Source organism: Myotis myotis, unplaced genomic scaffold, assembly GCF_014108235.1.
Source record: "Myotis myotis isolate mMyoMyo1 unplaced genomic scaffold, mMyoMyo1.p scaffold_m19_p_18, whole genome shotgun sequence".
In the NCBI taxonomy this organism is placed as follows: Eukaryota; Metazoa; Chordata; class Mammalia; order Chiroptera; family Vespertilionidae; genus Myotis; species Myotis myotis.
Genome location: NW_023416322.1, coordinates 6,795,912 through 7,082,520, shown reverse-complemented (window position 1 = coordinate 7,082,520; position 286,609 = coordinate 6,795,912). Strand labels below are relative to the sequence as shown.

The 286,609-nt window shown below is 45.9% G+C and overlaps 8 protein-coding genes, 1 long non-coding RNA gene and 1 pseudogene across 23 annotated transcripts; 7 read left to right on the top strand and 3 right to left on the bottom strand.

The window, feature by feature from the left end:
* Positions 1-16,147: 16,147 nt before the first annotated feature.
* SLAMF7 (SLAM family member 7) lies at positions 16,148-35,785 on the bottom strand. 3 transcript variants are annotated; one of them, XM_036344172.1, is made up of 9 exons: positions 35,683-35,785; positions 34,551-34,746; positions 23,085-23,280; positions 22,948-22,997; positions 19,828-20,100; positions 19,504-19,611; positions 18,969-19,069; positions 17,248-17,310; positions 16,148-16,452 (listed from the first exon to the last, which is right to left on the bottom strand). In XM_036344172.1, the coding sequence occupies exons 2-9, from the start codon at positions 34,666-34,668 to the stop codon at positions 16,381-16,383; spliced, it is 981 nt and encodes a 326-aa protein (XP_036200065.1). In that variant the 5' UTR covers positions 34,669-34,746; positions 35,683-35,785; the 3' UTR covers positions 16,148-16,380. The 3 variants fall into 3 exon arrangements, with proteins under 3 accessions (XP_036200065.1, XP_036200063.1, XP_036200064.1); XM_036344170.1 differs by having other exon boundaries at positions 22,948-23,280; XM_036344171.1 differs by lacking the exon at positions 35,683-35,785 and having other exon boundaries at positions 22,948-23,280; positions 34,551-35,447.
* LOC118673237 lies at positions 35,634-36,636 on the top strand (annotated as a pseudogene).
* A 24,455-nt stretch (positions 36,637-61,091) lies between these two features.
* CD48 (CD48 molecule) lies at positions 61,092-83,496 on the top strand. Its single transcript, XM_036344358.1, has 4 exons — positions 61,092-61,242; positions 71,004-71,312; positions 80,618-80,884; positions 83,158-83,496. Exons 1-4 carry the CDS (start codon positions 61,164-61,166, stop codon positions 83,235-83,237), a joined length of 735 nt encoding a protein of 244 aa, XP_036200251.1. The 5' UTR covers positions 61,092-61,163; the 3' UTR covers positions 83,238-83,496.
* A 10,481-nt stretch (positions 83,497-93,977) lies between these two features.
* Positions 93,978-95,975, top strand: LOC118673236 (iron-sulfur cluster assembly enzyme ISCU, mitochondrial-like). The gene is made up of 2 exons (XM_036343824.1): positions 93,978-94,031; positions 95,486-95,975. Exons 1-2 carry the CDS (start codon positions 93,978-93,980, stop codon positions 95,939-95,941), a joined length of 510 nt encoding a protein of 169 aa, XP_036199717.1. The 3' UTR covers positions 95,942-95,975.
* Positions 95,976-117,520: 21,545 nt separating this feature from the next.
* Positions 117,521-158,180, top strand: SLAMF1 (signaling lymphocytic activation molecule family member 1). The gene is made up of 7 exons (XM_036344924.1): positions 117,521-117,733; positions 128,241-128,564; positions 131,461-131,748; positions 143,426-143,524; positions 148,991-149,064; positions 155,146-155,238; positions 156,847-158,180. The coding sequence occupies exons 1-7, from the start codon at positions 117,658-117,660 to the stop codon at positions 156,895-156,897; spliced, it is 1,005 nt and encodes a 334-aa protein (XP_036200817.1). The 5' UTR covers positions 117,521-117,657; the 3' UTR covers positions 156,898-158,180.
* Positions 158,181-169,169: 10,989 nt separating this feature from the next.
* On the top strand, positions 169,170-202,272 carry CD84 (CD84 molecule). 7 transcript variants are annotated; one of them, XM_036343522.1, is made up of 9 exons: positions 169,217-169,353; positions 171,432-171,506; positions 173,378-173,504; positions 191,150-191,494; positions 195,577-195,828; positions 196,177-196,296; positions 197,155-197,187; positions 199,188-199,285; positions 201,882-202,272. In XM_036343522.1, the coding sequence occupies exons 3-9, from the start codon at positions 173,459-173,461 to the stop codon at positions 201,948-201,950; spliced, it is 963 nt and encodes a 320-aa protein (XP_036199415.1). In that variant the 5' UTR covers positions 169,217-169,353; positions 171,432-171,506; positions 173,378-173,458; the 3' UTR covers positions 201,951-202,272. The 7 variants fall into 7 exon arrangements, with proteins under 7 accessions (XP_036199413.1, XP_036199412.1, XP_036199414.1 ...); XM_036343520.1 differs by lacking the exons at positions 171,432-171,506; positions 173,378-173,504 and adding an exon at positions 200,370-200,438 and having other exon boundaries at positions 169,170-169,353; XM_036343525.1 differs by lacking the exon at positions 191,150-191,494.
* LOC118673084 lies at positions 173,796-174,704 on the bottom strand. The gene is made up of 2 exons (XR_004973299.1): positions 174,524-174,704; positions 173,796-173,999 (listed from the first exon to the last, which is right to left on the bottom strand). It is a non-coding gene; the product is annotated as an uncharacterized LOC118673084 (long non-coding RNA).
* A 14,295-nt stretch (positions 202,273-216,567) lies between the features above and the next one.
* On the top strand, positions 216,568-236,797 carry SLAMF6 (SLAM family member 6). Of its 7 annotated transcripts, none has more exons than XM_036343528.1 (8): positions 216,568-216,665; positions 226,542-226,865; positions 231,100-231,363; positions 231,849-231,959; positions 232,294-232,332; positions 233,780-233,862; positions 235,811-235,885; positions 236,481-236,797. In XM_036343528.1, exons 1-8 carry the CDS (start codon positions 216,617-216,619, stop codon positions 236,493-236,495), a joined length of 960 nt encoding a protein of 319 aa, XP_036199421.1. In that variant the 5' UTR covers positions 216,568-216,616; the 3' UTR covers positions 236,496-236,797. The 7 variants fall into 7 exon arrangements, with proteins under 7 accessions (XP_036199421.1, XP_036199420.1, XP_036199422.1 ...); XM_036343527.1 differs by having other exon boundaries at positions 236,467-236,797; XM_036343529.1 differs by lacking the exon at positions 232,294-232,332 and having other exon boundaries at positions 236,467-236,797.
* Positions 236,798-248,036: 11,239 nt separating this feature from the next.
* VANGL2 (VANGL planar cell polarity protein 2) lies at positions 248,037-277,533 on the bottom strand. Its single transcript, XM_036344348.1, has 8 exons — positions 277,244-277,533; positions 260,997-261,258; positions 260,733-260,853; positions 257,532-258,139; positions 256,478-256,614; positions 255,837-255,972; positions 252,225-252,456; positions 248,037-251,370 (listed from the first exon to the last, which is right to left on the bottom strand). Exons 2-8 carry the CDS (start codon positions 261,065-261,067, stop codon positions 251,110-251,112), a joined length of 1,566 nt encoding a protein of 521 aa, XP_036200241.1. The 5' UTR covers positions 261,068-261,258; positions 277,244-277,533; the 3' UTR covers positions 248,037-251,109.
* LOC118673485 (SH3 domain-binding glutamic acid-rich-like protein 3) lies at positions 262,270-262,661 on the top strand. The gene has a single exon (XM_036344349.1). The coding sequence runs from the start codon at positions 262,305-262,307 to the stop codon at positions 262,584-262,586; it is 282 nt and encodes a 93-aa protein (XP_036200242.1). The 5' UTR covers positions 262,270-262,304; the 3' UTR covers positions 262,587-262,661.
* Positions 277,534-286,609: the final 9,076 nt, after the last annotated feature.

Below are 286,609 nucleotides of genomic sequence, written 5' to 3'. Positions count from 1 at the left end.
TTCAGAAATCACCTGTCTGGGCCAAACACCGTGCTGGATAGCATAGATGCTATTTTATTCATTTCATTCTTACAGGAACCTTTAGAGCAGCGGTTCTCAACCTGTGGGTCGCCAACCTGTGGGCTGCGACCCTTTGGGGGTCGAACGACCCTTTCACAGGCGTCGCCTAAGACCATCGGAAAACACATACATAATTACATATTGTTTTTGTGATTAATCACTATGCTTTAATTATGTTCAATTTGTAACCATGAAAATACATCCTGCAGATCAGATATTTACATTACGATTCATAACAGGAGCAAAATTACAGTTATGAAGTAGCAACGAAAATAATAATTTTATGGTTCGTGGTCACCACAACATGAGGACCTGTATTAAAGGGTCGAGGCATTAGGAAGGTTGAGAACCACTGCTTTAGAGTAAGCATTAAGCCCATTTTACAGGCTAAGAAACTAAGATACAGATGCCACACTCTGGGGTCCAGCTGAGACTCACATTCAAGTCCGCCTGACTCCAGAGCTCATGCTCTTTTCCACCGAGTGGACAGCCTGTGAGAGGCCCGAGCAGTTGACCTGGACACTGCTCAGGGTCTGAGCCCCGCTGGCCTTCTCTGAGTCCTTCTGGGCCCTCCCTGCGGCCGGCGGGAGAACTGCCGCTTTAAGAGACACGGCCCCTTCTCAGAGGGGTTGGTTTCCATTCATTTTTAATGGCCCAGCTGCCTCCTTGCTACTTGCCAGGGGGTTTCTCTGCAACTGAGCACCACGCTCCTGCCTGCCCCGTGTTTAATGGCACCGAGAATCTTATCTGTCACTCTCGTCGTTTAGATTACCCTGGCACAGAGACCGGGCTGGGAGGCAGCAGATGGCAGACTCACCAGGCACCCTGTGCTTCCTGAGGGAGGAGAGATTATTGAGGGGGGATGGCTGGGGCGGGGGGGGGGGGCATATCACGGGGACAGAGCACCCAGCCGCATGTCCCTGTGGTTCTGGCCATGGTCCCCTCCACTCTGCCTCTTCTCGGTGATCTCTGGGGGCGAGCACTCAGGGGCTGCTCACTGCCCCCTCTCAGAGCCTTCCTGGGAGACCCAAAACTCAGGAGGGGGAGGAGGGGGTGCGTTTCGGTAGGGCTTAAACACAGAGTGCCTTTGAACCCACTCTGCTGTCCCCTGGACGTCCGACTCTGCTCATTTTCAGGGAGCAGACAGCAGTGTGTGTCACTCTGACGAACTGCTGCAAACAGGGACCTTGAGTGTTCCAGGGACATGGGCATGTGGCAAAGGTCTCAGTCCCCACCCCTTCCGCCGAGCCCCCCATGTGCCTGTGAGCTGGGGGTGCTCATGCCCTGGGTCCTGGCTCCGTAGTCCCGTAAGGGGGAGGGACAAGTTCCAGCCCCTTCCCTGGAGATCGTCAATGCCTATTTGGGGAGTAGAATGTCATGGGTCAAGCGCAGCTCCGAGGCCACTCAGATGTTATTTACAGACCTTGTCTAATGACCCAGCCTCTGAGCTGGGAGGTGGGGAGTAGACCTGGGGCTGTGTCTCATTTCTCCTGCTCGCTGGCTTTCTTACACCCTGTCACAACTCCTCAACGTCCCACCTTCTTTCTACCCAGGAGCACTGGGTCCCCCTGTATCAGGGGTGCCACTCCCAGCTGGGAGCCTGAATAGAGTGTTCTCAGACAGAGAGAGGGGCTTGGGAGGGAGGACCAAGAGGGGTTCCTCGTCATGAGGGTAGGGGGGCAGGAAGGGGCAGACAGGCCCCCTTGAGTGGGGTAGACATGGCCCTGCCCTGTAGGGGCTCCTGGGGCTGGGGTGGGGGTGAGCAACAGGACAGGGAATGGCGATTTTATAATTATTTCCCTCCTAATTCCAATGGGAGGAAAGCTGGATAGAAAATGGCCAGCATATCAGACAAACGTTCACAAAGCCTGGACCCTTGACTCCTAGGTTGGTTTTTTGAAGGTTGAACGGCTAGAGACTGAAGTCTGAAGGTCATTCCTGCGACCCCATGCCATCAGGGTTGCAGGCGTGGTAGGGATGACACTGGTCTCTGCTCTCTACTTTGGTGTCCCTGGGGTTTCATGCTGACGAAGTCCCTCTATTTACCCCTCAGCCTGTGCCCTTGGCCTCCCCATCAACCACTTCATAGCCTTGTACCCCCCAAATAGCACAGGCCCTGATAGGCAAGTGCTCTGTATAAAAACAGTCCCTGTCTCGAAAGGTGATGAGAATTAAATGAGAAGATCCGTGTGGAATGCTGGCAACAGCATCAGCACCCAGCAAGCACTCCGTCGATGTCGGCTCTGAGGACAAAGGTGGCCACCGCAGCTCCAGCATCAAGGCACGTGAGCAGTTCCTCAGTCCACGTGTCAGCTTCCCAGGAAAGGAAGTGCACTGATTTCCCCCAGGAAGGCCCTGTGGGGAGCCCAAGAAAACTGGGCAAAGGGCAGCTGAGGGCATTGTCACTCCCTCTAGCTGTAGGGCACCTCCCGCCACTCCCTCTTTCCCGGCCTCAGCCTGTGCCCAGTCTCTCAAGAGAAAAGGAGGAACTTGGAGTCCCCAGCCCCACCCTCCACCAGGGGCACTGGTTTGGACTGGAAGAAGGGGAAAATCCAGTCTGAGACAGAAGCATGGTTTGGGGTTTTGCGTCCTGAATCCCAGTGCTGACAGCCCAGGGGCAGTGAGGAATGGCCCGCACCCAGCCCTGAGGCTGCGTCCGGGGATTTTACAGCCCTCTAAACTCTCCCCTGCTCTCAGCATGCGGTCATGGCACCAAGCTCTTATAGCCTCGGGGAAATGGGCTCTAGCAAAACCTCCCGGAATGATCTGTTTCTTCCACAAAGTACGCGCTGAGCACTTCATGCCAGACAATGTTCTGGATGCTGGGGTGCAGCAGTGAGCAAAACAGGCAGAATCCCTGCTCTCTGGGAGCTTACGTTCTATGGGGGAGAGGGATGGTGAACAGGAAAGTAAATTAAAAAATATATAAATTTCTATTAATGATAAAGGCGAATAAAGAGGGGAGCGGGATAGAAAGTGTCAAGGGTGAGCGTGTTATTGAAAGTTCAGATGGAATGGCCAGTGAGGGCCTCATGGAGAAGGTGACACCTGAGTGAAGTCTCTAAGTCAGCAAGGGAGGTTCAAGGACTTCTGAGGGAATCGAATGCCAGGGCCAGGAAACAGCAAGTACCAAGGTCCTGGGGCCAGGTGGGGAAGCGCAGGTCTGAGTTACAGCACACTGGCCAGTGTGGTGCAGCTGGGAGAGGCGGGGCCATGAGGAGATGGAATCAGAGGCGCAGGGACGGCTTGCACAGGCCCCGAAGGCCATGGTGAAGACACGGGCTTTTACTCTCGGTGGGTGGGGAAGCCAAAGGAGACGTTTTGGCGGAGGAGTAACCTGATTTGACTTGCGTGTTGAAGGGATGGCCTCCGGCAACAGTGTTGAAAGTACAAGTGGACAAGGGCGGAGGCAGGGAGACCCAGTAGAAGGCCATTCACACATGTCTTGGGATGAATAGTGGTTTGGATTGGGCTGTTAGCAGTCAGAAGGTAAGAAATGGTTGGATATTTTAAAGCAGTGGTTCTCCACCTTCCTAATGCCGCGACCCTTTAATACAGTTCCTCATGTTGAGGTGACCCCCAATTTCATTGTTACAAATGAAACATAATTAAAGCATAGTGATTAATCACAAAAACAACATGTAATTATATATGTGTTTTCGATGGTCTTAGGGGACCCCTGTGAAAGGGTCGTTCGACCCCCAAAGGGGTCGCGACCCACAGGTTGAGAACCGCTGTTTTAAAGGAAGGCCTCCAAGATTTACTGTGAGAAAAAATTATATGTGCATATGCCAGGTACAATGTAAAATCCTTTCTATGCAGTATCACTAAAATTTCACCATAATCATATAAATGAAGTTCTATTGTTGTTTGCCATGTTACAGATTAGGGAAATGACATGTAGGGAGGCTAAGTAGCTTGGAAAGTCATGTGGCTGGGAAGTGGTAGAGCTGGTCTAAATCAGAACCCCTTAGCAGCTACAGGGTAAGTCGCATCCATTTATTTAATGTTCTCCATTGCATCAGACACTGGAATAGATGTTAGGGGTGCAAAGATGAGTGAGGGACATCTTGACCTTGAAGAACATGTGGTTTGGAGGAGGAGGCAGATACGTATAGAAATAACAATGGCGAGGTAGGGGTGTAGAACCCTGGCCCTCAGAGGGCTGGGTTACTACGTATGCCCGGGGGGGAGGGTGAGAGAAAGCACCTCAGTGGGGATGATGTGTAGGGAGACAGAGTAGGGCTCTGAGTAGGGTTCTGGCCGAGGAAACTGTGCCAGAGCCAAGAGGCAGAAAGCAGTCTGTGCACTTCGAGGACCGCAGGCAAAGGCTTTGGTTCTGGAGGCGTGGACGGAGGCCTGGGAAGGCAGAGGTGAGCTGGAGTAGTCAGGCAGGCCTGGGAAGGAGCTTGTCCGAGGGCAGGGGCGTCACTACAGGTTTCCAAGTGGGGGAGAAGCCATCAGATCTATTTTCCAAAGATCTCTTCATGTAGTGGGTAGCTGCCAGGCGAAGAGGACATAGTTGTCCCTGTTTTAGGATGACGCTACCCGGGGACTCTGAGAACAGACGTGGGAATGTGTATACTTTTCCAGGAAACAGTCCTTTCTGGGTGTGCGTGTCTATAAATATACTCGTACACAGTGCCTGGCTTGAGTCTCACTTGAATCAATGACATCACTTGCCACACTCGCTGAGCTGCCGCTGCTGCCCCCTCCTGGCGAGGAGCCCTTAAAGCACCCGATCTCACCACCTAGCGGACAGGGCCTGCCTCTGACCTCTGTCTTACCATCATTCCCCCTAGGGCACCAAGGCGAGCCTAGACTGCAACACAAACGATGTTCATTAGGCCAAAGGAGGAAATATGGAGACTGCTAGATCCAAGCTGGGCATGCACTGACTACGCAGTGGAGTGAGAAGTGGGATTTTATTTGAAAACCTGACCCACATCCCATGGTTCAAGGACCATCCTGGTCAGAGGTAGGGGATAGATGAGACAGATGGCCCTTATCCCATCTAGCTCCATGATCCTTCAAGTCAGAACAGTGGTGGGAGATGGAGACAGAGAAAGACAGAAATGCTTATCTGCACATATATTCTCTCTCCATGTATATATGAATGTATATACATGTCGGTACACACGTGTGTGTGTGTGTGTGTGTGTGTGTGTGTGTGTGTGTGTGTGTATGGAGAGAGACAAAGGCAGACAAGAAACAGGGACAGAGACAGACAGTTAGGGACAGAGAGACAGGGCAGCCAAATTTGGGTTTTAACATGATAATGTTCAAGGCCCCAGCGTGAGCAGACCTACTAAAAATAGTATATAATGTTGGTATGCAGTGGAGTCCAGCCCAGCTCCCCTTCCACATCCCCAGCTCAGGAATTTGTACCAGCGTTTCCCCTTGTCAGCCCTGGAGAAAAACATACAGACAGCGGGACAGCGAAGCAGGAAAAACCCAGACTCCCAGGGGTTCTCACAGAGGACAGCCCCCCTGCCCGCCCTGCCCTGAGGGCTGTCTCACTCCCCTGTGCCCGTGGAGGGGAGCCCAGGCTGTTGGCAGCTCTTCCAGAGGCTGAGTCCCATTCCAGGGCCTGAGGGGGGCAGGGCACCGGGCACCCAGCTGCCCTCCGTAGTAAGAAGAGTTGGCCTGTCTCACAGGGCAGCTAAGCTGAGCCAGCACATCAGCCAGCTGCCTCCTTACCCATCCGGCTCAGCAGTGGTGGGCAGGGAGACAGCTGAATCCTGTTCTCCACAGGACTTGAGAGTCAGGGAAATGGCTCCTTCCCTCCTGGGCCCCAGTCTCCCCATATGTAAAATGGGAGTAAAAACCTCTGCTTCTGCCCTGGCCAGTGGCTCAGATAGTTGGAGCATTGTCCCGTACATCAAAAGGTTATGAGTTCGATCCCAGTGGGCGCATATGGGAGGCAACAGATCAACGCTTCTTTCTCACATTGATGTCTCTCTGTTTCTTTGTCTACCTCCCTTCCTCTCTCTAAAAATCAATAAACATGTCCTCGGGTGAGGATTAAAACAAGAAATATCTCCTACTGTGTGATCTCACTTATATTGGAATCTAAAAGAAAAACAAAAATAAAAATTCAAGCTCACAGGTAGAGAACTGGTTGCCAGAGATGGGGGTGGGGTGGACAAAATGGGTGAAGGTGATCAAAAGGGACACTTCCAGTTATAAAGTAAATAAATCCTAGGGATAAAATTATGTAAGCATGGTGTCTATAGTGTAGAACACTATATTGCACATTTGAAAATTGTTGTGGACTCGATTTAACGAACTTCGGGTTTAACAGACAAAATTTCTAATCCATGTATCATATGTGAAAATTAATGCCCTGTTAATTTTAAAATGCTTTTAACCAAGATTCAGTTATAATTAAATTAACAGGTTATTTTGTTGTTGTTAATTCACTGTTATTTTGAACAAATTTTAGCAAACAGGCCATATGTCGGAAAAACACTACAGCAATAATGCAAATAGAAATAAATATCACATGTCTACAACTATAGTCTACATATTTAAATCCAGAGACACCGTTCATAAACAATGTTAAATGATTAGCAGGTAATCACAGCGCAGAGTGAGCAGTAATTGGCTCTGTTGTCACATGGCGTGACTTTGAGCAGCAGTTTTAACAGGTGCCACGCTGTTCACAGGGGCGCTAAGCCACGCCCAGCGTGTACATTCTTTTACTTGGGTGACTGGGGAGTGCACGCATTTACTAGGTCTATTCCGTATAAACTTAAACTTAGAGTAATGCATATAGAAAATGTTTCTGTGAAATTAAACTTTTCATACAATTACACAAACACGTCTACATAAGTATACACAGGTAAACTAATTGGTCAATTTTTTCACAGACACATTCAGAAAACCTACTTTATTATAGGATGGACTTTCGGCTTTAATGCCTGAATTAGTCCGTTACATCGAGGTTTTGCTGTTGATCTTAAACGTCTTCATCACGAGAAAGAAATAGTGCTGTCATTATGTATGGTGATGGGTGTTAACTAGACTTACTGTGGTGATCATTCCACAATGTATACAAATACTGTGCACCTCAATAAAAACGTCCATAAGCCTGCCCTCCCGTGTTACAGCTGAGGAAGCTGGGGCGCCGAGCAGGGAGGTGACTGGCCCAGCTCACTGTCCTGCCCAGGTTTGGACCAGGCAGCCTGCCTCTGGGCCGTGCTGTCACCACGTGTTCCGGCTGCCTCTCCAGCATCGGAGAAGGGCTCTGCGGGGTGGTGAGAGCCTTTGTTCAGGATGGGAGACTCCAGTACTGAATAGAGTCATCCACTTTGACTCTAAACTTAAGTTCCTATGCCTTCATTTGCAAAGACAGTGGCCTCCACGTTGAGCTTGGCGCAAATCTTTGTTGCCCAAATGTTCACATACAGAGTCTGTACCCTGGTATCCATTCCCCATCCCCAAGCCAGAGCATGGCCCCTGTGAGAAGGAAGCCAGCAAAACTCCCAGCATTAGGCAAGTGAGATGGTTGAATACAATCTAGAATTTGGTAGACTTTTAATTAAATGCTCAAGACACTAAATCATTATACTTTTAGCACCTTTCAGAAAACCCTTCGACTCTTGTTGTTTAAGAACTATTAACAAGCCCAGCCAGTGTGGCTCAGTGGTGGAGTGTCGATCCATGAACCAGGAGGTCACTGCTCGATTCCTGGTCAGGGCACATGCCCGGATTGCGGGCTCGATCCCCAGTGTGGGGTGTGCAGGAGGCAGTCCATCAGTGATTCTCTCTCATTGATGTGTCTCTTTCCTGCTCCCTCTCCCTTCCTCTCTGAAATCAATAAAAATATAGTAAAAAAAAAGTCTTGTCATTAGTATGCCCCAATCACACCACAGTTACAGAGACAAGATCTTTAAACTGAAGGTTATGAAGCCCACCTCACTCTCACCATAGCAAATGTTACAATTTACTGAGTCTCCCCTCCCCCCTCCCCATACATCTTACACATTTCAAGTCTAATCCTCCCAAGCACCTAGGGGTGGCTGTGCCCCAGGTGACAGGTGTGGAAACTAGGGTCCTCGCCTGGCTGATGTCACACCCGGGAAGCGTGGGGACCGGCGGGCATCAGGTCCGAACTGGAAACCTGAGGGAGGGCGTGTGGGTGAGGAGAGTGAGGTGCAGTGTCTTCCAATCCTGAAGGACAGAGGGTCTCCGTGAAGGTGAGGGGTGCACACCCTCCGGAGAAGAACGTCACCTAATAAAGAGGCAGCCAGTGACTTATTTGGGCATCTGGCTCTCTGGAGAGACGCCATGTAAGAGAAGGGCTCAGAGGAATGGCAAGAATCCGTGGCGGATCCAGCGCAGCCCGGCCAGGAAGCTCTGTATCCAGAGGCGGCTGCTGTAAATACCCGTCGCCAGGGACTGAGCTGCCACTGCCCCAGATGCAAGGGCTCCCGGTGAGTGCACGTTGTCCTGCGCGCATGGCGTCTTACGCTCCTCCCAGCGCTTCTGGGTGGTTCTGTGATTGGCTCATGTGGCCGATGAAGAGGCTGAGGACTCTGCCAGGGACACTGTCAGCCCAGAATGCCTTTCCCGGAGGCTTTCTGGCGGGTCACCACCTCCTGTCCCCTCTGATGTGCGTCCTCCCGGCTGGGCACGCTCCCTTCGCTGGGGGCCGCCTTGGTGAGCAGGGAAGGCTCCAGCAGAACCCCAAGTGACAAGTCAGCCTTGGTGACAAGTCACAGTCCCTCCAAACACATGTGTTGGCATTCTGTTTGCCCATCTGCCCGCGGGGTGTTTGGTTCCTGCGAGCCAGGCCTCCACATGTCACCGACTCTGGTGACCTGAGGAATAACAACATAAACAAGTCCCAGACCCGCTGAGCAAAGACAGGCTGTTATGTTCACTAACATTCTGCCTGCGGGAGTTGGGGCGGTGAGGGGACGGGCTACCTAAGACCCAGTGAGGCCTTGGGCTGTAGAATCCGAGATCCTTGCTGGGTGTCCTGGGGGTAAGTTACTTAACTTCTCTGATCTCATGGTCTAATTTGTCTCACAGAATAAAGGAATGTGAAATCACTGCAAGTTAAAGTGCTCTGAGGTCTTTTCCTCAGTGCGCTCAGCACTATTGCTGCCACTGTGGTGCCTGCCTGGCCCACGGGTCCTGAGTCACTTCACGGCAGGAAGCAGAGTGGGCCTTGCTGTCATCTGCTTCCTTCAATCTCTGGAAGGCAGGCCCCTGTGTCCAACCCTCTGGACACCTGTGCCCAGGCAGGAGGCTTCTTCAGGGCATGTCATTCTCAAGCTCCTAGTCTGTACCCCCAGTTGGGAAGGATGGTCACATGGTGGCCCTTCAGTAAGTGTTTAAAAGGGGGTTCTGGGCGGTCAGGAAGCAAGAGGAGAGCCACCGACTGGGCGGGAGGAAGGGCCCCGCACTTGGTGTACCCCCAGTTTGAGTTCATCCTCTGCCAGTCTGGCTGCAGGCCCCTCTCCACCAGCCTGAACTATCTTAGTTGGAATAGCATCTCTGTTGTGGTTCCCTAAGGGGAGGTCAGCATCCCCCCACCCCCACCCCAGACCAGGGACTGGGGTAGAAGCCACGCTTTCCTACCTGCCCCCATCAGACTGACCCCCAGCTGGGCAGGATCCATTCTTGGGGCTCAGCAGGTCACAGAGCCCAGGCTGGCTGATCCGATGTGCAATTACTTGCCTCTGGGTAAGACAGTGATCTCGCTGAGCTCTTGTTTCGCCTTCTTGTCTAAGAACCTAAAGGCTGTTTTGCAACCATTTGGCCCCTTTCCTCGAGCCAGAGAAGTGAGCGAGACTCCCTCTGCCCCGGAATCCCTCTGACCTGGAGGACAGGAGCACAGGGAGGGGTCGCTGCAGGGGAAGGGGCAGGGCTGACTCCAGGGGCCATCTCAGGAGGCCACCCAGGCAGATCCTCCCCATGGCAGGGCCTGCAGACAACTCCTTCCTGGGCTAAACACAGGTGAGTGGTGGTGGAACACCCCAGCCCCAGAAGCACCCTTTCAAGCACAGGACAGGCCTGGCTGCTGCAGGAGAAGCCCTCCCACCATTGAGGACAAAGCCCAGAGACAAACACAGGCATTTCCTGCTCCTTTGGCCTCAAGGATTTGCACCCCCACACCCCCTGAGGAAGTCTGGTGGTGAGAAATGGTGACTGGCTTTAAATAATCACAATCGGCTATTTTAGGCCCCCTGGGGACCGGGTATATTTTCCAAGCTGCAAGGAACACACCTTGCATGAAGCAACATCTGTCGAGGCCAGACTTCCTCAACTGCCAGCTCTGCTCCCAGGCAGGGCAGCTGGAAGACAAGACGGAGGCCTGCCGCCCCCTGCTGGCGAGCCTGAGGACCACACCAGGGGGAGGGTCCCAGAGGCACAGGGAACACCTCTGCACTGGATCCTCTGGAGAGGCAGAGATGAGCAGTAACCCTGCCTGTCTCCCTCCCTCCCCTTTCTCCCAGGGAACCAGAGGGAGTGAAAGAGATATCTGTCTCCCGGAGGCAGGATTCCCCTCCCTGCTGCGTGGAAGGAAAGATGATGCTCAGTAAGTTTGTGACTCCCCCAGATTCCCTCAGGAAGTTGGAGCCTCCTTCACTGCAGAACCAGGGAAGAGGCGGGCGTGCCCTCTGACTGTCGCCAGGAGCACCGCTCCCACAGGCCAAGGCCCGCTGCTTACCTTGTTCCCCAACTCTGAATGCCGGCCACGCCATGAGCACCTGGGTTAAACGAATTGCCCACGTTCAACAGATCTGCAGCCAGAGAGACGCTGCGGGGCAAGGTGTCCACCAGTACATGCCTCGTGGGTAGGGGGTCCTGGTGCTGGAACCGGGGGTCCAGGAGAAGGGGCCTGCAATCTCTCTCCCTCGGGGGATTCCCACTCATGGGGGAGACAAGCCAGATGACTTTACCAAGGAGTCACATGGCTGCCCCAAGCAGGGAGCAGCGCTGAGCGTGCAGCTGGAGGGTAAGTGGCCCCAAGGGTGAAGGTTGGGGGACTCCTGGGGCTGCGGCCACGCTGGGGGCTCTGTCTGGGAGCAGGTGCCCTGGCCTAGATCATGGCTTCCTTATGCAGCGGTTCTCAACCTGAGGGTCCCAACCCCTTCGGCGGTCGAATGATCCTTTCACAGGGATCGCCTAAGATCATCCTGCATATCAGATATTTACATTACAATTCATCACAGTAGCAACATTACAGTTATGAAGTAGCCACGAAAATAATTTTATGGCTGGGTCACCACATGAGGAGCTGTATTTAAAGGGCCAGAAGGTGGAGCTCCACTGCTTATGAGGAACCTCCTGTGTCACGCTTCCCTCTGTGCTCAGCATCTTCTGGATTACAGGGGGCGCTGGCCTGTCCTTCTTGGAGGGGCCCCTCTTCCTCTCTCCTGGAGAACATGCGGGTTGAAACAGTGTCCGTGCCCGGCTTTTCCTCAGACCCTGGCTACCTGGGCCTCAGTTCTCCTGGACACCCCTGGGCTTCAGGCTGAAACGAGTCCTGGTGACTGACTGCAGCTCACAAAGGAGCTGTCTCTTCCCAGAGGTGCTGGCCAGGGAGGTTTCCCACCCCTCTGCCCCCCAGGCCAGGGCAATAGGAGAAGGAATGTGTGGGGATGTCCCACGCCCGCCAGCCCACCTGTCCTGTGCTAGTCACAGCTCCTCTCCAGCCTCTAGGCCAGCTGTGGGCAAACTACGCCCGCAGGCCGGATCCAGCCCATTTGAAATGAATAAAACTAAAAAAAAAAAAAGACCATACCCTTTTATGTAATGATGTTTACTTTGAATTTATATTAGTTCACACAAACACTCCATCCATGCTTTTGTTCCGGCCCTCCGGTCCAGTTTAAGAACCCATTGTGGCCCTCGAGTCAAAAAGTTTGCCCACCCATGCTCTAGGCATTTTGCGAGGCTGATTTGGTGGTACCTGCTGGAGTCAGTGGCCCTCGGTCCCCAAAGCTAGGAGAGGGCTTCCTTCATGGTGCCCTCCTTGCTAATCCCTGTGTCAGCAAGATCCCTTAGCAACAAGTGCCATCACTGGACAGTGGGTAAATACCTCCTAAGGGAAACGCTTACTTCCTGAAAAATGGTGATTATAGGACAAGGATCTGGAGGCAGATGGACCAGGATCTGAATCCCAGTACAACCCGTTACTCTCTGTGTTGCTTGGGCAATCTGCACAACCTCTCTGAGCCTGTTTCCGAATCTGCCAGGGGGATAGTGGTTTGTATGGCATGGGGTTGTGCAGGACTGAGAGGAGATAATACTCCAAGTGGTTTAAATATTGGGCCAAGGACAAGTGGAGCTCAAGGCAGCACAGTATAGAGTAGTAATACTACTAGAAATTTTAGGGAAATGTATTTCGAGGTAAACTACCAACACGTGAACTTTGAATTTTATTTTATTTTTTAAATAAATATTGTTATTGATTTCAGAGAGGAAAGGAGAGTGTTGAGTGTTTCCTTCCCACGTCCCGCGTGGATCAGGGTTCAGGAACTAGAAGCGGAGCCGCACACAAATGACAGAGAAAATACACGAAATAATTGGAAATATTGGGGGACCAGGCGAGTAAGTCCAACTCAGGAGGAAGGACTTCCTCTCGTGCTCAGGCCTCACCAAGCTTTTATTGATCTGGGATACACCCATAGCATAGCCCTTAGGCAGGTGACCCCTGGCAACAGGCAGACTAGGCCATCAGCAAGGATTTACATAATAATAAATGGGGAAGTTGCTTCAGCTACCACTGTCTGGACAAACAGAGGTGGCACCCAGCTCCAACCTTTGCTAGGGCTTCAAAGGCACCCAGCCTTTGGGGGGCGGGGGTCTCTGTCTATGCTTATCAGCTAGTGAAAACAATAGGTGGTCTTCCACAGGAGAGGAAGAGAGTTAGGAACATCAATGTTGAGAGAGAATCATTGATTGGCTGCCTCCTGCACACACCACACACTGGGGATTGAGCCCGCAACCCGGGCATGTGCCCCGACCAGGAATCAAACCCTGACCTCCCAGTTCATAGGACGATGCTCAAACACTGAGCCACGCCAGCCGTGCATGAGTTTAAATATTAAAAGAGGAAAGAAATGTTTTTACTTGCTTTGGGTTATACTCTAAACATAAGGGTCAGGGGTTACCTGGTTAAGAGTCTGCCTTTGGCAGTATTTCCATAGAAGAGTCTGCAAGTGATGTGTCAGAGGAGCCATCTCCTGCCGGATGCACAATGTTGCGGTCAGGACTCATCTGTAACAGTCCCCTGATGAGTCCTGGCTTTCTTGGGCTTCAACCACCAGCAGAAGGATGAGAACCAGGCCTGGCACGCCAGTGAGGGGCCAGGGCAGGGGTCCTCTCCTGCAAAATTACTAGGAGCATCAGAAAGGTGGGCGGGAAGAGTCTCTTTTCAGACCCCAGGGTGATAGGCATGGGAGGAGATAAGTCAGTCTATTCCAGGCATCAATGCCTCTATTTGTGTTTTGTGCATCCGTTTATTTTGTTTCTTAGATTCCACTGATAAATGAGATCATACGGTCTTTCTCTTTCTCTGACTGGCCTATTTCCCTTGGCAAAATAATCCAGGCCCATCCCTGCTGTTGCAAAAGGTAAGATCTCCCTTTTTTATGGCAGAGTAATATTCCATTATGTAAATGTACCAATCATCTACTTTTTATCCACTCATCTACTAATGGGCACTTGGGCTGTTTTCAGATCTTGACTGTTGTAAATAACGCTGCTGTGAACATAGGAGTGCATATATTCTGTCAGCATAAGAAACATTCAAAACTGTAGAGAATTTTTATGAGTTTATTTGAGCCAAGCTGACAATGATTGCTGGAAAGCAAAACCTCAACAGACTGAGGAAATGGGAGCTCCGCACCCTGCTTTATCTATACATCACTATCAAAAGAGAAATCCGAAGTGGGCTACGTGAAATCCACTGGTGATCTCTGGCTCTGCTCCGCGCTGCCTGCGCTTTGAGGGGCCCGGACAAAGGGAAATTACTTTGTTTCTGCAAAGGCATGTTTACCAGGTATGTTGTTCTAGATGCAAAAGGACGACAGTCTTCGTTAAGGTGAAGATTGACCTTTGTCAGGGAAGATTCTAGCGTAGGACATGACCCCCTGCCATAAACTTTCAGTTCAAAGGTTTTAATTTTAGACCATCCTCTGAGCTTACTTTCGGTCTCTGAGGCCTCCCCAGAGCTTGTCAAGTTTAGCCCGTGGCCCCTTTTGGTCCATAATTTTTCGCATCAGTGTTTTGTGAAACGCTATATTTCCAGAAGTGAGATCACTGGCTCAAAAGGCAGTTCCATTTTGAACTTTTTGAGGAACTTGGCACTGCTCTCCACAGTGGCTGCACCAGTTTGCATTCCCACCAGCAGGGCACAAGGGCTCCCTTTTCTCCACCTCCTCCAGCCACACTTCTGATTTTCCATCCAGCTCAACCCAGTCTTCCACCTGGCTTCTCTGTCCTCGTGCGCTTTGACCTCCACGTCCTGTGGACCTGTGACTGACGGACGTCCTGTGTGTTGGGAATCTGTGGCCAGGCCTCCTGGGACTGCCACAGAAATGGTTCATGAGGGGCCAATTTCACCAGATCAGAGGGCATGACTGGCCAAAACCAGTGTAAGCTCAGCACAGTGCCAGGCACACAGTTAAGGAGTTAGTTAATGAATCTGTTTCCGGCTGCTATGTCTGCTTCTGCTGAGAATGTCTGCTGTTCGTACATTTTTGCCTCTTGACAGCCAGACCCTTGGACTATTCCTGACTTCCAAGCCCTGGGATGAAGCCATCATTCCTCTGTGTGACACTGCACTCATATTTCAGCAGAGACACTTCTAAGCTCCTTGCTTGGGTTTGGCTGATAAGTTCACAGTCACATATCCATGAAGACATAATTACATCTTCTGGGTTTGAGGAGACTTCTCAGCAGGGGGTAGAATTAGGCACTCATAAATCTGAAGGAGCATAAAGTGTTATCAAGGAAATTGGGGTGTCCTCTTCCCCACCTGGTGCTGGGGGTGGGGTCCTTATGATATCTCAAGAAAAAGAATTTTCTAAGACTTGCATGGGAGGATGAGTGACTTTTATTTGTGTGGAATTACATCCCTGGGCTCCTAAGGTCCCATTCCCTTCCTGGAGGAAGTGTAGCTGGCGTTTCAGTGAAGCTAAATCAGAACTGGGGCCCAGGGTGTCTGTTCCATGGTGTAGCCGGGTCCCGCTCAGCATCAGGCTAGTGACAGTCCATCAATCCATTGTGTGTGGGCCCCACACGGCCATGGCAAATGCAGGAAGCAGGAGCGAGAGAGCCCCACACATCAGGAGTCAAGAGAAACCAAGAGAACGAACGTCTTTATTCAGGGGAAAAAATACCCCACGTTACAGGCCCTTGCAGTGGCCTCACCTACTCTGGCCAGTGGGCTGTTCTGAGGTGTGACTGACAGCAAGCACTTCCCTTTTGTCACCCTCAGTTTACTGGGCGTGTGTCTATTCTCCTCTCTGTCCAATCTGTGGGAGTAGACCTGTGGCTCCCTGGGGAGTGCAAAGCTTTAGCGTTCTGGTGAAACTGCCCAAATGACATTCCAGTAATATTTGGCCTCCTCTTTGCTCCTTTACTGTTATTAACAACTAGAAGCCCGTTGAACAAAATTTGTGCACTGGGGGGGGGGGGGGGGGCGGGGGAAGGGTCCCCTCAGCCTGGCCTGCACCCTCTCGCAATCTGGGACCACTGGTTCCTAACTGCTTGCCTGCATGCCTGCATGCCTGCCTGATCACCCCTAACCACTTCTGCCTGCCAGCCTGATCATCCCCTAACCACTCCCCTGCCAGCCTGATTGACGCCTAACTGCTCCCCTGCCGGCCCCATCACCCCCAACTGCCGTCCCCTGCAGACCTGGTCATCCCCAACTGCCCTTCCCTGCTGGCCTGGTCATCCTCAACTGCCCTTCCCTGCTGGCCTGATCACCCCCAACTGACCACCCCTGCTGGCCTGGTTGCCCCTAACTGCCCTCCCTTGCTGGCCTGATCACCTACAACTGCCTTACCCTGCTGGCCATCTTGTGGCTATGCATGCTGCCATCTTTGAGGGTGTAGCAGTTGATTAGCATATTCCCTCCTTATTGGCTGTGGGCACCGCCATCTTTGGGATGGCATGAGGGTCAATTAGCATCTTCCCTCTTTATTAGATAGGATTAGCTAATTACAATAGCATCAAAAGGATAGTTTTCCAGGAAGCAACTGTGTTCTTTGTTCTTCCTCAGTTTTTCTGGTTATGTCAGTGAATTCGTTTGTTTTCTTTGGGATGACACAGGAGGGAGTGCAGTGCTGTTTAGATGACTTTCTCGTAGATAAATAGCTTTGGTGTGTCTGGCGATGTGGGCAGTGAGTGGGGTTTCTCCATCTGCCAAGCAAACACAAGAATGTAGAGCGCTGAAGGTAGGCAGGCCTCCGTACCCCTCACAGATACTCTTTACTGCCAGGGTTAACCCAAGCCTCCCAACTGTGCCTGCTCCACTGCGTGATCACTCTGACCTTAGAGAAACCGTGCCCTGAGTTAACCCACATTTATCTTGTTGAATGCTTAAGGAGCTGAACTTTTCCTCCAATAATCCACCAGAACCAACCTTTCCTTTTACTAAGTAAACTGCTTCCCCATTCTCATCTATTCTGATCTGGTCCGAAGGGGAGACAGAAGGCATCACTGCTTCTGCCAAGTGTGATCTGTGAAGGAATGAACTTTAAAGCTTACTACCTTTGTAGGTAGACCCAGGGGAGTGTGCACACCAGATGCATCATCGGTAGAACACAGAAAAGCAAAACAAATCTCTCCTGCTTGCAGTTAACTGGTGGCTCAGAAGCAAGCTGAGTCTCCTCCCAGGCACAGCCTCCCCACAGCCTTTTCTACCTTATCTGCGTCCCCAGTCAGGGTCCTGCTGACTTTGCTATCATTCTTACCTAGAAGCTCTCCCCTACTCTGTTTGTCCCACATTGCCCCAGTTTGATTCCTAAACACAATTCTCTTCTAGTGTCTATCTTCTCTGTAATTGTAAGCAAAGGGAATGGGGACATCCTGGGGAACTTCTAATTCCATACCAGGAAACATGAAATCCCTGGGGCCGAAGAAATTTTAAGCTAAGCTTGAACTAGCAAAAGTGATAGAACAACTAAGATGAAACTCAGCTCTAATGCTTCTTACCTTTTGGGGTATTTGCACTGTGCAATAAAGAGGGTTTACTGAATTTTCCTCTGGGATAGTTTTCTATTTAAAAAAAAGAAGAAGAAATCATCATCCATCTCTGGGTCACAGAAACAAGGCCAAAGAGATGTCGAGAATCTAAAGGGAAGAAAGCAGAGAAGGGAGGAGAAAGCGAGAGGGACAGAGGGTCCTGGAACAGGAATGGGTAGTGGGAAGTGCTCTTGTTGATGCCTGTAATTATAATTATTAATAACTTGTTTACAAAATAATCAGATTATTTTAAAACTGTGTTGTGTTTAAGTGAACTTAAAATATATAAGATCTAGCACTAGCCAGTTTGGCTCAGTGGATAGAGCGTCGGCCTGCGGACTAAAGGGTCCTGGGTTTGATTCTGGTCAAGGACACATGCCCGGGTTGCAGGCTTGATTCCCAGTAGGGGGCGTGCAGGAGGCAGCCGATCCGTGATTCTCTCTCATCATTGATGTTTCTACCTCTCTTTCTCCTTCTTCCTTCCTCTCTGAAATCAATAAAAATATATATTTTTAAAAAATATGTATGTAAGATATAAGTCTCATGAGCTATGAGCTTCCAAGGGGATTAAAGGATAATTTGAGATCATATTGCTAATTCTGGTAAATAAACCTTGTCATCAGTCAAAACGGCCTTTGGAACCAGTCAGCAAAGATGACTGATGGGACAGAATAAAAGAAAACAATAACAGCAATAACAAAAGTGCCTTCTGGGCTGGGGAAAATTATCCTGGATCAATGAAGTTTATTCCCGAACACCCAGGACATCCAGTCCTGTGGTCTCCTGGGACTGTGTCTCCAGCAGGGAGAATGAACCGTAAAGTGATCAATTTTGACAGAAGCCAGGCTGAGTGGAGCACAGAGCAGTCTTCCTACAGGAGAAAAGAGCTCTCGGGACACTATCAACTTCGAAGAGGACATGTAAGGTCTCCTCTTGGAAAAGTTGTAGGTGAGAGTAGGAGGCTGGAGTCAAACTGGCATCCCGAGGCTCTAAGGTGCTCATTCTATTAAACGGGCCTATGTGGAGAAGCCCTCCATGACCGGGAAGGAGCCAGTCCAGCCTGGACTACAGTGATTGTTCCTGGGGTGATGGGAGGGGGGAGGGGAATGGGGAGGGAGGGCTTTTGAAGTTCCCCAGTTCACATCTGTTTATTTAGCTTTGAAAAACTTTATATTTATACTCTTCTTTTCAAAGAGTTTCCTTTGGATTAACCTTGTGTTCATTTACTGGAGTTTGGTGGCCCACGCTTAGGAAGCCTTGAGTGTGGCCCAGAGCCACCATGGGCCTTCTGAGTCCTTTTCTGATGGCTTCTTGACAAAAAGGCATCTCTATGTCCAGTCTAGTGGCATCACAACTCAAACATCGTGTCAAAACCACACTACTCTACCTGCTGTCCTATGCAAAAGGAACCAGGCCTGTTGAGTAGCTGTTGTGAACTGTGGAGAGAAGGGGTCATTCCACAGATCACAGTGTGAGCATTACTGGTTGGATCAGAACCAGGTGGCCCAGAGGGCACCAGCTTCTGCATAAGTAAGAATCCACAAGGACTCAGGGGAGACACGGTGCATTGGGTTTCAAGGATTGTATCTCCTCATCTCCCATGTTGTTCAAATCCATGGGAAAATCTCAAGTAAAGCAAGAAGGGCCCAGAGAGGAGGATAAGGCCGCCCAAAATATAGGAATGGACTCACATTTGGGTTAGAGATTGTATCATACTGTGCGGTCTCCCCAGAGGGGGGGTAGCAGTTAGGAATTTCCGGATGAGTGTCCATTCTCTTCTCTTCAGTGGACTCTACAACCAAGTTGGAAGAGAATCAGGGCTGGCCCCTCCTTCCACTCACCACCCCCATTGGCTCACCACCCCACCTGACAACCTACTTAGAGTGACCAATTATACTGCTTTCCCTGTAACTAAAGGGTTTTTCTACCCCCGCCCAACCCAGGGAATGGGACTTTAAGTGCTAACCCCAGGAAAACCCCAGGATTTTCTGGTTACCCTCATTACTTCCCAGGCTCTGAAAGCCTTAGGCAGTGGAGAGAGAACTGGAAGGACTTTGGCCTGAGGAGAGAAGCCAGAACTAAGGGATGCAGGCTGATGGTGTTCTCCTTGAGGCAGAGACTAGCGCCTCTTCATTTCTGTATCCTTAGGCCTACCACCAGTTTGTTGAATTAATGAGGAAGAAAAGGCATGAATGAGGGCGAAGACAAAAATGGTACATGCTCTACCTTTTCTTGTTTGTTTCCACATTGTCAAAATAATTAAGACCAGTATAAGGACAATGAGCAGCAAGGAAATCCACAGGCCCATGGTGGAATCTAGGTCACCAGCAATACCTTTAAAGAGAGAATGGGTGGAGACACAGGGAAGGAAGCAGAGTTAGCTAAGGAAAATGACCCAACTTTTAGAGCAACTGCTACTTTTCTCCCAGTCTGGTGATTTCCCAGGGGCCTCCAGCTTTTACACAGGGCCCATTCCCCTGGGGACCAGGAGCTAAAGAAGGCATTGCTCCCGAGACTATAGGCTTCTAGAGAAAGGGGAGAGACAGTCACCTTCACAGAGCTTCTGGGCAAAGATGGTGTTTGAAGAGTTGCTGCTAATGGGGTTCCTGGCCATGCAGATGAAGGTCATGTCCTTTTCCCTCAGCGTCCAGGTTATGGGGAGGACAGAACCATTATGGGACTCATTGGAGGTCTTCCCCAGGGTCTTCCAGCTGTAAGTCACATCCTCTCCTCCCCGTTCCAGGAAGCATGTCAGGTTGGTCACACAGGTGCCATTTTTATTGCTCTTCAGACCCAAGGTGATTTTGGGCTTTGATAGGTGCTCTATAAAAGAGAAATGGACAACCAAGGGTGGCAACTATGCCTATAGCACTCTTTTTCTAAATTATTCTATAAGTCCTGGACCTGAACCTCTTTGAGGTTCTGTAGAGTGGAGCAGAAGTGGCAATTTAGAACAGAATTCTCATTCTTATCTGGAAAAGAGAACTATCTAGGTCTGCTTGTCCACAGATATACAGCAACAACTACAATAGTAAGATCTATAATAATAAAAGCATAATATGCTAATTAGACTGGACAGCCAAACAACCTTCCAGATGTCATTCCGTACGTCCTTCTGGAGGAAGCCATGGTGGTGGGGGCCAAGGCAGAGGCAGTTAGGGATGATCAGGCAGGCGAGCAGTTAGGGGTGATCAGGAAGGCATGCAGAGTGGTTAGGGGTGATCAGACAGGCAGATGAGTGGTTAGGGACAATCAGGCATGTAGGCAGGCAGAGGGGTTAGGGGCGATCAGGCAGGCAGTCAAGTGGTTAGAGGTGATCAGGCAGGCAGGCAAGTGGTTAGGGGTGATCAGGCAGGCAGACAAGTGGTTAGGGATGTTGAGGCAGGTAGGCAGAGGGGTTAGGGGCAATCAGGCAGGCAGTCAGAGGGGTTAGGGGTGATCAGGCAGTCAGGTGAGCAGTGAGGGGCAATCAGGCAGGCAGGCAAGCAGGTAGGGGCAATCAGGCAGGCAGGGGAGCAGTTAGGGGCAATCAGGCAGGCAGGCATAGTGGTTAGGGGCGGTCAGGCAGGAAGGCAGAGTGGTTAGGGGCGATCAGGCAGGCAGGCACACCAGCAGTTAGGAACCAGTGGTCCCAGATTGTGAGAGGGATGTTCAACTGCCAGTTTGGATGTCAAACTGGCAGTTGGACATCCTGCAAGGTGTCCCGGATTTCAAGAGGGTTCAGGCAGGGCTGAGGGACCCTCCCCTCCCCTGTGCATGAATTTCATGCACCAGCCTCTAGTAAATAATACCAAGTCCACAAGAATGCAGCTGCCAGTTACTAAGCCCAGCCATATGGCAAGCATTGTGTTCAATGTATTTTAGGTGTTAGCTAATTTTATCTTTTTTAGAGGCTCTCCATTTCTTTGTCCTTAGGCTTCCTTGAAGAGCCTGTCCCTGAAATCTTCTGGATGAACAACACTTTGGGGCCCTTCCCTACTAGGTGCCCACTCCTCTACCTCAGATGATGAGCAAATAGGTTCATTGCTGAGATGGTGAGAGTCTGACTTCTATCATCTGCATCTCTGTGCTTGTGGTTGAACTGTGAAGATTGCTGCTATATATGGTCTTCCCTTTTCCTCCTTCCCCTACCTAGTGTGCCTGCAAAATGCATTCTTCTGTTCCCTTCGGCTATGTATATATGGAAGACACACATGAATCAAGGTGAATGGACTACCTCAGTGGTCGGCAAACTCATTAGTCAACAGGGCCAAATATCAACAGTACAACGATTGAAATTTCTTTTGAGAGCCAAAGTTTTAAACTTAAACTATACAGGTAGATACACTGTTATTCACTTAATTAGGGTACTCCTAGGCTGGCCTTTGCTAAAAACATCCTCAATCTGAGGGGTCGACCTTAGCAAACGTACTGCCACTTCTTCTAATGCCACTTCTTCAAAATGGACCCGCCCAGGCCGACTTCTGCTTATGGGCCACGAAGTTTCAATCGCACTGTACGTGCTTGCCCTGCCACTTCTTCTAATGCCACTTCTTCAAAATAGACCCGCCCAGGCCGACTTCTGCTTATGGGCCACGAAGTTTCAATCTCACTGTACGTGCTTGTCCTGCACGTGGTATTTTGTGGAAGAGCCACACTCAAGGGGCCAAAGAGCCATATGTGGCTCGCGAGCCATGGTTTGCTGATCACTGGCCTACCTCCTACAAGCAAACCTGGAAGGCCATCGCCTGGTGTCTGTGATATTGCATCTCAGTGAGTGAGGCAGCTAATCTTGTAGCTAGCTGGTTGAATAATTGTTTTGTAAATCCATCTCTCTTGAATGGGCTCCAAGGTCTGGACTTGGGAAAAAATATTTCTCCTAGATTGCTTTAAAAAAAAAAAATAAAGCTTTTTTAAAAATTATTTTTTATAATCCTCTCCCAAGGATAGGTTTTTATTGATTTTTAGAAAGAAAGGAAGGGAAGAAAAAGAGAGAGATATAGATAGATATAGATATAGATATAGATATAGGTATAGGTATAGGTATAGGTATAGGTATAGATATAGATATATAGATAGATATAGCTATAGATATAGATATAGATGATATAGATATAGATATAGGTATAGAAATATCAATTGGTTGCCTCAAGTACTTGCTCCCACCTGGGATCGAACTCCTAATCTAGGTATGAGTCCTGACTGGGAATCAAACCTACAATCTTTCAGTGTGAGTGAAGATGCCCAACCAGTTGAGCCACCTAGAAAAGGCAAATAAAGCTATTTTTAACTTTCTTTCAATTCTTGTCTACTTCTTAATTGATTGGAATGTAGAGAAAGGTGTGATTGATGTTTATAGCTGATAATCTTTCTACAACAGGCATCACTTTCCTCCCCATTACAATTACGGAAACTAAGTTTCAGAGAGATTAAGTAACTTGGCTAAGCTAGTAAACAGAGAGTCCAGCATCTGACCTGTGTGATTGCACTTCCCATTTCACCCACCTGTTGCACCACACTGCCTCTTACAGAATCTCTGAGTAGAAGGGGACCTCAGGGGTCAGCTGCATCACTTCAGCCATCGCAGGAGTTCCATCTTCCACATTCTTGCCAAGTGTTTATCCTGCCTTTGCTTACACATCTCCAATATCAGGGAGTTTACCACTTTACCAGGGCAGTCATTGTACTCACCATAGACACGCAGCCCATACTCCTGGATGAAGGGCTCCTGGAGGGACGGGCTGTGAATTTGGACAGAGTAGGCACCTGAGTCATTCTTACTCAGTTTGCTGAGCTTCAGGGAGTAGTTCCGGTGCAAGAAGTCTAACCTTTCCTTGTTATGATTTTTAGTCACTATGACAGTGTCTGGTTTGTTTGTCGTTGTTGGCTGTATGGTGATAAGAGTAGTACTTTCAAAGAACCAGATAATGCTGTCAATCCGATCTAGTGAGTGTGTCAGAGGGAAAATCACAGACCCACCGACGGCACCCACCAGCTCCTGCTGGGCTCCAGAGGCTGCGGGCCCTGCAGACACAGAGAACCATAAAATAGACATGAGTCCCTGCTCTTTCCACCAATTACTCAGCCCCTTTGGGCTCTAGAAAGGTCCCAAGAAAGTCGCTCCTTCCAACCCATCCAGCCCTGGGAAACCTTTTGGAACCTCATTCACATGAAGGCATTGAGGTAAGAACTCTTCCTGAAAGGAGTGGCTCTGGTGAACCACCCCATTCCCAGAGGCCTCTGGCTGGAGACAAAGCTCCGAGGCAGAGCACAAGGCCCCCCTCCACCCCTGACACGCTCCTGGAGGAGGAGAGCTGGGAGGTTACAGTCCAAGTCCCTGCCCACTACTCCTGGGAGAGCCGAACTAGATTAAGATGCGGAAGGAGAGCCTTCCTGACACGGGGCAGAGGTTTTCAAGCACAGATCAGAACAGTGGGAGGTCAGCTGTAAGTGCCTCATGATAGGGATAGCTTAGAAATCTGAGGACGAGTTACCTTTCTCTCTTATGGTAAAGTGCAATTGAGAATCCCGATTTCCCTTTTATGTCTTTTGGTGACCTTCCCTTAAGCATCAGCTGCTCTCCCAGTACTTGAGAGTAAGAGAACCTGATGCCCCCCTGGCTGGTTGAGCTCAATGGTTAGAGTGCTGCCTTCAGACTAAGGGGGTCTCGGGTTCGATTCCCGATCAAGGGCACATACCTGGGTTGCAGAATCCCAGCCCAGATCGAGGCATGTGTTGGAGGCAACTGATTGATATGTTTGTCTCATATTAATGTTTCTCTGTCTCCCTCTCCCTCTCTCCTATCCATTCTCTCTGAAAATCAATGGGAGATGAGGGGAGAGAGAGAATCTGATGCTACCAAATGTTGACCTAGTCCCTTGATTATAGGTCTTGGATCTTGACCAATATTTTTGCTAAATTTATTTTCAAAAGAACTGGTTCCTCTCCCTGAATAAATGTCTTTTAGGAGGTGATTCCTGTTTTCAAACATTATTCTCCTCTCGGGTGAGGGGGGAGGAGGGCGGTGGCTGTGGGTGTGGGTGGATGGTGTCAATAGGGGGAAAAGGGGTCACCTGTAATTCTATCTAATAATAGACAAACTTGGTAATTAACCGTACCTCCGACATGATTCCCATTGGCTAATCAGGGCGATATGCAAATTAACTGCCAACCAAGATGGCGGTAGGCAGCCAGGCAGCTGAAGCAAACAGGAGGCTTGCCTGCTCCAGTGATAGAGGAAGCCAAGGTTCCCTGCCTGCCGCTGCCAGCCTCTGAGCTGCAACTCTAAGCAACTATGTTGCAATTATAGAAGCTAAACAAACTCCAGAAACCTGCTTTCAGCCAGCCGGGCTTCAGCCAGCAGGATTGCAACAGTGTTTCAATTATAGAATCCAAACAAACCCAGATCCCTGCTTTCAGCAGCCAAGGTCTCAGAGCTGGAGCCGAGCCTCAGAGCTAAAGCTGGCTCTCAGCTCCAGTGACAGCCATAGAAGGTAAATAAACCCCAGAATAAAAAAAGAAAAGATAAAAAGGAGAGGTTGGGAGCGTCAGTCACCCACCAGCCTAAAAACAGCTATCATCCCCTCACCCAGACTGGCCAGGCACCCCAGTGGGGACCCCCACCCTGAAGCAACAAGATGGTGGCTAATTTGCATACTGAAGGCAGGTGGCAGTTGGCAAGGCTATCCGCGGTCTGGGACCAGATCTGTGACCCTGCCAGGAGGGGGGCAGTGCTTGAGGCTGTCCGTGGTTCTGGGACCCGGATCTGTGACTCTGCCGGGCGGGGGGCAGTGCTTGAGGCTGTCCGTGGTTCCGGGACCCGGATCTGTGACTCTGCCGGGCGGGGGGCAGTGCTTGAGGCTGTCTGTGGTCCCGGGACCCAGCTCTGTGACCCTGCCGGACGGGGGGCAGTGCTTGAGGCTGTCTGTGGTCCCGGGACCCTTCCCGGCAGGGCGGCAGCTCACACGGGGCGGATCGGCCAGGGTTGGGCAGGGCAGGACGCCTGGCTTCCACCCAGCCCCAGTCACTCTGGGCAGGTGAGCAATGCAGAGAGCCTCTGGACAGGGGAGGCAGGCCGGCGGAGGGTGGCCTGTACTCACCACATGGCGATGGTGACAGCTGTGAGCTCATCAAACGGAGCCTGCAGGCTGAGCTGAAGTAGCGCCTGCAGGCCATCAGCACCCAGGAGTGGCTGCGCAAGATCCGCCTCCTGGCCCAGAAGGTGCAGGATCGCAGGGACAGCCACCGTGGTGGGCCAGACTGATGTCCTCCTGGCCGCACCATGGGTGTTTGCGGATCTGCAAAGCCAGAGGCCTCAGGTGTGCACATCCTCCCCTGGCGTGCGAACATCCCCCAGCACACTGTCACCCTCCCGCGCCTGCAACAGTTGCAAACCAAGGCGTGCACAAGTTCCCCCTGCCTCTCCACCGCACTTCCATCACCCAGCATGCCTAACGCCCCCACAGGATGTGCACACATCCCCTCTGATGCGCTCACGTCCTTTGGCGAGTGTCTAGGTGTTCTGGGTGTTCTGGGTGCTAAGGGTGGGCGCCTGTGAGATGACAGTGAGAGGGCGGAGTGGTGAGGCCCTGTTCCCATGGAGGCCAGGGCAGCTATGAGATCCCCTCTGGGGGGGTTAATGCAGGTGCTGAGGCAGGAGCAGGTGCAGACAGACACACCTGGTGGGCGCGGGCGGCCCTCGCTGAGGTGCCTTTGGTCAGCGTTCAAGATCAAGAACCCAGAGGCGGAGAGGAATTTTGTCCTCTCAGTCAAACAGTGGGATAGTCGGGGTGACTGTAGAGGAGGAATGTGCACTTTGGGTGCCAGCACCCAGGAAAAGGCTGCCCTGACTGAGCCTCGCTTGCTTGGGGCCTAGCTCACTCCTGCCGGGCAGCGGGTGACAGGATGTGCTTTTCCGAATTAATGAGAGAAAACGTTGATTCTCCTGCTGCCCACAAAGGTGGAAAGTGAAGTGGGGAAATATGTGGGGAGTGAGCGAGGTTCCCTGTCTGAGGGTTCCAAATCTGCTGTTGGTTTCTTTCACCGCTGACTAGAGATATACAGGGTGTCCCCCCAAAATGTATACACACTTTGAATACCTACTTATTCCAATAGTTTTAAGCATAAGAAACAACAATGGAGCTGTTATCTGTTAAAAGTGTGGGCACAAACAGGTAGTTGGACATTCCCCGAGGGGTCTCAGATTGGAGAGGGTGAAGGCCAGACTGAGGGGCCCCTTACCCCCCCTACACCAGTGGATGAATTTTGTGCACCAGGCTACTAGTAAATAAAGATAAGTTAAAAATAAATAAATAAATAAATAAATGCAATGTTGAGTATTTTCAAAAAGCAGAAAACACACACACATGCACAAAACACACACATTATTCTCCCTATAATTATCGGTCAGTGGATATATTCTCTGAGTCCCTCAGGCCTTTATCAAATCATCCTGTTAAGGAATCTGATTTTCAAACAACTGCTCTCCCTGCCTCCTTAATTCGAAGGTAGGATGGTTTTTCAGTTGCTCTCTGATCATCTCAAGGGGACCAAAGTAGTCCCAGTAAATGTTACAGATGAAATCAATTTTATTTTTAATTATTGATGGATCAGTTAATGCATTTATTCTTTCACTTCAACAACAGAGATGAAGGAATTAAAATTTTACAGTCAAATAAAGGTTGGGCATCACTTGTTCTCAAGTAGGTGTAATTCTTGCATTTAGGGCAACTATAAGTTATTTTTTCTTGAGCTGAGGTTTTAGGGAGATATAAATCAAGGAAGTGACAAAACTGTAAGTATGGGCTTTCGTGCTTTAGCACACATTTAAGCTTTAAAAAAATACCTTTTACACTTCACACATGGAGAGGTGCTACATTCTGAGGGTAAATGTCAAAAGATATAAATTACGTGGTGATATAAGAAAACTAGAGGCCCAGCGTGCAAAATCACACGCAGCCTGCTGCTGTTCACAGCCCCACCCACTCACCCACCCCACAGCCCACCCACCTGCCACTGCTCACGGTGCTTGCTGCCCTGCCAGTCGCCACCTGCCTTGCTGCAATCGGAGCCTGTGGGCCCTGGGGGAGGGACCGAGAGGTGCTCAATGCACCTCATGGTGACTGGTCATTTGGTCGTCCTGGTCGTCATGGACACTGGCTTTTTATATATATAGATGTCTCCACATTTATAGTTCAAATGAAACTGGAGGATGACAGTACAAATTGCCAACATGAGTCTAGATAGAGTATATTGTTCTATCTTAATTGTATCTTCAGGGAGGGAAGAGGGGTCACGAAAGAAGAAAGTAGCTCCATGCCAGTCCCTAAACGTGAATTTAGAGAATAAAGGGGTAAGTCCCAAAAAGTTTTGTTTCCTCTTTCCAATTTACTATAAAAAGTGATGTAGAAATAAAAGACTTCTCAACTGTCCCAAAATGGACTGCATTTTTCCTTTCTGTGATGGCTTCTGCGCCTCCCAGGGTGACCCTACAGAGTTTACCATGTCTAGGTAGGTCACGCTTTCCTCATTCAGCCATTCCTTTCTTTAACAAGAATTTTTAAGGTTCCATGTTTATGCCAGGTGCTGTTTAGGAGCTGAGAATAGAACTGGGGGCAAGCCAGCCATGGGGTTGGAAGATTGTCATCTAATAATTAAGTACGTGTTATAAAAAGGAGAGTAGCCAGTGCTTGGGGAAAATACAATGGGGGAACGTAACATGACTGTGGGATCAGCTGATTCTAGAGCATGGTGGCTACAAGACCTGAGAAGATTTGGCCTCATGACACTCATCTGACCTTTACGCCTGTGTCAGTGCAGTGAATGGCGTAACTTCCCTCCTTTGCATCCATTTCACCCCTTCTTCGTTGTGTGGCACCCAGGTGGTTGGGTAAGAACGGCAGGCTCCCAGCTTGGTGGCAGCCTTCCTCAGGCATGGTAATTAATTCAGGGCTCCCACATAACCTGGGATGATTGTATCTGAAAGAAGCTCAGGAGTTTTGCTCTAAGGCCAGGGTGACCATACGATGCTGTGGGAAGATAGGAAGCCCAGAACTGCCACCCACCTACTACCACCAGACAAGCAGCCAGTCCCCTGTCCTCACTGGAACCCATTTACCTTCCACCTCACACGCTTTTGTTTGTGCTGTGTCTTTCTCTCGGCTTCTCTAACCGTATTCAGGACCCATAAAGCCCAGCTCAAAGCCCTTCCCCGAGGAAGTCTCCAGCCCTTTCTCACATCCACCCAGTAAAAACCCACCCTTCATTTATCTTTTACTTTAAATTCTTCAGAAGGAGGTGTTCCTCAAGGTGGTTATTGGCCATAGCCTTTTGCTGTGAATTAGCCAAAGTCTACAGGCACTTGGTTCCAGATCACCCAGGAGGGCTGGAGCTGGCTTCTCCTCCCAGGCACGCGGAGGGCTGTGAACACGTTAGAGCTCTGGGTTAACTGGAAGTCGGGAGAGCTGTGTTTCCTTCTGGTTCCTTCATAATAACAACACTAGTTTAAAGGGCATTATCTTTCTTCATCCTCAAAGCAATTCCATGAGATAGAGGTGAAGCTCCACGTTATAGTTGAGGACACTGGGGCTCCAAGATGCTAAGTGATGTTCCCAAGTCCCCACACTTGAAAATGAGAGAAGTGGGAGAAGTTAGTTAATTCCTCTGTCTCGGAGGTCTGCGTTCTGTCCACTACCGCCCCACCGCTTACCCCTTTGCGTTTCGGTGGTCTCACCTTTCATAGGAGAAAAAGAACAACCTTTATTTACTGGCCAGGATTTGGAGGAGGAGGAAGTGTGCATATGGATTTGGGAAGTACAGAGCAGTCTAAAATATGGTGGGAAGCAGGTAAAGGGGCGTGGCGGGGTGTTTATAAGAAACAGACCTTAAAACTTCTTTTTTTGGTCTCATTTTCATAAGGATGCTAAAACTGAAAACACACACACACACACAGATTTCAGTTTTGGCATAGCTTCTTGGCAAGGGAAGCTTTTCTGAAGGTTGGTCTGGAACCTGATGCCTATAGACCAGTCGCTGATTACTTCACACCATGCAGGGAATGTTCACTAATATTCCTGCCTTCAGAGGTGAAGGGAGCTGGGGCAGGAGACACTGTGCCTTCTGCTTTAGCCAAGACACTGATATTTTTGGTATCAGAAGAGTCCGCTTTAAGATGCCCTCCATAGTAGAAAGAGCTCCCTCCCTTAGCCACTTTTCTGCACTTTGGGTTATCAGCTCCATCCCCTAACCCAGGGGTGGGCAAACTTTTTGACTCGAGGGCCACAATGGGTTCTTAAACTGGACCGAGGGCCGGAACAAAAGCATGGATGGAGTGTTTGTGTGAACTAATATAAATTCAAAGTAAACATCATTACATAAAAGGGTACGGTCTTTTTTTTCAATAGTTTTATTCATTTCAAACGGGCCGTAGTTTGCCCACGGCTGCCCTAACCTATTCCCTCAAGTCTGCTCACAGTTCAGGTTTAAGCTAAGTCCCTGCCATGTCCTCCCCTACTTCCCCTTCTCTAAGTCTCACTTTAATCACTATTTCTGTTCAGGGGGAAAGTTTATAAGGTGAGAACCCATTTTAGGATCAACCGCTTAGAACCAGGGGCTTTCTAAACATATAAACTTCTAATGAACTCAAGGAGGGCGAGTGTCCGCTCAGGCTGAACAGTTGGTGAGGCCAGGTGGCGGGGAAGAAAGGCCTGGGAGAGCTGACCGACTGTGTGGTCTTGGGCAGATCACTTCACGCAGGCTCGGGGCTCATGTAAACAAATCAGCTCTGTCAGCTCTTCAGAGAGACATCTGCTGAAGGTCCCCCAGGAGTCTGATGACCGGAGGTATACTCCTAACTTATGGAGCTCCTGATCAGTTCTGAGATCCCTGAGGATAGTAAAATGTTCAGACTAGAGTACTGTCACAGGTGGAAGAAGTTTCCAGTCCTTCATGGCCTTAAACACAAAGTACCTACAATATGAGTTAGTTTTCTTTTTCTTCCTTTTTTTTTTTTTGTTAATCTTCACCCGAGAATATTTTTCCATTATTATTATTACTACTACTACTATTATTATTATTATTATTATTATTATTATTATTATTATTATTATTTTTAGGGAGAGTGGAAGAGAGAAGGAATAACAAAGAGAAACATCAATGTGAGAGAAACACATCGACTGGTTGCCTCCTTCACAAGCCCTGGCCAGGGCCCAGGCCAGGGAAAAGCCTGCGCCCTGCAACCAAGGTATGTGCCCTTGACTGGAATTGAACCTGAGACACTTTGGTCCGCAGGCTGATGCCCTATCCACTAAGCCAAACTGGCTAGGGCCAATATGAGTTTGTTTTCTACATAGCGAATGATTAGATTGCTTGTGTTAAGTCCTGGCTGGTGTAGCTCAATGGTTAAAGCATGGGCCTGTGCACTGAAGAGTTAGGGGTTTGATTTCCAGCCAAGGGCACGTACCTGGTTCACAAGTGTGAGAAGCACCAATATCTCTCTCTCTCTCTCTCTCTCTCTCTCTCTCTCTCTCTCCATACTCCTCCCTTCCACTCTCTCTCTCAAAAAAATAAAAAAAAAATAAAGGCAATGGAATATCCTCGGATGAGGATTAACAAAACAAACAAAATTGCTTGGCTTAAGAGATAAAATTAGAAAACAAAGATTGTGGCCTAGGTAAATGCTGCCTCCCACAACTACATCAAAATTACAACAAAAATATAGAACAACCAACATTCAGAACTGCCTGAAATCTGGCTGAATGGAAGTCCTACAACTAGAGAAGTAAAGAAGAAAGCTCACTGAGACTGGTAGGGGGCAGAGGCCGGGAATGGGCTGGTCTGACACCCATGTATGTCATTTCTTTAATTGAGAGGGATATCTCCAAGGCCTACCTAGAGAAGCAAGGGATCCTAGCCCCACACCAGACCCCCAGCCCTGAGTCCAGAGCTGGGAAAATAAGTCCCTGTAACTTCTGGCTATAAAAACCAGCGGGGACTGTGGCTGAATGACATGAAGACTGCTGAAGTCCCAGGTGTTCCTCTTCAAGGGCCCAACAAACTTACATGGTTCCACTTCCTCTGAGCTCCAGCACCAGGTAGTGGCTTTGGGGGAATCCAGTGACATACGGAGAGGAACTGAACTGTCTAGCCGGGTGGGAGTTTGGGGGCAGCTTTCTTCCAGACAGGGGTGTTCATAGGGGTCATTGTTCCTGTGCTGGGACCTCCTCCATCGCAAAGCTGACTGGTGGCCATATCAGAGGCTTCATCAGCATGGTCCACACAGTTCGCTCCACCCTGGTGATTCCCTGAGACCCCACCTCATCCAATTTGCAACCCCACCCAAGTTGTTTGCAGCTACTTTTTCATATGATGGCCTGTCCTGGCTCAGACTTCAGACTTTTCTAAAATCTCTAAACAAGTAGCAGCTGGAGTCAATGTGCCCCAAACCTTTCAATAATAGGCCTAAGACCTAGCACCAGCCTCCCTTATTGAACAGCTGGGCCTCACCTGGACACTTTCTAGCCCCATACAAATAGCAGCCATCTGCAGATCTCTCTGTAGCTCCCAGAGGATGACCCCAGGCAGTGGCTGACTTTGCACCTCCCTGGAGGCCCCAGAGCCAGTGAACCTGGTAGACAGCCTCAGACCATACCAGATTGCAACTCTACACATCCACAAGCAACACATTCAAGGGGCAGACTCCGTAGGCACCAAAGCCCCACTAAAGTCCTGCTCCATAGGGTGTCTCCTGCATAGCAGCTCTTCCATTGTAGATGAAGCTGGTCCTCACAGCCAATTGGCCTGGAGGCCAATTCCTTCCAGTGATGCCAACAGCAATCAAGGCTCAACCACAAGACTGTTCACACAGCCCACACCTGCAGTGCCCTGCTCAGCTGACTGGGGAGGCTGAGCCACTGGGCCCTACAGGACACCTACTACACAAGGCCACTTTTCCAAGTCTGGGAGACATATCAGATCTACCGAATATAGAGAAACAAACACAGGGAAGCAGCTCAAGGAAGCATGTCACAATTGAAAGAAATGAAAGCAAGCAGACTACTAGATACAGAGTTCAAAACAATGGCTAGAAGGTTGCTCAAGGATCTTAATGCAAGCTTCAATGGACTTAATGACAGCTTCAAGGGACTGAGTGAGACTTTCAAAAATCTGTGAGAATTTCAAAGGACCAGTCAGACATTAAGCAAATACTAACTGAAATAAAGAAGAATTTACGGGAAGTTAACAGTAGAGTAGAGGAGTCCGAGAATCAATTCAACTTTGTGAAATATGAAGAAGCAAAAGACACCCAATCTGAAAAGCAAAAAAAAAAAAAAAAAAAAAAAAACCAAAAATATGAAGCTAGTGTAAGGAGCCTCTGGGACAACTTCAAGCGAACCAACATTTGCATTATGCGGTACCAGAAGGAGAAGAGCGAGCGCAACATATTGAAAACCTATTTGAAGAAATAATGACAGAAAACTTCCCCTGCCTGGTGAAAGAAATAGACTTACAAGTCCAGGAAGCACAGAGAGTCACAAACAAGATGAACTCAAAGAGGCCCACTCCAAGTTACATCATTATTAAAATGCCAAGGGTTAAAGACAACGAGAGAATCTTAAAAGCAGCAAGAGAAAAGCAGTTAGTTACCCACAGGGAGTGCCCATATGACTGTCAGCTGATTTCTCAACAGAAACTTTGCAGGCCAGAAAGGAGTGCCAAGAAATATTCAAAGTGATGAAAAGCAAGAACCTACAACCAAGATGACTTTACCCAGCAAAGCTATCATTTAGAATTGAAGTTCAGATAAAAAGAATTAAAATTCACAGACAAGAAAAAGCTAAAGGAGTTGATCACCACAAAACCAGCACTACATGAAATATTGAAGGGTATTCTTTAAGAGAGGAAGAAAAAAAGATAAAAAAATATGAACAATAAGATGGCAGTAAATACATATCTATCAACAATTGTATTTAAAAAACAAAATAAACAAGAAATCTAATGAACAAAATACACTGATGAATAAAATAGAATCAGAAGTATGGACACATGGAACAGACTGACATATCTCAGAGGGAAGGGGAGTGGGGGGCAGGAAGAGGTTAACCAAAGATCTTATATGCATATATGTATTACCAATGGAAACAGAAAATAGGGTGGTGAAGGCTGGGGTGAAGCGGGAACTGGGTGGAGGGGAGCAATGGGGGGGGGGGCACGGGAGATCTGTAATACTCTCATCAATAAAAAAAAGAGATAAAATTAAAATGTTTCCCTTCACCAATCAATATAACTGTTTTACATAATCATTTAAAAATATATTTCTAAATATACAATATATAAGTATCTTATAAATATATTTAAAGGAAATATCTTATATATATATATATATATATATATATAATATAATCCTCACCTAAGAATACTTTTTCCATTGATTTTTAGAAAGAGTGGGAGGGAAGGAGAGAGAGAGAGGGAGGGAGAGAGAGAGAGAAAAAGAAAGAAAGAAAGAAGAAGAAACATTGATGCGAGAGAGAGACATTAATTGGTTACCAACCCCATGAGCCCCAAGCAGGGCCAGGGATCAGGGATCGAATCTGTAACCCAAGTGTGTGCCCTTGACTGGGAATCGAAACTGTGACCCTTTGCAGACCAACACTCTAACCACTGAGCAACACAGGCCAGGGCTAAATATATATTTATGAAAAAATAAACATACACCTGTACAATATTATTTTGTTTTTAAAAATGTCCTCAAAGGGAGGGAGGGCTAAGGTCCAGGGAAGATGACATTCTTCATCTACTGGTAATCTGTGGCAGAAGTTGTGATTAGAACACAGGTCCTCCTGATACCCAACACCACTTCTTCTAGCCCTTCCTTCCCTGGACACTCAGAAGGGGAGCCAGTCCCCATGGTCCTTCTCCTCTCTCTTCAGTCTCTTTCTGCCTCTGTGATTCAGAGACCACAGGATGTAAAAGGCAATATTAGATAAGGGAGCAGAGCCTCCTGAGTTGAGTGAGAGCCCCAGAGTGGACCCAGGACCCAGAGCTACACCTCCTAATGCAGTGGTTCTCCGCCTTCCTAATGCCGCGACCCTTTAATACAGTTCCTCATGTTGTGGTGACCCCCAGCCATAAAATTATTTTCGTTGCTACTTCATAACTGTAATTTTGCTACTGTTATGAATTGTAATGTAAATATCTGATCTGCAGGATGTATTTTCATTGTTGGAGACCCACAGGTTGAGAACCGCTGTCCTAATGGGAAAGGCAGTCAGGAGAAGAGGAGCATCTGCCGGACTCACCTGGGAGCTGGCAGAGGAGAAAGATGAGGCTGACGCTCGCTGGGGAAACAGGCATGCTGTTCTCTGGAGGGCCGTGGTTAAAGTGAACCTCTTCTCTCCCGTAGCACTGACGTCTCATTTCAGTAGGAGGGAGGGGTCATGAGCTCGACATGTGAGAATGAGTCGTATCTAATTTTGTTTTTTTCCTTTTTAGTGGCTGGTACATAGTAATTTTCACAAGGAAAGAGGGAAAAATTGAATCCCAAAGGTGATGGAAATCCCATTTTACAAATAACCACAGGCTCAGAATAAGTTAAGAAAGAATCAAGGTCAAATGACCAGCCTTTTCTGTTACAACATGCTCTCTCTGAGACTCAAAGCAGAGGAAACAAGGAAATGGAAGGTTTGATGGGGAAAGAAACAGGTGACACTAGGAGTAAAAATAATATTCACTGAGTGTCTCTTAGTGCCAGGAGTACATTCTATTTAATTCTCATAACAACTCTGTGAGTGAAATACTATCATAATCCATACTTTACAGGTGAAAAAATGAAAGCTTAGAATATAGAACAGCAAAATTATAACATTTTTTAAATCAAAAGAAACCACTGTGAGAGTAAAAAGGCAAGCCACATAGTGGGCGAAGATTTGTAACACATTATTCCTCAAGAATCTTGTATCCGTAATATATAAAGAAGTCATACTCATCACTAAGAATTAGGCAGGCAACCGCAACAGACAAGAGAATCAAATAGGTATTTCATAGAAAAGAATATTCAAGTGGGAAATCAAGAGAAACCATGAAGAAAATAAAGCCAATAGGAATAGTTAAAAGGTCAACAGAGACATTAAAGTGATTGTGTGTATGTTAATGTTCACCCGAGGATACTTTTTTCCATTGATTTTTTTTAGAGAGAGTGGAAGGGAAGGGGAGGGACAGAGAGAGAATCATGGATGTGAGAGAGACACATGGATTGGTTGCCTCTCACAAGCATCCCAATCGGGGCCGGAATGGAACCTGAGACCCTCAGTCCGAGGGCCCGTGCTCTCCTCACTGAGCCAAACCAGCGAGGGCTAAAGCGGATTTTTTTAAAAGAAGGAAACATGGGCTGGGCAGGCGGCGGGGGCTGCACGGGAGCGGGGAGGAGGGCACCTGGCTGGGAGGGCTGCAGCGACGGGCGTGATGGGTCCTCACCGCCGGCTCCGCTGAGACTCGCTCGCGTGGGCTGCCCCCGGCGGCAGGAAGGGCTCTCCGGGGAGCCCGGTGGTCCGGGCCGCCACGTGGGCGCCGCGATGCAGGAAAGTTTCGGCTGCGTGGCCAACCGCTTCCACCAGAGTCAGACCCGTTCGACATCCTGCGCGAGGCCGAGCGCGGCGCCAGCAGCAGCTGCAGAGCAAGAGGCGGGACAAGGCGGCGGCAGGAGCCGGGCCGGGTCTCGGGCCACCGACCGAGCGCGGGCGGCGGCGGCGGGAGTCCCGGAAGGATCGCAAGGGCGTCCCGGGCCCGGCGCACAGCAGGCGGACACCCCCAGGGGCGGCTCGCAGCCGCCGGGATGCGCGCCCCGCCGGGCACCTGGACGCCCCCGGGTCAGGAGCGAACTCCAGAAGAGGGCAGCAGCAGGGATGGAGTGATAGCGGGGACAGCGGTGACGCTGGATAGAGCCCAGCGGAGATCCTACAGGGAATCCCAACCTCAGGAGACCGAGAGGCCGGCGGACCTCACCCCTGAGAAGGTGGCAGGAGAAACACCAGTGGGCAGGTTTGATCGAGACAGACAGACCCCTGCGAGGACGTGGCGGCCCAAGAGGGGGCCTGCGGAGCAGAGGCCGAGGTGGTCCTGGGAACAGAGCTTTTGATCGCTTTGACCAAAGAGGAAAACGGGAATCTGAGAGCTATGGCGGGGATGATAAAATAGCGACCAGAACGGAAGACATCACCGGTGGATGTGGAGTTCGCACCTGGGGATCCGGGAAAGATGCCAGTGACGTGGAGCCAGCTGCGCCTATGGAAGCGCCCGCGGGGGTGGAGGAGTCTTCGGACCCCCTGGAGGAGGGGTCTCCAGCCGGACGACCCTGAAGACGTTCCTGCTCTGCGTGATGCTCAGCAGCACCGCCGGGAAGAGACTTCTTGCTTGGGGAAGGGACTCAGAACGATAGATATTGCTTTTCCCCCTTAAAAAAAAGAAGAAAAAAAAAAGGAAACATAAGTGGTAGAGCTGAATCCAATCAAACACAAGAAAAAATAATGCAATCAAACAGGCAGTAAAAACGATGTATGAGGCTGCTGCTGCTGCTGCTGCTGCTGCTGCTGGCTTAACATGGCATACTGTTTGACAGCAAACTTTTATTTTTTAAAAAATATATTTTATTGATTTTTTACAGAGAGGAAGGGAGAGGGTTAGACTGAGAGTTAGAAACATCCATGAGAGAGAAACATCATCAGCTGCCTCTTGCACACCCCCTACTGGGGATGTGCCCACAACCAAGGTACATGCCCTTGACCTAATCAAACCTGGGACCCTCAGTCCACAGGCCCACGCTCTAGCCACTGAGCCAAACTGGTCAGGGCCAAACTTTTTTTTTTGTTGCAAAAGTAGAAAGAGTACATTCTATAATAACAGTACAGTAAATACTAAGATTGTTAGGGGCAGAAATAGAATAATGGAGAATAGCTATAGTTATAAGAAATATTAATCAGGCTCTGTTAACTGTGTTGTTCTATTCGGATTAGAGAAAGCACATTCCTACCTGCCTGAGAGCTGTATGCCCCAGGACATGGAATGCTAACACTGGAATGCAGTCCATTCTCCTGTCTGGAGAACGTCCCATCATTATGGAAGAATTTACAGCCTCCTGGCTGAAACAACCTAGTCCTGGAAGCACACCCCTTTCCTGTAACCTGCAACCACTGTGACCTTCCCCATGCCTGTAATTCCTACTTTTCCATGTAATCTTTGTCCTTCTACCCACTCTCTACTTCCCCATCCCCCGCAATCAACACACTGTGAACATAGGGGTGCATAATTCTCTGAAATTAGTGTTTCTGGTTTCTTCAGATAAATTCCCAGAAGTGGAATTGCTGGGTCAGAAGCTTGTCTGTTTCTTTAAAAACTAAACATGTATTTACCATATAACCCAGCAATCACACTCCTGGATATTGATCTCAAAGAAATTATTTGCCTTTTGTATTTTGAAGATCTGTTATTACTAGTGATATACATCTATGATTGTTATGCCTCCAAATAAATTCATCCTTTTTCATTATGAAATGCCCCTCATTATCACTTTGTCTCAAAGTCTACCTCAGTTTTAGGCTCCATCCCTGGTCCTGGTCGGGGTACGTGTGGGAGGCAACCAATCGATGTGCTTCCCTCACATTGATGTTACTCTCTATCTCTTCTCTGAAAATCAATGGAAAAATATCCTTGGGTGAGGATCAACAACCGCGAATAAATAAATAAATAAATAGATAGATAGATAGATAGATAGATAAATAAATAAATAAATAAATAAATAAATAAATAAATAAATAAATGTTTTTTAAAACAGACAACATTATAGACCTGTGTTACTTGTGAATACAGTTGCAAGGATCCTAAATGAAAATTAACAAATCAAATCCATTCATGTATTAAAAACATGTCATGACTGATTATCAGTTATCTCAGGTTTGTGAGACTAGGCCCACATCATAAAAATTTACCAGTGGAATCCATCACACTGACTAAGGCAAATGGCATATGATCATGTCAGAAGATGTAATAAAATGCGGATAAAATTCAATACTCACTCAGAATTTTGAGAATTTGTGGGAAGGTACAGAAAACATCATACTTAAAGGCTGAATCTTTGGAAACAATACTGTGAAAGTCAGGAGTAAGACAAGGTTTCTCCAGTCACTGCTATCATTCATTAGTTAACTGGTGTCTTGGCCAAAGAAATGAGACTAAATAAATAAATAAATAAGTGAATAAGTAAATAAATAGATTAGAAAATGAGAATTAAATTATCATCTTAAGATCGAGTTTTTAAAATCTGCAGACAAATTGCAAGAACCAATAAAACAGTGAGCAAGGACTCCAGCAAACAACTGATACTTTTCTAACTTCAAATCCAGTGATTTTTCCATTATGAGGTACTGTCCACTTGTAAATCATACTTGTACAATGTGGCAATGGTAGAAATAGCAGTTTTGAAATGTGATTTTTTAAAATGTATGTTTATATTGATTTCAGAGAGGAAGGGAGAGGGGGAGAGAGACAGAACCATCAATGATGAGAGGGAATTGTTATGGGTTGGCTCAACGAGATAAACCACCGACTCAGAATTTAAATTTAAGAGCCTTTATTAAGCTGGCCAGCTGACCACAGCGCCTATCTCCCCCTCTGGGAGCTCCGGAGCATGTGGCAGAGACCAAGGGTGCAGTATGATCCTTTATAGCAAAACCGTGTTAGAAAAAAAATACAAAGCATTCCATTCGCTGTTCCCTAGAAGTTCACAGAAAGTTCATAAGCACAAAGGGGGGTAAACAGAGTCACACCTGGCTGGAGCATATCATAACACATTGTTTTCCTAAGACAATCTAGCAATTTTTCTTCCATGGTTTCTAACCCTGACACAATCCTCCATACGTCAGTCCCCCCTCCCAGCACATTCAATTTCTCATGTCCCATTTCCTCCCCTTAGCACATTCTGTAACATTCTGTAACCCTTCCATGCCGCAGTCCCTCACCCTAGCACATCCCCTACTGGTCTTATGCCTGAATCAAATCTTTGATTCAGTGCCCTCCTCTACGATATGAAATTGAGGAGGCATTTGGCAATGTAGGGTCGAGCCACCGGGGAAGAGTCCGGCATTTGATGGTGAAGAATTGGCTCGGCCGCTGACATAGAGTCTTAGTTCCCATGTCTTTCTCCTTCCCATTGGTCAGTTCACCAGGTGAGAGGCATGAGGAGAACGGGGTTACAATTTCCAGTGCCTCTTTCCTGCGACTTTGATGGCGGTTGGAGTGCTCAGCACCACCTGGTAGGGTCCATCCCATCTAGGTTCCAGGCTGCTAGGGTCGTGGCGCTGCACCCAGACGAGATCACCCAGAAAGAAGGCAGGCTGTGTTGGACTGGATCTCAGCACATCCTCCTCCCGTATGGCTTTCATCACCCATTGTGCTGACATGGCGCTGCTCTGCAAAGCCTGTAAGGACTTAAGCAAATTTTGGGTAGACAGCCGGGCAATTTTTTTCTCCCTTAGGCGGGGAAGAAGAGGTGGCGGCCTGCCAAACATAATTTCAAAAGGGGTGAGTCCTTTTATATATGGAGTACACCTAGCTCTGAGGAGGGCAAAAGGAAGGAGACTTACCCAGTTTTCGCCAGTCTCTAATTTTAACTTAGTTAATGTTTTCTTTAAGATCCGATTTATCCTCTCTACCTGTCCAGAACTCTGTGGTCTATAAACACAATGCAATATCTAAGTAACTTTCAGGGCCTTAACTATGGATTGTAACTTTGGCGATAAATGCCGGGCCATCGTCGAACCCCATATATAGTGGTAGGCTAAACCGGGGGACAATTTTAGTGAGGAGTTTTCTAACTACTACCTGTGCTGTCTCTGCCTTGGTTGGGTATGCCTCAGGCCAGCCAGAGAAGGTATTAATGAAAACCAGCAATTATTTATACCCTCCTTGTCCTCCTGGTATCTCGGTGAAGTCCACTTCCCAGTGTTCTCCAGGGTTCTGACCTCGGAATCGCTGTCCTGGCGCGGCGACAACAGGGAGCCCTTGATTCACCCGGGCACACAGTTGGCACCCTCTAGCCAAGTCTTGGGATATTTTCTGGAGCCCTGGGATGTAAAATTCTCTTTCTAGTAGTTCTGATAGCTTCGTTCCCCCCAGGTGGGTGCTCTAGTGGGCCTGGGAAGCAATGGTCCGCCCCAGGGCTTCTGGCACTATAGGCCTCCCATCTGGCAGAATTAGCCATCCAGCCTCTCCTTCCTGGGCCCTTAGTTTCTCAGCTAGCCTCTGCTCCTCCGGCAGATGAGTAGGCTTCTCTGGGAGCCTTCGTGCTGGCAGGGCTACGAGAACTTCTAGGGGCCCTACTGGTCTTTTAGCCACTTCCTTGGCCTCCTGTAAGGGCAGTGTGAGGAGATATATCCTCGCAGTCCCTGGGTAGGTCTGGCAGGACGAGTGCCGGGGCACTCACCAGGGCTTCTTAGATCTCCCCTGGCTCCTCCTCATGTCACTACTGCCGCCCCGCATACCGCATACCGGGTACCTTCCTCTACGAAGCTGCTCCCTCCGGATTCTGCAGGAGCTGGTCTACAAGGTTCTCGCGGAGGGAAGTGAGGGTAGTCAGTGTCTCCTCGCAGTCATGCAAAGGGGCCTCTGCCTTCTCGTCAGGGAGGAGTGTGGCAGGTTTCAAGGCAGCTGTTTTCAGGAAGCTGAAATGTTTGCTCTTTTTCCCTTTCCCACCAGAGGGCCTGAGTGAGTGCTATGAGTTCCACAAGGAAGTCCACCTTTTGGCCCCCCACTGTCAGGGTCATTCTGGGCTCCTGGGGGCCAGCTGAGCCCCGACAACCCCAATCCACCTCCTCCACCAGCATGGGAGGGAGTCGGTTCCCCCGCATGTTCAGGGCACTCCCTTTTCCAATGTCCTTCCTTTCTGCAAAATGCACATTCATTTTCTCCAAGCCTGGGTTGGACTCCTTTTCTTCCGCGAGGCTTTTCTTTGCCCTTGTTGTCTCTCCGGCCCCTTGGGCCTCCCTCCTCGCTCAGGGCCAGGAGGACCTTTGCCATCCGGGTGTTTAAACCTGCCATCGGGTCCTTCCGATTGTCAAAAACCTTCTGGGCCACCTCAACCAACTTAGAGATTGATTTCCCCTCAAAGCCTTCTAACTTCTGTCATTTTTTCTAATATTTGGGGCCGACTGGGAAACAAATGCAACATTGACAGCCCTCCGACTTTCCGGGGCATCAGGATTAGGCCCCTGGACTGTCTCTGTCACCTTAGAGAAGTTTGTGGGTCTCCAAGCAGCAGCTCGGATGCCCTCTAATAGAGTCTGGCGATACCGATCGAGAGCCTCCTTTCCCCTGTCACTATAGGGGTTCCAGTTGGGTTGCCTGGAGGGAAACACAGCCTTTAATCTGTACTAAAGGAGCTTTATTTCCTTACAGGGTCTTACATGTCACAGGACCTCACAGGGTCTGTAATTCCTGTAACAGAGGGCTAGTATACACCACTTTATTAACCCCCTCTGTTCTAGACAGGCCTTTCCCAGTTTCCTACAGTTGAGGTTTTGTGCCACCCCTGACATGGGCATGGTCGCACAGGCCTGTAAGACAGCATACAGGTTGCTAACTGTCAACTCCTTCTCAATAGAAACCAAAATTTAATGGGTATTCTTCTTTGCCCACCTGGGCAACTGCCCTCTCGGCAGCTAGACACCCTTTACTTTTTGGGTTTACCCTACATAGCCTTCTTCCAGGACAGTTTACACATAGGCCAGTTCTTCTGTCTAGCCACAAATACAGTTTGTCCAATTTCCTTAAAATGTATTCTGGCACAGGAGAAAGTTGTTTTGCTGTACATAGGTAGCTTAACCCCTATACAACTGGGCTTGGACCGCTGCCTAGCAAATTGCAGTCTATAAGTTCAATATGCAGCCTCCGGTCCTCCTAACCCAACGAGGTTTCGGCCAGTCTCTGAGTCAGACTCCTCCTCTCTTGGAGAATTTCAAAGTCCTGATGGCTCCCAGGTCCAGGGAGAGTGCTCTTTTCTTAACTCTGTTTATTAGTTACAGGGCCCTGCTTTCCTTGTCTTCCCACCAGTCCCCTTTATGGCAGAGCAGCAACCATGCCTCTTTGAAGGGAGTGTGCTGGAAGGGGATATCAGCCCCTCCTCTTCCAGCAGCAACAGGTACTAAACCCTTTCAGTACATTTGCAAGCAGGGAGCTTTTACTAGCTCTATCTGCAGTTTTCATAGATCTCAGGCTTGCTACTCTATTTCTGGGGCTGTAGGAAGGCTAGTACCAGTCACTGGCTTATGGCTTAACTGCTATAGCCTGCAAGCCAAAGGCCCAAGTACTTTCTCGCTGCTGCTGCTGCTTCTCTTTTTTTAGGGCCACTGCAGGCAGCTCAGGCATCCAGCCCCCCTTCTTTGATCATTCATTCCCCAATCTGGTCTGGAGCTGGGGAATAGCGCCTTTATCTGCCTTGCATCATCAGAGGGCTGCTTGTCTGGCTCCAGATCTATAGCAGGCCGGCCTGCCCTAGTGGCAACATAGGAACAGCAGGACTGGCGGATGTCGCAAGGTCCTGCAGGTTCTCCCCCTCTCTCCCTGAAGGACCGAGGGAGCCTTTCCCTTCTGGGGCCCGGCCAAAAGAATTGTCTGTCTCTGTCCCAATTTTCCCCTCGGGAGGCATGCCCTTATCTACTGGGGTTTCTTGGACAATATGTCAACCCAAACCTGAATATAAGGAATTTGGTTAGGATGCCCTGGGCGGCCGTATATGACATAATGGACCCGGTAGGCAGTGGTCAGATCAAAAGACCCTGCATCCGGCCACCCCTCCTGGAAAGTGGGCCACTCCCATTCACAGAATCGCTGTAAATCAAAAGCATTAACATTATAACTTTTAAATCTACCCCAGAACTTCAGTTTAATACAGTAAATTACAACCCAGGTAAGAGCAACTGATAGACAGAAATCTTTATTAACTAAGTAGGCTGATTCCCCTTTAACAGTGAGCAAAAGACTGAGAAAAAATAATTCTCGCAGCTGCAAGAGGCTTTGAAGACTATTAAAGGGGCCAGCCCAAACGTTCAGCCAAGCGCATCAACAGAAAGCAGAATAAATCAAAGTAGCTTTTACTTTACACAGACCAGTAATGATTTACACTTTCTTAGTAGATCAGCCCAGGCTGGAGCTGTATCTAGTCCTCCTTCTCTGTAGTAATTTGGCTAGTCCCAAACAAACAAACTTTTTCCCGACCCCATGATGATTGGTGGTGAGAGACAGACAAGGGAGGGGGTGACCTGTTTTCACAGATCCTCATGCAGGTGCCCGCCTGGCCGCGTCCCTTGGGAGCTTAGATTCATCATAGCTAAGGTGCACCCGTATAAACCCCGGGCCTGGTCACCTCCACATGGGGGTGAGTCACCGTTATGCCATATGATGAATCTCGGAACCGCAGGTTGGGGCCCACTCGGACTCCGTAACCGAAGTCGTGGAGCCACACAAAGGAGAGGAGAGGGCAGGCCCCCTCCCTCTACACTCACACACTTTCACCAGACATTCACTCAGAGTTTAAATAATCCACCCAATTCCTAACAATTTCCCCATTCCTGAGGGAGCTCTATAGCTTCCCGGGAGGTGATCAAGCTCCCCTTCCACTCACTCGGAGTGGGTCTGATTGATAGGGGGTCGATGAAGATGACTGACCCTATTCCATTTGACAAAGACAAAGACAACAAAGAACAAAGACAAAACAAACCAGCCAAATGCAACCTAAGGTTGCCCGGAACCTGCAGCTTGCTCCTTGAAGTCCTGAAAATTTTCAAAAAATGTTGCAGCAGGGTGTACACAGAAGCAGACAACTTTTTGACAATAAACACCAAGACAAACAAATACCAGACAGACAAACCCAGTGCAGCCTACAGCCGCACAAACCAGGGACCCCGGCCACCGTCGTGGCCGCGGGTCAGGACCAGGAGTACCGCTGCATCCAGCCCTCCGTATAGGTCCTTTCGTGGGACGTCCCAATTCCAGTTTAACGGCCGGTCCTTACCTCTCTCGAGAGTCCAGGTGGCTCGGTTTCCAAATTGAAAGTTTTTGGGTGGACTGGAGGCCTCCTTGTTAGTCATTCTCCACAGGTGTGGGGTATCTTGCTGAGTGCCCGGCTACAAGTGGGGGAGAGCCTCCTGCCTTGAATAGGGGGTCCCTCTCACCACTGCCAGGGGAGAGCCTCCTGCCCTAATCAAGGGGTCCCTCTCACCCCTGCTGGAGGAGAGCCTCCTGCCTTGAATAGGGGGTCCCTCTCCTCCCTGCCGGGTATCTCGCTGCGGGCCTCCAAATGTTATGGGTTGGCTCAACGAGATAGACCACCGACTTAGAATTTAAATTTAAGAGCCTTTATTAAGCTGGCCAGCTGACCACAGCACCTATCTCCCCCTCTGGGAGATTCGGAGCATGTGGCAGAGATCAAGGGTGCAGTATGATCCTTTATAGCAAAACAGTGTTAGAAAAAAATACAAAGCATTCCATTAGCTGTTCCTTAGAAGTTCACAGAAAGTTCATAAACACAAAGGGGGGGGGGGGGGACAGAGTCACACCTGGCTGGAGCATATCATAACACATTGTTTTTCTAAGACAATCTAGCAATTTTTCTTCTATGGTTCCTAACCCTGACACAATCCTCCATACGTCAGTCCCCCCTCCCAGCACATTCAATTTCTCACGTCCCATTTCCTCCCCTTAGCACATTCCGTAACATTCTGTAACCCTTCCATGCCGCAGTCCCTCACCCTAACACAGAATCATTGATTGGCTGCCTCCTGCATGCCCCCTACCGGGGATTGAGCCCACAATTGGGGCATGTGCCCTTGACCAGAATTGAATTCAGGACCTTTCAGTCCACAGGCCAAACCGGCTAGGGCTTGAAATGTGATTTTGATTCCCGATATTCTTAGCAAACAGAATAAAGCTGGAAAGGAGGTCTTTTGTAAAAACAGACCCAGTGGTGGGCTAGAGAACATGTTTCATTTTAATTCAAACAATTTCACTTTTGCGTTTCATGTAATGGCTTTCCTTGTCCTAGAAATGATTAAGCTAAGCCTTTTGGGAAGATACGGAGAGAAGCTGTCTTAAGACGGTAAGAGGCCTGAGTGGGGTGGAATGAGATCAGTAAAATATCCTCAAGCTACCCCACCGAGGCATTTAGAAAGAGAAACAACAACCACAAAAAAATTCTCTGCGAAAACAAAATTGAAAAATAAAGTGTATCAGCAGCGTTTGTGAGTTATTTATGCTTTCTTTGGGCCCACAGGGCACACAGGGCTCCGTTCACTCTTGGTTCTCTCCTACCTAAGGCTTCTCATTCTCCTATGCTCAGTGTTGGGAATCTCTCCCATCTATAAACGTCGAAAAGTTCCCGGGTTCGGTTCCTTAAACTTACTCATTTTTTATCCCTATATTTTAATCGATTTCATTCAGTCTCTTGATTTGAAATACCCAATTGATTTCTAACTCTGATCTCTTTCTTAAATTCTAGTCTTGTATGTCCAACCTACTCATCATCTCCATTTGAATAATTTAACAAGCATCTAAAGCTTGACATGTACCAAATCAAACCCTTGCTTCCTACCCTCTACTTTCTCCACCTTCTTCTGCATCACAGTAAATGCTGGCTCTAGTCCAGCGGTTCTCAATCGGTGGGTCGCGACCCCTTTGGCGGTCAAACGACCCTTTCACAGGGGCCGCCTAAGACCATCCTGCATATCAGATATTTACATGACGATTCATAACAGTAGCAACATTACAGTTATGAAGTAGCAAGGAAAATAATTTTATGGTTGGGGGTCACAACATGAGGAACTGTGTTTAAAGTGCCAGAAGGTTGAGAACCACTGCTAGTCATTAAGTTTTTCATGCCAGAGAATTATAATTATCTTTGACTCTACTTTCTCATATGCCATATCCATTCATCCACAAATTCTATTGTCTCTTTCTTGGAAAATGCCTAGAACCCAACCACTTTTTATCACCTTTACCAACCGTCACCACTATCATTACTTGCCAGCACGATACGATTACAACAGCTATCTAACTAGTCTCCTTGCTTCCACCTTGGTCCCGTATATTCTGTTCTTCACAGGCCACTTCAATGATACTTTTAAATATATATATATATATATATATATATATATATATATATATATATATATATATATATATTTGATTTCAGAGAGGGAGAGAGAGGTAGAAACATCAACGATGAGAGAGAATCACTGACCGGCTGCCTCCTGCACGTCCCCAACTGGGGATTCAGCCTGCAACCAGGATATGTGGCCTTGACCAGAATCTAACCTGAGACCCTTCAGTCACAGGCTGACACTCTATCCACTCAGCCAAAGCAGCTAAGGCTAGAATGAGACTTTTAACACATAAATCAGATCAAGTTATTTCTTTGCTTGCCATTCATTTCCCATATCTCTGAGGATAAAAAGCAATGCCCTTGCCAACGCCTCTAAGACCCTACACGATGGCTCTTGGCTACCTTACTGGTGTCCTCTCCTACTTCTTTCCTCCTGGCCTGCTCCACATCTGTCACACTAACCTCCTCACTGCCCTGAACACGTCAAGCACACTCCCACAGCAAGGCCTTTACACTAGAGAAAAGCTCTTCCCCCAGATATCCACACAGCTCTCTCTGCCTTAAGATTTACTCTGTGTTACCTATAAGAGATGACTTCCTTGTCCTCTCAACAAAACATTACTCTGAAATTTCACTCTCTATCCACTTACCCTGCTTTATTATTGTCTTTCCACAGGATCTAACACATTAAAGACTAAGGGAGATAAGAAGAGGAACTTTGTCTGCTTGCTCACTACTCTATTCTCAGCAACTAAGTGCCTGGTACATAGCAGATCCTAAATGCATGTGTTGAATAAATGAATGAGTGTCCTGAGCAATGCAAGTTGAGTAGTTATGAATGATACCCAGCATTTTCTTCCTTTTATTTGAAGAGGAAAATTGGGAGTAAAAAAGGAATGGGGTTTCTTAGGACCTCAAGACTCCATCTTCTATGAGATTCATACAGTGGCAGAGCAGAATGTGAGGCAAGATTTAGCAATTCTACAGAGGCGAGAGAGAATTTATAAAGAATAGAATGCTTGGATGACATGATATTATACATAGAAAACCCCAAAGACCAACATAAAACTACTAGACTTAGTAAATGAATTCAGCAATGTAGCGGGATACAAAATTAATACCCAGAAATCTATGGCCTTTTTATACACCAATAGTGAACTTACAAAAAGAGAAACAACAAAAAAAACAATCCCATTTACCATTGCACCAAAAAAATTAAGATACCTAGGAATAAACTTAACTAAGGAGGTAAAAGACCTGTACTCAAAAAACTATAGGACATTGAAAAAAGAGATAGAGGAAGACATAAACAGATGGAAGAACATACCGTGTTCATGGATTGGTAGAATCAACATCATTAAAATGTTCATACTACCCAAAGCAATTTATAGATTAAATGCAATCCCCATTAAAATACCAAAGGCATATTTCACAGACCTAGAACAAACTCTCCAAAAATCCATCTGGAATAAAAAAAGGCCCTGAATAGCCACAGTAATCCTGAGAAAGAAGAACAAAGTTGGAGGGATCACAATACCAGGTATCAAGCTATGTTACAAAGCCACAGTTCCCAAAACTGCCCAGTACTGGCACAAGAACAGACATATGGACCAATGGAATAGAACAGAGAACCCAGAAATAGACCCAAGCCATGATATTCAATTAATATTTGACAAAGGAGGCAAGAGCATACAATGGAGTCAAGACAGTCTTTTCAATAAATGGTGCTGGGAAATTTGGTCAGATACATGCAAGAAAATTAAACTAGATCACCAACTTAAACCATACACAAAAATAAACTCAGAATGGATAATGGACTTAAATGTAAGATGGGAAACCATAAAAAATCTTAGAAGTTTCCATAGGCAGCAAAATATCAGACATCTGTCATAGCAATATCTTTACCGATACAGCTCCTAGGGCAATGGAAACTAAGGAGAAAATAAACAAGTGGGACTACATCAAAATAAAAAGCTTCTGGCCCTAACCGGCTGTGTCTCAGTGGTTGAGCATTGAGCAATGAACCAGGAGGTTACGGTTCTATTCCTGGTCAGGGCAGACACCTCAGTTGCAGGCCCGACCCCAGGGTGGAGCGAGCAGGAGGAAGCCTATCAACGATTCTCTCTATCAATGATTCTCTCTCATCATTGATATTTCTATTTCTCTCCTTTTTTCCTCTCTGAAGTCAAGTAAATATATATATAATTTTTTTTAAAGAAAACAATGTCCCTGGGAAGGCCCAGAACTGCTTAGTCAAGATGGTCATTTTCTTTTGCATTATTTGGCTATGAATAATTGGCTAGAATTTTCTAAAACTTTTCATAATACTATTATTAGACCTCACATCTCTCTATTGCACCTTGCAGTTTCTATGCACCTTCTCTCACATCCTCTTCTCTCTCTCTCTCACCAATCATGCTGCATGTCTTTAGGGGAAGGGGACTCTGGAAAGGAAGGTTACCCTTTTCCTAAGCCCAAAACAGTGCCTGATGTGACTATATCCAACACACTGACCCAAACACCCAAAGCGCTATCTCAAATACAGTGGTGGAAAGCATAGGACCAGATCCTGGTGCTCCTCGTTTGTCATAAACACAACTTATATCATACACTGTGTTTACCCTATATAATAAAAGGCTAATATGCAAATTGTTCCCTTGACCAGGAATTCAACCAGGGGGCAGGGCCGGCTGGTCAACTGCCCGAGACCCCTGCCCCGGCCACCGGTCAGCCCCACCCCCAATCGCCCCCCCCAATCCCATCAGGGGTGGGGTGGCCAGCCAACCTCCCACGTCCCCTCCCCCTAGCTGGCCCGGCCCAATCACCCCGATCCAATCCAGCCAGCCGGACCCCACCCATGCACAAATTCGTGTACCGGGCCTCTAGTATTTTAACGAACTATAGAAATGATCCCTGAAAGTATAGTCTTTCTAGTATTTTAAATAAAGAGCATTTAGAATGCTCTTTATTTAGGAATCTTATAGATTCCTAGAATTATAAAGCTGAAGCCACTTACAGATACTCTCTGACCCATTAATATTGCCGTGGGGAGTTTTGAGAAAAATACAATGCCCAGGCCCCACTCCATACCAACTGAATTTGAATCTCAAGGGACAGGACCAAGGAGGCACCTCTGGTTTTAAAGCCACAAGTGATTCCAACAGGATTGAGAAAGATCTCTTGGTTAAAAATAAATAAATAAATAAATAAATAAATAAATAAATAAATAAAAATAATAAAATAAATAAATAAACAAAACACAAAAACAAGACAGGACCTACTATTTCAGAATCTCGGAGGGAATAAAGTGGGGGAATCTGTATGTTATTAAAAATACCCAGGTGATTCTTTTGGAAACTTACATTTGAGAAGCAGTACTTTAATTTCAATTGGAAATTTTTATAGCTTTTGAATGCTTTCATTTGTTGAATATTTTAGGTTTCATCTGTTCAACTGTTAAATATACCAAATATTATGTTTAGTATGAATTCATTAGAGAATATTTACATGTAGATATGCATAGGAAAAGCAACTGGAAGGATGATGGATCGATATAGATAGATAAACACTGTCTCTGGGTAGGAGGTATATGGATAATCTTTGGTTCCCCAGCCCCTTCTATTTTATTTCTATCTCATTTTCTTTATTTCTCTATTTAAAGAAGAGTCTTCCCCTTTCTGAGTTGAATTCCCCTTTCTGAAAAACAGGGTGTGGTAACAGTGAACTTCAAGACCACGTAGTGTTTACAATTCCAGCATGTCATAATTTCAAGAGTTTCATCAAAAGGTTGATGACACTTGGGGACTCAACAGGGTTGAGTCACACATGTAGTCACCTGCATCTGGGAATGGTTAATGGCATTTCCCCAAACCTGAATAGGATACATTAAACTGATTGCTCCTGCCAGACAGCTAAAAGGCATCTTAATCTACATGTTGTTGCCTCCTGCGGGCCAAACACCTGAACAGCTGTAGGCTAATTCTCCCATTCTGACAACGACTCTGTACCAAACCCTGACCCTTTGAAGTGTATATCTCTGCCTCGCCTGAGGACAAGTTGTGTTAATAAAAAACATGGGGTCCTGGGGACGAGGAGAGAACCTAAGACCTTAGACTTTAAGACAGTGGTCCTCAACCTTCCTAATGCCGTGACCCTTTAATACAGCTCCTCAGGTTGTGGTGACCCCCAACCATACAATTATTTTCATTGCTACTTCATAACTGTAATTTTGCTACTGTTATGAATCGTAATGTAAATATCTGATATGCAGGATGTATTTTCATTGTTACAAATTGAATGTAATTAAAGCATAGTGATTAATCACAAAAACAATATGTAATTATATGTGTTTTCCAATGGTCTTAGGCGACCCCTGTGAAAGGGTTGTTCGACCCCCAAAGGGGTCGCAACCCACAGGTTGAGAGCCGCTGCTTTAAGATCTTAGAACTTAGCTCCTTTAGCTAAGCTCCTCTGAACCCCAATGCCTTTCAAAATTATCTTTCATCTCCGAACTCTTTATTAGTCTCTGGGTTCATCTATGCACAGCCCCTTCTCCAGATTCCTGAACCCTTCTTGATGTTGGGATAAGAGCACCAACAATACTGTTCTGTCGGTCAGGGACTTCATACTACCCACTAGCTCACTCACCCATTTAATAGCATGAACTGCATAGGTAACAATGGTGTTTGGAGAATCATCGTATATGATTCTTGTATGTATTACATTGTGATGCCTAGCAACTGTTTTTACTCCAGCAAAATTATTCTCTTGTATTATATATATGTGCATATATATATATATATATATATATATATATATATATAATTTTTATTTTTATGAATTTCAGAGAGGAAGGGAGAGGGAGAGATAGAAACATCAATGATGAGAATCATTGATTGGCTGCCTCCTGCATGCCCCCTACTGGGATTGAGCCCACAACTTGGGCATGTGCCCTGACCTGGAATTGAACCTGAGACTCTCTGTCCACTGAGCCAAAACTGGGTAGGGCACAGAGTAATTTTAATGTAGGATCTGCTACTGCAAGTCATCTCACTCCTATGGTTCATAATTTCTTCAGGTGTAAATTTAGAATAACACTACCTTCTCATGCCTATGTCATGGGTTATTGTGGGAGCAAAACTATCAATGGGTATGAAAGCAGGTTGTAACTCTAAAGGGCTATTCTAGAGCAGTGATGGCGACCCTTTTGAGCTCGGCATGCCAGCATTTTGAAAAACCCTAACTTAACTCTGGTGCCGTGTCACATATAGAAATTTTTTGATATTTGCAACCATAGTAAAACAGACTTATATTTTTGATATTTATTTTATATATTTAAATGCCATTTAACAAAGAAAAATCAACCAAAAAAATGAGTTCGCATGTCACCTCTGACACGTGTGTCATAGGTTCGCCATCACTGTTCCAGAGTGACTACAAAGCATATGGAGTGGCAGAGAAGGGCATAGTCCTGTGCAGGGTTTTTACAGGTTGCATTGGGTTTGGGCATTTACCCAGATGTCTAGAGCTCAAAGCTGGTCCTAACCCAGTTTCACAAGTTCTGAAATATAAAAAGCAGGACAGACAGAAGGAGACCAGAGGAGTCCCAAGCACCCCAGGCCTTGTACCCATAGCTGTGGAACCTCCACCAACCCCAATGGACTGGAAAATTTGGCCTTGGGCAAGGTGACTTTAATGTCCCACTCCTCAGTTTCCTCGTCTGGGAAGTGGAGATAATCATAGTTCTTAGTCCAGGTGATTGTAAGTATTAAATGAGATAATATATATTAAAATACCATAAGGACTACCTTCTAATAAGCCCTAGTAAAATTAGCTAATATATAAATATATTTTAATCCTCCGTCAAGGATATGTTTTTTTTCTTTTTCTTTTTACTTTTTTACAATTTTTTTAAAATTGTTTTATTGCTTAAAGTTTTACAAAGAGTATTACATATGTCTACTTTTTTTCCCCGCCCTTGACAATCTCCTGGCCTCCCCTACCCCCCAGTGTCTTATGTCCATTGGTTATGCTTATATGCATGCATACAAGTCCTTCGGTTGATCTCTTACCGCCCCCCCTCCCAACCCTCCCTGGCCTTCCCACTGTAGTTTGACAGTCTGTTCGAGGCAGCTCTGCCTCTGTATCTATTTTTGTCCATCAGTTTATAATGGCCTTTATTATCCATAAATGAGTGAGATCATGTGGTATTTTTCCTTCATTGACTGGCTTCACTTAGAATAATGCTCTCCAGTTCCATCCATGCTGTTGCCAATGGTAAGAATTCCTTCTTTTTTACAGCAGCATAGTATTCCATCGTGTAGATCAGGGGTCCTCAAACTTTTTAAACAGGGGGCCAGTTCACTGTCCCTCAGACAGTTGGAGGGCCGGACTATAGTTTAAAAACAAACTATGAACAAATTTCTATGTACACTGCACATATCTTATTTTGAAGTAAAAAAACAAAACGGGAACAAATACAATATTTGTATTTACATGTGGCCCGCGGGCCGTAGTTTGAGGACCCCTGGTGTAGAAAACTGTAGTACCACAGTTTTCTAATCCATTCATCTGCTGATGGGCACTTAGGCTGTTTCCAGATCTTAGCTATGGTGAATTGTGCTGCTATGAACATAGGGGTGCATATATCCTTTCTGATTGGTGTTTCTGTTTTCTTGGGATATATTCCTAGAAGTGGGATCACGGGGTCAAATGGGAGTTCCATTTTTAGATTTTTTGAGGAAACTCCATACTGTCTTCCATAGTGGCTACACCAGTCTGCATTCCCACCAGCAGTGCACAAGTGTTCCTTTTTCTCCACATCCTCTACGGCACTTGTCGTTTGTTGATAGCCATTCTGATAGGTGTGAGATGGTACCTCATTGTTGTTTTGATTTGCATTTCTTGGATGATTAGTGACTTCAAGCATGTTTTCATGTCTCTTGGCTTTCTGAATGTCCTCTTTTGAAAAGTGTCTATTTTGAAAAGTGTCCTCTTTTGGAAAGTTCCCATTTTTTGATTGAATTGTTTATCTTCCTTTTGTTAAGTTGTATGAGTTCCCTATAAATTTTGGAGATTAAGCCCTTTTCGGTGATAACATTGGTAAATATGTTCTCCCATGCAGTGGGCTTTCTTGTTGTTTTGTTGATGGTTTCTTCTGCTGTACAGAAGCTTTTTATTTTTATGTAGTCCCATTTGTTTATTTTCTCTTTAGTTTCCAATGCCCTAGGAGCTGTATTGGTAAAGAAATTGCTTCGGCATATGTCTGAGATTTTGTTGCCTTTGGATTCTTCTAGTATTTTTATGGTTTCCCATCATACATTTAAGTCCTTTATCCATTTTGAGTTTATTTTTGTGTATGGTGTAAGTTGGTGGTCTAGTTTCATTTTTTTTTGCATGTATCTGTCCAATTTTCCCAACACTATTTATTGAAGAAACTATCTTGACTCCAATGTATGTTCTTGCCATCATATCCAGGTGTTTTTCTTAGTTAGTCATCATCTATCTCTGTCAGGGCCAGCCTGACAGGGTTGAGCCGGGCTGAGGCAGGGAGGTGGGAATTGAGAAAAGAAAGAAAGACAGGAAAGCAGGGTCGGGAGGACCCCAGTTCTCTTGATGAACTGAAGCGAGTTTATTAGCTATACAATCCTATTTATACACAACACACTGAATAGGAGGTCTGTCAAGAGGAATGTATTCTTTGTTCCTCTTAATCTCTAAGGGAGGGACACAGCAGAAGGACAAGTTCTCAGTACAGCATATCTCAGTAAATAGTTACAGACTTCTTGGCAAGCTATGAAAGGCTGTTCTCATTCTACAAATGTTACTCCCATTCTACTGATAATCGCCATCCAAACAAGTCTGGGAAAACTGTGTGGGTAAGGGTCCCAGCCTTGCTAGCCCCTGCAGGTGCAAGGACCTTGCCAGCTTACATCTGGCCCCCAACAGATCCCCCTTCTTTGTTTTTTAGGCGAAGTTCATGTTTCAGTGTCCGGCAGCTTTTTATGTGTACATGTCAGCAGTAATATTTCAGTTCTGGATGGTGGACAAATGGTGGCAATGTAGGTTTGACCCTCTCTGGTTTGGTCCTGGGCAACCTGCAGCGATGCACAGCTGCTGACTGCTAGCATGATAAAGCGTTGTCACCATCTTCATTTCTGGATTGCTTCTCTTCTTGTTGTCTCACGGGGCCACTGCTATTCTGTGGCTGGAGCAGTCCTGATAATTCCTCTCTGTTGCAGGAATCCACATGGTCTTGGAGTTGTTTTCTGAAAATATACAAATGTATTCTCGACTAAAGGTTAATAAAGGAATCATATCTATAATTTAGACTTGGGATTCTTTTAATTTTTGTCCAAACGATTTTCCTTTGGCTTATTTTGACACCACGTATGTTTTTCATGGGTGTCTTGCTATTAGCATTATAAATGAAAAAATTAATTTTCAAGTAAAAATATTAAAGCAATTAAGGCATTTACTTAAAAAGTTATTATTCCACTATCCTCCCCTTTTTTTATTTATTAATATTAGGAGGTTTTTTGGAAATTTTTTAATGTAGTCTTGATAACTTTTAATTTTAATTTTTTTGTATAAAAATATGATTGTTTTAGGTTTATTGTGTGTTAAGCAATTTATCCATGAAATGAAAATTTTGGTTAATACTTTTTGAATAATTACTTATATTAATTAGTAAAATTTAATTAATCTGAAAACTTGACTACTATTTTACTGTTAAATTTAATAATTTAATAACAATCTTAGTTTACACTGTAAATATTAATGGAAAGGATTATTTTGCATCCTTGAGAAGGCCCTGAGCATCCTGGTGTTAAGCTGGATTTAGATATAGGGTAGCTGCTGTTAGCCAAGTCTCTGTTATCTGGGTACCGATTTTGGCTGGGTACCGATTTTGGCTGGCCTAAGTCCCTTTCTGTTATCTGGGTCCCGATCTGAGCTGGGCATGGGAATCGCAGCGGCCATGGGAGCAGGAGACCTCCCTCAGAAGGGGAGAGTGTTCAAGCCCCTGCATATTTGGGGGGGTGAGGATTTCTGCCCCACCTCTGTTGACCCCCAAGTTCTCCCCTGAGGCCCCTTTAGACTGTGCCTGTTTTAGGTTGCCCCTCCCAGAGGGGTCTTACCCATCGTTGACTAACCAGCCATCCTCCGGAGCCAAGCAGGGTGATGTGAGGTTTAGTTTTGTCTCCTTGGTAGCGTATGCCCCTGTGGCCTCCATGCCCAGTAACTGCCTTGTGATCCCCTCACCAGCTGGCGGGGCCCTGGCATTGATCATGGGGAACCCAGATTTCTTCTCCAAAGAAGGCCCAGCTTACGCCATTGGGCAAGAGACAGATCCATGGTACCTGCCACCATGAGGCTTCAACCTCAGTATGAACAGAGAGCTTAGGTAACAGCTGTGGGCAATTGGAAGAGAGACCCCCTTTGGTAAAAAGGGTCAAGAGAGGTCAATATAGAATGCTTAAGTGCCTTCCCAGGGGGCCTTCCACACAGTGGAAGGGATAAAATCCTTTTATGTTCTTATTAAATTCCTGCCAAACAATTAGTTTGTAAGCTTGTTTGGAATAAATGTTAATATGCTGTTGTAAAATATTAAAAATTATTAATGAGCTTTTGTTATTTTAAAATTCTACTGCTGTATTTTAAGAAATATAAAATAACTTGTTTTGCCCTTTCTTAGAGGCAAAAACTTAAAATATATATTTATTAATATTTATCTGATAAAGCTTTCTATGTGATTTCAAGTATATTAAATTGGCTTTATTAAAAAATTCTTTAAGAAAAGAGAATAAACTTTTGAAAACATTTCAGGGCCCATGAAATGTCCTAAAGTCATTCCTTGATTATACTTTTGAAATCTAACTTAAAAAACTATTAAACATATATGTGTATATATAATTTAAAGATTATATACCTTTTATAATTATTAAGAGATATCAATTAAATTAAAACTGATCTTTGTATTTAAAAATTTTGGTTGAGATTATAGATTTATTCTCTTTTTTCAATTAGATAAATGTTGAAATTTTATTATAATTATATGATTTCTTCCAATTTATGTAACCAGAACTTTAAACTCTTAGCTGGCAAGTTAAATATTTAGTATTTCTTAATTAGTAACATTTTTAAGAATAAACTTCAAAAATACATGACATAATAAATAGATTTAATTCTGCCTACTAGATTTTTTGTGAGGGAAATTTAGATTAATATTTTAGCATTTTGTTATTTCAGAATATTTAATTCAATTTAGCAAACTCCTAAATCTTGGGGTGCCATTGACTGAAAACAGGTAACCATTAAAATGAAAATTAGTTACATTCTTTCTTCTAAGGATGGGAAACTGAGAAGCAAGCTTCTCTTTAAAAATTGTCACTGGCAGGAAATTTTTAGCCTACCTGCTCTTTTGGGGGAAGGGAGGCTAGCCCTTCCTCTATTAGAAATTGCTTTGGGAAGCCAACCTTAAATAGAGGGCGTAGCCGTCTTTTACCTGGGCTACTTAGATTTTTATAATTAATATATTTTAATAATTCTTGAGATTTAAATCCAATTTATTATTTTAAGGCATATTCTTTAGTAAATTCTTTTAACAGAGACAATTTTACTGACTTTCCTTTTTGGCCTTGAAATTAACTTTTTAATATTCCTTATTAGTATTTAAAAGCTGTTCTTTATTATGGAAATGCCAATCCTGCTGCTAGAATCTAGCCAGCATCTTTTTTCCTTTGGGTTAAATTTCCTATTTTTCTTAGGAAATAATCAGTCTTGGGTTTTATTTTGTATATTTGTAAAGAGATTTTAGCTCAAAACTATCTAAATGTCCAAAATCAGACAATGCGCGCCTTAGTTCCAAGCCAGTTTTCTCTTTACACGTGCACAGAAATCCCAGACATCCGGTGGCATTTGCTGTAGCTGTATCGGAAATGCAAGGAAATCATCATTTCTTCTCTATGTGAGAGGTTTTAAATCTAATGATATTTTGTTTATTTCAGTAGGCAAGGGCAGCACCCAGGGCAGACAGAATGTCTTATTTCTATGGATCCAAGGTCCAGCCTGGCACTTCCGGGGGTTGCTCGGAATAGCTCTTGTATCTATTTTGCTCTCTGGGGCGGGCTGGGTGCTGTGCAGCCTGCTGGCCTTGAGACGGCACAGGGACAGGAGGGTAAATAGACAATGCCCCTGTTATTTTCCGTGGCTGGGCTGGCCCCTTTTGGTAGTTTCCCGACTGGTGTTGAGGCAAAGAATTTCCCTGGATATCTGTCTTAAATTTACACTCATTAGCCCAATGTTTTCCTTTTTTACATTTAGGGCATAGTCCAGGTTGTTTGGGACCTCTGCCATTTCCTTTATTAACCCCTTTATTAGAAGGACACTGTTTTGCCATGTGTCCTGTTCCTCCACAAGTGTAACACTTGTATGTTTGACTTTTCCTAGGAACTGGTGCCTCACAAGGCAGCGGAGAGCCGCGGGAACGGCCCCCGCAGCTTCTCTTTTTCTTGCCAAGAAGCTTTAATAATTCTAAAAAGTGTTCTAACACATCCTCTATATCACTACCCTCTTCAGTTCCAGCAGAAAAACATTCTTCCTCCTCTTCTGCCTGAACAACACCTGTATTATCGTCATGACAGAGAGCAGCAGCTTTCTCAAAATCCTCCTCATCTTGAGGAGTTAAATTATCTTTAAAAGTTACATTATTTCTTTTTAATATACTATCTTTTTTAGACTCCTGTTTTGTGCTATCACTCTGCTTCTCCTTTTTTTCTGGCTTAAGAGACGGTTGATTATGGTCATGCCTGGGATCTAAATAATCCTGTATTAAATTCCATAAGAAAATGTAGACCTCCTGAATGAATTTTAAAAAATTTTCTATTTGCTTGTTATTAACCTTAGTTCCTCTACTATTGAACATAAACTTTAACATTTGCCCATAAAGGGCATTTTCTCTAGATTCTAATTGCCCCATGCTTTACTCCCGATTACCAAAAAATTGCTCCTCCCTTACCTTAACGAGTGCACTCTTTATCCGGAGGAGATCCTCACGTCGTCTCTCCAAGCCCAACGGAGTTCCTCACCGTCTTTTTCCCAGTTCCTCAGTCCCTGTTTGGGCGCCAGATCTGTCAGGGCCAGCCTGACAGGGTTGAGCCGGGCTGAGGCAGGGAGGTGGGAATTGAGAAAAGAAAGAAAGACAGGAAAGCAGGGTCGGGAGGACCCCAGTTCTCTTGATGAACTGAAGCGAGTTTATTAGCTATACAATCCTATTTATACACAACACACTGAATAGGAGGTCTGTCAAGAGGAATGTATTCTTTGTTCCTCTTAATCTCTAAGGGAGGGACACAGCAGAAGGACAAGTTCTCAGTACAGCATATCTCAGTAAATAGTTACAGACTTCTTGGCAAGCTATGAAAGGCTGTTCTCATTCTACAAATGTTACTCCCATTCTACTGATAATCGCCATCCAAAAAAGTCTGGGAAAACTGTGTGGGTAAGGGTCCCAGCCTTGCTAGCCCCTGCAGGTGCAAGGACCTTGCCAGCTTACATCTGGCCCCCAACATATCTCTATAGCTATACAATATTCATCCAATTTAGATCCATATACAATTCTGCCAGTAGAATTATCAGGGAGATTACCTTCTGAAACTTTAATTTCTTAGGATGCAAACCAAAAGCCTTCAATAAAGTTTCTTACTTTTTTAAAGCCGAATCCTGCCCCATTAGCCTGACTAAGGAAAACGTTCCCACCCTATTTACAGATAGCGACTTCTGCAGCTGAATGTGGGCTTTTGTGTGCGGTGAAATATTTCCCCACCTATACAGTGAATCCTTTCCCACCTTTCTGGTGAATCTTCGTTTTTTTCGCTCTAGGCGAAGTCTTCTCTTCCAGATTTCCCATTATGTAAATGTTTGTTCCCCCCACATCCCGCGTGGCTCAGGGTTCAGGATCTGGAAGAGATCCACATGCAAATGAAAGAGACAAGAGAAGAAATAATAATTTGGAAATATTGGGGGGCCAGGCGGGCAAGTCCAACTCAAGGGGAAGGACTTCCACTGGTTCTCAGGCCGCACCAACCTTTTATTGGTTTGGGATCCACCCATAGCTCTTAGGCAGGCAATTTCCAGTAACAGGCAAACGAGCCCCTTAGCAAGGATTTACATAATAGTAAATGGGGAAGTTGATTCAGCTACCATTGTCTGGACTAACAGTGGGTGCATAGCTCAGATCTTTGCCAGGGCTTCAAGGGTCACCAGCCTTCCGGGTTCCTTGTCTACACCCCTCTGATAGAGAAAATAATGGATGACTTCCCACATGCAAGTACCTAGAATACTTTTTAAAAAGGACATATAGGCATGAGTGGGGGGGTCTGGGAGGTAATGGAGGGATAAGGACACATGTGTAATACCTTAATCAATAAAAAAAAATTTTATAAAAAGGACATATAGAATCTGACTGCCTCCCATTTACCTACCTTTTATTTTGAATAATAATAATTCAACCTTGAATGCCATCTAAGGCTATGGTCTTCTCCCATCCCCAGTGGTCCACTCTGTTCAGCAAGACACATGCTGACACTGAGACATCCTAGGAATGAGCCTTCCTAGCACTGTGGGACTCTATTATCCAACCAAAGTTTGGTCATCAATGCATCCTTTGGGTTGATTTATGACCAAAAGGGGGATGTGTGGGAGAGAAAAGGCCACCTGCTGACCTGACTAACTCAGGAAGGCCTGCATGACAACCTTCAAGAGACCTCAAATAACTACAAAGTGTTACCAGGAAACCACCCCCCACCCCCCCACCCCCCCCACCCCACCCCCGCCTGTTTGGCTCGGTCTGCCTGTCTCCATGTCCAATAATGAAGGCAGGGTTGAATTATATTAGGTATTTATTGAGAAAGCTGCCAGGTGGGGTTGCTAGGAACATCCACAAACAGAAACAGAAATCCAGGATGCAGCCCAAAAGGTTACCTATAATTGTGCACTGGTTAGATGGAAAAGAGGACATGGGATGTGGCTCACCCAAGAAGACAGGGCGCTTACAAGCATCAAACCCTGCCTCTCAGCAAGGTACAAGGGACAGGATTATAAAGGGGAAGGGGCTGGGGTGAGACATGCAGGCCTGGGGGTCCACAGATGTCAGATATTATAGTCATCAGGTGATGAGATGATGCTTTTATACCTGGTGGGTTGGCCTGACTATGCTTGTCGGTTCTGCTTGCTGCATTCATAGCTGAGCCACCTCTTCAATTGCTTTATACAGGCCTTGAAAAGGAAACTTTAAGAAAAACTTAACCCCCTATTCACATGAGTATCTCTGTTCTAAGATTTAAAATAATATGATTACTTTTCAGATTAATTCAGCTGCTCTATCTATCCTATATAATAAAAGGTTAATATGCAAATTGTCCTGTCGGGCGGGAGCTCAACCAACCAGGAACTCAACCGGGAGCTCAATTGCTCGCTATGACGTGCGCTGACCACCAAAGGGTGGCACAGAACAAAGAGAGGTCCCAGCCGGCAGTCGCTAGGAGCCCTACCCATGCATGAATTTTGTGCACTGGGCCTCTAGTTAGATTATAAGTCCATCCTATCCAAAGAATGAACTAAAATTAAAACTGCCATTGTGGTCTCAGATGTAAAGAAGAGAACCCCATGGGACTTCCTGTTTCTCAAGGCCCCACCCATACAGCTAGAGTGAAAGGAAGTTGAGCACTGAAGACCTTCCTGGCTGCAGCGTTCAGCAGGCTCTGGAGCGAAGATGTACTCCGAACGGTTGAAGTGGTGTCTGGCTCTACAGCTTCTACTGCCTTATTGCTTCTCGGAGACCAGCATCCAAGGTATTTTCCACAGATTGTCTGCCTATAATTGTGCACTGGTTGGATGGAAAAGAGGACATGGGATGTGGCTCAACCTGAGTTCCATCTCTTTTCCCCAGGGGACATGGCAAAAATAGGACCCTAAGAAAGTAAGCCCCTCTTAGTCCCATGGTTTGCAGCCTGTGAGGTAGTTTTCAAATTTTGAATAAAAGGAAGTGTTGGCAGCAGTGGGAGGGAACAAGCTGGTGTTAGTTAGGTGGGGTCAGACCGGACCTGCACAGTGTTCAGTGACCTCGGTACTTGAGTTCTGGCTAGGAAAGGATTCAGAGCCAAGACTCAAATTATAAGAGAACATTTATTTAGAAAATCACGGAGGTAGGAAAAAGAATTTGTAGAAGAAACGGGCTTAGGAAACATGTTCAAGAGGTAAATGAAGAGATGAAGGGCCCTCAGAGCTTGGGAGTCAGGAAAGTAATGCCTGGGAGAAGGAGAGAGGGAAGGGAAAGGTGAGGGTGTGCTTGGAGGAGAGGGTACTGGGTTCTCCATCCTAAGGGTTTTAAGGGTGGAGATTTTAGGGGAGGTTCCAGGGGAAGATTTCTTTCCCCTCCCCATTTATTTATTTATTTATTTTTATTGTTCAGATTATTAACAGATGTCCCTCTTTCCTGACCCCATAGCTCTCCTCCACCCGGTTCCCACCCCACCCCAGGCCCTCACCACCCCACTGTCCAAGTCCATAGGTACTGCATACATGCATATAAGATTTTTGTCCAATCTCTTCCTGCATCCCCCCACATCCCGTTCCCCCCAAAAATTGTCAGTCGGCTCCATTTCCGTGTCCCTGATTCTATTGCATTCACCAGTTTATTCTGTTTAGATTTTTTATTCATTTGATTTTTAGATTCACTTGTTGACAGATATGTATTTGTTGTCACTTTGTTGTTCGTAATTTTTTATCTTTACCTTTTTCTTCCTCTTCCTCTTCTTAAAGAATACCTTTCAGCATTTCATATAATACTGGTTTGGTTGTGATGAACTCCTTTAGCTTTTTCTTATCTGTGAAGCTCTTTATCTGACCTTCAATTCTAAATGATAGCTTTGCTGGATAAAGTAATCTTGGTTGCAGGTTCTTGCTATTCATCACTTTGAATATTTCTTGCCACTCCCTTCTGGCCTGCATGGTTTCTGTTGAGAAATCAGCTGACAGTCGTATGAGTACTCCATTGTAGGTAATTGTTTTTCTCTTGCTGCTTTTAAGAGTCTCTCTTTGTCTTTTGCTCTTGACATTTTAATTATGACGTGTCTTGGTGTGGTCCTCTTTGGATTCCTCTTGTTTGGGGTTCACTGTGCTTCCTGGATTGTAAGTCTATTTCTTTCACCAGGTAGGGGAAGTTTTCTGTCATTATTTTTTCAAATAGGTTTTCAATATCTTGCGCTCTCTCTTCTTCTGGCACCCCTATAATTCGAATGTTGGTTCGCTTGAAGTTGTCCCAGAGGCTCCTTACACTATCTTCATATTTTTGGATTCTTTTTTCTTTTTGCTTTTCCAGTTGGGTGTTTTTTGCTTCCTCGTATTTCAAATCTTTGACTTGATTTTTGGGATCCTCTAGTCTACTGTTGAATCTCTGTATATTATTCTTTATTTCAGTCAGTGTATGCTTAATTTCTGGTTGGTCCTTTTCCATTTTTTTGGCATTCTCACTAAGATCCTTGAAGGTCTCACTAAGTTCCTTAGAGGTTTCTAGAATATTCTCGAGTAAACTTATACCTGTGGTTTTGAACTCTGTATCCAGTAGTTTGCTTTCTTCCATTTCTTTCATTTGTGACATGTTTCTTTGTCTCCGCATTTTGGCTGCTTCCCTATGCTTGTTTCTATGTATTGGATAGCTGCTAAGTCTCCTTGAGTTGATAGAGTGGCCTTGTGTAGTAGGTGTCCTATAGGGCCCAGTGGCTCAGCCTCCCCAATTAGCTGAGGTGGACACTCTTGGTGCACCCCTTTGCAGGCTGTGTGCACAGTCTTGTTGTAGTTGAGCCTTGATTGCTGTTGGTATCACTGGGAGGAATTGACCTCCAGGCCAATTGGCTGTGAGGACCAGCTTCACCTACAATGGAAGAGCTGCTGTGCAGGAGACACCCTTATGGGGCAGGACTTGCTTCAGTGGGGTTTTGGTGCTCACTGAGTCTGCCCCTGGAGTGTGCCACTTATGGATGTGAAGAGTTGTAATCTGGTATGGTCTCACACTGACCACTGGGTACACTGGCTCTTGGATCTCCAAGGAGGTGCAAAGTTAGCCACTGCCTGGGACCACCCAGCAGGAGCTACAGAGAGATCTGCAAATTCTTCCTCTTTGTATTGGGTGCCCAAATGAGGCCCAGCTGTGAAGCAAGGCAGGCTGCTGTTGGTGCCGGCCTTGGGCCTTGTTTTGATAGCTTTGGGGCTCCCTGACCCAGCTGCTGCCTGTTTGACAGGTTTTAGATTGAGAAAGGACAGGCCATTCATATGCAAAAGCTGCTGCACACAGCTTGGGTGAGGTTTAAAATTGGGTAGAGCGGGGTCTCAGGGAATCACCAGGGTGGAGAAAACAGCAATAGCTGCCAGTTATCCCTGCACCAGGGAGGTCCCAGCACAGGAACAATGACCATCGGGAGCACCTCTGTCTGGAAGAAAGCCTCCCCCAAGTTCCTGCCCCAATGCCAGACAGTCCAGTTTCTCCCTGTATGTGTCTGGGTCCCCCAGAGTCTCGCCCAGCACTTGAGCTCAGAGCAAGCAGGAGCTTGTACCTCCCTCCCAATTACAAAAGTGGCACACCCAGGTGCCAGCCCATTCCGCCCCTCCACACCTCCTACCAGTCTCAATGTGCTTTCTTCTTTACCTCTCTGTCTGTAGTACTTTCACATCTCCAGCTTTCCCATGGTTCTGGATGATAGTTGCTATGTATTTTAGTTGTAATTTTGATGTGGTTGTGGGAGGCAGCAAGTACAGGTGTTTACCTATGTCTCCATCTTGGTTCTGCCTAAATCCCAGGGGAAATTTTCAGTAAACTGTCCAGCAGCTTTTCATGTGTGTCCTTTCAGGGTTGTGGTCTCCATTGACTGATGAGTCAGCACCAGGGCTAGGGGCCATTAGTCAATGCAACTGTTCCTGAGGTCTGCCGTGGCATTGATAGTCTTGTTTTGCTGCTTTTTCGGCCTGGAGCTGAAATGCCACTGAGGCCTAAATGTCGTCTCTAAGGAAGAAAGGTCAGGGCGTCCAAACCACATGACCAGCAATGTTAAGGGAAAAAAGATCAGGCTGGGGATGAGGTCTCACCCTACAATATATTCAGCAGCTTTCTACCATGGCAAATGAGAGATTACAGCAGAAACTCTGAGCATAAATTTCTGTCAACCAAGAATAATTTTAGGCTGTAATGGAGAATAAAACACTATTTATTTGAACAAAAGATTGTAACCTGAGAGAAGCAGATTCAGGGAGCAAGCCAAAACTGTGGTCCACCAGGACAAAGGAGCGGCTGTCTTTTATGCTGAAAGATCCCTTCCACATTCCCATTCAGATGACCTCATTGGTGTTGACCATAACATTTCAGACTGGTCCATTAAGGTTGAAACTGGGAGAGGTTGAAACAATAATTAGGTCACATATTAAATCTAGGTTTTGTATTATGGGCTTTTAGCACAGTGACGCCATTTGGGCAGCCTATGGTTTCCTCTTTAACACTACCCTCACGTAATCTTGCTCTAACCAACTGAGCTACTTTACTTCCTGAAATAAATGTTACTTTTTTCCCCCTCCAGGCACTTGATATTATTTTTTATTTTCTCCTCTGGTTGGAGCACTCATTATTTCAAGGTTTCATCTTTCTCTAGCGAATTTCTACTTATAATGATTCCTACTCACACTTTCCACAGAAGCCATTCCTGATCCCCAAATTGAAGCATGTTGTCCCTTAGCATTCCATATTTTCTTTTTCCTAACACTTACTATCAGTAGTAAAAATCATCTTATTAATTATCTGTATCCACTGGAATGCAAGTTCCTTAAGGAAAGGAGCTATGCCTCCCTTGTCTCCCTGTCCACTGGCTCCTTCCCTTGACCTATCATAGATTAGGTTTGTTTGTTTGTTTATAGTTAGTCCTCACCTGAGTACACTTTTTCCATTGGTTTTATTTTTTTTTAAATATATTTCATTGATTTTTTACAGAGAGGAAGGGAGAGGGATAGAGAGTTAGAAACATCGATGAGAGAGAAACATTAATCAGCTGCCTCCTGCACACCTCCTACTGGGGATGTGCCCACAACCAAGGTAAATGCTCTTGACCAGAGTCGAACATGGGACCCTTCAGTCCACAGGCTGACGCTCTATCCACTGAGCCAAACCGGTTAGGGCTCTATTGATTTTAGAGAGAGTGGAAGAGAGAGGAAAAGAGAGGGAGAGAGGCAGAGAGAAACACGGATATGAGAGAGACACAAAGATTGGTTGCCTCCCTTACGCACCCTGATGGGGGCTGGGGATTGAGCCTTCAACCCAGGTATGTGTCCTAGACAGAGAATTGAACCAAGACCCTCTTGTGTGCAGGCCAAAGCTCTAACCACTTAGCTTTGCTAGCCAGGGTTCCTCTTTAAATAAAATTAAAAACGATCAAAAACTCTCTTTACTTTTCATGCCCCTTTACATAATGCCCTACCATTTTCCTTCCCATTCACACTAATATGTCTTAAAAGAGTTGTTCAGGCCTTGACCCATGGTAATCTGACTTATTGAATTCATTTGACTTCCCATCTCAGGAAATGGTACTCTGTTTATGTTATCACTCATGACACAAATCTTCAGTCTTGAGATCTACTGCCAAATAACTTCCCAAAAAAGTTTGTAGAGGTTTGTAAATAGTTGATCTTATCAGAGAGCCTCAATTTCATATCAATATTTTAAACATGCACCTCTTTCCATATTAGAAGTTTTACTAGAGATCATGTGACTTGTTTTTAGAGTAATCAGAACTTCGTCTTTAGAACATCTTCCTTTTTCCTGAATAGACTCTTTTGCATAAAATTATGACTTCCTTTCATCTAATCCCCCTCCCCATTTAAATTTTGCTTTTTTGATGAACAAGAATCATGGATAAGCACAGCAAATATCTGATTTATTTTCTATTGTAAACTACAAGTAAGTAAACACAGTTACTTTATCCTAAGCATCCAGACACATACCCAACTACTTCCTCCTATTAGAATTAAATCAAAATAGTAGCTTTTCTTCAAGTTGTTTCTCCTACCTTTTATTTTATTTCTTATTTTTTAAAAATGTATCTTCACCCTGACTGGTTTGGCTCAGTGGATAGAGTGTCGACCTGCAGACTCAAGGGTCCCAGGTTTGATTCTGGTCAAGGGCATGTACCTTGGTTGGGGGCACATCCCCAGTGGGGGGTGTGCAGGAGGCAGCTGATTGATGTTTCTCTCTCATCGATAAAATCAAAAAAATATATTTTTAAAAAATGTATCTTCATTGTTGAAAGTATTGCAGATATCCCCTCTTTTCCCCCATTGACCCCTTCTAGACTACACCTGCCCCCTGCCCCAGGTCTTCACCACACCATTGTCTGTGTCCATGGGTGATGCATATATCTCCTACCTTTTAAAATAAGGAATTGGTAGGAAGGCAAATTAACATTTTGTCAATTTACTTTAAAAATTGAAAAATACATAAATATACTCTACATGAGTAAATGTCAATCTATCTGAATTTATTAGACAATCCTCCATTAGCTGACTAAACTAACACCTTGATGCCCCAAATTGTATTACAATGTATCTGCATTAATTTTGCAATCTCTATTAGTACAATTAATCCATCTTTCTTCTTCAATTTGTGAATGGATTATAGAATTCTTTTAGAAAACTAGAATGCCTTTTTTTCCTTCTTTTATGGTCCATCAACCCTTATTTCTAGGGTTTCTATCTTCAGGTTTATGTTGCTTTTCCAGGCCACTCATTCATTAGAACCATGCGGGGTGGTGGCGTGTGGGCAGTGAGGAGACGAGGAGGCAGGGAGGCTGGGAACCTGATCAGTCCTGATTGCCGGCCAGGCCTAGGGACCTCACACGTGCATGAATTTCATGCACCATGAATTTCATTCATACATATGTTGAGCAATATGATTCTTGTTTTGTGTGACAGTATATGAGATCAGAGTAACATAAGTCTTATTCCCCCTTTCCTCTACCATTAGCTTTTTTCTACTGTTCTTTCTCAACCTATACAGTCATGTGCTACATGTTGAGATGTGTCATTAGGCAACTTCATCATTGTATGAACATCATGGAGTGCACTTACACAAACCTAGATGGCATAGCGTATTTCTCCTAGGCCACAAACCTATACAGCATGTTACGGTACTGAAACATATCTAAATATAAAAAAGGTAGAGTAAAAATATGGTATAAAAGATAGAAAATGGTACACCTGTCTAGGGCACTTGCCACGAATGGAGCTTGCAGGACTGCAAGCTGCTCTGGGTGAGTCAGTGAGTGAGTGGTTAAGTGAATGTGAAGACCTAGGACATTACTGCATACTACTGTAGACTTTATAAAAACTGTACCATTAGGCTACACTAAATTTATAAAACAACCTGAGATTCAATTAAGCACAAAATAATATGATGTGATCAATATATATGATATGAGGCTGTTGCAAGTATAACACAGCATATTGTTTTACAGGAAACTTTTTGTTTTGTTAATCCTCACCTGAGGATATCTTTCCATTGATTTTTTTAGAGAGAGTGGAAGGGAGACAGAGAGAGAGAAACATTGATGTGAGATAGACACATGGATTGATTGCCTTCACACACAACCTGACAAGGGCCAGGGATTGAGCCTGCAACCAAGGTACATGCCGTTGACTGGAATCAAACCCAGGATACTTTAGTTCACAAGCTGACACTCTTTTCACTGAGCCAAACCAGCTAGGGCTACAGGATATTTTTTATAAGTAGAGAGAGTACATGATAAAATAATGATAAAAATATGGTATAATAATACATAAACAAGTAATCTTCACTTATTATTATTATCAAGAATTATGTACTGTATATAATTGTATGTGCTGTAGTTTCATACACCTGGCAGAGCAGTAGGCATGTTTACATCAGCATCACCTCAAACATGTGAGTAATGGGTTATACTACAACATTTAGATGGCTATGTCTCTCTCACTAGTCGATAGAAATTTTTCCCATTCTAATCTTACTAGAGGCCCAGTGCACAAAAATTCATGCACAGGTAGGGTCCTTAGCAGCTGCCAGCTGCTGGCCAGGGCCTTCCTTTGTTCTGCACTGCCCCCTGGTCGTCAGCACACATCACAGTGATCGGTTGAGCTCCCAGTCAGTTGAACTCCCGCCTGAGGGGACAATTTGCATATTAGGCTTTTATATATATAGACTAGAGGCCTGGTGCACAAAACTTTGTGCACTCGGGGGGGAGGGGGGTCCCTCAGCCCGGCCTGTGCCCTCTCGCAGTCTGGGACCCCTCGGGAGATAATGCCCTGCTGGCTTAGGCCTGCTCCCAGGTGGCAGAGGGCAGGCCCAATCCCTAGGTGCAGCCCCTGGTCGGGCTCAGAGCAGGGCCGATTGGGGAGTTGGGGCGCCGCTCCTGTCATGCACAGAGCAGGGCAGATTGGGAGGTTGCAATGCCACCCTCAGTCACTCTCAGCGTAGGGCCGATTGGGGGGTTGGGGCACCGCCCCCTGTCACACTCAAGGCAGGGTCGATGGGGAGGTTGCAGCGCCACCCCCTGTCACGCACAGAGCAGGGCCAATCAGGGGGGTTGGGGCTCCTTACCCTGTCACGCACAGAGCAGGGTCGATCAGGGGGTTGAGGAGCTCCCCTCTGTCACTCACAGAGTAGGGCTGATAGGGGAGTTGGGGCACCGCCCCCTGTCACACACAGAGCAGGCCGGATCAGGGAGTTGGGGCGCCGCCACTGTCACACTCAGGGCAGGGCCGATGGGGAGGTTATGGCTCTACCCTGTCACACACAGAGCAGGGCCCATGGGGTGGGGGGGGAGTGCGCTGCCCTCTATCACTCACAGAGCAGGGCCGATCAGGGGGTTGGGGCGCTGCCACTCTCACACTCAGGTCAGGGCCGATGGGGAGGTTATGGCTCTACCCTGTCACACACAGAGCAGGGCCCATGGCGGGGGGTTGGAGCGCCGCACCCTGTCACACACAGAGCCTCAGGGTGATCAGGGGGTTGGGGAGCTCCCCCGTATCAGGCACAGAGCAGGGATGATCAGGAGGTTGGGGCGCTTTCCCCTGTCAGGAACAGAGCAGGGCGGATAGGGAGGTTGTGGCCCCGCCCGCTGTCACACACAGAGCCGCAGGGCGATCAGGGGGTTTGGGTGCTGCCCCCTGTCACGCTGATCCCGGTGCTGGGAGGCATATTACCCTTTTACTATATAGGATAGAGGCCTGGTGCATGGGTGGGGCTGGCTGGTTTGCCCTGAAGGGTGTCCTGGATCAGGGTGGGGAGTCCCCACTGGGGTGCCTGGCCAGTCTGGGTGAGGGGCTGAGGGCTGTTTTCAGGCTGGCGGGTGACTGAAGCTCCCAACTGCTCCTTTTTTTCTTTTTTTTTTTTATTCTGGGCCAACTTTAGCTCTGGCTCCAGCTCTGAGGCCTCTGCTGCTGAAAGCAGGTATCTGGTTTGTTTGGGTTCTATAATCGAAACAATGTATAACTCCAGCTCTGAGATCCTGGCTCACTGAAAGTAGGTTTCTGGGGTTTTGTTTAGCTTCTATATTTGTTACAATGTTTGAAACTGCAGGCTCAGAGGCCGGCAAGGCAGGCGGGGAACGTTGGTTCCCTCCATCACTGAAGCAAGCAAGCCTCATGTTAGTTTCAAACTGCCTGGCTGCCGGCTGCCATCTTGGCTGGCAGTTAATTTGCATATCACCCCGATTAGCCAATGGGAAGGGTAGCGGTTGTATGCTAATTACCATGTTTCTCTTTTATTAGATAGGATGGGACCACTGCTGTATATGCAGTGCATCATTGACTGAAGTCAATGAATGTATATGTGTACAGTATTTAGTTCTCCCCACCTACAAAAAGAGTCAACAGACCTCCTTTTACCTTGCATCTTGTAGGTATCATTTTTTCTTTCTCCAATTTAACCACCTGAGTTTTTACAGCTGAGGTTTATACAATTTGGGGTACCTTCATGAAAAAAAGAACAAAACCGTATGTACAAATAAGAATAAAAATAACTTTAGTTAGAATAAGAAAAGAAATCCCAGTGTATTACAAGTTTTAAAAAGCTTGCAAAGACTACCAGTATCACTAAAGGCAGAAAAATAGCATAAAATTTTTGCTACTGAAATGTGTTCATACTTTTATTATACTTTGCCACTGATTAGCTCTGTCTCCTGTCCACTTTGAACCTTGTTTCTCTCCACACCTACTGCTGGGAAGCTAATAGAACCAGTAGGGAACACAAGCCCAGAGAGGAGATGGTTTGTCATTATTTTATTTGAAAAATCTACTGGGCCAACCTCAGTGTCCTTTTTCTTTATCGTCTGAGTTAGAACTGGATGGATGATAAGCAACATTTCCTGTCCCCAAGCCCACTTCCCAATCTCCAGCTTTCATTGAATTCCTGATCAGGGGTCCAGGCCCTGTGATAAAGACTATAGTCATGGCTGCAAGCAGAAATTCTTTTCTTCTTCCCTTACCTACCAGGCCAGGCATCTCTGCCTTCTCTAAGTTGGGTCTCACTCTGTCTCATTGGCAGGTCAATCAGCAGATCCAAAATTCGCGCTCTCTGGCAGCAATGTGAGTCTTCGAAGCTCCAGTTTGCCTGAGAACTACCAACGTCTTGATTGGTTTTACTCTCCCGACCTGAAAATTTTAGAGTGGGAGACCCACCAGCCTAATCCTCACTACTTCGATACTAAGTTTAAGGACAGGGTCACACTTGGTCGTCAAGATGGCGCACTTCACATCTATAATGTCCAGGAAGAAGACAGCAGCACCTACATCCTGAAGGTGGTGTTGAAGTCTGGGTTTGAAGAGGAAAGGAGAATCCCACTGAAAGTGTTGGGTGAGTTTGGGGAACCCAAGGGCAAGTCCCCATTCTGGGCCCCTGGATGGGCCAGTGGGAGGCTTCCTGGTATCATGGGGGCTCTTGGGACGAGGAGAGAAAAACCTCAGGACAGGTTAATTTATTTCTCTGAAGCCAATGCTACTTGGGAGGGAGCCTGGGCCAGCAGAGCCCAAATTGATAGCCTTGAGACATTTAAAAACCTCTTCTGATGTTAATGAGTCTAAGATTTGAAGAGAAGAAAAACAATAGAGGTGGTTTCCTCTCTATTCTCTTTATGTTCTCCTGAGATCAGTTCTGAGCTCATCTTTTTTTTAAATTTAGTTTTATTGCTTAAAGTATTACAAAGAGTATTACATATGTCTCCTTTTTTCCCCCACCCTTGACAATCTCCTGGCCTCCCCTACCCCCCAGTGTCTTATGTCCATTGGTTATGCTTATATGCATGCATACAAGTCCTTCGGTTGATCTCTTACCCCTCCCCCCCAACACTCCCCAGCCTTCCCGCTGTAGTTTGACAGTCTGTTCAATGCTGCTCTGCCTCTGTGTCTATTTTTGTCCATCAGTTTATAATGGTCTTTATTATCCATAAATGAGTGAGATCATGTGGTATTTTTCTTTCATTGACTGGCTTATTTCACTTAGCATAATGCTCTCCAGTTCCATCCATGCTGTTGCAAATGGTAATAATTCCTTCTTTTTCACAGCAGCATAGTATTCCATCGTGTAGATGTACCACAGTTTTCTAATCCATTCATCTACTGGTGGGCACTTAAGCTGTTTCCAAATCTTAGCTATGGTAAATTGTGCTTCTATGAACATAGGGATGCATATATCCTTTCTGATTGGTGTTTCTGGTTTCTTGGGATATATTCCTAAAAGTTGGATCACTGGGTCAAATGGGAGTACCAGTTTAACTTTTTGAGGAAACTCCATACTGTTCTCCACAGTGGCTTCACCAGTCCGCATTCCCACCAGCAGTGCACGAGTGTTCCCTTTTCTCCGCATCCTCTCCAGCACTTGTCATTTGTTGATTTGTTGATGATAGCCATTCTGACAGGTGTGAGATGATACCTCATTATTGTTAATATATTTGAACAAAGACTTTATCAGACTTAAGGAAAAAGATAGAAGAGATAAAGGATGGAGCAGGATATTAAGGAGAGTTTTTAATCTTTCTGAATGTATGGGCCAACAACTTCTCCTCACAGATCCAGCTTAACCAGTATACATGGAATAAGGATTAGGACATTATACATGGAATCAGACATTCCTGAGTTAAAAACTCTGGCCACTTACTAATTATGTGACCTTGGAAAAAGATTTTAATATTGCTGTGCCCATATTAGGTAAATTTCTTTTGATGGTATTAATGTAAAAAAAAACACATTCAAACCTGTAAAGAATTTTTGTGAGTTTATTTGAGCCAAATTGTTGACATTTGCTGGGAAGCAGAATCTCAGGGTATTGAGATAATAATCCAGAGAAAGGCAGCTTTTCACCTTGTTTTATACATTATAATCAAAGGAGGAGACGTAAGTGGGTCACATGAAATCCATTGATGGTAGATTAGGGGGTGGGAGAAAGCACAGCGGGGAAGCCTCTGGGATTGGATAAAAAGTAAAATGACACACATGCTTCTTTTACTTAGGTGCATGCAGGATAGTTAACAGTCAGCAATTAACTCATTGACAATGAGGGGATTTGTGATCTCCGCAGAGTGGTGCCTGGGCTTTGAGGGGGTCTAGAAAAAGGGAAATTACATTGACATTCCAAGGATATGTTATCGTAGATGCAAAAAGACAATAGACTCAGTTATGGTAAATATTGACCTTTACCAGAATGTGACGACCCACCATACACTGCTTTTAGTTAACGTTTTAATTTCAGACCATCCTTTGTGGTTCCCTTAGGTCTCTGAGTTTGCAAAACCCCCAGACAGGCCTCCCCTGAGCTAGTCAGGTTAGCATGTGGCCTTTTTTTCATACACAATGGCAAGTAAGAGAAACCAATTTGATGTACCTTTAGCAAAAAAGTGAGAAATTATTTAAGAAACTAGGATTATTTAAATTAATTGAAGGACTTTGGAAGATTCAAGAAGGGCTGAAGGGGAAGAAGACTGAGAACTAAGGCCAATTCAGACTCCCCAGCCGCAGGAATCTGTGGACTAGGCCTGTGGTTTCCTGCCATTTACGTGACTTACCTCTCAAAGTCTAGACTTTTTATCTTTCAGTTTCAATCCCAAGGGAGAAAAACTGGTTGTGCTGGGGAAGATGTAGCAGCCTCTTCTCCAAACCACCTCTTTGCCTTTGGACTTCTCTGGGGCCAGCAGCTCCCTGACCTGACAGGCCCAGGAACTCGGCGTAGCCAGCTACCATGGGCCCTGTGTTAAACCAGCAGTTTGCAGAATAAGCTACACATGGAGGGCTTTTGGAGCGTGAAGGCGGGTGAGGCAGTGGAGTTCATCTTTAAGAAGTCCACCAAAGGCTCTGGCCAGTGTGACTCGGCTGGTCGGAGTGTCATTCTGTACACCATGTGGTGGCAGGTTTGACTCCCCATCAGGGCATGTACCTAGGTTAGGGGTCGGGTGCATATGTGAGGCAACTAGTTAATGTTCTTCTCTCACATCAATGTTTCTCTTTCTCTTCCTCTCCTCCTTCCTCTCTAAAAATATATATATATATTTTTAGATAATAAAAAAGGATGTCCACCAACTACCTGGAATCTGAGTCACCAGCTCTGGTGGGGTGTCCTGTATTGGGAGTGAGAGGAGGCCAAGAGGGCAGAACATGCAGAAGTGCAGGTCAAAGGGACAGGTGCCCCAACTGTAGAGGTCTAGACCGTCATGCCAAGGAATGCAAGCTGCCACCCCAGCCCACAATGGGCCACTTCTGCCAGAGCATCGGCCATATGGTGACTTCCTGTTCACTGAAGGCCCAGCAGGGCCCGCCTACTTACAGGAGAAAGAGAAAGAGATCCGTAACTCTGATCTGTTCCGAGGCCCAGAATTGAGCCACAGTGTGCGTGGGGGGTCCTTTGGTGATCAGGAAGTGTCAAAGTGCAAGTGGAATGGAGAAAATGGAAAGAGGGTGGGCAAGGGAAAGCTGGCACTGCTTGTATCTCAGCCTGGAGTCCACAGCATCACCCCCTCTTCCCTCTTGGAGGGTGAGCAGGGAAGGGGGAGTCAAAGGAACTCCAACCACACTCTTATCCAAATGCATGTGAGGGCTTTGGGGGACCTCCCTCCCTGTGCTCTGTCTGAGTCTTCAGCCCCAGAAGCCCCAGCGTTGAGAGTGACCTGGGTAGGGAAGTAGTTTTTCTTTTAAAGAAGGATATGTAATCATGCTATTTCTTGTGCCAGAGTGAAAACAGATTAAGCAGGAGACCAGACTGATAGACCCACCCACAAAACACTCCATCCTGTGGGAGGGCATCCCAGGTAAGGCAGGGTTTTTCCTTTCTCTTCACAGCCCACTCTTGGGATAGGGTTCTGAGAACTGTCCCAGGCAATGGGTTGTGATGATGGGCAAAAGGGGTGGTTGGGAAGCCAGTTGCGGACCAGTTACTCCTAAGCTCACTCCCATCCCCATTCTGGGCCAATACAACTTTATTTATTTGGTCCTGGTGTCCCACTCTTCCAGGTTGCCAACTGCACATGCTGTGGTGGGTGACCTATCTCGTGCACTTTAACTTTTTTTTTTTTTTTGCTACTTTTTAAACTTTCAGGTGTTTTTTGTTTTGTTTTGTTTTTTAGAGAGAGAGAGAGAGAGAAAAGGAGAGAGAGAAACATTGATGTGAGAGAGAAACATTGATTGGACTCCCTCCTACATGTGCCTCCATTGGGAATCCAGCCAATGCATGGGACTACGCTCAACCAATTGAGCCACACCGGCCAGGATCACGTTCAGGTTTCTTCTCCAATATTTATTTATTTATTCTCACCTCGGGATATTTTTTCCAATGATTTTTAGTGAGTGGAAAGGAGAGAGAGAGAGAGAAAGAGAAAGAGAGAGACCAATGTGAGAGAGACACATCGATTGGTTGTCTCCCTCATGCACCTTATTGGTGGTGGGGATCAAACCTCCAACCCAAGTACGTGCCTTTGACTGGGAATCTAACCCAAGACCGTTTGATGTGTGGGCTGATGTTCTAACCACTGAGAAACACAGGCCACAGCTTACTTTTTTTTAAGCAAAGTAAGCTTCCTTTATTTTATTATTTTTTAGTTTTTTAAATATATTTTTATTGATTTCAGAGAGAAAGGGAGAGGGAGAGAGAGAGATAGAAACATCAATGATGAGAGAGAATCACTGACTGGCTGCCTCCTGCACACCCCTTACTGGGAATGGAGCCCGCAATCCAGGCATATGTCCTTGACTGACATTAAACCTGGGACCCTCCAGTCCACAGGCCAGCACTCTACCACTGAGCCAAACCAGCCAGGGATTAAATTTTATTTTTTTATTACAGTTTACATTCAACACTTTCTTGTGTTAATTTCAGGTACAGCCCAGCAAATAGATATTTATATAGGTTAATAAGTGATGTTCCCTCTGGTAATTCAAGTGCCCACCTGGCACCATATATAATTATTAACTATATTCCCTATGTTGTAACTACCAATTAGTACTTCGTAATCCATCACTTATTGTCCCCATCCCCAACATCCCTCCCTTCCAGCCTCTAGCAGTTTCTTCTCTGTATCTATAAGTGTGTTTCTATTTCATTTGCTAATTTATTTTGTTCTTTAGATGCCACATATGTGATATCATATGTTATTTGTCTTTCTCTGACTGATTTATTTCACTGAGCATACTACCCTCTAGATCAGTGATGGCGAACCTATGACACGCGTGTCAGAGGTGACACGCAAACTCATTTTTTTTGGTTGATTTTTCTTTGTTAAATGGCATTTAAATATATAAAATAAATATCAAAAATATAAGTCTTTGTTTTACTATAGTTGCAAATATCAAAAAATTTCTATATGTGACACGGCACCAGAGTTAAGTTAGGGTTTTTCAAAATGCTGACACACCGAGCTCAAAAGGTTCACCATCACTGCTCTAGATCTATCCATGCTGTCACAAATGGTAAGATTTCATTCCATTTTATGGCTGAATAATATTCCATCATATATACTGTATGTATCACAAATTTTTTATCCACTCGTCTATTGATAGACACTTGGGTTGCTTCCATATCTTGGCTGTTGTAAATAATGCTGCAATCAACATAGGAGTGGATCTACTCTTTCAAATTAGTGTTTTGGGTTTCTTTGGATGTATATCTAGAAGTGGAATTGCTGGGCCATAGTTCCATTTGTAATTTTTTGAGGAATCTCCGTACTGTTTTCCATAGTGGTTGCATTAGTCTGCATTCCTACCAATAGTGTATGAAGGTTCTCTTTACTCCAGATCCTCACCAACACTTGTTGTTTGTTGATATTTGATGATAGCTTTTCTGACAGGTGTAAGGTGGTATGTCATTGAGGTTTTGATTTGTATTTCTCCGATGATTAGTGATGTTGAGCATCTTTTCATATGTCTATTGGCCATCTGTATATCCTTTTTGGAGAAGTGTCTATTCAGATCTTCTGCCTATGTTTTAATTGGATTGTTTTTTCTGGTGTTGAGTTGTATGAGTTCTTTATAACTTTTAGATATTTACCCATTATCAGATGTACCATGGGTGAATACCTCCTCCCATTCAGTAAATTGTCTTATCATTTTGTTGATAGTTTCCGTTGCTGTGAAAAACTTGTTAGTTTGATGTAGTCCCACTTTTTAATTGTTTAATGTTGTTCCCCTTATCTGAGGAGATATGTCAGAAAAAAATATTGCTAGAGAAATGTTTGAAATTTTGCCTATGTTTTCTTCTAGGAGTTTTATAGTTTTGAATCTTACATTTAAGTCTTTAATCCATTGTGAGGTTATTCTTATGTATGATGTAAGAAGGTGATCTAGTTTCAGTTCTTTTGCATGTATCTGTCCAATTTTTTAAACATCAGTTATTGGTTATACTATCCTCTCTTTTTATTCTCCTTCCCCTGTTTCCTATTTTGGACCAGCTGTTCTGTCCTAAAAACTTGACTCCTCTTTTATCCACCCCCACAAAAAAAGCTCCCCCAGTTAATGTCTCCCCAACTCTTTTTAATATATATATTGATTTCAGAGAGGAAAGGAGAGGGAGAGAGAGATAGAAACATCATTGATGAAAGAGAATCACTGATTGGCTGCCTCCTGCATGCCCCACACTGGGAATTGAGCCCACAACCCGGCATGTGCCCTGACCAGGAATGGAACCATGACCTCCTGGTTCACAAATCAACACTCAACCACGGACTCACACAGGCTGGGCTCCCAACTCTTAAGTGATACATATGCAAAAAGCCTGAAGAAGCTGAGAATACTCCATTCCTTGATCCCAAACTCCCGAGTCAAGACCATTTCTTGATACGTGATTAATGCCAAACACTTAGATTGCTGTGTGTAGATGGATCAAGAGTACTTTAATCTCTAACGTTCGAGTAGAGAGGAGCAATGAGGGGGCCTTCCATTTTGAAAGTGGGGTTTGGAGGCCAAGAAAGGGAAGAGGAATGTATATCCAAGTCACTCAGGAACTTTTATGCAGGTTCAAGAAACTTATGTCAAAGTAGCCACAAGATAGTTTAGGAGACAGATGAATGTAACTCCATCTTTACTGCTGAAAACCAAAGCTTTGTGTGAAATCTCAACTTCATGGGGAGGGAGGGTAAGAAAGCATGTACCTGTATGTTCTTCCCCTGATCCCTCCCCTTCATTTTTGTCTGCAGGAGACTAAGCCTCCTTGGGCTTTGGTGACCTCATCATTGGGGACTGCTTATTTGATGGCTGATTTTGCTATGAATTATCCATTTGCAATCATTTGTAATATACATACTAACCCTTTCCCTCCTCTTTTCCCTGAGAAAATAAAATGGGTAAATAAAGGAGAGGAGAGGAGAGAAGAGGAGAGGAGAGGAGAGGAGAGGAGAGGAGAGGAGAGGAGAGGAGAGGAGAGGAGAGGAGAGGAGAGGAGAGAGACTGATTAACCCAACTTGGTTCAGGTATATGTACCTGATCTAAACATTAATGGCCAAAAGGGTTAGGTTATAAAGCAGAAACATGGTTCCTAGCCTTCTGGGGTAAGAAGTTAGAAGAAAGAGTCTGGACAAACATCCAAGAGAAGTGTGCACCTCAGAGCCTTGAGTTACTCATCATAGTATAAGGATAATTATATCTACCTTTTAGGATGTTATAAAAATCAAAGTGTGTAATTTTTAAGTGCTAAAATAGTGCAAATAAAAAGCGTTGTATATATTTAGGTCCCACCAGCCAGACGGTCCCAGTTCTAAGAGGCTAGATCCCTCTTCTTGCTCACTTCCTCCATGTCACATGGCCTAAAAATTCAGGAGGAACTGAGAACAGGAAATATTGCAAGTCTCTTATAGTGAGTGATGTTTAGAAAAAACAACTCCAAATTTGTGTCATTTACCAATCTGTGTGGTAATTCCCACCACAGTCAATTGTAAGTTACTAATGGTTTCGCAACCAGCTTGCAAAATTTCTGAATATTTTAAAATCCACAATCTAGTTTGGCTTCAGTCCACCTGCCTGAAGATAAGACCCTCAGGATGTGTGTAGAAGAAGAATTGTCCTTTAGTCCCACCCAGGAATTTCTGGTAGCTCAAAGGGGGCATCTTGGAACCAGATTACCCCACCCAATTCAATAAGTCCCTTCCACAAAGCGCCCAGGAGCTGTGCTGCTCACCATGAGAAATGAGGAAGGTGTGTGCAAGACCACAGGAAGTGGCAGAAGAATTGTATAAAATGTATAAAATGTATAAATTGTATAAAATGGCTCAGCTAAAGCATGCAGGGTGAGTTGAGCAATCTGAGAGATGATGCGTCCAGAGTTCAGGACACCAGCCTGGCAGAGCTCCCTCCGCCCCTCCACACACATACTACCCAGAGGCAAACTCTGACCTGATCAATTCTCTGTCACATTTAAACCCTGTGACTGTGACATCTGATTCTGCAGGTGGTTTACTCTTGACCAGAATATAAAAAAGAGAGAGAGAATTTCAAGTAAAGTGACCCTAGTACAGGAAAGAGCAGATGCTGGGATTACCCTTTCGCCTGTCTGGCAGCAGAACCATAGCTGTGGTGATGACGTGACCTTCAGCATGCCTATAACACAGTCTGCAGAAATCCCCTTCCTGTGGACAGTGTCATTTTGCAAATGAGGAGGAAATTCAAGGCAGCAATTATCTTGCCTAACGTCACTCCACCAGAGCCAAGTACAGGATCCAGGCTGCTCTCGGTGCAAAGCTAGTGTTTTGTCCTTTCTACCTCATAGCTGCTCCATCCATCTACTCATTCGATACTTACAGAATACCTGCTATGAGGCAGGCACTGCACGCGACACTCAGATAGGAGAGTGAACATTCACAGAGCTGTTGGGCACTGCGGACAGGTGCTGGGGTTACATGGGTTCTTCTCTGTAGCTCCGCCAGAGTCCAGAAAAGGGCTTTGCCATGTGCAGGGCAGAATCTCTTACCCCAGGACTCCTGCTGAATCTGAGTCCAAAAGTCTTTGAAGGACAGACAGACCCAGGTGTCCACGAAGGCCATTGCTAGAGAAAAGGCCCTGAGCAGTTCAAGTAGTTGGGATACCAACTCCGACCGAGCAGGTCTCTCTGCCAACACCCTGCTGTTCTTTCTGGCCCACAGGCGGTCATAAACCTGCTTTGTTTCTGAGTGCATAGCTCCTCCTCCTGAAGCTCTTTCAGTCTAAAGCAGTGGTTCTCAACCTTCCTAATGCCGCGACCCTTTAATACAGCTCCTCATGTTGTGGTGACCCCCAACCATAAAATTATTTTGGTTGCTACTTCATAACTGTAATTTTGCTACTGTTATGAATCATCATGTAAATATCTGATCTACAGGATGTATTTTCATTGTTACCAATTGAACATAATTAAAGCATAGTGATTTGTCATTATATATGTGTTTTCTGATGGTCTTAGGTGACCCCTGTGAAAGGGTCGTTCGACCCCCATAGGAGTCGCGACCCACAGGTTGAGAACCGCTGGCTAAAGCTTCCCAGAGGGCCAAGCTGCTCACTGGTTCCCTCTATAGGGGCTTCTGCTCTATGACTCCAATTCCCACAGCACTTGTCACTCCTAGCTTCCTTTGCATATTGTTGGCTAAACCTTCACAGCATAAATGCCTCATAAATACATAAATCTAATGTCTCATCTTATAACATCCTCCTCATCTTCAGATCCTGTACCTAAGCCTCACATAACCATTGAGAAGACACAGGAAATGAACAACAGCTGTGATCTGATCCTGTCATGTATGGTCCGGAATCAGGCTGTCAACTACACGTGGTATGGGGACTCAGGACGCATTTCAGAAGAGTTCCAGAGTGGTGTGCTTAATATCACCGTTATACCTCAAAGCTACTCCAAGTTTTACAAATGCGAAGTCAGCAATCCTGTGAGCCGCAACAGTGACACAGTCTACTTCATTTCACACTGTAAACTGGGTAAGAAATATGCCCAAAGGCGCTGAGGTGGGTTCAGGGTCACTAGTTTTCTCTTGAATGAAGAAAGGTGCGGGGACCCGTTCAAATTCTCCTGGCACAGAATTTGATGGAGAATCCCAGAGGCATCCGGGAGACTCAGGTTCTACTCGTGGCTCTGCTAACACCTCCCAGGGAACGCACCTCACTTTTGTGGAGATCAGTGTCCTTAGCTGCAAAGGGCAGTTGCACAGGATGTCAACTCCTCGCCTGCTCTAACAATGCATGGTCCTGGAATCTGAGGCCAGGGTAATTGTAGGACAAGCTGCGATATCAGGGTGACCAGAGAGAACAGGGCAAGTGGGAGAGTAGGCCACACATTTTTGAGCAGGCGCATTGAGGGGTTTCTGGTAGATAGTCTAAAGCAGGGGTGGGCAAGCTTTTTGACTCGAGGGCCACAATGGGTTCTTAAACTGGACCGGAGGCCGGAACAAAAGCATGGATGGAGTGTTTGTGTGAACTAATACAAATTCAAAGTAAACATCATTACATAAAAGGGTACGGTCTTTTTTTTCAATAGTTTTATTCATTTCAAACGGGCCGGATCCGGCCCGCGGGCCGTAGTTTGCCCACGGCTGGTCTAAATCAACAACAGAAGAAGAGCCAAAGAGATGAGCATGAGGGAAAACAAGTAGTGAACAGGAGTGAGAGCCTTATCCTAAGGTAGAGACTCTCTGCTTTCCCCAGCTGTGTTCTCCTTGATGAATTTAAGCAGGCAAATTCTGGGTTTTATGCTGCCGATTCCTTCATCTCTGGGAGAATCTACTCACTCACTTGAGCATCACTCCTGAATCCCTATCAAGCCTACACAGAACCCATAGTGGGGGAGCTAAGATTGGGTAGTAAGTCTATGGGTTTTGGAGTCAGACACCTGGGAATTAATTCTGGGAGTGTCACATACTAACTAAGCAAATTACTTATCTTCTCTAAGTCATGTTCCTCTTAAATAACAGACAAAATAATAGTTCTTATCTTGTGTTGTTGTAAGGATTGAATGAAACAATGTAAATGACCTAGCACAGTGCCTGACAAGTCTTCAGTGAATGGTAGCTAAATTAGGCAAAGTCCCTTCAAGTTTGGAGACACTAGGGGTTTGGGTATCCCTTTAATAAACGTGCATTGCTATCACCAGCATTCAGGTCTCTCTTACTCTCTACACCCCTGAAATCACATCCGTGAATCCTGGTATACATATCTTTCTAGAATAACTCATCCCTGTGATGCCAACATTTACCTGAGATCCCTGTCATGCCCAGTCATCAGGGACCATGGTCCCCAAGGACATTGTTCTTTCATGGTCTTCTTGGACCCAGTCTACTTTCCCCCTATCTGTGCTGATTTCTCTATCTCTGCTGCTACAGGTGGACTATGGAAACTGTATGTTCTTTATTCTTCCTAACTAACTGGTCATATCTCTTCTAGCCTCCTCATATTTGCTGCTTTTCTGTCACCTCAGACTCATGTGAAGTTTGGTGTCTGACCTTGAGACCATAAGTTGACTGTGCTGTTCCAACACTACCTTTACATCAACACCTTATCCTGAGATCCAGAAAAAGGAAGACACACAGTCCCCGTCCTTTATCAAATGAGGGTGACTGCTTATTTGCAGCAAGGATGAAAACAATAATACATACATTTTTTGGAAGGGTTAAACCTATCTTGTCACTTTTTAGCTGCCCAAATTATCCTAGAAAAGCATCCCTCATCTCCCTTCCCTATGTTATCACTCATTGTCTTTCCCTTATTATTTTGTACTTCCTTCCTCCTCCTCCTGTCTGTCTCCTCTCCTCTGTCTTTATTCCCTTCCCCCCCTGTCTCTCCCTTCTCCCTTTTTTCCTTCTAGTTGGTACAAATGGTTAATGAGGTGGAGAAACAGGAAGAAGTGGTCCTTTCTGCCCTAAGGTTATCTGTGCATAGCATTAAATGGTCGTCTGTCTATACCTGGAGCTCTGCCCTACTCAGCGCTGTCTGGTGGAGGAGAATGATTCTTTCCCAGGCTCACAGACATGCAAGCACAGGACTCAGCTGAGCCAGTAATAGTTCATGGGTTTCTGCACGCTTTATACTTTAATCTGGGGAGACTGAGCCAGTCTGGGATGAGGATGTCTCAGGCACAATGAGACTGGATTCAGGGAGGAAATACACTTTCTGGCTCCCATGACAATGTCCACACCCCCACCCTTTCTCAATGCAGTAATCAAGACACCTAAGTATTTGGGGTTTTCTTGCCCTTTCAGCCCGATCCTCTGGAGTAGCTTGGATTCCAGCGTGGCTCATGGTCATGGTACCCACCATTCTTGGCCTCCTATTGATCTGAGGGAAGCTCTTCTAACTCAAGGGTGAAACTCGAAGACTGCAGGATCTTGCCTTCAACAGCAACCATGCTCTTAACCCGAGTAGAAGCTCTGGTTCTATGGGATGGAGAAAGTGTTTTGAAGCACCCATAAAGAGTTTCAAGTTAAATTATTAAAAATCATGACTACAACCCAGCTGGCATGGCTCCAGTGGTTGCACATTGACCTATGAACCATGAAGTCATGGTTTGATTCCCGGTCAGGGCACATGCCCAGATTGCAGGTTCCATCCCCAGTGTGGGGCGTGCAGGAGGCAGGTGATCAGTGATTCTCCTTCATCATTGATGTTTCTATCTCTCCCTCTCCCTTCCTCTCTGAAATCAATAAAAGTATATTTTTTAAAAATCATGACTACAGTATGGTGATTACCAGAGGGAAAGAGTGGGGGAGGTAAAAGAGGGGTAGAAATGGTGATGGAAGGAGACTTGACTTGGGGTGATGAACACACAATACAATATAGAGATGATGTATTATGGAATTGTGCACTTGAAACCTATATACCTTTATTAACCAATGCCACCCCAAAAAGTTCTAACAAAATAGATCCAGAGACATAGAACCATGGAACAAACTGATGAATTTCAGAGGGAAGGTGAGGGAGGGGGAAAGATTAACTGGGGAGCGTATATGCATATATGCACAGCCCATGGACACAGACAATAGTGTGCTGAAGGCTTGGGAGAGGCAGGTGTTGGGGAGAGGAGGTCAATGGGGAAAAACACAAAGGAGACTCTGTAATGCTTTCAATAATAAAGATACATTTTTTAAAAGTAATAAATAAATAATAAAAAAGAGAAAAATAAGTTGAATTTCACAATTCAGTTTTTTAGACCTTCCATAATGGTATGTTGAAGTGGTGTATTTACATCTACAGATGAATAAATAAATACTTGCAAGAAGAAGTACATCAAGGCTGGTGAAGGGGCAGAGAGTGGGGTAGAACTGTGGAACCGGCTTGTCCCACACCCACGTGTGGCGGTTTAAAACCAGGAGGGGTATCTTGGCTATGGAAGTTTCCCTGAGTAACAGGGAGCCCCTGTCCCATACCAGGCGCCCAGTCCAGAGTTTGTTCCAGTGTTGGGAAGAGAAGCCCCCACAACTTCTGGCTGTAAAAACCAGTGGGGATTGTGGCTGAGGAACACAGAGGCTGTGGGAGTCCTAGGCCATTCCCCTTAAAGGGACTTACTCAGATTCACTCCCTCTGAGCTCCAGCACTGGGCCAATTTGAAAGGACCTTGGGACATTCACAGAGGAACTGTTTTGTCTGGAATCAGGGCAAAAGCTGGAGGGGCAGGTTTCTCCCAGGCAGAAGTGCTGGCAGAGGCTAGTGTTCTTTTGTTGAACCCTCCTTGCCACTTAGCTGACCAGCTGCATCATATCTGAATCTCCCATCAACCTGGATCACCCTTTCCCCCCACCCTGGTGATTCCCTGAGACCCTGCCCCTCTCTACTAGCAGGCTTATCACATCATTTCCAGTGGCTTTTCCATACAACTGGCCTCTATTGCCTCATGCTTTAAACTTTCCTAAAATCTCTCAAACAAGTATCAGCCTGGAAATAGCGGCAATCCAACCTGGTTCACAACGTGGCCTCTCCTGGGCACTTCTGAGCTCAACACAAGTAGCAGACATCTGCAGATTGCTTTGTAGCTCATGCTGGGTGGCCCTTGGCAGGGCACAGGCAAAGGCTGACCTTGAACCTCCTGGGAGGCCCCAGAGCCAGTGCATCCAGTGGTCAGCTTCAGCCACGCTGGATTACACCCCTACCACCTCCACAAGTGACACACTTAAGGGTTGGACTCAGTGAGCGCCAAAGCTCCACTAAAGGAAGTCCTGTTCCATAAAGCGAGCTCCTGCATAGCAACATTTCAGTTGTAGTCACAGCTGATCCTTACAAGCAATTAGCCTGGGGGGCTCAATCCTTTCCAGTGATGTCAAAGTAAGTCAAGGCTCAACTACAATGGGACAGTGCACACAGCTTACACAGAGGCGCAACTGGAGTGCCCAGCTCAGGTAACTGGGGAAGCTGAGTCACTGGGCCCTTCAGGACACCTACTACACAAGGTGACTCTACCAAGTCTGGGAGACATAGCAGATCTACCTAAAACATAGAAACAAACACAGGGAAGCAGCAAAAATGGGGAGACAAAGAAACATGCCACAAATAAAAAAAAAACACCCCAAAACAGGAGAAATATCCAAAAAAAAAAAACCAACTAAATAAAATGGAAGCAAGAAAACTACTGGATACAGAGTTTAAAACAATGGTTACAAGGATGATTAAGGAACTGAATGAGAACTTCAAGAAACTTAGTAAGAATTTCAAGGAAATTAATGAGAATATCAATGACATAAAAAGGACCAGTCAGAAATGAAGCATACATTATCTGAAATAAAGAATAATTTACAGCCCTAACCGGTTTGGCTCAGTGGATAGAGCATCGGCCTGTGGACTCAAGGGTCCCAGGTTCAATTCCGGTCAAGGGCATGTACCTTGGTTGTGGGCACATCCCCAGTAGGGAGTGTGCAAGAGGCAGCTGATCGATGTTTCTCTCTCATCGATGTTTCTAACTCTCTATCCCTCTCCCTTCTTCTCTGTAAAAAATCAATAAAATATATTAAAAAAAAAAAAAGAGTAATTTACAGAGGCCCAGCTGGTGTTGCTCAGTGACTGATTGTTGACCCATGACCAGGAGATTACAGTTCAATTCCTGGTCAGGGCACATCCCAAATTGCAGGCTTGGTCCACAGTGGGGGTGTGCAGGAGGCAACTGATCAATGATTATCTCTCATTATTGATGTTTCTATTCTCTCTCTACCTCCCTCCCTCTCTCCGAAATAAATAAAAACTTTTTTAAATAAAATATTTATAGGGGATCAAAAGTAGAGTAGAGGATGCTGAATTTGAAGAAATCAAGAATTTGAAATATAAAGAAGCAAAAAACACCCAATCAGAACAGCAAAACGGAAAAAGAATAAAAAAATATGGAGATAGTGTAAGAACCTTCTGGATTGACTTTTGCATCATGGGAGTACTGGAAGGAGAAGAGAATCATGAAAAACTATTTGAAAAAATAATGACAGAAAACTCCCCTTACCTAGTGAAAGAAATAGACATACAAGTCCAGGAAGCATAGTGAGTCCCAAACAAGATAAAGCCAAAGAGGCCCGCACCAAGATGCGTCATAATTAAAATGCAAAAGGTTAGAGACAAAGAGTGAATCTTAAAAACAGCAAGAGAAAAGCAGTTGGTTACCTACAAGAGAGGGCCCATGAGACTATCAGCTGATTTCTAAACAGAAACTTTGCAGGTCAGAAATTTGCAGTGGCAAGAAATATTCAAAGTGATGGAAAGCAAAGACCTACAATCAAGATTACTCTACCCTCAAAGCTATCATTTAGAACTGAAGATCAGGTAAAGAGCTAGCCAGACAAGGAAAAGATAAAGGAGTTCATCACCACCAAACCAATATTACATGAAATGTTAAAGGCTCTTCTTTAAGAAGAAGAAGAAGAACTAGTCCTAGCTGGTTTGGCTTAGTGTATAGAGCGTTGGTCTGTGAACTGAACGGTCCCAGGTTCAATTCTAGTCAAGGGCACATGCCCAGGTTGTAGGCTCAATCCCCAGTGGGGGGTGTGCAGTCTCTCTCTCTCCCCCTCTTCCTCACTCTCTAAAATTAATTATATATATACATATATATCATACATATACAGATACATATATGAGAATATATAGTATGTTTAAAAAAGAAATAAAATATAAAAATATGAACAATAAAATGGCAATAAATGCATATCTATCAACAATTGAATCTAAAAATCAAAATAAATGAACAAAGAATCTAATGAACAGAGTAAACTGATGAATAAAATAGAACCAGAGGCATGGAACTATGGGACAGATTTACAAATCTCAGAGGGAAGGGATGAGGGGGAACAGGAAGAGATTAATCAAAGATTTTATATGCATGCTAGAGGCTCAATGCATGAAATTTGTGTGGAGGGGCAGGGGGTACCTCAGCCTGGCCTGCGCCCTCTTGCAACTGGGACCCCTCGCTCTTAACTGCCTGCCTGCTCACTCCTTACCGCGTGGCTTGCTGCTCCTTAGCGCTGCCTTGGAGGCAGGAGAGGCCCCTGCCACTGCTGCTGCGCTTGCCAGCCATGAGCCCTCCTTCTGGCTGAGCAGCACTCCAGCTGTGGGAGCGCACTGACCACCAGGGGGAAGCTCCTGCATTGAGTGTCTGTCCCCTGGTGTCCCCTGCTATGTGCATCATAGCAAATGGTCGTTCTGGTTGTTCCACAATAACGGTTTCTGGACATCCCTCTGGCAGCCCGGCAGCCCCCAGGGGATGTCCACTTACCAGCAGGGAGCAGACCTAAGCTGCAGTCGGACATCCTTAGCGCTGCTGAGGAGGCAGGAGAGGCTCCCGCCACCACTGCTGTGCTGGCAGCCATCAGCCTGTCTTGTGGCTGAGCAGAGCTCCCCCTGTGGGAGCGCACTGACCACCAGGGGACAGCTCCTGCATTGAGCATCTGCCCCCTGGTGGTCAGTGTGTGTCATAGTGCCAGTCTTTCTGCTGTTAGGGTCAATTTGCATATTACCCTTTTATTATATAAGAAGATATTCATTACCTATGGACGCAAACAATAGAGTGGTAAAGGCCTAGGGTGGGGCAGGAATCAGTGGAGGGGAGCATTGGGGCGGGGGAGGCATCTGTAATACTATCAACAATAAAGGTTTTCAAAAAAGAAATAAATACTTAACAATCCATGGGTAATGTAGCCATAATTATGCTATTTAGTTCAATGCTGGGTGTGAATAGTCTTCTTTCTCAAATATGAAGGATTTCTTTTTTACATGCATTTCTATATATCAATTTAGAATAACTAATAAAAATGGTAATAAATCGTTTTGCAGAAATAAAACTGCTAAGCATGAAAATAAAAATAAAAGATCATGGCTAATGTTGCATTTTATATCCCCTAGTTGTTTTCCAACACACATATATAAATACACATGCATCTTTTTCCAAAAAAAAAAAAAAAAGTGATCAGACTATGCAACATTGTCTTGCTTAAATCAATATTTGATGTTATTGTCAAAGTGGATTCCCAAAATTGTCCCAAATCTGTCAGACAATGCCAGCTCCATCAGCCTGGACAAACTGAAACATTAAGACACGCAGGGGAAGAGCCTGGGACCATCGGCTCCTCCGTGTCAGCTCCTGTGCGGCTGAGGAGTGAACTTGGGCTATTTCTGACTCTTGCTCCCACATCCATGCCAGGCCTCCTTGGGTTCCAGCACCCCCAAACTCCCCCTCCCCAGGTTTTCCTTCCTGGTGGTCTGCTTTCTTCCGGCTCCTCTGAGGAACATATGCATTAGGTTTCCTGGGAATATGGAGTCAGGCTTACTTCCCCAGAACTGGTGTGCAGCTTTCCACGTAAAAGGGTCCCTCCCAAGCCCTTTATAGGAAGTCCTTCATCATCGTTGCTGTGTGGACAACTCTTCAAGTTCTATCTGTCATGAGATCCAATAAAGCCATCAAATCGACAAAATATTTTCACCAGAGTCTTCCGTTATATGAAGACAGAAGTGCCCAGGCCCAGTCCTGACAAATAATTGGAATTTTTGCTGTATGTTTTTCTCCTCTAAGGCTCCCCATGGGCTTGGAGCTAAGGGGGTTACTCAAGGGTAGGCTCCCCCTTTAGGGGCTGCTCCACCACACACAACGTTCCCTTGACACGAAACCATCCTTCCCCACATCCAGTCCCCTGTGGCAGAGACGATGCTGTGTCTTCACCAAACATTTCTTTTTCCTCCTGGTCTGTGATGGGGTTAATTTTAAGTGTCAACTTGACTGGGCCATGGGGATGCCCAGACATATGGTCAGATTGTGTGAGGTTAACATTTGGATCAGTAGAGCTAATAAAGCAGATTACCCTTTCGAGTGGGGATGGGCCTTATCCAATCAGCAGTAGGCCTGAGTAGAATAAAAAGGCCCACCTGCCTGCAAGTATGGGAACTCCTCCTGCCTGGCTGCCTTCAAGCTGGGACATTGGTGTGTTTTTTCCTGCCTTGGGACTTGGCCTGGAACTACACCGTGGGCTCTCCTGGGTCCCCAGCTTTCCCACTCAGACCTTAGGACTTGTGAGCTTCCATAACTGCATGAGCCAATTCCTTACGATAAGTGTGTGTGTGTGTGTGTGTGTGTGTGTGTGTGTGTGTGTGTGATAGGTCTGTTTGGAGAACCCTGACTAATACATGGGCCAATAGAACACCTCCTTTTCCTAGTCTCCTTTCATCTAGCTGGAGTCATGTGCCTGGTTTTAGCCAATAGAAGGTGAGTGGAATTACAGGGACAGAAAGTGAGGGACTCAGAAGTGGAGCCACAGAATGCAAGGAGCCCGGGTCCAAGACATCGCTTAGAAGGCAGCTGCTGGCCTGCATGGCACATGCATGATAAGAATGTTTGGGGTTTTTATATCACAAGATAGCTCGGGCTTCCTAAGATACCCACTCTCTCCCTCAGGCTAACCTGCAATTCCACCCCTAACTCACCTCTTATCAGCTTGCATTACTCCATCAGACCGTCTAGGTTTTCTTTCTGTTCACAGTGTCCTTCCCTTTTTCCTCACTTTTTCTTGGCAGAAGAGGCGTTTTTCTTGGGGGAAACACACACGCACACACACACACACACACACACACACACACACACACACACGAGTGTAATGAAAGAGGATTCCTGGGGGATGCAGTAGAGGGAGGAAATTCCGTGTATCTCAAATCAGCATGTCCCTCAGCTGCTGAGAAATGGCCACACCTTGCCAAGCATCATTTTTTCTATTGGTTCTCGTTACTTGGAAACCTGGGGCCAGTCCCACTGTAGAAGGCCTGGGTCACAAGCAACAGTAGTTCCCTGCCTGTCCAATCCCTCGAAGGAGTGCCAGGCACATAATTTGTGGGGCTCAGTGAAAAATGGAAATGTGGAACCCCTTGTTCAAAAAGCAGGAAAAAGTGCCTCTCAAAGCTTTTCCCTTTCTTCCCCAGCCTCTCTTTACTCAGGATGGTTTGTGTGTGTTTGTAATTTGCTGTTTAATGTTTTTTAAGTAAAAGAAAATGAACATTCTAAATCATTATGAATTTCACTTTTAAATTGTGCCATGTCAGTTTTGAATGAAATGCAAGAACATCTCATTTGTCTGCGGACTCATTGAAAGTACTCAATTCATATTTTGAGTATATGCATGTGTATTTTGTTCTGACCAGGACAGTGGAAATACTGTAAAACACTAACTTGACTGTTTTCATTTTACTTCTTGATGCACACACATTCTATCAGCAACTCTATGGAAGACGGTGGCTTCCATAACACACTTCCTTCGTACTCACTTTGAGTCTCAGTAAACTTCCATATGTCATGGGTCCACTGGGCTCTGTACGTATGGGGTACCACGGAGGCTGCATATAAATGGAGCAACAGGGAACAGGGACTGACGTTCACACAGCACACATCTCCTCTGCTCCTGTACATCTCCATGGTCTCAATGGAGTTCACAAAAAAACACATGTTGAAAGGTGACATTATTAATAATTTCAAGATCTTGACAGCAGAGGACCAAACCAAGTGCGACACCCTTTTGAGCATCGAAACGGCTTGATTGTACAGGTCACACGCCCGTGAATCCGGGGATGCCTTAAGGGCGTCTGATACCCCAAGCTTGTCCGGAACCTCTAGTACAGGGACCAAGCCTGATTCTCATGTGTTCCCAAGGCCCTCATTGGTTTTCCTATACATCTAAGCTTAAAGGGGTGGTTCAGTGAGCTCGAGCCATTTGCCTCTATGCAGAGAAGATCGTCCAACCTTGGCCCACAGTTCTCGGGTGAATTGAAGTCTGAGGCCAAGTTTTCCCTGTAGTTGCTCTGCAGGCTCTGGCAGCCCTGCAGCACTGCCCTCTGCTGGTTCCACTGGAGCATGTTCTAGTAAAACTGAATGCCTTGGATTCTATCAGTGCTTCTTAAACTTTCCATTGAACCGCAGAAAATCACCTGGTGGTTTTGTTAAAATGCAGACTTTAAGTCAGTAGGTCCTGGGGGAGAATCGAGATTCTGCATTTCTAATGAATTACCAGGAGATGGAGACACGGATACTGCTGCCCACACACCACTGTTTTCTGTTTTTTTTTTAATTTTTATTAATTTCAGAGAGGAAGGGAGACGGGGAGAGAGATAGAAACATCAATGATGAGAGAGACTCATGGATTGGCTGCCTCCTGCACGCCCCTACTGAGGATCGAGCCCACAATCCAGGCATGTGCCCTGACTGGGAATCGAACCCAGGACCTCTTGGTCCATGGGACAAGGCTCAAACCACTGAGCCACCACAGCCGGGCCCACACACCACTGTTTGAACAGCATGGCATAAGAAGCCTATAGGCTTTCTGCTGCTCTGACCATTAGCTTTGTGTTTCTAGGTCTGTCCATGGGACTTGGTTCTCTCCTCCACTTACTACCCTGCTCGGATCTGTGGTCCCACACTCATTCCTTCTCAAGTTAAAATGTCAGTGGTCCTTCCTAGGTTCCCGTGGTCCCCAAGTGCATTGGCTACACTGTCAGGGACCAACTAGTCCCAACAGCAGTACTAGGTGACACCTGGAAGTTTGCAAGGCCAGGAGCTCCTGGGAACTCAGAGAATGCAGCCTTCATAGATGGCTCTGCCCAAAGAAACAGCTTGATTGGGCCCAGGTGGTGGGACCGACTAGGGGCACATATAAATGAGGCCTGGACTTTCAAATCCATGAGTTCATTTATTGCCCACCCATACTTACCACAAGCCCGGCCATGCTGGGGGCTGAGACCCTGTGTTGGGAACTGCTTAATGAGACCCCATGTCGACTGAACCCGTCTTTGTGCCTGACTCTGTGCCACACTTTTTACCCAAAAGCTTCCGGCTAAGGAATGGGTCTGGGTATTGGGAGAGAAAGTCTTTCCAAAGTTCTTCATTGCAGGTTTTAATTTTAAGTGGCTTCCTTGACCATGTTTATGCTACACAACTCTTGCGGAGACCAAAGCAGTCTTAGAAAGGTTGCATCTTTCCCGAACCGGTTTGGCTCAGTGGATAGAGCAACAGCCTGCAGGCTGAAGGATCCCAGGTTCAATTCCGGTCAAGGGCACATGCTCAGGTTGCAGGCTCAATTTCCAGCAGGGGGCGTGCAGGAGGCAACTCATCAGTGATTCTCTCTCATAGTTGATATTTCTCTCTCCCTCTCCCCTCCTCTTTGAAATCAATAAAAATATATTTTTAAAAAGGTTCCATCTTTTATTCTCACTTCTTGTCCAGGAATAATAGGATCCATCACCTGCAGTGCCTTTGGGCTAGCAAGTTTGTTAAAGTGGCAGCTCCTGCCCAGCCGTGTGGCGCCATGTTTGAGCAGTTGACCCATGAACAAGGAGGTCACAGTTCGATTCCTGGTCAGGGCACATGCCCGGGTTGTGGGCTCCATCCTCAGTAGGAGGCTGGCAGGAGGCAGCTAATTGGTGATTATCTCATCATTGATGCTTCTCTCTCTCTCTCCCCACCTCTCCCTTCCTCTCTGAAATCAATAAAAATATTTTTTTTTAATTAAAGTGGCAGCTCCTGCACCACACCTCCCCCCACTTCCTCCTCTCTCCTAGGAAGCACCTCAGAAGGCAGCATGGTAGAGGAAGGGATGGATTCAGCCCAGAGCCACCTGCCCAGCTGCAAAGCCGGAACCACAGGCCCTTGTTCTCTTTCATCAGTTGCTCTGCCCACCTCCCTGTGCTCCAGCTGGGCAAGCTGTAGCCCAGTGCCTTCGCCCAGCTCCCTCCCTGTGACCTCAGCCTCTTAGTCTTCCCCCCTCTTCCTGCACCATCTTTTCTCTTTCCAGATTTTTGTCCCCCTCATCATCTTCCTGTCTCTTATTTTTTTCTTTCCTCTGTTGCACCTCATCCTGCTGGTACATTTCCCTCAATATTTCTGCTTTGTCCCAAGCTCTCACTGTGCTCTGTTCTGCCTCTAACGTTCCATCTGCCCACGAGGGTCTCACAGCCCGTGAGAGTTAGTGCCTTGGCTGGTTTGTTTCCTTCCTGCGTGAAATAGGAACTCACTGCTTCCCAGCCCGGTGACCCTGTGTCTGGGAGTCCAGCTTGGGCAAAGGCTCTCTATGGAGCAGACAGCACAATAAACACATTGGTTCATTCTTTCAACACCAGTAGATATGTGTAATGCGATTCCTGATGGACTTTTCCCAATGCCCCGAACTTAGAGCTAAGACAAGGAGACTTCACACTCCCAAAAGAGCTATTCGTAAGTCAGGAATAGCATCACTTCTAAGCTAAGTAAGGGGCGATCGAGTTGATTTTTCTCCCCCAACAATCCACCCCAGCACTCTTCACCCCCACTCTGTATAAATAGAAGAATGGGGAGGGAGGAGAAAATCATCAGGATCAACAGTGTTGGATCTGGGAGAGACCGGTGGCTTTTCCCTCTCTTCTGCATGAATGAGGTCACATTGCCTTAATGCCAACTGAAAGGGGCTCCAAAAGCACTACATGAGAGAGTCAAGAAATATAAAAAAAGTGAAGCTGCTCTCCTTGGTCGGGCAGTGGATTCATTGATCTTCCCAAAGACAGAAGCATGGACTTTGAGTGAGATGGAGAGGAGTCTGCACACTCACTGCTCGGCATGGACACTGCAGACTATAGCCAGGCTTCACTTGTCTTGCCATCTGGCCACCAGGTAGGGATGCCAGCAGCGGGGTTGGATGCTACATCCTCGGTTGGAGCCGCGTGGGAGGAGGGCCAGGAGAGGCCACCCAGAGAACGCCTCCCACATCAGCACTCTTCAGAGGAGAGCTCCCACTCCCACAAACCGGTGCCCCCTCCCCCCACCCCCCCAAGCACTCACATCTGTGCTCCACAAATGAGCCAACACTCCGATGTCTGTGAGAGAAGGCCTCCACAGTGGATCAGTTTTAGTCAGAGAAACAGAGAAAACTAGCAGCGGCCAGGTAACTGAGAACTAGTTGGGCCTCTCTGCCATGCCCTCACCACTAGAGAAGCTGAAATTAGATGAGGCAAAATAGAGGGGAGAGGTGTTAGACCATATCTCCCTTCCTATTATAGATTTTTGGACCACGAGACAAGCCTTAGCTGGAGTGACAGGAAGAGGTTGAAGGGGAGTTTTACATTGAACTGCACTGTTGAGTTACTAGAAGTGATAAAAACGGAACTGAGGGATTTTCCCAAAGCATCCTTAAGTGAAGGAAGGCAGATTCGACATAGTCCTGATGTGAATGGGGGGAAAATGTAGGCTCCCAACCAACCAAGTTCAGGCTATTTAAAAATTGTTTATATGCATTTATTAAGCAACACCAATCCGGATTCAGCACTGAGAAAAACAGGCACAGTTCTTGCCTTCATGCTGGAGGACCACCCCAAGGAAAATTAGTAATTTCATTTCATTCATGACAATGCTACAGGTGTCATCAAATATGACAACTGCTAGATAAAAGAGCTGGTGAGGGCGGAGCAAATGTAAACTAGGAAGATTGGATCTAGTGTTAAGGATCAGAGAGGGCTTCCCTTTGGAATCAGACTGAAAAATGTAATGTCAGGGGAGTGTGTGTGGAGAAGCCTTCAAGAAAGAGAAAAGGGCCTGGCCAGTGTTGCTCAATGGTTAGGTGTCGGGCCCATGCACTGAAGGGTCACAGGTTCGATTCACAGTCAAAGGTCTGTACATAGGTTGCAGATTCTATCCCCAGCCTCTGTTAGGGCGCATGTGGGAGGCAACCAATGGATGTGTCTCTCTCACATCGATGTTTCTCTCTCTCCCCTTTCCTCTCTTCCATTCTCTTTTAAAAGATCAATGGAAAATAAAAAGAACGAAAGAGGAAAGGCCCTGGCCAGGTGACTCAGTTGGTTGGGGCATCATCTCTTACACTAAAAACATTGCAGATTTGATTCTCTCAGGGTACAACACACCCAGGTTGCGGGTTTGATTTCCTGAGTGCGCACAGGAGGCAACCAGTTGATGTTTCCCCTCTCACATCAATGTTTCTCTCTCTCCCTGCCTCTCTCTCTCTCAAAAATAAAAAATAAAAATAAAAAATCAATGAGAAGCAGATCCATGGGAGAGGATTAGAAAAGAAAGAAAGAGGGCGACTGGAGCAGCCGTTTGCCCGGGGGAGGGAGGGGGGGGGAGGTGCTGCGTCAGCCCTGCTGCTCGGACCCCTCGCCTGCTGCCGGGAGCTGTCAGCTTCGGCCCGGCTCTATCACAAGAAGGCTGTCCATCATTATGAAAATCCCAGAAACGTGGCGTCTCTTGACAAGACATCCAAAAGTGTTGGGACTGGATTGGTGGGGGCTCCAGCGTGTGGCGAGGTGATGAAATTCCAGATCCAGGTGGATGAGAAGGGGAAGATCCTGGGCGCCAGGTTTAAAACATTTGGCTGCGGTTCCGCAGTCGCCTCCAGCTCGCTGGCCACCGAATGGGCGAAAGGAAAGACGGTGGAGGAAGCCTTGACCATCAAGAACACAGGCATCGCCAAGGAGCTGCGCCTGCCCCCCGTGAAGCCGCACTGCTCCGTGCTGGCTGAAGGTGCGATCAAGGCCGCCCTGGCTGATTACAAACTGAAGCAAGAACCCTAGAAAGGAGAGGCGGCGAGGGAATGAGCCCCTGGCGAAGCCGCCCGCAGGGCCTTCAGCTGCTCGCCCGCCCCGTGCTGTCACCTTAGATTCCAGGAAGCTCCTCACCCTGCAGTGAAAGGCCATGCGCACGACCCTTGCTGTTCACACTGTGGCTCCGATGCGAGCAGAATGCAGTTCAGTTGTTCCGAATCCTGTGGTTTCTGTCAGCCCACTCTTACCGCCTTAGTCCTAATTCTGTATGTTTTGAATTGAATGTACGGCCTCAAATCTGAAATCACTAAGTCTTGAGTTTTGCTAGTCCACGAAGTGCACAAAGATCTATTTTATCTGAATCTATTTTGGGGAGGATTACCAATAGAATGCCTTGTAGGACTCTTGGATAGAACCAAGTATTGTACATAGAACAGATCTGCATCTATATAATAAATTAAAGAGTGTAAGAAAGAAAAGAAAAGAAAGAAAAGAAAAGAAGAGAAAAGAAAAGAAAAGAAAAGAAAAGAAAAGAAAAGAAAAGAAAAGAAAAGAAAAGAAAAGAAAAGAAAAGAAAAGAAAAAGAAAAGAAAAGATGAGGCGAGTTGCTCTGGGAGAAACAGCCACCACCTGGTTGCTGGAGAGGTGTGAATGAAAATTGGAAAGCTATGACTACATTTCTAGATGGCAAATAGAGAGCCATCTTGGGTGGTGGTGCTTGAAAAATAAGCCAGGTCTCAAATAATAATTCTTAGCATGAATATTCTGGGGCTTTCATTTCATAAGAGTCAGGATGAGATCAATGAGCAAAATCTGTTTTCCCTGATATGACTGAGGTCTACGTGTTTCTTAGAAAAACTAGTGTAAGACTGTACTAAGAGGGAGGTTCAATGACAATGAAGTGGGCCCACTTTCTCTCTCACCCTTTAGACTGGAGTTTAGCTTTCCTGACTCCAAAATCAACTGTGAGGACAGGAGCGCTTCACTCCGCATCAGGCCAGAGCCAGGACATTTGTATTTGAAAAACATGAGAAAGGATTGCAGGAGCGGAAACTGCCCCCTGTAGCATCTGGTTGTGTGCAAGATCCCTAAACAAAAAAAAAAAAATGCGGGGGAGAATTTCACTGAAGGGTTTGGGAATAACTTGAAGAATCAAGAGAGAAACTGAACATTGGCGCTGAGGTCATGAGATTTAATAGGCAAATTGTTAGGGTGATCAAGATGAATCATTTCCAATTTTTCTTGAGACTTGTGACGTTCTGCTTCATATGCAAATTCCTACGACCACTGTTCTTCCTAAAGTTCCCTGGGCTTTTGAGATCTACTGGACAATTCAGTGAAGAATTTTATGTAGATTCATGGCAGAGTTGGGTGTTCTTTTTCTGAGAAAAACTGGAAAGGCAGAAGTTACTCTGAACGGGCCAGAAACCCCTCTCCAGCCCCTTGTGTGGGCTCTGGAGACTCCGTGAGGCTAGAGAAGAATCAGCCCAACTAGAGCCAAAGACAGTTAGTGGGAGCACTGGAAAGATCGCTAGGTCAGCACTACAGAGACACTGACCTAATTCCCACCTCCCACCTCCTGCCTTGCACCATCACCAAAGACACAAAACTGAGTCCAGGAAACCCTACTTCAGGAAAAAGAGGAAAAGCTTGCCATCCCTGCCATTCAGACGGAGAGACCAGTGTGTCTGAAAGAGAAAGCATGGCAAGAGATGAGACCAGTGGGGTCACGGGGGCCATGTAATGCAGGATCCTAAGAGTTTCGTCCTGAGGACACTGGCCAGCCATTGATGGACTTCCAGCAAGGGAGGAGCATGGCTAGGTTTGTGTTGTAAAGATTGCTCTCACTGATGTATCTCAAAAGTTCCAAGGAAGTTATAGGTGTTGATAAAAGTGGTTCTCTGTGAACTTTCTGCAGGATGAGGAGGGGAATCAGCAAACTGGAAAATTTGAAATATTTCCTTGAAAAAATCCAGGTGTTAAGTTAGCATTATTTTATTAATTTGTTTTCATAAAATTTTTTTTCTAGATATCGGACAACTAACATACTGCAATATTGAGAGTTTATATGTAGAACCATGGACCACAGAAATGATGGTAAATGTATATACTTATATAAATTTTATTATGTTGATATATAAGATCAACATATACACATTTATATATTAAAAATTATATATTTTTATATAAAGGAGAGACAATAAGTTCAAAGTGTGGCTAAAATGGAAAAAAAAAAGCTAGAGAAGAATTTGAAACAAAACCTTAAAAGCCAGTATTTTCCCAAGCCACCCTTCATCATTATCTTTCTTTAATGGAATATTTCCTATGGAATGTCCTGAAAACTGCATGGTAAACTACAAAGTAAACTTCAAAGTAAACATACCTCTATAATTAGCACTCAGATCAAGAAACTTGTTATTAACTTTAAATATATGCAAGGGATAAGGTCTGTGTGATACTGTTCTCAGAAGACGAGGACAGACATTGGTAAATGTCCTCCTCATGCTCCTTGACTTCCAAGCACACGTGCACAAAACATATGCACATTAACCTTCTTCCCATATATCTGACTGCGAAGATGTCCCTCTTACATGATTAGACCATTCTCTGGTGGCAAAGACTCCGAATTGCTTATTAAATACATTCACCTTCCCCTTTTCACAAATTCACAAGCCCTGATGTGTAGTTGGATGTGTTGCCATTCATCTAAAGACTGTGTTTTCCAACTCCTTTACACGGAACTAAGTTTTAGCCATTGCTAATAAGCAGAAATCATGTAGAATTTCCAGCAATGGGTAGGAACATATTTTCCATTTCTTCTTTTATCCTGTTGCCTGAGACTCCCCCACCCCCACCCCCTAATAACAAAGGATGTACGCAGCTTTAATAGCCATCTTGTACTAGGAGGACAAAGGCCATAAACTAAGGATGATAGGACCACCATATCCTAAAGATATCTGAGAAGTCCCTATACCAGTGATGGCGAACCTATGACACGCGTGTCATAGGTGACACGCAAACTCATTTTTTTGGTTGATTTTTCTTTGTTAAGTGGCATTTAAATATATAAAATAAATATAAAAAATATAAGTCTTTGTTTTACTATGGTTGCAAATATCAAAAAATTTCTATATGTGACACGGCACCAGAGTTAAGTTAGGGTTTTTCAAAATGCTGACATGCCGAGCTCAAAAGGTTCGCCATCACTGCACTATACTCAACTAAACAGCCTACTGCTTGTCTTTTTTTAGTTGAGACAGTAATAAACATGTATCTTGTTTAAGGTACTCTTTTCTAGTTTCTTAAACTCATTCTATTTCTAATCCTAACTGATTTACCATGTGTAGCTTCAAACAGATTTACTTACCTCCTAAAAGGAACCATCTAAACGTTATAGTCAACTCTTGCACAAGAAGTCATGACATGGATACAGTCCTCTGAGTTCAGTGGTGCAAATGATGGCGATTCTGCTTTTGGTTCCTTATATTATGGGTCAACTTCACTTGAAAATAGAAATTCTAAATAAAATATTACCAAATTAATTTCATTAACATTAGAAGATATACCATAGGGCTTATTCCAGGAATGCAAAGATGGCATAACTTTTTAAAAAATCTATTTATGTATTAGTTAGGCTAATTAAAGGGGGACGCATAAAATCACTTCAATAAATGAATAAAAGATGTAGAAAATTTGACAATGATTTTAATCAACCTAGAAGATGAGAATTCACTTAACCTGACAAAGAGAATTTCACATTCTCTCTCTCTCTCTCTCTCTCTCTCTCTCTCTCTCTCTCTCTCTCTCTCACACACACACACACACATACACACACACACACACACACACACAGTAGATTGTAGCAAAAATGGCAGAGTAAGGATTTCCAAAAGATCTCTCATTCATAAAAGTAATGAGAAAACTATAAAAACAAATAATCAGAATCAACTTTTCCAGAGTTCTAGAAATTAACTAAAATAACTAAAGGTTTACAACAATTCAGGGAGTGTTTATTCAAGAAAAATATCTAAATTCCAGTAAGAGTAGTTACCTCTGTGGCATTTTATCTTGTCCTACTCTTCATCCTCTCTCTTGCCTCTCTCAGCACAATCATGATGAAAACCAATAGGCTTGTAGCCACGGTAGGAGCAGAAAGGGGGTTGAAGCGCCTTCAAAACCTCATTCCCAGAGAGCTATCATTATTTGATTTATCTGGTCATTCCTTGAAGAACCCCACTTGCAAGGCTGGCTTTATTGGATCTGACTGTGAAAGCCTTTTCCCTCAGTGTGTTTGTAAAAAACAATTAGATGCACTTCTGAGGTGTTGGATAACAGTTCTGTTCTTATTCTGTTGAATCAATCAAGAATAGAAGAAAACTTCCATGAATCTATAAAAATAAAATTGTAATATGCAAATCAACAGAATGACTGACCAGCGGAACAACCATCCGGGCATCCTCCTGGACAAAGCCAGGGCTGTGAGGGCTGAGGCAGCTGGGGCTGCGAAGGCCTACTCTTGTACAAATTTTGTGCATAGGGCCTCTAGTAACAGATAAGAGGGGGCTATAGGTTGTCTCTGGTTCTGTCCCACAAATGTCTTTTCATTCCAGTTTCTAGGCAACAGGAGCACATCCTTGCTCTGTTGTGCCATTCTCTGGCCGAGGGCAGAAATATCGAGCAGAAGGCTCTTTTTCAAACACAAATATGTGATATTTCCATGCTTAGAATCTTTCGTTGACAGGCTCTTTCGAAGGCTGAAAGGCTACTACTGGTCACTGCGTGACTTGGCTTCTATGGATTTCTCCTAATTTCTAGTCTGGCTCCTCCCTTTCTGCAAATGCTTCAACCTTCCTGGATTACTTGCAGTTCCCCAAACTCATTCCGGGCCTTTACTCAAGTTTTTGCCCTTCTTGGAATCTCCCCTCCCCTCCTAGTTCGCCTAACAAACTCCTACTCATTTGACAAGATTCAAACCAATTGTTGCTTCCCAGGGCCTCAACACCATTTCTTTGGGATGAGACTCTCTTCCTCCCCCACACATCACTTCTTCCCGTCCCCTACGTGATAGAGAGATTAGTACAGAAATGATTGGGAAATCATCAGCAGGGCCGCCCACAAAAATTTGCATTTCCTGGTATTTTCTTTAATCTTAGAAGACTAAGAGAGGGAAGTAACATGCCCAAGGCCACGTAACAAATTAGCAGCAGAGTTGAAGTTGGAAGTCAAAGATGCCTTCTCCTTCCTTTGAAATATGCTAATAATCACTGGGCTTGACCCATTACCCTCTTATGTTCACAAAGGTATCCTGGATTCTCTCAAATTTCAGACAGTTAAATTTTGCAAGGTCTTCTAAGAAGGCAACATTGAAAAGCTTGTTGACACTTAGAGAAAGCACTGGAATGAATGTATTTGGTCTAAAGCCTATACCTAACACCTGGAACCACAAAGGAAGTCTCTGGAAGGCTTCTAGAGTAAAAGAAAGCATAACTTTTGCAGGCAGTCTTGGGTTTGAGTTCCAAACCCACCAATTACCAGTTTTAGAACCTCAACTATAGGCCAACAATAAAAGTAAACTTTCTAGTCTCAGTTTCTTCACGTGAAAAAACATGGTGATTTTTTTCATCAAGATTAAATAAGATGGACTCAGTAAATCATTCAGCACAAAGTCTGGCATACATTAAGTATTCAATAACCTTAGTTGCCTTCTTCTCATGCTGTTCCCTCTTGTCTCCCAGGCTCAGGACTTTAATTTGACTGAATCAAGACAAGTTCTCTTAGCCTAAACGTTTCCAAATCCTATATAATAAAAGCATAGTATGCAAATTGTTCCCTCGACCCAGAGTTCCTCCAGGAGTTTGACCAGCAGACGGGGCCAGCTGGGGGAAGGGAGGGAGGCTCCAGCTGGCAGCCGGCAGCCTTTGGGGACCCTACCAGTGCACGAATTTCATGCACTGGGCTTCTAGTCTAAAATAAGAGGAAATTAATTACATGTTCAATTCCAAAACATGTACCTTCTTTTTCTTCTTTCTTTTATTAATCATCCCATTCAAGTCTATGGACTCAGCACAAAGCTTGCCTTTGCTTGTAAACTGCACAACAGAGGTTTGCTTTTAGAGGAAGTAGAGAGGGGTTGAAAAATACCTAGGGAAATGCAAATTTGGTGGCTAAATAGGACTTCCCTGGGTATGATAATTTCCAAAATACTGCTGAGATATAATTTTAGTGATGATGTAGAAAGGGAAGGCCAGCCCTACCTCAAAGAATGGTTGTAATTAGTGTGTTAATTCCATAAATATTTTTAGCACCTACTGTATGTCAGGTATTGTTAGATAGGAAAAACACAAATATAGAAGAAAAGGAAAGTCAGTCAGGGGGAAGGTATACTGACCTAGACCCAAGAGACTACTTTTTGGTCCTAACTTCTCAAAAACTAGTCATATGACCTCTGGCAAGTCCCTCAAAGGTGTTAACCTCTTAGCTCTATATATTCAAATACCCCTTAGAAATCTCCATGTGGATGTACCATAAATATGCCAACTGAGCCTATCCAAGCCAAAAAAACTAATTGTATATCCTTGCTCCCAATTGTATCTCAAAGTTACCTCTACCTCTTGTACTTCCTATCTCAGAGAATGGCATTTCGATATGCCTGGATTTAAGCATCTTTGTTCATCAGGGACATTGGCCTATAATTCTCTTTCTTTGTAGTGTCTTTATCTGGGTTTGGAATTAGGATAATGCTAACTTCATAAAAAGAATTTGGAGTGGAGTCCTAACTGGAGCAACTAAGATGGCGGCATAGGTAAACACCGGGAAATTATCGCCTCACACAACAATTGAAAATTACCACAAAGGACTGAGCAAACATCATCCAGAACAACAGGAAGGCTGGCTGAGTGTAAATTCCACAACTAGAAGGAAAGAAAAGCACGCTGAGAGCCAGAGGCGCTGCGGAGGTGAAGTGCAGAGGTACGGCGGCGAGCGCGCGCGAGGAAAGGGGGTAGCACCTGAGGACGCGGCTGACTTTTTGAGTCACAAGCTCCTGACTCCTCTGAACTCCGGTTCCGGGAAGTCTCTGGGGACCCAGGACTCATACAGGGAGAGGCTGGTCTGTCCGGCAGCGAGCGAACTTGAGGGCGGCTTTCCCTCAGAGGTGCTTGCAGCCGTTACCGGAACACTGAGACGCGCGACTCCGGGCGGAGAATCGGCCATGGCTGCTTTCTCCGCCCTCTGACTCCCTGAGACCCCGCCCCACCCAGGCTGCGGCAGAGGCTTTTGCATGTGAATGTACCTAACTGCAGCCGAACCAGGCAGACCTGGAACTTCCAAGAGAAGGCCCAAGGCCCCGCAGCGGCTTGCATTGCTTCACAGCTGAGCCTCTTCGTGGCTCCTGCTGTGTGGCCTCAGGCAGAGGCTGAATTAGCACCTCCTTAGATCCAGGAGCCACTGTACCCAGTGGTCAGAGGGGGTCCATCCAGACTGCAACTCCTCAGATCCATAAGGGACGCACTCAGGGAGCAGACTCAGTGAGCACCAAAGCCCCACTGAAGCAAGTCTTGCCCCAGAAGGGTGTCTTCAGCACAGAAGTTCTCCCACTTTAGACACAGCTGATTCTCACAGCCAATTGGCCTGGAGGTCAATTCCTCCCAGTGATTCTACAACAACCAAGGCACCAAGAGTGCACCAAGAGTGTCCACCCCAGGTAACTGGGGAGGCTGAGCTACTGGGCCCTACAGGACACCTGGCGCACAGGGCCACTCTATCAACACAGGGAAGCTGCCAAAATGCGGAGACAAAGAAACAGGTCACAAATGGCAGAAATGGAGGAAAGCAAACGATTGGATATAGAGTTTAAGGCCACGGTTATAAGGTTTTTCAAGAATTTTATGGAAACCGCCGATAAATTTAATGAATCCCTCAATAAGTATAGGGAGACCATGGAGGACATGAAAAAGGACCAACTAGAAATTAAGCATACACTGACTGAAATAAAGAATAATTTACAGAGATCCAGCAGCAGAAAAGAGGATCCCAAGAATCAAGTCAAAGATTTGAAATACAAAGAAACAAAAAATACCCAACCAAAAAAGAAAAAAGAAAAGAGATTCCAAAAATATGAAGATAGTGTAAGGAACCTCTGGGACAACTTCAAGCGTACCAACATCAGAATTATAGGGGTACCAGAAGGAGAGAGAGGGCAAGATATTGAAAACCTTTTTGAAGAAATAATGACAGAAAACTTCCCCTACCTGGTGAAAGAAATGGACTTACAAGTCCAGGAAGCGCAGAGAACCCCAAACAAAAGGAATCCAAGGAGGACCACACCAAGACACATCATAATTAAAATGCCAAGAGCAAAAGATAAAGAGAGAATCTTAAAAGCAGCAAGAGAAAGACAGTCAGTTACCTACAAGGGAGTACCCATACGACTGTCAGCTGATTTCTCAACAGAAACCATGCAGGCCAGAAGAGAGTGGCAAGAAATATTCAAAGTGATGAATAGCAAGAACCTGCAACCAAGATTACTTTATCCAGCAAAGCTATCATTCAGAATAGAAGGTCAGATAAAGAGCTTCACGGATAAGAAAAAGCTAAAGGAGTTCATCACCACCAAACCAGCATTATATGAAATGCTGAAAGGTATTCTTTAAGAAGAGGAAGAAGAAAAAGGAACTCTTACCATTTGCCACAGCATGGATGGAACTTGAGAGCGGATAAATACCACAGGATCTCACTCATTTGTGGAATATAATGAACAACATAAGCTGATGAACAAGGACTGATCCAGAGACGGAGAGGCATTGATTGGACTGTCGGGACTTGGAGGGAAGGTAGGGGAGGGTGGGGGTAAGGGGGAAAGATCAACCAAAGGACTTATATGCAAGCATATAGGCCTAATCAATGGACATGGACAACGGGGGGGTGAGGGCATGAGCGGGGGTGGGGGGGGTGGGGGGTAGAGGGTAACGTGGGGACAAGGACACATATGTAATATCTTAATCAATAAAAAAATATATTAAAAAAAAAAAAGAATTTGGAGTGTCCCTTCCTCTTGGAATTTTTGGAATAGTTTGAGGATGATAGATGTTAGTCCTTCTTTGAATGTTTGGTAAAACTCCCCTGTGAAGCCTTCTGAACCTGGGCTTTTGTTTGCTAGTAGGTTGGTTTTTTTTATTATTGCTTCTATTTCATCAGTTGTTTTTGGCTGTTCAGGTTTTCTGATTCTTCCTGATTCAGTTTTGGAAGATTGTATTTTTCTAGGAATTTGTCCATTCCATCCACATTGTCCAGCTTGCTGGCCTATAGTTAGTTGTTCATAGTATTTTCATGCAATCATTTGTATTTCTGTGGTGTCATTAGTTACTTCTCTGCTTTTGTTTCTGATTATATTTATTTGGGTCCTCTTTCTTTGTTTCTTAATGAGTCCAGCTAATGGGTTATCAATCTTGTTTATTCTTTCAAAGAACCAGCTCTTGGTTTCATTGATTTTTTTGTGTTTTTTTTGTTTGTTTGTTTGTTGTTTTGTTTTGTTTTGTTTTTTAGTATCTGTCATTTATTTCTCCTCTCATCTTTATTATTTCCTTCTTTCTACTTACTCTGGGCTTTTTGTGGTGCTCTCTTGCTAATTATTTAAGTTATAGGATTAAATAGTTTATTATTAATTTTTCTTGTTTTTGAGTTAGGCCTGTAATGCTTGCTGTGAACTTCCCTCTAAGGACTGCTTTTGCTGTATTCCAGAGATTTTTGGTTTTTGTATGTTCATTTTCATTTGTTTCCAGGAAGTTTTTTATTTCTTTCTTGATCTCATTGGTAACTCATTCATCATTTAATAACATGCTATTTATCCTCCATGTGTTGGATCAATCCCTTTAGTATTATGTAGTGACCTTTCTTTCTTTCTTTCTTTCTTTCTTTCTTTCTTTCTTTCTTTCTTTCTTTTTTTTAGTGTTTTTACTGTAGTTGAATTCTAATTTTATTCCGTTGTGGTCTGAGAAGATACTTGATATAACTTCAATCTTCTTGAACTTGTAGAGACTTGTGTGTCCTAACATGTGGCCTATCTTTGAGAATGACCCATGTGCACTTGAGAAGAATGTGTATTCTGCAACTTTGGGGTGAAATGCTCTATAAATGTAATTAAATCCATCTGATCCAGTGTGTACTTTAGAATCACTGTTTCCTTGTTATTTTTTGTCTGGAAGATCTATCCAGTGAAGTCAGTAGGGTGTTAAAGTCCCCTACTATGACTGTATTGCTGTCGATCTCTCCCTTAAAGTCCTCTAGAAGTTTTCTTTTAAATCAGCGGTTCTCAACCTGTGGGTCGTGACCCCTTTGGGGGTCGAACGACCCATTCACAGGGGTTGCCTAAGACCATCGGAAAACACATATATAATTACATATGGTTTTTGTGATTAATCACTATGCTTTAATTATGTTCAATTTGTAACAATGAAAATACATCCTGCAGATCAGATATTTACATTATGATTCAAAACAGTAGCAAAATTACAGTTATGAAGTAGCAACAAAAATAATTTTATGGTTGGGGGTCACCACAACATGAGGAACTGTATTAAAGGGTCACGGCATTAGGAAGGTTGAGAACCACTGTTTTAAATATTTAGGTGCTCCTATATTGGGTGCATATATGTTTACCAGGCTTATATCCTCTTGTTGGATCAATACCTTTAGTATTATGTAGTGACCTTTGTTGTCTTGTGATGACCTTCGTTTTGAAGCCTATTTTGTTAGATATGGGTATAGCTACCCCAGCTTTTTTTTTTCCATTTCCATTTGCCTGGGAAATTTTTTTTCACCCCTTCACTCTTCACTCTCACACTGTATGAGTCTTTTATTCTGAGGTGGGTGTCTTGTAGACAGCATATAATTGAGTCATGTTTTTTATCCATTCAACTACCCTATGTCTTTTGATTGGAGCATTTATTCCATTTACATTCAAGGTTATTATTGATAGTTATTTATTGCCATTTAATTCTGTAGGCCTCTGTTTCTTTCTCTCTCTCTCTCTCTCTCTCTCTCTCTCTCTCTCTCTCTCTCTCTCTCTCTCTCCTTTCTCATTACAGCAGTCCCTTTAGCATTTCTTGCAGTATCTGTCGGTGGTGGTAAATTCCTTTATCCTTTTTTTTTTTTTTTTTAACTGGGATGCTCTTTATTTCACTATCTATTTTGAATAATACCTTTGCTGGATATAGTAATCTTGGTTTCAGATCCTTGCTTTTCATTACCTTGAATACTTCATGACATTCCTTTCTAGCCTGTAGAGTTTGTGATGAGAAATCAGCTGACAGCCTTATAGGAGCTCCTTTGTAAGTAACAAATTGCTTCTCTCTTGCTACCTTTAAGATTCTCTCTTTGACCTTAATTTTTGGTATTTTAATTATGATGTGTCTCGGTGTGGGCCTATTTGTGTTTTTCTTGCTTGGGATTCTCTGTGTATCTTGAAATTCTGTGACTTTTTCCTTCACCAGGTTAGGGAAGTTTTCTGCCATTATTTCTTCAAACACATTTTCTATCCCTCACTCATTTTCTTCCCCTTCTGGCACACCTATTATGTGAATATTATTACATTTCATGTTGTCCAGAGCTCCCTTAAGCTGTCCCCCTGTTTTTTAATTGCTTTTTTCCTTTTGGTTCTCTGATTGAGTGGTCTTTTCTAACCTGTCTTATAATTCACTGATCCAACCCTCAGCTTCCCCTAATCTGTGTATTCCTTCCAATGTGTTCTTTATTAGTGCTATGTCATTCTTTATTTCTGACTGTTATTTTTTTTATAATTATTACTTTTTCATAATTATCTTTTGTCATGCTATTGAGCATCTTTACCATCATTACTCTGAACTCTATATCAGATAAATTTCTTATCTCTCTGATTTATCTCTTCTTCTGGAGAATTCTCTTGTTCCTTCATTTGGGGGTGGTTGTCTTTTTGTCTCCCCATTTTTGGGTTTGTGTTTATGTATCAGTAGATCTGCTACGACTCCCAATCTCTTGTGCAGGACAATATCCGACACTGTTTCTGATTGTCTCTGAGTCCCCTGTTTGGGGCTATCAGCAATCCACAGCTTGTCGCTCCCTCTGCTGGGGCCGGATGCCTTTGGAAAGGACAAGATATGCACCAGGGTCTTCTTTTCCTAGCCCTAGGCTCAGAAGATCATACAAAGACTCAAAGCCTCCAGAGATCTGCCTCTACCTGCAGTCTGATTGTTAGCAGCCTTGATTGGCCTTAGGCCAGTGGTCGGCAAACTGCGGCTCGTGAGCCACATGCCGCTCTTTGGCCCCTTAAGAGTGGCCATGAAGTTTCAATTGCACTATATGTGCTCACCCGCACGTGGTATTTTATGGAAGAGCCACACTCAAGGGGCCGCAGTTTGCTGACCACTGCCTTAGGCCATGGACCACAGGGTAGGGCAAGAGTTCTTCCAATAGGGTGTGGTAACTGCCTTTCCCCCAGGCCACAACCACCTAGATAGCAAAGGTCCATAGGAGAACAATGTCCTCAGCAGCATGAGGAAATGACTCCACACAGGAAACCCAGGTAGCTGCCCTCCAAGCTCCAACCCTAGAGTCCCCAACCCTGAACTCTCCTCACACAGCTCCAATTCACTCTGCCCTCCTTCTGCCAGAGCTCAAGGTGGGTGGCTGCACAGGAAATTTTGTGCTTTGGCCCTTTAAGAGGGTGCCTGCATTTCCAGTTGTCTCTGGCTGGCAGACAGCAACCCTGCTGCTCTTCACAGCCAAGTGTTATGTGAGCTCCTTTCTCAGTTCTGTGCTCTGAGTTTTCAGTGGGAACCCCCTTCAGCTGAGATATCTCTCCAGACCTTCAGCTGCTGTTTGTGGGAGCCCGGGCACCCCTTTCGGGCACACTTCCTACCAGTCTCTATGCTGTTCACCACTTTCTGTCTGTGGTTATCAGCTTCTCCCCAGCTAGTCTTCAGTTGATTTTTCAGTGTGGTTTTTCTGTATTTTAATTGTATTTCCAGTTTGGCCCTGGGAGAGTGTCAGTGTAGGTTCCACTCACTCTGCTGCCATTTTTAATCTGAGGTTCATTATTTAATTCCTCATGCCCATCTCTAGAAAATCAAAAGAATGATCGACACCAAATGAAAAAATAACTACCATGTGCCAGGCACCTTGCTTGCATTAATATCATTTAGTTCTCTCAACAGCTTTATGAGGTGGTTCCTCATCTTAACTATGTTACTGCTGAGAAAAGGCTCAGAGAGATTGAATAACTTGTCCAAGGTTGGATGATTTATAAATAACAGACCAGAGATCTGAACCCAGATCTCTCCAACCACAGAGCCAGAATTCTGAATCAGTCTACTCTAGTGCCTTCAAAACAGAGATTTGCAAACTTGAAAGCAGTTGTGACAAGGTAAGAAAACTATGGAATTTTTTCTTTATTTAAAAAAGAATTTTTCAATGTTGTATTACAATTGCAATTTTAAAAAGAGGCAACAAAATTCTAATGTTTAAAAATCCCTTTTCCTATGCTGCTCTTAACTAGAAATGATGCTAAAAGTCATTCAAGTGGTTTATGATTAAGGGTCTTACTCCTTGTATAATTACACTAGAGGCCCGGTGCACAAAAATTTGTGCACTCGGGGCGGGGGGGGTGGGTCCCTCAGCCTGGCCTGTGCCCTCTCGCAGTCTGGGACCCCTCAGAAGATAACGATCTGCTGGCTTAGGCCTGCTCCCGGGTGGCAGAGGGCAGGCCCAATGCCTAGGTGCAGCCCCTGGTTGGGCTCAGAGCAGGGCTGATTGGGAGGTTGCGATGCCACCCTCAGGGGTGGGGCCAATTGGGGGGGGTTGGGGCACCACCCCCTGTCACATTCAAGGCAGGCTCGATGGGGAGGTTGCGGCGCCACCCCCTGTCATGCACAGAGCAGGGCCAATCAGGAGGTTGGGGCGCTTCCCCCTGTCACTCACAGAGCAGGGCCAATCAGGGGGGTTGGGGCTCTGTACCCTGTCACGCACAGAGCAGGGCCCATCAGGGGGTTGGGGAGGTCCCCCCTGTCACACACAGAGCAGGGCGGATCAGGGGGTTGGGGCGCCGCACCCTGTCACACTCAGGGCAGGGCGGATGGGGAGGTTATGGCTCTATCCCGTCACACACAGAGCAGGGCCCATGTGTGTGTTGGGGGGGTTTGGGGCGCTGCACCCTGTCACACACAGAGCAGGGCCGATCAGGGGATTGGGGCGCCGCACCCTGTCATGCTGATCCTGGTGCCAGGAGGCCTCGCAGCTCCACTGATCCCGGTGTTGGGAGGCATATTACCCTTTTACTATGTAGGGTAGAGGCCTGGTGCAAGGGTGGGGCCGGCTGGTTTGCCCTGAAGGGTGTCCTGGATCAGGGTGGGGGTCCCCACTGGGGTGCCTGGCCAGCCTGGATGAGGGGATGATGGCTGTTTGCAGCTGGTCACACACCCTTCAGGGTGGGGGTCCCCACTGGGGTGCCTGGCCAGTCTGGGTGAGGGGCTGAGGGCTGTTTTCAGGCTGGCGGGTGACTGAAGCTCCCAACTGCTCCTTTTTTTCTTTTTTCTTTTTTTTATTCTGGGCCAGCTTTAGCTCTGAGGCTTGGCTCCAGCTCTTAGGCCTCCGCTGCTGAAAGCAGGTACCTGGTTTGTTTGGGTTCTATAATCAAAACACTGTTTCAACTCCAGCTCTGAGATCCCGGCTGGCTGAAAGCAGGTTTCTGGGGTTTTGTTTAGCTTCTATATTTGTAACAATGTTTCAAACTGCAAGCTCAGAGGCCAGCAGCGGCAGGCGGGGAACATTGAAGTCCTCCGTCACTGAAGCAAGTAAGCCTCATGTTCGCTTTAAGCTGCCTGGCTGCCGGCCGCCATCTTAGCTGGCAGTTAATTTGCATATCGCCCTGATTAGCCAATGGGAAGGGTAGTGGACGTATGGCTAATTACCATGTTTCTCTTTTATTAGATAGGATCATTAAAAGGTGTTTACTAGTAGAGTCACTTTTTAACCCAATTGAATGGTTTTCTCATGGTTAGTGCCAGAGTAGGCAATGGGTGGATGGATGGATGGATGGAAAAGAGGAAGCTATCAGACTTCCTCCATGTGCTTCATTTGGGACCATCGCCACAGTTCATTGCTCTCTCTAGTGATTCCAGCTAGAATTTTTCACTGAAGCTTTCTAATCTATAAGCTTGGTTTCACAAACTGCTCAATTATCTTAGCTTTTTCCTCTTTCCTGGACTTACTTCACGTCAGCCTGCCTCATTGGTGTGACAACACAGGACTTCCTGTTCTTGGCTCCATACATGATCTCATGCAGCATGCAGCTCCCACTTCCCCAGATGTCTCTGTGTCTCAGGGAATCACCTGGGGGTTAGGGACTACAACTCTTCAGAGAGAAAGGAATTAATCTTGCTCCCTATCAGCTTTTGCAGGAAGAGTGCTCAGTAGACTTGCCAAAGAATCTTCTAGTACTGTTGAAGAGGAGAGCTTCATTTGAGTTTTGTTTGAAGGGAGGAGCCGGCTGACAGTGGTTTTCCAGTATTTCTAAGGTACTTTGGAAATTATTGTCGTATTTATCACTGTCTAAGACAATTGGTCAGAGCTATGAGAGGCAATGTTTGGTGCACAGAAAAGGTCAGAGGCTGACCTTAACCCTGTTCGTTCCTAGAAGGAGTGGTATGGTGTGGGTATTTCCCTTTCCTAGCAGCTTATGCCAATAGAAAGCAGGCTAGCAAACTTCACGGCTGCCATGTAGGATCATTTGAGGAATACTAGGAAGCACCCCTAACCCTACCAAGAATGCTTCTCAAAGAGCTGTGGAGACTGCAGGGACATGCGGAGTTCAGGGTCAGTCTAAGGAAGATCCCAGAAGGGGAGAGATCTCCGCATATTGGCTTTGGGGTCTGGAAGGATGGCGGAACCATCAGTTGAACTGACAAGAATTTGGGGAGGAAATCTTCAGATTATCCTTCAGACTCCAGTGCCCTGAACTGGATTTGAATCCTGTAGGAGACAGTGAGGTGGGAAACTTGGTGAAGACCTTGGAGTGGGCAACCTCCGCACCACAGACCAGGTAAGGGCCAGAGGGCACTTCCAGTGGGCGTCCTGTCTTCACAGGCCACACTGAGCCGTGTCCCCAGCTCACCTCCCTGGGCCTAGGTTACCCAGCACATTCATCAGCTCAGGAAGGTGACTGGCTGGCATGGATTCTTAGGGTAAAAATACTGGATAAAGCCTGGGCCTGGGTCTGAGCTAGAGCCACCGCATAGCCTAGTTTCCCTTTGTCCTCCCTCAACCCCTATAACCCCCAACTCACAACAGACCTGTCTGGTTGACTGGTTTGCTCAGTCTCCATATCAGACACCTGTCCCTGTGGGCTTCCTCATCTCACCCAACAGGGTGTTTTTCCCAGTGCTTTCCCCAGACCAATTTAGACTCTGTGATCAGGTCTCCTAGGAGATATTTCAGAGTTGGGGGAAATTTTGTATTTTCATTTTATTTTTTACTTTTTTTTTTTTTTACTTATTCAGATAAATGTGCTTATCATGGCTCCAAGTGGCCAAGTGATCTGGCCTGCCCTTCAGTTACCTGACCCTGCAGGTCTGTCTCATGTTATAAGGACCTCTGGTCAGAGGCCGTGAGGAGGACGACAATTGGCTGAGAAGTCAGAAGGCTTGGGGCAGCCCAGCACCAGGCACCTGGAGGCAGGTCACTTTGCCACATCTTGCCCCAAAGTGTCAGGAGACTAACAAGTCTCATCAATTCCATTACACTTCCCATGAAACATTGCCTCTGGGACAGACAAAGGTAAGGGCCACAGGAGAATCCTGGGGGACCACCGTTTCCTGCCCCTCACCTCCATCATCTGTGACAACCAGCACTCCCTTCCCTGTGGCTATGTGGAGCCCACCCTGAGATTGAGGAGGATCACATGCTTGTGGAAAACAGCTGCACAATGAGACCGTCTCCCACTCTTAAATAGGAGGGTCTAACCCAGCCGTGGGCAAACTACGGCCCGCGGCCAGATCCGGCCTGTTTGAAATGAATAAAACTACAAAAATAAAAAAAGACCGTACCCTTTTATGTAATGATGTTTACTTTGAATTTATATTAGTTCACACAAACACTCCATCCATGCTTTTGTTCCGGCCTTCCGGTGGAGTTTAAGAACCCATTGTGGCCCTCAAGTCAAAAAGTTTGCCCACCCCTGGTCTAACCTGCCGTATATTAGTAATTTGTGTCCTTTGTCTTTTTCTATAATTTAGGTTTATCAATTTTGCTCTTCTCTCAAATATCATTGATTTTCTCTTTCGATTTTGTGTTTTCAATATCATTGCTTTCTGGGGGTTTTTCTGCTTACTTTGAATTTCATTTGCTCTTCTTTTTCTAGTTTCTTTTTTTTCTTTTTAAATTCTTTATTGTTTAAAATATTACATATAGTATTACATATGTCTCCTTTTTCCCCCATTGACCTCTTCCCGGCCATCCCCACCTCCCAGCACATACCCTCAACCCTCTAGTGTCTGTGTCCGTTGGTTATGCTTATATGCATGCATACAAGTCCTTTAGTTGATGTTGATCTCTTATCCCGTCTCTCCTCCCTCCCTCTTCACTTTCCCTCTAAGTTTGACAGTCTGTTCCATGCTTCTCTGTCTCTGGATCTGTTTATGCTCATCAGTTTAGATTATTGATTTTTAGGTATTTCTTTTCTAAAAAATATATTTTATTGAATTTTTACAGAGAGGAAGGAAGAGGGATAGAGAGTTAGAAACATCAATGAGAGAGAAACATTGCTCAGCTGCCTCCTGCACACTCCCTACTGGGGATGTGCCCGCAACCAAGGTACATGCCCTTGATCGGAATCGAACCTGGGACCCTTGAGTCCACAGGCCGACGCTCTATCCACTGAGCCAAACCGGTTACGCTCTTTTCTAATATATGCTTTCAATGCTATAAATTTCTTTGTAAATACTACTTTGCTGCATTCTACAAATTTTGATAATTTGTGTTTTCGTTTTCATTTTGTTCAAATATTTGACAAATTGTGTTGGGATTTCTTTCTTTAACCCACGTGTTATTTAGAAGTGGGTTGTTGAATCTCCACTGGGGTCTCTGGTTATTTTTCTTTTATTGATATCTATTTTAATTCCACTGTGGTCTGAGAGCAGATATTGTATGACTCCTATTCTTTTAAATAAGTTAATGTGTATTTTATGGCCAGGAAGATGCTCTGTTTTGGTGAAATTCCTTGTGAGCTTGAGAAAAAATGTGTATTCTGCTATTGTTGCATGAAGTACTCTGTAGGTGTTCATTATACCCAGTTGATTGGTGGTGCTGTTGAGCTCCACTGTGTCCTTACTGATTTCCTGCCTGTTGGATCTGTCCATTTCTGATACAGGGGTGTTGAAATCTTGAATTATAATAGTAGACTTATCTATTTCTCCTTGCAGTTCTATCAGGTTTTGCCCACATATTTGAAGCTCTGTTGTTAGGCACAAATATGTTAAGGATTGTTATGTCTTCTTAGAGAATTGATCCCTTTGTTATTGTGTAATGTCCCTCTTTTTCTCTGATAGCTTCCCTTGCTTTGATGTCTGCTCTGTCTGAAATTAGTATAGCTACTTTGCTTTCTTTTGATTAGTGCTAGCATGTTTTTTCTTTTTCCATCCATTTACTTTTAATCTTTATGTGTCTCTATACTTAAAGTGGGTTTCTTGTTGACAACATATTGTTGAGTCCTGTTGTTCTTTTAAAATGTATTTTTATTAATTTTAGAGAGGAAGAGAAAGAAATATTAATGATGAGAGAGAATCATTGATTGGCTGTCCCTCACATGCACTCCACTGGGGATGGAGCATGCAACCCAAGCATATGCCCTGACCAGGAATTGAACAGTAACCTCTTGGTTCATAGGTCGATGCTCAACCACTGAGCCATGCCAGTTGGGCTGTTGAGTCTTGTTGTTAATCCACTCCAACAATCTCTGTCTTTTAGTTGATTCATTTAGACCATTGACATTCAGTGTGATTATTGATGTAGTTGACTTAATATTTGTCATATTTCTTACTATTTTCTATTTGTTATCCTTGCTCTTTGTTGTTATTATTACCTTCCACTCTTTTTCTGCCTTTAGTGGTTTTTTATTTTCCCTCCTTTCTTAGTATATTAGTTTTACTTTTTTTTTTAGTGGTTGCCCTAGATTTTGCAATATATATTTACAACCAATCCAAGCTCACTTACTGCTTCATGGGTAGTGTGAGTACTTTATAATTTAAAAATCCTAATTCCTCTCTCTATTCCCTTATATCATTACTGTCATACATTTCACTTATATACAAGCACAAATGAATATATATTTTAGAGGCCCAGTGTATGAATTCATGCACCAGTGGGGTCCCTCAGCCTGGCCTGTGGGATTGGGCCAAAACCAGCTCTCTGACATCCCCTGAGGGGTCCAGGATTGTGAGAGGGCACAGGCCATGCCAAGGGACCCCACTGGTGCATGATCAGGGCCGGGGAGGGACATGGGAGGTTGGCCAGCCAGGGAGGGACCGCAGGAGGGCTCCAGGGCATGTCTGGCCCATCTTGCTCAGCCCTGATAGGCAAGACACCAGCAGCAAGCTAACTTACCAGTAAGAGCGTCTTCCCTCTGGTGGTCAGTGCACATCATAGCAAGTGGTTGACCAGTCAACTGTCTACCCCCTGGTGGTCAGTGCATGTCATAGTGACTGGTGGACCAGTCAACTGTCTTCCCCCTGTTGGTCAGTGCACGTCATCGCGAGCGGTTGAGCAGCCTTAGCATATCATTAGCATATTATGCTTTGATTGGTTGAACGGCCGACCGGCCAACCTGACACTTAGCATATTAGGCTTTTATTATATAGGATTTATATACATACATACTAATACATATATATGATATATACATAAGCACACATAATTGAATACATTATTGCTGTTATTTTAAACAATGTGCTATCTGTTAGATCAATGATGAATAAGATAAATACAAGTTTTTATTTTACCTTCATTTATTCCTTTTCTGATGCTTTTCTTTTATTTATGTAGATCTGAGTTTCTGATCTATAATATTTTCCTTCTTCTTAAAAAACTTCTTTTAACATTTCTTGCAATGTTAATTGAATGTTACTGGAAATGAATTCCCTTAATTTTTGTTTGTCTAAGAAAGTCTTTATTTCTCTTATTATCCTGATCTCCTTATGGAGGTCCATTTGGAGAGTGAGTTTGAGATGTTAAAATGGACTTTAAAAACATTAGCCTGGTGCCCTAGCTGGTTTGACTCAGTGGATAGAGCATCAGCCTGTGGACTAAAGGGTCCTGGGTTTGATTCTGGTCAAGGGCACATGCCCAGGTTGGAGGCTCAGTCCCCAGTGGGGGGTGTGCAGGAAGCAGCCAGTCAATGATTCTCTCTCATCATTGATGTTTCTATCTCTCTCCCCCTCTCCCTTCCTCTCTAAAATCCTATAAAATAAAAGCCTAATATGCAAATTGTCCCCTCAGGTGGTCATTTGACCAGGAGTTAGACCAGGAGGCCAGGAGTTCGACCACTCACTATGATGTCCACTGACCACCAGGGGGCAGCATTGAACATGGTAGGGGTCAGCGATGCAGCGCTGGCAACAGGTGGCAGTGGAAGTGCTGCTGGCCCCGATGGGCCCCAATGAGAACAGGACTGCGGCAGGATAGTGGAGCAGGTAAGCAGGTGGTGCCAGGCCAAGGTGGGTGCAGGCAGGGGGGGCCCAATTGCCCCGCCGATCACCCTGCAGAAAGTGACAAGCAGCAGCAGGGGGCAGGGCTGATGCCCAGCTCCCAGGCACTGAGGGAGCCTGGTGGGGGTCCCAGCCCCATCCAATCACCCTGCGGGCGGGATGGTGGAGCATGTAAAGGGGCGACACCAGACCAAAGCAGAGTGCCAGGCGGGGCTGCAGGGCTGAGAGGCTGGGGGCACAAGCTGGGGCTCAATCTCTGTAGGCCACCCCGAGGGACCCCATTCGTGCACGAATTCGTGCACCAGGGCTCTAGTAAATAATATATTTTATTTTAAAAAACACAAAAAAACAAAACACGAGCTCAAAAATAAAGGCGGTCCCTCCAAACAACCACAGAGCTCACTAAACTCTACCACCTGGTATCCAGCAGGGAAGCTGGGTTTCTGACGACTCATCTGCACTTGCCCACCCACCTCTCTATGACTTTGACACCGGAATCTGCCTGCATGTAGAGGGGTTCTCTGAAATTATGGAACACATCAGAAATAAGAGGTCCTTTGACTCATTAAAGTGCAGTCATCCACGTTCCACTTGACCTACCTTACCCAAATTTGGGAGTGATCTGACAAAACTTCCTTTCCTTTGAACTCTAGGAAGAGTTACCGCTCAGAACTGCCCAGAAATCTTGGTGGCCCCTTTCCTGGAGACAGCTAATAGGGGAGCACATTTCTGCGGTTATACCAGGGTTTGGCCAAAGTGACCACACAGCTCCTTTCCCGGCTTTATGGTCTAAGCACCTGACTCGGACTTCTTGGGAACAACAAAGTGATTTAAGGCCTGAGGGGGATGAGCAATCCGCTAGATCAAAAAGTCCCGTTAAGACAGGAAGCCTGCTGGTTCCTGATGCCTGGTCTAGTCTGCAGAGGCAGGACTGCCCGGTAGAGTTCGCTTCTGCCGCGCCGTTTACAAGCAGCTGCCACCCGGGGTTCCTCTCATCAAGCTCCTTCCTTCTCTTCACGGATGGATCCCAAGGGGCTTCTCCCCTTCAACGTCCTGCTGTTCCTCTCCCTGGCTTGTGACCGGAGCTGTGGAACAGGTGGGTGTCCATGTCTGTGAGGGTTGGGGCCCTGGTATTACTTGCCATGGAGTCCGCTAGCCCCGGGGACTGACAGGAGGCGCGGTGGCGCGGGGCTGTGGTTCAGCTGCCTCTTCCTTAGGGACTGGCTGGGAGTTTCATCTGCCTCTTTCGAACGGGAAGGAACACTGTGAGTTCCTGTGCCCCGGGTTCCGAGGAAAAAGGGAGGTCTGAGCCAAAGGCGCAGGTCACCTTCTAGACCAGCCTCTCTGGTGACAGGCTCTGGTCAGCCCTGGTTGAGTGGGTGGTTTTGTGTGATGTCCTTCTGGCAAAGACCCAGGCTGAGAGCTTGAGATGGGGAGACGGGGCTCTGGGAGAAGATGGCTCCCACACCCTTGCCCTGGAAGGGGTCAGAGACATGGTCCAACAACAAGGGAGGACTGTCGTGGGAAGAGAGGGTAGAAGCGAAAATCCCAGGCATTTGGTTGAGAACAGAGAGGCCACAGTGCAGTTGTACCGGTGACTACTTTCCTGGAAGAGAAGGTTCCAAGGCAGCAAGAGGGGAGAGGCCAGGGTTTCTGGTTTTCTGGTCACAGTAAGTGGTCAGGGCAGCTTCAGCGCAGGCCAGTCACACAGCAGAGGGCTCGGACTGGGCTCTGCCCCTGTCTTTCTTGCCTTTTGAAGGCTAGCTGACGTTCTCTGTTTGGTAGCATCAGGGCTGGGGGAAAAGGTATTTGAGAAAGAAAAAGCCAAGCAAGAAGTGAACTTTGGGTTCACTGGGTATTGGGGTGAGTCTCGTTTCAGCTTAAAGGCCTTGGGACTTGAATTAGAGTGTGGGAGGCAGCCTGAAGTGTGTGGGGGAGGGAATCCGGAGCCTCCGTGTGTTTTGTGCTTGGGGTTTTCAAGACAGTAAATCCATTATGGACTCCTCCAGGAAAATCCCAGACATGCCTGGGAGGCCAGAGGGGCTGCACATGAGATCTACCCTTTGCCAGACTCCCAGGTGGAAAGGCCTTCCGAGCCCCACTTTTCCTCAGAATCAGGCAGACCCGTGGCCCTTGCTGCCCGCTGTCTGGGAGAGGGATAACTGAGCTCAGGGCTCAGAAAGCCAAACTGAATCTCGGGAAGGGCCTTCCTGGGTGCAGCCTATTTTCAACTCCTCCCTTTTTAGAACACCTCTAAGTGGCTGCGGGAGGTTTTCATTTCTGTGCTTTTTTGCATCCTGGCACATGACGTCTCAGGTGCTGCTGACAGCTGTTCCACTCAAGACTGTGGAGGTCACTGGTTAGTGAGTAACAGCCCAGCCCCCATAGGGTGTGTCTACCCAATCAGCAGTGGCTCCCTTCCTTCCATTCTGTCTTCTCTGAAATATGCACACCACTTTTACAGTGCTTTTATTTTTAAATACACACCCTTCTGTGAAACCCCAATAAAACCCACACAGAAATGTTTTGCAAGTGGGACAGATCAGCCATGACAGAGGCACCCAACCAAGAAGCCCAGTTCTTCTAAAATCAGTACCGTCTCCCCTTCCCTCTCTCTTCAGCTCACCTTCCAATTCCCAGTCAGAATTGTAAAAATCAAAAAGTTCACATGGCTCACAAAGTGGTTGAGCATCGACCTATGAACCAGGAGGTCACGGTTTAATTCCCTGTCAGGGCACATGCCCAGGTTGTGGGCTTGGTCCCCAGTAGGGGGCATGCAGGAAGCAGCCAATCAATGATTCTCTCTCATCATTGATGTTTCCATCTCTTCCTCTCCTTTCCTTTCTGAAATATCTATGTACTGGAGGCTTGGTGCATGAAATTTGTGCACGGGAGTGGGTCCCTCAGCCCAGCCTGCACCCTCTCGCAATCTGGGACCGCTGGCTCCTAACTGCTCACCAGCCTGCCTGCCTGATCACCCCTAACCACCTCTGCCTCAGCCCCCACCACCATGGCTTTGTCTGGAAGGAGGACTAGATGACTGGAAGATGTCCGATCAACCCAGTCTAATTAGCATATTACCCTTTTATTAGTATATATATATACACACACATACACACACACACACACACACACACACTAGAGGCCTGGTGCACGAAATTTGTGCATGGGTGGGGCCCCTAGGCCTGGCTGGCAACCAGAGCTGGGCTGGAGAAGAGGCAATGGTTGCCAGGCCGGGCGCAGAAGGAACAGACATCGACGCCACCATTGTCGGCGCCCCACCACCGCACAGTTCCCCCCCTCCCCCCTCCTCCTTCCCATGCCACCACACCACCACCATGGCAGGCAGGTGGCAGGCCGATCAGGCCCTGCTGGCAGCGGGGAGAGACAAAGCACAGGAGGTTGGCCACCAGCCCCAAGGAGGGAGCCAGCACTCAGTCCTCTTGGGAAAGGGGCCACATCTGCTGCCACCCACCCCCAATTCCCCATCCCAGCCCAGGGGCCAGCCCCAATTGGACCATCGGCACCTGCCAGCCAGGGGGAGGGGCTGGGCAGTTAGCTGGCTGTGGGAGGTTGGCTGTAGGAGCGCACTGACTACCAAGAGGCAGCTCCTGCATTAAGTGTCTGCCCCCTGGTGGTCAGTGAGCATCATAGAGACCATTCATTCTGGTGGCTTAGGCTTTTATATATAGATAGATATTTTTTTTAAGTTCATGGCCCTTCCCTCAATAAAGTGAATTTTCCATTCCCCCTATGGTACTTTAAAAAAAATAGACTTTATTTTTAGAATAGTTTTGGATTCACAGAAAAATTGAGGCAGACGTACAGAGATTTTTCCCTACCTCCCAACCCCCCCCACCCCACCCCCCCCACACACACACATGCACAGCCTCCCTTATTAGCAGCATCCCCCACCAGAGTGGCACATTTGTTACAGTTGATGAATCTACCACAATAGCATGTTTTATTCTTTCATGCAGGTCCTCTCCACCTCCTCTCCACACATGGGGGGGGGGGGGCAGGAGGGGGAGATGAGGGACAAGTAAATGTGGGTTCTAGACTTGGTCCAACCCTGTGTATATAACAGTCTTGGGCCCATTTTATCTCAAGATGTAGATCTGGGCACTTTTATTTCTCAAAAGCTTTAATAATGCCGCCACCATCTCTGTCTCCAGCACTGGGCTGGCAACCAAAACCTCAGGGCTATTTGTTTTATCATAGATTGACCTGGGACCATCCCATTCAGCAACTATGTAATTAGGATGCATGATGTGGCAGGCATGGGGAGAGGTGTGCGGGGAGCACAATGAGAAAACACAGCCTCTGCCAGCACCTGACACAGAGTCTGGTCCATGAGAGCTCTTCCACACATGTCTGTGGACTGAGTACTGACAGCATGTGCCGCATGCTTACTACTTGCCAGGCATTGTTCTAAGTGCTTCGTGTGTATCATTCATCTAATTCTCAGGCCAACCCTAAGAGATATGTTTCGATTGTTACTACCATTATCCTATATAATAAAGTGGTAATATGCAAATTGACCCTCACTCCATCACGCCATCACAAGATGACTGCACCCACAGCTGAGGCAAAGTTCCCGTAACAAGCCATAATGAGCGAGCAGCAGGGACCTGAGGCTGCATGGAGCTGGGCCGGGGGACCTGAGGCTGTGCCCCCCACCCAGTGGGGCTTGATTGGGTACCTCAGGCTGCACCCCCCGCTCCGGCACCAGGCCGGAGAACCTGAGGCCACACACCCCTGTCCGGCAGGCTTAATGGGGGACCTGAGGCCAGGCCCCCCACCCCGGCACCGGGCATGGGGACCTGAGGCTAAGCCCTCAGCCCGGTGGGGCTTGACGGGGGTGGGGCCGGCCGGGTCTGGATCTCGTGTGATTTCAAAGTGCATGCCAGTAGGCGGAAACTTGACTCTGGGTCCCGCGACGTGCCCCAGACTCTGACAGGAGGAAGATTTTCATATACATTTTACTAATTTTCTTTCATCTCTGACACTTCTATTATAGAGAAAGGGCAAATAGCAACATTAAAATATTTCCTCTAATTCCCTTTTAAGGTGCACGAATTTCATGCACTGGGCCACTAGTACTTTTATAAAAGAGGAAAGAGAGGCACAGAGTAGTTTAGCACAGTTTCTCTGAGGTCACACAGCCTGACTCCAGAGGCCTCAATGAATAAAACTGGATGAACTTATGTTTAGGGACGGGAGGAAATGCTAAAACTTATATCCAGGTCCCACAGTAAAAATTAGAATGTGCTATCTATAATTGAAGCATATGAGTTAACTTGAATTGAATTGAAATTAATCAAAGTATAAGAATTTTCAAAAGATGAGAAAAGTTAATAAAATCATAGAAGGAAGTAGAGGGCATTTGGAAGTATTTGATCTAGAATTTGGAAAGTGGATAGAAACCTCTTTCATCATGTAAGTTTTCATTTAATAACTTGGTTAACAGGTTTGTTTATTGCAAGAGTATCACATGTACGTCTAAAAAACTTCGACAATACAATGGGGTGAAAAATGGACACAAATCTCCCTTCCATACCCCCTCATGGAGGAACTCTATTACCAATTTCTTTCGTGTCCTTCCAAATATATGTGTCTGGCAGGTTGGATTGTTATAGACCTTGAAAAGAGTACTCTAGGTGAGGGCACTAATGTAGAAGTGAGTGTGTGAGTGTTCAAAGAAAATGGTCAATGTTCTGTTGTCCCTGAAACCTAAGGTTCATAGCTAAGCCACTTCCATCTCCTAACCTGGCAAGTGGGGAGAAGGGTCCCCATCATTTCTCTCCATTTTACATCTCTTAGGGATGTTATAAAGATGAAGAGAGTATATTCTTCTTTTGAAGCGAGGAGAACTTAAACTCTTGTCATTTGTTCATTCATTTAGCTCATTCAGCTGTGTCATTCTTGGGCTACAAGGATTTATTGAGCTCCTACTATGCCCCAAGTGAGTTAGGATTACAGCAATGAGCACGGCCTTCACAGTCCCTATTCTTGGGAGCTGCTAACTGAGTAAAGATGATGGGCCTTGAACCAGAGTTAAAAGCATGATGACTGGTATGAAGGAGAGGGGCAGAGGGCACAGGAAGCACACGGCAGGAAACCCTGGTGTCAGAGGCAGGGGCAGGATGGAAGGTGCTAGCCAGGCAAACACAGGGTGGTACCAGGCTTTCCGGCTGGGGAGTGGCGAGTACAGATTCTCCAGGACAGAAAGACCCAGCAGCACCGAGGACTGGAACGGAGAACGGCTGGTGGGACTAGAGTTGAAAAAGCAGCCCTGGGCACATTATCCTTTCTTTCTGGCCCTAGATTTTCCATAGGAACTGCGAGGCTCTGTGAGTCCTGCCTCTTCTCTACCTGAAAGAAGTGCTGTAGCAAGATGCTACCAGCGCCTGTGAACGTACTGGGTGAGGTGGGGTGGGGTGGGGGTGGGAGTCTCATTAGGCAGAATCCCGTCATGTGAAAGGTTTGGTTCCATGCTACTGATCTCAGGAAACTATCCATGGCCCCTGTGAATCACTCTAGTTTCTGAATAAGGTGAACCTGGAAGGAAAGTGAGTCGGTGCTAACAGCTACGTGTTCCTTCCAGACCCTCTTGGTAAACAGGAATGACTGAATCACAGGCCCCCCCGGAAAGCACCCGTCAGGCAGCAGCTTCGGGAGCGGGGACTCCGCTGAAGGCCTGTGTCACCCTCTTTAAAGTCCCCACTTGTTTTCCACTCACGCTTAGGTGGCGAGGATTTCAAGGCCCCCCGTCACTCACACACACAGAGTTGTTACCTCATCAATCTTCTGTGGTTGTGGGCTGTGAGGGTCTCTTCCTGCCCAAGTTTTGATTCCACTTCCCATGACTGAGTGAGCACAAACCACTCAGCCTGTTTTTCTCATCTGCCCCCTCTTTTCTTTTCCACTTTCCCCTCCTACTTCCTTTCCTTGATTTTTTTTTCCTACTCTCTCTCTCATCCTTTGTCCCCGCCTCCCCACTCTCCATCAATTCTGAGTTTTTACTGTGACCGTGGTTCAGGGGGGGTTGGGTTTGGTGGGGGTAGGGGCACACGGGAGACGTATGGGGTGGGGGAGGGTTATGGTGTGAGAAGGGGAATCGTTTTCATTTATTTCCTCCTCATGTCCAAATTGGTCTAAACATATAGACAGTATGCGAGTGACCTTTAATCTTGTTTTGAAGTTCAGGCCCCTTTGAGAGATGACATTTATGGATGTGTTCCCAGAAAAATGTCCACATGCTTATCTGCCCAACATTTTGTACATAATTTCAGGGGACTCCACAGGACATTTCTTCTTGCACATATGGTTCTAATTTTCTATCCTTCCTTTATATGAAGAAGTTTAAGTTCAGGATGCAACAGGTTACTTTCTTGGGTTCTGTACCTGCCACGTCATCTGGATGGTCAGGCATTCATTAGGGTGCTTCAACATGCTTCACAAATTATCTTTGTAAAAAGACCAAGACCAACACCAGCTTTCCTCATCAGCATTCCTCAGCTTAACAACAAGCTTTCCTCACCAGCATTCCTCAGTTAAACAACAAGAGAACATTCTGTTTTCAGAGTTAATATGCTAGCAATATTTTTAAAAAGCAAATGCCTAACTACCTTTCTCATTTTTCCTCAATAAGTATGAGTCTCAGCCACTCTAATACTGATGCTGGCCGAAGTAGAATGCTCTTTCCCCTGCTCTTCCCCTCCCTTCAATCTCTAATCTCTAGTCTGATGTTATCCGGGCCCTCACAGCTTTAGGATTTCAGGATAGATGGGTATCAAGAGCATTTCGGCCAGTTTGTCCAATTTTCCAACCACCCATCTTAATCTCAAGTTAATTGAGTCTTTTCTAGATGGCTACATCACTTAAGCAAACCGTTTTATTTTTCTTTTCTGACTTTTCTTATCAACTAGAACAATCTATGCTCTCTCTCTGAGTCATGGGCTCCTTCTTTTATGAACATTAGCATGGTTACGTTATTGAGATCAGTTATCTATTGGGCAAGGCTAAATAAGAGAAATTCCAGTCAGATCACATGGCTTTCGGCATTCATAAATTGAACAGGCATTCATTAAACACCTATTGTGTGCCGACCACTGTGGTAGGTCCTCGGACAAAGCAATGAACACAATGAGATTCTTCCTCTTGAGGAGTTTGCATCCTAGTGGGAAAGACAAAAATAAAATAAACAAATATGCAATCTAACATTAATTAGGCAACAAGGACAGCATTCTGTTGTCAAAGTTGACATATTAGCAATATTTAAAACAGTGATAAGTACAACAAGAAGGGGGATGCTATTTTGTTTATTTTGTGGGGGGCATGCTATTTTATTTATTTTTATTTTTTTTAAATATATTTTATTGGTTTTTTACAGAGAGGAAGGGAGAGGGATAGAGAGTTAGAAACATCGACGAGAGAGAAACATCGATCAGCTGCCTCCTGCACACCCCCTACTGGGGATGTGCCCGCAACCAAGGTACATGCCCTTGGCCGGAATCGAACCCGGGACCCCTCGGTCCACAGGCCAACGCTCTATCCACTGAGCAACACCGGTTAGGGCATGGGGGATGCTATTTTAGACAGGGAGGTCAGAGTATGTCTCAGAAAAGATCATGTTTTATCAGAAACCTAAAATAAAGTGAGGGAATGAGCTATCCAGATATATAAAAGAAAAAGAGAGAGAGAGAGAGAGAGAGAGAGAGAGAGAGATGCAAAAGTTCCAAACTAGAAATGTTCTTGAGTAAAGAAAGAGCCAGAGTCAGGATGTCCATAGTGCAGAGAGCACACAGCAGAGAGAGGGAAGGAGATGGAGTTGGAGCAGTACCGGAGCTGGGTTATTCAGAGTCTCTGAAGCCAGAACAAGGACTATGGATTTCTATTCAATGGGTGCTAGAAAGCCCTGGAAGTTGAAAAGCAGTAGAAACAACATTGGACATAGTTTTAAAAGATTACCCAGACATCGTACGGACGTAGGAGATTGGTAGGAAGACAGTGGCGGGGCCCAGGCCAATGACGATGGCGGTAGAAGCAAATGAGGTTGGAAGAGCTGGGATGCCACGCGTACTTTGAAGGCACGGCCAACAGGAATTGCTGTTAGACTGAAAGTGGAGTACGAGGAAGAAAGGAGTCAAGGATGATTCCGGTATCTCTGCCTGAGAATGTGCGGGGAATTGTGAAGTAGTTTGAGGAAGGGGCTTTGGAATCAAGTTCGTTTGGTAAGCTAGAGATGCCTGTAGACCTCTAAATACTGAGGAGTACAGAGAAGGGTGAGAGAGATATCTCTAAGCATTCCTGAAATATGTTGAACTGTGTGACTGGATGAGTGTGTCTGGGAAAAAAGAAGAGGTCTGAATGTGAGTCCTGAGATGCTCCCATACGTAGAGGTTTTTAAGAGCAGAAGGTTCCAGTCAAGAAGACTGAGAAGGAGCAGCCAATAAAATGGAAAGAAAATCAGGAGAGTGTGGTATTCCAGAGGCCAAGGAAAGACAGTGCTTCAATGAGGAAGTTATGTACTGTGTCAGGTGCTCCTGAGACAGCAAGAGGGGGATGGAAAAGTGACCTGGTGTCATGGAATGTACAGCCACCCTGACAAGAGTGATTCCAGTAAGCAGGAGGGAAGAATGCCTGTTCGGAGTGGGTACAAGAAAAAAAAAAATGGGTCAGGAAATGGAGACAGAAAATAGATACACACCTAAAAGGACTTTGTGATCATGAAAAATAGAGAAATGGGGAAATGGCTGGGGAGAGACCTGGGATCAGGGGATGGTTTTTTTAAGATTAATAAAATCACATATTGGTATGTTGTGTTAATGGAAATAACCCACACATATCAAATCACAATAAAACCCATAATGCGAGGGGTGGGGCAATTGTAGGAACAAAGCCTTGAAGTAGGTGAATGCTCCATGAAGGAGGAAGCTAGCCTTCCCCGGGAGCATAGGCAACCCATCCAGGTAGGTAGGCCACCTTGGTGTTGCTAATTAATGGAAGTTCTCTTTTATTTCTTCTATTCTTCAGTGAAATCGGAAGCAGGGTCGTCAGCTGAGGTTGTGGGTTTGAGGAGAGAAGATGTGTTAAATAGTCAACAGTGGGATCCCTTAAATTGGTTTGAACGGTTTGGGGTTTTTACAGCTGTTGTTGGTTCTGCTTTTTGTTGTTGTTAATCCTCACATGAGAATATTTTTTTTATTGATTTTTTTTTTTTTAAGAGAAAGTGGAAGAGGGGAGGGGAGAGAGAAGCATCAATGTGAGAAAGACACATCAGTTGGTTGCCTCCCCACATGTGCAATGGCCAGGCCGGGAATCAAGCCTGAAACTCAGGCACATGCCTTTGACTAGGAATTGAGCAACACTGGCCAGAACCGCTCCACTTTTTTTTGAAAATTAAAATAATTTCTTACCCTCAACATGATTAACTATCTTGAGGGTTTGGGGAGGGCTAGGAAACCACAGTTTCAACACTGGGCTCAAAACCTCCCTGACTCCACCTTCCTCAGACTTTTCTCATTTCCATTGTCTGAAATGACACTCTTGTAACCTTGGTCTCCTGGGCTCACGAGCTCAGAATCACTTCCAGTTGCTCTCCATCTGTGCCATGCCAGCATGGACAAGGGCGAACCTGAGGAGGGGCGGTGAAGGATTTAAAGAAGACAGACAAAGAGAATACAACTGGGGCTTGGAGGGTCTTCCATGCCTGGATGAGGACACAGAGAGATCCAGCCTGCAAGCTGATGCTTTATTTTATAGTCTGATTACAACAACATTAACAAGTATACAAATGTTCTTGTTTTGGCAACACTTGCTGCACCTCCCACAGCCTATTCGCTTCTTAGGAAAGAATTAGGGAGGGCTGCAAGGTCAGGCTTAATTATGCTAGGAGAGCTCTGCCCTCCAGGCTGGGACTTGTTTGTGTCCCTGCCACAGGTCAGTCCAAGGAGGCTTAATCCTATAGCCTCTCCCTACATCCATCCTTCAGAGTACATAGTGGTGAGAAGTCTGGTGAAAGAATTACCAGACCTGGATTCTAGTCCAGTTACCAGTTATGTGATTTTTAGGAAGTCATTTAACTTCTCTATGCCTTAGGTGCCTTAACTATAAATCTCAGTTGATAGAATTCCCTCCCAGGTCAAAGAAACCCAGTGTCCTAGTTAGTTTATACAGCTCTATAATAAGTAACTTTAAAATTTCCACTGAAATATTACAAATACAGCAGGACCCTCTTGACAGTCTTTATAGATCAGTAAGGCCCGGAAAGCCTACTCTGCCATTCCTGACCCACACACAACTGGCCAAGCCCCACACCCTGGCATAGCGTTGTATCTTCCTGGGGGTAGAGGCAATTTTTCTCACTTAAACAAAGGCGCCGGATATAAAGTCACTTCACTGCAGAATTAAACTAGAGTCTAGGTTCTTCTGAATCCATCCAGTGCTTTACTGAGCCTTTCTTATCCCAGCCCCTCTCGAAGGCACCCAGTTTGTACCTCTTAGGTTCTGAGGTTCCCTTGAATTCCCAGGGATCCTGACCACCATGTGATTCTCAAAGGCCCCCATCATAAGGGACTGTCTTCTTCTTCCTCCCACAGGTTGCCCAATCACCTTTGGGCAGTTGGGAAGCAGTGTGCTGCTGCCCCTGATATCTGAAGGGATAAGTAAGAGTATGAACAAGAGTATCCACATGTTCATCACGTGGGCAAAATCACCGGAAAACAGGTCCAGTAAGAAAATCGTGTCTCTTGATCTGCCAGAAGAAGGCTCTTCACGCTACCTGGAAGATGGCTATGAGTTTTACCAGGAAAACTTGAACCTGGAGATCCTGGAAAGCAAAAAGGAGCATGAGGGCTGGTACACTATGACCCTGGAGGAAACAAATTCAGTCCAGCACTTTTGCCTGCAGCTGAAGCTCTATGGTAAGAATGGTTGCTTCTCCACACTGGAGGGCCATCATGGTCCCTTGCCTAAGAACTAAGGCTTCTCTCAGAGGCAAAGAATAGTCAGAAGAGGGAGCACGTGAAAGATCACCTAGTCTGGGGGTGTTTAAACTGTGCTTTAGAAGGAAGTGTTAGGTTCAAAAATCTTCCTTGTCCGAATTGTACATTGGTGGTAGCTGATTAGCATAGTCACCCTGACCCCACTTTCCCAAAGTGCCGGGGCTGACCACCAGACACTGAGTGACAGATGAATGATTATTCTGACATGTTTCTGTGAAAGAGAGGGCTAAGGGACTGTCTGGCTAAAGGAACCAGACAGCCCCGTTTGCCTGACTCCTTAGGCTTTTATTGTAGCAACAGCTTGAACTGAAATTAACTTCTAGATACTGTCAGCAGGGTAAGCATCCTTGAGAGAACACATGCATCTGCAGTGTCCTTTAAGCAAGGACGTCTGAAGTCTAAACATAGATTCCAATAAAACACCCGTGGGCTCAGACTTGTTTGGAAAAGTCAAGTCGGGGTCTGCCACCTTCGACAAGGTCCCCCTAGAGCAGCGGTTCTCAACCTGTGGATTGAGACCCCTTTGGGGGTCAAACGACCCTTTCACAGGGGTTGCCTAAGACCATCGCAAAACACATGTATAATTACATATTGTTTTTGTGATTAATCACTATGCTTTAATTATGTTCAATTTGTAACAATGAAAATACATCCTGCAGATCAGATATTTACATTACAATTCATAACAGTAGCAAAATTACAGTTATGAAGTAGCAACAAAAATAATTTTATGGCTGGGGGTCACCACAACATGAGAAACTGTATGAAAGGGTCGCGGCATTAGGAAGGTTGAGAACCACTGCCCTAGAAGCCTCCGACCTTTCCGAGAATCCTCCTTACAGACTTTCCAACCAAGTCCCGTGCTCCCCCACACCAAGGGAAAAGAGCACAGCTGCCTGCGGGCCAGGGGGCCTGGAGCCCTGAGAGTCTCAATTTGCAAGTAAGATTTTGTTTTTTTAAAAAGGTGGCTTTTCCCGCCCTGATTTTTAAAAGTTTGAACAGCACTGATCAAGCTCCACCTCTCATAGGTGAGGACTGAAATCCAGAGAAGTGGTTTGTACAAGCTTTCACACATCTGTGTGGGTGGTGGGAGGAGGAGAGCTGAAACTCAGCCCACGCACCATCCTCCAAGCCCTGTGCCCTGGCCAAGCATTGCATTTTCCTGGGGGAAGAGGCAACTTTTTCTCATTTAAACAAAAGCTCTGGTTATAAAGTCACTTAACTGCAGAATTGAACTAGAACCTAGATCAGTGATGGCGAACCTATGACACGCGTGTCAGAGGTGACACGCGAACTCATTTTTTTGGTTGATTTTTCTTTGTTAAATGGCATTTAAATATATAAAATAAATATCAAAAATATAAGTCTGTGTTTTACTATGGTTGCAAATATCAAAAAATTTCTATATGTGACACGGCACCAGAGTTAAGTTAGGGTTTTTCAAAATGCTGACACGCCGAGCTCAAAAGGGTCGCCATCACTGGCCTAGGTTCATCTGAATCCGAGGCCAGAGCTTCACTGAGCCTTTTTAATCCCAGCCCCTCTTGAAGGCACCCAGTTTGTATCTCAGGCTCAGAAGTTTCCTTGAATTCCCATGGGCCCTACCACCATGTGGGCTGTCCTGCTGCCACCATGTGGGCTGTCCTGCTGCCACCATGTGGGCTGTCCTGCTGCCACCATGTGGGCTGTCCTGCTGCCACCATGTGGGCTGTCCTGCTGCCTTGTCTCTGAGGATGGGACAGGAAGCTCCACCTACTCCTCAGCATTTCTTTGAAATCCTCAGGTCCCTACAGGAGAGACAGAAATACCCTCCCCACCCTTTCCCTGCCCTAGAATTCCTTTTCCTCCAAACAGTGTACGCAGAATTCCTACAGCCCTCCAGCAAGTACCAGGGAGTCCTGACCCGTCGCATGGTGGTCCTGGCGCAGGCTGCTGTGAGCGTGGAGGCTATACGTCATGCATATTCCAGAACAGCTCACCCTGCCTTTGTGACATCTTGTCACATTTTGTGATCAAATTCTTTCCTTGGAAAATATGGTCTCTGCAGCCATGATAGTCTCAAGTCGAAGGAAGAGGCTGGATTTTTCAGTCAGACAGACTGAGGTTCAGCTCTCAGCTTGGCTGCCTATCAGCTGGGTGACATTAGAAAGGCACTCCACTTCCCTGGGACTTAGTTTCCTCGCCTGTAAAATGGGAATAAGTATAACAAGGGTTGTAATTTTAAGAAAGTGTTTAGGAAGATTAAAGAATGTGATGAATGTAAATGTCAGCATTGTGCCTGTCCTATAGTAGTTGCCTTTAATAAATAAAACGTTTTCCTTTCCCTTGCCGATTGCATAGCATTAAAGTGAGATAGATCAATTAGGCCTCTACTTCAGACATTCTAAAGCACTGGACACACACACACACACACACACACACACACACACACACAAATTCTACCATGAAAAGTCATTCTTTTAGGTCTTGGAGGTGATACTTTAGCCAATGACAATTAAACCTGTGGGGCATTTATTAACAGCAAACTCCACAGATAGAATACAGAGCAACCCAAATCAGGAAGATCAGGGAAGGCCAGGGGATCCACTGAAAGACAATTTTTTTTCTCCTCTATTTTATCCCACGGTGGTCCAGGCAAGGAGCATGTGGGGAGAGGGAGGTGCAGACCTGTAGGTCCCTGCTAGAAATAAGTCACACTGGCAGACCCATTGGGAGGGAACATGACACAAGGCTGCATTTTCTTCTAATAAAAAGATCAAGTCAGAATCTCAGGGGGCTCATGACAGTGATGACTCCCTTTCTCCCCTCATGACAGAGCAGGTCTCCACCCCAGAAATTAAAGTGCTGAACTGGACCCTGGAGAACGGGAACTGCAGCTTGATGCTGGCCTGCATGGCGGAGAAGGGGGACCATGTGGTTTACGGCTGGAGCACGGAGGCAGGCACCCACCTGCCGAGTGCAGCAAATGGCTCCCACCCTCTGTACCTCACCCTCGGCCCCCAGCACGCTGACGATAACTACACCTGCACCGTGAGCAACCCCATCAGCAACCGTTCCCAGACCTTCACCCCGTGGTCCAGCTGCAGCTCCTATTCCTATTCAGGTGAGTAGTGGCTAGTGTGCCACCTTAATGCTACGGGCTCAGTCCCACCTGGACCAATCACTCTGCTTCTATAGCCACGGCCTTTACCTGGGTAGCAACGCTACATTTTCTCTCTAGTTTCTAAAAGCCTCCCATGTGTATTCAGGGAGTGCTCTCTGCCCATCATGACAAGGGTGGCATTATTACACTCAGTTCACAATTGAGGGAACCAATGAGAAATGATGGAGGCAGACCCAGAGGCCCGATCTCCAAGTCACAATCCTTCTTCTCTCCTCTCGCGTTGGCTCCAGTCAGCAGGGGTGGCTGGGTGAGGAGGTGCGGGTGGCAGGTACTGACTCCCACATCCCTGCTCCACCAATGGTGGGACAGTTCTATGCTGTCAATAAGTACTTATTGATCACCTAGGCCCGTGGTCAGCAAACTGCGGCTTGCGAGCCACATGATGCTCTTGGGCCCCTTGAGTGTGGCTCTTCCTAAGCCTTAGGAGTACCCTAGTTAAGTTAATAACAATGTACCTACCTATATAGTTTAAGTTTAAAAAATTTGGCTCTCAAAAGAAATTTCAATCGTTGTACTGTTGATATTTGGCTCTGTTGACTAATGAGTTTGCCGACCACTGGTCCTAGGCTGTAGGAGATTGGGAATACATATGACATGTGATCTACTCTCCAGCAATGTGTTATAAAGATAAGACATAAGACATTTGCTCAATAACAAAAAGCAGGATGTAATGAAGGACCATTTTCATGGAATTGAATGGAGATTCCATAGCGGGTGAGAGGATTCAGAGAGTCAGCTCTCTGAGGACCTGGACTGGGAAGTGTGGGAATAATGATAAATGGCCTAGCACTGGATCATTGCAAAGGCACTTGCCATGGTCTCTTTTGATCCTCACAAGAACCTTGCCAGCATCATCCTCATTTTGCAGACAAGGAACTTGAAGCTCACGGTATTTAGCTACCTTTCTCAAGTTTCTTCAACTTATAAATGGCAGAGTCAGCACCTAAACCTAGATCTTCCGATTGCTCTTTCACTAGAAGGAAAAGCACCGTTATTCTGTTTTCGAAAGGAGCAGAGGGCTGATTAAGCAAGCCCACCTAGGCACTGGGAGTTGTAAAGAAGATAAGCACTGACTGTTTTCACCAACATATGTTGTGTCCCTGTCTCGGGGACAGAGAACCGGGTGCTGGCCTTGCAAGGCATTGCTGATGCCCTCTGTGCATCCCCTGGGAATCTCCAAGGAGACTCCTCCCACAGTAGGTTTGGAGTTTACGTGGAAGGATTTCCAAATGACCAGGGATGGAGAGACAGGGAAAGCCAGCCAGTGTATGCACTTCATTATAGCATCTCCTGTTAGAGACTCACCTGGGTATTCCCACATGAACTGCTGGGAAAATCCCACCTGGCCTCCAGTCCGGTTCCTTGGTGAACTGAACCCACCAGGTGTTGCCTCCCCAGCCATTCATGGCAAGTCAGTCATCTGCCCGCCTAGACATATGTCTCGCTGCTTGCCCACCAACGACATTCAGAGGCTGTCTCCCAGTTCAGGCCCCTCTCCCTGGCCACAGTCATTCAGAATGTGCCGGTGGGACCAAGACAGTAGAGTTTACAGGGCATGGCCCCAGAGGTCCCAGATCCAACCCTGCCCTTTTTGCTTACAAAGGTAAGTCACTTAACCAAGACTTAGATTCTTTCTCTGAAATCATAACTGACAAGTCTTCATTGTTTACTATATGCCAGTCATGTAGCATCCTACTTAATCCTCACAGCAACCAAGTAGTGTCAGTATCCCCAACTTACAGATGAGAGAATAAAAGTATAAAAAGATCACACAGAGCAAGTGACAGAGCTGAGCTGTCCGACCCTGGAACCCTCACAGGCACCAGTGGAAGAAATCACACACTTACAATGCCTGATAAATCACAGCAAATGTGTTGCCGTTTTTCCTTGGGGCTGAGGAAGCAGCGGCTCTGAACCCTGCACAGCCCTCTCTGGTCATAGCAGCCCTCTCTGGCCCATCTCAAAAAAGGGGAAGAACTCTCGTCACGCTTCTCGATGTGGTTGAATAGGAATTTTAGTGCATTCCAAAGTCTTGGCAGGCCCTAGAGCTTTTACTCGGGCACTTGGCCCAGGACAGTCCAAAAAAAAACCGTCAAGTTGCTCATATCCATCTAAGCTAGTTTCAGGACCAAGTATGCACCGGCCTGAACCAGATTTATCGAGTATTGAAGCAGGTTCCTGGAAGCTGTGGAGAGGCAGGGGAAGCAGACGCAAGGCGCCATGGGAAAAGCCCTGTCAGGACCTCAGCTCAATCCTAGAGATCTACTCTGCACGGGGCCGCCCTTTCACTTTCTTGGGGCTCTGTTTTATCATCTGTAAAATGCAAAGGGTGAGCTGGGGAAGGTCGTTCTAGAGTTGATATTCTGATTCAGTTGGTGTGCACATTAATAAGAAATGCTCATAAGGGTTACAGAGGTGAAGGTGTATCAGTTTGCTAGGGCTGCTGTAACACTGTACCACGACCTGGTGGCTTAACCAGTAGGAATGTATGGTCTCACCGTTCTGGAGGCTGCAAGTCCAAGATCAAGGTGTTGGCACAGTTGATCCCTTCTGAGGCCGTTAGGGAAGGATCTGTTGCAAAGCTCCCTCCTGGGCTAATAGCGGGCTGTCTTCTGATGTCTCTTTACATTGTCTTCCCTCCATGCATATCTCTGTTCTAATTTCCCCTTCTTATAAGGACTCTAGAGGGCCGGTGCATGAAATTCATGCACAGGTAGGGTGTCTAGGACTGGATGGCGATCAGAGCCCATTGGTGCCTTCCGGCTGCTGGCCAGGGCCTTCCTCTCCTTGGCTTCCAGACAGCCACTTTCTTGCTATGTCTTCACATGGTCTTTCCTCTGTACATGCACATCCCAGGTCCCTCTTTGGGTGTCCAGATTCCTCTTCTTATAAGAACACTAGTACGATTGGCTTTGGGCCCACCCTACTGGCCTCATTTGAACATAATCACCTCTTTTAAGACCCTTTCTCCAAATACAGTCACATTCTGAGGTACTGGGGGGCTAGGGCTTCAGCATACGCAATTCAGCCCATAACACCACCCCAATGACCTCATTTTAACTTGATTAATTCTATAAAGGCTATGTCTCCAAATAAAGTCACATTTTAAGGACTTCACCATATGCACTTTTGGGGAAACACAATTCAATCCATAACACAAGTAGGGATTCCCCTCCCCTGCCTATAGGGACAGGGAACCACAGCATGTCAAAAGCAACTCCCACATGCTGTTCCCAATGCACCAGGTTGACTAAATACGGACAAAAAAAGTTTTACTAATTCATTGATTTGTGTTTGCAAATGAATTCTACTAATTCTAAAATACTATGCTTAGTTCAACAAAACATTTATTGAGGCTCTACTATGCTCCAGCATGGTTCTAGATCTGTGGTCGGCAAACTGCAGCTTGCGAGCCACATGCAACTCTTTGGCCCCTTGAGTGTGACTCTTCCTAAGCCTTAGGAGTACCCTAATTAAGTTAATAACAATGTACCTACCTATATAGTTTAAGTTTCAAAAATTTGGCTCTCAAAAGAAATTTCAATCGTTGTACTGTTGATATTTGGCTCTGTTGACTAATGAGTTTGCTGACCACTGTTTTAGGTCCTTAAGGAGGGAGATAGCTCTGTAGATAACTAATTATCCTGGATTGTGCAGGGTGATGGGTACAAAACAGAGGTATGGGCAAGGTAGCAAAGAGGAGGGAGTGATTATCGCTGTCTCAGGGAAACGAAAGGCGCACCACAGAGGATGTGACAAACTGGGTTTGAAAAATAAAAAGAAATTACCCACACAGATTGTTTTAAAAAAAAAAAAAAGATGTTGAGAGAGGGAAAAGCAGATACAGCTGGGTCTTGTTCTGAATTATCCTGTAAGCAAAGATAACTAATAAAGAGTTAGATAGAGAAGAGTAACATGATCAGGTTTGCATTTCAGAGAAAATTCAGTGGTGTGGAGAATAGACTGGGGCAGGGAAGAGGAAGAAGAAAGAAGTTAGTTAGGGGGGAGGGGCTATTATTGCAGCAATCCATCAAGACATGGTGAGGCCCAAACCAAAGCAGTGGCAGTTTACCAGACTTCAGACTTGGCATGAAGTGATGGGGTATGAGGGTCTCTTCAGCATCTATAACAAGTACAGTAATTTTAAGACATTTTTCACTTTCATTATGGAAAAATCCAAAATGGTTAATAATGTGAGGAGACCAAACGTGATGTAAAATCTGCACTCAAGCTAAACGGCAGAGAACATATCTGTCCCTCAGATCTTTTTTCCCAGTGGCATTTGTCCAGGTGCCCAGCAATATATTCATCCTTATTCCAATGACCATCTCAGTGTTTTACGGTAAGAAACTTCTTAATGTCTATCATTCTGAAGGGTCTTTGTTGCAAAGTCCAAATCCTGGTGTGCTACCGAGCACTCTCTCTGTGTCACACACGCATGTTGGCGTGGGTCAGCATTGAACAGGGTGACTTGCGGCCACCCTTCAGAACTGTGCTCTGACCTAGCTGTGTCTATGCTACCAGGAATAACAAAACTTACATCATTCAGCTAAAGGAAAAGCCCCTGGAAGCCCATCTGGAAAAGAAGACCCTTTTCGGTATATTGGCAAAGAGCTGGCTCAGCACGTCTAGGTTAGTTCGGCAGCAGAAAAAGCTGACACCTCCCAGTGATCTCCCAGGGCTCTCCCTTTCTACTAAGGCCATTTCTTCCAACAGAGAGCTCTCACTGTCACAATCACCCAGATGTTTCACGCACAGGGCAGGTCCCTCACGATCCTCCCAGTCTGGCAGCCATGGCAACAATGGAGGAAGGGTGGAGCCTGGGCGCCTCTCAGGGACCAGAGCCTTGTCACATGGCCACACCTGCTAGAAAGGAAGCTGAGAAACATAGTCCTTACCTGGGCAGCCAAATGACAAGACAAGACTTGCCCATGGAAGAGTGGGGGAACTGGCACTGGGGGCCCAACTGAAGCCTCGGCAACACAATGCTGGGTGGGTAGGATAGGCAGGTGTAAGGAATTTTTTGGGGAAGCTGTGAACTCCGTAAAATTTTTGATTTGGATGGTCTCAGATCTTAAATTAGTAAATGGTTGGTAAGCACCCTTCCTCCACCCCCAGTTCTGGGTGGAAACTGCCACCGACAAGAAGACATCTCTTGAAGATGGTTGACTTCTTTGAGTAGATGTACATGGTGCAGGCAGCTTTGCTGACAGAACCACATGAAAGGCAGGAAAGAGACCTGGCATCCTCAGACCGTTACTTTAGCATCGCAGTAGCTCTTGGGGTGAACTACAAGCCACCTTTGTTTCTCAGGTTCGTTTTTGTTTTCTTGTTTATCTCCCTTAAAGATTATGGTGTGGGGACCTGAGGAGAGAGAGGTGCTTTGTGTTTCTGTGTCACCAGACCTCCAGAGTTCGGGGGAAAGGCCCTCCAGCATTTTCTTGGAGGCCTGGCTGCAGGCCAACTTATTCGTTTCAGCCACAGCCAATAGGGGAGAGGACCAAAAGGGGCAAAGTACTCGTGCAAAGTACTCTTCATAAGGACTTCACGGCACAGGGGTTCTCCATCAGCCTGCTCAGCTCTCTCCAAGAGGCGGCGGGGAGGGTGTGTGCGGGGAATGTACCAAACCTGCTGTTTAAGAATTCTGAATACGGTTCCTTTGTGAGTGAAGAATGAGGCCAGTGGACCTTGAACAACCTGGGTCTGATTTCTGAACATCAACATCCTGAGAGGCCTCACTCCATTTCTGAGCAAAAAAAAAGAGGGAAAGCTGGAGTTTCTGCCACAGGAAATGGTGGTTTGAAAATGGGAACACAGGTGGTGCTGACAACATAGACACACAGCTTCCTCCTGGTTCCATGTGGTTATTGTCACGCCTAGCCCAAGTAGGTCAGGGCTTGTTCCCTTCTATCTCTACCCTGGGCCATTCAGGAGGTGACACTACATTCTTCCAGAGGCTTTCTGATCATTTTTAATAAAAGGGTACCTGCCAGTCTCCTCCCAGCTTTTTCCTGTGGCCTCTAATTTAATTTAATTCATCACATGTATATTGAGTGCCCCCCGCCCTATATTATATCAGATGGAATGGAAGATGTAAATAAACCATAAGGTACAGGGTCTATTTTCCAGTCATTGACAATCTAGGTGGGACGTCTGTAGTTTATTAGGTAGAAGAATATTATCATATTAAAGAAATGGCTACTAGAATTCCTCTTTGGAAGAGAACAATGTTTGTTTAGGATAGTACCTTCATAAATGCTAGAAGAGACACTCCCCCCCTCACCCCCCACAGAGAATATGGTAGTTGGTTAGATGGTTTGGTATGAGAGGGGCGGGCAGACATTGCTGATGTAGATGAAGGAAGAGAAAGAAAAGGTCTGAGCCTGTCCAATGGGGGAAGCCTGCTGGTTCCTAATGGAGTCTGCTCCCTGTGACCTTCAAGTCTACAGTAGAAGGATCAAACCCACAAAATTCTTAGTGTAGGACCGTGGTCGGCAAACCGCGGCTCGCGAGCCACATGCGGCTCTTTGGCCCCTTGAGTGTGGTTCTTCCACAAAATATCACGTGCGGGCACACGTGTACAGTGTGATTGAAACTTCGTGGCCCATGCTCAGAAGTCGGTATCTTGTGGAAGAGCCACACTCAAGTGGCCAAAGAGCTGCATGTGGCTTGCGAGCCACGGTTTGCCGAGCTGTAGTTTGCCGACCACTGGTAGGGTTTTGGTTTTGGTTTTGGTTTGGAGTGTGTGTGTATGTGTGTAAACAGGTGAAGGCACCCAGAATAGCTTAGACTAGAGCATATGGAGCTGCAGAAGTAAAGACTTGGAACCACAAGGAAATTTTTGCCAGAAATAACAGAAACTTTGGGAAGCATTTTGTCTGTCTTCACCCAAGTTCCTGAGGGAATAGAGCCCCTGGCATTTAGTTTGCATGTAAATATCATAATTAGATAGTCGTGTCACATAGATGAACGCCAAGTGAAAACATACCTGGGCCTGCTGGCCAGATCAGGAATGGAAGGCATCAGCAACAACTGGGTGGGGCTGAAGCATCTCTGGATGTCAGTAAAGGAACCTCTGACTTGAAATCAAACCTCCCTCCTTGTTCTTCAATCAACCAGCAAGAAGTTCCCGAGGACCTACTAGTATATGTGCCAAGTGCTGAGAGAGCTACATAAGCCCTCAAGTTTGGGGACCTAGATTTAATACACTTCAGACTTAATGGACAAAATTTTCCAGGCTGTATGCCTTGTATGAAAAGTCACACCCTATTAATTTTAAAATGCTTTTAACCAAGATTTGCTTATAATGAAATTACAGGGTTTGTTTTTAATTAATTCAGTTATTTTTAACAAATTTTCGTGAATAGGCCATATGTTAGAAAAAAACACTGTAATCATTACACCAACAGAAAGACATGTGACATATCTACAGCTATCGGCTACCTATTTACACCCAAGAGTCACGGCTCATGAACAACGTTCGGTGAATGCTCAGCACAGGATCACACCGCATCGGCCAGGGAACTGGTTCTGCTGTCGGTGGCATGACTTTCTGCAGCAGTTTTAACGCTGCCGGCAGCTGTGCCCCTGTGCACTGAGCCACACTCCAGCCTGTGCATTTGTTTACTTGGGTGAGTGGTGAGTGCACGCATTTACCAGACCCATTCAGTATAAATTTAAAATGACAGTAATACATATAGAAAACTCTTCTGTGAAATTCAACTTCTCATACAGACTTAATTTTAATCACACAAATGTGTCTACATAAGGAAAAATAGGTAAATTAACCAATTTGTCAATTTTTTAATATATGCATTTGGAAAACCTACTTCATTATACAACAGACTTTCAGCTTTAACGGACACCCCCACACCCAAATTAGTCCATTATGTCGAGGTTTCACTCTAAAGAGATGGTCTCTGGCCCCCAAGAACCTAGCAGCTAGTTGGGGAATTGAGCTAGTGGAAGAGTTCACACTTATCACCACGCACTGCATCCCAGTCATTGCTCTGGGTTTATCAGAACAAGTCTGTGTCGTTTGCAGAAGCGGAAAGTGAGGCCCCGGAGGTGTGAGCAGCCTATCTGGGCCCCAGAGCTAGGAAGTGCTTGACCTAGACTTTGAACACATCTGTCTGGCTCCAACCGCCTTCACTGCAAATGGTCTCCACAGCAAAGATCATGTCACAACTCAGGTTCTAAGATGCATGACATAAACACAGGTGCTGCAGAGTTCCAGGTAAAGGGGAAAATGAGAGGCAGAATGGTCAGGCAATGGGACACGGAGGCAGTAAGATTGGCCTGGAAGTCAAGGCTGGGCGGGCCAGGTAGAGAGCTGAAGGTACAGCAGGGGAAGAGGAGGAAAAAGGGCACTGGGGGGTAGGAATGGGCAGGTGTTGGTTAGAAGATGGTGAAGGGATGAGTTGGCACCTAAGAGTGCTTTTGCCTCATGAGGTCTCCCAGGCATTCCAGCCTGCTGCTGCTAAAACACAAACCATAACTCTCATCCAGCTCTGCCATCAACTTTTTTAAATATATATATTTTTATTGATTTCAGAGGGAAAGGGAGAGGTAGAGAGAGATAAAAACATCAGTGATGAGAGAGAATCATTGATTGGCTGTCTCCTGCATGGCCCCTACTTGGGATTGAGCCTGCAACCCAGGCATGTGCCCTTGACCGGGAATCGAACCATGACATCCTGGTTCATAGGTCAATGCTCAACCACTGAGCCACAACAACCAAGCTGCCATGAACTTCTTCTGTGACTCTAGGTACACTTGTCTGAGTTTCAGTTTTCTCAACACCAATTTAGGGGATCTGATGAGATAAGCATGATAGTTCTTTTAAAGTTAAAAAAATGTCTGTGGTTCTGTACCTTAAATACTTCAGCAGATTCATATCACTTTGTATCTAAAGACTAAGAGAAAAATGAAGACTTATGAAATCTCTCTCAGGACTATGGCCAGGTTGCCTCTCACATCTGGCTAGACTGGCAGAAACTGGTCATTTATGTCATAGGACAAGGGTAGCAGATAACTTTTATCCTCCTAAGACCCTGAAAAACAAAGAGAGGAGTGGACTGGTGAGGGGTTTGGGGGACTGGGTGAAAGAGGTGAAGGGATTAAGAGGTACAAATTGGCAGTTACGAACTAGTCATAGGGATGCAAAGTATGGGATAGGGAATATAGTCACTCATCCTATGTCATAAAAGGCTAATATGCAAATTGTCCCTCAACCGGGAGTTCTACTGGGAGTTTGACCAGGGGGCGGGGCTGGCTGGCCAACGGCCCAAGGACCCTCCCCCAAGCCAGCCAGGCCCTATCTGAGGTAACACTTTATAAAGTATGTGACCATCTAACCATGATGCACACCTGAAACCAATAGAAAATAGTATTGAAAGTAAACTAATTTACATTTTTTTAAATTTAGAAATCCAAAAAAAAAAAAAAGAAGAAGAAGAAAGAGCAGGCTGGAGTATTATGTCCCCAGGGCCTCAGTAATATGCCCCAGTCATTGTTAGTTCCCAGGAGTAGGTGGGGGGCAGAGCTGTCAGCAGCGGCCCCAGGAGAAAGGCTCAGTTGACAGGTGTTACTGATACAGTTTTGTCATCCGCTGTTTTCTGGTTTTAGGGGCACCACTTTGTTTGTTTTATTTATTTTTATCTCAAATGAAATTTGAGAGAAAAAATGATTTCAATGAAATTAACTATAGTTTTAGAAGGTCCCCAAATATGTGAGGGAAGTAGTCTCAAAACAGGAAGGGCTACTATAACAATTCGCTGGTCAGTTCCGTGGGCTCAGGAGGCATGATGCTGCATAGGCTGCTGCCTTTGCTTCTTATCATAGGATTAAGGAGGTTGCTCCACAGGTCCCTGGTGTTGGCAACATAAGCCCTGAATAATCAATCTCCTACTCATTCATACACACACACACACACACACACACACACACACACACACCCCTGCATGCATAGAGGGTTCTCAGCAACCGTAAGCCAGAGTGGAGCCGCTCACAGAGCAACTCCAGCCTCAGGAGTGAGTCCACGCTCAAATTTCATGCTTTACATAAAGTCGGGCATCTTACTGCAGCTCTCTGTTTGTCCCCTAGCTTTTTCATCAAGTCATATGACTGTGCTGAAGTTGGTATTTAGAAGGGTTAAAACATATTTAATTTGGGGAAGGGAATCTATAATCAAGATGTTTTCAAAGCCAGTTCAATGAGATGCCCTGGGAGGACTTGATGTCTGAAAGGCCTAGGAAGAAAAAGAGAACCTTTTCAAAACCAGGAGGCAACTTTGGGTTAGCTGTCAGGTGGAAGAGCCACTCGGATCTCAGTGGAATGCCTTTCCTCAGCTCACTGCGACTTCAGTCTGTATCTTTAATCAACTCTTAGACATCCGAGTTGTTCATTTGTTACCTAACTATTCCTTCCTTTAGACTTCTTCCCAACAAATTCATCACAGGTTCAACAACAGGCTTATTCCACAGTCATCCTGAGAAGTTGCCCTTGCACGTTAATGTTAACACCTGGTAGCACACTACTTAGAACCTTAACACTATTACTTCATGTAGCAGCCCAGTGCTTCAAGTCGGCTCCCACTGTTCATTACCTTGGTGTCACTTACCCAAGTCCATAGTTCTCTTTGACTCTCCAAGAGATCTACCTTCAGTATGCTGCCATGTATCTACTCCTGGACCAAGCTCTAGTTCTTAAGGATCTCTACACCTGCCTTCTTATCCACAAGATGGGAGTAATGACAGTCCCTACCTCGTAGGATTGTTGTGAGGATTAAATACATTAATAACAGATGATGTACTGAAAGAAATGCCTGGCCTGGCCTGTTGTCAATGCTCAGAATCTTCTGTTATCTTATTGAGCTAAATGTCTTGTTTACTTAGGCAACGGGCCTCAATCACTATTTTCTAAAATGCTGCTTCCGGTTCAGAAGGATTTGATAACATGGGTAAAGGAGGAAAGACAATAAAAATGGGCTCTGTGATTTTGGACCTGGGTGATTGGTACTCTAGAGCAAATATTAAACATGGGAATGATGGAGAGGAAAAATACTTGCTTTTCTTTTAGTTCAGGTCTAGTGGGTTCAATACAGTTATTTGCATGGACAGACAATAAAAGCACTAGTATGTTTCTTTTTAAATAACAAATGTAGGTCTTTGTTCCTCTCAGCGTTCTCACGAGAATGGTGTGGGAGTATGGGGACAGCACGTGGAGCTGTCATGTCTCTTTACCAAAATGGATACAACCACATTCGAGATTTTAAAATAGAGAAACTGGGCAGAAAGGTTGACTGAAGAGAAATGAAGATAAGTTTGATTTTAGACATGGGGTGTGGCATTTAAAGTAAAAATAACGCATTTGAATAGAAAAGAAAAATCTTTACAGAAATCAGGACTATGAAAGCCAAATATGGTAAGAAAAATGAGGAGAAGAAAACCGATGTGGAACTCTCCCGTGGTCTAAAGCTGGTCTCTAACACGCAGAAAACAGATGTCTTCCTTGAGAGAAAAGGTAGAAAGAGACAGGAGGCGCTTCCTCCCCTATCTGTGTAGGGCGTTCTCACACTCACAGTGCATTTGAGATTGCCTTTTGCCTTTTCTTTCAGTTCCAGGACAATGGGGACTGTATGCTGGGCTGGCTTTAGGGGGCGTCATTGGTGTCATCATGATTCTCCAAGTGGCAATACTTCTATTCAGAAGAAGAGGTAGGTGTCTAACAATAAAGAGAGATGCTTATCAGAGTCTCTGTGGTAAGCAGGAGACCTCTCACCACAAGCACAAACTTGTTCTTTTCGACTTAGCTTTCCTCAGGGAGTACCTTTGCAAAAACACTGAGCAAACATATCCTGGGACCTTGTTCAGTTCAGTCTAATTCAAAATGTCTCAATCCCCTAGCCCAGGGGTCAGCACACTCATTAGTCAACAGAGCCAAATATCAACAGTACAACGACTGAAATTTCTTCTGAGAGCCAAATTTTTAAAACTTAGACTTTATAGGTAGGTACATTGTTATTAACTTAATTAGGGCACTCCTAAGCTGGCCTTTGCTAAAAACATCCTCAATCTGATTGAGGTACGTTCGCTGAGGTTGACCCCTTCCAACTCTCCCATCCACACTCGTCTTGTATACTTGTTTCATCTACCTCCTTTCGTTCATCCTCTCTATATGTACAAACCATCTCAACATACCTTTCTCAATCCTCGACACTACACCTTCTTTCACTCCACAACGTTCCCTAAAATTAACTTAATAAACTTTTGTCACCCGCGCGCGATTTGCGGACACGACTAACACTAACCACTGCACATGAGACTGCTGGCTGACTGGCTCACTCAACTCGTGCATGAATCGCGCGCCTCCCCCGCACTGCGTATCCCGCGGCCCACCTGCTCCGCGTCTCCCATCACCCGACCAACCGACCGACACCCCCCACTTCTTCTAATGCCACTTCTTGGAAATAGACTCACCCAGGCCGAAAACCGACTTCTGCGCACGGGCCACGAAGTTTCAATCGCACTGTACGTGAGCGCCCGCACGTGGTATTTTGTGGAAGAGCCACACTCTAGGGGCCAAAGAGCCGCATGTGGCTTGTGAGCCGCGGTTTGCTGACCACTGCCCTATACTAGCCTATGGGGATAAAAAGAGACGTGAGCTTTAGGTATCTAACATGGGAGACATTATACACAGTTTTAATTCAATGTGACTAATACTGCTGAAGGGGTACTGACCAGAGTTTTCATTGGAGCAGAACTCAGAGGACTCTTGGATCTCATTCAAGAAAAGTTGCAATTATTGACCAATAACAGGACATTATAATACATTTTTGTGCAAGGTCGAAATCTTGCTATAATTTCTCGCTATTCCTATGATATCCCTCTGAGAGAAGCAGGGTAACTGTTTCTATGTGACTTAGCAATGGGCTAACAGAGGCACAGAGAGGCCAAGTGACTTGTCCAAGGCCACCCAGCTGGTTGGCAAGGAAATGAGAACTGTAACTATGTCTCCCAGCCACCAGGGTGCATTCCCCTGGGAAGGCCCGCAGGTCATCAGAAAACAGCAGAGGGATCACTCTTTACTAAGACTTTCGCACAAATCCTGACTCACCTTGGGAAAGTGTGCAATTTGTGAGGGTGCTTGAAGCCAAACTAAGGAATACAGAAAGTCATCCAGGATAGACTAAAACCATCAAGGCCCAATGATTTCCTTGCAGTGTAAGTGCCTAGAAGTAGTTTCTCCTGCCTTTTCCTCCCAACGGTCCTATGATTCCGTGTCTCAAGGCCGTGTGCTCCCCTCCACCACACTTTCCTCACCCACCCACACAAGGGCCCTCAGCCCCGCATGGGGAGGAGAGAACATATCTTCATGTCATCAAGCTGACGGCTGAGCTCATTGCAAGCAGATCTATCTTGCCCACATGTAACCTTTTCGGAAAAGCCCTTACCTCAGCAATCTGATGTTGGTTTTGCTTATATAAGAAAATCTAGATCACAGCACAGCCACCTACTTTTCTCATTTCCTCCATCTAAGAGTTCGCTGGGGAGGAGGTGGAGGGAGGGGTGATTCAGACAGAACTCAAGAGGACAAGCCGATGAGCATAGGGCAGGGCAACCACACTTGGCTTGGATAATAAGGAAAGAGTGAGATACCATGGTTGAGAAAACTAATTAACACACCCACGCTAACCTCATTAGTGGGAGGCACTAGGAGTCTCAGCCACATTTTTTCATCAGCTACACCCCACTCCTCATATAGCTGTGCTCTAAGGGACTAGTACTCTTCATCCCACGACAATTTCCTACCACCAGCCCCAGCACACACATCCGTCCTCACAGCCAGCCACCATGTGTTCCTGGTCAGTCAGGAGCACAAAAACCCTGTTCCAAACCTGTGGGGGAAACCCGATCTTAATATCTGTCCCCTCCAAAGACTCTGCTCAAGAGATCCTGTTGGCAGTTTCTAAAGCTGCCACCTGCCAAATGCAGCTGGACTCCGAAGGTTTCCCGATGGACTCTGGCAACTTCATATCCAGAATACACTGATTGAGAACATGGGCTTTGACGTTCGACAGACGTGCATTTGAATGCAGATGTTGCCACTGACCAAACAAATGACTTAACCTCCCCTCTGGAAAATGAGAATAATATTATGTACTTCATGTTCTTGTCGTGGGGATGCATGAGCTCATACACAGAAATCATAGGATACAGCGGCTTCTGTGGATAGATGTCAGAGAGATAGATGATAGATAGATAGATAGATAGATAGATAGATAGATAGATAGATGATAGATAGATAGATAGATAGATAGATAGATAGATAGATAGACAGACATAGCTCTTAATGTAGTGAAGTCTTATGGCCAGCAGAGGGCAGCACAGGAAGCACCTGGGAACAGTACCTTGTTTTAAAGATTTAAAGTACTTGAAGTCATGGTAGCTTTATGCTTCAGGTGAGAGCTGAAAAGGACATTAGACAGTCTACATCTTCATTTTAAAGGCATGGTAACAGAAGAGACCCAGTTAGCTGACATGTTTTGGTCAATGCCACACAGCTGACGAGGGCTAGAATGTAGATGCCCTAATGCTAAGGTCTTTTCCATGAGAACCAAAGGCTTCATTGATTGGAGCAGAGTCGAGCTGACACTTGCTCTTACCCTGGAACAAAATAGGAGACTACGTGATCTTGGTCCAGTGGTCTTTTTGAGAAGCAACGTTCAACCTTACTTTTTCCATCTGCCCATGTAGGACTGTCCCCCACAACTCTACATTTCAGCCTGAGCTGACCTGTAAGACTGAAAGGCCTTGAAAACTGGGGTCCGTTCTTTATTTGTTCTCCTGCAGCACCTAGGACAGTGCTAGGCGGGCACTTCTAACTTTGCAAACATTCATAGATTTGAACTGAAAGGATATATTACAGAGAACTAACTTGCAACTCTTCTGTTACTTCCTCTGATCACCTCAACCCCATCCTCCATTCTACATGCATGTGCGCATGCGCATGCACACACACACACACACACACACACACACACACACACACACACACGGTCCTCAGCCACTATCAACTCTGACCCAAAAAGTGAAGCTGGAACCACCAAGCACTCCATGCCCATGCCCACCCGAGAAAATCAGACATTGACATTCCTTTAATTCTTTGAGCTTCTCCAGTGGCTGCCCATCATTTCCTCCCCAAGGATCACATCCTCTTTCTCTTCCACAGAAAAGTATACCTGTCCTAAGTGGAATTCCCTCAGAGACATGCTCCTAGCTTTTTAAGACAATAAATTCATTGGTGTTCAAACAAGGGTGCCCTAAAAAATAACTGGGCCCTAAAGACTTTGTGTCATTTCCTCTGGGTCGGGTCTCCATAGCCTCTGCCAAATAGGTCTCCATGTTTTCATGTGTTGCTTTCCCTCCATCCCTCTCACTGCTACACGATGCATGCAAAGAATGCCATGAAACATTAGAAAGGATGAGGGAGGTGGGAAAGATCCTCAACACATTGTAAGTGAAAAGGTTAAGAGAAGTGCGTATGGAATGACCCCATTTGCATACAAAATACCTATATAACTACAGCGAATGTCCAGGACTGCACTGTCTCATATGGTAGTCACTAGCCACGTGTGGCTTTTTAAATTTAAATTAATTAGAAAAGAATTGAATTTATAATTCAGTCCTTGAAAACTGGGGTCTGTTCTTTATTTGTTCTCCTACAGCACCTACGACAGTGCTGGGCGGGCACTTCTAACTTTGCAAACATTCATAGATTTGAACTGAAAGGATATATTACAGTTAATCACAGTTCAAATGCTCCATAGCCACCTGTGGCTACCTATTAGGCTGCATACATGAAACCTTTTCATCATCACAGGAAATTCGATTGCACAGAGCTGGTCTGGAAGGATAGAAATCAAACTGTTAAAAGCAATTATTTCTGAGAATGAAATTGCACAGCTGAATGGGGTAGAGGGATATCATTTTTATTCTACACAATTTTTTAAATATTTTTATTGATTTCAGGGAGGAAAGGAGAAGAAGAGAGAGAGAGATAGGAACATCAATGATGAGAGAGAATCATTGACCAGCTGCCTCCCGCATGCCCCCTACTGGGGATCGACCCTACAATCGGGCATGTGCCCTGACTGGGATCCAACTGTGACCTCCTTCCTGGTTTATAGGTCGACATTCAACCACTGAGCCACGCCGGCAGGCTTACTCTATACCATTTTTATTTTTGTAACGAGAATGGATTATTTCTATAATTTTAAAAAGTTGTAAATTGGTTAAAAACTAAAATGTTTTGCAACATTACTTTCCAGAAAGCCTGGACTCTGAACAAAATTTCCTGTTGGTAGGCAATAGAACAGCCGTGGGCAAACTACGGCCCACAGGCCAGATTCGGCCCATTTGAAATGAATAAAACTAAAAAAAAAATTAAAAAAGACCGTACCCTTTTATGTAATGATGTTTACTTTGAATTTATATTAGTTCACACAAACACTCCATCCATGCTTTTGTTCCGGCCCTCCGGTCCAGTTTAAGAACCCATTGTGGCCCTCGAGTCAAAAAGTTTGCCCACCCCTGGAATAGAATGACATTATAATTTTATTTTCTAAGGACTCTCAGGAGCACTATCCTTCTCATAGTCCCTCCCCTTCACATGCATATCAAGTCCCACTGGAACAGGGAGGCAAGGAAGCTGTGAGTGAAGCAGAAGGTTATGAGCTGAAGAATACAAGAATAAAAGGCATCACAATAACTCACTCTGCCCTTTAAAAACTTAGGATCCTATTTAAAAACCAGATACATCAAAAGATAAAGATTAAAATAATTTATGACACTTAATGTCAACTGGGAATTTACTATTTGCCAGGCACTATTCTAAACACTTCACAAGTCATGTCTCATGTTTTCATCGCAACAGCCCTGTGAGGCAGGTGTTTCAACCCATTTCACAGACAGGAAAATAGGCCCAGGGCGTTCCAGTAACTAACCTAATGCCATATGACAGGTGTCCTGGGGAGGGGGGGCCCGGGGGGGGGGCGGGGTTCATGCCGGGGGTTCGTGCTTTGTTCCCATGGTGCTCTTAGGGAACATTGGTACACAATTGCAGGGGGGCAGGGGTTCATGCTGGGGACCAGAGGGAGATAACTACGGTTCCTTTTCTCCAGGTAAGACAGACCATTACGAGCCAACAGTGGAAGAAAAAAGCCTTACTATCTATGCCCAAGTCCAGAAATCAGGTGTAAGTTGTATACTTTTTCTTTCTGGGGTGTTTCCTACGGCTTCCTGCCAGTTCACCATGCATTTCTGACATTCACGGTCCTCTATGGGTTCTGAAGCAGGGGAAGTTAAGGGAGCAGAAGTCAAGAGCTGAAAAGATATTAGCTTCAGTGTCAGATGGGACTATTTGTTAGCGTAATAACAGAAAATACCGGGTAATCTTCTGGTCATCTGTTTCTTCACAGGAAAAAAAAGGGAAGTTAGAAAGACATGCCGTGTGACTCCTTCCAGCTCGCACGCATTCTAGGAGCCTACTGCCCCAGGTTATGAAACTCTCTCCTTTTCTAGGGAAAAAGGTGCAGGTTTAGGAAGGCAATTGTGCGACAGGTTGGACTGGTCCGCCTTTAGAAGTTTGCAAAGTGCCAAAGTGCCAAGGAAGGGAGATCTTGAGGATTCTGGCTCGACAGTGGTGAAGAGATGGACGATGCTACATAGGCTGAAAATGAAAGAAAGCAAAATTGTGATGGTTGGACTGAGACAGCAGAGAGGGATAAAGAAATTAGAGTTATGATGACATTGAGCAGGTGTTAAGAGGAGGATTATAGGGATTATGATTAGCTATTATGATATTATAGTTTTTCAGACATGAAAACAATTCTAGGTGATAAGCCAGTATCTGGCCATTCAGAGTTTACCAGAAAGCAAATTCTGGAGTAAGGGATATAAAGGCAAAGAGATCTTTGATTAGTACGTTGGGAAATAGCATCAGATGACAATAAATGCAGTTCTGATAACCAGAGATGAACTTTTGGACAAAGCTCTTGTTTCTGCTGTCCTCTGGTGGCCCGGAGGGTTTATTACACAGCCCATGACAACCACTGAGAACCATCCTCCATTTAAATATATTAGAGTCCCAAGAGCAACCTCCACTCTTGCATTTATACATTTAGGTAACCAGGTTCAGCTTTATCATGGTACCTTCCCTATCTATTCCGTGCAGTAAGCACCCCTCTTTTTACTGTATAAACCATGGCATAGATACCAACAGTGCACAGTGTATGTGTCAGCTCAGTGAGTTACCCATCTTAATATCTAGGAAAGCAAATCCTCCTGCCTTGTTTTTCTTTAAGAGTTTCTGACCATTTGTATGTATTTTAGAATCAGCTTCTCAAGTATCACAAAAAGGGGAAAAAATCCTACCAGGATTGCATTGAATCTACAGATCTATTTGAGGAGAAATTATATCCTGCAGTATCGAGTCTCCCTAATACCATAAAACTATTACTCAGATAAAGGAACAGAACATTGGCAGCAACCCCTGGCCCTCCTGGTGCTTCTCGCAATCACTAACTTCTCACTCCTCCCCTAAGATAGCACTATCCTGGCTTCTAAAACTATAATTTCGTTTTCTCTCTTTTTCTCTTGATTTTATGAAAATGGAATCCTACAGTATCTTTCCTCCTGTTTGATTTCTTTTGCTCAATATTACCTTTATGATATTCATACATGTCTTTGAGCTTAGATATAATACATTCATTTTCCTTGTTTTATAGATGTCAATGCATGACTATACTAGTTATTTATCCATTGACTATTGATGAACATTTGAACTATTTCCAGTGTGAGGCTACTATAAAAATGGCACTATGAACACTCATACATATGTCTCTCCCTTGGTAGACATGTGCACGTATTTTTGTATGGTATACACCTAGAAGTAGAATTGCTGAATCATAGAGTATACATATCTTCAAATTTACTAGATAAGGCCAAACTTTTTTCAAAGTGGGTGTAACAACTTACTTTTCTATCAGATACGTTGAGCAGATATTAAGAGGGAGGCTAAGGGAGTATGATTAGCTATAATGATATTACTAGAGGCCCAATGCACGGATTTGTGCATGGGTGGGGTCCCTCAGCCTGGCCTGCAGGGATCAGGCTGAAACCAGCTCTCCGACATCCCCAGAGGGGTCCCGGATTGCTAGAGGGCACAGGCCAGCCAAGAGACCCTACTGGTGCATGATCAGGGCAGGGAGGGAGGGCTCCAGTGCCACCTTCGTCATAGACCAAGGGCCATATATCTGTGAATCTATTCTGAGGTTGTCTATTCTGCTCCATTGGTCTATTTGTTTATACGTGCACAAGTCCTGCACCATCTTTACAAATCTGTGATTACTGATTCATCATAAGTTTGAGATCTGGTAAAATGATTTTTTTCACTTGTTCTTCTGCAAGAGCTCTTGGCTATTTTAGGTCTTTTTCAGTTTTTTTACTATTTATTTTATTTTATTTTTTAGTTGAATTTATTGGCGTGGCATTGGTTCACAAAGTCATACAGGTTTCAAGCTCAATGAAACATCATCTGCACACTGCATCGTGCACCCACTGCCCCAAGCAAAGTCTTATTTCTTCCCCATTTCCCCTGCCCTTTGCCCACCTCCACCTACCCCACAACCCCTTTCACTCTGGCTATCACCACGCTGTTGTCTGTGTCTATATATTTTTTTAATTCAGTTTGTTGAGTTCCACCTAAGAATCCTGCTGGAATTTTAATTAGTACTCCATTGATCAATTTGAGGAGACCAAACATATTTATAGAGCTAAGTCATTAAACTAAAAAGATGATATAGACTTTTCTTTATTTCAGTCTTGATTTCTGTAAGTGATGTTTTATAACTTTTTGCATGAGAGTAGTTGTACATTCTTCATAATCTGTTATTTGGCATTTGAGCATTTAATGTTTTGGGATACTATCAGCAATGTTATCTTTAAAAAAATTTTTAGTTTCTATTTATTACTGATATATAGGAATACAATTAATTGTTATATATTAACCTTATATTTGCAACATTGCTAAATCATTTATAATCTGCAGACATTTATCTATAGATGATTTTGGAACTTTTTTCTGTACACAATTGTGCCACCTATAAAAAAATTATAGTTTTTATTTTTCATTTTCAATTCACATAACTTTCTTTTTCTTGCCCTGTTTTATTGGCTGAGACATCCCACACAATGCTAAATGGAAGTGATAACAATGGTATCCTTGCATGGTCCCAAACTCAAAAGAAAAATGTTCAATATCTTACCATATATCTTACCATTAAATATGATTTTTGCTGAACATTGTTTATAACTGTCTTTTTATCTGATTAAGAATATTCTCTTCACCCTGGCTAGTGTTCTCAGTGGTTAGAGTATCAGCCACAAACTGAAGGGTCTCTGGTTCGATTTCCAGTCAAAGGCACATACCTGGGTTGCAACTTTGAGTCCTGGCCCCAATCGGGGCATGTGCAGGAGGCAACCAATCTGTGTCTTTCTTACATCGATGTTTCTCTCTCTCTCTCTCTCTCTCTCTCCCTCTCTCTCTCTCTCTCTCCCTCCCTTCCTCACTCCCATGCTCCACTCTCTCTAAAATCAATGGAAAAGATATCTTCTGGTGAGGATTATCAACAACACAAAAGAATTTCTCTTCAAACTATGTAAAAAATTATATAGTAAGTCAAGCACTTATTTAAGACCAATCTATGTACATTTGCTATTTTAAATATTAGCAATAATTAAAATGTATAAAAATGTTGCCCATGAGAGAGAAATATTATCCATGTGCTTAAATTTAAAATAGGTAATTGAATAAGAGGTTTAGTCTTACGTTTGCAAGTGTGGGAACATGAAAGACATGAAGAACTAGTCACATTGACATTTCAAATTAAAAGTCTAAGTTAAGTTGTTAGACAATTGAATACTCTGAAGAGAATGAAGCACTGAAAATTTCTCAATGTAGTTTAAAATCTTTGAAGAGTATAATTTCCCAGAAATTATTAAAATTTGTTTGAATAAAATAAGATTTATAAGCCTGGACTTTCTTTCTTAAGGAGGCATTTGGATTTAACTTGACTACATTGAATATTAATTTTAAAATTAATACAAACTAAAAAATAAGAACAAAAAATATTCTCTTCTAATCCTGGTCTGCTTAGACATTTTATCAAGAATTAATTGATGTTGAATTTTATCAACACTCTGCACCTGTTGATATAATCTTATGATTTTGAAAAATTTATCTTTTGTATTTATCTACTGAACTACACCCATTTGCAAAAGATTAAACCAACTTTGTATTCCTGGAATAGAAGCAATTTAGTCTGGTCCTTTTTGCCAGATTTTATTTGTTAATACTTTCGGATTTTTTTCTGTTTATGTTTCTGAATGAAATTGGTCTGTGTTTTTTTTCTTTCTTGTAATGGTTTTGTTATCAAAGAGTATGCTAACCTCACAAAATAAGCTAGGGTGTGTTGGTTTCCTAGTGCTACTGTAACAACTACAAACTTGGTGACTTAAAACAACCGTATTTAGTATACAGAGGAAGCAGCCAATCAATGATTCTCTCTCATCATTGATATTTCTATCTCTCTCTCCCTCTCCCTTCTTCTCTGAAATCAATAAAAAAAGAAAGAAAATCCCCAGGTAAATCATAGGTACATTGAAGTATGAGAAGCCCTGAGCCACCCAGGCATTTTCAATGCAATTGCCTCCCAATGCAATTCATCCCACATTTGAGCACCTTTCATTTTAGAAAAATCTTTATTACATCGCACAAAAGATTTCCCTAAAATTCCAACCTGGGTTTAAACCTGAAGGACTCTACATGACAAACCCGATTTCTCTTCTACATGGCAGCTCATCAAAACACATGAAGAGAAAGATCATGTTCTACCTGGAACCTTTTCTCCGTCAGGAACCTTTTCCAGTTCCTTACCTCTCCCCTAAGGTGACAAGATTCTAAGTTCTCTCCCATTAGAAACCATGTACTTCAGTTTCGAACCTTGCTCTATATCAGGAAAAGTGGAGAGTAGTTGCCCTAACCGGTTTGGCTCAGTGGATAGAGTGTCAGCCTGCGGACTCAAGGGTCCCAGGTTCGACTCCGGTCAAGGGCATGTACCTTGGTTGCTGGCACATCCCCAGTAGGAGGTGTGCAGGAGGCAGCTGATCGATGTTTCTAACTATCCCTCTCCCTTCCTCTCCATAAAAAATCAATAAAATATATTTTTTTTAAAAAGTGGAGAGTAGCATTAGTCTACACCAGAGTGCCCTACATCCTTGCTGAACGGGTGACTTCCCTGGCATAAAATACGTCCTCTCCATCTTACAGGGTGTGGCCACAATGTACCCTGCCACTGACTTCATCCTGGTGTTGTAGATTGTACTTCAGTCAAAGTGACACCAGCGCTGTTTTGTGGGGAATGCAAAGAAATATAGCCGATTTCTCAAGGAATTGGCCATCTATTTGGAGAAACAATGTTTAAATACGAGCGTGTTAAATTCAGCATACAGTTAAGTGACATAGTGTGTGGAGTAGATTTTAAATAACCGAGGAATTTAGGTAAAGGAGAGGTCATTTTAAGTTGGGCGACCAAAGGAGAAGGGTCTGATGGACAAGTGCTTGGGGGATTCCTGGCTTCAGTCCTTCTTGCATTGTACACATCAGGAAAGTACTAAACCGTTCTGGGCTTTGGCTTGTTCATCTGCGAAATGTGAGTGACAACCGTATTTAGCATACAGAGTGGTTGGGAGACAAATGAAAAGACATGTGAAGAACTTGATAAACTTTAACACACATGTATGTGGTTATTATTAAGTTCCATATTTCATACAGGAAACAGAAGTAGGGAAAAGGCGTGTTAGAGTGTGGGGATGGCATGAAGTCTGCGTGTAGTGGATGATATGAGCCAGGCTCAAATACCATGAGACGGCCTTCTCTTCAGGTGTCCCAGAGAGGGCCACACCGATCTTGGCTCGCTGTAAGGAAGGCCTTTCGCACTTCTGGGAAGCACAAATGATGAGTTAGGCTGGCTCATGAGGTTGTGAGCGCTAAGATGTCACTGTGGAGTGCAGACAAAGCCCCAAGGTTTGAGTTCCAGGGAATTTGGGGGAGAATTTCCACCTGGGAAGGAGGCTGGACCAGATTATTCTCAGGAGTTTTCTAACTCAAAGCTCTTTGAGTCTGTGCTTCTCAGTGGGGAATAACTGAATGATGACTCCATGGATGAGAAATAACTTTGCATTCAGCTAACTTCCTGCTTTATTTGCTTCTCTCTAGTCTGTTCAGAAGAAACCTAATCCCCTGCCAGCTCAGGACCCCTGCACCACCATTTACGTGGCTGCCACAGAGCCTGTCCCAGAGCCTGTTCAGGTGAGGATCTCTGCAGAGAGGGAATCGGAGGAGAGGAAGGGGTGGGACGCCTGCAGAGCTGAAATGAAACAGAGGCCTGCAATGGAAAAGCAGGCCCTCATAAGAAGGTAGCAAGGAGCGGTTGCGGCCTTGGTTGCAGGGCTTCCGGGAACCCCTCCTGGCTGCTGCTCACGTGGGTCATAGCTTCCTCTGCTCCCTAGTGTTTCTCAGAATCCGCTGTATCTTTGATAAAAAATAAAGATTCCTGGAGTTTTCCACCCAGGATTCGGTTCAATCAGAATGCCTATGGCAAGCGACCAGGCAGCTACACATCTAAAAACAACATCCCCCGGGGATCCAGACGCACTTTTAAGTTTGGGGATTGCGCCCTAGCCAGTGTTGCTCAGTGGATAGAGCGTCGGCCTGCAGACTGAAGGGTCCCAGGTTCGATTCTGGCCAAGGGCACATGCCCGGGTTGAGGGCTCAATCCCCAGTGGGGGGCATGCAGGAGGCAGGTGATCAATGATTCTCTCTCATCATTGATGTTTCTATCTCTCTCTACCACTTCCTTCCTCTCTGAAATCAATAAAGGAATTTTTTTTTTTAAGTTTGAGGATTGTGGTTTAAGTCCAGGAGTCCTCAAGTCCAGCTGCGTAACAGAACCATCTGTAAAATGCCTGTGTCTGGGCTCCGTCCCGCCCTATTTAATCAGAATATTTAGTGCCTGAGCGCTGCGTCCATATGGAACCCAGAACAGAATGTGACGCGCAGCCCAGAATGAGCCTCGCCCATGCTACCCCGTCGCAAAATCCGCCTGGGATTCGTTTCACTGGACAGCAAGCTCTCCTTTTACTAAATGGACAGAAATCAATTCTGGGCTGAAACCTTGGCTCTGGCTGTGCTCTATTAAATAAAGCAGTTTAGGAGACGGTGAGGGTTAAAAGGCCACAGACACGCCTACATTTACCCCTCTTCTCCGAAGCTCTCACTGTACACATGCTCTGACTTCAAAATCTTTACAAAATCATGTAGATTTATCATGAAGTTCTCTGGGGAAAGAAAAACAGTGTATTTCACATTTCCTAGAAAAACCTCCTGATTCTTCTCATTTCTGTCCCTTTCTTTCTCGGACGCTTGAATCTCCTCTCTCTGTACAAGGTCTTTGCCCCAAATCCTCACCTCCTCCCCCTGCGTCTCTCCTGCCTGAACCACTAACTCTTTGTAAAGCTCAGGAATTTGGAATTCTCTTAGGTTCTCCAAACTGTGCCCCCTGAGAGCAAGACAAATAGTTTCCTTCTCCTTCTAAGTCAGGAGAAGGGAAGAGAGCAAGGAGGGGAGGGTGCCGGGTTCTGGCCCTCAGATCCCCGGGACAGGTCTCCCCGTCTCCTGAGGGCAGGCGTCCGCTTGGAAAGAGCCCTGGTCCATCTTGCGGGCGGGACAGACAGCTGGGGCTGAGTGCCACCTCCGACAGCGGTGCCTGACCTTGACAGACAGGCCCTGCCTGAGCCAGTCTCTGTCCTACAAGATTTCTGAGGCCCCTCCCTTTTCCTAAGCAGGGCTGTTTCTCTTCATTCCTGTGAAGCTAGAGCCCGTCCCCCCACTCACAGACGCCCTCTGTTTTGCCCCCAGGAGCCGAGCTCCATCACCGTCTACGCCAGTGTGACACTGCCAGAGAGCTGACACCACAGACCCGGCGAAGGGCTGGCGGAAGGAGGCCGGAGGAGCCAAAAGAAACACTGAACTTGGCCCCAGGCCTCAAGTTCTTATGATACTCTACACACCTGCACTCCTCGGATCAGCTCCCTGGGGATGTCGCTTCCACACCCACCCGTGACAGGGACAAGCAAGGGAAGTTTCCCGCGCACTTAGCCTGCTGTGCAGGGCACAGGCCCAGGACAGGTTTCCGTGTCTGTAGTGGGAGTGGATAAGGAAAGCCAAGGGCAGAAAGCCCGCAGATAGAGCTCGGAGCTCAGGCGCTGGCCAGCAGCAGAGCCCGGAACCGGTTCCACTCTGGCTGCCTGTTCTTGGTTCTGGGAGCTGCTCCCGGTCACCAGGCAGGCCTGCTCCAGGCTCTGTGCCCCCAGGTCCTCTCTCTGGATGAGCAATGAAGGATGAGTTCCTTATTCTATGTAAAACACTGTGACAAAAGAAGCTAAAGAGTCAATAAACTGGCAACATGGCTTTGAGGTCTCCGGAGCTTTGAATAATGGAATGAAAATCATCTAAGATTCTTAAAAAGCATAGTTTTAAGAATGTGCAAAAGGTGGGTGCTCAGATTTAAAGAAAGTGGCGAGTATTTGTATTTGATGATGCCGTTACAAAGGAATTTGTGGTCATCAGAACTTATTTTAGGGTGATTTTTCACTTCCCCAAATTATTTTTAAATTCTAGTTCTCTGTTTGCTCCGTTGAGCAACAAATCTGGAGCTTCAGCTAAGGCTTGTCAACATTATTCTGAACTCGTTTTACGTCCGCGGCCTCGCATCACCAGAGCCTCTAGCAGGAACTTCCTAACCCCTTGCGCTGAATCTATCCTGAAGTAGAAAATTAACATATTTCAGCCCCACAGTTTCAAGGAATTGAATGCTTAATAAATTGCAGGCTGCAGACAGAGAGCTTCTTTCATAAAGTCCTATTTTCTTCCTATTCTCTTGCTTTCAGACATTCCTTCCTCAACGGAAGCCCTTCCTCTTTCCGACAGGCGCTTGTATGACACTAAGAAAGCACCGGCTGGCTGTCTTTCAACCATGTCACGAGGGTCCCAACGTCCCGGCTCAGAACGCTGAGGTCCTTGTCACCTTGTACCGCCTCTGTTCAGTCCATTCGGACGTTAGTTCTGTTGCTCGGTGTAGCTCATTCCCTGGTAGCGATTTTGGTAAGAGTTCTTAGCTGTGATCAACAGAAACTGGTCTGGATTTTGTTTTAATATATTTTTATTAATTTCAGAGAGGAACGGAGAGGGAGAGAGAGAAAAAAAAAACATCAATGATGAGAGAGAATCACTGATTGGCTGCCTCCCGGGCACGTGCCCTTGACCGGAATCAAACCCGGGACCCTTCAGTCCGCAGGCCGACGCTCTACCCACTGAGCCAAACCGGCTAGGGCTGGATTTTATTTCATTTTTTTAATGTAGACAAGGATTCTACTGAAAAGATATCGCAGGGGCTTCTGTAAAGCCATGCTTTGAAAAGGAGCAGGAAGCAGGAAGACATCGTCTGTGGCCAGAGCCACAGCCCAGATCACAAACCCAGCTCAGGGGTGGCAATGCTGAGCACCAGTTGGGCTCCACCACCCCCCCCCTACCTCCTGCCGCCGCTGGATTGGAAACTCCTTCTGCTGTTGGCTCTGGCTGAACCACAGTGACTGCTCCAGGGCCCTTATTCACCTCTCCGCCTCTATTTTCTAATCCAGAGCCCGAGCCCGGGTGGCCAATCACAGGCCACTCTCCCATGTTCCACTCCAAGGGAGGCTGGGAGTTGAATACCTGCCATCTTCTCCTTGTACAGTCATAGGTGGGATCTGCCTCTTATGAGTCAGCAAATTCCCCAAACATAAGCAGTGGAATTCAATGCTGGGCGGGCAAAAACAAAACAAAAAAGTGTTCACGACATCACCTTTGTCTAACCTCGGGCTGTCTGAGCAATCTCTCCTTTACAACTCAGGTTGTCCCAGCAGGTTCGTTTTCAGCACTTGGCTTTTTCCTGCGGCTAAATTCTATGCTGGAAGGGCAGGAGCAAAGGGGGAAAGGAGAGGCTAATCCCTCAGAGTTTCCTGTCTCAGATCAACACCTCACTGGGGAGAGGGGCCGTGTCTTGGAGTCTTTGCGCCACCCTTCCAATGACTGGGAAAGCAGACACCCCTCCGTGTTCCCCAAAGGCGAGCTGGAGCGTTCCTTTTCCTTGGGCTTAAAAAATAAAAGTAAAACTGATACTTCAGAGTCTGATTTCCCCGTGTTTCTTCTCTAATGTTGTTTTCTGAATAAGCACATCTGAATTCTGGAGAACTCAGGAGGAAAAGACTCATTTTTCATCTGAAGGGACTGCTGTTCTGCAGTACAACCTTGCACGATCTCAAGCCTCTTGAAGGACACTTTCTCTAGTTAAATAACCCAGATGTGATTGGTAAAGGGTGCAAACGCTGACTGAGAAACCACCCATTACAGTAAGTGACTTCTCTTCCTGCAGTTCTTGTTTCTACCTCCAGGAAAGGAAGAAAATACAGACAGTTCATCCAGGAAATTGTACTCGTGTCTTGTGATGCCGACAGGATTCATGACCCAGTAGTATGGCCAGGCGTGCCGCATGGCCCTGTGTCTCTGTCGCTGTAGTGATGTAATACTGGAGGTGGCTGCTTTGACTGGATGAGTGGTGAGATGGTCCCTTCCCTAGGGGATGTGCCCTCCTCACCAAAGTCAGGAGCCCCCTTCCACATGGAAAAGAGAACTGTGTTGAAAGGATTGTTTAACTTCTGTCACTGCCAGAGGAATTGCCTTTCCCAGACTTCTCCAATTCCCCCTGTGGAGCAACGCAGAGCAGGTTTCTCAGCTGCAGCAGTGTGGACATTTTGGTCCAGATAATTGTTTTCATGGCTGCCCCATGCATTGCATGATGTTTAGCAGATGCCAGTAGCACATCCCCTGTCCCTGATCAAGACAATCAAAAATGTCTCCAGCCCTTACTGGTTTGACTCAGTGGATAGAGCGTTGGCCTGTGGACTCAAGGGTCTCAGGTTCAATTCCGGTCAAGGGCATGTGCCTTGGTTGCGGGCACATCCCTAGTAGGGGTGTGCAGGAGGCAGCTGATCGATGTTTCTCTCTCATCAACATTTCTAACTCTCTATCCTTCTTCCTTCCTCTCTGTAAAAAATCAATAAAATATATATATTTTTTAAAAATGTCTCCAGCCATTGCCAAATGTTTCCTGGTGGGGGAAATCTTCCCACTGACTGAGAATCTTGAATCTAAAACCATACTACCTAGTGATCTTTGTGTAGACTAACTATACTTCTATATACCAACAGGTAGAGCTCTCAAACATCACATTTTTAAAAAATACATATTTTTTTTATTGATTTCAGAGAGGAAGGATGGGAGAGAGAGATAGAAACATCAATGATGAGAGAGAATCACTGATCGGCTGCCTCCTGCACGCCCCACACTGGAGGATTAATCCCACAACCCGGGCATGTGCTTTGACTGGGAATCAAACCATGACTTCTTGTTTTATAGGTCAATGCTCAACCACTGAGCCACACCTGCCAGGCCAAAAATAACATTTTTTAAATCCACACCTGAGGATATGTTTAGAGAGAGGAAGGGGCATGGCTTACACCTGCCAATATTCCCAAGGTTATCTAAATATTAGAGTTGCCATATAACTTTTTAAAAATATTGATGTCCAAACCCTACCTCAAACCCAAATGAAATCTTGGTTGAGATCTATATAGAACCACCAACTTAGAGGCCCACCCCTTTCTCTAACTCCCTGGTTAAGCATCCTACAAGCCTCCCCTCAAATTCTCTCCCACAGCAGTTATGCACGTTCCATTGTGAAAAAGTTCCAATGGGAAAGTTATCGCACATTCTTCACAGAAAGGATTTTGTGAAGGATTCCATACAGCAACCACAAGAGGGAGCTGTGGCAATGCTACAGTCCACCCCCCACATCCATCCACAACACCACTTCTCTTGCATCTAAAAGATGAGAACTTAGTCACAGACTTGCTGAAACCGCCTGGATTCTCGTTAGTCTACAACAATTACAGACTGGTAGGAGAGTTGAACCCTCCCCTTAGACATAAGGAAACCCAGTGTGGGCTGATGACAGATTCTAATCAAAGTTAACTGCAGTAAGTTTATTTCACAGAAGATGCCTAGTTCTACTCAGTGTTTCACTCATTCAACAAATAGTTATCACGTTCCTACTAAGTGTTAGAGTGTGCCACCCAGTGGGAGATACAAGGAATAGAAGCAATTGAAATGTTATTCAATAGGAAGACAAGCACGTGATCTACTGGGGCTTGAATAACATTCCTGCCGGGTCCTGACACCTCATCCCTCACTCACTCTACCTCATGAGGAAGAGTGCATGGGCTGTTTTGTGAATTTGGAAGATGAGCTGAACAAGTCCAATTCAGTTCCTTCTGAGCTCTCTTTCTTGGGACCAGCCTGTCTGTAAGATGCACATGTTCTTGTCTACTCATCCTGCTCACAAGAGCGGGATGTCCTCTTACTGGGTGTTATGGGTTGGCTCAACGAGATAGACCACCGACTCAGAATTTAAATTTAAGAGCCTTTATTAAGCTGGCCAGCTGACCACGGCGCCTATCTCCCCCTCTGGGAGCTTCGGAGCATGTGGCAGAGATCAAGGGTGCAGTATGATCCTTTATAGCAAAACAGTGTTACCTTAGAAGGTCACAGAAATTTCATAAGCACAAAGGGGAGGTAAACGGAGTCACACCTGGCTGGAGCATATCATAACATATTGTTTTTCTAAGACAATCTAGCAATTTTTCTCCCATGGCTTCTAACCCTGACACAATCCTTCTCCATATCCTGACACAATCCCTCTCCATGCGTCAGTCCCCCCTCCCAGCACATTCAGTTTCTCATGTTTCATTTCCTCCCCTTAGCACATTCTGTAACCTTCTGTAACCCTTCCATGGCTCAGTCCCACACCCTGTAACACTGGGCACAGGTCCTGGGATTGCCTCCTCCTTTTCCCCTTTCTCCTCTTTCTTTCCGCCTTACTTCATCGTCATTATAACAACACTAGTAGCCAACATTTATTGGCTGTTTGCTAAGTGCCAGCGATGGTCCTGAGTGCTAATCATGCATCAGCTCACCTAACGCCACATTTGCCAATCAGTTTCAACAATAATAGAGCTAACCCCGCTTTCCCACCTTTATGACTTCTGTCTATGTCAAAACTGTTTCCAAACTCAGGAGAAGAGCAGGTATCATTTATTGTCCCCTCCCCAAAATCCCACCACTTTCTCCTACTCCCTGGTTAAGCATCCTACAAGCCTCCCCTGAAATTCTCTCCCACCGCAGCTAGACATGTTCCATTGTTAAAAAGCTCCAGGCGGAAAGTTATTGCACATTAAAATCCTCCTTCCTGAAACTTGCCTATTTTCATCCTGGTTCTTCTCTCTGAATAGTCTAATTCTTCTTCCATATGACGATTTTTCCAACATATGAAAAGAACTGTCATTTCTAGCTGACCTTTGATTGTGGACAAGTCACTTGACCTCCCAGTTCTCATGTCTTCACTAGTTTAAGTGAAATGCTGGGAAAGTGAACAAGATGATTTCTAAGGTCTCCTTTTCCTAAAAGTATATGGTTTCTAAGTCTCCTTCCCTTCAGTTATCTATCATATGACGTTCCCCTTACATGCCCCTCCACTGTCCTGACTGCTCTCCTCCAAACACAATAGGGTTTGTCAATTCCTTTTCAAAATTGATTTAAGTTCAGTTGGTGTACCATATTATATTAGTTTCAGGTACAATATAGTGATTCCACATTTATATGCCTTACGATGTAATCACCACACTAAGTCTAGTAGTCATCTGTCCCTGTGCTAAGTTATCACAATATTATTGACTATGTCCCTCTTGATCTTTTTCACCTCTCCCTACCCCTCCCCTCTGGCAACCATCAGTTGAGAAAGATAAATACCATATGATTTCACTTATATATGGAATCTGAAAAACAAAAATAGACTCATAGAAAGAGAGATCAAATTGTCCATGCTTTTTGAAATCTGCTACTCAAGACTGAATTCTACTTCCGATGTTAAATACACCAATGCAGACAAGGTTAGAATTATATTCCATGATATGAGAAATATGCAATCATTTTTGTTTTTAAGTTGGATTTCAGGTCCACAAAAATAGATTGATACAATTAATACCATGGTCCCCTGGGTCCATGTTTCATTTTTATTTTGTTCTATTTTTCCCCTTCACAACACATCCTTATTCTTTTCCTGCTTCCCATTACCATGTCCTTGAATAGACACATTCTCATCTATCTCATGTGTGCCCTTTTAGTCCATTGTCTATACATTTGTGTGTGTGTTTGGGGGGGGGGGTATGTTTATAGGTATATATGGATATCTAGAATTGTTTTCAAGTTACATATAGAGACATTCTGTTCTCAGTTTTGTTTTGTGCTTGCTGCTCAATATTGTATTTTTTTAGATCTTTCCAGGTTGATACTTGTAGCTTTAATTCAATTTTTCTGACTACTCTATAGTATTACATCCTATAGACAGGCTACATTTTAATTTATCAATTTCCTTGTTGATAGATATTGAACTTTACAAACAATGCTATGATGAACAACATTGTACCTGTCTTTTTAAACCTCTTTTGCTACCCATATAAAGGATTCTCTGAGTAGTTTTCAGGTTGGAATTGCTGGAGTCATAAATTATGCAAATACTCAACTCTGTAAAAGTATGTAACTGTCCTGAAAAATTTATACTCCCACTGACAATTCATTAGAGTTTCTTTTTTACCCCCTTCCTCTACAGCACTTGATATTACCTGATATTTTTGACCATTCAAGAATGTGACATAGCACAGTTGTTTTAATTTTTATTTCTCTTATTCTTAATGAGGGACAGTGCATCTCTCCAGATGTTTATTTGCAGTTCCAGCTTCCACTTTTATGAATTGCTTATGCACATTATTGACTCATTTTCCCACTAGATAATGTTTGTTCTTGATAATATTCAGTTTTTTCCTGTATATTTGGGATATTAAGTCTTAGTTGGTTATGTATACCTCTTATTTTAACATATTTTTATTGAATTCAGAGAGGAAGGGAAAGGGAGAAAGAAACATCAATGATGAGAGAAACATAAATTATTGATTGGCTGCCTCCTGCATGCCTCCTACTGGGGATCAAGCCCGCAACCCGGGCATGTGCCCTGACCAGGAATCGAACCGTGAACTCCTGATTCATAGATTGATGCTCAACCACTGAACCATGCTAGCCGGGGGACGTATACCTCTCTTTTAAAAGTGGGTACAGTGTCTTTTACTAAGCAGAAAACTTAATTTGATGTAGTCATCATTTCTTCCCTTTATTATTTGTAGGGATTTTATATCTTGGTTTAAAATTTTTTCTTACTCTCAAGGTTATAAAGATATCCTTTTATATAATTATCTAATAGTTTTAGTATACTCAATTTATTTTTTTCACTTTATATTACATCTTGCAAATCTTTATTTTTTTGCCATCTAATCATTTGTTATTTTTTAATTACAGTTGACATACATTATTATATTAGTTTCAGGGGTACACCCCAGTAATTTGACATTATATAACTTACTATGTGATCATCCCAATAAACCTCACACCCATATGACACCATACATAGTTATTAGAATATTATTGACTATATTCCCCATACTGTATTTTACATCCCATAACTATTCTATAACAACTAATTTGTATTTCTTAATCCCTTCACCTTTTTCACATAACCCCCTGACCCCTCCCATCTGGCAACCATCAAAATGTTCTCTGTATGTATCTACAAGTCTGTTTCTGTTGTGCTTTTTAGTTTATTTTGTTTTTTAGATTCAATTGTTGATAGATATGTATTTATTATTCATATTTTTTTTATCTTTTTGTTTCTTCTTTTTAAAGAAGACCCCTTATTTCATAAACTACTGGTTTGGTGGTGATGAACTTCTTTAGCTGTTTTTTGTCTGGGAAGCTCTTTATCTGTCCTTCCATTGTTAACTAGAGATCTGGTGCACAAATTCATGCACCAGTGGGGTCCCTCGGCCTGGCCTGCAGGATCGAGCCAAAAAGGGCTCTGTGACATCCCCTGAGGGGTCCTAGATTGCGAGAGGGTGCAGGCCAGGCCAAGGGACCACACCAGTGCAGGATCAGGGCCAGGGAGGGATGCAGGAGGTTGGCCAGCCCGGGAGGGACCACCGGAAGGCTCCAGGGAGTGTCCGACCCATTTTGCTTAGTCCCAATGGGATAGAACCCAGCAGCAAGCCAACCTATTGGCCGGAGCGTCTGCCCCCTGGTGGTCAGTGCATGTCATAGCAAGCTGTTGAGTGGCCTCAGCATATCCTTAGCATATTACACTTTGATTGATTGAACAGCCAACCAGACAACCGGACACTTAGCAATTAGGCTTTTATTATATATAGGATGATAGCTTTGGTGGGTAGACTAATCTTGGTTATAGGTCCTTGCTTTCCACCCTTTTGAATATTTCTTGCCAATCCCTTCTGGCTTACAAAGTTTCTGTTGAGAAATCAACCAACAATTATGGGTGCTCTCTTGTAGGTAACTAACTACTTTTCTCTTGCTGCTTTTAAGAATTTCTCTTTGGCCCTAACTGATTTGGCTCAATGGATAGAGCATCGGCCTGTGAACTGAAGGGCCCCGGTTTCGATCCCAGTCAAGGGCACATGCCAGGGTTGCGGGCTTGATCCCCAGTGGAGGGCTTGCAGAAGGCAGCCAATCAATGATTCTCTCTCATCATTGATGTTTCTATCTCTCTCTTCCTCTCCCTTCCTCTCTAAAATCAATAAAAAATATATATTTTAAAAAGAATCTCTCTTTGTCTTTACCCTTTTGAATTTGAATTACAATGTTTCTTAGTGTGGGTCTCTTTGGATTCATCTTTTTTGGGACTTTCTGCCCTTCCTGGACTTCTATGTTTATTTCCTTCACCAGGTAAGGGAAGCTTTCTCTCTAGTCCCTTCCTAGTGCCACTTTCTCAGCAAAATTCTGGAAAGAATGGACATTATTGGGCAAACAATTTGTTTTTGCTTCAGAAGCTCTTCTAGATTCCAGTCTGTCTTATCAGCCCATACTATCATGTACATTTCATCAACTTTGTCCTTCTTCTCAAAGTCTCTGTTTATGGCAGGCTCTCTCTTCTATTGGTCTGTACCCAGACCAGCCTCCTGACCCAAGTCTTTTGGGTTTTTTTAAAATCTTTATTGCTGAAAGTATTACAGATGCCCCTTGCAATCGTTTTTCCATTGACCCTCTCCATTGCACACCTGTCCCGCCCAGGCCTTCAGCACACAATTGTTTGTGTCCACGGGCTATACATTGTTGACTTGATGATCACCATTCTGACAAGTTTGAGGAAATACCTCATTGTCATTTTAATTTGCATCTCTTAGATGATTAGTGATTTTGAGCATTTTTTTATATGTCTCTTTGCCTTCTGTGAATCCACTTTGGAGTAGTGTCTATTTAGTTCCTTTCCCCATTTTTAAATTGGATTCTTTATCTTCCTTTCATTGAGCTGTATGACTTTCTTATATATGTGGGAAATTAACCACTTATCAGATGTATCATTGGCAAATATGTTCTCCCATGCAGTGGGCTCTCCTTTCATTTTGTTGATGGTTTCTTTTGCTGTGCAGAAGCTTTTTGTTTTTATGTAGTCACTGTAATGTTTAATCTGAGATGTAAGATTTAATCTGACTGAAACCAATAAGTTTACCAAGACAAGCAGGGTAAGAGTGAAAGATTGCGTTTATTGAAAGCTCTCGGGTGAGGTCCCGCAGTCCGGGAGCACAGGCCGGGGGGGGGGGGGGGGGGGGGGGGCGGGTGGAATCACACCCGCCTATACCTGGCAGAGCTTCTTTATGCTGCTGTTGGACCAATCAGGTTTATCTGAGGTAGCTTGTGGCGGGTGATTTATGAGCGGGAAGTTTGCGCAGTTGCACCCTGGCCATCCTGAGAAGTCTCAGATGGTCATTTATTGTCCATCAGGAAGTTAGCACAGCAGGATGTGAGCACAACTGTGGCTCGGTCATTCTGGGTTGTTTGTCCAACTCAGTGGGTGGGATCGGGAAAGTCCCTATTTTCCCAGCCCCAGACTTTACAGTCACATTTATTTTCTCCGTAGTTTCCTTTGACCTAGGAGATGTATCCATAAACATACTGCTATGAAAGATGTCTGAGATTTTGCTGCCTATGGTTTCTTCTAAGATTCGTATGGTTTCACAACTTACATTTAAGTCTTTTACCTATTTTGAGTTTATTATTGTATGGTGCAAGTTGGTGATCTAGTTTTATTTTTTCACATGTACCTGTCCAATTTTCCCAACACCATTTATTGAACAGGCTGTCTTGACTCCATTGTATGCTCTTGCCTCCTTTGTCAAATATCAATTGAGTGTAATGGCTTGGGTCAATTTCTTGGGTATCTGTTCTGTTCCATTGATCTATACTATAACGTGATATCTGGTATTGTGATTGCTCCAACATTGTTGTTCTTTCTCAAGATTGCTGTAGCTATTCAGGGCCTTTTTTGATTCCATATAAATTTTTGGAGTACTGGTTCTAGATCTGTGAAATATGCCGATGGTATTTTAATAGGGATTGTGTTGAATATATACATTGCTTTTGGAAGTATGAACATTTTAATGATGTTGATTCTACCAATCCATGAACACAGTATGTTCTTCCACTTGTTTATATCTTCCTCTATCTCCTTTTTCAAAGTCCTAGAGTTTATTGATTTTTTGTTTTTTTGGCTTTTTTAGTCTCTATATCATTTATTTCCACTCTGATCTTGTTACAGGGTGTGGGACTGAGCCATGGAAGGGTTACAGAATGTTACAGAATGTGCTAAGGGGAGGAAATGAGACATGAGAAATTGAATGTGCTGGGAGGGGGGACTGACGTATGGAGAGGGATCGTGTCAGGATATGGAGAAGGATTGTGTCAGGGTTAGAACCCATGGAAGAAAAATTGCTAGATTGTCTTAGAAAAACAATGTGTTATGATACGCTCCAGCTAGGTGTGACTCTGTTTACCCCCCAACCCCCCTTTGTACTTATGAACTTTTAGTGAACTTCTAGGGAACAGCGAATGAAATGCTTTGTATTTTTTTCTAACACGGTTTTGCTATAAAGGATCATACTGCACCCTTGGTCTCTGCCACATGCTCCGAAGCTCCCAGAGGGGGAGATAGGTGCTGTGGTCAGCTGGCCAGCTTAATAAAGGCTCGTAAATTTAAATTCTGAGTCGGTGGTCTATTTCGCTGAGCCAACCCATAACAATCTTTATTATTTTCTTCCTTCTACTTACACTGGGCTTTTATTTTTGTCCTCTTTCTAATTCTTTGAGTTGTAGAGTTAGTAGTTTATTAGAAGTTTTTCTTGTTTTTTGGGTAGGCCTGTAATGCTATGAACTTCCCTCTCAGGATTGCTTTTGCTGTATCCTAGAGATTTAGGGTTATTGCATGACCATTTTCATCTGTTTCCAGGAAGTTCTTTTTTTCTTTCTTGATCTCATTGATAACGCATTCATTTAACATGCTATTTAGCCTCCATGTGTTTGAAGATTTTTGAGTGTTTTTCCTGTAGTTGATTACTAATTTCATTCCATTGTGATCTGAGAAGATACTTGATATGATTCAAATCTTCCTGAACTTGTAGAGACTTGATTTGTGTCCTAACATGGGGTCTATCTTTGAGAATGACCCATGTGCACTTGAGAAGAATGTATATTCTGCAGCTTTTGAGTGAAATGTTCTATAAATGTCAATTAAATCCACCTGTCAACCTTAATCCCTCAAAAGTGTTGTCGGCAGGGAAGGGGCTGTTCAGAGTTCAGGAAATGTGATTGGTGTATTTCCCTGTCCCCGAGCTACTCCTCTGCAATTGGCCCAAAATATCTGGATGCAATCCAGTGGGATCAGCTGGAACCCTGGAGTTTCTATCAGCTGTCCGTGCAGGGGACGTACCAGACTAGGCTGGTGCCCAGGATAGCGGGTGGATGGCCCCTTCCCCAATCCAGTCACTGATGCTCCCTGAGACTGTTGAAACCCTCAAACCCATAGGCTTGACCTCAGCTTCTGTTTTCTCTAAAAATGGACATTTAGGCTGTGGTAGGCACTGGCTCCTGAGGGTAGAGTGGGCTGTTACCACCTAGGGCGGGGTTTTGTTTCTCTGACCTGCCCTGAGGCTATGGGAGGGGTTAGTTCCTCTTTAGACAAAAGGCCATTTGGTTCGGGTGTATGTGACCAAGGACAGGACTCCAGGCTGCTGCTTTTGCGAGTCTCCCTGGAATGCTTCCCACCCCAGCCTCTCCTTAGGCACCTGAAGTCCGCACTCTCTCCTTGCACCAAAGCCTCAGGTAAGCAGCTGCCAATGAAAACTTCTGTGCTCTGGGTTTAGAAAAAAGAAAAAAACAACAACTAAACTGTAGCCTTCTCTCTGACCGGCTCCAGGCCCCACTGTGGCCAGCAGCCCTGTCGCCTTTCACGGTGGGATGTTACCTGGGAACTCCGGGCTCTGGGCTCTGGTACTCCAGGCTATGGAGCCCATCTGGGTCACGGCCTCTATCTTAGAGGGAACAGCCTCCCATAGCCAGGAGCTCCCTCCTCGCTCTCGACCTGCCCGCCTGATGCTCCTGGACGCTCGGTCATTTCCTCTCCTGACCTCGTCCTTCCTGTCGGTCTCCAGGTGTTTTCTGTCCTTTCTTGATATAAGTCCCCTCCTTCACTGGGACCTCAGTTGGTAACTATGGGTGCATGTTCCCCACTTTAGTTTTATTTCCAGTCTGGCCCTGGGAGGAGGTGGAAGAAATGTCTGCCTATTCGGCCACTATTTTCTCCTTCTCTCTGCCCGTTTATGAGCTATTTGGCTCTCCGCTCATCTACAAAGGGCACATTTCTCTCTGGAATTCAGTTCATCGTGGGTTTTTTGCATATACCACTCATTGCTCATTCCACAGATAAGTACGATTTTAATTTCAGTTTTCTTATTGTTACCATGGAATAGCAGAACTTTCATATCCTTCCACATCAGATCAAAATAAGTCTCAAAACCTAGTGTCTTCTTGATTGATGTGCAGTATAAGGCTGAAAGATAGAGATAAGACACTGGTCTAGGAATATGATAAAAACTAAAGGTCTTATCCAGGATAGGATATATCAAAAGTTGAACATCAAACAAATAATCGTTGGCTAACAAGAGTTCGTTCATAATAAGTGACCAAATTACTTCAGTGAAGCCAAATTTAACCACTATCCGACCTGATATGTTAGACTATGGACATTAGCCATTTTTCTGTCAAATCTGCAGGCCCTTAAATTTTTGGAAGTTAAAAGCAACCAAACCAAAATATGTAAGTATAAATTTTTGGATTGTATTTCTCTTAAAAAAAGGGAGAGAGAGACATTGGTCTAGGCTCAACAGGACTAAGATACCATTAGGGTTGCCGAAGGAGGAACGCATGAGGCCAAAAGGGGTAAAGAATTATAAATGTACTAGAGGCCTGATGCACAAAATTCGTGCAAGGGGCTGGGCCCTCGCCACCCCAGCTTCATCTGGGAGGTCGTTTGGAAAGATGTCCGGAATGTCGTTTGGCTGTCCGGTCTAATTAGCATATTATGCTTTTATTATTATAGATTATTACATCTGCTAGCAGAAGGGCTGAGACCAAAATGGCATCAGCAGGGCAGAGTAGGGGGAGCGGGATATTTATGTCACTTTTAAGGGTCAGTCAGAGTAATGGGTCAGACCAGGTGTAGGTGGGGGTGAGGTGTAGGTGATCCACTGAAAACTGGGTGAGGCAGTTTACTGGAAGCCAAAGGCCATTGTTCATGAAACCTACAAGGAGAATAACAGAAAATCGCCGGGAGGAGCAAGAGCCCCCTGCAAGGCATAATGTGCCTAACAGATACTGTCTAAGAATGTGCCTAACAGTTACCATCTAAGATTTCTTAAGGCATAGACGTGAGACCAAGCATGAGTTTCAGATAACAGGGGAAGAAAGAACATTCCTACAGAGAAAGAGGAAGGAAGAAAGAAATACAACGTTGAGTTTTCAGCAGCTCTTGCCAATTTTACATTCTTTCTTCTTTTCTCCTTCTCTATGAAACATGATGAATGTGTGTGTTTTCCATGTGTAGTAATCACATACTTTAGGAAGGCATACTAAAAATGTGAAAGTAATATGGTTTAATCTTATTAAATGAAATAATTAATTTTGGAAATTCCATTTTTATCTTCAGTCTTTCTTTGGTCCCCAAAAGCTGCCTGGTTCGCTATCCCTACATAAAGGTGCTCATTTGTGCTACACTGAACAATTATATATTTAGAGAACAATGAGCAGGATTATACAGTAAATGACCTCAGAGGCTCAAGTTGCCTAGAAATGAAGGACTCCTCTCAGTGGCAAAGGCTACACATAATCTTATTTCCCCGCAGGTCTCAGGAGCTGGATCCTCAGACTCCCCCCAACCAGCTGGGTTCCAGTTAAAATTGCTTAGCTTTGGGGCTCAGGTATTTATACTTATTATTTTAACTAGACAACCAAGAGGTCTGGGCTGCCTGCCAATACTTGAGACAATTAAGCAGAGACAGGGTTGAATCATATATGAGTGTTTATTCCAATCATGCCAACAGTACAGGAGAGCAGCAGGTCATCCACAAATATCTGCTCTGCAACTAACCACTGCTTATATTGGGTAAGACAAAAATTACATGGGAAGTAGGCAGTGCAGGCTGAAGGACATTGTTTGGGCAACAAGGTTAAGAAGGTTAAGGTTAACTCTTTCCATGATAATAGACAGTTCTTTTTTTTCAATATATTTTATTGATTTTTTTACAGAGAGGAAGGGAGAGGGATAGAGAGGTAGAAATATTGATGAGAGAGAAATATTGATCAGCTGCCTCCCACACACTCCCCACTGGGGATGTGCCCACAACCAAGGTACATGCCCTTGACTGGAATCGAACCTGGAACCCTTCAGTCCACAGGCCAACGCTCTAGCCACTGAGCCAAACCAGTCAGGGCAATAGGCAGATCTTGAATGAGACTGGACCGAATTCCAATATTGACTTCCAGGTCCAAGGTTGATTCCCAGGTCCCAGCAGTGTACAACTCCCAGACAGGTTAAAATGTCCTTTCTTTCATCAGAACAAGGCAATCACAGTTAACAGAGCATGATTAATATTTCTTATAACTATAGCTAGTCTCCAATATTCTTTTTTTGCCCCTAAAGTTATTTCCCCTGACACCCTACATACATACAAGACCCCTGTTATCTTCTAACAGGGAATGGTAAGCCTCGACTAAAGAATAGCCCTGTATTTCATTTATCTCACTCATAATATAATTATATTAATTATATGATATATATAACATAATTATATATCATATAAAATATATAATAACATAATAGAATATCATATTATATAAAACTAGAGGCCTGGTGCACGAAATTTGTGCACTTGGGGGGAGGGCGTTGTCCCTCAGCCTGGCCTGCACCCTCTCCAATCTGGGACCCCTTGGGGGATGTCCAACTGCCAGGATCAGGCCTAAACCGGCAGTTGAACATCCTTCTCACAGTCTGGGACTGCTGACTCCTAACTGCTTTTGCCTGCCAACCTGATCGCGCCCTAACCGCTCCCCTGCCGGCTTGATCAATGTCTAACTGCTTCCCTGCCGGCCCAATCGCCCCGAACTGCCCTCCCCTGCTGGCATTATTTTGGAAGAAAGAAATACAACGTTAAGTTTTCAGCAGCTCTTGGCAATTTTACATTCTTTCTTCTTTCTGCCCCCAACTGCCCTCCCCTGCAGGTCATCTTGTGGTGGCCACCTTGTGATGACGTCATGCATGACGCCACCTAGGCTTTGATTTTATTATATAGGATAATTTGGGAAATTATTAAATTTGTATAAAATATGTTTTATTAGTTACATATAATTGTATTATATATTAACATATAACTGTAATAATATAGTATTAGTTGCTACCATTTATTAAGCTCCTATCATGTGAACACATTCTTCCTACTCTCTATCCCCCACCTTTTGCCTAATAATGCTAACTGACTTTTCAGATCCATCTCAGCTTGGTTGTCAGTTCCTACAGAGAGCCTTCCCCACATTCTCCTAGCCCGGGCCCTCCCCGTTCTCCATAATTTTCTGTGAAAACACTGTTTAATTGCTGATCTCCCCAACAAGGGGAGAGATCAATTGCTTTGTTGGTCTTTATACTGCCAGCACCCAGAATAGTGCCTGACACATAGTAGGCATTCAATAAATATTTGTTAAATAAACAACGAATTAATGCTAGGCACTTTATGTGATAATATAGGAAAAAACAGCAAAGACCATTGTTTCCGAAATCGTTGTCACTTCCTTTCAGCTATAAATAGCAAGAAAATTCGAGTGAAACGCTGTCTGCTAGAAGAGTGCCTTTCTTTTCACAATCAGTGATCCTCTGAAGATGGCCCAGCACTATTTATGGATCTTGCTCCTTTGCCTACAAACCTGTAAGTTCTGACCCTTGTTGATCCCTTCCTAGTTTTCTATTACTTTTTTGTAGAAATTGCCCTGAAGGAAGACATGGAAATGCCCTTCTGATAGGTTTCAACACAGATACCCTTGGTCTATAAGGAAAACAACCAGTAAGAGTCAAACCTGTTTTTCAGCTTTAGAGTTTGAATTTTTGTTTGTGGTGGGTCTCCAAAGAGCTGAGACAAACCCTTCTGCTCAGGAGACTCAGCACTTGGTAGACCTGGCCAGAAAGCCCAGAAAAAGAAGAAATAATCCAAAATCTTGAATAACTTAAAAGCTATTTCTTTTGGGGTATTATAATGTATCATATGGCTTTTGACAGAGATATACTTTTCTCCATTATTTCATTGCTCTAGCAGATTGGAGTTCATGACCATAATTGTCACTGTAGAAACTTGATCTCTGGACGCTTGCTTCATTTTCAAAGCACATTCAGAGCTATTACTCAGCTTCTATCTTCCAAAAACTCCCTAAAATAAATGAGAAGTGGCTATTATTTCTATTTTACAAATACATTACTTTCAAAGAAATGAAGAACTGGAACTAAGAACATTACTTTCAAAAAATGAAGAACTGGCTTTAAAAACTGTTTTCCTTACTTATGCTCAACAGTAAATTATAAAGGACATATGCATACTGTTTGTTGTCGGTACAAAGAAAACTATGTAACATTAACCTAGCTCTGGGTGTGTCTTTTCATTGCATATATTATTTAATTAAATCCAAATAATTGCCTTTCTTATATAAAAATTGACTCTGTTTGCCATTTTAAATCTATTTCTATTGTCTCTTACCAGTTCTAAAAATGCATTATCAAATTCCTGACACGAATGCATGGGTTAGGATTTTCTGAAAAGGTAGACTAAATGCACCATGGTCTCTCTGGTTCCCTTGACCATTTAAAATTGGGGCTCCTTCCATTTGAGCTTCACGGAGATTGCACCCTAAATTTCTCCTGCTGCTGTTCCCGGCGAAGGTGGTCCCTTATGCTTACCATTGGACTGTGAATCAACTGCTTTCCTGGAACTCAGATTAGTGAAGCAGCTGAGAAGCAGTGGAAAAGGAAGTTAGAAATCCCCATTTTTCTCTTGAAATCACCGAAATAAGTCTGAGTGTGTGAACTCATGACTCTTCCATGTCGGAAAATTGTTCCCTCAGGGCCAAAACTCACAGGCTTATGTTCTGATCCTAACTTTCTCATCATGACTTGGGAATCCTGTGACTCTGACCATCCCTCCCAGTATCCTACCAGCCACCCACCCTCTGTGGTGGAAGACAGGAAGAGTCCATGTCCATTTCTCTCTACAAGTTTTTTTTCCCCCCATGGAATTTTAATTCTTCCTTTTCTCTACACCTTTCTTGTTTCAGTTTCTTAAACTCCTCCCCTTGCTCCCTTCTCCTGTCTCTCATCAATAATAGTAATTTCTGACTATTTATGGAGCAACCACTATGTGTCTGGCATTATGCTACATAGCCTACATTTATCATTTTATTTAATCCTCACAATACCCTATGAGATGAGTACTAGTAATATCTCAAGTTCACAGGTGAAAGCATTGGCCCAGAATTCTGGAGGTCATTTAGCCAAAAAGTGGAGAAAGTAGGATTTGACTTCCAATGTCTTTAGACTTAACCACTGAGCAATGCTGCCTTCATCCACTTTGATGCCGAAGTGGAATAAAATACTTGCCCTCCTATTAATTGTTACCACATTTCGGGATTTGTCAGTGAAGAGCAGTGACTTATTCCCAGCAAGACCGGATTATTTAGGGAGAGACTGGGCCTATTTCCACACCCACCTGTAGAGGAGGTTGGGATTGGTGGGCAGGCCTTTGCCAAGAGCCAGAGTTCAGGGAGGCCAGCAGAACAAAATATCCAAGGAAATGGCCATATTGAGACATGGTTCAAGCACCATTAACATCAATAGGATTTGGGTTGAGTTGAATTTGCTTCTTAAAAACAAACAAGGGTTCAGTATCAACAAGGTCTGTAAAGCATAGTCATGGGGCACCCAGCAGAGGTGAGTGGGCCCGTCTGGATACCTGCCCATGGATAACTAGGCCCCAACCATCATCCTGGGGCTTAAAGACAGGTTTTTTGTGCCTGAAGAAGAGTCCTGGCAAGAGCCATATGCCACTAGTCCAAAGTCCTTCAAAATAACGAGAAAGCCTCTGTTCTAGAAAGAGATTGGAGCAGACCACTATCTCAGACTCTCAGAAAGGGCTCAAAGGCCCACTTATAGAAATGGAAAAATATATATACTCGGCATGGGGAAAATGAAGTATCAGCTAAAATGCAGTTTCCAAAGAGAGGCTGGGAAGCTGCATCCTTGTGCTAACACAGGACTGCAGTGGGAGGGAGTAGAGGCCACTGCATCAGCCTGTTGGGCTGAAACAGCCCTGGTGATCAGTATGGTGGTGGACAAAGCAGCCAGAGTGCCTTCACACAGAAGCACAAAAGTCAGTCCCCAGCCATTCATAGGTTGAGCATTGACCCATGAACCAGGAGGCCATGGTTCAATTCCCAATCAGGGCACATGCCCGGGTTGCAGGCTCAATCCCCAGTGTGGGGCATGCAGGAGGCAGCCGATCAATGATTCTCTCTCATCATTGATGTTCCTATCTCTCTTTCTCTCCCTCTCCCTTCCTCTTTGAAATCAATCGAGATATATATATATATATATATATATATATATATATATATATATATATATAATATATATATATTAAGGTCAGTCCCAGTCTACTCAGGCTACTCAAGTATTTCCTCAGTCAAATATTTCTTTCTTTTTTGTTTATGGGTTTTTTTTGGTGAATCTTCGCTTAACAGTTGCCTGGGAGTATTATTTTAATCTCTGTAACAATGCTTTTTTTATTTTCTATAACAAACATACAGAGTGCCAGGGATTTTTGTAACAGGTTTATAAATATTAACTCATTCAACCTTCATAATACTTATGTGAGGTAAGTCCTTCTGTTAGCTCCATTTTAAAGTTGGTAAAAGTGAGGCACAGAGCCTGGCTGATGAGACTCAGTGGTTGAGTGTGGATCTATGGACCAAGAGCTTGCCAGTTCGATACCCGGGTTGCGTCCCCAGTGGAGGCATGCAGGAGGCAGCTGATCTATGTTTCTCTGCCACCGATGTTTCTATCTCTCTCTCCCTCTTCCTTCCTCTCTCTCTAAAAATAAATAAAAATGTATTTTTTTAAAAATGAGGCACAGAGAGGTTGCTAATTTTCACTTGTTGCTAGTACCTAATGGAACCAAGATTCAAACTCTGGGCTGTCTGGCTCTTTCTCACTAAGTCATAGTGCCTGACATGGGGGTAGACAGCGGGTGCTCCTCATGGCAAGACCCTTTTTGGAGCCTCTAGATCAGCGGTTCTCAACCTTCCTAACGCCGCGACCCTTTACTACAGTTCCTCATGTTGTGGTGACCCGAAACCATAAAATTACTTTCGTTGCTACTTCATAACTGTAATTTTGCAGCTGTTATGAATCGTCATGTAAATATCTGATATGCAGGATGTATTTTCACTGTTACAAATTGAACATAATGAAAGCCTAGTGATTCATCACAAAAACAATATGTAATTATATATGTGTTTTCCGGTGGTCTTAGGCGACCTCTGTGAAAGGGTTGTTCAACCCCCAAAGGGGTCGCGACCCACAGGTTGAGAACCACTGCTCTAGATTCTTCTCCCTTGGTATACACCAGCGATGGCGAACCTTTTGAGCTCGGCGTGTCAGCATTTTGAAAAACCCTAACTTAACTCTGGTGCCGTGCCACATATAGAAATTTTTTGACATTTGCAACCATAGAAAACAAAGACTTATATTTTTGATATTTATTTTATATATTTAAATGCCATTTAACAAAGAAAAATCAACCTAAGAAATGAGTTCGCGTGTCACCTCTGACATGCGTGTCATAGGTTCGCCATCACTGGTATACACACTTCATTTAATCTTGGTAACTCCTCAAGTGGCAGGGCATATATTTTTTACTTCATTTACCAATTAGAATCCTGAGGCTTAGCATGAAAGTGACTCACCCCTGTCACTTAGCTAGTCTGCAACAGAGCCTTAACTAGAACATGTTCCTGGATCCCTAGTTCAGGGCACTTTTACTCGCCACCCTGAGCAGCCCCAGCCTGTAGATCTATGCCAAGACAATTGTTTGCTAATGTCACGAGGATATTAGCGGGAAAAGAAGTTACAGTTAGCCAACTGCTCCTTCTTGTGTCTCAGTTTATACCCTGAGGCTTCCACACCAAGACACGGGACCGGTGAAGAGTTCTCTCTTGGCCTCACCCTTTCTCTGGCTCTGGGTTTCTCCACCTTGCTTTATGTTGCTGGAAAAGGGGTAATTGGGTCAGCAGCCTGAAAGTATCCATTCTCTCAACAAAAATGTGAGAGTCACCCACTAGGTGGTAGGGAAAGAGTGGTGACCAGAACAGACAAGGACTCTGCATTCATGGTGATTACACCCTCATGGAGCTGAGGTGCTGCGTAGTGAGTGATGGCTGCTCTGAAGAAAACTAAAGTAGGCGAGGCTATGGAGAGTGGTGGAGGGAACTGCTGCTTTAAGCCTGGGGATCAGGAAAGCTCTCTGACGAGGTGACCTTGGAGCAGAGTTGCATAGTGACAGAGTGCTGCCGTGTGTTGAGAAGAGGCAGTCAGGTCCTAACTGGTTTGGCTCAGTGGATAGAGCGTCGGCCTGCAGACTGAAGGGTCTCAGGTTCGATTCCGGTCAAGGGCATGTACCTTGGTTGCGGGCACATTCCCAGTAGGGGGTGTGCAGGAGGCAGCTGATCGATGTTTCTCTCTCATCAATGTTTCTGACTCTCTCTCTCTCTCCCTTCCTCTCTGTAAAAAATCAATAAAATATATTTAAAAAAAAAAAAAAGAAGAGGAAGTCAGCGAACATGCAGGCCTGTTTGAAGGAGGAAGCAGTGTGGTTAGAGTGAGGGAGGAAAAGAAGGGTAGGAGATGAGGAAGGAGGAGGAGCCAGAGCAAGTAGAGCTCAGGAGATAAAGGCAGCGTGTAACAGACTAGGGAGCCTCCTACACCCCCAATGTACATCACCCTTGTTTTTATTAGACTCTAAGGAGAACTATGAAGTTTTAGGTCTGTCCCCTCTTGCATTGTCATAAATATTTTATGTTTCGCACTCTCTTTGGATTCCATCCTCCACTTCTCTTGCTCGGCTCTGAAGAATTTCCCTCTAGCCAATTAAAGTCCTCCTACCCCATCAATATTTCCAACCAGAATAAGTTTCTGATTTTTTTAAAAAATATATACCTTTCTTTTTCTCATAATCTCTATTGCCTTCTTCCAGTCAGTGGTTTTTGGCAGCTACTTTATCATGAACTGCACATGTGTAGAGTCCACCTGTACACATGGATTCATTCAGGAAAACGGGAGTTGCCACCTAAAACACAGAAAGGTGTATTAGGCCGGGAAAGACGCCTACCTTTCCTCCCAGGAGGGGAAGGCCACCTCCATAAACAGCCTGTCTATAGTGCTCTCGGTCCCAGCTGGTTTCATCCTTCCCCTTGGGTTCCCTCTCACCATAGCTACCTAAGGGGCACAATGAATGTATTTTCCCATTTAAGCCCACACTCCAGGGTTGCAGCCTTTTCCTGCCTTTGCTTCTCCTTGGGAAGTCCTGCCTGTCTCCTACCTTCCCTTCTGCGGTCTGGCATATGACAGTGAGGAAACCATCCTCACTGGGAGATGTTATAGACGTGGCTCACCTCTCCCCTGGGCTCCCAAGGCTGCTCAACAATCTTTTCATCCCCTTAATAAATCTTGGGTAGAAGCCCAGTGTGTTCCCTATAGTGGCATTTTCTCAACATTTTGACATTCTTCAAAACAATAATACAACCACGATTAAAATGTACCAGGCATTGTGCTAAGTGCTTTATCTCCATAATTGTATCTAACAGTTATCCACATTGTAGAGGTAAGGAACCTGAGGATCAGACAATTTCAAAAAATTTTTCTCATGGTGACACAGCTAGGTTCAAACCTACCAAGATTCAAAACCTGTGCCCCTAAACTTTTTACTTTCTAGCTGGTCCTATCCTTGCCTCTTCACTCTTTTTTTAAAATATATTTTTATTGACTTTTTTACAGAGAGGAAGGGAGAGGGATGGAGAGAAACATCGATGAGAGAGAAACATTGATCAGTTGCCTCCTGCACACCCCCTACTGGGGATGTGCCTGCAACCCAGGTACATGACCGGAATCAAACCTGGGACCCTTCAGTCCGCAGGCCGACGCTCTATCCACTGAGCGAAACCAGTTAGGGCTGCCTCTTCACTCTCACCAGATCTCACCTCCTACATTACTAAAGAGGTGAAGGTCAACAAGCATGACTCTCTTCACTTTTACCCACTCTACTCCAGAATGTCTACTCACAACAATCTCTGAGGTGGGCATTATTCTATCCCCTCTGTAGCCTCAGTAAGATAAGGGCCTCAGCAAATGTCAGACACGGAACCTGGCTCAGACCTGTGTTCCCTTCACCTCACCAAGAGGCCTTTCTTCTATCCCCGCCCCCAACAGCACCTCAAAATAACCCTGTCCTTTCACTCATCCTTCCTTGGCTTTTCCCTTCCACTTAAATGAAGGCATGAGCTTCCTCTGATTGAAAACCATATCGCTTCCATCTTTAGTGTCTCGACAAGTGTTAATGGCTTTTGTATCCTGCATTGTGCTTGGTCGGGGGGTTTGAAGGCAAGGTCCCTGGACTCAAGTCATTCACAGTGTCTAGAAACAGACACATGGATTCACGACTGCCACACAATTTGGCAATTACTATGAGAGAGAAGCACAGAGCTGCAGAAAGCCAGTGAGTTGGAAGGCCTACTCCAGAGCAAGGCCAACCAGGGAAATCTCTAAATGCTCTACCTCCCGACCAACCCTTCAGCACCAATCTCTTCTATTTTCAAACAAAATGAAATAAATTAATTTCACTTGACTCTCTCACTACTATTCTATTTTATCACTTTTTATTCTGTTCTGATATCTGGCTGTAACCAAAGAAAGAACCTAAAATATCAAAAGTGGTGGGCCGAGTAATCTTATCATAGCCCTTCACAGGCAACTGTTTCTCACCCAGCCTTGGAGTAAGAGTTGGAAATCATCAGTTTCAGGGTTTAGAGAGACTGTGTTTTGTGTTTGATTGAGGGACAATCCATAAACTTTAGAAATGTTAGACTGCCTTGCAGAGTGAAGGACTGGCAGGCAGATTCAGGAATTCTTTTCAGGAAACAGTTGTAATAAACATCCTCTTAAAAACAGCAGGCTTGGCAGTTCCTTTGGTAGAATAGTTCCCAAGGTCATCGGGGGTCCACACTTTTTCAATCTTCCTGCTTCACCATTCTTAGTACTTGGCTTCATCTTCCTGATCCCAAATGTCCATCTGAGATCCCGGCTGCAAGAAGCAAGAAAGAGATAAATAAAGCAAAGTGCCTTCTTCTTAAAGACACAGAAGTCATATGCAACACTTTCACTTTCATCCTGTTGACCTGAACTTAGTCATATGACCAAACTTAGCTAGCAGAAAAGTGGGCAATAAGTGACTCTATTTCATTCTACAAATTAAGGATTCTGTTACTACAGATGAAGCTCTAAGGAGAACAAATATAGGAAAACAGCAGCTGTCTCCCTGCCTCATCAAATCTTCCTGGAGAACCAAGATGGCGGCATAGGTTAACGCCGGAGTTTGCTGCTTTGAACAACTACTTCAAAAGTGAAACTAAAAGACGGAAGGGACATCACCCAGAACCACAGGAACGCTGGCTGAGTGGAAGTCCTACAACTAGGAGGAAAGAGAAACGCATACGGACACTCAGAGCAGGCGCAGTGCTGAAGTCAAATTCTGAGGTGCGGAGTGCGCGAGCGGGCTGGCGGCGGAGGGCGCGGTTGGAGTTTTCAATGGGAGGGAGTCGCAGACTCTGAGCTCCAGATCCGGGCGAGTCTTTAGCGACCCAGACTCAAACGGGAGAAGCGGGACTGTCTGGCTTCGGTCAGAGCGAGTGCAGCTTTCTCTCCGAGCTTTGCAGCGGGTGCTGGGACTCAGAGAGGCAGAGCCCCTGGGGACAGGACTGAGAGCCGCCATAACTGCTCTCTCCAGCCCACCCTGTTGATCCTGTGCGACCCGCCCCGCCCAAGCCCTGCACACAGGCATTTGCCGGATAGCCTCAGGCAAAGGCTAGATTAGCACCTCCCTAGAGGACAGAAGTTCTCTCACTGCTGACATAGCTGATTCTCATAGCCACCTGGCCTGGAGGTCAAACCCTCCCTGGTATTAGCTACAACAATCAAGGTTTAATTATAAGACTGTGAACAAAGACCACTAGGGGGTGCACCAAGGAAGCATAACAAAATGCGGAGACAAAGAAACAGGACAAAATTGTCAATGGAAGATATAGAGTTCAGAACCACACTTTTAAGGTCTCTCAAGAACTGTTTAGAAGCCGCCGATAAACTTAATGAGATCTACATGAAAACTAATGAGACCCTCGATGCTATATTGGGGAACCAACTAGAAATTAAGCATACACGGACTGAAATAACGAATATTATACAGACTCCCGACAGCAGACCAGAGGAGTGCAAGAATCAAGTCAAAGATTTGAAATGCGAGGAAGCAAAAAACACTCAACCGGAAAAGCAAAATGAAAAAAGAATCCAAAAATGCGAGGATAGTGTAAGGAGCCTCTGGGACAGCTTCAAGCGTACCAACATCAGAATTATAGGGGTGCCAGAAGATGAGAGAGAGCAAGATATTGAAAACCTATTTGAAGAAATAATGACAGAAAACTTCCCCCACCTGGTGAAAGAAATGGACTTACAGGTCTAAGAAGCGCGGAGAACCCCAAACAAAAGGAATCCAAAGAGGACCACACCAAGACACATCATAATTAAAATGCCAAGAGCAAAAGATAAAGAGAGAATCTTAAAAACAGCAAGAGAAAGAAACTCAGTTACCTACAAGGGAATACCCATACGACTGTCAGCTGATTTCTCAACAGAAACTTTGCAGGCCAGAAGGGAGTGGCAAGAAATATTCAAAGTGATGAATACCAAGAACCTACAACCAAGATTACTTTATCCAGCAAAGCTATCATTCAGAATTGAAGGTCAGATAAAGAGCTTCACAGATAAGGAAAAGCTAAAGGAGTTCATCACCACCAAACCAGGATTATATGAAATGCTGAAAGGTATCCTTTAAGAAGAGGAAGAGGAAGAAAAAGGTAAAGATACAAATTATGAACAACAAACATGCATCTATCAACAAGTGAATCTAAGAATCAAGTGAATAAATAATCTGATGAACAGAATGAACTGTTGATTATAATAGAATTAGGGACATAGAAAGGGAATGGACTGACTATTCTTGGGGGGGGGAAGGGGTGTGGGAGATGCGGGAAGAGACTGGACAAAAATCGTGCACCTATGGATGAGGACAGTGGGTGGGGAGTGAGGGCGGAGGGTGGGGCGGGAACTGGGAGGAGGGGAGTTATGGGGGGGAAAAAGAGGAACAAATGCAATAATCTGAACAATAAAGATTTAATTAAAAAAATATATATATAGGAAAACAACTAGAAGATTCTACCACAGCCCCCCACAAATAACATTTAAACCCATTCTCCTTATTTTCCATTCTTCCAACTTCTTTTTTTTCTTTCTTTCTTTTTTTTTTTTTTTATTGATTTTTTACAGAGAGGAAGGGACAGAGATAGAGAGTTAGAAACATCGATGAGAGAGAAACATCGACCAGTTGCCTCCTGCACACTTCCTACTGGAGATGTGCCCGCAACCAAGGTACATGCCCTTGACCGGAATCAAACCCGGGACCTTTCAGTCCGCAGGCCGACGCTCTATCCACTGAGCCAAACCGGTTATGGCCTTCCAACTTCTTACTTAGATGGTCCAACATCATCTCAAATTCAATATTTCTAAACCTGAACTTGTCTTCTACTTTGACTTCCTTCCAAAATAAAATGAATTAGTTTTCCTCTGACATAAAAGTAGACACAAAAAATGTATTGTTGCCCTGGCCAGTGTGGCTCAGTTGGTTGCAATGTCATCCCATGCACTAGAAGGTCTCTAGTTCAATTCCCAGTCAGGGCACATGCCTAGGATGTGGGTTGGATCCCAAGTTGGGGCTCCATGGAGGAGGCAACTGATAGATGCATGTCTCCCACATTGATGTTTCTCTTTCTCTCTCCCTCCCCCCCTCTAAGATCAATTATATATACACATATGTGTGTGTGTGTGTGTGTGTGTGTGTGTGTGTGTGTGTATATATATATATATAATTGATTGACAAAAGAAGGTTTATATAATACAAATAAATAGTACAATAATTAATAAATAAATATTAATACAAGAATAAACTCTGTAAGTAAACCTACTTTTGCCCACCTGTGTGTGTGCGTGCGCGCATTTGAACAACTGAATTACATTAGATGTCCTTATTCCTTGCCTTTCTTTGTACTATCTCTCAAATTTAACCCTTCCTTTCTATTCCCCCATCATCCTCTGGTTAATGCCCAGAAGGCTATAATAGGCTCTGATATGGTCTCTCAAGGCCAGCTTCTCTTCCTTCTTACTTTTTCTATACAGCATTACTATATTACTATGACCCTAAAACATTATTTTATTTTTCATCCTCAAAAACTTTAATAGCTCCCCTCGGTGGTGTAGACATTAAACTCAAGGCTGTCCCAAATCTAAGCCATATCTCTTTACATCTCCTGCCTTACCTCTCTCCACTGTTATTCCAATCTATACTTATTTAACCTACATGACACGTTCTCCTGCCTCTAAACTTTTATTAAGGACCCTTTGAGGGGTCCCACCCAAGCACCCCTCCTGGGGATCAGGCACCGAAGGAAACAGTGATTCTGTTGCAACAGCTCTTGGATTACAGATGGCCAACTCCAACGGCAATAGGAGGCGAGTCTTGGGAGTCCAAGCAGCGGCAGGGCTCTGTGGCTTCATTTCTCTGTCTGGAACAGCTATGGAGAGTATTTCAAAACAAAACAAAACAACGCAAAAAACACTGAAGTTTGTTGTTGCTTTTTTTTTTAATATATTTTATTGATTTTTTACAGAGAGGAAGGGAGAGAGATAGAGAGTTAGAAACATCGATGGGAGAGAAGCATCGATCAGCCACCTCCTGCACATCTCCCACTGGGGATGTGCCCGCAACCCAGGTACATGCCCTTGTCCGGAATCGAACCTGGGACCCCTCAGTCCGCAGGCCGACGCTCTATCCACTGAGCCAAACCGGTTTCGGCTGTTGTTGCTTTTTATTGTTTAAAATATTACATGTCTCCTTTTTTCCCCTGATTAACACCCCCCCCCCACTCCCACCCCCAAGGGCAAGGCCCCACCACCCCAGTGTCTGTGTCCATTGGTCATGCTAATATGTATGCATACAAGTCCTGTGGTTGATCTCTAAGCCCACCCCCCACCTCCCACCTTCTCCCTGAGGTTGGACAGTCTGCTCAGTGCCATCTTGTCTCTGGATCCATATTTGCTCATCCATTTATGTTGATCATTATATCCCAAATATGAGTGAGATCATGTGATATTTATCTTTCTCCAACTGGCTTATTTCACTTAGCATATGCTCTCCAGTTCCATCCATGCTGTTGCAAATGGTAAAAGTTCCTTCTTTTTTATAGCAGCATAGTATTCCATTGTGTAGATGTACCACAGTTTTCTAATCCACTCATCTGTGATGGGCACTTAGGCTGTTTCCAAATTTTAGCTATGGTAAATTGTGCTGCTATGAAGATAAGGGTGCATATATTCTTTCTAATTTGTGTTTCTGATATAGTCCTAGGAGTGGGATTACTGGGGTAAATGGGAGTTCCATTTTAAAATTTTTGAGGAAACTCCATACTGTTCTCCACAGTGGCTGCACCAGTCTGCATTCCCACCAGCAGTGAATGAGGGTTCCTTTTTCTCCACATCCTCGCCAGCACTTGTTTGTTGATTTGTTGTTGATAGTCATTCTGACAGGTGTGAGATGGTACCTCATTGTTTTGATTTGCATCTCTCGGATGTTTAGTGACTTTGAGCATGTTTTCATATGTCTCTCGGCCTTCTGTATGTCCTCTTTCGAAAAGTGTCTACTTAGGTCCTTTGCCCATTTTTTGATTGGGTTGTTTATCTTCCTTTTGTTAAGTTGTACGAGTTCCCTGTAAATTTTGGAGATTAAACCCTTATCTGCAATAGCATTGGCAAATATGTTCTCCCATGCAGTGGGCTTTCTTATTGTTTTATTGATGGTTTCTTTTGCTGTGCAGAAGCTTTTTATTTTGATGTAGTCCCATTTGTTTATTTTCTCCTTAGTTTCCATTGTCCTAGGAGCTATATTGATAAAGATATTACTATGACATATGTCTGATATTTTGCTGCCTATGGAGTCTTCTAAGATTGTTATGGCTTCCCAGCTTACATTTAAGTCCTTTAACCATTTGAGTTTGTTTTTGTGTATGGTGTAAGTTGGTGATCTAGTTTAATTTTTTTGCAGGTATCTGACTAATTTTCCCAGCACCATTTATTGAAGAGACTGTCTTGACTCCATTGTATGCTCTTGCCTCCTTTGTCAAATATTAATTGAGCATAATGGCTTGGGTCTATTTCTGGGTTCTCTGTTCTGTTCCATTGGTCCATATGTCTGTTCTTGTGCCAGTACCAGGCAGTTTTGAGAACTATGGCTTTGTAACATAGCTTGATATCTGGTATTGTGATCCCTCCAACTTTGTTCTTCTTTCTCAGGATTGCTGTGGCTATTCAGGGTCTTTTTTTTTAATTCCAGATGAATTTTTGGAGAGTTAGTTCTAGGTCTGTGAAATATGCCATTGGTATTTTAATGGGAATTGCATTAAATCTATAAATTGCTTTGGGTAGTATAGACATTTTAATGATGTTGATTATACCAATCCATGAACACGGTATGTTCTCCCATTTGTTTATGTCTTCCTCTATCTCTTTTTTCAATGTCCTGTACTTTTCTGAGTACAGGTCTTTTACCTCCTTAGTTAAGTTTATTTCTAAGTATCTTAATTTTTTTTTTTTTTTTTTTTTTGGTGCAATGGTAAATGGGATTGTTTTAACACTGAAGTTTTTAAGAGAAAAATAAAGTTCACCAAGTAAAGTGGTACCTAAAAAAACCCCAAGGCTCTACTTGAATTAACCCTTAATAATGACTCTTTATACCTTCTTCTGTATGGGCCTGGTTTCACCATGGCCATCATAGGGATAGACTAGGGAAGCCTTCAAGAGCATGTACCAATTATTAAGATGATAATAAAGAAGATGATGGTCTGGCCAGCGTGGCTCAGTGATTGAGTATCAGCTTATGAACCAACAGGTCATGGTTTAATTCCTGGTCAGGGCACATGCCCGGGTTGGGGCCTCAATCCCCAGTGTGAGGCATGCAGAAAGCCGCCAAGCGATGATTCTCTCATCATTGATGTTTATAGGGTGTCCCAAAATTCACGCAAGAAGTAATTTTGATAGAAAACACAGGTTTATAATTAAAAATTGTAAATGTTTTATTGATTCATAAAGTGTATAGTATAGGGTTATGTATGGAATAGCACATCGGGTAAATGGCCTCCACGGCTTTGCTGGCACATATGCAAAGCCATGGTCTTCATTGGTCTTCATTGTCCCTGCTCCTGGGCCATAATTGGTACCTGGTAATGCTTATCAAATTGAAGGGGTTGAAATCAAAGGGCAACAGATATTAGAATCTGATTCAATAAACCAAGTAAAATTAGGCTTTTATTTTTTGTTGTTGTTGTTGATGCTCACATAAAATTCAAATCTTGCGTGAATTTTGGGACATCCTATATCTCTTCCTCCCAATCCGTTCCTCTCTGAAATCAATTTTTTAAATTACTTAATTAATAAAAAAGAGATTAGGAGGATTATTCTCATCCTCATTGTCATTATTAACCTCAGATATAACTCACATGTATTTGCCTTGATGGTTAGTGAAGCATTTTCACTCATATTGTATGATTTGCTGATCACTAATTAGGGCAATTTTATAGCTATTATTTCCATTCTATGAATGAAGAAACTGAGACTCAGAAGGTTTTGTGATTTTATAAGGTTACCCAGCTCATACATGTAAGGACTAGCACCTACATCTTCAGCCTCCCCCTCTTTCCACTACATGCCAAGGTTTTACAGCTGCCTCTCTTACATCACGGTTGGAACATTTGAAGGTGGCAGAGTCTTTACCTTACGCCTGTCCAAACCCTAGGCCATTTCTCAGCAAGCCCAGAATTCTCACCACAGCAGCAGCACAAATAGCAGCAGGACTTCCCCCAGCTCCTTCTATCTGCCACCCAGCCTGCACCACTTCCTGATGACTTGCCATTGGAAGATAAGATGCACCAACTACAAAAGCAGCACCCCACATCCACCATGTTGTGGCTGCCCCACTGCTCTAACATTAAGAACTCTACCTTAGCAAACTGCCTACACACTTCCTGGAGTCTGATGAAAGAACCCACCAAAATGATGAGGCAACGGCACCCACCCTTTATCCATCTTCTCATATCTGACCTGGCAATTAGGTACTAGGGGCCTTATGTAAAAAAAAAAAAAAAGCCTTAGGATCTGGCACCAGGACCAGTTGTATAATTTGTAGAACCCAGTACAGCATGAAATATGGGGCTCCTTGTTCAAATACTATGAAGAATTTCAAGGTGACACAGCATCATTAAACCAAATTCAGGGTCTCTCTGAGCTCCAGGCTCTGTGTGACTGCACAAGTCACATAAACTATATCTGGGACATCCAGAGACTCAGGCTGGGACCCTCCACATGTCCCTCTACCTGATGTCATTAGCCCAATGGGACAGTTTACCTGGAGAGAATTCATGTTCAAGAGAATGAATGTTGGTAAACTACGGCTCCTGCCACTGAAAGCACCTCAGTTTCTGCTTGGTCCCCAATGGTGTGTTCCTTGTGCTCTTACCACACATCACATTGAATGCAGTACTTGTATACACGTCTGTCTTTACCAGGACTGCAGCCATTTCCTATTCACCCGTGAGTCCCTAACACAGCATCTGGCACATAGATAGAACTTAATGTTTGTAAATGAGGGTCCTTAGTCTCTCACACCCCCCAGGGCCCTGTTGCATATCCTCCCCTAACTAAGTCATCAGGCCTTGCCTGCGATGGTCTTCCTCAGAGGAAATGTTGGTTGGTCTGAAAGAAAAGAGGTTTATATTTGCAGCCCCTGGATTCATTCAGGAACTGCTTACTGGCTGAGGACAAAGGCGGCCTTAGTGAGACAGGTTAAAAATCCCTTTGCTTTTTAAAATTTTTTAAATTGATTTCAGAGAGGACGGGAGGAGAGAGATAGAAACATCAATAATGAGAGAGAATCATTGATCGGCTGCCTCTTGAAGGCCCTCTACTGGGGATCGAGCTTGCAACCAGGCATGTGCCCTGACCAGGAATCGAACCATGACCTCCTGGTTCATAAGTAGATGCTCAAGCACTGAGCCACATTGGCCGGGCCCTTTGCTTTTATAACACTTCAAAATGACCTGCATTCTCAATGACCCTTCTTCTTGCTCTCTTTGTGCCAAGCCTTGAATAAATTATAGGGTCAGCCTGAACCCACTTATGTGGAAAACTTATGTCCTGCTCTTTGAGGCTTAAATGCAGCCAATATTCATCGAAGGAGCACTGTTATTGTTTATGGCTGACACTCTTACTTGATGGGTCAGTGCCTGTGTCTCTTAGTTTTTTAAACATTTGTAATATAATCCGTGGTGGCTCAAAACACTCTTTCTTACTAAATAGAGCTCAGTGAGAATAAGAAAGTAATGAGAGAAGAGGAAAAAGATGAGAAAAATAACATCTTATAATTATACTAGAGGCCAGATGCACAAAATTTGTGTATGGGTAGGGTCCTTAGGCCTGGTCAGCAATCAGGGCCCATCTGTGGGGTGATTGGTGGAGCGATGGGGGGCCCCACTGGCACCTGCCTTGGGTGGCCTGGGGTCTGCGGGCCGGGGGCAGCTCCTGCATTGAGTGACAACCCCTGGTGGTCAGTGTGTGTCATAGAGACCGGTCGTTCCACTGGTCATTCCACTGTTCGGTCAATTTGCATATTAGGCTTTTATTATATAGGATTGCCTTTCATTTCACAAATTATGTATTAAATCACTTTATTTTATCAGGTGATGGAGGGAAAGAAAAATAAACCTTTAATTCTTTTTCTTCTCGTGCTAGATTTTAAAAATACTCATTCTTGCTCTGACCGGTTTGGCTCAGTGGATAGAGTGTCAGCCTATAGGCCGAAGGGTTCCGAGTTCAAATCCAATCAAGGGCACATACTTCAGTTGCATGCTCCTCCCTGGTCCAGGCCCTGGTCAGGAATCATACAGGAGGCAACCAACCGATGTGTTTCTCTCACATTGATATTTCTCTCTGTCTTTCCCTCTCTCTTCCACTCTCTCTAAAAATCCAATGGAAAAATATCCTCAGGTGAGGAATAAATAAATAAATACACTCATCCTTCAGCTTTTACTAGAAAGTGTTCCTGGATTCCCAAAACAGATCAAGTCCCTCTTGCTATTCTCTCTCAACCACCATAATACTTACTTGCTTTGTATTTAACCGTTTGTGGTTACCTCGTCCACATTGGTCTCTTTATTTAACTGTTACATTCTGGAGAGCAGGAAGTATATCTATTTTTGTTCACCATTGTATCCCCAGCTCCTTATTACATTAGTTCTGTAATCTTCCATCAGTAGTTTGTCTTCTGGCCTAGGTGTGTTTTTCCTAATGCTTAAAAGAGTAGTTTGCTCAACAAACATTCGTATTATAGATTACATTAATAAATACCTACCACAGTATCTGAAACAAAGCTGACCTTGAATAAATATATGCATTCATTCATAAATGTGTGAATGAATAGATGAACTTTACTTCAGAAGTTGTTCCAAGACATTCTAGGCAACACACAAGTGAAATCCATTTATCACTATGTCCCAGAAGTATTTACTAACCACCCACTGTGTGTCAGGTACTCTTCCGGGGACTGGAGATACACTAGCTAACAAAAAAGATCCCCCAAATCGTCAACTTAGGGAGTATTTACTCCAGAGCACTGTACCTGCCAGGAATAGAAGCATAAATGTAACCTTTTTGCAAAGACCACAGGAGCCATCCCAGCCCCTCCCCCAACTCTTCCACTTCTTGGACATCTGATATTGGGAAAGAAAGACATTCAATATCTCAGACCTCATGGGGGCTTATGTTCCTTCTAGCTCTCAGAGTCTGTAAGTCTAGATAAACATGTTTTTAATTAAATGGATCCCTGGAAATTCACTGGGAAACTTCATTTTTGAATGATAATCCTTAAAAAAATGTATCCATCATAACATATTAAATATGTCTAGGGTAGAATGCCAAAACAAAAAGGCATCCTCAAGAAACTGGGTGATCTGCATCCATGGGAGCGCCTAAGGGAGACTCCAGCCTGGGGAGACAGGGAGCTCTGAACAGTGCAACAGCCAAATGGCTACAATTTTCTATTTATGTCCTCAGGTCTGGAAGCAGCTGAAAGCAACACAAACATGCTCACCGTGAATGGGATTCTGGGGGAAACAGTTACTTTCCCTTTAAATATCCAAAACATACAGCAAATTACCAGCATTAACTGGGTGAGTTCCAAAACGTCCGTTGCTGTTGTAGTGGCCCTCCCCAGCGCACCCCCCCAAGTCATTGTGACCCACCAAAACTATAAGCAACGAGTAAACGTCTCAAGTCAGAACTACAACTTGGAGATCAGCAATCTGAGGATGGAAGATGCAGCGATCTACAAAGCTGACATAAACACAAAGAACTCTGAAAAGGAGACACTCACCAGGACCTACAAACTTCAAGTTTATCGTAAGTCGTGGGAAGATAAAGGGCTTGTTTTTTTATTTTTACTTTGCAAATTTGCTATTGCAGAACAACTGTATTTCTGACTACTGGGTTCCCTAAATCATTTTATGTTTATAAATAAGCATCACTATATTAATACTTTTCAAGAGGGTGTGGCTTTGCTTGTTTTTAGCAATGTAACCTTCTATCAGCATTTGTCCCGTGGCCTTGTTTTTCTTTTCTATAAAATGTGAATAATCATACTACTCACTTCCCATGGTTATTGTGAGGACCACGTGAGACAGTGCGTGCAAAGTACTTTAGAAAACTTTTTATTTTGAAATAATTACAGGTACATAGAAAGGTGTAAAGACATGTACAAGGAGGATCTGTGTCCACTATACTCAGTCTCTCCCAATGGTAACATCTTATATAACTACTAGAGGCCCAGTGCAAGAAATTTGTGCACCAGTAGGGTCCCTAGCAGCTGCCAGCTGCTGGCCAGGGACTTCCTTCGTTCTGCGCTGCCCCCTGGTGGTCATCGCTCATCATAGCTAGCGAAGGGACTCCCTGTCAGTCAACTCCAGAGGGAACACTTTGCCAATTAGGCTTTTATATATAGAGATACTTTAATATCAAAACCAGGAAATTGGCATCTGTGCAAGAAATAGAGCTTACTTTATATTTCACCATTTACACAGGCACTGATTTATGTGTGAGTATACGTGTCGCTCTGTGCAATTTATTTACATAGTAGAGACCCAGTGCATGGATTAGTGCACCAGTGGGGTCCCTCAGCCTGGCCTGCACCCTTTCGCAATCTGGGACCCCGCAGGGGATGTCGGACTGCTGGTTTCGGCCTGATCCCCATAGGCCAGGCCAAGGGACTCCACGGGTGCACAAATCCATGCACCGGGCCTCTAGTATGCATATAAGATCTGTGGGGTATCTCATCTTGCCCTCCCCCCTCCCCCATCTCTCTGAGATTCATCAATCTGTTCCATGTTTTCATGCCAATGTGTTTTCATGCCAATGTGTGTGTTAGCTACCGCTCAAACGGTCGAAAGGTCACTTAGGCTTTTATATATACTAGAGGCCTGGTGCATGAATTTGTGAATGGGTGGGGTCCCTCAGGGTTGCCTGCGGGGATCGGGCTGAAACCCGCAGTCCAATGCCACCTGCAGCTCCTGCCTACCACTCCTGTTCATCCTGGCCCCGCTGCACCTGATGTGGGTTGTGCCCAGTCAATCCCTATCGGGAGAGGCTCTTGCTGCCACAGTGGCGCTCGCCAGCTGTGAGCCCTGCATCTGGTGTCTGTCCCGAGGTCAGGGGGGGGGGGGGGGTCAGAATGCAATCAGCCCTCCAGGCGGGCAGTAGGATGCCCTTGCCGGCCTGGGATCCAGATCTATCCCACTGATGTTCGCACCAGTTGTCAGAAGCCACCTGGCAGCCACTTTCATATCATTTCTTCCTTGCGGAGCATCTAGGGAGGGGAAGCGGCACTGTTGTGATTGTGGCGGTGGCACCAGTCCATCGGTGCCTGGCCCATCCTCCAGAGATTGGACCTGCAGGACTACTGAGGGAGGGAGTGGCTGCTGCCAGGCTGTGAGCCACTGGGACAGGTCGGTCAGCTGAGCAGCGCTCCCTCTGTGGGAGCGCACTGACCACCCTGGGGCAGCTCCTGCATTGAGTGTCTACCCCCTGGTGGTCAGTGCGCATCGTAGTGATCTGTCATTCAGTTGTTTGGTTGTTTGGTCGCTTAAGGCTTTTATATATACAGATAAGATGTAGCTTCATGTAACTACTACCACAATCAAGATACTTAACTGTGCCATCACCAGAAGTTCCTCATCCTTTTATAGTCACTCATTACTGCCCCTTTCCCCTCCCAAGCTCCTGGAAGACATTAATCCATTGTTCATATCTGTAATTATGTTAGTTCACAAATGTTTACGTAGATGGAATCACACAGTATGCATGCTTTTGAGGAGTCATCCTAACTATTGTAAGTATCAATAGTTTATATCTTTCATTATAGGAGAACCATTCATAGCATAGATGTACTAGGTTATTTAACCATTCACATATTAAGAAATATTTTAGTTGGAATTAGACCTCTTGCCAGCTGTGTGACCTTGAGCAAGTTGTTTTGTTTAATCCAAAATGGCCAAAATGAAAAATAGTGATAACCCTAAATGCTGGTGAGGATGTGGAGAAACTGGATCACTCATTCATTGCTGGTGGGAATTTAAATAGATTGGCTATTTTTTTTTTTAATGAAAAATTATTCTTAGAAGTTCTGAGATCTGGAGAGAGCTAAAAAGCCATGAAAAGGCATGGAGGTAACTTAAACCATGGAGACAGTAAAGGATTGGTGCTTGCCAGGGTTTGGGGAAGGGAGGGATAAGTAAGCAGAGGACAGAGGGCTTTTAGGGCAGTGAAACTCTACTGTATGGATCTATAATGCTGCATACATGTCACTATATATTTGTCAAAACTCATAGAATATACAACACCGAGAGTGTATATCACCTGTGAACTTTGGGTGATCATGATAGTGCGTCAATGTACATTATCTATTGTGTGGACCACTCTGGTGGGGATGTTGATGATGGAGGAGGCTGTGAGTGAATGGGGCAGGGTACATATGGTAACTCCCTGTACTTTCTACTCAGTTTATTTAAGAACCTTAAATTGCTCTAAAAGATAGAACCTATTTTAAAGGGGGAGGGGAGAAGTTCTCAGATAAATAGCGGTGATGTTTGCACAACAATGTGAATGTACTTAACTGTACAATTAAAAATGGTTAAGCCGAAGCTGGTTTGGCTCAGTGGATAGAGCGTCGGCCTGCGGACTGAAGGGTCCCAGATTCGATTCCGGTCAAGGGCATGTACCTTGGTTGTGGGCACATCCCCAGTAGGAGATGTGCAGGAGGCAGCTGATCAATGTTTCTAATTCTCTATCTCTCTCCCTTCCTCTCTGTAAAAAATCAATAAAATATATTTTTAAAAATGGTTAGAATACTAAATGTTATGCCATGTATATTTTATCACAATACATTTTTTAAATTAAAAAAATGGTTTTACATATGATTTCATTCTTGGGCATTTATCTCAGAGAAACAAAATCTTATTTCAGGCAGAAACTTGTATACAAATATTCATAGCAGCTTATTGCAATAACTTTAAGATGTTTGTTTTCATCCCTTTATACATTTAGTTGCAACTTCTTTGCTGAATTGGATAGTGGCTTTCAAATACTGGAAGAATATTTTCTAATTTGTTTTTATTTTTTTTATTTTTTTTGTTGTTGTTGCTATTTGCAATGTAATGGCTATAGACAGGACACACTTTTAAGTTTAATCTTCTTTAGTAACCTTTCCTCCATTGCTTTCTTAAGTCTAGAGCAACCATCAACAAGACAATAAATCAAGTCCAGGTTTGTAGCATTTGCCAATTCCTGTGATATAAATACTCCCACTGTGGCTGACTTTTTATATTAAATTTATTCAGGTGACATTGGTTAATAACATTATATAAATTTCAGGTGTACAACATCTGTATACAATATTGTGTGCTCACATCCCAAAGTTTAGTTTCCTTCCATAATATATTTGACCCCCTTTGCCCTACCTGTCTTCCCCTTTGGTAACTTCCATTCTGATGTCTGTGTCTAAGTTTTTGTTTTATTTTGATAGTTTGTTACTTTTTGTTTTATATTTCACATATGAGTGAAGTCATATGGTTTTTATCCTTTTTCACCTGATTTATTAGCATCATAGCTTCAAGAACCATCCATGATGTCACAAATAGAACATTTTAAGACATGCAGAATTGGAAAGACTTTACACATCATTACAAAAGAGAGATACATAGACATAAATAACTTTTAGAGCATAAATAATGGTAAATTGTCAAAAAAATTAGAAAGTGATGAGTTTTGAGTATTTATTCTGTTTGTTTTGAATATGGTTTATTTTATTTTAACTTTTTATACTTTGCCTTTACATGAAAGCTGTGTTTAATAAACATTTGAAAAAAATGTTTTTTAAATATAGCAGTTGGCCCTCACAAGCTGGTATAGGCTAATGTGTTTCCCCTTCATAGGTAGGCTTGGGAAGCCGAAAATTACTCAGAGTTTAACGACATCTTCGAACAGTACTTGTAATGTCACACTGACATGCTCCATGGAGAAAGAAGAAAAAAATGTGACATACACTTGGAGTCCTATGGGGACAGAGGGTAGCGTTCTCCAAGTCTTCCAGACTCCTAACAACCAAGAGCTGACTTACACCTGTACAGCCTGGAACCCCGTCAGCAACAATTCTGACTCCATCTCTGCCCAGCAGCTCTGTGCAGGTAACAGCTCTGTCCATCTTTCCTGAAGTCCTACCCATCACTCTGGAGAGCTGTAAGGCCTGAGTGTGGGCCTCATTCTCCAGGGCAATGTGCCCCCCTTATGCTGGGCCTGGTCCCCAGGGGCCTCTCCTCCCAGGAAGCCCTAGAAACCGGTCCAAACCAGAGGGATGATCCCTGGTTCCGTTTCTAACCCTGGCTTTCGATAGCAGAAAGTGTAGTTTCCCTCAAAGCTCTGGTACTCCCCTGGAGGGTCCCCAGTTTGGACAATTCCCCTGGAATGTGGCCAAGCCTGCCCAGCATCTTGGGCCGATTTTCCGAGAGTTGTCTCACTGCCTCTTCCATTTCCAGATAGCCCCACGGGCCTCCATATTCACCGTGCTGGATTGCTGAGTGGGCTGGCTGTGCTCTTTCTGGTTATAGTTATCCTACCTTCAGTGCTTTTGTTCCTTTTTTGCAAGAAAGGACGAGGTAAGATTTCCCCAATGTGGGAATGCACCTTCCTTCTCCCTAGGACTGGAGTCATTTACCCAAGGGGTGTGGAGAGGTCTTTTGTCCCAGGGAATCAGCATTTCTACAATCCCCACCCCACCAACCACACAATCTCCCAGACTGATGGCCCTGCCTGTATGGTATCACTCTGAAGGCTCTTCAGAATCTGTTCATGGGATCACCAGTATCTAGTGGGCCCAGAGCTTGGGTTCAAGTTTAGCACCCCCATTAATAAGCTGTGCTCCATTAGGCATGTATCTTTACCTCTCTGGCTCAGAGTTCTCACATGTGATAGAAGGCTTGGGTGGTGGTTCTCAACCTGTGGGTCGCGACCCCTTTGGCAGTCGAATGACCCTTTCACAGGGGTCGCCTAAGACCATCCTGCATATCAGATATTTACATTACGATTTATAACAGTAGCAACATTACAGTTATGAAGTAGCCACGAAAATAATGTTATGGTTGGGTCACAACATGAGGAACTGTATTTAAAGGGCCAGAAGGTTGAGAACCACTGGATTAGAGGGTCTTCAGGGTCACTTTCAATTCCATCATATTTTTTACTCTGGAGAGTCACTGAGGAACATGTCCTAATTTGGTACTCCATGGTTGTCACTAGATTCTTCCAGATCCCTCTGGATTCTTCTGTATTTGTGCTATTTTCAACTCAGAAAAGCTGACCTTTGCACCTTAGGGGGAAATTACACCATCCTATTCGTCCTGACCCCATATCCACCCAAAACCTCCCCTTCGCTCAAATCAGAATAAGAAGCCTGGATGTAGGAGGTTCTCCCTCTGCTTCCTGGTTCTTGACTCTCCTTTGGTCTGATTCCTCAGGTTCCTCCTTCAAGATCTTCCATAAGAAACCTGGTAAGTTTTCAGCCACAAGTTTCTCTGGATGACGATTGGGAGAGACGAATTCATGGCAGAGTGGTTAAGGCTAAGCTTGTGCTTTGCAGACAGTCTGGGGTGCGCATGTCAAACTCGCAGCCCGCAGGCTGCATGCCTTGTTTAATTGGCCCGTGTTAGTCTTTGAGTTTGACATGCTTGGTCTGGGGTGAAGGTCCCAGCTTTTCCACTTATCAGCTACCAGTTATTTTATCATGGTGAGTCTCCATTTTCTCAATTATAAAATATGCATAGTCATGGGTTAAATGGAATTCCACATGTAAAACTCTTGTCTGGTGCCTGGCACATAGTAAGTAATCAGTCAGTGTTAGCTACCATACCTATCATTGATAGGCCCTGGCTTGGCCTCATGATGAGAAGTCACACAACCCGCTCAGGCCATAGGTGATCTTCAGGGTTCCTCAAAAAAAAGACATCTGTCTTCAATACCTTACAGCAAGCATGCCAAACTCGCAACCTGCAGGCCACATGTCTCGTTTATTTGGCCCATGTTAGCCTTTGAGTTTGAAATGCTTGCCTTACCGTCTCTTGGGAAGGAAAAAGGGCTGCTTTTTTTTTTTTTTATCTATAAGTGAGACAAGAGAACACTCAGTCTAGCTCACTCACCAAGTCTGAGGCTGGGGCTGGACAGGACTAAACTCTGAAATGTTGGATCCTTCTGAGATTGCTCATCTCAGACCTGTTAAGTGTGGCTATGTTGGTGCCCTTGAACATGAAGACTCTAAATTCTAGCTGTATCTTTTCAACTTGATCCTAAAATGTTCCATGTTAGGAGCAAAGAAAAGAGGTACATTGGGATGAATGCTTCTACCGGCCCATAAATTATTAAAAGTGGAAACGTGTCTCTCCTGTCTGCTTCTCTGTAGCTTCACACAGAGTCTGGCACATTGAGGGAGCTTAATCAATGTTTGACTGTGTGAGTCGATCAAGCAAGCCTCAAATGTTTGTAGAGTGTCTGCTATGTGCTTAACGGTGAGGCAATAACAGTAATGTATGTACCAGAAGATTCCAACACAGTATGTAACTAGAGAGACTCAGTCTAGTAGAAAAACCAAGACCTTCTCGTTAAAAAACAACTAGCCATGCAAGGCAGTCAATGCTAAGTGCCAGAGACACTCAGAAGAGCCTGGGTAGAAGAGCTGCTTTGACTGCCCACGCAGAGATTGAAGAGTCTCTTTAGCCTAATGTGGACTCTAGAAGAGAAAAGAACTCCCGCTGAGCTCTGGGTGAGGCTTGAGCCGGGTGCTTCCCGTAGCACATGGAATCCCTAGAAGAGGGAAAGACAGTCCAAACACCAAGCATCCATCTCCAGAGGATGGGAGCCATCTCTTAGGGCTTCATTTCTTCACCTTAAAAAGAAAATATTAGAATAGACCATCTCTAAAAAGTCATCCACCTTTTGATTTTGGTTTTGTGTGTGTGTGTGTTTGTTGTTGTTTCTTTAATCCTCACCCAAGGATATTCTTCCATTGATTTTTTTTTTTTTTTAGAGAGAGTGAAAGAAAGGAAAAGAGAGAGAAATATCAATGTGAGAGAAACACATTGATTGGTTGCCTCCTGCATGAGCCCCAACCAGGGTCTGGGCCGGGGAGGAGCCTGCAACTGAGGTACATGCCCTTGACCGGATTCCAACCCGGGACCCTTCAGTCTATAAGCCAATGCTCTATTCACTGAGTCAAATCAGCTAGGGCCGTGGTCGGCAAACTGCGGCTCGCGAGCCACATGCGGCTCTTTGGCCCCTTGAGTGTGGCTCTTCCTAAGCCTTAGGAGTACCCTAATTAAGTTAATAACAATGTACCTACCTATACAGTTTAAGTTTAAAAAATTTGGCTCTCAAAAGAAATTTCAATCGTTGTACTGTTGATATTTGGCTCTGTTGACTAATGAGTTTGCCGACCACTGGGCTAGGGCAAGTCATCCACCTTTTGCATATCGTGTTTCTATCTTTATTTGTGACACAGATGCTGCCTCAAAGAACACAATATACACATATGTCAATGCTCCAAGAGATCCTCAGCCAGCAGAGCTCAGAATCTACGATGAAATCTCCCAGCCCAAGGTGAGCTGATGCGACTCATGGATCTTCACCAGCTCTCCCAAGACAGGGAGTCACTGGGGGCAGGCCTCTCTTTACTACTGCCTCGCCAGAAGCCACAGGCAAGAATCTGGAAATACCATATCAGGGAAATACCGTGTCAGGGAAATACCATGTCAGGGAAATGACGCCAGGATTCTCTCTATGGGGACAGGAAGGTGGTCAATTGTCATCCCATGGCAGCCTCCAGGATGAGGCCCTAAACTTTCATGTGGGGGTCTGGATGAGATGAGAATTATAATTAAGAGTGAAGCACCCTCTACAGGGGACAAGCTATAAGAGAGCCCCTGGTGTGAGGTGAGGGCTGTTCCAGGTGAACAGGTTGCTTAAGGGGGCTCCAAGGTCACAGAGCTGAGAGAGGTGCCCTTGAACTCAATTAACTTGTCTGCCTGCAGCAGCAGCTTACTTTGCTCAGACTCAGAGTCACTCTGTCCCACACCCGCTAACTCCCACCTGCCTTTGACCTGCCTGCCCCTCCCTCACCTCCACCCTGAATCAGTATTTTACCTGGTATTGCCTTTCTCTGTGCCTCTGCCAAGCTGCTCCCCTGAAGGGGTAAACTGAGGCCTGCCTGATGAATCTAGCACTGTATTTGGACTGATAGGGCAGCGGGGTCCATAAAGCCCATGGAAAGCTAATACCCTGACTAAGCGAAACTCGGTCTCCACCATGCAAACCCCTCTTCTTGACTTTTTTTGCCCAAATGCTACCCACCCTCCCATCGCACCCTCATCTGACCCAGAACTTCTCCAAAGCTGGGTGGAAGCAGAGCTGAGGCCTGGAGAGAAGTCCACCTGGTGAAAATGCTACCAGGGAGGAGTGATGGGCAGGGGTAGAAGTAGGAAGGGGGACACATAACATTGTGCTTGGGTTCCATGACTAAGTGAATGACAGGTGTTTTACAGGTGCTTCCCACCAAGGAGAAGCCAGGAAACACAACGTATTCCACAGTGCAGTACTCTGATAATGCCAATCCTTTCTAACGTTTTATCCCTGTTGTCATATCTGTTCCAACAATTCTGCTATTACACCTGCTCATTCAACAAAGGGCCAGCTGTTTTCCTTGGGACTCCTCTCTAGACTTCTCAGGACTACTGGCTGAGGGCTTTGGTCTAAGGTACTTCCACACATGCACAGACCCCTACTCCCCAGGTCAATGGTTATTCACAGGCTGGCCTGTTTGGGGTGCTGATCCCTCCCTTTAAGTGCAGGACCCCCTGAACCCCTAATCATAGTGTGGAAACCTCAGCCTTTACAATACCCAGGGCCTCTGTTAGCTCACGGTGTGAAAATAAGAAAACAGGTGCCTCCCGGAGGCCCACACCAGGTACACAGACTGGCAAGCAGAACACAGGCTCATTTCGGCTCCCATTTGCCCCCTCAGCTGAGTGTTACAGTGTGCAACCCGCACAACCATTTGTCGTGGTCTAGTGATAGTCACAAGTCCCTGTGCTTCCGTGTCTTTCCCTGGAATGTGCAAAGGAACAGTAAACCCTGTCCTTTAACAGAACTTTCCATGTGGGGGATCTGTTGAGGGGCGGTCACCATCTGAGTGTCCTCATTTCTGCTACTGTCAGAAGGACAGCTTTGGGGTCCCTTGGGGAATCAAATGTTTAGAAAGTGTTCCTGTTTAATAGCTGAGCTAATACGCAGGAAGCTAATCATGAAAGATAAATTTGAACCCAGGAGTCTAGAAAAATGGGAAAATAATGATAATAAATGAATGGTGGGAGGATATATTGGGAACATGGAATGGAATGTAAGTGAATCCATAAGTAAAAAATCAAGAGCTGATTCTTTAAGGCATCTGTGAGCCGGACAGGTAGGAAAGTTGTAAAGGTAAGTCAAGCGCCCCGCAGAAGGAGACAGGGGGCCTTTTTCCCTCAGTGATGACCAAGGGGAAGGAAGGAGAAGGAAAAAAGAGGTGAGTGAGGCAAGAAGAGAAGGAAAAGAAAGGAGGAAGGAGAAGCAAGAAGTGAGGGTCGAGGTGCTCACATGTTTGAACCAGGATCTGAAGGAGAGTGGGAGGAAACAGAGGAGGAGCTTGCAGTGTGAAGAACTAGACTTGAGGAATGCATCAGGGAGTCCTGAATTGAGATATCTCAAAGTGAATCCTCTAGACAAGTTGAATGACGATTATTCATTGGTCAGTATGTGATTTAAGATCAAAGACTCCTCAAGCCAGTGGGCAGGTTGCCTGCAGTGTTCTAAACTGGAGCACGAGAGATGCTAGCAGAGGTGACTTGCCACGGTGAATAGGAGAAGGTACAGAAGGAACTGGGCCTCAACTAGGAACAAGGAAGACAAGTGGCTTGAGCCTGGCTGTTGCCTCAAGCCTGTGATCAAAACCATTCCCTCCTGCTTTTCTCTGGGTGAAACAGTTAATGACCCAAAGGCTTCCAAATGGGGCGGCTGGGGCAGAGGTGAAAGACTCAGCAAAGGGCAAGGCCCTGCTACCCCACATTTCCTCGGGGCAACTCCCCTGGGTTCCTCATGGGAACTGGAATTCCCCAGCAGCACCTTTATGTTAACATGTCCTCTCTCTCCCTCTCGGGCACAGGTGGACAAAACCATCAGCACTCAGGACAGCAAACCTTCTAGGACTCCAAGCTATGTATCTGTGATCTAGGCTGCCAGACAGCATTCTCTCCATGGAAACTAAACCATAACCACAGATAATGGCAGATACCTTGGACCTAGACTTTCTCTGCCCACCTCTTACCTGAAGACTGCAAATCGCCACATCCCAATATGAAAACCAGGAAGCCCTCTGCTGCTGGACATAGCTTGTGCTTAGATAGGCAGATGGACATGTGCCCTTTCTGAAATGGGTGAATTGCCTTCTGGATGAATAAGGCAAGTCCCTTGGCACAGTGCTCTCCAATCTTCTTTACATCGCAGCATATGTAGAAAATATTTTTATGGCACAATGAAGTAAACAATCAAGATTGCTCGCGCCTGGAGGCTGCCTGTGGCTAGAGGCCTCTTGTGATTGCAGGTGATGACCCTTCCCAGCAACTCCAAACATAGAGAGGACCCGTATTGTGCACATCTGTAATACGCCGTGGCCCACCACCCAGGATGCTCTGCTGACACTCAATATGTGGGAGAAGCCCTGGTTCATGGCTTGGGAAAATTAGGCAAAGGCCCCCTTTTTCCTTTAGGCAGATGCAGCCCCTCAGAGTGTGAGCTGCATGCATTTCAGCCTCCACTTGCCCCCTTGACCCAGGAACCTTTGTTCATGTACAACTGGCTGGACCAGTGCAACCGTACATGACGGTACAACGTGAGAAGTCGTCAGAGTTGTGGCTCTCAGCAGTACAGGCACGCTCCCCAAATATTGTGTTGGAAAATGCACTTTCTGAGGGGTTCTAGTGTGTGGGGCCATTTTTCTTCAGGCCCTACTTCAAAGGTTTCATGAGAGTTTCTTTCCAGCCAAGCTTTCCTTCTGTGACACTCTGTGATGGTTAACTTTATGTGTCAACTTGGCGGGGCCAGGGGTGCACAGATATTTGGTTAAACTTTACTCAGATGCATCTGTGAGGGTGTTTCTGGGTGAGATTAACATTTGATTTTGTAGACTAAGTAATTAATCCTGTTTTCCTGGGTGGGCATCACTAAATCCACTGAGAGCTTGAATAGAACAAAAAGGTGACGTAAGGGAGAATTCTCTGTGTGTGTGTGTATGTGTGTGTATGTGTGTGTGTATGTGTGTGTGTGTGTGTGTGTGTGTGTGTGTGTGTGTGTGTGTGTGTGTTCGAGCTGGGACATTGGTCTTCTTCTGCCTTTACACTTGCACTTGGACTGGTACTTACACCATTAGCTCTCCTGGCTCTCAGGCCTTCAGACTCACTCAGACTCAGACTAGAACGATATACCATCACCACTCCAGCTTGCCGACTCCAGATCTTGGGCTTTCTCAATCTCCATAACTACACGAGCCGATTCCTTACTATAACTAGTTCTCATGGTCTGCAGAACCAGGCAAACACATCATGCAAGCAGCCTCAACACCAAGAAGCCATGCCCAGTACCCCATTCTCCAAAAGAGAATGACAAGTTATATCTCTGACACTTTAGGAGAACTAAGTGCAACCCAACCATCAAAACAAGAGACTTGAAAGAAGCAAAGTCATTCTCGAGCAGGAACTTGAGAGATGATATTGCAGATTATGAAACTAGGCCCAACCCAGTGCCCAAGGCTTTACCCAGAGCGTCAGAGAGTTCGGCTCACGGTTAGGCGCTCCTCCCTCTCCCCTGCTACGTCTGAGCAGAACACTAGTGAGTATTTGAAAAACTGCTCCCCTTATAAGCTAACAAATATAACCAGCTAAATCCTAAATGCCCACAAACAACCCCAGACTGAACAGCAACACTAAACTGCATTTAGGCAGAACGAGGATGTTAGTCCTAGTGAATGGACCCATAAAACCCCCTGGCCCCCACTATCTTTAGCACTTTGTTGGGGCTGCAAGGCCCCCAAAGTATGAGATGAGTGTAATGTCTGCCCTGGGCTAACTGAGAAACCAATTCCAGCACAGACACTACAGCTAAAAGCTGAACTACATACGACCTGGAGTGGCACCGGCTAGCACAGTCAGAAAAGACCTGATGGGGGAGGCGGACCTGAAACCGGGCCTTGAAGGATGAATAGCATTTGGCAGAGGGTGAAGAAGACAGAGGGCATCCACATGAGGAAACCATAAACAAACAAACAAAACAGCCCTGGATCTGCATGATGTATTTTGGGCACCTCCCCAGACACACCATGCATGGTCACAGCCCCTTGCCTATGGGGTGTGGCACAGAGCCTCAGCGAGAATGTGTGCTCCACCCCTTCTCCCTCTACACATTGTGTAATACCCAGTCCTCTATGATTTCCTGATACGATTAGTGAACTTAATTATGGCTCTTTTTCTACCCTTTTCTTTCCCGCTGTTGGTCTTCAGTCATTACAACTCATTCCATTCTGCCTCACATATGGACGATTATTTGTCTCCCTCTACATTATACATCACTCAAGGACAAGATCCACGACTTCACAATCATGAGGAGGCGCACGTAAGAGATGATCGTTGTATTCACTTCTGCATCCACCACCAGGCAACACTGCCTTGTACCCTGCTCGCGAGCAATAAGTACTGTTGAAGAGAAGGTACTTATTGGACGTGTTGATAGATAACAGCCAATAAGCACCGTGGAATCTAATTATGACACATATTAAATATCAGGATGCAAATGGCAGAGGCTGTTCTGGAGGGAGAAGACTTTCAGAGTGAGGCCAACCAAGAGGGCAGCTGAAGCCATGAACCAGGTGTGAGCAGGTGAAAGGCAGTCACTCTAGGGAGGGACATGAAGGAGGGAATAATGAGATTTGGTGATAAAGGGTGGGAAAATTCCAACATGACACTGAACACCATGTTTCTCCTAAAATTAAAGTACTTCTCATCTTTACGTGAGTTGAGGGATCCCTCTTGAATATCCTCATTCTCTAAGCTGCCCCTGCTTCTCCCTGGCGTGCTCACTCATTCAAATTCTGAATGTCCTAATGCCCCAGTGAAAAGTGAAGAAAGAGCTAGGGAAGGAGAGAGAGAGAGAAAGAGAGGGAAGGGGGAGGGAACGAGGGAGGGAAAAAATCAGGCAAGCGTTTCTTAGGTCTTCCAGGAAAACAAACCTGAGGTGGAACCAGTGCACAGGAATTCTGAAAGTGGCCTACTCTTTCTGTTTGTGAATATTCTAATTTATTAGACTCTCCTGTAAAATGAGTGTGTAAATATATGCTAACAAAAGGAAACTTGACTTTGGGTGCTGAGTACAATACAATGTACAAATGATATATAATAGAATTTTACAATTGAAATCTGTATAATTTTATTAACCAGTAATATCCCAATAAATTTAATAAAATTAAAACAAATAAATAAGGAAATAAATAAAAGAGTGTGATTTTATTTACCCCTTCACAGCTTTCCAGATGAACTAAATTGTGACCGACAGGTCTATAAAATAAGAATATTCACCCTAACCGGTTTGGCTCAGTGGATAGAGCGTCGGCGTGTGGACTGAAGGGTCTCAGGTTCGATTCCGGTCAAGGGCATGTACCTTGGTTGCGGGCACATCCCCAGTGGGGGGTGTGCAAGAGGCAGCTGATCGATGTTTCTCTTTCATTGATGTTTCTAACTCTCTATCCCTCTTCCTTCCTCTCTGTAAAAAATCAATAAAATATATTTTAAAAAGAATATTCTTTCAGCCCTGACCAGTGTTGCTCAGTGGTTAGAGTGTAAGCCGGTGCACCAAAGGATTACAGGTTTTATTCCCTGTCAAGGGCATGTATCTGAGTTTTAGGTTTATCAGGTGTACCAGTTAATAATGTGAATTTTGTAATAAAAGAAACACGATAATTCCAAGAGAAACATCAAAAGTGCTTTATTCAAAGTAATGTCCATCACTAGCTACACATTTCCCTCATCTTTCAGGTAATTTGTGGATACTGTCCCAAAAGAACTTTTCTTGTTTTAAGGCAAACCATTCAGAGACCAAATTTTCCACTTCTTATGTTTTGAAGTGCTGCTCAGAAAGTGCATGTGCCATCCATCAGAACAAGTGGTAATTTGAAGGAGCAAGGTCTGGTGAATACAGCGGGTGGGTTAATACTTCCCAGGCAAGATCTTTTAATGTGTCTTTAATTGGTTTTGAAGTGTGTGATGGTGTGTCATCATGAAGCAAAATTACTTTGCCGTGTCTTCTGGCCCATTCTGGTCATTTCACAATCAAAGCGTGGATTAAATTGAGTATTTGTTGTCAGTAGTGATCAGTATTAACGGTTTCACCTGGTTTTAGAAGCTCATAATACACCACACCTTCCTGATCCCACCAAATGCAGAGCACTGTCTTCTTTCCGAAGCGATTTGGCCTTGCAGTCAATGTTGATGGTTGACCTGGATCAACCCATGATTCTGTGCATTTGGGATTCTCAAAATAAATCCACTTTTCATCGCCAGTCACAATTCAATGCAAAAAAGACTTTCTTTTGTGCCGTTGAAGCAACATTTTACTGATGACTTTTCGGTTTTCCATGTGTCTTTCGTTCAGTTGATGTGGCACCCATTTTCCTTCCTTTAAAGTCTTTCCCATTGCTTGTAAATGATTGTAAATGGTTTGCTGAGCAACGTTTAATCTTTCTGCAAATTGTTTTTGAGTTTGATACGCATCTTTTTCCAACAATGCTTGTAATTGTTGGTCTTCAAACTCTTTCAGTTGACCTGGACGTTCTTTGTCTTTCGCATCGAAATCATCACTTTCAAAGCGTTTAAACCAGCGTTCACAAGTATCTTGAGATGGAGCATGTTCACCATAAGCTTCCCGAAGCATCCGATAACTTTCAGCAGCACTTTTCTTCAAAATAAAGTAATGAATTAAAACTTCCCACAAATGCTCTTTTTTGGCACGAAATTTGACATTTTTAAGCATTAAAATATCTATGTTAACACCTTCAGAAAATTTGACATATGAAGTTTTGCAGCTTGCTGTCAATACAACAAAATAGCATACATATCAAATCTCATATATATCAACATATGTGAAACTCCACCTATTGAAAAAAATCTGCATTATTAACCGGTACACCTGGTAATGCCCAGCCCAAGTCAAGGAATGTGTGGGAGGCAACGAATTGATGTGTCTCTCTTACATCTATTCCCTCTTTCTCTCTCCCCTCCCTCTTCCTTCCACTCTCCAAAAATCAATGGAAAAAATATTCTCAGAGGATTAACAAAAAAAAATAAAAATGAGAAACCATTCTTTCTATAGAACAGGATCTTGTATCTGACCAAAGATGTGTCAATTTTACACTTGAGGTTGAAATCTCAGGGGCAGAGTCCTCTAGGGCAGCGGTTCTCAACCTGTGGGTCACGACCCCTTTGTCGGTCGAACGACCCTTTCACAGGGGTCGCCTAAGACCATCCTGCATATCAGATATTCACATTACGATTCATCACAGTAGCAACATTACAGTTATGAAGTAGCAACAAAAATAATTTTATGGTTGGGTCACAACATGAGGAACTGTATTTAAAGGGCCAGAAGGTTGAGAACCACTGCTCTAGGGCAGTGGTCGGCAAACTCATTAGTCAACAGAGCCAAATATCAACAGTACAACGATTGAAATTTCTTTTGAGAGCCAAATGATTTAAACTTAAACTATATAGGTAGGTACATTGTTATTAACTTAATTAGGGTACTTCTGAGGCTTAGGAAGAGCCACACTCAAGGGGCCAAAAAGCCGCATGTGGCTCTCGAGCCACAGTTTGCCGACCACGGCCTCGGGGAAAGCACCGGTAAGCCAGGGTAGTAAAGCATGGCCCTTACCAGGGAACTGAGAAAATGAAAAAACGTTGCAGCTCATGCTTCTCAGAAAAAGAAAGTGAAGATGATTTAACAGGTGTGTGTGTGTTTTCCATTGGCAGTAAAATCTCTGCAGTTCTCTTAGCAATATTTTTTTTCTGCTATATCTTTCTGGGCAGTGGAAACAAAAGAAAATATAAACAAATGGGATTACGTCAAACTAAAGAGTTTTTGCACAGCAAAGGAAACCATCAACAAAAGGAAAAGACAACCCACTGAATATTCGCCAGTGATGCATCTGATAAGGAGTTAATGTTAATATCCAAAGTTTGTAAAGAACTCATACAACTCAACACCAAAAGAAGCAAACAAACCAATTTAAAAAATGGGCAAAAGACCTGGAGAGACACTTCTCAAAAGAGGGCATGCAGATGGCCAACAGACATATGAAAAGATGCTCAGCGTCACTGATCATCAGAGACATGCACATTAAACCACAATGAGAGATCACCTCACACCTGTCAGAATGGCCATCAACAATAAAGCAACACATGTTGGTGAGGATGTGGAGAAAAGGGAACACTAGCCTTTCCCTTGGAATATCCCATCTCCCATCCCCTTTCCTTAAATAAATTCAATTCTTCTTTTAAATGTTTATAAGGGAGGAGGAGGAGCCAGCCAGGCTGGGGGGGGGGCGGCAGTCTCCGGGATCCCCAGGCCTGGAGGGGGGTCTGCGCGCGGCCCGCTGGCTCTGCCCCCCCCCCACCCCCCCCGCGTCTGGTCCTGAGCGGGCCTCCCTCGGGCCATCCCGATGGTGACCAGGCCCAGCGGCGCCTGAGCCAGGAGCGCGCCGGGAGCCAGAGGGCGGGAGGAACATGACTTCGCGGAGGTGAGGAGCCCCGGGGGGCCGGCGCGGCCTCCGCCCGTTCCACCCACCCCCACCCACCCCCCCCACCCCCACCCACCCCCCCCACCCCCCCCCGCCGCGGTCCGTCAGCCCCTCCCGGAGGGGGCGCCTGGGTGGGGCTTCGGTCGCTCCTGGGGGGGGGGGGGAATGCTTTCTTCCAACCTCCTCGCCCTCCCAGGCCGGGCCCCACCGCGCCCCCACCCCTCGGTCCCCATTCATTTCCTGCCTCCCCGAGTTCCAGCTTGATGGGGTCCAACCCCAGCAGGTCCAGGGGTCCCCAAAGGTGTGGACGGAGTCGGTGAAGAAGGAATGACACAGAAGCAGCGTTCAGGTGATCATCATAACTGGGTTCTCTTGTCAGGGTCTCCAGCCAGGTTCTGTAGCCAGTTCTCCAGCCAAGTTCTGTCTAGGATCTCCAGCCATGTTCTGTAGCCAGGTTCCCTCCCTAGGTTCTCCAGCCAGGTTCTGTCCAGGTTCTCCAGCCAGGTTCAGTCACCCGGTTCTAGTCATGTTCTCTTGCCATGTTCTATCCAGGTTCTGTAGCCAGGTTCTGTCTCTAGGTTCTTCAGCCAGGTTCTCTCGCTAGGTTCTGTCTCTAGGTTCTGTGGCCAGTTTCTGTCCAGGATCTTTTGCCATGTTCTCTCCAGCGAAGTTCTTCTGTCTCTAGGTTCTGTGTAGGTTCTGTGTCTAGGTTCTGTGTGTAGGTTCTGAGTCTAGGTTCTGTGTGTAGGTTCTGAGTCTAGGTACTGTGTCCTGTTGTCTTGTTACATCTGTATTTATACCAGTTGATTCTAATCCTATCAATCTCTATTCCAAAGGTTAGGGCGTTTCTTATCTCCATTCCAGGGAGTAAAGATTATGTAGCTTAAGCATGATTGTTCATAGTTAAAGTGATTAATTACCTGCCTGGCACTTAGTTAAGGGGTTTTATTCCCTCCCTAACTTCAGGGGAAAATCCCTACCTGGGGAAACAACCTTTCTCAGAGAGGTGACCTTGGTTAAAACACATAGTGCCAAGAAGGTGAGCAAACATATTAAGAACAGTATGCCATATATGCCAGGTCCCTTGAAACAGCAAGGATGGACCGGCTCCCGGCACCGGCTCCCGCAGCCTCGGGGATGTCGGTCTGGACGGGGCAGGTAGAGCCGCTGCGGGACCCGCGGACGCCAGCGGCCCGGCCCGGTGCCGCATTCCTGACCCATGGCCTCATGAGAATTGCCTCGTGGTGATTCCGAAATAAAAAATAAAAATAAATGTTTATAAGAATTTATTTGAGCCAAACTGATGACATAAGCTGTGGGACAAGATCTCAGATGCTCCAGAGAATCATAACAGTTTTATAGCTTCTTTTATGCATTTGAAATTAAGGAGGGGATGTAAGAAAGATTGGGGAGCACATGATCTTGTTAACTATCCTATAATTATAGTTAACTAGATATGTGCTCTCTTGACGGTTTGAAGAGGAATAGAAGACAATTGGGGGCCAGCAATCTGAATCTGTGCCAGTAACCGGTATCCTGATGGACATTGTTAGCCTATAAAGTCAGTGCCCCTTCCTTAGGCAATAATCTGTTTCCCTAAATACGCCCAGTTCACAAGGGCCACAAACCAAGAATTTAACAGCTTAGCCAGAGGGGAGGTCACTGGCACTACGCAGGCCAGGCCTTTGGGTGTAATCTCACTTCCCCCACCCCAACCCACAGAGGGACTGCAAAGCCTGCGAAAAGTCCAGAAGCCTGGTCCACATCTGGGGAGACAGAAACCCAGGGGATAAATGGGAGAGACCCTCCACATTCGGTGCTCAGGCTTTGGAAAGCAACTCCCCTGAGTCACCGTCCTAGTACATCTGCAAATAAAGGGTTTTTCCTGCATCTTCTGAGCACCCGGTGTGTGTTTTCCGGCCGCCTGGTAAATTCTGCAACAGGTTAACACCCCACTTGTGGCATTTCCAAGGTGTGTTAACCTAGATGCACAAGGTTGGAGTGTGTCTTTTATTAGCTGTCCTTTCTAATAAAGAAAATCTCCAGCTGGCATTGTTAGGCACATTCTTGTGCTCCATTATGCCCTGCTGGGGGCTCTTGCCCCTCCGGGGCGATTTTCCTGTTATTCTCTTTGTAGGTTTCATGATTAACAGCCTTTGGCTTCCAGTGAACTGACTCACCCAGTTTCCAGTGGACCACCTGCACCTGGCCCCACCTGCACCTGGTCTGACCAGTTACTCTGACTGACCCTTACAAGAGACATAAATATCCCGCTCCCTCTCCTCTGCCCCTCTGATGCCAGTTTGGTCTCAGCCCTTCTAGCAGATGTAATAATCCTATCTAATAATAGACAAACAGGGTAATTGACCATATCTTCGCTATGCCTCCCATTGGCTAATCAGCGTGAGATGCAAATTAACTGCCAACAAAGATAGCGGTTAATTTGCATATGTAGGCTCTAAGCGGCAGAGTGAAGACTGAAAGTGAGCTGGAGCCGCGAAGACGGAAGATGGAAGGCGGCTCCGGCCGGAGCGAAGGCCTGGGTCCTGGGTGCTGGAGGAAAAGCCGTGCCGGCAGGCAGGAGAAGGGAAGGCCTATTGCACGAATCTCTTCATGCAACATGCCTTTAGTACATTTATAATTCTTTACCCCTTTTGGACTCGTGTGTTCCTCCTTCAGCAACCCTAACAGCAGTCAATGTTCTTTAAAGTCTCTATCTTTTTTTAAAATATATTTTACTGATTTTTTACAGAGAGGAAGGGAGAGGAATAGAGAGTTAGAAACATTGATGAGAGAGAAGCATCAATCAGCTGCCTCCTGCACACTCCCCACTGGGGATGTGCTCACAACCAAGGTACATGCCCTTGACTAGAATCAAATCTGGGACCTTTCAGTCCGCAAGCTGATGCTCTAGCCACTGAGCCAAACCAGTTAGGCTAAAGTCTCTATCTTCTGGGAGCTCCCTGATGGGGAGCAAGGAGCCGGTGGGTACAATGGACCCTTGCTTGTACCTATCACTGGGTCCAGGTACATGGGGTGGTCCTGGTTGGGCTTCTTTGGATTCCTGCCAGCTACCAAGTAAATGTTGAAGCAAAACCATTTCCTGGCTTCTGGAATCCCCTGGCATCGTGCCTGTGGCTTCCCCAGCCAGTACACATCACCTCAGTTTTTCTTTATCCACCATCTGAGATGGCTATTTAGCCTTCCCAGCACCACCATGTTAACCTTTCACTTCCCATGCCTTACAAGGAAGCCCAGATGAAAGGCAGCAAATGCTTCTTGTGTCAAAAGTGTTGCATTCAACTTAGGTCTTAGGTGAGAGAACAGGAGTGCTGAGGCTGGGGCTGGGCCTCAAAACAGGAAAATTCCTGATAGCACTGTGAATAAGAGTCCAGGCCTCATGCTCAGGAATCCCCAGTCCAGGCAGCAAGCAGGATCCCCGGTACTCATCCCAGAGGTGTCCCCTGCTTATTCAATCCTAGCAGAGGCACCAGTTAATGAAACCAGACAACCATTGGATCCAGACTGCCTGTCACTACTTGAGCCAATTAAGCAGAATCAGGGTTGAATCATATATGAGCCAACCCTGTATTATTCCAATAATGCCGGCAGTATGGGAGAGCAGCAGGTCATCCACAAAAATCTGCTGTGCCCCATCCCATGGCCCCCATAAACCAACTGCTTATATTGGGTAGAAGGACAAATGTACAAGGGGAAGTAGGCAAAAGGAATAAGAACTGGTGTAATGGTTACTGGTTATAGCAGTGGTTCTCAACCTTCCTAATGCCGCGACCCTTTAATACATTCCTCATGTTGTGGTGACCCCAATTTCATTCTTACAAATTGAACATAATTAAAGCAGAGTGATTAATCACAAAAACAATATGTAATTATGTATGTGTTTTCTGATGGTCTTAGGCGACCCCTGTGAAAGGGTCGTTCGACCCCCAAAGGGGTCGGGACCCACAGGTTGAGAACCGCTAGGTTATAGGCAATGCAGGCTCAGCAGGCTGGGATGCTATTGTTTTGGCAACAAGGTTGTTAATTTTTCCATGATAATAGGCCAGTGATGGTGAACCTTTTGAGCTCGGTGTGTCAGCATTTTGAAAAACCCTAACTTAACTCTGGTGCCGTGTCACATATAGAAATTTTTTGATATTTGAAACCATAGTAAAACAAAGATTTATATTTTTGATATTTATTTTATATATTTAAATGCCATTTAACAAAGAAAAATCAACCCAAAAAAATTAGTTCGTGTGTCACCTCTGACATGCTTGTCATAGGTTCGCCATCACTGTAATAGGCAGTTCTCAGATAAGGAGAATAGACTTCATTCCAGGTTTACTCCTATGTCTTGGGCGTACAACTCTCAGCGAGGTTAGAATGTGCTTTCTCTAATCAAGAACAGAACAATCATGGTTAACAGAGCATGATTAATATTTCTTTTTAAAAAATATATATTTTTTTATTAATTTCAGAGGGGAAGAGAGAGATAGAAACATCAATGATGAGGAAGAATCATTGACCGGCTATCTCCTGCACGCCCCTACTAGGGATTAAGCCCGCAACCCGGGCATGTGCCCCTGACGGGAATCAAACCTGGGACCCTTCAGTCCACAGGCTGATGCTCTATCCATTGAGCAAAACCAGCCAGAGCCATAATTAATATTTCTTATAACTGTTAATGTAAAAAAAAAAACATTGAAACCTGTAAAGAATTTTTGTGAGTTTATTTGAGCCAAACTGTTGACATATGCCAGGAAGCAGAACCTCAATGAATTGAGATAATGCTCCGGAGAATGTCGGGTTACATGTGTATTTATACATTGCAATCAAAGGAAAGGGATGTAAGTGGGTTACATGAACTCATTGGTGATAGACTAGAGATGTGGGAGAAAGCAAAGCAGGGAAACCCCTGGGATTGGATAAAAAGCAAAATGAGCCCTGGCCGGTTTGGCCCAGTGGATAGAGTGTCGGCCTGCAGACTGAGGGGTCCCGGGTTCGATTCTGGTCAAGGGCATGTACCTTGGTTTCGGGCACATCCCCAGTGGGAGGGGGGTGCAGGAGGCAGCTGATTGATGTTTCTCATCTATGTTTCTAACTCTGTCTCTCTCCCTTCCTTTCTGTAAAAAATCAATAAAATATATATTTTTTAAAAAGTAAAATGATGGAGAACAGCATGGAGTTTCCTCAAAAAACTAAAAATGGAACTCCCATTTGACCCAGTGATCCCACTTCTAGGAATATATCCCAAGAAACTAGAAACACCAATTAGAAAGGATATATGCACCCCTATGTTCATAGCAGCACAATTCACCATAGCTAAGATCTGGAAACAGCCTAAGTGCCCATCAGCAGATGAATGGATTAGAAAACTGTGGTACATCTACACGATGGAATACTATGCTGCTGTAAAAAGGAAGGAACTCTTACCATTTGCAACGGCATGGATGGAACTGGAGAGCATTATGCTAAGTGAAATAAGCCAGTCAATGAAAGAAAAATACCATATGATCTCACTCATTTACGGATAATAAAGACCATTATAAACTGATGAACAAAAATAGATACAGAGGCAGAGAAGCATTGATCAGATTGTCAAACCTCAGAGGGAAGATGGGGGGGGGGGGGGGGGGGTAAGAGGGAGAGATCAACCAAAGGACTTATATGAAAACATAAATAGGCCTAACCAATTGACACAGACAACCGGGGGGTGAGGGCATGAGTAGGGGGGAGTAGGGGGGAATGTGGGGATAAGGACACATATGTAATAACTTAATAAAAAAATTAAAAATAAATAAATAAAATAAAATATATACAAAAAGAATTATGGCATTTAAGCATAAGGAAATGACCCTTATCATTTGTTTGCACTCTGTCAGATTATTAAATAATTATAAAGATTTTATTACTGCATTCTTAGATGGATGGGGACTCACTGGAGAAAGTTAAAAGAATATGGGTGACTTGAAGGACAAGAACAAAGTTGTTTTTTTTAAACAAAGCTGTTTTTTTTAAACAAAATGCTAAAGAAATTTTAGATTCTACCTATAAGAGAGACTTAAGAGTTATTTGCCTCTAATTTCATGGATATAAAAATAAATAAAGGAGTCCTGGGCAAAAAAAAAAAGAAGAAGAAAAAGAAGTAAAATGATATACACATACTTAGGTGGGTGCAGAAACAATTAACATAACAATGAAGGAATTTGTGGTAACTGTCCTGGTGCCCAGGCATATTAGGTTGTGCCCTAAGGGGTCCAGAAAAAAGGAAGTTACAAGTTACCCAGACATTTCAAGGGTATGTTATTATAGATGCAAAAAGACAGATGGGCTCAGTTAAGGTCAAGGTTGACCTTGTCAGGGAAGATACTGGCCTAGGACGTCACTACCCACCATAATTGCTTTTAGTTAGAGTTTAATATCAGACCATCCTCTGTGGTTACTTTAGGTCTCTGAGTTTGCAAGACCGCTATGCAGGCCTCCCCTGAGCTTGTCAGGTCAGCATGTGGCCCCTTTCGTCCACATAAATATAGCTAACAATCACCGTTAACAGAGCATGATTTTATTTCTGCCCCTAACATAAAGAAGTTAGGTCTGTGGGCTCTACTGATTGGTAGTTGGAGCCAAGGCAGGGTGTAGATGATCATTGATAATGTTAATGGTTGTACAACAGTGTGAATAATTAATGCCACTGAATTGTATAGGTAAAACACTAAAATTTAGGTTATGCTATTACAATATGTAATTTGGGTTATTTTACCTAAATAAATAAATAAATAAGAAAAAGCACACAGATGGAAAGTGTCTATTCTGTTTTCCAGAAAATTTCAACTCACATTGCACATTTAAAATTTTTGTACTTTACTCAGGAAAAAAAAAAGAAAAAATAGAATAATAATAATAATAATAATAATAATAATAATAGGACTGTTAGTTTAGATAATTGCATCAGGTGTCTGGACCGGTGGTTTGGACCAGACCTGGGTTCAACAATCATGGTACTTGAGTCCTGGCTAGGAAAGAATTCAGAGCCAAGACTCAAACTAGAAGAGAACATCTATATAAAAAGCCAGTGACCACAATGCTGGAACGACCAATATGACCGGTCACTATGACGCCCACTGTGGCCAGCAAACCTGCTCGATCAGGGGGTGGGGCTGGCCGACCAACCTCCCGCTGCCCTTCCCCCCAGCTGGCCTGCCCTTGATTGGGTGGGAGAGTCCGATCAGGAGCAGGCTGCTGGCCAAACGCCACCCCCTGCACTTCCCCCAGCCAGCCCCACCCCGACCTGTCCACCCTACCACGATAGGGCCGCAGTCCCTTCCCCCCCGCAGCCCTGCCACTGATTGCACCCCTCGGTTTATGGCTCTTGTGAATTGAGAATATTTAGGTAAATAGCTCTTGCAAGACCAGATAATTAAGGAAGGGGCAGTGACTTCAGGAATGTGCATTAGGAACATTGATTAACTTAGGAACAGAGTCCGGCCGCTAGTTTTCTACGTTCTTTCACAAATGGAGTTAATTATGGGCTAGCAAAAGAGTGCAGTAGAAAGCAGGTTACTGGGACAAATTCAGATTGCTGGCCCCCAAAATGTCTTATGCTCCCCATCACTGGGTCTTCCATCCTAAGGGTTTTAAAGGTGGGGATTTTAGGGAAGATCCCAGGGGAAGACCTCAATAGAATATTCAGCAGCTTTCTAGGTGTGCGCTTTCAGGGTCGGAAATGAGTCAGCACCAGGGCCCGGGGTCATTCCTCAGTACAGCTTGCCCTGATGTCAGCCATCGCATTGCTTGTCCGGTTTTCCTCTTTTCGGGGCCTGAAACACCATTGAGGCCTAAATATCATCTCTAGGGAGGAAAGGTCACCTTGAGGGTGAGGCCCCATCCTACAATTGTCCTTTGCTAGGCACCCAGGGCTTCGGGTCTGTGGTCCTCTCTGTTTCTTTGGTGCCACGCCTGCTAAGAGGAAGCGGAAGTTTCTATTTGAAGCACCCGCAGTTTTACCCTTACCCGTGAATGATCTTCACTGGCGGGAAGTCTCCAGCACCAATGCTAAGAGCATGATCTGGCTGCTCCAGTTTCTCTCGCTTCTCTCCGGCCTTGGCCCAGGTAAATGCCCGTACAAACCCATGTAGTCACGGAGGGACTCCCTGGTGTTGGGCTGCTCGCTCAGTCTAAATCCCCTATATTCGGTGTCTGTCTGTCTCTCTGCCAAGGCTCTGCGTGGGGCTTGAGATGCTATCTGATAAGCTGCTACCTTCTGTCAATGTTAAATGGTGTAGTTGCTACCTAAAGTTGTATCTGCATCTAAGGGAATTGTCTCCGGGGGCATGGGCAGCGAGCTTTTCTAAGATAAGACTCTTTGGAGTTTATCGCCGGCATGTTGAAGAATAAGAAGCCCTAAGATTAGGAAAGGAAATGCTTTTGCCCAATTAGCTACTGTCTTGCTGCATGATGTCGGGTACATTACTTATTCTTCCGGGGCCCCACTGTTATCATCTAAAGTATTAATAATAACCTATGAATCGGTGTAGCAAAAATTTCGAGGCTCAACAAAAAACACTCGACATAGTTCTCTTAGTTTCGGTTTAGATCGGCTGCAATAAGAATGAAAAATAAAAAGCGTTCAGCTTGCTCTTCCTTTGATGCAAACCATGGGCTATGTGGTCCGAAAAAGTACCTTATAAGGCAGAGAGAAATTAGTTGGTCCTGCCTGCCTCTTGTTTCCTGTTGTGTGTTACCTATAAAACATCACAGTTGTATGTGATGTTTGGGCAACGGCAACTGGTTCATTGGCGCCAACGTATAGGATTAAGGGATATATGGGCCAGGAGACAAGGCAGGAAAGCTAAGCCAGAACTAGCCAAGAGCTAATATTCCCTGAGTGTCTATTCTGTTTTACAGGCACCAGACCAAGCACTTAGATGCATTATATATGTACATAAGCCTGTGACAGTTTCATGAGTCTGTACCATCCCCATTTTTACATGTGGAATTATGATAATTTCAATAACTTGCCAACTTTCATTAGCTAGCGGGTGTCAGGCTCTTGTGATAGTTCTGAGAAATAATGGCAGTTGAACAAACGGCAGCAGCACAAGAAAAAAAAGGACAGAAGCAAGTCACCACAGATGAGAATTAACTGGCCCTGGGAGTGAGGGCAAAGGTGAATTCATTAAGTCGTCCAATAAATGCTCATTGAGTACTTACTGGATGCCTTTCACTGCTCTAGTTTTGGAGACCCATCATGAACAAAGCCACAACAATTTCTGCCCTCATGGAGTTCACCTTTTTTAATATCTTTGTTTTGATTTCAGAGAGGAAGCGAAAGGGAGAGAGATAGGAACATCAACGATGAGAGAGAATCATTGATCGCCTGCCTCCTGCATGCCCACCACTGGGGACTGAGCCCACAACCCCAACCACAACCGGTACATGTGCCTTGACTGGGAATCCAACAGGAATCTCCCTGGTTCATACGTCGCAGCTCAACCACTGAGCCATGCCCACCAGGCGGAATAAACATTTTAGCAGGGGGGACAGACTACAAACAAGATAAATAAGTGAAATAGTATGTTGTATAGTGTGTAGGAAGAAGGATGGTGCAGAGTGGGGCTGTGAAATTTCGGGCAAGGTATCTAAAGAAGGTGACCAAGTTTCAGGGACAGGAAGCAGACACAGAGAGGAAAATGATAAAATCAATCTTGAAAACAAGCATAAGGAAGATGACTCATGCCAGCCCACAGTCTCTCAAGTAGGTGGAACAAAAAATTTTAAATTGTACATTTAAAAATTATTATTTTCTCTTTTGTGTTTAACGTTAATGAAAAACAAAGAAAGAAAAATAGTCTGCCTTTGGATAGAGACACACCTCAGTTCCTTTAAAAAATTTAGCCGGGAGATAAACTGTGTTGAGAGATCATCTTGCTAGGTTTAACTGGAATCAGGCGAAAATGAGTCTCCTTTGTCTCTCTGTTATCCTTTCTAGATGGGGGCTTGTCAAGTGCTAGTTAATATGCATACGAATTACCAGGGAGTCTTGTTATAATACTGCTTCTGGGATGGAGGCTCAGATTTAGTTTTCAGGTAACTCTTCCTATTCCATGGACCACACTTTGAGTAGCAAGGTCCTAGATTTCATGAGACTGAAGTCGCTTTGGGACTAGAGGGGGGGAAACATGGGAACTGATTCTCTGAATGTGCTTGCAAGAAGCAGATACAGGCAGGTATCTGCTGCCCAGGAGAGAACAGCGCTTGGAAATGGAGGCAGAGCAATCCATGTGGCTAGCCAAACGATTCTGAGGTTTTGAGTCAAAAACTTGCTGGCTCTTTGGCTAAGAGATTGTAATCCAATGACTTTCCTTCCCCTGAGCAGTGTCATCTACTTACCAACTATCCATGCTTTCTAATGTTTACTCTCTTTTTTTATTGATTTGAGAGAGAGAAAGAGAGAGACAGAAACATGGATGTGAGAAACATTGATTAGTTACATCCCTCCCGCACACACCCGAACCATGGGTTTATTGACCACTTAAATTTAATACCTTCTTTGGAGAAATATCTACTCAAGGCCTTCACTCATTTTTAATTGGATTTTTTGTCTTCTTGCTATTAACTTATAAGAGTTCTTTTTTAAAAAATATATTTTATTGATTTCTTACAGAGAGGAAGGGAGAGGGAGAGAGAGTTAGAAATATTGATCAGCTGCCTCCTGCACACCTCTTAATGGGGATGTGCCTGCAACCAAGGTACATGCCCTTGACTGGAATCGAACCTGGGACCCTTCAGTCCGCATGCCAACACTCTATCCACTGAGCCAAACCGGTTAGGGCAAGAGTTCTTTAAATAATCTGAACACTAAAACCTTTTTAGGTATGTGATTTACAAATATTTTCTCCCATTCTGTAGATTGTCTTTTCATGTTCTTGATAATGTCCCTTGATGAACAGAAGTTTTTAATTTTGATGAAGTCCAATTTATCTATTTTTTCTTTTGTTGCTCATGCTTTTGGTATCATATCTAAAAATCTATTGCCAAATTCAAGGACAGGGAAATTTAAACTTTCGTTTTCTTCTAAGAGTTTTATAATTTTAGCTCTCATATTTAGGTCATTGAGTTAATTTTTATATAGGTCTGAGTTAGAGGGTCCAACCTCATTCTTTTACATATAAATAATCTAGTTGTCCCAGTACCATTTGTTGAAGCAACGTCTTTCGCCATGCAATGATCTTGCCGCTATTGTCAAAAATTAATTGTCCAGCCCTAGCTGGTTTGGCTGAGTGGATAGAGCCTCGACCTGCAAACTGTACTTGCTTCAGTGGGGTTTTGGTGCTCACTGAGTCTGCCCCCTGAGTGTGTCTCTTATGGATGTGAAGAATTGTAATCTGGGTGGTCTCACAATGACCACTGGGTTCACTGGCTCTTGGATCTCCAAGAAGGTGCAAAGTCAGCCACTGGCTGAGGCCACCCAGCAGGAGCTACAGAGAGATCTTCAGATTCCTCCTCTTTGTTTGGGGTTTGGAGGTGCCTGGATGAGGCACAGCTGTGAAGCAATGTAGGCTGCTAAGGAGTCTTAGGTCTTCTTTTGGAAGCTCTGTGGTTCTCTGACCCAGCTACAGTTTGACATGTTTTTAGGCAGAGAAAGGCCAGGCCATTCATCTGTAAAAGCCTCTGTGCAGAGCTTGGGTGGGGTTGTAAATTAGGTGGGGCGGGGACTCAGGAAATCACCAGGGCAGAGCAAACCTCAATGGCTGCCAGTCTGCTCTGCCTTGGAGAGGTCCCTGGGTCTGTGTCCCACGGCCCCATGTAGGAACAATGATCACTGCAAGCACCTCTGCAAGAAAGCCACCCTCCCATTCCGGCCTGATGCCAGACAGTACAGTTTCTCTCCGTATGAGTCTGGGTCCCCAAATTCTCACCCGGAACTGGAGTTCAGAGCAGTCGGGAGCTCTTTTCTCCCTCCCAATTGAAAAAGATAACAGTGTACCCAGCTGCCAGCCTCTTTAGCACACGCCTCCGTACCTCTGCACTTCCACACCTCTGCACCTCCTACCGGACTCAAAGCGCTTTTCTCTTTCCTTCTAGTTGTAGAATTTCCACTCAGCCAGCCTTCCCGTGGTTCTGGATGATATTCGTTTTGTCTTTTAGTTGTAGTTTTAATGTGGTTGTGCATGGCAGCAAGTTCAGATGTTTACCTATGCTGCCATCTTGGTTCTCTGCTAGTATATTTTTGATTACGGAGTCAACCTCTCTACTTGGTACAGGTCCTCTCAGATTTTATATTTATTCTTCAGTCAATCTTGGTAATTTGCTTGTTTCTAGGAATTTGTCTATTTCATAGTATTCTCTTATAATTCCTTTGTATTTCTATAAGGTCTGCAGTCATGTCCACTCTTTCATTTCTAATTTAGTAATTTTAGTAGTCTCCACTATTGTCCTAATTAATCTAGCTAAATTATGTCAAATCTGTTCATCTGTTAAAAGAACCAAATTTTGGTTTTGTTGATTTTCTCTGTTGGTTTTACATTCTCTGTTTTGGTTATTTCTGTTCTGATCTTTAGTGTTTCCTTTCTTTTAGGCTTTGGATTTATTTTGTCCTTTTTCTAGGTCCTTATGGTGCAAAGTTAGGTTATTCAGTTGAGATGTTTTCTTTTTTAATATAGATATATATAGCTTGCTTCCTTTAACTTTTGGTTTATTCTACTTTCATTTTCCCTTGTCATTTTTAAGATCTGTCCTATGTTTCTCTTCTCTATTAAATCTCTTGAGAAATCAGCCCCAACCCTCCTTCTAAACTTGTTTCATGCTGAGCTAAAATAGCATACTATATCCCTCTTTCCTATAGACAGGCTTAAGCCAATCCCCTAGGTTGGAAACCCCAAAGTTTCTCTGATTTTTCTGTTTTTCTTTTTTTCTTTTTTTTTAGTTAAATTTATTTTGAGTGAACATATAGGTTTCAGGTGTGTTTCTATGTTTCTCTGTGTTTTTTTTAAATCAACTCAGTCCTACCTTTCTCCTCTCCTTTCTAAAACACTGTTTTCTTTATACTTTCCCAATTCTAAAAAAACACTCCATATTTCTTAATGCCTTTCAAAAAATTATTCAGTAATCATTTAAGACACTTCACATTCTAATCTCAGTCTACTTAGCATTCACTGAGTTCCCTGAGTCAAGTGTTGGGACCATGAAGAGCTGAGTAAGACATTATTCATGTTCCCAGAAGCACATCATCCAATGAATAAAATATGTCAACAAACATACCCCGAATGTCTGCTGACTTGACATCCTCACCAGAAAATTGGCATGACTTCTGCATCACCTCCATGCTCCAAGTGATCCCGCAGTGACTTATAAGGGTCGGCAAAGGGATGCTTCCCATGGGCTACCTAAGCAGCCTCCAGTTGCAGTCATAAGGTATCTTTCCAATTCTTAATCTTCTCTTCTGGTTCTAGTCCTTCATACCTGCTGCCAGCAGAGCCACTTACAGTAAACTTCATTGTCCTGCTTACTCCAAGAACATCAATATCCATGACAAGGATCCTGGGCCAAGACATTCCCAAAGCATCAATGCTGGTTACAGGCAGAGTAAAGGACCTCCTTGTGCCCTCTGGGACACACCACATTACCTGTGCCCCACCCTAAAGCAGCTATACTTGTGGCTAAAGTCTCACAGACTTTTGAACATTTACAGTAACTTCTAACCTTTACCTTCTCTAAGCATAGTGGCTCAAATCTTTTTTTCTCCTTAGACCTACAGAGAACTATTCTACCATCGTCTCCTCCTACCCTTTCTCCCACCACAAACTCCTTTCTCCTCACCCTGTACCAAACCTCCCACAAATATAAGCAGAGGGAAAGAGACATTTGAGCTCATCCTTGAAGGATCAATAGGAGTTCACTTCCTGGAAAAGGTGGGAAAGAGAGTTTGAGGCAAAGAAAAAAAAGAACAAAGAAGAAGCAGGGCATTCTTGGAAGAATCACAAATAACCAAACAATGGAGAACCTCTTGTTTTTATTCAAAACTCTGCTACAATAATATCTCCTCTGTGGAATGTTTCCTGGCACACTCCAACTCTTCCTGATCATCATTCTCACTATGTGTGCTAGCATGGAGTACATACCTCTATCAGATTAATATTTACTGAGCTAGAGCCCAGCCAGCATGGCTCAGTGGTTGAGCATTGACCTATGAACCAGGTGATCATGGTACAATTTCTGGCCATGGCATATGCCTGAGTTTAGGGCTCAATCCCCAGTTGGGGGCATGCAGGAGGCAGCCAATCAATGATTTTCCCTCGTCATTGATGTTTCTATATCTCTCTCTCTCTCCCTTACTCTCTCTGGAATCAATAATATATTTTTTATTGAGGTAGAAATAGTGCTAAGTGCTAAGAATATAGAAACAATAAACATAATTCTTACCTCAAGATTACGAAATGGAAAGGGGAAAAACAGAGAAGAACCAAGATGGCAGTGTAAGTAAACACCAGTTCTCGCTGCCTCCCACAATCACATCAAAATTACAACTAAGCCCTAGCCAGTTTGGGTCAGTGGATAGAGCGTCAGCCTGCAGACTGAAAGGTGCCAGGTTCGATTCTGGTCAAGGGCATGTACCTTGGTTGTGGGCACATCCCCAGTAGGGAGTGTGCAGGATGCAGCTGAATCGATGTTTCTCGCTCATCAACGTTTCTATCTCTCTGTCCCTCTCCCTTCCTCTCTGTAAAAAATCAATAAAATATATTTTTTAAAAAATTACAACTAAAATATAGAACAACCATCATTCAAATCAGAAATCTGGCTGAGGGAAGTCCTACAACTACAGAAGTAAAGATGAAAGTATATCGAGACTGATAGGAGGAGCAGAGGTTCAGACTGGGCTGGTCCAACTGCTGCATGTGGCGTTTTTTCAATCAGTAGGGATATCTCGGATGCAAGGGCCTCCCATAAGAAGCAAGGGGTCCCAGACCCACACCAGACCCCCATCCCAGGGTTCCAGAGCTGGTAAGAGAAGTCCCTATAACTTTGGGCTATAAAAACCAGTGGGTATTGTGGTTGAGTGATATGGAGGCTGCTGGAGCCCCAGGCAGTTCCTCTTAAAGGGCCAACATGGTACCATTTCCTCCAAGTTCCAGTACCAGCCAGTGGCTTTGGGGAACCCAGGGACATATGGGCAGGAACTGGATTGTCTGGTATTGGGGCAAGAACCCTGAGGTGGATTTCTCCCACACAGGGGTGCTCACAGGTGTCATTGTTCCTATGCTGAGACTTCCCCCATCACAGTGCTGACTGGCAGCCAAATCTGAGCTTCCATCAGCCTGGCTTACACTGTTTACTCCATCTTGGTGATTCCCTGAGACCCTGCCCCATCCAATTTGCAGCCCCACCCAAGCTGTTTGCAGCAGTTTTTCCATATGAATGGCCTGTCATAGCTCAGGCTTCAGACTTTCCTAAAATCTCTCAAACAAGCAGCAACTGACATCAGCATGCCCCAAACCTATCAATAAGAGGCCTAAGACCCAACACTAGCACCAACCTGCTTTGCTTTATAGCTGGGCCTCCTCTGGGCACTTCCAAGCACAATACAAATAGCAGCCATCTGCACATCTCTCTGTAAACTCAGGCAATGGCTGACTTTGCACCTCCCAGGAGGCCCCAGAGCCAGTGCATCTGGTGGAGAGCTTTAGACCACACCAAATTACAACTCTACACATCCACAAGTGACACACTCAAGGAGCAGACTCAATGAACACCAAAGCCCCATTGAAGCAACTTCTGCTCTATAAGGATGTTTCCTGCCCAGCAGCTCTTCTGCTGTAGTCACAGCTGGTCCTCACAGCCAATTGGCCTGAAGGCCAATTCCTTCCAGTGATGCCAATGGCAATCAAGGCTCAACTAAAACAAGATTGTTCACACAGCCCACACAGGGGTGCACCTAGAGGGGCCAGCTCAGGTGACTGGGGAGGCAGCTGAGTATATAGGGTAAGGGCTAGTGATGAGGAAAGAGTTGCCACAGAAGGTCTCTGAAAGGGAATACTGGCATGAAAGATCTATGGAGACAAAAGAGTGAGACACATGGACACCAGGGAGAAGGTCATTCCAGGAAGAGAGAATTGCAAGTGAACCAGTCCTGACCATCTCAAGGAATAGCCAAGCCAGCATAGTTTGAGCAAAGTGAACACAGGGAACAGTGATGGGACATTAGGTAGAAGAGAGAAAAATAACCAGAACATTTTGGTCTGTATAGGTCATTGTCATTATTTTGTTTTGCTTTGTTTTTTGTTGATGTTTTAATATATTTTACTAAAATTTAACATACAGAGAGAAAACAAATACTAAGTATCATCTCAGTGTACAAAATGAATACATTTGCATATACAGACACAGGCCAAGAAATAGAACATTATCAGCTCCCCTCCCCCCAATTCTCCCTTTTGCTCCCTCCTACTTGCCATCCCTCCCACCTCCTGAAAGATAACCACCATCTTGACTTCAAATAGCATAGATTTGTTTTGCCTGCTTTTTAACTTTAAAATAAATGGAATCATATCATGTATTCTGTTTATATCTGGGGGTTTTTCTCTCAAGATTTTTCCTTGTGATGTTTACTCATATGGTTTCAAGAGGGGAGAGTTAAGATGACAAATACCAGCATGTTCAAGTGCTGATGGGAAAGATGTGCTGGGAGGTAGTACTGATGCTGGCAATGTTCATGTGCCTGGCATCAAGACAATTCAGGGAACCAAGAGCTCACCCAGGAGCTGAGTGTCAGGGTTCCAAGAGACATTTCCTCCCCTACTCAGATCCTCTCCTGAGAATAAAGAGATCTCAAGAAGGTTAAGGTCATGGTTATAGTTACTGATTGATTGTTTGATTCACTCAAACAGATACTACTTTGTGTCAGGTACAGTGCTGAAATGCAAAAATAATTAAAGCCTGATTGGTTAGACAAACAAACAGAGGGCTACAAAAGAGTGTAATAATTGTTTACGTAAGTATTTATCTAAGTAAAGGATGCTAAGGAAGCATCTTCTTTAAGAATCTTTGTGCCCGGCTGGTGGGGCTCAGTGGTTGAAAATTAACCTATGAACCAGGAGGTCACGGTTTGATTCCCAAGTCAGGGCACATGCCCAGGTTACGGGCTCAATCCCCAGTAGGCAGCATGCAAGAGACAGCCAATCAATGATTCTCTTCGTTGATGTTTCTACCTCTCCCTCTCCCTTCTTTAAAATCAATAAAAATATATATTTTTTAAAAGAATCTTTGTGACTATTTCACCTTTTTTGCTCAAAAATTAATGGTTTTGAGATAAGCTCATTAGAATATGGCCATTATATATTCCCTTTAAATGATATTTATTACTTTTATGTATATCTCTTCTACTAAGTATAATCTTTTTGAGAGGGGAAAAGATGACTTTTAGTATCCTGAAAAAAGCACAAAGTAGTTGGAGTCAAAGTAGTTGAGGTTGAATCCTGACTCATTCTTTAGCTATGTAACCCTGGGAAAATTGGAAAATTACTAGTGAACTACTCTACGCCTCAGTTTTGTTATAAATTGAGATAATAGCACTCATCTACCTACCTCACAGAAATTGTTGTCGGCATCAAATGAAGTAATGTATAAAAAGAACTGTAAATTCTGATTATTCGTCCTCTAAATCTCACAAGCCCACTATGGTGGACACATAGTAGGTCATCAGTAAATGTTGAGTTTTAATCATAAATTATCAGCAAACACTTGTGGTTTTGGAACCTGTGGCAGGGAGTTGATGTAGTTCCTTGTCCCCCTCTATCTCATGCCCAGAGAAAGAACTCAGGGGCTGGAGTCAGATGGTGTGTATGGCCGAGGATAACCAGCCAGTGTGGGAGAGTAAACTGAGCCAGGATCATCGGGTCCAACAGCCCATTAACCAAGATTGCCAAACATTTTGTCGGGGTGGAGCCTTTTTGATAGTCCATTTCAACAGTTTCCCTTCTGTGTTTATAGGGAACACAGTTTCACAAACCCAAGCACCCCCATTGCTGGTGGACGGGGTGCTGGGGGAGTCGGTAACTTTCCCCCTGAAGTTTTCTGCAAAAGAAGAGATCCAGTCCATCACCTGGCTTCATAATAGAACATCTATCATCTTCATACCAAAAGATGCAGCACAAAGCCAGGTGACTGATCCAAAACGGAAAGATCGACTGAAAGTCATCCAGTCCTCCTCCTTGCAGATCAACAACCTGACAATGGCAGACAGCGGACCTTACCGTGCCCAGATATCCACAGCAACCTCCGTAGAGATGTATGATTACAATCTGTCGATCTTCAGTGAGTCAAAGATTAGATTTTTTAATTTTGTGTAGACTAAGAAATATTACATATTTTAATTCTATGTGACTGCAAATATGTGCTATGGCCTAGTAGTAAGGACTATGGCATTAAGAGCCAGATTGAGGTCCAGTGGCAAAGCAATTCAAGAACATTGCACATGGCCAGTTAGTTGACAGAACTGAGAATAGAACCTAAGTTTTGTGACTCCCAACCCAAAATCACCTCCCTTCCCCTCACAACATAAAATGGTCCCTTTCAAACTACAAGTGTAGAGTAGGTAATGGAAGTGAAATATCTATGATTTTGTTGCCATGTGCATTACATGTATTTGTCATGTAATCCTCACAAAAGCTCCAGGAGGTAGGTGCTATTTTTACCCCTGAGGCACAGTGTCAGTTACAGCAACACCCTACAATCACAGAGGTAGTAAGTGGGAGAGCTTCCCATATAACTAGCTGGTATGATGCCACCCTTTATACAAAGGTTCATCTGACCCAGTGGTCAATGTACAGAACAGTAGTCTATATAGAAAATGTTCTATAAGGATGAGTTGAAAAAGAGAACTGTATTTTCTAGCAAGGTTGTTTAATTAACAAAACAATATTTTCCCAGATAGCTCAGGTCCTCAACATAAACTTATGGAAACTATAATGACATGGTTTATGAGTCAATGTCAGAAAAGGAAAATCCGTCTAGCCATCAGTGATGCCATGAATGACAAGGAATGCTTGTCTTCCTTGGGGAACTATGGTCACATTACCTCTCCCTTGTGTTTTCTCCTCTTCTGTCTGTCTCAGATATCTCTGCTTTTCTCTTATAAGGACACTTACTGGCTTTAGGGCCCACCTAGATAGATAATCCAGGATCATCTCATCCATCTGCAAAAGACCTTTTTTCCAAATAAGATTCTTAGAATTAGAATATCTGTGTGTGTGTGTGTGTGTGTGTGTGTGTGTGTGTGTGTGTGTGTGTGTGTGGCAGGGAGTGGGAAGCGGTGGTCATCATTCAACCAAGCGGTGGTCATCATTCAATCAGGCAGAACCACTCTGGGTAATCAGTGATCATCAAGGCAGAGCTAGGGTCCTGGAGAGAGGGGACACATCCATTGGAAAGTCTGTGAACAGATCCCATGTCAGGCTCCATCACACCTGTAGAGACAACGTTCTTCTGCCACCACTCAGAAGACCAAGCATGACTTCTGCACTAACCACACTCCGGAGGCTCAATGTCCATCCCTCCTCAGGGTCTTTTAAAGTACCTCTCCTTCAAAGGCACATGCACAAAGAGATGTGCAAGCTACAACAACATGTCTTACAACAGTACAAAGGAATCTCAAGGTATGAACTGTATAGTGTTTTAAAACATTGACCAGCCCTAGTTGGTTTGGCTCTGTGGATAGAGTGTTGGCCTGCGGACTGAAGGGTCCCAGGTTTGATTCCAGTCAAGGGCACATGCCGGCTTAATACCCAGTGGGGGGTGTGCAGGAGGCAACCAATCAATGATTCTCTTTCATCATTGATGTTTCTATCTCTCTCTCCCTCTCCCTTCCTCTCTGAAATCAATAAAAATATATTTTTAAAAACGAAAATAAAACATTAACCAATTACTTCATATACCAGGCTAGGGATAGCAAAGATTTTATCTTACAGGCCATGATCAACTAATTGGGGATAACTTCCTAGAATTCATTGTTTTTGTCTGTTTAAATATGTTTTTATTTATTTATTTATTTATTTATTTATTTATTTATTTATTTTTAGAGAGAGAGAGAGAGAGGAAGGGATAGGGATAGAGAGATAGAAATAGCAATGAAAATGATATATCATCGATCAGCTGCCTCCTGCACGCCCCCCACAGGGGATCGAGCCCACAACCTGGGCATGTGCCCAGACCAGGAATCAAACCAGTGACTTATTGGTTCCTGGGTTGATGCTCAACTGCTGAGCTACACCGGCTGGACTCGAGTTCACTTTTAAAAAAGACGTTGAGGCCATGTTAAGTTTATTCATTGAGTTAACAATATTTGTTGACTATGGACAATGTACAAGAAACTGTTTTAGGCACTTGAAATGTATCAATGAGTAAAACAGACAAAGATCCCTGCCTTCATGGAGCTGATATTCTGGGTGGAGAATAAGAGGAGGTAATAAACAATGCCTGTAATGTATAAACAAATGGCACGGTATGTAAGAAAGCCATGAGTGCTGTGGAGAAAAAAAGAGATTAGAATAGCATAAGAGCATCAGGAGTGCCAACAGGGAGTAGGGCCTAATTTTAATTAGAGGGTCATACTAAGCTTCATTGGGAAATGACATCTGAGCCAAGACCTGTTGGAGGTGAGGGAGTAAGCCATGAATATATCTGGATGAAGAGCATCCAGTACATGTACTTTCTCGTGCCTTGCATAGTCAAGGAACATCAAGAAGCAAGGTGCGGAGAGAGTAATAGGAAACAAGGTTCAGTAAGAAAATTGAGGGCCACGTCATGTAAGGCTCTGAGAGCCAACATATGGACTTTCGATTCTAAATCTCAGTCCGGTTGAGAACCATTGGAGGGTTTTACAAAGAAGTAATATGATTTCACTTACTTGCTTAAAAGATTTCCTGGCTGCTCTGTTGCAAATAGATTGTAAGGAACAAAGGTGGAAGCCACTGGACCAATAAGGAGGCCATTGCGACAATCCAAGTTTGAGATGATGCTGGCTTGGACCAGGATGTAGCAGGGCAAGTAGTGAGAAGTGCTTGGATTCTGGGTATTCTTGGCTATTGGATGAAGTTGTTATTGACTAAGATGGAGAAGGCTGCAGATGGAACAGGTTTTAGAGAGAAAAACGGGAGTTCTTTTGAACATGTTGCATTGGAAATACACATTATGTCCAACTGGAAATGTCAAGTAGATGGGGTTACAAATTCGTCAAGTGGAAAAAGGTAATAATATAGCTTTTTGGTCAGGCATGAACAAAGGCTGAGGGAGACGTGACATTCATGCCAAGTATTTGCCATTGCTGTGCTAGGCTCTGTCTTATTTAACCCCCATAATGACCTAAGCAGTAGGTATTATTGCCCAGTTTTACAGGTGCTTGAAACAATTACCAATGTAGTCATGATCACGTAGCCATTAAATAACTAAGTAATGATTCTAACCCAAGTCTTAACTCCAAAACCAACATTCTTGCTGCTACATAACAGCTCCATTCATGATCACGTAGCCATTAAATAACTAAGTCATGATTCTAACCCAAGTCTTAACTCCAAATCCAGCATTCTTGCTGCTACATAACAGCTCCATTCTGGCAAGAAGATTCCACTAGTCCCACTCAGTTAACTAAGCTTAAAACATTACTCTGTCTCTTCTAGTCAGACAGTTGGAGTCATTCTGTTCTTTACTGGGTCATCTTAGGCCAAGTCTGGGTCAGTGACCTTTTCTGTACTGTTCCCATGTCCCCATTGATCCATAGCTACTGATATCTCACTAGTCACTCTTTTCTGGTCTCTGCTATCATAAATTTCTGCAGTAAAGGCTTTCTCAAATGCCTGAATACATTGCACTTCTTTGCTGTCCAGAATAACTTGCTTGCTCTCTCAGTTTCTTCACTTCTTTCTTCCCTAATGTTTTGGTTCTCAACGTGTCCTTTTCTGTCCTGCTGACATTCTGCTTCAGGGTTTCTCTGTCCCCGCTGGAGCCAGCATCATACGCAATGAGGACCAGAACTCCTGTAGACTTGTGGGAAGTGTAGTTCCCCGAGGGAGATTGGCTTCCATCTTCCACCCCAGCTAGGGATTTCTGATTATGGATGAAACAGGACTCTTGTGCCTGGCTCTGTTTTCTAACCTGGCTAAGGTAGGACTGTCCCTCAGCTTACTCTCCAAGTTGTTTTTACACAAGGGGCAAAACAGAAAGGCTATAAAGGACCCCAGGAATAAACTGAAGTGCAGAAAAGTAAGGTGATCAGCCTCATATCACCCAACTAGTTGGTGGCAAACTCAGTCTTTCCCTTTTCATTTCTCACACTGGCTTTTCTGTCTCATACCAATGTCCCTCATCATTTGGTCACCCCAGACCTCGATCCCATCAATTAGGCAACATAAACAGCGTTATTTACAGAGTATACAGATCGTAACATACAGCAGAGTGTTGGGTAGAATACAGAAACATTGAGGGGAAGGACTTTTTAAACAGAGGGCTGAGCCAAACCATTTGTCCTTAATCTGGGTCTTTTCTCTGCACACAGGACGACTGAGGAACTTACAAGTGGCTAATCACACTCAACTCTTTGAGAATGGGAGCTGTGAGATCCAACTGACCTGCTCTGTGGAGAATCCAAATGACCATGCCTCGTTCAGGTGGCAGGTCGCAGGAAACACAATCCTGGAGGAAGCAAACCTCACTATCTTTTGGGAGCCCAAGGATTCCAGTGAAGAGACATACACTTGCATAGCTAAGAATCCTGTCAGCAATTTATCCTTCTCTTTCTCTGTCCAAAGTCTCTGCAAAGGTAACAGTCTGTCTCAGGTCTCTCTGAAAGCCTTGAGCAGCTGTAGGGTGTGGCGTGACCACATGACTGACATGATTCCCCAAACAGCAGCCCAATAGGAGGCAGCCAAATATGCTGGGAGAAGACAGACACTCAATGTCTGCTCCCGAGAGGTCTCACCTTCCTCCCCCCATCCCCCCACCCCCGCCCACAAACACCCCCTCAACCTTCCTGCAACACACTCAGAGCCCAAGAGCAAAGTCCTTAGGAAGGCAGAATTGTTTCCTTCTCCTGGCTCTACCAGGCTCTGCCCTGCCCTGCCTCCCACTCCCAGAAATCCTGCCCAGAACCCGAGCTTCTGGGTAGAGATGAACCCACCCTGCCCCCCCCACCAACCCCCCCCACCCACCAAAAGTGGCCTAGAAGAGGTTAAGTGTAGGTTCTGAGAAGAACACAGAGCCTTACTCAATTGTCCTAAGTGCAACTTCTTTTTTTTTTCTTTTCAGGTGTTTTTAACGAAAAAAGTCAACTCTCGGTTATCCTATGTAGTATACTAGTGCCTTCTTTGATCTGCATCGTTGTGTCCTTAATTGTTTGGAAGAAGAAAAAAGTAGCAGGTTTTCTTTCTTCTTACTTGTCTCTTCTCCAAGGTTTCAGAGACTTTGAGTCTGGGGTTCCCATTACCTATCTTTTGGAAGACAGGGAAAGAGAGGGAGGATGCAAATACTGGTTCAGCTAGTCCACTAGGACAACACCTGGGGTGTAACCCCACACCTGCTAATTTCCTGAGAAGTGGTCCTACTGGGAAGCTAGGTCCTCAGGTCCTGCCTGCCCTTACCTTTCTGGTCTCCTCCCACCACATATTCTGGAGAGGCACCTATGGGGCTGGAGGGGTGGAAGATCTCTCTCGTTACAGTCACAAGTTTCTATTTCCTTGACTTTATTTTTCAGGTTCCTTACACTTTTCTACTCAGCAAACCCAGAGTCCTGGTGAGCTTCTCTAGACTCTTAACTCCCAGTCATAAAACAGCTAGGAATAGCCAAATTGAAGGAGAAGGGGGCCAGGCAGAGGGCTGGATAATTGGAGAGGATGGAGTCAGAATGTCATTACTCAGATGGACCAGATGGCACCAGAACTTGTCATTGTGCAAGTCTGTCCCCTGTGGGACCTACAGGGTCCTTTACAAGCATGTGGACCAGTCACTGACACAATTTCTTGGAGTGGGATTAGGGCCATTGCCCACCCCACTGATGGAAAAGCTAAGTGCCAGTGAAAGGGCTCATGGCCTGTCCACGATCCCCCAGCAAGTCCAGGGCAGGTGTAGGATTAGAGCATCAGAGGCCCAAAGACAAACTGCCTGACCCCATCACTCTGTTCATCCAGGGTTTGGGAACTGAGTAAAAGCAATCAAAAGAGAAAATGTGATAGAGACACTGGAATACGGACTCTGAACTCAGGTTAGCACTGAGTCTCATTTCCTGGGGGAGAGATATATGATGTCACGTGTAGAGGACATGCATGAGATTTAGAGTCAGAAGGTATGCATTTAAGTTCCTTCTTCGGTCATTTCCTATATAATTTTGTGCCAAGTCAATTAAATTATCTGAGCCTACAGTTCCTTATCTATAATAATAAAAGTATAATATTCTAATTAGGCCAGACGTCCTTCTGGACAACCTTCCAGATGAAGCCGGGGATGCAAAGGAAGCCAGGGCCCCGGGTGCCAGAGGGAAGCTGGTGCTGGCACTCGGGGGAAGGAAGGCCTACTCTTTTTTTTTACATTTTTTTAATTATTATTTAAAGTATCACAAATAGTAGTACATATGTCTCCTTTTTTTTTCCCAAATGACCTTCCCCCAGCCTCGCCTACCCCCGGCACATGCCCTCACCCCCCTCCCAGTGTCTTGCGTCCATTGGTTATGCTTACATGCATGCATGCAAGTCCTTCGGTTGATCTCTTACACCCCACCAATCCTCCCCAGCCAGGATGGCCTACTCTTGCACGAATTTCGTGCATCGGGCCTCTAGTCTCTACTATAATCAAACCCACCTTAAGGACCTCTGAAAGGTTTAGTCACAGGTATGTGCAATAATCCAGCTCCATTATGCTGGCCAGTGAGGATCTCTAGCTCATAAGTACGTGGCACTATTTGGTCCTAGGAGCTTCCTTGCTCACATGTGAATTCAACGGGAGGCTGAAACTTTAGGGTACCTCAAGACTATGTGCCCCCAAGCGATGAGGGCAAAAAAAATAGATCCCATTGATTGAGAAGTTTCTGGTTCAACCCAGAATGTCAAAGACTGTCAAAAATGAATGAACCTTAAGAAATGGCAATGCCTTGAACAACTGCATCTTCAGGGCCAGAAAGTGTCCCGGGGTAGGAAGGGTCCTGGGAGAATGCTTCTGCAGCTGACTGTGCCTCTCTGTGTTTGCAGCAGAGGCCCCGAGGGGCCCCTCAGGGAATGAGCCAGCCCGTCCAGAGAACACTGTGTACGCTCAGGTCACTCATCCAAACACGGTGAGTCCTTTCAGCCTCATACTCCATCCTGAGCGTTATTGTGAGAGTCATGGCGCTTCAAAAACTTGTCACCACAGTCATCTGACTAATCCAAACGATGTACACCGTTGAGGAGAGGAGAAGGCTACGGAGAGCTACAAAGTTCTACGCAGGCCCGTTCCAGCCCCAACCGCTCTCACCCCAATGGAATGTTTACTCACATCGGTAGCGACACTGCTCTCTAACTGCTTAATGCATCAGGAAGTCTGGTATCCTTCAGCTTAATTACAAGCTGCCTGAAAGTAAAAATTACGTCTTCCTCTCCCTTCCCCTATGTCTTAGCATGATGCTCAGTAAATATTTGCTGAGTGGATCAAAGTTCCATTAAGTTTGAGAGTTTCCAAAGGAGACAGATCAGTAGCAGGGAAAATGGCAGTGCTCAGAAGCAGTCTCTCAAGACAAGAGGGACAAGAATGTGCACCCCCTCCACAGTAGAGGGCAGTAAAGACATAAATAGCCCTCAACCCTCCCCACCCCTCTAGCAACAGAGCCGGATGGCCTTGGTCAGGCATCAACAATTCCCCACCTGCAGGAGGTACATTTCTAATGAACACGTTACATCCGGGCAGGCCAGTTTCCCTGTCATCTGAAAACAAATCCAGAGACTCATCATTCTCCAACTGACAGAAGCAATAGTCTAGCTAGAAATCTTTGATCCCCTCATACAGTCCCTCACTGGTATTTGTAAAGCAAGCTCCTTGAAGAAAGGGAACATGAAGGGAAACTCTTACTTGTTCAGATATTTCTTCTTGTTGTTGTTGTTTTTCCTTAATCCTCACCCGAGGATATTTTCCCATTGATTTTTAGAGAGAGTGGAAGAGAGAGGGAAAGACAGAGAGAAATATCGATGTGAGAGAAATACATCAATTGCTTGCCTCCTGCACGAGCCCTGACCAGGGCCTGGGCCAGGAGGAGCCTGCAACCGAGGCACATGCCCTTGACTGGAATCGAACCCAGGACCCTTCGGTCTGCAGGCTGACATTCTATCCAGCGAGCCAAACCTGCTAGGGCCTGTTCAGATATTTCTATTGTCCTTCCCATTTCCTCTTGAAGACAAGATGAATCACTCTCAACAAACCAAGAAACTAATCTGCAAATTTAACTTTTTCTTTAGGGTCAAATTGTACTTTGGAGAGTTTTGGAGATCTTGAAAACACCCTGAATATTTTAAATTAATTTTAAATGTCAAAACCTCTAAGCACAGGGGACTTCTGTTATTGCTATATTTTGTATTCCAAGCAGAGCCACTCTTAATACCAGATTTTCCTCCTACCGGTTCCCCCTGCTTGAGGAGAGCCCAATGACTTGATGACCAGGCAGGTAGAACCACAGGGACAAAATAGAGCAGGCAGCACCGTCCAGGCACAGCCAGTAAAGATCTGAGACAAAAGACAGTAGAGTTGGGTTCAGGACAAGAATGTTTCCTTTTCTTCACAACACTTGCTAAGAAAGTCACCCTTCTGTCTTTGATTCTTGATCCCACTGGTTCGCTGGGGTGTGCTTCTGTTTGGGGTACAGAAAATGCCACTAAACCAGCCGTGGGCAAACTACGGCCCGTTTGAAATGAATAAAACTAAAAAAAAAAAAAAAAAAAAAAAAAAAAAAAAGATCGTACCCTTTTATGTAATGATGTTCACTTTGAATTTATATTAGTTCACACAAGCACTCCATCCATGCTTTTGTTCCGGCCCTCCGGTCCAGTTTAAGAACCCATTGTGGCCCTCGAGTCAAAAAGTTTGCCCACCCCTGCACTAAACTCACAGGTTTGAGAGCTGGCAGTGTTTGGTCTCTAGCTCCCCTTGCTAAGCACTCCCTAGAACTTTGTCACACTTCCTTTCTCTGGGAATATATCTTTGCATGAGTATCTCTTTGTCTGCATGAGCCCAATGAGTGTAATTCCTTTTTATAGAAAACGGAAATCCCAATACCTATGAAAAATAATGATTCCTCTACAATTTACTCCACAATTTGTCAACCCAAACAGGTAAGCCCATGATTGCCCCACATTCTTACCTCTCTCATCAGACCTATGACTTTGCAAAGAAAGTAAAAGCTAAGGAGCCATTTTTGCCCTGGATGGTTTGGCTCAGTGGATAGAGCGTTGGCCTGCAGACTAAAGTGTCCCAGGTTCAATTTCAGTCAAAGGCACATGCCCTGGTTGTGGGCTCAATCCCCAGTAGGGGGCAAGCAAGAGGCAGCCAAACAATGATTCTCATCATTGATGTTTCTATCTCTCCCTCTCCCTTCTTCTCTGAATTCAATAAAAAAAATTTTTTTAAATTAAAAAAAAGTTAAGGAGCCATTTTATAGATGAATAATGCCAGCAGAATACAGAAAGTCTCAGGACATCACCAAAACATATCCAAAAAGTCTTGTTGTATTAGGATCACCATGCATATCTGAGTTTTCAGCCTACTTGTGTTTTAATTCTGCCGTATGCTGTGTATCAATATTCTTGTCTGCCTTCTAGTGCTCTCCAGACCTCCTGTGTAGCCATGGGGTCTGGCCAGGGGCTCTGGTCCTTATTAACCTACTTCATTTTCCTCTTTTTCCCATTAAAATAAGCCCATTCCTTCCAGGGCAACTGTTCTTGACAACATCGTCTAAGTTGCTGAAATGTCTCAAAGGAATTCAGGAATGACACATCTTCTCCTGATCCCATGGGAGACAACAGAGCATGATTTCTGCCTGGAAACAGAATTTGAATATCTAGGATGATCACGTCCAGTCCTTCAGACTTGAACCTGCTTACCAAGGTCAAACACCAGTTAACTGCCACGGCTCCAAAGTGGAAACCATTCCCACCTGCCATGATATTTTGAACTTAATTTAAAAAATCAATTTGTGCCCTAATTGGTTTGGCTCAGTGGATAGAGCGTCGGCCTGCGGACTCAAAGGTCGCAGGTTCAATTCCGGTCAAGGGCATGTACCTTGGTTGCAGGCACATCCCCAGTAGAAGGTGTGCAGGAGGCAGCTGGTCGATGTTTCTCTCATCGATGTTTCTAACTTTCTATCCCTTCCTCTCTGTAAAAATTCAATAAAATATATTTCTTAAAAAATCAATTTGCAATGGATAGTATAAAAATAAATATATTGATGCATATTAGCATAACCAATAGACACAGACACTGAGGTGGTGGGGGCTTGCCTGGGATGGGACTGGCTGTGGGGAGGGGGGTCAATTAGGAAAAAAGAAGACATATGTAAAACTTTAGACAATAAAAAAAATATTTAAAAAATAATAATAAATATATTACAATTCGGTGTTCTTGAATATTTTCAGCTGAAAATTCTCATGAAAAATGATTTTAAAGTTGATCAGGGCTGCCACTTGGGGAAACCATATTTTTTAATAGACACATGTGGCGTGTGGGGAAGTTCCGCCGCTCGCATCTACAGACACGGAGTACAGTGGGTTAAGGAATAACATCATTTGCAGCCCGTGATCCAAATAACATTTTCTAATCTGCTTCAGGACAAAACATGCTTCAGATAACGTGCCTGGATATTGACTTTCCCTTTGGTAACTAAGCAAATGAAGTTATGGTTGATGGAGAGACTCTAATTCAGAAGACAACCAGTTCTCTCCTTTTAGAAAGCAGCAGAATTGTGACACATCAGTATCGCTTTGCCTGTGTGGGCCAAATGAGTATGATTACTTCGGGAGAGGATACGTTGGAAGACAATACAATGTGTTGATTATGTGTGTTGTCTTTGGAATTGGATAGACTCGTGCTCAAATCATGTACTAGACATATCTCCTGGAACATGCTACCTAAGCTCTTTGGTCTCCTAGACTGAAAAAGGAGGGTGGTAATACATCAGCCCTATTACTCAAACCAGGAACCTGAGTTATCTTTGACTTCAGCTTCTCTATCACCTTTGGACTCTACCTTCAAATATATATCTGAACCTTATCCACGTCTTTACAAATCTTCAACATCATCCTATATCTAATCATTATCATCTCTAACCTGGAATACTACAATAAACTGAACAATTCTCCCCAGTTTTGCTCTTACCTCCCTCCACTCCATTTTCCAAAAGACAGCCAGAGTCGTGTTTTTAATATAAATCAGATCTTTCACTTGTCTGCTTAAAACTCTGCAATATTTCTCCATGCACTCAGAATGAAATTGCATCTGCATGACCCTGGATGGTCTCTGGTCCATCTCCAGCCTCAGCTATTATCACTCTCCCACCGCTATCTCTGTTTATCCTCCCTGATCTTCTTTCAGCTCCTCCATTAAAGGAAAGAGTTTTTTAAGGTAGAATTATTCACATCTGCCTTAAGGCCCTACCACTGCCTGCCCAGCTCCTCCTCACTCTTTAGGTCTCAGTTTACATATGTCACCTTCTAAAAGAGACCTCTCAGACCTCTCTATCCGGTGCTCTCCCCATTTTTCTGTCACACTTCCATGTCATTTATCATATGTCAAAACATACTTATTTTTATTGGTTTAATATGAGTTTCTCCTACTATACCATAAACTTTCCAGGAATAGGGACCATAATAATTTTATTTATCACTGTTTCCCTAGCACCTAACACAGTATCTAGCACATAGAAAATGTTCAACAAATATCTTAACTAAATGAATGAATGTGTTATAAAATTGTATGGGAATTAAATTAGATAATGTACCTGAAGTCTTTAGCATAGTGCTTAGCTCATAAACGTGCTCAATAAATGTTAGCTATTGTTGTTGCTGTTGTTATTAAATTACATTCTCCTGAACTGACAGAAGTGGGATTCCTGGACCATATGAAAATTCTATTCTTTGATTTTTTAAAGGAAACTTCATACTGTTTTCCATAGCAGCTGTACCAATTTACATTCCCACCAACAGTATACAGGAGTTCCCTTTCCTCCATATCCTCACCGATGCTTGTTATTTTTTATTTATGTTTTTGTATAGCCATCCTAACAGGTGTGAGAGGGTATCTCCTTGTGGGTTTGATTTGCATTACCCTAATGAGTAGTGATGTTGAGCACCTTTTCATATACTTGTTGGCCATTTACATGTCTTCTTTGAATGAATTCTATTCAGATCCTTTGCCCATTTTAAATTTGGGTTATTTGGTGTTTACTATTGAGTTTTGGGAATTTCTCATATATTTTGGTGTGTTTTTTTTAAACAGAAAGAGAGGAAGAGAGAATGAGAGAGAGAAAAAAAAAACACTAATGTAAGAGAGAGATATCATCTGTTGCCTCCTGTTCACACCCCGAATGGGGATTGAATCCACAACCTGGACAAGTGACCTGACTGGGAATAGAACTGGTGACCTTTCAGTGCATGGGACGATGCTCAACCAACTGAGCCACACCAGCCAGGGCTATATTTTGAATTTTAATCCTTTATCCGGTGTATGGTTTGCAAATGTTTTCTCCCATTCCATAGGTTGCCTTTTCATTTTATTGTTTTCTTTGCTATGCAGAAGCTTTTTAATTTGATATAATTCCATTTCTCTTTTTCTGCTTTTGTTGCCTTTGCTTTTGGTATCAAATTCAATAGATCATTGCCAAGACCAATGTCAAGAGGCTTTTCTCCTATGTTTTCTTCTAGAAGTTTTTCAGTTTCAACTTTTATGTTTAAGTCTTTAATCCCTTTTGAGTTGATATTTATGATAGTATACTAGTAAAACAAGAGGCAAACTTCATTCTTTTAAATGTGGATATACAGTTTTCCCAGTACCATATATTGAAGAGACAATCTTTCCTGACAATGTGCTTGGCACCTTGTCAAAGATAATTTTACCATATATATCAAGGGGTTACTGTATTTCTGGGCTCTCTAATCTGTTTCAGTCGATGTCTAAGTCTGTCTTATATCAGGACCACACCATTTTAATTACTGTAGCTTTGTAGTACATTTTGAAATCAGGACATGTGAGCCCTCCAACTTTTTGAAGATTGTTTTGCCCATTAGGGTTCCTTAAGATTTCCCATGAATTTTCGAATGAGTTTTCTTCTTCTATTTAAAAAAACCATTGTTATGATGGATAGGAATTGCATTGAATCTATAGTTCTCATTGGGTAGTGTGAACATTTTTAGAATAGTAATTCTTCCAATCCATAAACATGAGATGACTTTTCACTAATTAGGTCTTCTATAATTCCTTTCACAATGTTTTGTAGTTCTCAGTGTACAAGTCTTTTACCTCCATGGTTAAATTTATTACTAGACATTTTATTCTTTTTCTTACCTTTCTTTTCATTTAGTTTTATTGCTGAAAGTAATACTGATGTTCCCTTCCCCCCACCCCCATTGATTCCCTCCACTCTGCTCCTGCACACCACCCCCTCCCTGGCCTTCACCACACTATTGTCTGTCCATGGGTTATGCATATATGCATATAAGTTCTTTTTTTTTTTAATATATTTTATTGATTTTTTACAGAGTGGAAGGGACAGAGAAAGAGAGCTAGAAACATCGATGAGAGAGGAACATCGATCAGCTGCCTCCTGCACATCTCCCACCGGGGATGTGCCCGCAACCCAGGCACATGCCCCCAACCGGAATCGAACCCGGGACCCTTCAGTCCGTAAGCCGACGCTCTATACACTGAGCCAAACCGGTTTCGGCTATGCATATAAGTTCTTTAGTTAATTACCAGAAGCCGGTCCATCCTTGCTGCTTGACACAGTCGCTGCAGGAAAGAAACATCTGCACAGCATATGTTTCAAGGGACCTGGCGTATATAGCATACTGTTCTTAATATGTTCGCTCTCCTTAGCACTATGTGTTTTAACCAAGGTCACCTCTCCGAGAAAGGTTGTTTCCCTAGGTAGGGGTTTTTCCCTGAAGTTAGGGAGGGGATAAAACCCCTTAACTAAGTGCCAGGCAGGTAATCACTTTAACTACAAACAATCACGTTTAAGCTACATAATCTTTACTCCCTGGAATGGAGATAAGAAACGCCCTAACCTTTGCAATAGAAATTGACAGGATTAAAATCAACTCGTATAAATACAGCTGTAACAAGACAATAAACACCAGAACCTGGCTGGAGAACCTAGCAAGAGAACATGGCTAGAGAACCTGGACAGAACCGGCTGGAGATCCTGGCTAAGAGGAACCTCACCATGATGATCATCTGAATGCTGCCTTTGTGTCATTCCTTCTTTGCTGACTCCATCCACACCTTGGGGAACCCCTGGACCTGCTGGGGCTGGACCACAACAGTTAATCTCTCCCCACACACACACCTTCCCTCTAAAATTCATCAGCCTGTTGCATGCTTCAATGTCTCTGGATCTATTTTGTTCATTAGATTCTACATATAAGTGAGATCATATGATATCTGTCTTTCTCTGACTAGCTTCTTTCACTTAGCACAATACTCTCTGGGTGCCCATGCTGTCTCAAAGGGTAAGAGATCCTTCTTTTTTACAGCTGCATAGCATTCATGGTGTAAGTGTATGAGTTTTTTTATCAACCCATGATGGGCATTTGGGTTGTTTCCAGATCATAGCTATTTTAAATAACACTGCTATGCCCTAGCTGGTTTGGCTCAGTGAATAGAGCATAGGCCTGTGGACTGAAGGGTCCGGGGTTCGATTCCAGTCAAGAGCACATCTCTGGGTTGCAGGCTCAATCCCCAGTGTGGGGCATGCAGGGGTCAGCCAATGATTCTCTCTCATTGATATTTCTAGCTCTCTCTCCCTCTCCCCTTCTCTGAAAATAAAAACATAAAAAATCCCACATAATAAAAGGCTAATATGCAAATCAACTTAACCGTGAAATGACCGGTTGCTATGATGCACACTGACCACCAGGGGCAGACATTCAATGCAGGAGCTGCCCCCTGGTGGTCAGTGCACTCCCACAGGGGGAGCACTGCTAAGCCACAAGCTGGGCTCATGGCTGGCAAGCACAGCGGCAGTGGAGGGAGCCTCTCCCGCCTCCATGGCAGCACTAAGAATGTCCAACTGCCAACCTAGGCCCGCTCCCCAGTTTTAGTTTCCCTAAGACTAGAAATAAGATAGGCATGTCCTCTTTTACCACGCTTATTCAACATAGTACTGGAAGTCTTAGCCACAGCGGTCAGACAAGAAGAAAACTGGAAGGAATTCAAATTGGAAAGGAGGAAGTAAAACTGTCATTATTCACAGATGACATAGAAGATCCTAAAGGCTCCATTAAAAAGCCTCTAGATTTAATAAATGAATTTAGCAAAGTAGCAGGATACAAAATTAACATCCAGAAACCAATGGCATTTTTGTATACCAATAATGAACTCTTAGAAAGAAAAACAAAAAAAATAAAACAATCCCATGTATGATTGCAACAACAAAAAATAAGATACCTTGTCATAAACTTAACCAAGGAGGTGAAAGACCTGTATGCAGAAAACTCCAGGACATAGTAGTTTTAAATGTGCATACTATCCAAAGCAATCTATAGATTCAATGCAATCTCTATTAAAATACCAGTGGTATATTTCACAGATCTAGAACAAATACTCCACAAATTTATATGGAACCAAAAAAGACCCCAAATAGCCACAGCAATTTTGAGAAAGAACAAAGTGGGAGAGATCACAATATTGAATATCAAATTACACTACAAAGCCATTGTAATCAAAATAGCCTGGTACTGGCACAAGAACAGACATATTTTATTCTTTTTAATGCTATTGCAAATGAAATTGTGTGTTTTTTAAATTTCCTTTTCAGATAGTTTGCTGTTCATGTATAGAAATGCAATGATTTCTGTATGTTGATATTGCATCCTGAAACTTTATTGATTTTGTTTGTTCTAACAGTGTTTGTTGAAGTCTTTCAGGGTTTCAAAATATAAGATTATGTCATGTGCAGACAGAGATCATTTTATTTCTTTCTTTCTGTTTTGGATGCCTTTTATCATTATTTATTTATTTATTTATTTATTTATTTATTGCTGAATTACTCTGGCTAAGACTTTCATTACTATGCTGAATAGAAGTAGCAAAAGCAGTCTTTTTTGTCTTTTCCCTGACTGTAGAGGAAAAGATTTGTTTTTCATCACTGACTATGGCGTTCACTGTAAGTTTTTCATATATTGTGTAGAGATAAGTTCCTCTATGCCTAATTTGTTGAGAGCTTTTATCATGAAAGGGTGTTAATTTTTTTTTTTTGCAGTTGATGTTTATCTTTTTTTTTAATTTTTTTTCTTTATTAAGGTATTACATATGTGTCCTTATCCCCCCACTGTCCCTCCACCCTCCTACTCATGCCCTCACCCCCCTGGTGTCTGTGTCCATTGGTTAGGCTTATATGCATGCATACAAGTCCTTTGGTTGATCTCTCCCCCTTACCCCTACCCTCCCCTACCTTCCCTCAAGGGTGTTAAATTTTGTCAAATGCTTTTTCTGCATCTGTTAAGATGATCATGGCGTTCAGGTCAAGATGGTAAACTAGGTACTCTCTTCTTCCGACAACCACATCAAAGTTACAACTAAACTACAGAATAACCATCATTCAGAACCAGCTGAAATCTGGCTAAATGAAACTCTGACAACTAGGGAATTAAAGAAGAAGCCACATTAAGACTGGTAGGAAGGCCCTGACTGGTTTGGCTCAGCGGATAGAGCGTCGGCCTGTGGACTCAAGGGTCCCAGGTTCGATTCCGGTCAAGGGCATGTACCTTGGTTGCGGGCACATCCCCAGTGGGGAGTGTGCAGGAGGCAGCTGATCAATGTTCCTCTCTCATCAATGTTTCTAACTCTCTATCCCTCTCCCTTCCTCTCTGTAAAAAAAAAAAAAAAATCAATAAAATATTTTAAAAAAAAAAAAAAGACTGTTAGGAAGGGCAGAGTCATGAATAGACTGGTCCCACACCCACACATGGGGAATAAAAGTCAGAAGGAATATCTCAGCTGTGGAGGTCCTCCCTGAGGAGCAAAGGGCCCCAGACCCACATACAGCCCCCCAGCCCAGGGTTCTAGTGCCAGGAACAGAAGCCTCCATAACTTCAGGCTGTAAAAATCAGCCAGAATTGAGGCTGAATGAGATGGAGACTACTTACCTAATCCCTCCAGAATTTGGCAATTCTTAATCAGTGAGTCATGACGATATGTTTCTTTGCCTGAATTCAATAAGACCAGTTTCCAATTGTGATTTTATTAACCAAGGCTTTGGCTGGAATGTCATGTCTGAGAGAGACATGGATTCTGGATGTCACCAAAAAGCATTAAGGATGAAGACTGACTTTGTTGTTGTTAATCCTCACCCAAGGATATTTTTCCATTGATATTTTAGAGAGAGTGGAAGAGAGAGGGGAAGACAGAGAGAAACATCAATGTGAGAGAAACACATTGATTGGCTGCCTCCTGCATGAGCCCCGACCAGGGCCAAGACCAGGGAGGAGCCTGCAACCAAGGTACATGCCGTTGACAACCCAGGACCCTTTGATCCACAGGCTGATGCTCTATCCAGTGAGCCAAACTGGCTAGGGCTGAAGACTGACTTTAAAGCTAATAAAAAGCCCTTGGAGAAATGGCCTGGTACCTTATCTATTCACTAGAGGCCCAGTGCATGAAATTCGTGAAGGGGTAGGACCCCTAGCGGCTGCCGGCTGCCGGCTGCCGGCTGGGACCTTCCTTCATTCCATGCCACCCCCTGGTGGTTATCGCACATCATAGCGAGTGATTGAACTCCTAGTCAAACTCCCAGGGGGACACTTTGCATATTAGGCTTTTACATAGAGATATGGTTCATGGCAGTCTTTCCAGGTAAGGAATGAAGGTTGTGTTCCTGAGAGATGGCAAGGAAGGAACCTCAAGATATTTTGAGAACCTCAAGAACTTGAGGAATTCACCCAAGTCTATAGGTATTGCAGGAAAACCTGATGGCAACCAGGTGGCTTAGCTTATTTGCCCTGAGGGGCTAATTAAAACTTAATCATGAGATTCCAGCAAAGCAGATTTAAAAGAGCAATTGTTTATACAAATAATCAGGCCAAATTGGAACTGGACTTAATACAGTAAATAGGTTGGTTTTAATTTGGCTCTTTAATAAAAATGAAGTTAATTTAGGGGGAAAATTGTGTCTCAATAGCCTTTAATACACAGTTACAAATATTAGACTCTAGTTCAATTACAAGCTTTCTTTTTCACCTATAAACTAATCTGAATCCTGAATTTTTCTAATTTTCTTAAATATTTGACTACAACTCTTGAAACTAACGTTTCCTTTTTCTCCCATCCTTTGACTTGAAATTAAAATGTTTTTCCTTTTATCATACCATTTGTCATAATTCTTGTCATTCTAACTTTTGCTCCAATAATCCTGAAATTTGTAACAAGCCCTACTCAGGAAATATTACCGCTAGACACCATCACAACCTCCTTCTATGCCCAGGCCTCTCATCCCTCTGATAGAAATCAAGGATCTCTTGGCTCTGAAGGAAAATATCATCCCTCTTCAGCAGGAAGCAGCTACAGAAGAGAACCTGTGCCCTTTTCTCTGACAGAATTCAGAGCCAAGATCCTTGAGGGGGGAATGTGGTAGACAGTTAGACATGAGCAGAGCAAGGATGATGGGCCAGGTACAGAAGGTCACCAGAGTGGGCAGACCTGGGTGCCTAGCAATGGACAATTTAGGGTAGGTCCTTCCTCCCCTAGCATATCACTAGTCATAACGTTATCGCTGGAGATAACATCAAGGCCTCAGTTGTATTTCAGCCCCAGGCCCAGAGAAGCAGCAAAACCAGACAAGCAACACCGCAGCTGACCTCAGAACCATCTGTATTGACTAATGACCCTCCTCTGCCCTGGCACAGACCAAGCAATCAGTGGAGACCTAGACCCTGAAAGGACACGCCTGGAAAACTGAATATTCTATTGAGATCTTTTCCTGGGACTTCCCCTAAAATCTCCACTCTTAAACCCCTAGAATGGAAGACCCAGCTTGCTCACTCTCCCAGGAGCACACCTGCCTGCGATTTTCCCTTCCCCCTTCCCCATTCCCCGTGACATATTACCATTAGCTTCCTCATTCCAAGCTCCATGGGCCCTTCCTTTGCCTCTGTAACTTATTTCCTAAGCCCATTTCTTCTATGAATTACTTCTTTACCTCTGTGATTTTATAAACTAGAGGACCAGTGCATGAAATTCATGCAGTTGGGGGAGGGGTCTCCTCAGCCCAGCCTGTGCCCTCTCACAGTCTGGGAGCCCTGCGATCTATCACCCTGTAGAGGGAGGCCCCACCAACCCGCCGCAGCACTGCCACTGGGTAGCCGAGACCTCCCTCTTTGGGGCAATCAATTGCGCCCCACAGAGGGAGGCCCCGCCCACCTGCCACAGCCCACTGGTCAGTCGGTGGCCTGGACCTCCCTCTTTGGTTCGATCATGGGGTGATGGTGGGGCCCCTGACCAATTGCATCCCACCCACCTTGGCTGGCCTGGTGCCAGTGGGTGTCAAAGCGTGGTTGTCCAGATGGTCGTTCCACTGTTCGGTCGTTCCGCTGTTCAGCCGTTCAGCCGTTCAGTCGATTTGCATATTATGCTTTTATTGTCATAGATGTCCTCTTATAGTTTGAATCTTGGCTCTGAATTTTTTCCCAGCCGGAACCCAAGTGCCAAAGGTTGTTGAAGTACCCAGATCTGGTCTGACTCCACCTGGTGCCGTTCCTGCTGCCACCAACAGTGTCAGGCTGGAACATCCTAGGCACTGAATAAAGACTCGCTAAACTAAAAGCAGTTATTTTATTTGCCCGTTAAGAGAAAGAATAATTTGAGAGGTATGCTAGGAATCTGGTCACAATAACTCAAAAGCTGGATTTGAGGTAAACTGAAAGTAAGCGAAACTATACGCCTCGTTACAAAAAGAAAAGTCCTAAGAATGGGGGTTGTAGTTTCAAGGGAAGTTTTTTATTTGTTTTCATATGAGAAAGACTTGAGTACAATGTTAAAGGAAGAAGTATATGATCCTTTTTGCATGTATGTCCCTATTGTATTGTTTTTTTAATTCATTATTCATTCAACAATTTTCTTATTGAGCACCAACTATATGTGAGGAACTGACTGGTACAAATGCTAGGAAGACTTACATTTATTTATTTGTAAATAAAACAAATAAATCCCCTCCCTTCAAGGAAACTGTGTTACCCTCTCTTGATTCTAAAACTCCTTAAATTTCTTGAAGGAAGGCTCCCTGAGCTCCCTGCCGTCCAGCCAGGGCTCCTCTGTGCTCTGCCTGTGACCAGGCCACACCACCTCAACTGAGCTCACTGGGCCTGTCGCATGCTGCTATAGGCTGGATCTTCCTCCAGGACAAGGACCTAGTCTCTTGTCCCTGCGTCCTCAAAGCTTGGCAAAGCATGAGGTGGGGAGAGGAAGACTGACTCTAGGAAGCAGGTAACTCCACACAGGAAAGCTCACGTTTGCTTATTTGTTTTAACCTTAAGGAGCTGCTTATGTGCTAAGTATCTTGTTCAAAGTCACGGAGAAGCTTGGGTCTCGGTGGAGCTGAAAGGTCCTGACCTCTTGCCGATTCTGATACTTGATTACAAGCGCAACACCCACTGGATATTTTCATTTTAAATAAATGACTACTGCTAGACTTTCTTTTGTGCAGTGCCTGAAAGACTGAAGAGATAATGGGAGAAATAAGATATTTAGAAATAAGAAATATACTTCAGGGATTTTTCATAATGAAATGTGATGACCTGTCACTATTGACTAAAATAAATGATTCCCTGAAATTCTTATGGCTCTTTCCTTCCTCCTTAGGCCAACAACCATCCACCCATCCCCATTTGTCTCTTCTCAGAATAGGCAATTTCCTGTGCCTTCATCTGAGGAACAATGGAGTGATAATGAACTCACACTGCCCCCTCCTGGCCTAGCCATTCCCTAACAAGGAGCACATCTATCCACTCTTGCCTGACCCTCTTTGCTCTCTATAAAAAAAGAAAGACAACAAAATGCCCCCACAAAAGTCAAATGTCTTTATTTTATATTTTTAAAAAAAGTTTGTACAGTTTTAGTTCCTATGTTAAGAAAAAAAATCCCTAAAACTGCCATAATGTTTAGATTCACTGCAAACTGTAAAAACAAGCATTTTATATATTAAAAAAAATTTACATTTTACAATTTTCTACATGCATGCACAAGGTCTCAGTTCTGTAACCCTCCCACCCTCCCCCCCCCCAAAAAAAAAAGGAAAAAAGAAAAAAATCTAGATCCAACAGTAGAAAATTCTACATTTACAATCTCACTTGGAAGGGACTCAAAAAGCCCCCTTCCTTCGCGCACAGAACAAGTCACAACAATCACACACCAGGACCAAGTCCATCAGCAGATGCTGCCGTGGGGAGAGTCGAGGAATGACAAGACAGAGTGACAGACACCACGGAGGGTCAGGGAACTCATCAGAGGGTCAGGGAACTCATCGGGGCCCAACAGAGAAGAAGCAGACTCTGGGAAATTCGTGTTTGAGATGAGAAGGTCAGGGACCCACTGTCTCTGATGCTTGATGACAAGCACAATGCAGAGTTTGTGAAAGGAATTTAGGGGGGAGGGAGGGGGAGCGGGAAATGAAGGACTGAAATGGGGGGGATGGGAAGAAACATGAGAGATTAAAGGGAAATAAACAGATCACGAAGAGCAGTTTAGAGAAAGGGACCAATGGGGACAGCCACAGAGTGGCGAGGTAGGTGAAGGACTGAGGCACAGTGTCCTGATATGGAGGGACGGAGGAGGGTATGTGTTCCAGAGTGATGAGAAGGAGTGCCTAGTAGGTGTGAAGGGGCTGCACCAGGATGCCATGAAGTCATAGAAAGAAAGAGCAGCTGGAAAGACCCAGCCACTGCATCCCCTGGGGGTGGGGGCAGAGGCGGGCACACCCCCACAGGGAAGAATGAGCGATGGGGCAGGAGACGTGAAGGACACTGCTCAGAGGGACTTAGCTGCACGCCCCCCAGCAATTCACAGCATGAAGACAACCTCCCACCGAGGAGAAGAAAGGACACACAGCCACACACTTGACAATTCATCCTGACATTTTTAAAAAATAATAATAACAATCAAAGAAGATAAAGATACCACAGTTGTGACGCAAAGGACCAAAACACTATCATTCTCAGTCACGGCCCTTAGTGCTCATACGGAGAGCTGGGGGGAATTTTCTTTTTGCTTTAGGAGGAAGGAATGAAGAAATCACAGTGATTCAACACATGGCAGGTTCTTAAAATAAACACTCCCTGCCCCTAACCCAGGGCAGCAACTAAGACCCCCAATAGGTTCCCTCTCCACCTCAATCCTCAAACCACATGTCCCACTCCTGCCCACAGCGGCAATGACCGCAATCACCATCCGGGCCCCATTTTCCAGGATAGCGAGGTATTTAGAAATGTGACCCAGAGGGGCCCCTCCAAAACCAGGTCTTGGAAGGAAAGACACCTTCCCCATACCCCCAGGAGAGGATGTCCTTCGCTCAGGTCTATCCACAAACCCACAGCCCAGCTGGAGGCGGACTTCCGGGCCTGCCTAAGGTGAGCCCTGGCTGAAGAGCCCTTGCTTAGTAAGTGGTGGGTGGGGGAGGTGAGGGAGGGGGGCAGATGTGCTTTTCCAGAAAGGACAGCAGGAGAAACGCCAATCGCTAGGCTCCACCAAGCCCAGGACTGCCAGAGGAAGCCTCCCTGCTGAGGCATCCCTGGGGATCTGACCCCAAGCTGCTCTCTGCAAGGCAACAGCCAGTGAGTTTTCCGGGGAAAGACGGGCCTGTAGGGGACACTGTGATTTATTTAGGGGACAGACCCAGAGGCACACTCCAGCCCAGCCACCTTAAAGGTCTGCCACATGGGTCCTGGCGGGAGGTATCTGGATGCGTCCCAGTTCCATCCTCCCCCCACTACACCCCCTGGCTAAAACTACATGGGTTAAAGGCTCAGATTTACACTGAATCTATGTGTTAGAGGGCCAGCACATTTTGCTCAAAATGAGATGGAAATTCTCAAGAATTCAGATTGGGTGCAAAGACTATGAGAGCTAAATGGGGTAAGGGGCTACATACCCACAAAAGGCAGCAATCCTGGTCCTTCACCCCAATACAGAGGGAGACCAGAGCCCAGAGAACCAGGCAGAGGGAGAAGAGGAGGGGACCCTGGCCAGCCAAGGAAAAGAGACCCCTGAGACAAAGAGGTGGACTTAAGGCAGGGGACAAGGAGGAGCTACGGGCTCCCCCCAAGAAAGAGATGAGACAACAGGTCTCTGGAGCTGAAGGGAGGGACATAGAAACTGGAGGTGGCTGGTGGAAGAAAGAAAAACGTTTGCCTAGGACCACCGGGTGGGGTTGGGGCCCACAGGCGATGAATTCTGTGCAGGAGTCTACATGTCACCCTTTGCTGGGAAGGGGAACCTGGCCCACTGAGATGTTCACAGTGGAGTGGGGGGCAGGGATCTCTCCTGCCCTTCCCTCAGGGGCTACCCAGGAAAGAGCCATAAAAAGCGGGGACCCAGGAAAGGAGGTCACAGATGGCTTCTGACTCGGTTTTCCCATGGTCACGTGTGACCATACACGTCAGAAACAGACGGTGGAGATTTCAGGGTGAAGAAGGCATCTTCCCTTGCTCTGCATATGTATGGCTGGATGCGGGAGGCTCTAACAGCTGGAAGGAAATCACTCTGGCAGGGGACCCCTAACTTGGGGGCGGCGTGGGAGGACACAGGCATGCCCTTGCCCCAGGAACTCAGGACCTGTTGCAGGTGAGGGAGCAGCAGGAGGGGCGAATCACCTGCCACCTGGAGGTCTCAGGAAACTGCTGCCCTGGAGGAGTTTGGCACCGTGGTTCTCTGCAGTCATGTCTGTGTCCCCCAGAGGCAGCTTGTCAGGAGCCACTGGAAAGAACAGCCACGAGAACCTGGGTTCGAGAGTGGGGGCTCAGGAGAGCCCTGTGCACTTTCAGAAAAGACAGTCATCCGGGGAGAGGAGAGGGAGGGAGAGAGGCACTGATTCCTGCAGGGCCTGGACAGATACAAGAGTGAGGGGGGCAGAGAAGAGGGAACTTCCCAGGTACTGATGACAGCAGGATGGTCTCTCCAGGTTCACCTGGGGTGAATGAGGAAGAGGGGAGGAGACAGGGTAGGGGCAAGTTAATTCAAGTAAAAAAAAAACAAAAAAAAACATGAGGGCGAGGGCCGCAGGAAAGGGGCTGGACCTGAGTGCCCAGCCCTTCCCAGCGCCCCAGGAGCCCCATCTCCCACTCCCACTGCTGTTACACAGTCACACCGAGGTCTCAGACTGCAGCCTCATGACAAACTTGTGCGACTTGGGGTCCACAAATTCCTCAGAGAGTTTGAAGAATGGAACCTTCTTGGTGCTGACCACCAGGCTGAAGTCCTGGCGCTTTAAGAGGAAAACAATGCCATCCTTAAGGCCGTTGGTCACCGGCTCCTCGCTCACCAGTGTCCACTGTTTGGCCAGCCAGCGTTCCTTGTGGTACTGGATGGTCGGTCCGGCTGCCAGGTACCGCTCCAGGAAGGCCTGAGGAGGGGAGAAGGAGTGAGTCGGAAGCTCTCCCACCCACCCGCCACCCTGCATACCTTGGGGCTCCGCTTCCAAAGACAGCCAGCAGGCCCCTGCTCACTGGGTATTTCATCTCAGAATGTCATAGCGGGAGGAAGGCTGAAATTGTCTGTGTCAGACCCTTGCTTTATAAACGAGGAAGTGGGAGCCCACAGAGGTGATGTGGCTCAGCAGGGTCAGGACTGGAACTCAGCTCTCCTAACACCATCCTCTGCTCTTCCCCCTTACACCATGGGATGATCCGGGCAAGCCTCCCCGCATTCCTCCTTCCTCTCCACACAGCTGGCATGGTTAGTGACGAGCAGGTCGGCACCAGCAGAAAGCTAGAGGCATCCTGGTTAAAGTGCAACATCTTTAGTCACCCATGCACCAAGGATGGCTCCGGGGAAGCGAGACTAGGAAGTGGACAAAGAGCGGAGGGGTGGGTAATGGCTCAAAATGGTTCAAAGAGAACAAAAAAAACCAAAAACCTGGTGGAAGTGAAGGGGTGAATGTGGGGTTTTAGATCTGGAAATCTCAGAGCTTTTCTAGAGATGAGAAACAGGTCTCAGCCTTTCCCCAAATGGTCCCAAAGCTCTTCCTTCTCCTCACCACTAAGAACTTCACCACATGCAGAGATGGGTGGATGGGGTAGAAATGAGAGAAGAGACTATGAGAAGGTGGGGAGGGGAGGGGAGGGGAGGGGAGGGGAGGGGAGGGGAGGGGAGAAAGATGGAAAGTAAAGAAAGAAGTGAGAGAACAGGGGGAAGGGAGCTGGGGAGACGGGGCCAGCATAGAGGAAGCAGAGGATGCTGGGCAGGCGGAGCAGGCACCTTGGGCGTCATGTCATGGGTGATGCAGAACTCCAGGTGCTGCAGGATGCTCTCCATGGTGTGGTAAGGCTGCTGCTTGGTGGTCCGGAGGTACTTCTGCATGGCTCGGGCCATGGATGCGAAGATGGCCTGGGCCGCCTCCCGGGGGTCCATCACCTCCCTGGGGTTCTTCTGCTCCTCTTCCTGCAGCCGCTTGATGTGAGTGAAGGCCTCCTCCACCGCCACCACAAGCCTGGGGGACAGGAGGGGTCTGGAGCAGGCGCCCACCTCTCATCTTCCCCCCAGCTCCCGCCCTCCAGTAGCCAGAACAAGCTCAGGCCTTTGTGCTCTTGAGGAAGCAATGGGAACCCATTTGCAGCCTAGGGCTGGGCTTTGGGGACTATGTGTATTTGCATAAACATATGCTGTTTCGGGAGGGGGAAGGATTTTCCCCCCTGGGGACAGGAAACAGCTGTAGAGCTCAGTGAGCGCAGCCCAGGGACTCAAAGAGAGCATTCTAATGTCAAACCCAGAGAGCCAACCAAGAACTGTGCTATGGGAAGGACCAGCATTGCAGCAAATGCTAAGAAAAGCCTTCTTAAATAAGATGCTCAAATCACACTTGGCGGGGTGGGGGTGGGGGGGTGGGGGGATGAATAGATTCAACTACATCAAAATGACAGATTTCTATTCACCACAACAGCATGGACAACATTAATGAAAACCTCTTGGGGCAGAGAATGGGGGGAATGCAAAGAATTTGCTACAAATCAAGAAGAAAAAGGCAAAACACTACAGAAAAATAGGCAAAGGAGATGAACAAACAATTCACAAGAGGCCTAAAAGGCTAAAAAAAGTCTATGAATTAATTACTTGCTAGTAATTAGAGATATTTAAAATGTTAATAAGATATTACTTATCCAACAAAATGAAAAAAATTAGGAAGGTGCCTATAATCCAAATATTGGTTAGGATGTTGTGTGGATTCAATGAACTACTCTGCGAAGATAGGATGGCACACGTTGCATATTGTAGGCAACATCCAAGAATCTCAGAAACACAGTGTTAAAGGGGGACAGGAAAAATAAGCCAATTGACATTAAAAGCAGAGAGACACACACCAACACCAATATTCAGAAGCCCTTCAAATAGCTTAGAATGGGATTTGGGCTAAGGAAACCTGTGCGCACGGACAGGTTATCTGTGTACATCGACAGTCCCTCTGTCTATTCTTTTGCTTCTCCTCATTGTCTCAGTAAAGTTCCTTTAGAAATGATCCTTTTGTCTCAGATGAACCAAGGGGAAAGGGTCCCTATAGGCCAAGAATGGTGGTGGCCGTGGAGAAGACCCAAAGACCTTAGGCAAGGCAGAAGGTAAGGGAGCAGGGCACATCTCTGGTTTCCTTCCATGAGAGCGATTTCTACAACAGGAAACACACTGGAATGCTGCAGAAACGGGGTTGATGATCTTTGATCCAGTGCAGAGGCCACCAGGCTTGTGGGAGGACAGGCTAAGCGCTACCTTCCTCCCATGAGACCTGGAGATCCGTGTGGGAGGAGGGGCCTGAGACCTCTGTCCTCCCTGTAGAAATCCCGACAGACCCAGGTAGGACCTGACAGCAGTTGGCAGCAAGAAAGACTCTTCAGACCTGGCTGGTTTTGCTCAGTGGATAGAGCGTCGGCCTGCAGACTGAAAGGTCCCGGGTTTGATTCCGGTCAAGGGCACATGCCTGGATTGCAGGCTCGATCCTCAGTAGGGGATGTGCAGGAGGCAGCCGATCAACGATTCTCTATCATCATTGATGTTTCGATCTCTCCCTCTCTCTTCTCTGAAATCAATAAAAATGTTTAAAAGAAAGAAAGAAAGATTCTTCAGGTGTGACTTAAATTCACATAATAATGTGAATGGGAAAAAAGAAGCAGTGAGGACAGCCTTTTTGAATTTACCAAGATTTGGTAAATGAGGGCAGGAGGCCCTTATTTTCACAGGTAAAAATGTACCATCTGCTGAGCAAGCTTTCAAGATCTGCTGGCAGGAGATCTCATCAGCCTCAGTCCCTGCTGTCGCAGGGGAGGTTCACATCCTTTCACATCCCTGGCCCACTGTGGTCGGTGGAATTCAAAGATGCCTCCATCCACCTCTGCCAGGTTCCCATTCTCAATGATTCAATAATGTCGGCACATTTTGAGGATAAATTAAAGTGCCAAATCAGCTGACTTTAAAATACAGCATTAGGTCCAGCAAGTGTGGTTCAGTGGGTGTGTGTCAACCCATCAACCAAGAGGTCATCGGTTCTATTCCCAGTCAGGGCACATGCCGGTTGTGGGCTTGATCCTCCAATGGGGCATGTAAGAAGCAGCCAATCAATGATGTTTCTCTCTCATCCATCTTTTTATCTCTCTATCTATCCCTCTCCTTCCTCTCTTTCTAAAAAAAAATCAATAGAAAATATTTTTTTAAATAATAATACGAGATTGGACCGGTGATCGGTCAATATGGAAACATAGATAAACACAGTACTCACTGCCACATCAAAATTACCACTAAAATACAGAACAACCATCATTCAGAACCACCTGAAATCTAGCTGAATGGAAATCCTACAACTAGGGAATTAAAGAAGCACATCAAGACTGGTAGAAGGGACAGAGACTCGGGGTAGAATCAAGGAAGCGGCTGGTGCCACACTCACATGTGGTGGTTTAATATCAGGAGGGAGCCCAGCCAGCACGGCTCAGAAGTTGAGCATTGACCCATGAACCAGGAGATCTCAGTTTGATTCCCCGTCAGGTCAAATGCCCAGGTTTCGGGCTCGATCCCCAGTAGGGGGCGTGCAGGAAGCAGCCAATCAATGATTCTCTCTCATCATTGATATTTCTATCTCTCGCTCCCTCTCCTTTCCTCTTTGAAATCAATAAAAATTAAATAAATAAATAAATAAATAAAAATAAACAAGCAGAACAGAAACAGCCTCACAGATACAGAGAACATTCTGAGGGTTGCCAAGTGGGCGATGGTTGGGGGGATGAGTGAAAAAGGTGAAGGGATTTAGAAGTACAAGTTAGTCATCGCCCATGGACACAGACAATAAACAGGTGAAGGCCTGGGAAGGGTGAGAGATGGGTAATACTCTCAATAATAAAATAAATTTAAAAAGAGATTTACCTCTCATCTGAAAATAAATAAATAAATAAATAAATAAATAAATAAATAAATAAAACACGGGATTGTTATGGTGGACCTGATCTTTTCGTGTGAGCCCTTTGAAAGCAGTTTTTCAGGCTAGAGGGCCCCTCAAGGAGAAAGCAAACTGCATGCTGTGAACTGCCTACAAGGCCAGGTGACCAGGTTCAGCCAGCAACCAGTGAGCCTGGAAGACGACCCAGGCTCAAATTTCAGCCTGTGAGACCTGAATGGAGGTCCGATGAACCCCACCTGACACAGGGGCTGTGAGGGAACAGATGTGCGTTGTTTGACAGAGCTGCCTTCATAGTGATTTGCTTTGGCAGCAACAGAACCCGAATATACACCCTCACCCTTATCACTGCTCACCTGTCTATTTCCAATAGTTACAGAACCCGATGGTCCTCCTCTCCTGAGCCCATCCACACCTACTGCCCCCCAGGGACCTACCTGGCCCTCCGCTTGCGCACCCTCCGCTCGTGCTCTGCCTCCTCGTAGTAGTACTCATTGTGGCTGTTGTCCCGCCTCCGGGCTGCCGCAGCAATCACAGCCCGGGACTGGCCCGTGGAATTGTTGGTGCTGTTTTCTGCACAGGAGCAGGACAGAAAGGAGATGGTCACCTGGGAGCATGGCCTTGCTTCTCGCTGCAGGAAGTCTGGAGACAGCAATCTGACACATCTGAGGCAGCTGTGACCACCCCAACACTACTTCCTGTTCCCAACCCTGGTGGCCACTTCTGGGAGAGGCCCACTGGAAAACAGGTGGCACTGGCGGCAGAAGCTCTGCACAAGTTCCTCGCCAGTGCAGGAGGTTCTGGAGCTCAGAGAGCCGAGGGCTTAGGACCAGGGCAGATGAGCAGACGCAGAGGAGCCAGACTGGGGGATACACCATGGCATAAAGGGACAGCAAGTAGGATCAGCAGCTAAGACCAGCCACCTGGAGTCAAGGCAAAGGACAGAACAGAAGCGTCTGGGACAAGGGCCGAGGAAAGGAGAAAGCAAGGGAAGGAGGGGGCGAGAGGAACAGGGCGGAGGTAGCTTGGAGTCCTGCTGGGGAAGAGACCAGGAGGGCTGAGGAGCAGGGCCGCTCACCCTCTCCGAGGGAATACACCTTGAAGCCAGACACTTTCTTGGCCAGGACGGACTTGGGCAGGTTGAGAAGGGCAGGGTTGTAGACGGGAAAGTCATGGTAATACTTCTCCAGGATCCACACTGCCACGCGTTGGATGCTGTGGGGGAGACACAGGAGGGGAAGGGAGAAGGGACAGACAAGGGGCGCAGGGGAGGGGAGACATCAGGGCAGGTTGGTAGGGCAGGAAAGGACACAGGACAGGGACAAGCTGCTTCCAAGAAGCCTGGCTCAGGGCCTGCGGTCTACTTACCCGGTTCCCACGCCTTCCCCAGGGCTGGGCCTCCTAGTCCTTCCCTGCCGTACTGAAGCCCAGGGGAGAAAGGGCAGTGGGCCTGGGTCCCCAGCCAAGGGTCACTCATCCCTTTCAGGATTCCCCCCAAGATTCCCTATAGCAGTGGTCGGCAAACTGCGGCCCCTTGAGTGTGGCTCTTCCACAAAATACCACGTGCGGGCGCGCACGTACAGTGCGATTGAAACTTCGTGGCCACACTCAAGGGGCCAAAGAGCTGCATGTGGCTCACAAGCCGCAGTTTGCCGACCACTGCCCTATAGGATCAGGAAGTGCTACTGATACTCTGCAGGGTCTGGGAGCGTCCTGCCCACAGTATGGGTGGGGCGGGCTGAAGAGCTTCCCTCATTATCTTTTGCTCTGAGGGTCCCTCCTCTGGCCAGTGCAGCTCAGTGACCACTCACCCTGTGATCACAAGAGGCTGCACCTCCAAGAAAGAAATAGTAAAGCGACTCCCAAAAGCCTGTCTGTGCCACAGCTTTCGCCTCTTTGGCCCACCCCTCTCTGAGTTCTCTGCTTGTCCGTTCATCTGTTCGCCCCATCTTGTCCCAGGACCCTGCGCATCAAGCCGCAAACACTGTCAAAACATCCCATGTTCAAAGTACTGAACTGCTTCCCACACGGCCCGCCCAGCCCAGCATCTCCAGCCCCATCGTCGCACTACCCGCCCTGCGGTGCCCCAGCCTCCACCCCAGGCCCAGCTGCCGGCTCCCAGGCGCTCATACCTGAGATGGCCCACGTTGTAGAAGCGGCTGGCCCCGTCAGTGGAGCGCACGACCTTGAGTGTGAACTGAGGCTGCAGTTGGCGCAGCTCCAGCAGGACCACCGCCAGGTAGTGCACAAAGAGCAGGGCGTCCACCAGCGACACGGCGAACTGCACCACGCCCTGGTAGCTGCGCTCCCGGGCATCCAGGATGCGCACCCCGTAGAAGAGCCAGTAGGAGACCACGAGCAGGAAGACGAGCACCATGAGCAGGGCACGCAGCACGAAGACGCGGGGCAGCGAGGCCTTGGGGCGGCGGAAGAACAGCGCCCAGCTGCCCAGCAGCAGGATGAGCAGCTTGAAGGCCACGGAGATGAAGAGGCCCTCGCAGGCGGTCCCGCAGGGCTCCAGCTCCTCCCGCCACAGCAGCGGAGGCAGCAGCAGGAAGGCCAGCGGGGTGAGGAAGGAGAGCAGCGCCAGCGTGGTGCCAGCGGCCACCCCCAGGTGACGGGAGCAGTCCAGTGGGACACTGTCCTCCATGTCCTTGGCGATCCGCGTGAGGTCATCATGGGAGATGCTGTGCTCTGAAGTACCTGTGACTACGGTGGTCGTTTCCCCCCAGTTGTCATCCTACAGCAAAGGGGGCGAGGAGAACAGGAGAGAGGGCGAGGGGAGAAAGACAGAGGGGAGCGTGGGGGAGGAGAGGGAGGAAGAAGAGAGGGTAATCAGCAAGTATGCAGCCATCGAGGACTGAGCGCACTGCGTCCACGCCGGGCCTCTGCAAGAGGACACCTGAGGCCTGGGCCTTGGGGGCCTTCACACTGGGCAGCAGAACTACACATGCACAGGTGACCCTCAGAGCAGAGGGCACAAGGGAGATGCCAAGGGAGCTACTCGACAGTGACTGGGACCTGAGGTCACACTCATCAGACAAAGCAGACAGGAGACCTGCGATGCCAGGCGAAGCAAGAAACGCCTCTCCTCCGGGCACTGAGAGCCACTCGAGGCTCTGACTAAGGGGGTGAGTGAGAAAAGCAGTGTGGTGAAGAAAAGGGGACACTGGGGGAGGAGATGGGGAGGTGGATGATTAGTGCAGGTGTGGGGACCTGGTCAGACTAGGACCGCCCGGGCTCTGTGGTCTGCCCAGCCAGCTCTGCTGGGCCAGCTCCATGCCCACAGCACAGGGCTGCCTCTTCCTGGAGGCAAGGGGGTGGGCAGGCCGGGGCCCCCCAGATGCCTTTCTGAGTGGGGTCCACTCAAGCTGTTTCTCTTAAGAGGCTACATGCCGTCTCACAGAGGAGCCCAAGACGACAAGTGGGCAGTGTCCATCTCTCCACTCCTGGACAGCCTGGGCTATGGAGTCACATCCTACACCTGGGATTTAGGCTACACGCCTGAGCCCTGGGGCCTGCCTGGCAGAGTCCGTGATTAAGAGACGGAGGAGGCTCCTCTCCCACAGACAAGAGAGGAGAACGACCTGAAAGGAGAAAGTGGATGCACTGACCACTTTCAGCTCAAGAGCCAGGATCCACTCCTCACCCAGACACATCGCCCGCACTTCCCAAGGACCAAGGCTTGGGAACGCTTCCCAACAGCAGGTGAGCCTATCACACCTCATGCCGGGAGCCGGTCCATCCTTGCTGTTTCAAGGGACCTGGCATATATGGCATACTGTTCTTAATATGTTTGCTCACCTTCTTGGCACTATGTGTTTTAACCAAGGTCACCTCTCTGAGAAAGGTTGTTTCCCCAGGTAGGGATTTTCCCCTGAAGTTAGGGAGGGAATAAAACCCCTTAACTAAGTGCCAGGCGAGTAATTAATCACTTTAACTACGAACAATCATGCTTAAGCTACATAATCTTTACTCCCTGGAATGGAGATAAGAAATGCCCTAACCTTTGGAATAGAGATTGATAGGATTGGAATCAACTGGTATAAATACAGATGTAACAAGACAACAGGACACAGAACCTACACAGAACCTAGCGAGAGAACCTGGCTGAAAAACCTAGAGAGAGAACCTGGCTACAGAACCTGGATAGAACATGGCAAGAGAACATGACTAGAACCTGGTGACTGAACCTGGCTGGAGAACCTGGACAGAACCTGGCTGGAGAACCTAGCGAGGGAACATGGCTACAGAACCTGGCTGGAGAACCTGGCTGGAGAACCTAGCAAGAGAACATGGACACAGAACCTGGCTGGAGATCCTAACCAGAACTTCGCTGGAGATTCTGACCAGAACTTGGCTAGACATCCTGGCGAGGCTGCTGATCAACTGAACCTGTCTCCGTGTCATTCCTTCTTTGCCGACTCCGTCCACACCTTTGGGGACCCCTGGACCTGCTGGGGTTGGACCCCAGCAACCTCAGAGTCACTTCAAGAACTCAGAGCCCAAATCTCGGGAAGAAGGCAGGATTGCGGAAGAGGGAGAAAAAGCATTTGCATCCGGTATTGATCTGTCCCTGGAATTCCCAATGTCAGTCACAAGTTCTTGTGAGAAAAAAAAAAAAGGGCTGGGAATCTCCTGCCCCACAAGATGCTCTCAAGAAGGAAGAGGAGGAATGAGACACGGGCAACCTAGTCATCTCGCATCCTAGCTCTGCCCTGTTCTTGCACTGTGTTCTGCCTACTGACCTCCCTAGCAGGTGAGCACAGCGGGCCACCAGGTGAAAGCAGGAGTATCCGTGTCCTGGATACTCTTCCCAGCCCGGCTCCACACCCCGGCCTCACTTCTCCTCCCTCCCCTTTCCCCCTCCACTCCTCCCGCATCTCATTTACCCAACACCCAGGCGATGCTGTTCTGCAGGCCGACACCAGAGGGTGCCAGCGTGGCCTCGCCTGAAAGCTTCAAAGAAAACTCAGGACTGCCCATTCCCCAGGCCCCATCCAGCCCCCGCCCTCCTATGCTGGATTCCCAGGAGCCTGACTGACCAGCATTGGCCAGAGGAACCAGGGAATCCCCTACACAGCCCAGGTCACCCCCACCTCTCTGAAGATGAGGAAGAAGGAGACTGCTGCTTCCAAAGGGATTTCTACTGAGAGTCCCTCAATTCCACTGAAACAGTGTCTGACCCTGGGACAGACACACACCCTTTCCAGAGCTGGGCCAGCCTTCCAGCCCGCGCCCCCTAGTTCCAGCCCGCGCCCCCCTAGTGGGCCTCCGCTTCGCCAGGGTCAGTCTGGAAACACCCGACCTGCCCCTCACCCCCTGGCACTCACCCGCTCATCCCCGCGAGTGGACTCATTGTCCAGGAGGGGCTCCCCTGGAGCCTGGATCGTCACCGACTTATCCCCGCGGCTCCCATCTCGGCTCTTAGAGCGGTGTCGGTCCCGGCGGTCCCTGCAGCCAGGGCCAGGGGAACAGGCACAGAAAGGTCAAGGGGAGGACCTGGGTCTCCTCACAACCACCCGCACCCCACCACCCCCGCACATACCCACCGCCGGAGCCTCCCACCTCCCACCTCACTCTGCCACCTGGGTCACCTGTGCTTTCGGGAGCTGCGGGAGTGGCCCGACTTGTAGGAGTAGCCCGAGTACTGGGACTCGGTGTCCATGGCGTCGGAACGCCGCGCCTTGTAGCGCTCCAGGGCCACAGGCTGGGGCCTTTGGGGGGGCCCCACAGCCACCTCCTTCAGCACTGGCTTCTTCAAGCCGAAGGGCACCTTCAGGAAATCAACCGTCACCCTGAGGGACTCTATCTTGCTGGACGGGTGGGCTTGTCTCAGAGAAAATCAAGCGACGGCCCCTGGGGAGAGAAAGCAGCTAGTTAGGGGTAGGAGGTCCTGGGGGGGGGGGGTGTCAGCACGAAGCAAGACCACCCGAATGGCAGCCGCAGCAAGCTGTGAGCCTGGCCACTGCCTGAGACTCAAACATCCAGGTCCCTGCTCTATCCAGGGGCCCAGTTCTCCTGCCCGGCATCCTGCCAAGGGCTCAGGGTGGAGGAAGATGCCGGCAAAGGCCTCCCAGAGTGACCCAACCCTGGCGGAGAGACCCAGGGCAATGCTTTCCTATTCTCGGCCAGGGAAACTGAGGCTCAGAGAGGGTGGTGCCGGCCAGGCCAAACAGGCTGGACCAAAGGAGACCAACCCAGAGATCAGGAAGCAACTGGCTTCTGTCCAGGAACTATCCCAGGCCTCTTCTTCACCTGCAGTAACGTCCCCACCTCACAGCGTCTGAATGTGCCCACAGGGGGCTGTCTCTGACGATTCTCTTGACACCATCTCCCCAGCATCTACATCAAACACACCTATAGCTATGGTCCAGGTCAGCTTGGCTGCTCCCCTGGAGGCTGAGTGTCTGTGTGTTTGTGCACGTGTGTGCTAGTACTGGGCGGGGTGAGGGATGGCAAGGAGTGAGGGTTCAGGGAACCCAAAGGCCAAACATCCTGAAATGAGCAAGATGGTGAGTTTATCTATTTGTGGGCTAAGGGGCAGCATCTTTCACCTACACATTCACATTCTAATTTTGCAGAGGACAATGACCTCTCCTTCCCACCTTTCCCCAACTCTCACCCAAATCCTGCTCATTCTTCAGAGCTGCCCCCAGCCCTTCTCAGGAGCGCCCCCCCCCCCACCTACTCTAGCACCAATGTCCTATTGTCCCCTCTGACCCAGACCCCACCAATCACCATCATGCTCTGAGTGCTTATGCCCGATCTTCACTCACTGAGTCATCAACTCTTCCTCAGGCGCCTACTAAGAACTATGTACAGTGGGAAACCGCTCCCTAGCGGCAGCAGCGTCTCCCAGCTGCAGCCACCACCGCTCCTCCGCCAGTCCGTCCGCCCGCAGCATGAGCGGCCTGCGAGTCTACAGTACGTCGGTCACCGGGTCACGCGAAATCAAATCCCAGCAGAGCGAAGTAACCCGCATCCTGGATGGGAAGCGCATCCACTACCAGCTAGTGGACATCTCCCAGGACAACGCCCTATGGGATGAGATGCGAGCCTTGGCGGGCAACCCCAAGGCCACCCCACCCCAGATTGTTAATGGAGACCAGTACTGTGGGGACTATGAGCTGTTTGTGGAGGCTGTGGAACAAAACACGCTGCAGGAGTTCCTGAAACTGGCCTGAGCCAAGCCCAGGCTGGCCAACCGCATTCCCTCCCCACATTCCCCTGCCCCCAGCAATTGTGGGCCATGAAGGACCTCGTGACCAACTCCTTGTTACTCCTCACCTTCTGCCCTCAGAGCCCTGTCCCCCATCCCAAGCCTCTCCTCCTCCCTTTACCTGTACCCCCTCTCCGCATTCAGAGGCAGCATTCCTGACCCAGTAGTCTCAGAAATTGTCTTAAGCAACAGCCCAAGTGCTGGCTGTCTCAACCTGGCCCTGGGACTGCCACCCTGCCTGGCACTGGCTAATGGGCATCTTTGTTGGTTCCATTAGCCTGGGCTCTGCCAAAGGCCCCGCAACCCCCAACCTGGGAACACCCTAGAGACAATTAAATGTCCCATTCCAAAAAAAAAAAAAAAGAACTATGTACAGTGGGTATGCAGGGGCGAAACAGGCTCTGATTTACAGTCTGTGGGGCAGGTGTACATTGAGCAAGAAAACAGGTGAGCACAAGTGACTAACGTAGACTGATGGAAGGAGAAGACCAGGATGGAAGGAGAAGACCAGGATGGAAGGAGAAGACCAGGATGGAAGGAGAAGACCAGGAACCTATGAGCGACAACGCTGGGGAGAGGGGCTACTTTAAGTTGGGTGGCTCTGGAAAGTCTTCCTGAGAAAATGACACCTACGCCCGAAGGAGAGCAGGCGTTAACCAGGCAGAGTGGAAGGGGAGCCACGGAGCAGAGAATCAGGTGTGGAAGGCCAGCAGTGAGGAGCTGGCTGTATTTTGAGAAGCTGAAAGACCAGCGGAGCTGAGGAGGGGACAGGACAGTGGAAATGGGAGCTGAAGAGGCAGCCAGGCTATCACAGGGTCCGTGGGCCCAGTGACGGGCTCGTGGGCTATTTAAAACAATGGGAAGGCTGCACAGGACTTCAGCTATCAGACATGAACTGAAAGAGGAAGAGAAATGGGGAGATTAGTAAGGAAGTTCCTGCAGTCATGCAGGCTTGAATGGGCAGAGCAGCAAAGGCGGTAAGAAATGGCCAAGCTTGAGCCCAGTGTTGGTGGTAGGATCCACAGGACTAATGAGGCCTGGCTGAGGGGGAGCAGGGATCTCTGGCCTGAGCAAGAGTTGGTGGCAGTGCCGTTAGAGGGTAGGCGAGACTGTGGAGGAAGCAATTGGGCAGGGAAGACGATGCGCTCCGTTTCCAACGTGCCGAGGTCATGGCCTGAGAGGCAGGGGAGGAGGCAGCTGGTGTCAGAGGAGCTGGACTCAGAAGCTGGGGCTTCAAGATCATGGGAATGAATGGGATCACCTAGGCCAGTGTCAGCATTTTGAAAAACCCTAACTTAACTCTGGTGCCGTGTCACATATAGAAATTTTTTTATATTTGCAACCATAGTAAAACAAAGACTTATATTTTTGATATTTATTTTATATATTTAAATGCCATTTAACAAAGAAAAATCACCCAAAAAAATGAGTTCGCGTGTCACCTCTGACATGCGTGTCATAGGTTCGCCATCACTGACCTAGGCAGTGGTCGGCAAACTGCGGCTCGTGAGCCACATGCGGCTCTTTGGCCCCGTGAGTGTGGCTCTTCCACAAAATACCACGTGTGGGTGCGCACGTACAGTGCCATTGAAACTTCGTGGCCCATGCACAGAAGTCAGTATTTTGTGGAAGAGCTACCTCAAGGGGCCAAAGAGCCGCATGTGGCTCGCAAGCCGCAGTTTGCCGACCACTGACCTAGGGGATTACATAAGAGGTCCCTGAGAACCCCAATACGCAAATGTGTCCAGAGGAAAGGGAGCAGGCAAAGGGCTGAGAAGGTGAGGCCAGAGGAGTGGGCTTCCAGCAGCCGAGGTGGGAGTAAATCGGCCCGCTCAAGTGCTGCCAAGAGGTTGACTCAGTTCAGGACGAAAACGAGTTTGCTTCGTTGAATTGTTACCTTTTCCCCAATGAAACGACACCATCGCCAACATGCAAACAGGTACCATAACAGTATCCACCACCCTCCCATGGGCACAGAGCGCGTAACTGACACCCACCTAGTAAGTGAATATGCCCCTGACTCAGGGAAAGGGCAGTGAGTGCAGGAAGATGAAATCAATGCTAAGCCCACTAACGGAATTATCTGGAGGCACTCCGTGGCCTCGTGATGTCTGTCACGTCCCCGTGTCAAGGCAAGTGTGTGACAGAGACACACCTGGGAGACAGAGATGGAAGACCTTCACCCAACCCGACCTTTCTGAACGCCTTTACCACAAGCAAGCAGGGCCCTTGCCCATCGCTCTGTGTACAGTTCCCATCTTGGGCTCTTCCACCTGCCTCCCGAGAACCCACTCTACTGGCTTAGTCCTCACTATGCAGAGTGGAGCAAAAATAGGTTTACAGTTGTGAGTACACAAAACAGAGTTTACTCTTGCATTATTGATTATTATTGTATTATTTTCCATATGAACAACTGTAAACCTACTTTTGCCCCACCTTGTAGTTTAGATGTCTCCCTTGCCTCTCTCTTGCTATGGATAAGCCTATTCTTTTTAAAAAAATATATATATATTTGTATTGATTTTTTTTTAAATATATATTGTATTGATTTTTTACAGAGAGGAAGGGAGAGGGATAGAGAGTTAGAAACATCGATGAGAGAGAAACATCGATCAGCTGCCTCCTGCACATCTCCTGCGGGGATGTGCCCGCAACCAAGGTACATGCTCCCGACCGGAATCGAACCTGGGACCCTTGAGTCCGCAGGCTGACGCTCTATCCACTGAGCTAAACCGGTTAGGGCTGTATTGATTTTTAGAGAGAGAGGAAAGGAGAGGGAGAGAGCGATAAACATTGATGTGAGAGAAACAGCAAAACATTGATGGGCTGCCTCCTGCACGCCCCCTACTGGAGATCGAGCCCACAACTCAGGCATGTGCCTTTGACCTGGAATCAAATCTGCAACCTTTTGGTGCACGGGACAACGCCCAACCAACTGAGCCACACGGGCTCAGCCTATTCTTTCTTGTCCTCTTCCTAAAAAATGAATTTCACCAGGAGGTTCAAAGAGAGAAAGTGCGGTACAAACCAACGTGGGTGGAGACATTAAGGGGAAAAGGACTGTCATTGAGGTGCAGAGCCACCAGAACCCAGACTCTCCCTCTCCTCATCCACATTCAAACACTCACATCGGCCACAGGCACTGGCAAAAAAAAAGTCTGGAATTTGCACCCAAGGATCTGCATTCAAAACCTAGCTGTGACCACGGGCCGGCTGCTTCTCTGTGCTTTGTAGTCTGGTAGGCTCGTCAGACAGGGAAAATAATAATGCATACTTGATGGTGTGGCTGTGAGGATCCTGGGGGTGAAAGAAGTGCTTTTATAAACTACTCAGCTAGTAATTAAGTAAGCAATTAATATGCTCTGGCTCCAGGATCTCTCCTACTCCAATCCCCAGACACTTCCTCTGAGACTTGGAAAATAGGTGGTATAAAGAAATCCCGGTGTTAGTCTGCCTAAATAAAGTCTCTCACACATACACACACACTCAGACACCCCTGTGACCAAAACCACCACTTCAAACACACCCAGGAGGGAGGCTAATGCCATTGTGTTTCCCCTACAGATAAATTTCAGACCAGACCAGAGAGCCAGTCCCCTCCCAGCCCTTTGTTCTGAACTGCTCAGCCTAGAGCCCTACCGTTCTCCCAGCTACTTATTAAAGACCCAACGTAAAACCTGCTCCCCTGGCCTGCTTCTCCCACCCCGACCAAAGCACGCTCCACCCTCCCTTGCCGGTCAGAAGGGCCAAAAAATGAACCAAATTTCAGAGAACAATTTCTGTCCCCTCAAGTCCCCTCAAGTCATCCCAGCACGGGAGAGGCTGGAGAGGGGCGGTGGGTGAGCAGCAGAAGGGCAGAAGTTTCCCTGGTATAATCAGCCTCAGGAATCAGGGGTTTGGAGGGTCTCCAGAGCGGGCAGCGTTCCCAGGAAAGAGAGTGGGGGAGGGATCCTGGGATGAGATCAACAAGTGGAAATGAAGGGAAGCGGATTTGGTGTGGGGCAGGGAGGGCCTCGGGTGGGGGAAGGGGAGTGGCGGGCTGTAAAAGGGAATGTGTCCCATGGCTTTCCACCTTGTCCCCACCCCCAAGACACACACACATACTCAACTCTGTCCTCTGCTCAAACCAACCATGGATTATCTGGGGTTAAAAGGAGACCACGAAGGAGGGAGGGAGGGAGAGAGAGCCCGTCACAAAAAAGGAGACCCTTCTCCCCTCCAAAGGCCTTTCAGAAATCAAATTAATGGAATGTGTCTCAGTATCATCTCAGGGGGATTGGGGGGAATGTTAGGGAGGGTGTGGGGGCTTTTGTCCCAGCTGCCCAGCTTCTCCCACATGGGTCACCATGGCAACCAAAGCCCCCTGTTGCCTAGGTGATGGCAGCCGGTCCAGGAACCCATACCCAGTATCCAAATCAGGGAGGTTATGGAGGTGGGGGTGTTTGGGACAAAGAGGGAGAGAATGGGGTTTCTTCTCTGGCGGCCCCAGCTTTTGTCTGAGCTCTGGGATCAGGTTTCTTTAGGAAACAATTGGAGGCCTCTGGAAAAAACTACACTCAGAACCTGGCAACAGGCAGAAGCAAGGCCTTAGGGGGAGGGGAGAGGGGGAGGTTGGTATTGGCCGAAATGCAGACCAAGACTAGACCCTTCCCCACGGCCCCACTCGGAGGAGCAGCTCAGGGGGAAGAGGGCTTGGACACAGATGTTGGCATCCCCATGGTACCACCTCCTTTGGCTGCTCTAGTCCAGGGCCACCCTACTGCCCAGTCCCAGCTCCTCCAAACCCGGGATGGGGAAAGGAGGCCGGGCAGAGACGGAGATGGGGCTGGGGAAGGTGCTGTGGGAGCCAGAGAAGGAGAGGTGGGGAGGAGAGGGGAGGGGACAGGGCACAAACATGCACCTGAAAGAGGTGCTGATTGCTCCTCAACTTCGCCAAGGACGGGGCTGCAGTCAGTGGAGGTGCGTGGGCTGGTTTCAGAACGGACTACTGGAGGGGGTAGAGGAAGGGGAAGACAAGAAGCCAAAAGCGTTCCTCTCAAAGGGCAGGTCTCTGCCAGGACCGCCTTCAACCGAGGCCTTCCTCTCAGCCCGGGACCAGGGAAGGGTGGTCCTGCCTGGACGCAGGAGGATGGCCGTGACCACCTCCTCTGTGCCACCTGCAGGGGAGTCTAGGGACCCCTGCCCATGAAAGCCCTCATTCCCACACAAGAGCCTGGGTCTTCGCATGTGCCCCGCACGCCCTTCCCCACTGCAACCCTCGAGTGGTGTGGACATGGGGGCGCCCCCTTATCTTCCCCCACCACAGCCCCAACTTGCAAGGATACCCACGTGAGTTCCACCCCAAGTGCTGGACGCCCGCCCTCCTGGGTGCCACCAGGAGCCCCACCTCCCAGCCCAGTGGCCCCGGAGCTGGATGTCTGATCAGAGAGAAAGCACCTGAGGCCAGAGTGAGGCACAGCAGAGACTCAAAGTCCCACCGGTCCCTCCCAGACCCCTTGTTTTTCCTCTTTGCCACGCTTCTCCCAAAGCGTCATCCCTTCTCCGAGTCTCATCGGTGAGCTCAATCTAGGCCGCCCTGTAGACACCAGTGGGGAGCGGAAGGTGTCCAATGTGGGGGACCCTAACAGGGCTCCATGGAGGACAGAGCGGTACCCAAACCTCGGACTGTAGCCATGTCATTCCCGGCTCCCCCTCAATCCCCTCCCTCAGGAGGAGGCCCTGGACTGACCCGGTGCAGCAGGCGCCCGCACTAAGCTGGAAGAGGCCTTCGAGGTACAACCTGAGTTCTACAGAGAAAAGGGGGAACCAGAGAAAGAAGGTAGGGAGCCCGTGGCCATGACGTGTGAGCAGCCCGCTTCTGGGCCCCATTGTTTAAAAGGACCTCACATGCTGTGACTGAGGTGTGCTCTTCTCAGAGCAAGTCCCGGACCCTTCACGAGCCTCCTTCTGCTTCTAGAACGGCCAAGACTGCAGGGCCAGGACAGAGGAGAATTCACGGACTCCTGCCCTAACCCCTCTTCTCACCACACAAAGGGACAGAGAGGAGACAGGCCCAAGCCGAGACCACCGAGACCAAAGAGCCCTTCCCCTCGAAGGGGTGGTCTCTGCCCCTACAATTCACCACTCCCAACGGAGGGTCCAGATGTTCCTTCCTTCCTTCCCATCCAGCCTCAGGCTGTGGACAAGCCACCATTCCAAGAGGCCCATGCGGGGTCTCGGGCCACAAGAAGGACAAAGGCACAGAGGGGGCCAGGACCAGCCCTGACTCCTCAGTCCTGCCCCCTGAAAAAGGGCCCAGTCAGTGTCCCTGGGGACAGTGCTGCCCCGGAGGCCGGAGAGAACAGCTGGATCTCAGTGGGCTGAGGGGGAGGAAAGAGCTGGACCAGGGAGCCCAGGAGCTGGCACCACGTGCCCCACTCCAGCCCTGCTCACCAGGCGGGCGCTCTCCCAGGACAGCCCCAGACATGAGCTCACCATCCCGACAGCCCCAGGCAAGGGGCAGAACCTCCCCCTCACAGGGCTGAGCAGCAAGGGAGAGGCTGTGCTGGGGCCACCAGGCGCCTCTGTTTCTAGAGCTGCCCCCGACCAGACCCCGGGGCAAGGAGCCGGGGAGGGCCCGCAGGCTGGGCTCCGGGCCAGGATACCTGAGCTTGCGTTCTAACTGAAAAGGAGTCAGGGAAGCCAGGGCCACGCCTCTCCAGCTACGTCCTTAATCTCCCTCCATCTAAGGCTGGGTACCCTCCAAATCCACAGACACACTTAAACACAGACACACGCTTACACCCACAGGCACATTCCCCCCTGAAACCTGGAAGGGCTCCTGCCTGCCCCGCCCAGCTCCACCTGCCCTGGCCAGGCAGGTTCTGTAGAGACCTGCTCTGCTTTCTCTGGCACCCCTACCCCCACCCCAGCTCTCAGAAAGTTTCTGCCCCCACAGAACACCACACACAAGCACACACAAGGGCGTAGACACACACACACACACACACACCCCGGAGCCCTCCATTCTCTAGCCTCCCCTAGACCCATTCCCAGTCAGGCTGGCACGGAAGGTGGGCAGGGGAAGAGTGTGCAGTAGCAAAGGTGAGTAATCCCTTTGGCACCTGTCCCAGGTGGAGGCTGAGCTGGTGAGAAGGGAACCAGGGCTTCTAGATGCCTGGATGCTCTGTTTAATTTTCGCCAATGGGCAGGTCTCACAATTCCCACCCACCAGGCTCCAAGATGCTTCTTCCTCGGCTGGGGCAAAGGACTGGCCCCTACCTGCCCACCAGGTAAGCTATGGAAGAGCCAAGAAAAAGAAACAGGGAGCTCGGAATTGTCTGCAGGGACAAGAGAAGGTGGACAACGGCACGTGAGCCAGCTGTAAGGGCCCACAGGCCAACCTCCTGTGCACACCACTCCCACCTCAGGGCAAACAAAAAACGCCTCCGACCCTCCCTTCCTAAGACACTCGGTCAGTAGGCACCAACCCCGACCCTGAGAGCCCTGCCTCGCAGTAGGTGAGGGGGAGCCGGCCAACCCTAGGCCTGCATCCGATGGAGACAGCTGCAATGTGGGGCCGCTGGCAGTGAGGGCTGGTTTGTACGGCGAAAGCAGGAGGGTGGGCCTGAGGGTGGGCGACACAGTGTGACGGGTGCAAGTGGCACGCCTGAGCTTCACCATTCTGAAAACCTCCTCCTGACACTTCGCCAGCTCTTATCTAGGAAAATCAAGCCAGCTGAAAGGCCACGCACCCAGCAACCTCCCTCACCCTGACAAGCCCATCGCCTGAGGTTTCCACTCTTCCTGGAGTCCAACGTCCCCCACCCCTTCTATGTGCCACCTCCATTCTACGGATAAAGCAGGTGATTCAGAAACAAACAAACAAGTGTCCCTGTTCACACGTGGTTGTTTTTTGAAGTTACCGCATTCACACCTCAAGCTCAGCACCTGTTCCTTCCTAACTCCCACTTACCCTAAAAAGCCAGAGCCCTCCCCAGAGTCAAGCACAAATACATCATCGCTCTTCTGATTAGGGGCCTGGCCCTTATTGCCTGCAGAGTTTTCCAGCAACTTCCTACCAGTATCCTTTAGACCAGCGGTTCTCAACCTGTGGGTCGCCACCCCTTTGGGGGTCGAACGACCCTTTCACAGGGGTTGCCTAAGACCATCGGAAAACACATATATAATTACATATTGTTTTTGTGATTAATCACTATGCTTTAATTATGTTCAATTTGTAACAATGACATCGGGGGTCACCACAACATGAGGAACTGTATTAAGGGGTCGCGGCATTAGGAAGGTTGAGAACCACTGCTTTAGAGCCTCGCTTTTGCTGGAGAGCAGCTCTCTGTAAAGGATACTGGTAGGAGGTTGCTGGAAAACTCTGCAGGCAGGAGGGACAGGCCCCTGCCAGTCACAAACAAGGCCCCGGGCTACGGTGGCTGGAGCACCCATAGGTGAAGAGGCCCAGCAGAGAGGAAGAGGCCAGCCCCAGGAGACGTTCTGCCCAGGGTGGCAGCCATGCCCCAGGCTGTGACAACTAGGTGTTCCTCTTGTTCCACCAGGAGACCCCGATGACCCGCCTCCATGACCGCCTCCGGGGAAGCTTCTCTACTCCTCAGGCTGGTAACTGGACTCCAGTGTGCTTTTCAGAAGACAGGGGAATCATTCAAGTTCAAGATTAAAGGCAATAATGAGCAAAATCAGACCTAATTGGAATGAGAGTAAGGGAAGAGGGAAAGAGCACGTTGGGAACAGAAGAGCAATGAAGTGAGACAGGCCTGACACAGCCTCTTAGGAGCTATGTCATCCCAATGAGTGGCTCATCATCTCCAAACTTCAGTTTCCTTATCTGTAAAGTGGGGATAACAGTGCTTACTTGGGAAGGTTAAGAAGAGCTCTCAAGGAAATAATGTATACAGAATATCGCAGAATCGGGCACATAACAGAGGTTCAATAAAATGTTATTTCCTTCCTCTTTATCCTTCAAGAGGGCAAAAGGCCAATCCCCAGCCTCATTGCAAGAAGTAAATCCCGCCCTAACTGGTTTGGCTCAGTGGATAGAGCGTCAGCCTGCGGACTAAAAGGTCCCAGGTTCGATTCCAGTCAAGGGCATGTACCTTGGTTGTGGGCACAACCCCAATAGAGGGTGTGCAGGAGGCAGCTGAGCAATGTTTCTCTCTCATCGATGTTTCTAACTTCCTATCCCTCTCCCTTCCTCACTGTAAAAAAATCAATAAAATATATTTTTTAAAAAAAGAAGTAAATCCCCACCCAGAATTCAAAGAATCACCTTTGGCTAGTGTTGGCCCCAAATGACAGCCCCTCTCTGAGACCACAGCCAGGCACTGCCTAGGAAAGCAGCCAAAACCCTCTTCCTCTCTCTGCCTCTTTCCTCAGGGGTCCTGGATCCCCAGCCTCTCCCCTCCCCTCCCTCCTTCACATACAGTGACGCAGGGCCTGTGCTTCAGTCACCTCCCACTCTCCTACAGGCACCAAGCCCAGCTGTGTATGGAGTGGCCCAGGAAAGGGGCCCCAAGCTTCCTGCCCCACCCCAGCCCCCAGCTTCTTCCCACTCTCCCCTCTCCCTGCCCCTCCCTGATTACCAGGATATCCTCAGCTCTGCTGAATCCAACCCCGCTTCTCCCAAACCCTCCCCAGATGTCACATCTGTAATTACCAACCTTGCCAGGGGCACTGGACAAGCACAGCAGTACCTCATTTCCAACCCCACCCCTCCACCCCCCACCCCCCACCCCCATGCAGGCCTCTGCCTCCTACTAGGCACTATGCAGGGTGGAGGGAAGGAATGGAAAGATCCTCCCTGAGCTGCCTCATTTCTCTCCAGGTCTCAAAAAGGTGACATGACAGAAGGCTACCCAAGTCAGGTCACCAAGTCAGACCTTCAGAAGAGAGCGCTGCTAGGAAGCAGGTGTGGGTAGGATTTCCTCCCAGGCCTCTCACACCTGCCCCCCAGTAGCACGAGATTACCCACCTGGAGTGGGTAAGAGGAGAAATGCCAGTTCAATTCAAAGAGATGGGAAGTTGACACTCAGTAGAACAGGAAGATGGGAATCCACGGGGATGAAGGTAGATGCATATAGGAGGGAGCTGCCCAGAAAAGAGGAAAGAGTGAGTTTAAAAAGTCCCATCCCTGCCAGCCAGTGTGGCTCAGTGGTTGAGCATTGACCCATGAACCAGGTCACAGTTCCATCCCCAGTCAGGGCACGTGACCTGGGTTTCGGTCTCAATCCCCAGTAGAGGATATGCAAGAGGCAGCCGATGGGTGATTCTCATCATTGATGTTTCTCTCTCCCTTCCTCTCTGAAATCAATAGAAACATAAACACACACACACACACACACACACATATATAAAAGTTCCTTCCCCACCCAGACTCTGAAAAAGGCAGTAATATCCCAGTCTTTCCTCTTCCCATTTCCTTCATCCCACCAACCACCTAGGACTTGGTTTTATAGGCAGGGAAACTGAGGCCAAGTCCCCACCACATACTTCAGGACCCGATAATACCAAGTTGTGTGTGGTTCACCAACACCCCTGACCTGGCTCAGCCTCTCCCTGCAGCGCCGTCATTTAAGTCCAGCCAAGGCCAATCCATACCCTGGAATATGATTCAGCCATGAGAAGGAGTGCAATCTGACACCTGCTACATCGTAGATGAGCCTTGAAAAGATCACATGACGTACGGGAAGCCAGACACATTGGATAATTCCATCTATGAGACATTCAGGATAGGTAAATCCGCAGGCAGAATGCAGATTGGGGGTGGGAAGGAAGGAACTGCTTGATGGGCACTGGTTCCTGTTGGGTGGTGGAAAGGATTTCAGATAGAGGCCAGAGTTGCACAACCCTGAGAGTCTACTAAATGCCACTGTTCGCCTTTAAATGGTTAATTTTACGTTATGTGAAGTTCACCTCAAGTAAAAAACCAGCCAGCGTAAGGCACATCTCCACGTACCTTCCCACAGCAAGCACTCTTGCTCTATGGCGGCCTCCAGAACATACCTCCACACAGCACTCACGGGGCCAAGCGATCCACATGCTAATGCATGTCTCCCTGTGAAAACCCGTCTCATGCGCCCCTCCATCCCAGTGCCAATAGGAAGTGCCCCGCAAGGTCTGCCAGAAGAAGAGCACAAGCAAAGCCTTGCTGTCCTCCCAGCCCAGCCCTCTCTCCATCGCATCTTCAACCAGAACCAGAACCACAGCTGCTTCCATCGACTACCGAGCACGTCCCCTGTGCCCGGCACCGTATGATGCGCTCTCCACCTACGACTTCACTTCACACTCATAAACCTAAGAGGCAGGACCTATTTTAACTCCATGATACAGGTGAGGCTTCCAAAAGTTCTCTCTTTTTCTCTAAGGCAGTGGTTCTCAACCTTCCTAATGCCGCCACCCTTTAATACAGCTCCTCATGTTGTGGTGTCCCCCAACCATAAAATTATTTTTGTTGCTACTTCATAACTGTAATGTTGCTACTGTTATGAATCGTAATGTAAATATCTGATCTGCAGGATGTATTTAGGCGACCCCTGTGAAAGGGTCATTCCACCCCCAAAGGGTCGCAACTCACAGGTTGAGAACCGTTGCTCTAAGGCCACAAAACTAGGAAGTGACAAAACGGAATTTAAAAGCAGCTGAAACCCAGGGAAGGAGGCCTTGGGGACCTGGGATTCCTTGAGAAAGGCCCTATCTGGGGTTGGAGGATGGTGTCCTAAGACACCTTAGAGGCTGAGGGCTGGGTTCTTAAACCCCAGCATCGCATCACTACTTAGTGCTAATTCCAACCATGTTAGACTCTTCCCTTTGGCCTCGGAGTGTGGGGAGCTGTTGAAGGAGGAGCTAAGGAGACAACTGGAATCCCTAAAACTCAGAGGAAATGAGGAGAACCCCAGAACTCTTCCCTCCAAAGCTTCTGTTAGCCAAGGAAGTTCACCTCCCTTCTAACTGGAAGGACCGCTTGGAAATCAGAGAAGCAGACAAAAGTCTGTCTCGCTCGAGACCCAGGGAAGGGGGCCCTTCCTCAGACTTCCAGGGAACAGAAGGAGCAGCCAGTGGGCACTGCGGAGAGGCCTGCCTCTGAAAAGTTAGAGGAAACAGAAGGAGCAAGACGGGGGGGGGGGGGGGGGGGGGGGCGGGGAAGAGAGGGGGCATGTGGCCACTGGGTCCAGTCTGGACGTGCTTGAGGGATGGCACTTCTTTTTGTCTCCTTGGACGAGGGCCCCCCCAGTACACATGCACGCAGAGAGAGTGCACGCAGCAAGCAAGGTGCCAAAGTCCAAGCACACTGTGCTGGCTGCGGGCGCACGCTGGCCGCAGGAGCCCTGCCCATCAGACGGGGGCCAGATTGGAGGGAATAATGCGTTTTTTTTAAATCCAGTCTTTTCCTATCTGCCTCTATACCCAGCCCCAACATACTCTAACTCCCACTGCTCTTATCCCAGAGTCTTAGGAAAGGTGGGGAGTCTGAGGACTTACAGAGGAAACGTCCCAATGGCCTGTGCCCATTAGGGCCTCTAACATTCCAGTCCAATTTCCCAGAGACCCTACTGGCCAATCACAGTCTCAGCTCCTAAAACTGGGTGCCTTGACCTGACCTCTGCCAGCAAGAGGAACATGGCCGAGAGAGGGAAAGGGGCAAACAAGGAGCGCACCCGCAAGAAGGAAAAGGCCACCCCCTCCCCTCACTCCAGAAAAGACGAGAGAGAGGAGGCAAAGCAGGTGGCTGCTGCTTCTCTGGGAAGCGATACAGCCCCTTCCCAGGCAATAGGACTTCCCACGGTGCTGTCACGTGGTGGGGTGTGGGTACCTGCCCCTTCCCCAAATCAGGCATCTGCCCTCTTGCAAGCTCAGCCCCCATTCCTCGCTCTCAGACCTGGCCCCAGACCACAGCCCCGTCCAATCATGCTTCTTGCCAGTGAAACGGGAAACCATTTGACAAACCACACACACACATTTTCAAAAACTCCTGAAGACCACCCACCTCTGGCCTCCCCAGAGCTCCCATGCCACCTTCTCAACCCCATGAGGGAAACCCCAGTTGCTTGGCACCCGGTCGCATCCATTCCAAACCCCAAGACTCCTGGGGAACTGTCGGATGCTGGAAGCAGGGCAGTTAGTGGGCTCGGAGGCAGAAACCCCAAGAAAGCTTTCCACGAGAACAGTGGCCTGGGGGGCAGGGGGGTGAACTGGAGCTGGAAAGCCAAGCATGTAACCTCTCCAAGCACTAGAACCCAACCTATGATGAGGGGTTGGGGGTCCTTCTTATTCTTTTTCCTGATCCCTCCACTCCCTGATTCCTCCAGGACTATAACCAGAACCCCCTTTCCCTATTCCTCACAACACACATCCTTTGCTAGAAAAACCCACTTCCCAAAACAGACCCCTCATAAGATGGCCCACTCACTCTCACCCATACGTCTCAGCGGCTTAAGGCAGTGCCCGCGAACCCAGTCAGGGACACCCAAGAAGTCTCAGAAGCCTCCAGAGAGGCCTCCCTTTGGGTTTTCTGCCAGGAAAGTCTGCCTGCAGAGGCAAGAGGTGGTACCCCCAACACCCAGAAATAGGCACCACCTATGCGGGCACACACACACACACACACGCACACACACACACACTGGTACTTATCCACACACAAACCTTACGCACAGGAGCACAGATTCAGTCACATCGCTTCCCAGGACACAGGTGCACACACGCCCATTTGGATATGCCCCATTCTGCTCTTACACACCCACCTTCCTCCATACCTATGCACCTCTTTCCCATGAGCCCCCCCCCCCCCCGCCCCCCGGTCCCACAGACACACAGCCCTTCCCCAGAGTGTACCCATAAATCCATATCCAAACACACAGCAGATCCACGGCCGGCCGCTCCCTGGGTGCACACACACTCAGGCACAGAAAAACACCTCCACCTCCAAACCAGGGGCCCACCTGCAGGACACAGAAAACAAAGACGAGTGCACACTGGTCCCCCACCAGCCCTTTCAAACTCACCAATGCAGAGCCCCCCCCGCCCCCCAAATGGGTAAAGGGGAGTGGGGAGAGGGAGGCAGCGCATGCCCAGGGCCCGGGTCTCAGCCCGCTGGCCCCATCCTGCTGGCCCCATCCTCGGGGGCACAGACACACACACACACACACACACCCTCCACTCTCCAGGGCAGGCCCCCCAGACACCACTTCACACCCTGAGCCCCCTCCTAGGCCCCTCCCCACACTCCAGGGCTGCGAATGCACCCGAAGCGCCTCGCTTCCGACACCCGCAGACCCCATCCTCGCACTCCCGGTCTCTGGCTCTAACAGGCTCCCCCGAGATCATGCAGGCCCTCGCCCGGACCCCGGACCCCGGGCCCAGGAAAGTCCCCGGCTCTCCAGGCCCGGCTCCGCCCCCTCCCACACGCCCCTTCCCCTCCCAAAGTTGGGGGGGTGACTCGGCGGTGCAGCGGGGGATCGAACCGGAAGGGGACTGACCCACGCTCCCCTTCCCCCATTCGCCGCCCCGCTCGCTCGGGGGCCGGGCACCCCCTGGCCCCTGGCATGATCGTCCTCCTGTTCTGTTGCTTTCTTTCTTTTTTTTTTGCAAACTTTGCCCGCGCCCCGTGCCCCGGCTCACCCGCCGCTGCGACCTGCCCAGTGGCCTCGGCGGGCGCCCCGCCGCCCGGCGCCTTTGTATCCGCAGCGCCCCGGGTCGCTCCGAACTCCGCACTCCCAGCCCGACGGGTGGACGCGGGGGGTGAAGGGGGCTCAGCAGCCCGGGCACCCCCTCTTCGTCCCAGACCGCTGCCTCTGCCCCCTCAAGGCCCCGGGGCAGGGGGCCGGGGGCAATGGGGGCGCTCAGGCACCCATGGCGGACCCTGGTATCTAGAAATCGGGGATCAGGAATCGGGACTCAGACCGGGAGCCGGCGGCGGCGGGGGAGGGGACGCGGCGTGGGGCGGAGGGGCGGGGAGCCTCCCGGCGCCGCCCCCCGGCTGTTCCCGCCGCCGCCGCCCTCCCGCCGCCGCGCCCATTGTCTGCGGCCCGGCTCTTCCCGGAGTCGGCGCTCCTCCCACCGGCGCCTCCAGGTGCCTGCGGCCCTGAGCGGGCCCGGCGGCGGGGCCACCACCCCGCACCGCCCCGAGCCCCCATCGAAGGCCTGGGGACTCCTCGACTCCTGGCCTTGCCCAGCCTGCAGCCCCTCCTGGGCCGCTTTCCTCGACCCAGCGTCGGGGACCGACCCGAGCCCCGGGGGATGGCGGTGTTCAATGCTTTAGGGCCACCGAGCGGCTGCACGAAGTCCAGCGGAATCTGGGACATGGAAAGCTTGATCCTCCCCGCAACCCCCCAAACACACACACCACCACCCCCGAGCCTGGAAAAGGGGGAGTCACCCCGATGGTAATTAGTGGCGAGAGACGCACCCCCCTTCCCATGCATACGGGGATTTCCCCGACACCAGCACCACCATATTCCCCCGCTTCCAAAAATAATTTAATTACTTGGTGCTCCAGCTGCGAGCGGCTGCCGCCCGGTCGGTGCGGGGCGCTCCCTCATTAGCGCGCGCCCCTCCCCTCTGGTTTGAGCATCGGGATTAATTACAAAGGGAGCCCCGCCGTGGGCGGTGGGGGAGGGCGAGGCGACCGGGGCGCCCGGAGTTTGGCTGGCCTCGGAGAGGGGCCCTTCTTCCAGGAATAAAAATGCTTTGTCCTGTCCTGTCTCTAACCCCAAGCAGGCGGGGCTCTGGACCCCAGGGTTTCAGACACCTTGGAGTGAGTTGGAGGGATTACAGGGCGTCTAAAAATATCCGCAATCCTGGGGGTATTTCTGCCTTCAAGAAACCTGGTGGGGTTCGTGAAGTGGAGCAATGGACGGAACCCACCCAGAGTGACCCCCGCCATGAAAGTCACTCTAGGCTGTGGGAAATCCATGTTTCCTTTGGAAGAAATGAAAGCAGAAAGTATGATTATGTTATTCATATTCTTGCTGTGCAACCCAGCACTTACCTAGAATAGCAATACTTCAAAAAGACCTCCGCACACCTTTCCCTTGCTCTGCCAACACCTCAGCATCCTGCAGCTCCCCATCCTGTATCCTCTCTCCCAACCCTGTGATTAAGAAGTCCCAGGGAAGGAGATGCCCCCCACTCTGTTCCTCACTTGTTTGGGGGAGTTTTTGCTCCTCCCTGATGGATTTTTTTTTTTTTCCCTGAGACCCAATCTCGTCCCTTTCAGTCATCCATTCTAGCCTGACTAAAGATGAGGCCAGAGCCATCTTCACCTGTATCGGGACCATGCGAAGATGGAGAACCTTTAGAGACACCTTTGTTGAACCCTTGCCTCTCCTCCCCCACTTCCCACATACTGGATCAGCAACTGCAGACTGCACGGAATATCGGAATATGCAGAATCATTATTTCGGGTACCCAGATTTCTGCGAGCATCCAGACTTAGTTGCTTGTGTCTATCATGTGCCAGGAACGGGGCTGCACTGGGGGGTCTTGGCAGTGACCACAACTAGGAGTATGAGAGGAATGTTCAGGAGCGCTGGGGAGGGTAAAGGGAGCTGGGGCGGCCTTCAGGTGCTCCCAGCCCTGCCCCAGTGCTGGGCAGCCAGTGTGTAATCTGACACAGTGTCGAGCTGCCATGGCCCCGATTGACTATCCAGCAGGTTAGAGTGAACAGTGTTCACACGACGCTGGCCTGTGTCATAGACCTCACAAGGGCCCAAAGAACTGCACACACAGCTTAGATGACTCCGTAGGCTGGCCCCAGATAGAGCTCAAAACCTAGTCAAGATGTCAGCAGATACCAGGCAACAAGCTGGAATAAGCTTGGTCTCCCCTTTTTCTTCTCTGATGGTGAGATGGGGAGCTTTCAATTATATCTTTGTAACAAAACCTTTGGATTACAGAGGAGAGGTCCAAAATGAAATATGATTGGTCAGATGTGTGCCATGCAGCAATTCTCTGGACTGCCTTCCACCCACACCACCAGGATGCAAACCCCCTGAATCTTACAAATTCTTTTTTTTTTTATTCTCATCCGAGGCCCTAGCCAGTTTGGCTCAGTGGATAGAGCGTCGGCCTGCAGACTGAAGGGTCCCGGGTTCGGTTCCAGTCAAGGGCCCATTTGGGTTTCGGGTTCGATATCCAGTGGTGGGCGTGCAGGAGGCAGCTGATCAATGATTCTCTCTCATCATTGATATTTCAATCTTTCTCCCTCTTCCTTCCTTTCTGAAATCAATTTAAAAAAAATTTTTTTTAATTCTCACCCGAGGATATTTTTCCATTGATTTTTAGAGAATGGAAGAGAGAGGGAAAGACAGATAGAAACATCGATGCGACAGAAACACATCGATTGGTTACCTTCTGCACAACCCTTGACCAGGGCCGGGGCTGGGGAGGAGCCTGCAACCTGGGAAGGAACCTGCAACCGAGGTGCATGCCCTTGACCCGGATCGAACCCGGGACCCTTTGGTTCACAGGCCCACATTCTATCCACTGAGCCAAACTGGCTAGAGCAGTGGTTCTCAACCTTCTGGCCCTTTAAATACAGTTCCTCATGTTGTGACCCAACCATAAAATTATTTTTGTTGCTACTTCATAACTGTAATGTTGTTACTGTTATGAATGTAAATATCTGATATACAGGATGGTCTTAGGCGACCCCTGTGAAAGGGTCGTTCGACTGCCAAAGGGGTCGCGACCCACAGGTTGAGAACCGCTGGGCTAGAGTGATCTTACACATTCTTCTTTTTTTAAAAATATATTTTATTGCCCTAACTGGTTTGGCTCAGTGGATAGAGCGTCGGCCTGCGGACTGAAAGGTCCCAGGTTCGATTCCGGTCAAGGGCATGTACCTTGGTTGCGGGCACATCCCCAGTAGGGGGTGTGCAGGAGGCAGCTGATCAATGTTTCTCTCTCATCGCTATTTCTAACTCTCTATCCCTCTCCTTCCCTCTCTGTGAAAAATCAATAAAATATACATTTAAATATATATATATATATATTTTATTGATTTTTTACAGAGAGGAAGGGAGAGGGATAGAGAGTTAGAAACCTCGATAAGAGAGAAACATTGATCAGCTGCCTCCTGCACACCTCCTACTGGGATGTGCCCGCAACCAAGGTACATGCCCTTGACCGGAATCGAAACTGGGACCCTTGTATCCGCAGGCCGACGCTCTATCCACTGAGCCAAACCAGTTAGGGCGATCTTACACATTCTTAATTCACAGAACTGGGGAAAATAGAGACCCAAGAAGAAGCTCATGTGCCCCAGGGCCCAAGGGAGCTAGCCTAATTCTTCAGGAAGCTGGTAGGCACTGAGGTGACATCTAACCAGGATTTTCTCAAGGGGGCCCACCTTTAGTGACAGAGGGGGGTCAGGAGCCTGACGGACAACATCATGGAACAGATTGAACTTGGAATGTGCAGCTCCTAGCTTTGAGGACGTGGGCAGCTTTCTCAGTCTCTAAGAGCCACAATTCCTGTATATAAAATGGAACGAACAAGGTAGCAGAAGGAACTCCCTCCACATACCCATAATGCCCCAGTCAACTCCCAATCAAACTTCCCCTCTGTGTTCCATGCCAAGGGGATTCCTAATGCTTTCGGGAGTCTTGTTCAAGGAAGGGGGCTCCTAGCCAAGAGTCAGGGCCCTCCATAAACGCTTTCTCAGCTCCTCACCAGCTCACGGGCCTGAGGCTGCTGGGCCGGAACAGGCAGAGCAGAGGCTGCGCTGGACACTTGAGTCTCCTGGGAAAGATGCAAAGGGCTCAGGAGTGGCAATGGACGCTCTCCAGGGGTTTCCTGTGCAGATGAAGCTGTTCCTGTAAGTCAGGCCCAGGCCACAGTGGCAAAGGTTAGGTCTTCTGCTCTGGTGGAAAGTAATTCCCTTCCCCAGCACCGCTGCTGAGAAGGGGAATCCTTGGTGCCTTCCTCAAACATAGACGCTTCACACCCAGGCAGGGGGGCCATCACAGTTTGTAATGTGAGTGATTAGCCACTTCAGCCACTCCCAGGTTCGGGTGAACCTAGCAATGGACCCAGACCCCAGGCCAGAGCCACCATCCTTTTGCAGCCTGCAGATAAAACCGGGGACAGTTCCATCTCCCATGGCCTTTGAGCTCTTTCCCCAGCACCCACTTTTTTAAAAAGACTGTTTACAAGTGTCAGATCAAATCTATAGGAGAGACTGGGGACATGAGGGATGTGGGGGGCACTTATTCTGTCAAGAAAGGAGGACGCGAATCAGAGTTTGATTTAATGGTTCTCCAACGTTACAAGTGTTAGATCAAATCTATACTTTGGAGCAACTGGATTTTGTTTCACTGTTTTTTTGTTTGTTTGTTTGTTTTTAATTAAATCTTTATTGTTCAGATTATTACATTTGTTCCTCTTTTTTCCCCCCAGAACTCCCCTCCTCCCAGTTCCCGCCCCACCCTCCGCCCTCACTCCCCACCCACTGTCCTCATCCATAGGTGCACGATTTTTGTCCAGTCTCTTCCCGCATCTCCCACACCCCTTTCCCCACCAAGAATAGTCAGTCCATTCCCTTTCTACGTCCCTGATTCTATTATAACCACCAGTTCATTCTGTTCATCAGATTATTTATTCACTTGATTCTTAGATTCACTTGTTGATAGATGCATATTTGTTGTTCATAATTTGTATCTTTACCTTTTTCTTCCTCTTCCTCTTCTTAAAGGATACCTTTCAGCATTTCATATAATCCTGGTTTGGTGGTGATGAACTCCTTTAGCTTTTCCTTATCTGTGAAGCTCTTTATCTGACCTTCAATTCTGAATGATAGCTTTGCTGGATAAAGTAATCTTGGTTGTAGGTTCTTGGTATTCATCACTTTGAATATTTCTTGCCACTCCCTTCTGGCCTGCAAAGTTTCTGTTGAGAAATCAGCTGACAGTCGTATGGGTATTCCCTTGTAGGTAACTGAGTTTCTTTCTCTTGCTGCTTTTAGGATTCTCTCTTTATCTTTTGCTCTTGGCATTTTAATTATGATGTGTCTTGGTGTGGTCCTCTTTGGATTCCTTTTGTTTGGGGTTCTCCGCGCTTCTTGCACCTGTAAGTCCATTTCTTTCACCAGGTGGGGGAAGTTTTCTGTCATTATTTCTTCAAATAGGTTTTCAATATCTTGCTCTCTCTCATCTTCTGGCACCCCTATAATTCTGATGTTGGTACGCTTGAAGCTGTCCCAGAGGCTCCTTACACTGTCCTCGCATTTTTGGATTCTTTTTTCATTTTGCTTTTCCAGTTGGGTGTTTTTTGCTTCCTCGCATTTCAAATCATTGACTTGATTCTTGCGCTCCTCTGGTCTGCTGTCGGGAGTCTGTATAATATTCGTTATTTCAGTCCGTGTATGCTTAATTTCTAGTTGGTTCCCCAATATAAGATCGAGGGTCTCATTAGTTTTCTTGTAGATCTCATTAAGTTTATCGGCGGCTTCTAAACAGTTCTTGAGAGACCTTAAAAGTGTGGTTCTGAACTCTATATCTTCCATTGACAATTTTGTCCTGTTTCTTTGTCTCTGCATTTTGTTGTGCTTCCTTGGTGCACCCCCTAGTGGTCTTTGTGCGCAGTCTTATAGTTAAACCTTGATTGTTGTAGCTAATACCAGGGAGGGTTTGACCTCCAGGCCAAGTGGCTATGAGAATCAGCTGTGTCAGCAGTGAGGGAACTTCTGTCCTCTAGGGAGGTGCTAATCTAGCCTTTGCCTGAGGCTATCCGGCAAATGCCTGTGTGCAGGGCTTGGGCGGGGCGGGTCGCACAGGATCAACAAGGTGGGCTGGAGAGAGCAGTTATGGCGGCTCTCAGTCCTGTCCCCAGGGGCACTGCCTCTCTGAGTCCCAGCAACCGCTGCAAAGCTCAGAGAGAAAGCTGCACTCGCTCTGACCGAAGCCAGACAGTCCCGCTTCTCCCGTTTGAGTCTGGGTCCCTAAAGACTTGCCTGTATCTGGAGCTCAGAGTCTGCGACTCCCTCCCGATTGAAAACGCCAACCGCGCCCTCCGCCGCCAGCCCACTCAGCGCACTCCGCACCTCAGAATTTGACTTCAGCACTGCGCCTCCTCTGAGTGTCCGTATGCGTTTCTCTTTCCTCCTAGTTGTAGGACTTCCACTCAGCCAGCGTTCCTGTGGTTCTGGGTGATGTCCCTTCCGTTTTTTGGTTTCACTTTTGAAGTAGTTGTTCAAGGCAGCAAACTCCAGCGTTAACCTATGCCGCCATCTTGGTTCTTCTGTTTCACTGTTAATAAAAAAGAAAATAAACCCGGCCGGTGTGGCTCAGTGATTGAGTGTCTATCTATGAACAAGGAGGTCACAGCTTGATTCCAGGTCAGGGCACATGCCCCGGTTATGGGCTCAATCGCCAGTGTGGGGCCTGTGGGAGGCAGCTGATTGATGATGTTTCTTCTCTCTCTCTCTCTCTCTCTCTCTCTCTCTCTCTCTCTCTCTCTCTCTCCCTCTCTCCTTCTCTCTCTCCCTTCCTGTCTGAAATCAATAATATATATATTTTTTTAAAAAACGAAATAAAATAGAGAAAAAGTACCCTTAACTAGTTAAGAACTCTGTGATGTCAGCAGGTTGCTGTGAGGTGCTTCTCCCTCACATAAGCTCCTGATCTCTCTGAGAACAGAACCGAGCCTCATTCATTTCTGCATTAATAGTCCATACAAGTCACTAAGTAACAGTTCACTTCCCCGCTAACTTCCTTGTCCTTCTCATCCCTCCAGATTTAGAGCATTACTAAGTAAGCACTGAATGCAGCCACGGGAAATGATGACATTACTTCTCAAACCTTTACCACTCCCTCTTCATCCAAACTGTATTAAGTGTGAGCTTACTCAAATCCCATCCCATTATCACCAATCTAGAAAGTTCCCTACAATTAACCAGTGGTTTTCAACCTTAACTGCAGATTTTAATCACCTGGGAAGCTTTGAAAATATACCCATGCCCAGGACACATCCCAGATTAATTAAACCAGAAACTTCCGAGGTCCAGTCCAGCTACTGACATTTTTTCAAAAGTTACCTTAGTGATTCTAATGTGAGAATTAATAAATCAAACTCTGATTCCCTTCCTCCTTTCTGGACAGAACAAGTACCCCTCCCCACCACACACACACACATCCCTCATTGCCCCCAATCTCTCCTATATCTAACTTCTACCTCTTCACTCATCTTCAACTAGCAGGTGTAACAAAACAAAATACCTCTCTCCTCTCTTTCCTATTCTTCCCATTCAACCTTCTTAAAAGAGTAGATTACTCATCACCATCCTTCACTCCTCAGCTTCTTGCAACCTAGCTATGCTTTCAATATCATTCCTCCTCCTGACGTCAAATATTGATATTTCCCAGAATTCGGCCTTTGGCCTCTTAGCTCCTCATCCTACATGGCCTCCCAAAGTAATGTCATTCTTTCCCGGGGCTACATTCAGTGCCTACTTATTAACGCTCCTAAATCTAGATCTCTCTTCTGATCATCAGACTCATATTTCCAACTTCCCACTGGACATTTTAACTTGGCTATTCTCTGGGTTCTCCAAACGTAATAGTTTTAAAGGGAACACATTACCTTCCCTTCACCACCAATCCCTCCCCTTGGTTCATTCAGACATTTTTCACTTCCAAACTTGCATCATTCCCTTCCAATCTATCTGTTCTGAAGGAATAATCAGACTGTCACTCTCTTGCCTAAAACAATTCAACGGCTCCCCTCTGTCTACAAGATAAACCCAAAACTTCTTGATGCTGGATAAAAGGACTTCCGGTACCTGACTCACTTTCCCCTCCAGCCTCATCTTTTGTTACACCCTGTGCATTCAAAGTCTGAGCATTCAACACACATGCAAACTGTGCTCATCTACGGGTTGTTCTGCTAACTTAGGGCTCTATTACTGTCTCTGCCTTCATGTGGTGTTTTCTTTGCCTGAAATGTCATCACCCTCCTTCTCTGCCTAGAAAGTTCTGTTCATCCTTTAAGAGTTAGCTGTGGTCTCCTCTTTGACTCCCTAACTCTTTCAAGCCAAGTTTGATTACGCCCCCACCCCCAGCCTTCTTTGTGCTCCCAGAGATCTGCAATTTTAATGACATTGTATGGTAATTTCTTATTTACATACGTCTGCCCAGCTGGTCTGTGAGCTTCTGAAATGGAAGGAACAATGCTTTATTTATCTTTCTAGATCCAGAAATTGGCTCAGTGAATGGCGTACAACAGTAAATGTTTGTCTTGTGAAACAAAAGAGAGAAGAGACTGAGAGGAGATGCACCGTAGAATATCTGAGATTAAAGGAATCTGCTTATAGATAATAAAATAATAGCATTTTGAGACTGGAAGAAATATATTTTTTAAAAGAAATAAAGGCACAGAGCAGTGACTCTTAGCTTTTTGTGGACTGTGGCTCTCTTTGAGACTTTGATGAAAGCTATAAGCTCCCTCCAGAAAAATGCATATAGAATTTCACACCCATTTTCAGGGGACACAAGGAGCTGGTGACTGAGTGAGGGATGGTTTGAGGGCAGAAGAGTCTAGAAATGAAGAGATCAGTGACAAGGATAATGCAAAAGTTGAGAGGGTGAGAGAGTGAGTGAGCAGGATCCAAGATGAGGGGCATAGAAAAGAAAGTGCAAATTTGAGAGGCAGCCTGCAGGTGTCAGAGTTAAGAAACAAAGAGGCATATAAAATGACTCTAAGTCTTCTGCATAGATCTCAAGGAAGATGGTGATGCCACACATAAAATTAGGGCTCCTGAGGGAGAGTAGGTTTGAAGGGCAAATCACATGTTTGGTTTGACGGGTGTCTTAGTGAGAAGGCTAAAAAGCGAATCCTTCCTATAACACTTTAAGTTGAACTTTCCCAACATGTAGAGCCTTCCCAGAGACATAAAACCAAACTGTAGTGTCAACCTGAAGAATAGTAACCTCTATTTTGTAAAACTGCTATTTGAAATTCTCTGCTTTTTGAATAGTGCCTTTTCTGTGA

Excerpts from the sequence above, each read along its gene's own strand:
- SLAMF7 (XM_036344170.1), bottom strand. The coding sequence starts at position 34,668 with ATGAGACGTCAGTGCTACGGGAGAGAAGAGGTTCACTTTAACCACGGC. Across the intron at positions 19,612-19,827 it reads TGCCCAGAAGCTCTGTGAAG|GTATTGCTGGTGACCTAGAT; the intron begins GTGACTGTCTCT and ends CTCTCTTTAAAG. Across the intron at positions 17,311-18,968 it reads ATACAATCTCTAACCCAAAT|AAAACTATCCCAGAGGAAAA; the intron begins GTGAGTCCATTC and ends TTTTTTAAATAG.
- CD48 (XM_036344358.1), top strand. The coding sequence starts at position 61,164 with ATGTACTCCGAACGGTTGAAGTGGTGTCTGGCTCTACAGCTTCTACTG. Across the intron at positions 61,243-71,003 it reads CTCGGAGACCAGCATCCAAG|GTCAATCAGCAGATCCAAAA; the intron begins GTATTTTCCACA and ends TCTCATTGGCAG. Across the intron at positions 80,885-83,157 it reads CATTTCACACTGTAAACTGG|CCCGATCCTCTGGAGTAGCT; the intron begins GTAAGAAATATG and ends TTGCCCTTTCAG.
- LOC118673236 (XM_036343824.1), top strand. The coding sequence starts at position 93,978 with ATGGACACTGCAGACTATAGCCAGGCTTCACTTGTCTTGCCATCTGGC. Across the intron at positions 94,032-95,485 it reads TCTTGCCATCTGGCCACCAG|GGGGGGGGAGGTGCTGCGTC; the intron begins GTAGGGATGCCA and ends CGGGGGAGGGAG.
- SLAMF1 (XM_036344924.1), top strand. The coding sequence starts at position 117,658 with ATGGATCCCAAGGGGCTTCTCCCCTTCAACGTCCTGCTGTTCCTCTCC. Across the intron at positions 128,565-131,460 it reads CCTGCAGCTGAAGCTCTATG|AGCAGGTCTCCACCCCAGAA; the intron begins GTAAGAATGGTT and ends CCCTCATGACAG. Across the intron at positions 155,239-156,846 it reads CTGTCCCAGAGCCTGTTCAG|GAGCCGAGCTCCATCACCGT; the intron begins GTGAGGATCTCT and ends TTTTGCCCCCAG.
- CD84 (XM_036343519.1), top strand. The coding sequence starts at position 169,185 with ATGGGAGGGGTTAGTTCCTCTTTAGACAAAAGGCCATTTGGTTCGGGT. Across the intron at positions 191,495-195,576 it reads CTACAAACTTCAAGTTTATC|GTAGGCTTGGGAAGCCGAAA; the intron begins GTAAGTCGTGGG and ends TCCCCTTCATAG. Across the intron at positions 196,297-197,154 it reads TTTTTGCAAGAAAGGACGAG|GTTCCTCCTTCAAGATCTTC; the intron begins GTAAGATTTCCC and ends CTGATTCCTCAG.
- SLAMF6 (XM_036343527.1), top strand. The coding sequence starts at position 216,617 with ATGATCTGGCTGCTCCAGTTTCTCTCGCTTCTCTCCGGCCTTGGCCCA. Across the intron at positions 232,333-233,779 it reads TCAGCAAACCCAGAGTCCTG|CAGAGGCCCCGAGGGGCCCC; the intron begins GTGAGCTTCTCT and ends CTGTGTTTGCAG. Across the intron at positions 233,863-235,810 it reads AGGTCACTCATCCAAACACG|AAAACGGAAATCCCAATACC; the intron begins GTGAGTCCTTTC and ends TCCTTTTTATAG.
- VANGL2 (XM_036344348.1), bottom strand. The coding sequence starts at position 261,067 with ATGGACACCGAGTCCCAGTACTCGGGCTACTCCTACAAGTCGGGCCAC. Across the intron at positions 255,973-256,477 it reads GGTGTATTCCCTCGGAGAGG|AAAACAGCACCAACAATTCC; the intron begins GTGAGCGGCCCT and ends GCTCCTGTGCAG. Across the intron at positions 251,371-252,224 it reads CCCATGACATGACGCCCAAG|GCCTTCCTGGAGCGGTACCT; the intron begins GTGCCTGCTCCG and ends TCCCCTCCTCAG.
- LOC118673485 (XM_036344349.1), top strand. The coding sequence starts at position 262,305 with ATGAGCGGCCTGCGAGTCTACAGTACGTCGGTCACCGGGTCACGCGAA.